Source organism: Mchenga conophoros, linkage group LG9 (assembly GCF_057382185.1).
Source record: "Mchenga conophoros isolate Kocher_MC1m ecotype Shallow Benthic linkage group LG9, M_conophoros_male_GT1.1, whole genome shotgun sequence".
Taxonomy (NCBI): domain Eukaryota; kingdom Metazoa; phylum Chordata; class Actinopteri; order Cichliformes; family Cichlidae; genus Mchenga; species Mchenga conophoros.
Window position 1 is genome coordinate 31,468,597 of NC_140534.1, and position 288,358 is coordinate 31,756,954.

The following is a 288,358-nucleotide window of genomic DNA, read 5'->3' on the forward strand; positions in this document are numbered from 1 at the left end:
CGTCTGGATTACTCACAGATGATCCAGTAACTTTTATTCGAGTTCGACGGTGATCCTTGAAATCCATATATCCAACATATCCATTAATGAAGGATTATTCCTTTGTCCACGGGCAGGTTTTTTACTTTTTCTGGTGGCAATTCCTTTTGTTTGACAAACCGAACATCCCACAATTAAAAGTCCATAAGCCACTGCTGCACTGAGATAATATTTCGTACGCAGGCAAAAGAAGTCCACTGTCCAAACTTGAAAGATGCGTTTTTATGGTTTATTTTATCCAGTTTGGCAATAACAAGATCCATTTTTGTTACTTCCTGCTGCTTCTCCTGCTCTGGTAAAAAACCATGGGCCCACCCCAGTGCATGCTGGTCCTATACCAGTCTCTTTATTTATAGACACAAAATGACCCTACAGCTCTTACTGACTAATTTAACAAGGTAACATCAAACAAACAAAACAAATATTAACCTACAAATAAACTTGTAAATAAACCCCAAATATAAGTAAACTAACAACAAACTTTAACTAATTTCAAAATAATAAAAAAAATAAGAACAAATAGCTCCAACAAGAATTATTGTCTGAAGGCCAAGAAAACTGCCCAACAGATTTATCTTCCCAAATGGATCATTATGGCTTTTGCCATACTGGGCAACTTGATTGTCATAGTTTTTTCAATCTTTATTATTCATTTATTTATTTATTTTACTTGTAATAAGTTATTACAGTCGAAACAGACAGGGGTGGGGGAGAGGACAGAGAAAGACAAAGAAAAGAGAAGCCGGGAAGAGGCTCAACAAAAGGAGAGGGGAAGAAAAACAGAGGGGAAGAGAGAGACAGAAAAGACACTAAAAATCTGCTAGATCACCTGCTGGAAATTTTGTGTTTTTGGAATAATATTTCAGCTTCTGAAAATGTGCATGAGTATGACAACACAATCTCATGCAGTCCCTCAAACATTCAACTCATGTAGAGATTCAACCATAATCAGGTCATCCTGAATAGGACTCTGACCAACTACACAATCTCAGAGAAATGGAAGCAGAAGTTTTCAGGAGGGAATTTACACATGTGAAGTTAGTGATGCTGAAGAGACGACAAAAACTTTTAGAAAAAGTAACTACCCATTTAATAAATAAAATTAATTAGTTTATTTTGTTTAAGGTTGTTTTAACTACTGTCATTGAGTCAAAAAAGACAATGGAACTGATTACTATCTTAATATGAAAGCTGCTGTAATGCTAAACATTGAATTAAACCAAAAGAATACACATTTTTCCCATTTTTTCCTAGTACATATTATCTAGTAAACATTTCTAAAATATAAGCACCTCTTGTTACACTCAATCACATACTTTCTTAATTGTCTGATTTCACCATCAACGTGGTGCCATTTAATGTTAGCTAACATGTTAGCTTTCAGGTTAAGTGCAGCTGTTTCATGCCAGGTTATTAAGAAGCAAAAGTGACAATCAGGAAAGAATAAAAGATTGAAAAGTGCTGGATTTGGTCTGTGTGCCATCTTAAAGACAAGTAAAGGAGAGGCAGCTTGAGTCTGAACCTCCGTACCTGTTTAATTATGTAGGCAGAAGCCAATATTATATGACGTTTACTCCACAGTATTGTTAAGGTTCAAATATTGAGGAAGGAGAGTACAAACAACCGTGGTCCAGAAGATCTTGGTCAAACAACTGATTTTAATGAATACACGCGTGGGAAGAATAATCTGTACGCAGACAGGAATTAATCTTCGACTTAATCAAAGCATACACAGATTTTTATAGCATCAGGGTTTGAATTAATGACGCCCCTTCATACGTCACAGACAGAATATATACATACGTCAAATCAAAACCACAATGACTTTTAACACAGTTTAAAAGAACGTTGTCTTCGTCTCGTCTGGAACACGAGCCCCACATCCTGCCAGACGCTGTTCCTCTTTCCAGAGACAAACATGACCAACTTCTCACCTATAAATGAGTCTACTAATGTGTGTGTATGTATATGTTGACCTTACATGCCCTCTCATCTCACCCGTTGCACTTCTGACCTTCTACCAGACCAGAGGCTCATCCTTATGTGTAATAACCTAACTGAAACTATATGTACTATGTTGAATAAATGTTTTAATCAAGAACCTCTACTAAGGGCTTAGTAAAAGAATATAAAAGTATAACAGACAATTTGAATAACCTAGTAATTCAAATAGCCTTGTCTAACCTGCTCAGAATAACTTAGACTCTGCTTTCACTTCTGCTTTCCCTTCTGCAAACTCTCTGCAACTTCCTGTCAGCCTGCAACTTAGTCTTTCTAAAAGACACACACAGTTTAAACCTCTGAATACAATATCAATGCTGCAGATTCTATTATTAATGCAATGGTAATGATGATGATTATTTAACAATAGCAGTAAAATAATTTCCCTGCTCCACAGTATGCAACAGAAAACCTGCTTGATTTCATAGTTCAGCAAGTAACCATTGACATCTTTCAAAATTAATTTTACTTGGTCTTCCATCTCCATTTTAAGTTTGTTTATGTGTTTGACGTTAAACCTCTTCCAATAAAGCCATAAAGAAAATTATATAAAAGCTTTATAAATCAAGAAATTATATAATCATTTTGACAAAAAAAAAAAAAAAGATCCAGTTCAGAGTTCAGAGCCAAAAGACATTAAAACTGACTCTGTTTCTTTGTGTTTCAGGATATTCAGGAGCTATTTTAGGAGGGGTGATTAGACCTATTGTGGTTACAGAAGAAGCAGTAGGCTTCATGCTGTATAAAAGCAGAAGAGGTAAATGACGTTCTCCCTTCACTTTGCAGTTCATTTTCTTTATGTTATCTTTACTGATGATCATATCTTCTGGATTCAATTCCTCAGAGCAACAACGTAAAGACAGCGAAACGCATACCGAATTTCCCAGAGGAACCCACCCGAGGGATTAATAAAGTTTTATCTTATCTTTTATCTTATCTTACATGAGAAAATCTGTTTGAACTACTCTGTAAAAAATCAGTTGTTTGAAAACAGTGTTATGGTCATGAAGATACAATCAGATGTCTATAATGACTCTAATTAAACGGCTGTCTAGTCACAATGATTTAATAGTGTGTCAGGCTGAAGCAGCATTCAACAACATCCATTACATGAAAAAACAGAAAGCCTCTTTCTCTTTAGATTTGAAGGCACAGTCAATAAAACCAACTCAAAGTATACGTAGCAAAAGCATTATTAATTTGGAAAATTAAGCAGCTTTGATCAAAGCATTGTGTCTTTAAGGCATAAAGACAAAATGAAAGATATAATTATTATGGGTTTTTCATTGTCCGAAATGTTCATAGTGAGGCATTGCAACCTTAAGTTTTTTCAAAACTTTTGTATCATTGTTTTCGCAAAGACAGCAAACTGACCTAAAACATTCAACCGGGATATTGAGAAATGAAATAATTTACTATTTTACTCCAAACTTTAACTTTTATTTTTCTGTTATCTCTTCTGTTTTCTTTTGTCATTGTTATTGATTTAAAAACAAGTTACCAAATTCCACCAATTCCAAAATTTTAAATGTTTCAAAGGTATGCCCTCTCCCATGCTCCCAGAATGTGGGTGTGAATGCCAGAACACTCTGGAATGCATACAACGTCTCTGCAGACTACTAAGGATCAAACCTCTATCAATCTGCAACTAATTATAAAACTCTAAGCATAGATAAGTAGATATTTCTAAGCATAAATGATAATCAACAATACAAATCCAACAGTAATACTGTACTATAGAAAATCTGCCTACACTGCTGAGCTCTGTATTCATTTTAGACATGTGATGATAATGTCTCATGAATATAAAACATTTTTCAGATCATACAGTAATGAAAGTGTCATTTTCGCTGGAGGGCTAGTGAACTCAAAAGCAGATGAAAAGAATAGTGAGGAACTTCCAGTGTTCATCGCAAAACTGCTGAGATGTGGGACAGAGGTCAGCACCTCAGTGCTGGGCTGCACCAGTGAGTAGGAGTGGGGTGAAGCATTCCTTCAGAGTGTGAGTTGTTTTTTGAACAATCTCTAGGGATTTGCTCCGACAGGCTCTTCCAATAAGAACACAGAGGGAGACATGAGGTGGAGAAAAAGACGATCAAGTACTTGTGGGAAAATCAAGCTACAAAACTGACTTATCACATCACTGGATAAGCTAAGAGCAAAAACACATGAGTCTAGTATGTTATAAGAAAAAGTTAAAAGAAGACAAAGCTCTGAAAAAAAAATCTTATATTTGTGTTTTGTCCAATTTTTGTAACAATTCACAGATTACCCATAAACACGTTGCATGGAGGGAATCGTAACATTACTGTACTGAAAAGAGGACTGCTGTGGAAAACAATAATGAATCTGTGTATGCCTGATTATGCCTGACAGTTTCAGACCATCACAGTGACGAAGTCTTAGCCAGTTCTCTCAAAGATAAACATCCCTGCTTGTGTGAAACCGAGCAGTGACTCTAGAGGAAACATTTTAATGGAGAATATCTTTCAGGTAAACTCTGAGAACAGATTATCCAAAAAAACAAACAAAACAAAAACTAAGAAAAATAAACCCACCTGACAAACTCTGGACTGCAATTTAGAAGAACGTCAAACACAACCATGTGTGTTAAAATGCTCTGGTGTCTCTGGTGGATACTTTTGTTATGCAGAAGTATATATTTTTTTATTTCTTTAATTGTTAAAACATATACTGAATTATTATCAAGGTTTAACTGAATAGCAGCTTATACAGACACAGTTTTTTAATTAAAGTACATTTTAGCTACTTTTTCTTTACGATAGAAAATCTTCCTAACTGCTTTAAATAAAAATAGAAAATAATTTTAACAGCACAAAAAGATAAAAACAATGTAAATGTAGCTAATACAGGTAATGTATCAGGTATGTTGGGAAGTTCCAACATGGCCTCAGGCAAGTATGAAATGCCTTTAAAAGAATGCACGAATCATTAAATCCTATTCTCCTTGGTGAAAGCACTGTGCCAAAACCTCAGTGCCTTATTTTTTTGTCGATTGTTGTGGTTCATCCAATTCAGTTCAGTTCAATTCAGTGTTATTTATATACCAACAGATCACAACAACAGTTGCCTCAAGTCACTTGGATGCTGACTATTTCAAGAGGAGGCGAGAAAAGCATCGACTAGCACAATTTGCTGTCACCACTGTGGGGAAAGGACTGAGTTCAAAATTCTGCTGTGTTATTGCAGCATATCGGACGAGTCACAAAAAGTCACAAGCATCAAAATTAAGAATTTCTGGTCCTCCATACAAGACACAACAACAATCACTAGCACAGAAATGAAAGCGTGTTACTTCAATATCTGTAGACGATCATGGTTAAAAACAACAAATGCAAAACAAACTTTGTACCAGTGGCTCAATATTCCATCCATCCATCCATCTTCATCCGCTTTATCCGAGGCCGGGTCGCGGGGGCAGCAGCCTAAGCAAAGAGGCCCAGACCTCCCTCTCCCCAGCCACCTCCTCCAGCTTATCCGGGGGAATACCAAGGCGTTCCCAGGCCAGCCGAGAGATATAATCTCTCCAGCGTGTCCTGGGTCTGCCCCGGGGCCTCCTCCCGGTGGGACATGCCTGGAACACCTCACCCAGGAGGCGCCCAGGGGGCATCCTTGTCAGATGCCCGAACCACCTCAGCTGGCTCCTTTCGATGTGGAGCAGCAGCTGCTCTACTCTGAGCCCCTCCCGAATGGCCGAACTTCTCACCCTATCTCTAAGGGAGAGGCCAGCCACCCTTCGGAGGAAGCTCATTTCTGCCGCTTGTATCCGCGATCTCGTTCTTTCGGTCACTACCCACAGCTCGTGACCATAGGTGAGGGTAGGGACGTAGACCGACCGGTAAATTGAGAGCTTCGCTTTTACACTCAGCTCCCTCTTCACCACGACGGACCGGTGCAGCGTCCGCATTACTGCAGCTGCAGCCCCAATCCGTCTGTCGATCTCCGGCTCCCTTCTCCCATCACTCGCGAACAAGACCCCGAGATACTTGAACTCCTCCACTTGGGGCAGGAACTCATCCCCGACCCGGAGTGGGCACTCCACCCTTTTCCGGCTGAGAACCATGGCCTCAGATTTGGAGGTGCTGATCCTCATTCCCGCTGCTTCACACTCGGCTGCGAACCGCTCAATATTCTCTGAGAAAGTAAATTGGATCTGTTTTTTCTTTACTTCGAGCAGTGGAGAGCTCATTTACCCTTTAACTAAGAACTAAAATCATCCGTAATGTGGCGATGACAGCATCACACTGTGGTAGTAACGTGATGCTGCGGGTTAACGAGGTACTGCACGTTTACAGTTAGTAACTGCAGGTTCACGTGACTGTGAGGTTTTGTTACAAGTTGTTGTCGCTGGTGCAGCTGCTGAGGTTTAGCAGTTTCATTTAACACATTTTCCTGAATCTATTTCTAGTTTACTTTTTTCTCTGAGCTTTTGAACTAAACGTTTTCGCTTTTGTTTGTTCATCTTTATCAAACACTTCTTTCACAAGAAACACTGTGGAGGGGTCTTTTGCGTTAAGAGATTTGATTGGACAATCCAGTGTCAGTACTGGAAATAAACCAATGGGCTGTTTAGGTGCTCGTAGGTCCTTTATGCAAGAATCTAAATTTCTTATTGAAGCTCATCAGAAAAACTAGAAACTTTCTACCTGCACTCCAAGCTTCTCGGGATCTTGGAGGAATGACACGCTCCTTCCCATCCATAGGCGGAGCTTTCGCATTTTGTTTTTCTCATGTCTGGAACGAACGTCTGGAGCGCAGTGACTCACATGCACAACACATGTGGAGCTACTTCACGGAGTACTAAATCCTGCCTCGTACTGTTCTCCGGTGGGTTTCTGCACACAGGCTGTCGGGAGAGTTATGAAACTAATGTGTGGGTGAGTGATTCTCATTTTCTTGTTCCTCGCTGTGGTCTTACTGGGTGTGATTTCATACTTGCTGTTTTAATTTTAAGTTTCTGGCCGTCGTAGGACAATTTAGATCTAACTAACTCTGTTACTTGTGAACCAGATTATCTGGTTCTAGGTTTGAGACTGTTAAACTCTGCACATTGACATACATTTTAAAAAATAGTCTGTTTTAATCGACACATTTGTTTGTTTGTTGTGGTGATTTCTGATACAGCACCTGAAAAAGTCATGAAATCAGCACACATCTGGGATGTTGTAGAAAATAAACTAATCACCGAAACATATAAAACATTTTTGTTTAATGGCTCGCGTTTCTGTCTTTGTGAGACATAAAATTTAAAATGAATAACTTATTTGTTGGATGCTTCTTTTGCAGACCAAGTAGAAAAACGTTGGAATCATTAACAAATGCATTACACTGCTAACACTGTTTTGGCTTTTCTGGATGTAAATTCCATTTCATTCCTTCAGCTGCTTTGGGGCATTTTCTATTTTCAGGACATATTCCTGTGATTTTTCTGACTTCCATCTACTCATATCTGCCTGTAATCTTCCTATTTAGGTTATGCTTGCTTGATGTCTTACATACCACTAACTGGGAAAATGTGTACATAACGTTGCTACAGTCTGTATTGGACTTTCTTTTTGAAGAACTTATAATAATCATTCAGTTTTTTTCAACTGTAGAAAGAGATTTGTCCTCTGTGTTGCATAGTTGGATTTGTTTTGCAGGTTTTTCTGTTGTTCTGTGTGTAAACTGAACTGTTGCAGTTAAAAGAATTGAAAAGGGCAATGACTGTTAACAGCATTTCTTTTTTCAGCCTTGTATTTCAGGCATGTTCAAACTTGACTTAAAGGAATGAAAAACCTGCCTATCTGGATGTAACTGCCACCATTTTTTTCTGTTCACTGCTGCACCGTCACATGAAATCTTAGAGAAATATGATCAGGGTCTCCTGCACTATGTTTTTGGTGGTCGTGGAGTTTCTGTGGATACTGAGAGTTTCCAGAGCAGGTAAGTGAAGCAAATACCGGAGCAGCATGAACTTTGCTTTAACTTGCCCTTGATATCACAATATATTCAACTCTTAAGTGTTAATCAAGTAAAACTTTGCTATATGAGTTTATTAAATCCCTACCAAGTGTTTGCATCAAGCCTATGCTCACATTAATGCACATGACATAAAAGCAGCATTATCATAAAAAATGTACAGCTTTCTTACTTCTGTCTGACTGACACTGTAAAAGAGAAACATGTTATGAATATTAAAAAATCACTATATTTATATAAATATGTAATTCCACTGTAATTCAATTTATTTCAATTTTATGTATACAGCACCAAATCACAACAATTGCCTTAAGGCACTTGATATTGTAAGGTAGACCCTACAATACAACATACAGAGAAAAACCCAACAATCATATGACCTTTATGAGCAAGCACTTTGGCGACAGTGGGAAGGAAAAACTCTCTTTTAACCTGGAACCTCAAAGCTTAAAACAATAATCCACTGTTCCCTCTCCAACACCTCCACACCACCACACCCAGTCTGGCTATAGCATGCTATTGCTATAGCAGTAGCAGTACTAATAAAAGTAGTGCTGCTAATTCACTGTAAAAAGAAAAAGGATAAAATAATCGTCTCCCGTTACTTTACAAAGAACTGACTTTGAGGTAGTTTGGGTTAATCTGTTTGTATTGATGCTTTTTCTCTTTTCCCCAGATCATCAGAAGAAATGCAAGGAGCCAAGAATTGCAAAGAGGCAAGAAGTGACTCAGATGTAAGTCAGAAGTTTTATTTTTATTTTTTTATTAGAATGCACTGAAGCGCTTGACAGTGCAAGAAAATCAATATGTAATCATTAGTAATTAGCATTCCTTCCTCTAGTCCTAATTCTTACTCAATGTGCAGTAGAGAGGGACGGATCCGATATCACGTATCGGTATCGGTCTGATACTGACCTAAGTTACTGGATCGGATATCGGAGAGAAATGTAAAATGTAATCCAATCCATTAAATATCAAAAAAGCACCCCACAAAACTTGCGACATGGTAAAACTCGGCTCATAACTGTAGCACGTCGGAGTAGTATGCATCACCTAATAGAGTGGCTGTGGCGTGCGGGACCTGTCGGTGGTCTGGTTGAGCATTTGGAGCCTCGCTACCAAACCGGCATTTCATCTCCAAGAAAGTTATCCCAGAGAGAAGTAAAGCAAGTGTGTAAGTTCACCTATGAATGTTTGTAAAGCATTCCAGCGTTAAGCTTAACAACCAGTAGCGGTTTTTGACACGGGCGGTTGCCCGGGGTGGCATCGTGGGCATCGGCAAAAAATAAATAAATAATTGCTCGTGCTCATGCTGCCCCAACGTCATGCCAGCACATATTGGGAATGGCACAGGCACCGATCGGTTTTCTATCGCCCATTTGCTGGGAGTAAGGGCGCCCTCTGTTTAAGAGGTGCGTCTGCTGCTTGCGGCACAGGGAGGAGAGGGCGGGGCGGCGGGGGATTCTGTGGCTGGAGCAGCATCTACCAGCTCGCAAAATAAAACAAAATAAAAAACAAACCAACAAACACCAAAACACCAGACATTATGATACAGACTTATAATTTTTAAAATAATGTTTTTGTTTTTAAACTTGAGTATGAACTTATACAAAATGCAGCAAGATATTAAAAAAACAGTTTTATTGATTAAAAAACACACTATATTGGATTCATATCTGTACCGGCCAATAACCAGATTTATGATATTGGTATTGGACATAAAAAAGTGGTATCGTGCCATCTCTAATGTGCACTACAACCGATCACATTGCACCTTATATTGCACCTGCTAATTTATATGGCATAAATAACCTGTATATAACTTGTACATATCTGTGAAGATACTCACTTTATTATATACATTCCCTGTGTAGGCACCTCTTAAATTTTAAGTCTATTTCTTTTTGGTTTCTCTTTGAACCTTCAGGTTCATCTTCAATTTAAATTTTAACTTTGTATGGCAAAGCAAGGATAGGACCAGACCGACTGTTATGAAAACTCCATGTTTTTTTTGTTTGTTTTTTTGAATAGCGAACAATGATACACACGAAAGGAAAAAGTCTGATTTCACTAAACGTTAATATCTTCTTGCTTGCAGAGACAATTCTGACAACATGACAACAGCAATGCTTCATCAGAACCCCCGAAGACGGTCCAATTCTCTCCCAAGACTAGTTAATTTCAGTCAAATGACATTTTTTAATTCAGATAATAATGTCAAACTGTCGTGTGATCTTCTTATCATGTAGCCCTACAGCACTACTGTTCAGTTATTTTTTCCTATTTTTTTCCATATGTCTGAACGCAATCTTTCTTTCCTGCAAATTTCAAGAAGTAACAAAGCAAGACAGCCATTTCTCAACCAACTGATATGAGGATGCTCACATTGGAAAAAAAAAAAAAGCAGTCTGTTCTGCACTTTAGATCATGTATTAGGCTACGTCCACACGTACACGGATATTTTTGAAAACTGAGATTTTCCGTTTTCGTTTTAAAAAATTATCACGTCCACACGTAAACGCAGAAATGAAGGAAAATGCTGCTAGAATCATGCCGAAGCAACAGGTGGCGATATATTCCTAACTTTGACAAAACAAAAGTAGAAGTCCAGTTCAATTCAAATTATTAGTAGTAGCATACCTGGAAAATGAAGAACTTTGTGTTTGTATATTACAACTCCCTTTGTTTTTTTGCCTGTCCCATTTGGTTCTTTAGCCATCAGAATTGTTGTCTGAAGACCAACAAGGATTTACTTTGCCAAATGGATCATCACGGCCTTGCCGTATTGGTCCATTTGATCAACCCTTGTTGATATTATTTATAGGAAAGAAAGATGAAGAAAAGAAAAACAGAAGGGAAGAGGGACAGTGAGAAAGGGCACTTAAAAAGAGAAAGAAGAAAAAAAATCTCCTGGAACACCTGTTTAGAGAAAAAGAAGAGAAAACAAGCAAAAAAAAACAGAGCAACGTACTAAACACAACACCATCGTGTTAATCTAGATAAGTGTAAACAGCAGTAAATACATCTGTATTACAACTCTCTTTGAAGAACCCTTTGTAATGAAGTATTCACAAATAAACATTTTCTTTTCAAATTCTCTGTTGTTCAAATGTGTTCTATTTGTGCAAGTTGTTAAGCGATATCTTACCAAAATGACTAAATAAAGGAAACATGTTTTCATTTTATATTATGAATTATTTTTATAAAATGTTACCTTTTTTGCTATTTGTTTTAATTTCATATTAGTAAAAAATCATGAAGTTCATAAAGATCATACTGTTGGACCCTCTGGTATACATTAATTAACCCAGACCTTCCCAAAGTGTGGGGCCCGCCCCCTAGGGGGGGCACAGAGCCATTGCAGGGGGGCGCAGAATGAAAAGGGGGGGGGGGGGGGGGGGGGGGAGAACAAAACGCTTGGACACTGCTAGCACGGGGCGCCCACAGAAACGCAAAGCAGGAGATGAAGCATAGCTGAATATGTTTACAAACCAACTTCTTTCTAAGCCAAAGACTAGAAAATATGGTGAAGCATATCTGCCCTTTGGTTTCACCTGTACAAGTGCCAAGGTAGGTCTCCCTTGCAGAATTGGTTTTCCCTTCGTCGGGAGCAACGCTGGGCTGTTCAAATCACAGACTGTCAATGGAAAATTGTACTTAGTAGTCAGTATAGTCTTTTAATGATATAAGTTTGCATATGGTAGAATACTGCATGTAATCATTTGTGTTTAGAAGTATATAGTTGGTGGCATATTGAAAGAATGTCTCATCCCAGGAGGTCTGTAACATTCCAGGGTGTTCTGGCGTTCACCCCCACATCCTAGAAGTATGGGAGAGGTCGTACCTTGTTTTATTGTTTTACAGTAGGATTAACGTAGCTATATCTGTCTTAGTCTAAGTGCTTTTTGTTTAGATGAACTGCTGGACTTCGAGACCAGCAGGTTTCCGGAAGTCATTTATGGGGTCACACTCTGACACCACACACACACACACACACACACACACGTACACCTCCACATTCCAATGTAAGGAACAAACGCTCACTGAAGCATATAAATAAAGACCAGGGCAGTCCTCAGTGTGATTCTCAGTTCTGGAGGCTGCCCTTGCTAGCAAGAAGTTCTGTGTGTTTCTCTTCTCTGAGTCTCTACTGAAGAAGTGTTTTAGAGTATATCTCTTAACACAGACAAACAGTATCCTACAGTTGTTTATGTTTTTAAACCCATTTTGCACAGAGAGGCATTTTTTGAAAAATGTATTGATACACCGTGTCCGTGCCTGTGTGTCAGGTTAACATCCAGCCTTGGCTTAACTTTATTTGGAAATCCTCGCTGTTTTAATGAAAACAGAATCTAAATTTCTTATTGATACTTTTTTTTCTCACGTCTGGAGCTCAGTGACTCACATCCACAGCACACGTGGAGCTACTTCACGGAGTGCTAAATCCTGCCTCGTACTGTTCTCCGGTGGGTTTCTGCACACAGGCTGTCGGGAGAGTTATGAAACTAATGTGTGGGTGAGAGATTCTCATTTTCTTGTTCCTCGCTGTGGTCTGACTGGGTGTGATTACTTGCTGTTTTAATTTTAAGTTTCTGGCCGTCGTAGGGCATTTGAGATCTAACTAACTCTGTTACTTGTGAACCAGATCATCTGGTTCTAGGTTTGAGACTGTTAAACTCTGCTCATTGATATACATTTTTAAAAAATAGTCTGTTTCAACTGACACATTTGTTTGTTGTGGTGATTTCTGATACAGCACCTGAAAAAGTCATGAAATCAGCACACATCTGGGATGTTGTAGAAAATAAACTAATCACCGAAACATATAAAACATTTTTGTTTAATGGCTCGCGTTTCTGTCTTTGTGAGACATAAAATTTAAAATGAATAACTTATTTGTTGGATGCTTCTTTTGCAGACCAAGTAGAAAAACGTTGGAATCATTAACAAATGCATTACACTGCTAACACTGTTTTGGCTTTTCTGGATGTAAATTCCATTTCATTCCTTCAGCTGCTTTGGGGCATTTTCTATTTTCAGGACATATTCCTGTGATTTTTCTGACTTCCATCTACTCATATCTGCCTGTAATCTTCCTATTTAGGTTATGCTTGCTTGATGTCTTACATACCACTAACTGGGAAAATGTGTACATAACGTTGCTACAGTCTGTATTGGACTTTCTTTTTGAAGAACTTATAATAATCATTCAGTTTTTTTCAACTGTAGAAAGAGATTTGTCCTCTGTGTTGCATAGTTGGATTTGTTTTGCAGGTTTTTCTGTTGTTCTGTGTGTAAACTGAACTGTTGCAGTTAAAAGAATTGAAAAGGGCAATGACTGTTAACAGCATTTCTTTTTTCAGCCTTGTATTTCAGGCATGTTCAAACTTGACTTAAAGGAATGAAAAACCTGCCTATCTGGATGTAACTGCCACCATTTTTTTCTGTTCACTGCTGCACCGTCACATGAAATCTTAGAGAAATATGATCAGGGTCTCCTGCACTATGTTTTTGGTGGTCGTGGAGTTTCTGTGGATACTGAGAGTTTCCAGAGCAGGTAAGTGAAGCAAATACCGGAGCAGCATGAACTTTGCTTTAACTTGCCCTTGATATCACAATATATTCAACTCTTAAGTGTTAATCAAGTAAAACTTTGCTATATGAGTTTATTAAATCCCTACCAAGTGTTTGCATCAAGCCTATGCTCACATTAATGCACATGACATAAAAGCAGCATTATCATAAAAAATGTACAGCTTTCTTACTTCTGTCTGACTGACACTGTAAAAGAGAAACATGTTATGAATATTAAAAAATCACTATATTTATATAAATATGTAATTCCACTGTAATTCAATTTATTTCAATTTTATGTATACAGCACCAAATCACAACAATTGCCTTAAGGCACTTGATATTGTAAGGTAGACCCTACAATACAACATACAGAGAAAAACCCAACAATCATATGACCTTTATGAGCAAGCACTTTGGCGACAGTGGGAAGGAAAAACTCTCTTTTAACCTGGAACCTCAAAGCTTAAAACAATAATCCACTGTTCCCTCTCCAACACCTCCACACCACCACACCCAGTCTGGCTATAGCATGCTATTGCTATAGCAGTAGCAGTACTAATAAAAGTAGTGCTGCTAATTCACTGTAAAAAGAACTTTAACTTGCCCTTGATATCACAATATATTCAACTCTTAAGTGTTAATCAAGTAAAACTTTGCTATATGAGTTTATTAAATCCCTACCAAGTGTTTGCATCAAGGCTATGCTCACATTAATGCACATGACATAAAAGCAGCATTATCATAACAAATATACAGCTTTCTTACTTCTTACATCACTATATTTATATAAATCTGTAATTCCCTTGTAATTCAGCAGATTATATAAGACAATTCTTACATTTTAGTTTCCATGGAGCAAAGGTAATGTCAAAATATTTTGCTTATCTCAAGCAAAAGGCTGAATGGAAATAATAAAACTTTATACAAGCAGATCTGTAAAACAACAATTTGTAATTTTTAATGGACCAGTTGTAACCACAAGCCACTGTTTTCCAGTTACGGGTCCACAGGGACACATAATGAGACTGAAGTTGTTTAGTTGATCACATTAGCCTGTATGAGAGGTTTGATATTCACACTGTTATCTGTATGTTGAAAACAGTCGCCCAATGTTAGTCTCTGCTTCTCCTGCCGAGACACAAATGACACTAACAGGACAATAATTAAAAGTAAATATCTGCTGTAAATTAAATGTCATCTCCCACTAACACAGTCTTTAACTTTTTCTCAGACTCTCAGGTCTCCTGTATTTTTATGGAGAGATGCATCTTGCCGTGCAGCTTCCATGGCAGTTCTGAACCTGTTGTCCACTGGTTTAAGACAGAAGGAAACCTTCGTGTCCATTCATACTACGGTGACCAAGACCAGCTTGTAATACAACACCAGCGCTTCAGAAGTAGGACTTCACTTTTCAAGGATCAGGTCTACAGAGGAAATGCCTCACTCCAGCTGACAGAGGTGAACGTTCAGGATGAGGGGAGATACCAGTGCTACACCAGCACCATCAGTGGAAACACAGAAATGTTCATCATCCTGAATGTGGACGGTAAAGAAATAAATATATAAAATGAAAATCAAGTGGCACCTTCTATGGAGTCAAAGCATCATGAATATACATTTATTTTAACTAGCGCTGTCAGCGTTAATGTTGTTAAAATAACATTTACACCATAACCGCATTAACGGGGCAAATCTCCGTTAGTGAGTAAGCGCGGATCGCCCTGTGCATGGGACTGCACGCAAACAGAGATTTGCCCCGTTGATGCGGTTATGGTGTAAATGTCATTTTAATGAGGTTAACGCTGACAGCACAAGTTTTAACACGTATTTGCACATATGAAGTAAATAACAAGTAAATACCAACAACACAACACTCACAAGCTAACGGATGCAAATTTGGGTGTGCGGGCAGGTGGCACGGACCTGTTTTGTTTTGTTTTTTGTTTTTGTTTTGTTTTTGTTTGTTTGTTTTAGGGGGGGGGGGGGGGTTTACAATAATGGCAGCTAATCGGGATACTACATGGTTGTGAAAAGATGGTCACACATCTTCTCCAATAAATACAGTACTGGTGGAGCCTGGAAGATGAGGTCAGGGTTCCAACCTTATGTGTTGGTCTAAATCCTCTGTTGATTGAGAATACTGTATTTTAAAATACTTAAAATATATATCCAGTTATTACCCCTGGTTCTATCAGCACCAGAGCAGAATGACCAGCTCTGATGGAGTTAGGTTAGACTCACTTTGTTATTTCATTTTTTTAAGGGAAAAGACTAATGCTGCCACATTTACACCCCTACACAACAAATTCAAGCATAAACAACCTAAAACCACATCACAAACCCGTTTGCACAATAACCATAAACGTACAGTAGACTCATATCAAGTAGTTCATGTCTTAAAGACCATCTCATGAACTGATGATATTTTTTTACTTATACAAGGGGTTGCCAGCTTTCAAAAACCGACTCGTATGTTCTCCAAAATAAGTGTCCTCCTCAGTCATGCTGCTACATTTGGTGTACATGCTCTAATTTACTATTAACTAAATAATTATAATGGACTTGGTTGTTACCATAATAATGTGGGTTTTTTACATTGTCATCACCAAATCATTTGACTTCATCTTGACTTATAGTTGTAAAAGTGTGTCAGCACAATTCAGCTGAGAGGCAAAGGGACCATTTTGGGGTTAGAAGCCCCAGAGCCTGTGTGTAACACCAGGGCTGAGACGTAGTATTTTAATATCACACTTCAAATTATGAAAAGAATACGATACATGCTATGTCATTAATTAATAACTATATTTTGAAATGCTGCGTCAAAAAACTATGACAAATTCTATATTTTATTGTGGTCTGAGATTCACAAATTACACATTTTTTGTTGAATTAAATCATGTTAACTTGAAATAAACAGAAAAGACTAGTTGAGACAACAAACTCTCTTTCTGACCTTTTTAGTAAAGTTTTTTCTTTTTCAGCTCCAGTCCACTTCAAATACATAAAAAATATATGACACATGCTACATCATTAATCATTATCTGTATTTTGAAATGCTGTGTCAAACACTAAGACAAATGCTATATTTTACTGTGGTATGAGATTCAAGAATTACATGATTTTTGTTAAATTAAATCATGTTAACATGAAATAAACAGAAAAGACAAGAAAATCTCTTTCTGACTTTTTTAGTAATTATTTTTCTTTTGTTTTGTTATTTTTCTTCTTTTTTTCAGCTCCAGTCCGTAAAGTCGATCTCCAACAAGTAGGACAAAGGATCACCTGCAGCTCAGAGGGGATCTACCCTAAACCTGAGATCACCTGGTCCACCAGCCCTTCATCCAGCATCACCAACAACAAAACAACAGTCCATCAGACTGAGCAGCAGCTTTACAACATCACCAGTTCTCCGATACTTCCAAACAGTGACATGGATCTGAATTACAGCTGTATAGTCAGCACTCGCAGAAACAGGAAGAGCGCAACCTTCAGGCAACAAGGTGAGTTTAACATCTCATTTGGAAAATAAGAGTTCCACCTTTTAAAATCTTCATTTAGGTTTGAAAAGTTGTTGAAGTCATTTTGTTCTTTTCTTAAACGTTAGACCTTACTTTTTTGTATTTCATGTAATCAAAGGAAATATTAGTCTATCCTTCAGAGTTTGGTGTCTGAGGATAAGTCTCTACAGATATTAAAGAAATTAAGTCACGTTGTAATGAGTCATCAGCTTATACACACTAGAAAGGTGAAACCAAACATTTTAAATCAGAATCAAATAAAAAATGGGTTTTTTTGTGTTTGCATCTGTTTTTTCAGGATTAGTGACTGAGAGCCAGTCTGAAACAATAATCCACTGTTCCCCCTCACACACCCCTGTAACAAACCTCATCTGGAGATTCGACCACAGTCAGATCATCCTGACAAAGACTAACAGTCAGTACACAGTCTCAGAGGAGTGGAAGCAGCATGTAAAGGACGTGTCAGAGTCAGGCAGCCTCACACTGCAGGACTTATCCTCAGATCAGGAGGGAACATACACGTGTGAACTCGCTGATGCTGTGGAGGCTAAAATAACTAATATCCTTGTGAAGATCAATGAAGGTAAATTAACATCATTATTTTCCTTTTTATGGGTGTAAGCATAGCAAAAAAAACACACTGCAATTTTTGAATATCAGATATCAGTGGGGAAAATGTTTTGCTCGATACCGTTACTGATATAACTGAGTAATCTGTCAGGAACACTGTCAATATTTTGTTTTGTTTTTTTAATAAAAAAGTTTTTCCCCGCGTGTGATGATGATGGTGGAGTGGACTGAGCTGATCAAACTGACTCTTTTCTTCCCTCCTTTTTAAAGATTAATATCACAGACATTTTTATATTCCCTGGTCCACATTTATTTACAATTTATTTACCTGTTGCCATGGTGAACTGTGCTAATAAAGCTCCATTGATGATGTTTTGCTGCCAGACTCAGAGTTGTTCATCTCACAGCTAATAAACTCAAAATGCATTTTTAAATTCTTCCAAGGAAAAAAATCAGTTATCTGACCTCTTTTTCATTTCAGGGAATTCATCTAATGTTGGAGCAATCGTAGGAGTGGTCATTGCAGTCATTGTAGTTTTGGGCTTATTAGTAACTCTCCTGGTACTGCGGAATAATCAGGTAAAAAGACATTTTACACACAGTATTTAATTCCATCTTAATATTGTGTTTGTTGTTTGAAGTGATGATTTTTCATGGTTTGTAAAACATTCCTCAGGTTACAAAGAATGTGAGAAAACTTTCAAGAGTGAAACCAGAACATGATTAAATCTTATGTCTTAAAACACAGAGCAGCTCTCTGTGAACAGTGTGGAATCTAAAGGTCTAAACTGTTCTCTGCGTTCAGTCTAGTTTCTAGTTTTTTTTTTTTTATATGATTTAATAAATAATTAATAGATTATTACTAATTCATTTGAATTCAGGATTGAAATTATTTCACCACTATGCATAACTGATATGTTATGGTGGAAGCTGGTGCAGCTGGAATCACTGCAGTTTATTTAAATCTGTAGAAGTTGTGCTTCATGATGAATACACAGTATGTGATTGTTTTTATTGTCATTTAACAGAAATGCTTCTTTTCATGACTCACTGAAGCCAGTTTTCCTGTGAGGAAAGAAATGCCACGTGACACCAAACAATATTTACAAGGGAGTCTTAGGGTCACGTGAAGGTAAAATAATGTTTTATCAGTTTTTACACTAAAAGTGTCCCACAGAGTGCTGCGACTTTTGTCCAAACTTCTGCAGTATTAGAAAAAAACCTCAACAAGCAGACGAGTGAGGACTTTGATGCTGGGAAGGAAACAGAAAGAAGAGTCTGTCTCCTGAATTCAAACTGGGAGCTGGTTCCACAGGAGAAGATTCTGAAAGCTGGTATTGAAATGTTTTTTCATCTGTAATTATTTTTTCCATGTAATTCTCAAAGCAGTATTAATATGTTCAGTTTAATGAGTACAGTTTACTTTCGATTTTTTAAATATTTTAAAAAACATTTTCAATGCCAACTTTGAATGCTCACATTGTTTCTGGAATCAAATTAGGAGCTGAAATAATTTTGTCTCTCATGTAAACTCAACAGGAACTTTCATAGATGGTAAACCTGCTTTATATCTGTTTTTTGAAGTCATCTGGCTAACTCGTGATTTCAGTGTGAATGGTACCACAGTTTGAGCACTTTTCATGGATGTTTTTATGTATTAGACTCTTGTTTCTACTCTGGATTTAAACAGTAAAGACAAAAGCAGGGATAGATGAACTGGAACAGAGGCAGCTGCTATGTAAGTGACCAGTACAGTTGTGGCCAAAAGTTTTGAGAATGACACAAATATTAGTTTTCACAAAGTTTGCTGCTAAACTGCTTTTAGATCTTTGTTTGCAGTTGTTTCTGTGATGTACTGAAATATAATTACAAGCACTTCATATGTTTCAAAGACTTTTATTGACAATTACTCTCAATCACCTTCTGGGCCAAATCCTGACTGATAGCAACCCATTCTGTCATAATCACTCCCTGGAGTTTGTCAGAATTAGTGGGTTTTTGTTTGTCCACCCGCCTCTTGAGGATTGACCACAAATTATCAATGGGATTAAGATTCCAGGCCATGGACCCAAAATTTCAACGTTTTGGTCTCCGAGCCACTTAGTTATCATTTGTCTTATGGCACGGTGCTCCATCGTGCTGGAAAATAATTCCAATAATTCTTCACCAAACTGTTGTTGGATTGTTGGAAGAAGTTGCTGTTGGAGGCTGTTTTGGTACCATTCTTTATTCATGGCTGTGTTTATGGGCAAAATTGTGAGTGAGCCCACTCCCTTGGATGAGAAGCAACCCCACACATGAATGGTCTCAGGATGCTTTGCTGTTGGCCTGACACAGGACTGATGGTAGCGCTCACCTTTTCTTCTCCAGACAAGCCTTTTTCCAGATGCCCCAAACAATCGGAAACTGGCTTCATCCGAGAATATGACTTTGCCCCAGTCCTCAGCAGTCCATTCACCATACTTTCTGTGGAAGATCAATCTGCCCCTGATTTTTTTTTTTTTTTGCAGAGAACTGGCTTCTTGCTGCCCCTCTTGACACCAGGCCGTCTTCCAACAGTCTTCGCCTCACTGTGCATGCAGATGCGCTCACACCTGCCTGCTGCCATTCCTGAGCACGCTCTGCACTGGTGACACTCTGATCATGCAGCTGAGTTCTTTTTAGGAGACAATCCTGGTGCTTGTTGGACTTTCTTGGACGCCCTGAAGCCTTCATATCAAGAATTGAACATTTTTCCTTGAAGTTCTTGATGATCCTATAAATTGTTGATTTAGATGCAATCTTAGTAGCCACAATATTCTTGCCTGTGAAGCCATTTTTATGCAGCGCAATGATGGCTGCACGCGTTTCTTTGCAGGTTAACAATGGAAGAACAATGATTTCAAGTAGGGCTGGGTATCGTCACTGATTTCTAGAATCGATTCAATTCCAATTCACAAGGTCCCGAATCGATTCGATCCACGATTCAATTTAATTCAATTCGATTCGATATGAATCTGGGAAATTTTGACAGTCATAAATATGATAATTCAGATAAGTACATTTACATATTTTTGTATCTATTAAAAGGAAGCTGACACACGCAAGACTTTATCAAAGGTGTGAGCATCACAGCAGAGGCCTTTGTGTCAAAGTAGCTGAAAATAAAACACAGAAAAACATGAAGGTGATTTTCCTGTTCTGGGATTTTATAAAAATTATCTGCAGTACATCAAAAATGAAAGAAAACCATTAATCAACACATGAACATTACCTCTGAAGTTACAGCGGTTTTATTAGAGACACGGCTAAGCGTTTTGCATTTTGCTTAATTTTAAAAAGTTTAAATTTGTTCAATATTGAACAGCAGAAATTAGGTTTACTTTTCGGAAGTAAGTAAAAGGGGGAAAAAAACGTCGGCCGACAGCGCTGTAAACAACGGTAGACTTGTGCGTAACAAGCAAGCGAATAATGCAGAAAAGAGAGAGAGAGAGAGAGAGAGAGCTGTGCATGAAGTGTGATTTTTATCCTGAAAAGTCAGCAAAAGTCAGAGGGAATTCATGACGATGTTTATGTGAAGCGTAGTTTGGATCTTCTTTTGCTGCTGGCTCGGTCAATATTGTTTGGAGAGAGATAAAACTAACAGCCATATGATCAGCGCAAAAAGGGCCTAAACACACAGCGCGACCCGCGGATCAGAATCAGCAGCTGTCGGCTTTCAGCCCCGACCGTGTCCGTGCCGTCGGGTGAGAAAGGCGACATCTCACTGATTCTGATCCGCGGGTCGCGCTGTGTGTTTACGTCTTTGTGCAGAAGCCATGTTCCTGCTCTCATTTACTGTCTTAGCTGTTTGGTAGTTGTTGAAATTTTGTGATCTTTCACCTGAGATTCTGGCATTTCGGACAAAATAAATTAATATTAAAAAATCGTTTCAGGATTTTAATGAATCGATTTTACGTTATCCAAGCCAGAATCGATTTTAATCGATAAATCGATTATAAAAACCCACCCCTAATTTCAAGCATCACCCTCCATTTAATTTCAATTCAATTCAATTCAATTTTATTTATATAGCGCCAAATCACAACAAAAGTCGCCTCAAGGCGCTTCATAGATACAGAGAAAAACCCAACAATCATATGACCCCCTATGAGCAAGCACTTTGGCGACAGTGGGAAGGAAAAACTCCCTTTTAACAGGAAGAAACCTCCGGCAGAACCAGGCTCAGGGAGGGGCGGGGCCATCTGCTGCGACCGGTTGGGGTGAGAGAAGGAAGACAGGATAAAGACATGCTGTGGAAGAGAGACAGAGGTTAATAACAGATATGATTCAATGCAGAGAGGTCTATTAACACATAGTGAGTGAGAAAGGTGACTGGAAAGGAAAAACTCAATGCATCATGGGAATCCCCCAGCACTCTACACCTATTGCAGCATAACTAAGGGAGGATTCAGGGTCACCTGGTCCAGCCCTAACTATATGCTTTAGCAAAAAGGAAAGTTTTAAGCCTAATCTTAAAAGTAGAGATAGTGTCTGTCTCCTGAATCCAAACTGGAAGCTGGTTCCACAGAAGAGGGGCCTGAAAACTGAAGGCTCTCCCTCCCATTCTACTTTTAAATACTCTAGGAACAACAAGTAGGCCTGCAGAGCGAGAGCGAAGTGCTCTAATAGGGTGATATGGTACTACAAGGTCATTAAGATAAGATGGGGCCTGATTATTTAAGACCTTGTATGTGAGGAGCAGGATTTTGAATTCAATTCTGGATTTAACAGGAAGCCAATGAAGGGAAGCCAAAACAGGAGAAATATGCTCTCTCTTTCTAGTCCCTGTAAGGACTCTTGCTGCAGCATTTTGGATTAGCTGAAGGCTTTTCAGTGAGTTTTTTGGACATCCTGATAATAATGAATTACAGTCGTCCAGCCTGGAACTAATAAATGCATGAACTAGTTTTTCAGCGTCACTCTGAGACAGGATATTTCTAATTTTAGAGATGTTGCGCAAATGGAAGAAAGCATTTAACATGTCAGGTCTGCCATTCTAACCCAATCAGCCTGACATGATGATCTCCAGCCTTGTGCTCGTCAACATTCTCACCTGAGTTAAGAAGACGATTACTGAAATGGTCTCAGCAGGTCCTTTAATGACAGTGCAGTGGTAAGGGGTTTTTTTTGGGATTAAGTTCATTTTCATGGCAAAGAAGGACGATGCAATTCATCTGATCACTCTTCATAACATTCTGGAGTGTATGCAAATTGCTATTATAAAACTTAAGCAGCAACTTTTCCAATTTCCAATATTTATGTAATTCTCACCACGACTGTATACTCTTGAAGGAATCACATCCTGACTCACTATTGATCACATCTGGACGTTCACTCGGAGAGACTCTGCTTCAGTTACAAATACACTGGGTGCCCCCATCAGCTCATTAAAGGGGGTACCCATGAAAACCATTCATGGTGTTTTCAAGAGAATTAAAATATTTTAATCAGCTTTCTACAGTTTTACATTTCAGTTATTTCATATGAAATATGTCTGTTTAATGTGAGGTAGATGTGGACACTGACTTTGTTGCTCCTTGGCTGTTATGGTACAGTGCAGCTTTTTGAGTTTATTATCTAACACTTAATGAAAATACTTATTCAAAAAATATTTTTGTTTATAATTACTTTTATTATATTTTGTTGTATATATATTTTTGCCAAATACAGTATGTTTCACACTTTCAGGTCTGGTCTCTGTTGTTGATTATGTTCTATAGATTTAAATAGCTTAGACTTTTTCATTTTTGTAACACCACCTGGTAAATCAGTCCAACTGTAATCCAAGTGTGATTTTGGAGGAAAGACAGACAGTGTTTTTGTTTTTCAAATCAAATCACTTTTATTATCACATGTGCAGGTACGCTGGTACATTACATGCGAGTGAAATTCTTGTGTGCGAGCTTCACAAGCAACAGCGTTGCGCAAAAATACAATAAAATAAAACAAGCAAAATATAAGGACGGCTAAATCTTTTCCTTCGATAAAGATCGATGTCAAGCAAACAACTACGGGATACAACTGAAATACTTATTCACAACATCTTAATTATATACGTAAAATAAGACAACCGAAACATGTCGAACCCCAGAAGCAAAAGCTGAGATACAGATGAAAGGCTGCTGAACACGGATGCACAGCAGACGAGGAGGAGCTCGGTGGATAGATTCATGTTTATATAACTGCTCGATCATATATTAAGTCAGAAGTAGGACTTCACTTTCCAAGGATCAGGTCTCCAGAGGAAACGCCTCACTCCAGCTGACAGAGGTGAACATTCAGGATGAGGGGAGATACCAGTGCCACACCAGCACCATCAGTGAAATGTTCATCATCCTGAATGTGGACGGTAACAAAACTCTTTTTAAAAAGAGAGGAAAGACTAAAGCTGCCACGTTTACAGCCTACGCAAGAAATAGAACCACAAACAACATCTTGAACCCGTATTATTAACTAAATAATTATAATAGTCTGAGTTGTTACTACAATACCTAATCAGTGATGTGGTTATTCAGCATTGTCATTCCCAAATCATATGACCTCTGACCTTTGACTCATAGTTGTTAAAGTGTGTCAGAGGAATTCAGCTGAGAGCCAAAGGGACTTTCTGAGGTTTGAAGCCCCGAGGCCTGTCTGTGACACCAGGACTGATCCAGAGTCATTTTTATAACACTTCAAATACATAAAGAATACATGACATGTTACATCATTAATCATTATCTGTATTTAGAAATGCTTTGTCAAAACACTAAGACGAATGTTATATTTTACTGTGGTCAGATTCAGATTCAATTTTCAGAAAAGGAAAATTGTGACATGAAAATCTCTTTCTGACTTCTTTAGAAATATATTTTTCTTTTGGTTTTTTTTAATTCTTAGAGGGGTTTTTTCAGCACCAGTCCGTAAAGTTAATCTCCAAAGAGTAGGACAAAGGATCACCTGCAGCTCAGACGGGATCTACCCTCACCCTGAGCCCACCTGGTCCACCAGCCCTTCATCCAGCATCACCACCAACAACACAACAGCCCAATAGACTGAGCAGCAGCTTTACAGCATCAGCAGTTCTCTGATACTTCCAAACAGTGACATGGATCTATATTACATCTGTGCAGTCAGCACTGGCAGAAACAGGAAGAGAGCAACCTTCAGAAAAAGAGATTATACATCCATCCATCCAGTGGAACATTTTCATCAGATCTTTACAGGAGATTCGATCTGAACTCTGTGGAGTCTGATCTCAAGGGTTTTAAGTCTGACACTGAAACCAGAGGATCTTTCTGTCTCTCCAGACTCACTGTGATCCAGTGATGGGAGTGATTTCAGCCCTGAGTGATCACGCTGATGTTTGCACAGAGCAGACAATGAGGTGAATGTTTTGGCACATTGGTAACAGTGAAACAGTTTATTAGTAACGTGGGATTGTTTGTGTTTGGAGTATGAACTGAGATTCCTGAAGCTCTTGTCACACTGGTCACAGCTGTAGTTTCCTTCCATGTGTGTATGTTCATGATAGATACGACTACCTGGATGTGAGAAGCTTTTTTCACAGTGTCTGCACTTGTATGGTTTCTCTCCTGTGTGGATTCGTTTGTGTCTTTTAAGGGTGACTGCAGTGATGAAAGATGACCCACACTGATCACAGATGTGCTTTTTAACCCCGCTGTGAATCCGTTCATGTTGTTTTAAGTAACTTGATGTGGGGAAGCCTCTCCCACATTCTTTGCAGTATTTCAGTTTGTCTCCAGTGTGTCTACGTTGATGTATTTTTAGGTCAGCTTGCCAACTGAAAGTTTTTCCACAAAAGTCACAATGAAAGTCTTTCCCACCACCACAGTAATGACAGGGTTGAGAACTGGATCCATCTGTGTCGTTCTGCTTCTAAACAAAGACACAAAGACAGTGTAAGTCAGTCCTTCAACATTTTTTTCCTGAACGTCGCCTGAAGGAAAGAGCATCTCTGCAGACGTCCAATTACATTTTACTGTTTCAGTTAACACAGATAAAAATATAAATACATACCTCACAGTAACTGCACTTGTAGAGTCTCTTTCTGGTGTGGATCTGTTGGTGTCGTCTTAGGGAATGTGGAGATTGAAAAGTCTTCTCACACAGGTCACATTTATAAGGTCTCTCATCAGTGTGGGAAAACATGTGTTGTTGTAACTGTTTGTTGGTTATAAACTGTTTGCCACACTGATCACAGCAGTACACATCATGTCCGGTGTGAATGCGTAGGTGTCTATTTCGATTCCGTCTATGGCTGAAAGTTTTTCCACAGATGTCACAGCTGTATGCCTTAATTCCAGAGTGGGTAACTAGATGACTCTGTAAGCTGCTACTGTGAGTAAAAGCTCTGCCACACTGATCACAGCTGTACGCTTTAACTCCACTGTGGATGAGTTGGTGTGTTTTTAGGTAACCCTTCAAGGAAAAAGACTTTCCACACAAGTCACAGCTGAACGGTCTCTCTCCAGTGTGGATGACCTGATGCTGTTTTAGATTACCCTTCTCAGTAAACTCCTTCCCACACTCGTCACAGCTGTATGTTTTCTCTCCCTTTCTTCTGTGAGGTTTGTCGGCCTCCTGAGAGCGCTGACTTCTCGCTCCATGTTGGTCCTGCAGTGACAGAGATACAAACAGAGGCAGTGAGTGAAATGCAGTCGTGGAACAAACTCAACCTTCAAACTCCCTCCATTAACACTAGTTTTAAACCTGAAGGTGGAGTGTGGCACCAAACACCTTAAAGGTCTCTTATCCCCACCTACTGGTAGTAGTAACACATTACATCCAACCTGCTGTTAAAAATAATTCATGACTGTTCAAACGTTTCACTGTAGAAAACATTGGATTCATTTTTCATTAATGGCAATTAAATGACCTTCATTTTCAATCTATATTATGGCATTTCGTTTTTCATGAGCAAAAAAAGCTCAAAAAAGGGAAAACATACACACTTAATGTGTTTACTGCCTGATATCGGGCTACCGTTGTGGTACTTTGAACACGTTTTTGCAGTGATGAACCAATATTAAGTCTATTTATACAGCAATGATAGCAATAATATTATTAGTAGTAATAATAAAATTCCCCAGCATGTATTTTATCCTGTCTTCCTTTTTTCGCCCCAACCGCTCTCTGCAGATGGCCCCGCCTCTCTGTGAGCCTCATTCTGCTGGAGGTTTCTTCCTGTAAAAAGGGAGTTTTTCCTTCCCACTGTCACCAACGTGCTTACTCAAAGAGGGTCATATGATTGATGGGTTTTCTCTGTATGTATTATTGTAGGATCCACATTACAATAAAAAGCACCTTGAGGTGACTGTTGTTTTGATTTGGTGCTGTATAAGTAACACTGAATTGAATTGAAAATGTAATTAATACTACTAATAATAATAACGAATAACAATTGCTTGTGACTTCTTAATGTTTGTAAAAACCATTTAAAAATACATAATAAAATGCAACACAGTCATATAACAGGTTGGGAGGATGAGAGTTTTAGACGTGACTGATTATTTGGTGAAACTGTGATACTTTCCTCACCTCCTGTGTTGAGCTCATTGTTTCCTCTGTAGTGACTCAGCTGAGTCCAGATGGCTGAAAATGTTCCTCTGCTGCTCCGTCAGACTCTTCTCCTCCTGCTGATCAGCTGGGACACAAAACAGATCTTTGTTAGGCTCCACACTGCACTGAAGAGTCAAAGTGTCTCATATGTTCATCTGACAACACAAAGTACAAGTTTCACTCTGATTGCTTGTAGAAATCTTGTGAGACGTGTTGTGCTGCAAAGTGAGGAAACTCTCTCACTCACTTATACTTCAGGAGGAACTTTGTGACATTGGCTCTAATATTCTAAGCAGCCCTTTACTATGACAGGGCCAGAAAGTCCTATTTGAAGGTTTGGGAGAAGGACCATGTTAAAGGTGGATTGGGGTTTATACACTTTGTTATGATACAGGTAAGGCTGTAAGAGCCTGAGAAGGTGTCCTGAATGAAGCTCTAAAACCAGTTTTCAGCTAACGACTCTGCTTCAGTCTGGAAAACAGCAACTACAAGTTTAAAGACTCCATCAACAATTCACACCCAGCAACAGCCTGAACAGCTCCTCCTGTGGTTTCCACAAACAGGGACAGACCTGTTACTCCCCCACCCCACACTTTCAACTCCTTCAGCCCCCCAGTTCCACCCCCCACCCCAACCATTCATAATAACAGAGACCCACACCTGATCACCACTTCACAAGTCTCTCCAGCCCCCATGGTGCCGCTCTCCAAACTCCACCATTCCCCAAACTTTGATTCTGTTCATCTGGACGTAGCTTTTTGTGGGAGAAACGTTTCGTCACTCATCCAAGTGACTTCTTCAGTTTCAGCTGACTGCAGGTTTCCCCAATCTTCAACAGTGCATTTGCATAATGACTGAAACTAGAACCACTGAAGGAACAATGGGCTGGGAGGTCAGTTATTGAGCATTAATATGCAAATCCTCATGATCATTGATCAACAACCTCTGATCACTTGCAGTGACTCCCCAACTCTCTCTGAATGGTACTCATGGCCATTGATCAGCGGTCTTTGATTAATGAGCTTTGATCAGTGGTTTAAGTGCTTTCCTTCCTGCTTTGACTGCAGCTGTGTTTGACACAGGAAGACATTTTTACATTCTTCACGATTATACTTTATTCTTTTTGGGGGAAGTGCAGCTTTAAACCTTCACATGATTCAAGTCAACCCAACAAATCAATCTGAACGATCACAAGTGGGAAAAACTTCTGTAGATAAAATAAAATAAAAATTCAATCCACAACGTGATTAAAAACATGATTCTCCCAAATCACCAGGAGCTGCACATTAACCACCACAATATATTTTATTCTCTGTGCTTTCAAATATGAACACTGTTTACTTTCATCTCTGTTTCATTAGTTTTTGTTAACATCTTCCTGTGCATCACTTTACAGCAGCCAGACTCATTAAAATGAGACTTTGTAGGAGTTCACTTCCTCTCATGTGTTCATCCACAGCAGCTGGACAATAAAGTTTATTGTGACCCTGATACTGCAGCAGATCGCTCTCATCCATTTCCTGTTATCACTTCAAATAGAAATGAGGCTGTAGAGGTTTGGTGCAGGCAGAAAAACAGCTGCAGGGACAATGAAAAGACTTTTCTGCTCCAACTTCTCCCAGCATGCTGAGCTAATGATTAGCTGGTGTTTTTCTCCAAACACTCTCTCACTCTTCTCTCAACGTGTTCACAATAAACTGAGAACAGACACCGAGGAGAGCAGCAGAAGACCTCATTCAGGAGCTAAACTCAACATGAACTGAACTCACAGTAAAGTTAGCTCGGTGCTTACCTTTAGATGAGCCCACAAACCGAGAGAAACTCCGCGATGAAGCTGCAACTCTTTCCAAACACAGGAAACAGATCAGGGAGCAGAGACCCACGTGGTTCACGCTGATCTCAGCTACGATCCAGGAGACGAGGGTGGGCAGATCGATGCAGATATCGATCCAAACGGTGGTACTACTTTAGTCTCTTTGAATGAAAAAACAGCTGTGCCAACGCCTCCTCTCGTGGAGCGTCCTCACTTTGCTCCGCCCCCTCCTTTACATCGTTTTTTTGGCGGTTGTCAAACAACAAATGATGAATTACCGCCACCAACTGGTGTGGAGTGTGAACTGGAACGTCGACCCTCAAATCCTCCCATTTTACTCTTTTAAAAACTGGAATAAGGCCTGATAACTTTCACTTCTTGAGCCCTTTTGCAGTAAATCAATAAGATCCAGTTTCATTTTTATGTTACTGAGGTTTTGGATCAGTTACCTTCTCACAGTGTAATATAACATGCTCTACAGTTTCTTCTTTTCCCTTTCTTGAATGATTTGAATGGAGGTTATAATCCACCATCACTGAACTGAAGAGATCTAAGTAGGAAGTCATCAGTTCAGTTTTTGATCAATTTCAGGGTATTTTATTTTACTGGCGAAGTTGTTTTGGTGATTTTAGGTTTTCTTAGTGGTTATATTAATGTTATGAAATTGTATTTTATTTATTAATTCATGTATGTATTTCCTTTTAAATATAGCACTAATTTACAATGGGAGTTTCCAAGTTGTGTTATTGCTGGGTAAATGTCATTTAGAGATTTGTAAACATATTCTAATAATATCTTTAACAGGAGTGACTGATTTTAAAAATTGGATTCTTTATGTCTGTAATATTTCATTAATCTCTGTTACTCTGTTATTTCTCTCCATACTCAACCTTGTTTTTCCCTATAAAACAGTTATACATCAAATATTATAAATCTGAATTTGACAAATATTTAGATCTTCACACATTTCAGGGTCCAAGTTTGGGTTGACTGAAGTGTTTGCTTTTATCCCCACAACTTCCTAAACATTTTACTGTTATACATAAACAGAAACGAAAAATCTAAAACATGATATATGCATTACTGTCTTCAGCCTCTAGGGCTGATTATCAGGAAGTACATTCTCCTCCGATAAGCAGCTAAAAGCACTTCTCTAACCAAAGGCTGCAAATAGACAACATAAAAGTTTAGAAACAGTAAAACAGATTCACAGAAGCCACAATGATATTAAACATACAGCACTGACAGTGATGACAGAAAACATTACAGGTGAGTTTCAAAAACAATAACACAAATACAGGGTTGAAGTTTATGAAACTGATGAAAGATTTTATTACCTTTTAAAATACTAGTACTATTTAAAATACAAAACCTGAGAAACACAGAGGAAAGGCTGCTGAACACAGATGCACAGCAGGTGAGGAGGAGCTCGATGGAAATGAGGAAATAATGCTTGAACACAAATTTTGTTTTGCTGGAAAACTGCACAACCCAGCGCATTCAGGACTTCAAGAACAGAGCACACAGTCAACACTGAACTCGAGTCTTTACAGTGAGAAAACTCCCACTTTGGAACTAAAAGAACAAAAATGCTTGATTCATCATAATTTCCTTTATACATTTCAAAATATCAGCTAAAGAGAATAAATAAATTAAAATGCTGCACATTTGGCAGACTAACATGTTAAGATTATTCAAAAATCAAATTTATGTTTTTTATAACATTAAATGTAAAGATTCAAATGGAAGTTTTTCTAAAGTTATTTCATGATATTTATATTATGAAAAGCAGTTTTGACATTTTAAGTTTTTCCCATTTTCAGATAAAATAAACACGCACAAAACAAAAGCAAACAACAAGAACACAAAGCTGGAAAACCCACCCGATTGACCAAAAGCAACTCAAAATACTCCCACACAACAGAACCTCCTCTATTCCTCGCTGGCTCCAAATCTCTCAGCAGAGGCGGAGGCAAACTTTACATACACCCAGGGTTTAACCCTAATTCGGGGGGGGGGGGGGGGGGATTTTGAAATGACATAAAGATTAATAGGCTCTGTTTCAAGTTTTGTTCAAAAAAGAATGACTTCATATAGGGAAAAATATATATCACATGTGCAGGACACCTTAAACTAGTTTTTTAATTAAGCAGCAAGGCAGAACAAAATCAGGGCTGCATCAAGACACGAGGACTAAACCCCAATTCAACCAGACCCAGAACTGATCCAGAACTAAAAAAGGACTACAACAGTTCAAAATCAGGACTACTGAGGACTTAACCAAGACAGAACCAGAATCAGAACTAGATGATAGTAGCACTAAAAAAAAAAAATCATCATAGACCTGCACTACACTTATTTTTTAATTCTACCAAAGTCCACTATTTAGATTGAGAAAAGTTTATACAATTATTTAGCCTTGTGGTGCAAACAAGCCTGCAGAACTTAATAAATGTCAAATTTTAAAAATAGCAAACCTAAAGAGAAACAGGTACGAGATACACGAGTACCTATGAAACTGTGATACTTTTGGTAAACAACTGTTTTGGAGGAAGGAAGGTTCAGGGTTTCAGTAGTCATCATTATGGGCTCATCCGATTAGAATGAGAATAAGCAGTCATCAATCATTTGCAGGTTTTGTCGTTTTATTGTATAACAGGTAAAGGAAAGAAAGACACACATGGACTGCTCTCTCTAAAAAAGACATAAAGTACGATTTAAATAACTCCAAATGATACATGAACTCAGGAGACTCAAAGAGAAACTCACCTCAGCTGCCACCCCATGTGGGAGTGAAGAAAGAGTGAGGGGTAGGTGAGTGCAGTCCTTATATAACGAGTGACAGGTGAGTGCAATTAAGGCCAAGCACCACACCCAATCAAAGGTGAGGAAAAGAAACAAGGTGCATCTGGTGAAGTGAATGTTCTAAAAGGTGAGCCTTTACAACACAACCATTTGCCTAACATGTGTGTCTCACCTGCTCTTGTTCCATCTCTGTTCTGTCCTCATTCTCTCTCTCCCTCTCTGTTCCTCTCTCGCCCTCTCTGCTCCTCTCTCTCTCCCTCTTTGTGCTGACGATCAAGCCAAACACCAACATCATCAAATATACAGTTGAAATCAGATATTTACATACTCTTCAGATCAAAACACAAACACTTTTTTAATTGTAACATCAAATCAGACTAAATGTTTGTTTTTTTTAGATTGATAAATATAAAAAACATATTTGTTAACTTTGAGAGTAAAGAGAGAAACTATCTGTATTTCTTAATTGTAAATGGCACCAAAGTGTATTCAAAACTGAGCCACATTTATGGAGCTCCACAATTCTTTTCCAGGTGTTTTGGTTGACATCTCTTGATTTTCCCATGTCACAAAAACAGGCTCTGTGTTTTGCCTTATATGCATCCACAGCTGTGCCACCAGTTTACTCACATGGACTCTACTAACCTATCAGAAGCTTCTTCAGCTCAGAATGGAATCGTCTGGAGTTTTCTTATTAATTAACAATAAACTTAGTGTATATGTACTCCTAAATTTGATGAAAGTGATAAAAACAGCTCTGTCTCTCTTTATTCTGACATTTAACTAATTCAAAAGATATTTCAATATTTATTTATCCAAAACAAAACAAGTTTACTCTTAATTGATGTTGTACAGTAAAAAATGTTCTTGTGTTTTCCATAAAGTGTATGTAAATATCTGGTTTCAACTGTGAATATACTGCTGTGTATTGAAGTTCCTCTTGTTTTGCATAGAAATATACTGAACAACATGCAAAGCATAATATATAAAATACTACCAGAGTTTTTTCTTTGAAAGAAGCTCCTTATGTCTATTCTTGTATATCAGTGCATTACTGAAACAGATTTATTTAGCCGTGGAGGGAAACAACTGAAAATATGAAATAAACACACATGTAAGCTGAGACTCTCTAAAGAAACAGCATTGTTGTTGTTCTGCTTTTCATTTCGCTGTTTGTTGATTCACTTGAAGAACAAGTACACAGCAAATTCAAAAGTGTTAAATTTTTTGGTGTTAATAGTCTCCTTGCAAAAGTAGAGTTAATTTTACTCTAAGCAGAGTCACATTCTTTTAATGTAACTCTGAGGTGTAAAATGATAGTAGTTAAAATCGAGTGTTAAAAATGAGTGTTTCTCTGTCAAATCTGGAGGTGTTACAATGGAAACATTAACTCTTGACCTCTTAACTCTGAACTCCTAGAGGGGCTATGACACCAACAGAGTAAATTCACAGACTCCGCCCTCAGCACGGCTCCAATCGAAGCTGAAGTGAAGCCGTTTCAGAACATTTTGCTCTACATATTTGAGTTGTTTGCCATGCTTGGTAAGTCATTTTTTCAAAGATTGTTTCAATTATTATTATGAGCTTTTACTTCTGTGGCTCTTTGGAGTTGAGACAAAGCTGTGTGAAAGGCATTAGCCATGTTGCTCGCTGATAGCATAATAATCTGTTTCAGCTTGCTGAAAGGTATTGTTTGCGGGCAAATACCACAGCCTTGAAAAAAGCTTGCATGTGAATTTTCAGTCAAACGTTTGGTCAAATACACCTAAAACAATGTCTAGAATGTGAAATGTTGGTATAATGGTGCTACTTGAAGCCTGAAAACGATCGCCCATAAAAAAAAAAAACGAGCAAACAGCAGTAGCAGACGTCCTGACTCGATTCTACGGTAGCATTTAGATCCCTCCAGAGTTTTGTGCACACGGTTTAGGTAAAAATGAAAAAGGTTGAGGTTTTACATTTAGTTCAGTATTACCTGTTGCCTGTGTCCTTGTCTTTTGGGAAAATACTTTACACAAGTAATGGCTCAAAGAGGATTCCTTTTTTTTTTTTTACTGTGCTGCAATTGTTTACTGGATTATTTGTGCCATTAATTAGTGTCAACTAATTTTTATTCAATCTCCACACAGGATATGCTTGTGAAGATGGAATATGGGGGAGAGCAGAAGTACGCTGAAGTTCCACAAAGGGATGAATGAAGGACATGCATATTGTATTGAAGAAATAAGTGATGAGAATGCTGTTATTTGCATTTACCATGTCAGACCTTTTGATAAACAAAATTCTAATGAAAGTGAGAACATGTATACTGTTACATCTTTCAGAAAATGTTTTGAAATTGTGGTGCACAGTTCAGAATAAATGTTTTTCAAAAACCATTGCATCTTTTTAGTAAATGTTTATTTCCAAAAGAAATTTCTAGAAGTTCAGAACAGTAAAATTCCCGCTTTTTAGAATGAATTAGAAGATAACTCTTACGTAGTTAAACTAAAATACTCTTTGAGAGTTAATATATAAACTCTTAACACCAAGTGTTAAATTATCAACTCCAGACAGATTTGGTGTTTAACACTAAATCAGAGTTAACGTACCAACTCTCCAAAAAGAGTTAAATTAACACTCTCTGGTGTGGACCCATATAGACACTTTAATAGTGTTGAAATCAAATCCGACAGTGTTAATTTGGACATGCTGGATTTGCTGTGTAACGTAATATGGGTCAAGTGATCCGTTTGACATCAATCTTTTGTGATACACCATCATATTTACATTATTTGTACAGTATGAATGATTTTCTTTGGTACCTGGTCAAACTTAAGCTCTCCTCTGTCTACCTGGCTCCGCGTTTTCTCCAACAGGCAGCAGCTCCCCTGCAATTCCCACAGTGTGCACTATGTGCTTCGAATACTGTGTGTAGTTTTTGTTTTATACAGTTGCCAGCCAGGCATCTAACTATGAAACAAGTACTCTCCAAAAGACCCCGGGCTTCTGAAAAAACAACTCGGGCTTAAGCCCAGTAAGCCGCCACCCCCCCGCTCCACCACTGCTGGCGATGTTTCCATGAACATACTTTTCAGCATGTCTTTATTGACCACTTTTCACACACGGTTGCTGTACGCATACAGCCGACTGTAGCTTTTTAGCTCACAGCCTGACACACACCAACACAACAGCATAGATGGCCCAGACAGGCCGCGAGGCGGGATTGCGGGTGCCGCTCAGGTGCGTCCGCCTCCCCTGCAGCGGCGCTGCAGACCACGCCCCGCCACACACATTAACCAGGTAAAATACATATTTAGGCAATATCTATTTTTCTTTTTCTTTTTTTTTAGCAACATAGTCTTTTTATTTCAATATCTTTTAAAGTCAGGTCAAGGCTCCAAAAGCCCAAAGGCGATATAAGGGTGGCGTCTCACAACAGTTTTTGTTTGCTACATGGATCATTTTATTTCAGCTGGGGGTTTTTCCTTTTGTTATATTTCTTTAAGAGTTCAAAATGTGTTAATTACAGAAATAAAATGTAATTTTCTCTGTAGCACTTCATGGATTTCATAAGCAACACACTTAAGTTGTTCACACAAAGCATAACAGTAAAAAACAATATATACAGTGTTATCTTCATTTCAGATGTTAAAAAGTATTTGCGGATCCCAGTGTTTTCTTTTGCGTGGAAACCGGGTCCAAATGGCTCTTTGGGTGTTAAAGACTGGTCAAGACTTAATTAATTACTTTCTTGAGCCTTGCAATTAGACCCTTTTCACCAGCCTCAGCTTATAGATAATGCGAATCACTCAGGACTCGCTCACCTCCTCCCTCCTGGTTTACAGCTTCTTCTTCTTGGTTGGCAACCAATGTTAAGGCGCATTACCGCCCCCTGGCTCACAGCTCAGTGGACGTTTAGAAAAAAAAAAAGTACACACATATAAACACCCAGCACGCCCCTGCGGGCGGTTTATCCTTCAAGCTCGGGTCCTCTACCAGAGGCCTGGGAGCTTGAGGGTCCTGCGCAGTATTTTAGCTGTTCCCAGGACTGCGCTCTTCTGGACAGAGATCTCCGATGTTGTTCCCGGGATCTGCTGGAGCCACTCACCTAGCTTGGGAGTCACCGCACCTAGTGTTCCGATTACCACGGGGACCACCGTCACCTTCACCCTCCACATCCTCTCGAGCTCTTCTCTGAGCCCTTGGTATTTCTCCAGCTTCTCGTGTTCCTTCTTCCTGATATTGCTGTCATTCGGAACCGCTACATCGATCACTACGGCCGTCTACTTCTGTTTGTCTACCACCACTATGTCCGGTTGGTTAGCCACCACCATTTTGTCCGTCTGTATCTGGAAGTCCCACAGGATCTTAGCTCGGTCATTCTCCACCACCCTTGGGGGCATCTCCCATTTTGACCTCGGGACTTCCAGGTTATACTCGGCACAGATGTTCCTGTACACTATGCCGGCCACTTGGTTATGGCGTTCCATGTATGCTATATATATATATATATATATATATATATATATATATATATATATATATATATATATATATATATATATATATTTGAGACATTTAAGGAAAATACTAATAAAATAAAAATAAACGAAATAAATATTCCCTTTAGAAATTTTTTTGCTCCATAAAATAGTTGTTTTCTTTTAGAATCACGCATCTTAGCAGTAGGATATACATGAAAAGAGAAACAAATTAAGTGTTTGAGTGAAAATGTACATTTTTCCACTCTATGGTCAACTGACTCAGTGAATCAAACGACTCAAAGAAACCGATTCACTTTGGTGAGTGACTCATTAAAACTCGATTCAGTAAAAAGGAATCGAATTTACTATCACTATGGCTGTATCCCAATTCAGGGTCTGCAGCCTTAAAGGCCGCATTTCAAGGCCGATTACGTCACAGCGGCGCGCCGAAGGCTGTCCCAATTCAAAGGCTGCTCGAAATGCGGCCCTGAAATGCGTCCTTCATTTCCCTGAATTTTAAGGCTGTGGCAGTGTAGACTTTGTGGCCCAACATATCCCAGAATGCATAGCGCGGCGATGGGTGTGGATAAATTTGCAGAAAAAAACGGCGGATGAGGGGCGGCCAAAGAGTACACTTTAAGTACTGAATATTATGTCACTTATTTATGTGCAAATGTTTAATAACGAAGAACATTAAACATTACTGTTGGCCACATGTCGGCAAAGTTATGTGACATTAGTGACGTTTGTACTAACTTGGTTTTAAAGCCTTTACTTTAAAATATACGCCGTTCAATAGCTGAGCTTAATCTTACAGAGAATGATCAAAGCTCATGTAGAAACAAACAAACAAAAGATTTTCTCCTTCATTTCTGTCAAACAAAGCTGTAGGACACGATTCCAGTGGTTAGTATCATGGTTGCTAGGCAACCTGGGCAGCGCAACGGAGGCTTTTTTTTTTAAACTTTATTATTAAACAACAGTATCAGCGCAACGGAGGCTAGACCGTCCCATTTAACAAGCCTCACACTTTCGGCCTTGGTCTTTGAGTACGCGGCCCTTGAGGATCGTTGAGGCTGCATACTTTAAGGCTGCAGACCCTGAATTGGGATACAGCCTATTGCTCACTTGCTTTGCTTGACTGAGGGGACTTCCTTTTCAATAAAGTTTTTTTTTTTCAAAATAAAGGCGTTTCTAAAGTGCATTACTTGGAGCAACCACAGAGGATGTTGTAAACACATAACGAATAACAACTGATTGAGAATGATATTTAAGTGATACATTTTACAACTTTTAGGAATAACAGAACAGTATCAATAATTAATTAATGTGTCATAAATATTTATGTAATTAATTATTGCCACATTTAATTAATTATTTAAGGGTGTATTTAATAAATTCGTTATGGCAGTCCTGGCGTTCCATAAGATTCAAGAATTACAGGATTTCTGTTAAATAAATCATGTTTACATGAAATAAACAGAAAGGAGTTGTGACAACAAAATCTCAGCAAACTATCTACTGGAGCGGTAGGTCACTGAAAGTGATCCACTTACATTTTGTTAATTTGGTGGAGGTTTGTTTGTTTTGTTCCTGTGAAGAAACGTGTGGTGGACTCGGCCACTGTTTGCTGATATTTCTTAAGGGGTGTCGCCAACTTGTAAACAGGTAACTGAGCAATACTTATGAAGCCATGTGGGAGGAATATTCCTGCTGCGGTCAGTCGTTCAGTGTAGGGGATGTCCTGTTTTCATCCTGTCTCCCACTTACAATTAGAGATAGGCAGTAACGCGTAATCCGATTACTTTTTTCAAGTAACAAGTAAAGTAAGGGATTACTATTGCAAAAACGGTAATTAGATTTCCGTTACTTTCCCGTAGGAACACTGCGTTACTAAAACCGTGTTTTTTATTTTGCTAGAATGTCTCATGACAGTGACGTAAGCAAGTGCGACGTTCGTGACAACAGCTGTCTGCAGATCAACAATGGATCATATATCGAGTGCTGAGAGAGTATGAGCATGCAGCGTTTAAAGCATGGAAGTACTGACTTTACTTTGAGTTTGATTCCATAAAAAGTGACAAAAACATTTGTGTCCGCTGAGCGTGGGAAGAAAACTTATTTTTACAGCGGGAAAAAAAAACCCTAAACTTCCAAGCAAGCACCGTGTGCGCTACGACGTTATTGGAAATTCACAGAGAAACTCGCGGATTCTTTCACTGACCACTGCGGCTCTCCTGCACCAGAGCACACCTCCGCCTACCCAACTCCTGCTTTACAGGTGAAAATAGAGCAACAGGACCGCTAGTCTTTGGTTTTATTTATTTTCTGCTTCACTCACATTTAAGGAACCTAGGATCTAATGCCAAAAGGACAAACTATAAACAAAAGAAAACACAGAGCGCTGTGTCATACGATCCAGGACTGTGACACCGTATTTAATAAAATCAAGTTTTTAAATTGTTTTAGGTGCTACTGTTACGTGTTTGATTCTATTTTGATTTAACATGAAACCCTTGTTAACTGAATGTGCCTACGGCTCCACCCTATTGAAATAGGTACCTCCCACAGGTCGCACTTATTCCGCCAACGATGTGGAGAACCAGTTGTTTTAGATTCGGCAAAATCAAGGCACTCAAAAAGATCCTCTGGAAAAGATTAAAATTCTTGGAACAGAGTTTAATACACAGAATTATAACAACAGGAAGAAAATACAGTTCTTCTTGCCTTCTGGCAGCTGAGGCGAGAAAAAACAATCCCAGGTGGCAAAAACTTCATTAATATAATTGTAGATAATATTTGACCTAAATATGCGGGTCTTGTGATTTTAAACATGTAGGTTAGATGCTTATCACAGTGATTCCATTATATAACCACTCCAGTGTATGTATAGTGTATACATGTCAGTATAAGTCAAGTGTATACAGGTATATATGTCATACAGTTGCAGTGGCCTCATTGTTCTGACAAAGAAAACAAACCTATCGACTACACTACACAATGGAAACATGGTAACAAATAGGGATGGGAATCCTTTAAGTTTTATCCGATACCGGTGTCAAACTGGATATTTTGAAAACGTGCCGGTGCTGAAACGGTGCTCGAACCGGAGGTTAAAGAATGGAAAACACAAACTTTGTACAAAAACCTCTTGTGTTTTTATTTTTAGCAGTCTCTTTTTTTCTGCAAAATGATAACCAAGTTAGCCTTTTCTGTTGATACAACATACCTCCTTTGGTTGGAACCGGTGCTACACTGGCAGGGCTAGAGGCCAGGACTCCACTCTTCGGGTGGGTTCTTGGGGGATATTGCTAACTCCGGGTCCGATAACAGGCACCACATCTGCAGTAGATGTGCTCGGTGTGAGGTCTTGCAGCAAGCTATCAAATACGGTGCATTTTCTAGCTTTTACAAAAACGCTATACATCACCAGGTGCTTCATCAGATTCAAGGTGTTACCTCCTTTGCACAGTATCACCTTAAAGCACTTGTTGCAGACTGCTGAGTTTGCATCTTTTGCTGTGAAGTACAGCCAGACCTTTGAGTGCTTCGCCTTGGGCATTTTTAATCTGTAGCTCTGTTGCAGGGTGTTTTGGTACCATTCTTTATTCATGGCTGTGTTTTGGGGCAAAATTGTGAGCCGACTCCCTTGGATGAGAAGCAACCCCACACATGAATGGTCTCAGGATGCTTTACTGTTGGCATGACACAGGACTGATGGTAGCGCTCACCCTTTCTTCTCTGCAAAAGTCTTTTTCCCAGATGCCCCAAAACAATCGGAAAGATGCTTCATCTGAGAATATGACTTTGCCCCAGTCCTCAGCAGTCCATTCACCGTGTTTACATGTTTTTCAATAAATTAAATCATGTTAACATGAAATGAACAGAAAAGGAAAATTGTGACAACAAAATCTCTTTCTGACTTCTTTAGAAATATGTATTTTTTCAGCTCCAGTCCGTAAAGTTAATCTCCAACAAGTAGGACAAAGGATCACCTGCAGCTAAGACGGGATCTACCCTCAACCTGAGCTCACCTGGTCCACCAGCCCTTCATCCAGCATCACCAACAACAACACAACAACCCACCAGACTGAGCAGCAGCTTTACAGCATCAGCAGTTCTCTGAAACTTCCAAACAGTGACATGGATCTATATTACATCTGTGCAGTCAGCACTGGCAGAAACAGGAAGAGAGCAACCTTCAGAAAAAGAGATTATACATCCATCCATCCAGTGGAACATTTTCATCAGATCTTTACAGGAGATTCGATCTGAACTCTGTGGAGCCTGATCTCAAGGGTTTTAAGTCTGACACTGAAACCAGAGGAACTTTCTGTCTCTTCAGGTTCACTGTGATCCAGTGATGGGAGTGATTTCAGCCCTGAGTGATCACGCTGATGTTTGCACAGAGCAGACAATGAGGTGAATGTTTGGGCACATTGGTAACAGTGAAACAGTTTATTAGTAACGTGGGATCGTTTGTGTTTGGAGTATGAACTGAGATTCCTGAAGCTCTTGTCACAGTGGTCACAGCTGTAGTTTCCTTCCATGTGCGCACGTTCATGAAGGTTACGATGACTTGAATGTGAGAAGCTTTTTTCACAGTGTCTGCACTTGTATGGTTTCTCTCCTGTGTGGACTCGTTTGTGTAATTTCAGCCCACCTTTAGAGGTGAAGGATGACCCACACTGTTCACAGAGGTGCTTTTTAACCCCAATGTGAATAAGTTCATGTTGTTTTAAGTCAGTTGGTGTGGTGAAGCTTCTCCCACATTCTTTGCAGTATTTCAGTTTGTCTCCACTGTGTCTACGTTGATGTCTTTTTAGGGAGCCTTGTCAATTGAAAGTTTTTCCACAGAGGTCACAACGAAAGTCTTTCCCACCACCACAGTGATGACAGGGTTGAGAACTGGATCCATCTGTGTCGCTATGCTTCTAAACAAAGACACAAAGACAGTTTAAGTCAGTCCTTCAACATTTTTATCCTGAAGGTCGCCTGAACTACAGAGCATCTCTGCAGACGTCCAATTACATTTTACTGTTTCAGTTAACACAGATAAAAATATAAATACATACCTCACAGTAACTGCACTTGTAGAGTCTCTTTCTGGTGTGGATCTGTTGGTGTTGTTTCAGGTGATGTGAAGATTTAAAAGTCTTCTCACACAGGTCACATTTATAAGGTCTCTCCTCAGTGTGGGTAAACATGTGTCGTTTTAACTGCCTGTTGGTTGTACACTGTCTGCCACACTGATCACAGCAGTACACATCATGTCCAGTGTGAATGCGTAGGTGTATATTTCGGTTCCCTCTCTGGCTGAAGGTTTTTCCACAAATCTCACAGCGGTATGCCTTAATTCCAGAGTGGGTAACTAGATGATTCTGTAAGTGGCCACTTTGAGTAAAAGCTCTGCCACACTGATCACAGCTGTACGCTTTAACTCCACTGTGGATGAGTTGGTGTTGTTTTAGGGAACGCTTCCAGGAAAAAGTATTTCCACACAAGTCACAGCTGAACGGTTTCTCTCGAGTGTGGATGACCTGATGACGTTTTAGTGTAGACTTCTCAGTAAACTCCATCCCACACTCGTCACAGGTGTGTTTTTTCTCTCCCTTTCTTCTGTGAGGTTTGTCGGCCTCCTGAGAGCGCTGACTTCTCGCTCCATGTTGGTCCTGCAGTGACAGAGATACAAACAGAGGCAGTGAGTGAAATGCAGTCGTGGAACAAACTCAACCTTCAAACTCCCTCCATTAACACTAGTTTTAAACTTGAAGGTGGAGTGTGGCACCAAACACCTCAAAGGTCTCTTATCCCCACCTGCTGGTAGTTCTAACACATTACATCCAACCTGGTGTTAAAAATAATTCATGACTGTTCAAACACTAAAATCATGCCCATCCCTCCTGCTGTACACAAACATTAAGACTAGCATGCTAACACACTCAGAAAAGTAATAAATGTTTACCAGGTCTGTACTTTTTTTTATATTTCACGTTGCTGTTTCCTATTAGATATTTTTATAGCGGTGCAACGACTCAAAAATAATTCATGACTGTTCAAACATTTCACTGTAGAAAACATTGGATGAATTTTTGATTAAAGGCGATTAAATGTCATTCATTTTCAATCTATATTAATAGCATTTCAATTTCTATGAGCAAAAAAACTCAAAAGAGGGAAAATATACACACTTAATGTGTTTACTGCCTGATATCGGGCTACCGTTGTGGTGCTTTGAACGTGTTTTTGCACTGATGAACCAATATTAAGTCTATTTATACAGCAATGATAGCAATAATATTTTTAGTAGTAGTATTACTACTAAAAATATTAAAAATAATAATAATGTACTTCCACAACATGTATTTTATCCTGTCTTCCTTTTTTCGCCCCAACCACTCTCTGCAGATGGCCCCGCCCCTCTGTGAGCCTCATTCTGCTGGAGGTTTCTTCCTGTTAAAAGGGAGTTTTTCCTTCCCACTGTCGCCAAAGTGCTTGCTCAAAGAGGGTCATATGATTGTTGGGTTTTCTCTGTATGTATTAATGTAGGATCCACATTACAATAAAAAGCACCTTGAGGACGACTGTTGTTTTGATTTGGTGCTGTATAAATAACACTGAATTGAAAATGTGATTAATACTACTACTAATAATAACGAATATCAATTGCTTGTGACTTCTTAATGTTTGTAAACACCATTTAAAAATACATAATAAAATGCAACACAGTCATATAACAGGTTGGGAGGATGAGAGTTTTAGACGTGACTGATTATTTGGTGAAACTGTGATATTTTCCTCACCTCCTGTGTTGAGCTCATTGTTTCCTCTGTAGTGATTCAGCTGAGTCCAGATGGCTGAAAATGTTCCTCTGCTGCTCCGTCAGACTCTTCTCCTCCTGCTGATCAGCTGGGACACAAAACAGATCTTTGTTAGGCTCCACACTGCACTGAAGAGTCAAAGTGTCTCATATGTTCATCTGACAACACAAAGTACAAATTTCACTCTGACTGCTTGTAGAAATCTTGTGAGACGTGTTGTGCTGCAAAGTGAGGAAACTCTCTCACTCACTTATACTTCAGGAGGAACTTTGTGACATTGGCTCTAATATTCTAAGCAGCCCTTTACTATGACAGGGCCAGAAAGTCCTATTTGAAGGTTTGGGAGAAGGACCATGTTAAAGGTGGATTGGGGTTTATACACTTTGTTATGATACAGGTAAGGCTGTAAGAGCCTGAGAAGGTGTCCTGAATGAACCTCTAAAACCAGTTTTCAGCTAACGACTCTGCTTCAGTCTGGAAAACAGCAACTACAAGTTTAAAGACTCCATCAACAATTCACACCCAGCAACAGCCTGAACAGCTCCTCCTGTGGTTTCCACAAACAGGGACAGACCTGTTACTCCCCCACCCCACACTTTCAACTCCTTCAGCCCCCCAGTCCCACCACCTCCACCATTCCCCAAACTTTGATTCTGTTCATCTGGACGTAGCTTTTTGTGGGAGAAACATTTCGTCACTCATCCAAGTGACTTCTTCAGTCTCAGCCGACTGCAGGTTTCCTCAATCTTCAACAGTACATTTGCATAATGACTGAAACGAGCACCACTGAAGGAACAATGGGCTGGGAGGTCAGTTATTGAGCATTAATATGCAAATTCTCATGAACATTGAACAACAACCACTGATCAAAGCTCACTGATCAAATGCTGTGATTGCAGCGACTCCCCAACTCTCTGAATGGTACTCATGGCCATTGATCAGCGGTCTTTGATTAATGAGCTTTGATCAGTGGTTTCAGTGCTTTCCTTCCTGCTTTGACTGCAGCTGTGTTTGACACAGGAAGACATTTTTACATTCTTCATGATTATACTTTATTCTTTTTGGGGGAAGTGCAGCTTTAAACCTTCACATGATTCAAGTCAACCCAACAAATCAATCTGGACGATCACAAGTGGGAAAAACTTCTGTAGATAAAATAAAAATTCAATCCACAACGTGATTAAAAACATGATTCTCCCAAATCACCAAGAGCTGCACATTAACCACCACAATATATTTTTATTCTCTGTGCTTTCAAATATGAACACTGTTTACTTTCATCTCTGTTTCATTAGTTTTTGTTAACATCTTCCTGTGAATCACTTTACAGCAGCCAGACTCATTAAAATGAGACTTTGTAGGAGTTCACTTCCTCTCATGTGTTCATCCACAGCAGCTGGACAATAAAGTTTATTGTGACCCTGATACTGCAGCAGATCGCTCTCATCCATTTCCTGTTATCACTTCAAATAGAAATGAGGCTGTAGAGGTTTGGTGCAGGCAGAAAAACAGCTGCAGGGACAATGAAAATACTTTTCTGCTCCAACTTCTCCCAGCATGCTGAGCTAATGATTAGTTGGTGTTTTTCTCCAAACACTCTCTCACTCTTCTCTCAACGTGTTCACAATAAACTGAGAACAGACACCGAGGAGAGCAGCAGAAGACCTCATTCAGGAGCTAAACTCAACATGAACTGAACTCACAGTAAAGTTAGCTCGGTGCTTACCTTTAGATGAGCCCACAAACCGAGAGAAACTCCGCGATGAAGCTGCAACTCTTTCCAAACACAGGAAACAGATCAGGGAGCAGAGACCCACGTGGTTCACGCTGATCTCAGCTACGATCCAGGAGACAAGGGTGGGCAGATCGATGCAGATATCGATCCAAACGTTGGTACTACTTTATTCTCTTTGAATGAAAAAGCAGCTCTCTGTGCAAACACCTCCTCTCGTGGAGCGTCCTCACTTTGCTTCGCCTCCTCCTCCTTCTTCTTCTTCTTTACATCGTTTATTGTATTTGCGGTTGTCAAACAACAAAATGATGAATTACCGCCACCAACTGGTGTGGAGTGTGAACTGGAACGTCGACCAGCAACAATTTTCTCTCTTTTAAAAACTGGAATAAGGCCTGATAACTTTCACTTCTTGAGTCCTTTTGCAGTAAATCAATAAGATCCAGTTTCATTTTTATGTTACTGAGGTTTTGGATCAGTTACCTTCTCACAGTGTAATATAACATGTTCTACAGTTTCTTCTTCTCTTTTTTGAATGATTTGAATGGAGGTTATAATCCACCATCACTGAACTGAAATGAATCTCTAAGTAGGAAGTCATCAGTTCAGTTTTTGATCAATTTGACTGTATTTTACTGTGCAGGCTGAGTTTGATTAGATAAGTTTGGTTTTCTTAGTGGTTATATTAATGTCATAAAATAGTTTTTGATTTTTTATTAATGCATGTATGTATTTCCTTTTAAATATAGCACTAATTTACAATGGGAGTTTCCAAGTTGTATTATTGCAGGCTAAATGTCATCTAGAGCTTTGTAAACATATTCTAATAATATCTTTTAACAGGAGTGACTGATTTTAAAATTGGATTCTTTATGTCTGTGTAATATTTCATTAATCTCTTTTACTCTGTTATTTCTCTCCATACTCAACCTCGATTTTGTTTTTCCCCTATAACACACAGTTATACATCAAATATTATAAATCTTACTTTGACAAATATTTAGATCTTCACACATTTCAGGGTCCCAGTGTGGATTGACTGAAGTGTTTGTTTTTATCCCCACAACATCCTAAACATTTTACTGTTATGCACAAACAGAAACAAAAAAAATCTAAAACATGATATATGCATTACTGTCTTCAGCCTCTAGGGGGAATTTTTGTTCAGGAAGTACATTTTCCTCTGATAAGCAGCTAAAAGCACTTCTCTAACCAAAGACTGTAAACAGAAGACGCGAGAGTTCAGAAACAGTAAAACAGATTCACAGAAGCCACAATGATATTAAACATACAGCACTGACAGTGATGACAGACAACATTACAGGTCAGTTTCAAAAACAATAACACTAATACAGGGTTAAAGGTTATGAAGCTGATGAAAGATTTCATTACCTTTTAAAATACTAGACTTTGCTCAGTTGCATTCAAAACAACAGCTGCAGCAGCAGTACAGGCTGAAATGGGGGAAATGCCATTTCAAATAAGAAGAGAGCAACTGATATTGAATTACTGGGCAAGTTTACAAGGACATGCTCACGATCATCTGACAAAACCTGTTTTCCAACCATGCTGGGAAAAAGAGAAAACGCAATTGAAGAGCTTTGGGTGGACAGTGGGACAGAAAACAGCTGAACTTAATCTGGACAAGATAAACATACATCAAACAGTACCGATGCCTACAATACCACCATGGATGCTCCCTGATGCAGTAGTAGATTTCACATTGTTAAACAAAAAGACCAAGGAGAAGGGTGTTATCTTAAATTCACATACAGTGCAGGAATATATTAATCAGTATATTCCTGCAACTGTGTAGATTTATGTCAAAATCTACACAGTTGCATCAAAGAATACAGCCAACCAAAGTGGGATAGCATTTATAGTTCCTGAATTTAATATCAAGGTGGGGAAAAGGATCAGTGACGATCATCATGATGATCTATGGGAATATAACAGTAAATACTAAATATTAAACATTATTGTGCAGCGCATAAGATCGACAGCGCACAGTGTACTTTGAGGAGCCAAAAAGGGTGTAGTTTGTGTGTGTGAGCACCCGTGTGTACACCTGTGAGCATGAGCGTGCTTGTATTTAAAAGGTTCCTTCATGTAATGATCTGCTAGAGGGTGTGGGGAGCAACAGCCCCGTCCTCCAGGGCATGAAGCAGGTATGGAGGAGATCAAACTCCAGACATCCAGAGGCCTCCAGAACACAAGAGACCAAGGAAGACCAACAGAGGGGCAGCCGCGCCACTGTCCCAGAAAGAGCTGAGGAGAGTCCCAGATGAGGGTTCACTCAGCAGCCGCGGAGCAGAAGCCAGGGGGGTTGCAGTGACGTGCCCGTGAGCTCCGCCGGCAGCCAGCTGTGCCAGAGTGAACGAGCCCCAGGCCGAGAGGCCGAGGGCACCCCACCCCCGAAGTGGCCCCGATAAGCATCCACCAAGGAGTGAGCCAGTGTGTACCTGGACGCCCATCCCCAGACACAAAAAACCACCAACGTACTGAAGTCTGAGGGCGTCCGCCACTGGCAGCGGAAGTGGTGGGGGGAGATAGGCCTCCAAACCTTAGAGGGCCTGAGATGTCCCTAAAGAGGTGACGTCTGATACCCAACCTGACATATAGACACAGACATACAGGCACACACAGATACAAACATCCATTTCCACCCTCATGTTCTCATATGCACTTACTCCACACTCAACCAATGTGGAGACAGACATAAAGAGACGCTGTACACACGATCACACTCCCCAAGCGTGCTCTAAGCCCCAGGTCCCCCTGGAGGGGGAAAATGCACCCAGACCCAGGTGGTGTTTCCCTGCGGTGGGGAGAAGCAGACCGCCGCAGCAGCAGGGAGGCCCCACATTCCAGACCCCAGTCGGACGGCCAACTCCTCCTCCTAGCCCCCCCGCTCCAGCAGGCCGCAGAGAATGGGGGTGTGAGAAGACTCCAAACCTCCCTCCACCCGCTCATTGTAGTGTTGATGCATGTGTGTTCTAAGGTGCATTTAAAACCCAGGAGGGCTTGGAGCTACCTGCCAGAGAGCAGCAGGTAAGCACGTAGCCCTTCCTGCTAGCCCTCAATGTCTACGTGTATTTAAAATTGAGAGGTGGGCAACGACGCCAGGGGTGAGGTGTACACCCCGATGGTCTTTTGGAGTCCGTGTAGCGTGCCCACCCCAAAGATCCTATAGGGCTTTGGAGCGTGATGTCACAGGGGTGGGCGTGGAAAGGATTTTGGCCCGATCCGCCATTTTGGGGGTCTAAGTAAGGAGCGAAAGCATAGCCATGTTTCGTACTTGCTGTGTTGTCGGCTGCAATGTTCGATCTTACGACCGGCACGGGAATAAGGTTGGATTGTCTTTTTATGCTTTCCCAACCTGGAAGCAACATGAAGGAGCTCATGTATCGGATATTACCAAACGAAGGCGTCTAGCCTGGATAGCAGCCGTGAGACAAGCTGATATCAAGTTCTGTTACGTCTCCAGATATCAGTTGGTGTGCTCAAGACATTTTCATTCCGGTAAGTTCTAAATATGTTCACATCACACTTTATAGCTGAATAATATCATCGTTGGTGGTCTCGGAAGTTATAGAAATTGCGATCAAACATCGAATGGAGTGACTTGATTGGTTGATGTAAAGACAATAAATGAAATGAGACAGGAAGGACACAAATTGGCGTTAATAATTTGCCCGATTATCAATGTGTTAATTTGCATGTACTTTACAATTACGGGCATATAATATGATAACGATATTTTAGCAGTTCAATGATAAATGTATAACATTAATTGTGGTGGGGGGTGGACAATGGCTATTTCACTCGATGCACTCCAGCTAACTTACTTTGACGACGTACTCAGAGTTTGGCGGCTTGAAAATAGCCAAATCTTGCACCCAGCCATTTGTAAATTGGATGTGCGCCTCCAGTGACTTGTAATTACAAAACTGGTTGGCTGTGTAAGCGCTTACTCCACAAACAAGATACGTGAAGATATCGGGGTAGGACAGTGGCGGTAAGTCGTCTGGGTCTTTACTCCACTGCCGTATTTCATATGGGTCCAGATTTGCGATGCACTCTATTTTTTTCAAGTACCGCTGCTTCGCCTCTGGACGCAATCGGTCTCTATACCGTCCGTTTTCTTTTGAGCTGCTTTTAAGCATGTTTCTTGTCGTCGTCGTTCCAACACAGTGTGTTTGCTTTGATTCGTAGACCCCGAAAATGGAGCTGCGCTCCCACAATGCATTGCGGCGTGACGTCAACTCCAAAGCCCTATATGTATGTGTTATGAGAGTGTGAACAATGTGAATGTCTAAGTTGTGGGATAAAATTGAGGCACAGGCAGCCAGAAGGGGACAGAGGGGGGGATGCCTCCCCTGCACCCTGGTGACACACCTTTACCCCAAGGCCCTGCATGTGTGGGTGATTGTGGTGGAGCGGGAAGAGGGAGGCAGCTGGGTATGGGGAGGGAAGGAAGGGAGGGGCAAGTGACCCCTCCCTGGGGCCAGCTCCCCCGCTGACCCCAGTAGGCACCCCCATACTCTGCAACCCACCAGGGAAAGGGGCCCCAGGCCCATCCGGACCGGGGCCCAGTTCAACAGCGCCGCCTGGCCCCACAGAGCCCGGGACAGCCCACCTGACCCCACCACAGAAAAAACTGCACCCAACTCGTCATCCACTCATCTTCCAGACTACACAAGACAATCGATGCCCAGGCTGAGACCCAAGGGCCCCAGCCCAGAGACGGAGCACCCCCAGAACCCAACGCCCGTCCAGGACCCAACCAGGGTCAGCCAGGCTACCAGGTCAGTAACCCACATCCGTCAGCACAGACCCTCCCCTAGCCCTGCTGCACGCAGCCACGAGGAAACTGTCACCTAAGAGCCAACAGAGCCCTAAATAGGCCATGACCACAACCCCGGGTTGAGCCCTCCAAGGAAGGTGCTCCAGGGGAAGAATTCGGGAGAATTTGAATATTTTATTTTATTTTGTCACATTCCACACCAGTTGGTGGCGGTAATGCACCATTTTGCTGTTTGTAAAGAAGAAGGCGCTGTCGCGTCGTCCATGTTTTCTACAGTCATTGGGTGGAACAAAGTAAGAATGCTCCATGAGAGGAGGTGTTTGCACAGAGAGCTGCTTTTCCATTCAAAGAGAATAAAGTAATACCAACGTTTGGATCGATATCTGCATCGATCTGCCCACCCTTGTCTCCTGGATCGTAGCTGAGATCAGCGTGAACCACGTGGGTCTCTGCTCCCTGATCTGTTTCCTGTGTTTGGAAAGAGTTGCAGCTTCATCGCGGAGTTTCTCTCGGTTTGTGGGCTCATCTAAAGGTAAGCACCGAGCTAACTTTACTGTGAGTTCAGTTCATGTTGAGTTTAGCTCCTGAATGAGGTCTTCTGCTGCTCTCCTCGGTGTCTGTTCTCAGTTTATTGTGAACACGTTGAGAGAAGAGTGAGAGAGTGTTTGGAGAAAAACACCAACTAATCATTAGCTCAGCATGCTGGGAGAAGTTGGAGCAGAAAAGTCTTTTCATTGTCCCTGCAGCTGTTTTTCTGCCTGCACCAAACCTCTACAGCCTCGTTTCTATTTGAAGTGATAACAGGAAATGGATGAGAGCGATCTGCTGCAGTATCAGGGTCACAATAAACTTTATTGTCCAGCTGCTGTGGATGAACACATGAGAGGAAGTGAACTCCTACAAATTCTCATTTTAATGAGTCTGGCTGCTGTAAAGTGATGCACAGGAAGATGTTAACAAAAACTAATGAAACAGAGATGAAAGTAAACAGTGTTCATATTTGAAAGCACAGAGAATAAAAATATACTGTGGTGGTTAATGTGCAGGAGAGTGTTGAATGTAATAATGTCTTCCTGTGTCAAACACAGCTGCAGTCAAAGCAGGAAGGAAACCACTGAAACCACTGATCAAAGCTCATTAATCAAAGACCGCTGATCAATGGCCATGAGTACCATTCAGAGAGTTGGGGAGTCGCTGCAATCACAGCATTTGATCAATGAGCTTTGATCAGTGGTTGTTGTTCAGTGTTCATGAGAATTTGCATATTAATGCTCAATAACTGACCTCCCAGCCCATTGTTCCTTCAGTGGTGCTCGTTTCAGTCATTATGTAAATGCTCTGTTGAAGATTGGGGAAACCTGCAGTCAGCTGAAACTGAAGAAGTCACTTGGATGAGTGACGAAATGTTTCTCCCACAAAAAGCTACGTCCAGATGAACAGAATCAAAGTTTGGGGAATGGTGGAGGTGGTGGGACTGGGGGGCTGAAGGAGTTGAAAGTGTGGGGTGGGGGAGTAACAGGTCTGTCCCTGTTTGTGGAAACCACAGGAGGAGCTGTTCAGGCTGTTGCTGGGTGTGAATTGTTGATGGAGTCTTTAAACTTGTAGTTGCTGTTTTCCAGACTGAAGCAGAGTCGTTAGCTGAAAACTGGTTTTAGAGCTTCATTCAGGACACCTTCTCAGGCTCTTACAGCCTTACCTGTATCATAACAAAGTGTATAAACCCCAATCCACCTTTAACATGGTCCTTCTCCCAAACCTTCAAATAGGACTTTCTGGCCCTGTCATAGTAAAGGGCTGCTTAGAATATTAGAGCCAATGTCACAAAGTTCCTCCTGAAGTATAAGTGAGTGAGAGAGTTTCCTCACTTTGCAGCACAACACGTCTCACAAGATTTCTACAAGCAATCAGAGTGAAATTTGTACTTTGTGTTGTCAGATGAACATATGAGACACTTTGACTCTTCAGTGCAGTGTGGAGCCTAACAAAGATCTGTTTTGTGTCTCAGCTGATCAGCAGGAGGAGAAGAGTCTGACGGAGCAGCAGAGGAACATTTTCAGCCATCTGGACTCAGCTGAGTCACTACAGAGGAAACAATGAGCTCAACACAGAAGGTGAGGAAAATATCACAGTTTCACCAAATAATCAGTCACGTCTAAAACTCTCATCCTCCCAACCGGTTATATGACTGTGTTGTATATTATTATATATTTTTAAATTGTGTTTACAAACATTAAGAAGTCACAAGCAATTGTTATTCTTTATTATTAAGTTAACTCTTTACTGTCATTGCACAGTCATACATAGTACAATAGTACAATGAAATTGGAAAACTGTCCTACATCTGCACTACATGTAACACAACACGACAAGATTTGACACATCACAACGCAACACAAACAACACAACACAGTATAATAAAGAAGAACAAGTGTATTTGTATTGCACACTGTTATTATTGCACCTTGTTATAAATATAATAATATATATGATACTGATTTTACCGTGTTAACCCCCCCCCCCCCCCCCTCCAAATAAAAAAAAAAGTCCAGGTAGGTAGTCAGTCAGGTCAGCTGTTAGCGCTGTTTAGGGCTATTGCCCTGTTGTAAAAGCTGTCCTTGGGTCCATTTGTTCGGGACCTCAGCAGCCTGAACCTCCTGCCAGATGGTAGCAGCTTCAACAGCCGGTGTCCTGGGTGTGTACCGTCCCGTAGGATGCTGCGTGCCCTCTTGAGATGCGAGTGCTGTACAGGTCCTTCAGGGAGGGAAGAGGATGTCCAATGATTTTTTGGGCCATATTGATGACCCTCTGGAGTGCCTTTCTCTGTGCTGTGGTGCAGCTGGAGAACCACACACCGATGCAATATGTCAGCACACTTTCAATGGAGCAGCGGTAGAAGACGGTCAGCAGCTCCTTCTTCGGGTCCATTTTTCTGAGGATTCTCAGAAAGTGGAGACGCTGTTGGGCCTTCTTTAAAACTGCAGAGATGTTAGAGCTCCATTGGAGGTCTGTGTCTACGTGCACACCCAGAAACTTGAAACTGGAGACCCTTTCCACACACTCCCCGTTGATGCTGACAGGCTGCAGCTCAGTCTTCCTCCTTCTGAAATCAACTACCAGTTCTTTTGTCTTGGTGGTATTGAGGTCCAGGTTGTTATCTACACACCAATCTGACAGCCTCTGAACTTCAGCTCTGATGAGCCCCACCACAGTGGTATCATCTGCAGTCTTGATGACTGCGTTGTCTGGGTGGGAACTAACACAGTCATGAGTGTACAGAGTGTACAGTAGGGGACTCAGTACACAGCCTTGTGGAGAGCCAGTGTTAAGGCTGAGGGCTGAGGAACAGTAGTAAAAGTAGCTCCTTGAAGAACGTTTTTATCCAAAACTAAGTGAATGTTGTACTATATTAATGTAATAATAAAATAATATTAGTAGATGAAATACAAACTATTTATTTCTAATAAAGGTTCTCTGTTTGAATCAGTTAAGTAGAAAATGAAGGAAAATGAAACATGTGTGTATTTTCTGTTGCCTACATTGCAGAGGGTGACTTTGCCTCTAAACAGGAACATGAGCAGGGAAGAGGTTAAAGTGGGATTGAGCAGGTGGGAACCCTAAAATCAGCTGTAGTGGCTCAGCGTGGGGAAAAGAATCACAGCTCACAATAATTTCTGTTGAGAGCTCCAGTAGATTTTCTTAAAGTACAGGCTGTGATCAGCTGACCTGCTGCTCTCTGTGGATGTACACAACTGAATTCAACCAGATGTCAGCAGATGTTTCATGAGCTGTCCTGGCTGGTTTCTATCCTCTACACTGACAGTACACTGTCTTTATATTAGACACTATACTGTTGGTATGAAGGTGGAACTCAGTGAATGAATGTCAGCATCATGAGCTTCAGTTTAAATGAATCTCTGCTACACTTGATGTAATCTAACTGTGACATGAGCACCACAGTCACTGTGCACCAGTCACACACTGTTCTTTACTTTAAATCCATCACAGTTCAGCAAACGAACCTGTTTATCCTGCACTAACCTGCAGAGGATCTTCATGCAGTCTTTAAATAACACAGTTAATCTGCCTCAGATTGTTTTGCAGCATCTTTCACAACCTGAAAAAACATAATGTCACATGTACAGACCCAATATCTGATGTCAACACATGAGGACTTACATGTAAGCTTTAATCTCCAGTTGATCAAATCCCACTGAGCAGTCCTTCCCTTTAAATCTAACCTCTCTTCTTCCTCTCCTGTCCTGTGTGTCTTATCTTTCTCCATCTCTGAGTGAAGTTAGCTCTATTTCTTTTCTCTCCCTGTGATGTACAGCAGCTGGACCTTTAGCCAGCAACACACTGTGAGACAAACTGCACACAAACAGTTTGTGTGTTTGCTGATGTTTGTTGATAGAAACGCTGCATTTGAAATTACCTGTTTGTTCAGGTGCTGTGCAAAAAAGAAGGAAGAACAACGTCTCACTTTAACTCCTGACTATGACTCACAGTTTTGCCTCTTTCATCTCTTTTTACACTCAACAAAAATATAAACGCAACACCTTTGTTACTGCTCCCATTCCCCATGGGATGGACGTAGAGACCTAAAATTCATTCCAGATACACAATATAACCATCCCTCCCAAACAGTGGTCACAAATCAGTCCAAATGTGTGGTAGTGGGCACATCTGCTATATTGAGATAATCCATCCCACCTCACAGGTGTGCCACATCAGGATGCTGATCTGACATCATGAGTAGTGCACAGGTGTACCTCAGACTGCCCACAACAAAAGGCCACCCTGGAATGTGCAGTTTTGTCTCACAGCAAAATGCCACAGATGCCACAAGCAATGAGGGAGCGTGCAATTGGCATGCTGACAGCAGGAATGTCAACCAGATCTGTCGCTCGTGCATTGAATGTTCATTTCTCAACCATAAGCCATCTCCACAGGCGTTTCAGAGAATATGGCAGCACATCCAACCGGCCTCACAACCGCAGACCTCGTGTAACCACACCAGCCCAGGACCTCCACATCCAGCAGGTTCACCTCCAAGATCGTCTGAGACCAGCCACCCAGACAGCTGCTGGAACAATTGGTTTGCACAACCAAACAATTTCTGCACAAACTGTCAGAAACCGTCTCAGGGACGCTCAACTGCATGCCCGTCGTCCTCATCGGGGTCTTGACCTGACTCCAGCTCGTCGCCGTAACAGACTTGTGTGGGCAAATGCTCACATCCGATGGCGTCTGGCACGTTGGAGAGGTGTGCGCTTCACGGATGAATCATGGTTCACATTGTTCAGGGCAGATGGCAGCTGAGAATGTCCCAGTTCTTGCATGGCCAGCATACTCACCGGACATGTCACCCATTGAGCATGTTCGGGATGTGCTTGACCGGCGTATACGACAGCGTGTACCAGTTCCCACGAATATCCAACAACCTCGCACAGCCATTGAAGTGGAGTGGACCAACATTCCACAGGCCACAATTGACAATCTGATAGACTCCATGTGACGATGTGTTGCACTGCATGAGGCAAATGGTGGTCACACCAGATACTGACCGGTTCTGGGTCCCCAGACCCCCATTAGCGCAAAAAACTGCACATTCCAGGGTGGCCTTTTGTCAGATCAGCATCCTGATGTGGCACACCTGTGAGGTGGGATGGATTATCTCAATATGGCAGATGTGCCCACTACCACACATTTGGACTGATTTGTGACCACTGTTTGGGAGGGATGGTTATATTGTGTATCTGGAATGAATTTTAGGTCTCTACGTCCATCCCATGGGGAATGGGAGCAGTAACAAAGGTGTTGCGTTTATATTTTTGTTGAGTGTATGTTTCATACTCTGGTGATTAGTACACGATCAGGATTGTCTTTCATGTGTTACTTTTCCCGTTTCTCAAGTTGGTTTGATGTTTGATGCCTGCAGTGATGAAATAAAGCCCTCAGATGCCTTAAAAGTAACACATCTGTTTTGTAAATGTAAGGAGTACAAAATACGATTTTCTTTTTCTAATGTAGGGAGCAAAAGTAAAATATTTTCCTTCACTGAATCAACTTTTAAATGTTACATTGTAATTATTAATATTGAAAAATGACAAAATGATAGAAATATATAATAGGAAACAGGAAACATAAAAAAGTATAGACTTGGTAAACATTTATTACTTTTCTGAGTGTGTTAGCATGCTAGCATTAATAACTGTGTACAGCAGGAGGGATGGGCATGATCTTAGAGTTTAAACAGTCATGAATTATTTTTAACACCGGGTTGGATGTAATGTGTCAGAACTACCAGCAGGTGGGGATAAGAGACCTTTAAGGTGTTTGGTGCCACACTCCACCTTCAGGTTTAAAACTAGTGTTAATGGAGGGAGTTTGAAGGTTGAGTTTGTTCCACGACTGCATTTCACTCACTGCCTCTGTTTGTATCTCTGTCACTGCAGGACCAACATGGAGCGAGAAGTCAGCGCTCTCAGGAGGCCGACAAACCTCACAGAAGAAAGGGAGAGAAAAAACACACCTGTGACGAGTGTGGGAAGGATTTTACTTTTAAGGCATTCCTAAAACAGCATCAGGTCATCCACACTGGAAAGAGACCGTTCAGCTGTGACTTGTGTGGAAAGTCTTTTTCCTGGAAGGGTTACCTAAAAAAACACCAACTCATCCACAGTGGAGTTAAACCGTACAGCTGTGATCAGTGTGGCAGAGCTTTTACTCACAGTAGCAGCTTACAGAGGCATCTAATTACCCACTCTGGAATTAAGGCATACAGCTGTGACATTTGTGGAAAAACTTTCAGCCACATAGAGAGCCGAAATACACACCTACGCATTCACACCAGACATGTTGTGTACTGCTGTGATCAGTGTGGCAAACAGTTTACAACAGACTCAAGCTTGCAACAACACATGTTTACCCACACTGAGGAGAAACCTTATAAATGTGACCTGTGTGAGAAGACTTTTAAAGCTCCACGTTACCTGAGGCACCAACAGATCCACACCAGAAAGAGACTCTACAAGTGCAGTTACTGTGAGGTATGTATTTATATTGTTATCTTGTCATTTTAGCCTGACTGTTTGGAACAACTCTGCTCATTAAACTGTGTTAGCATGTTAGCAATTCTACTGCATGGAAAAGCAGCTCTGAGTGATTATTCAGATTTTCATTTCAGTTATGATTTTAGTATTACTGTAGTATTATGGTGGTAGTATTGTAGTTATTGCAGCCCAGTAAAATGTGTTAACTGAAACAGTAAAATGTAATTGGACGTCTGCAGAGATGCTCTTTATTTATGTTGAAGGACTGACTTACACTGTCTTTGTGTCTTTGTTTAGAAGCAGAGAGACACAGATGGATCCAGTTCTCAACCCTGTCGTCACTGTGGTGGTGGGAAAGACTTTCGTTGTGATCTTTGTGGAAAAACTTTCAGTCGAAAAGACAATCTAAAAGTACATCAGCGTAAACACACTGGAGACAAACTGAAAAACTGTAAAGAATGTGGGAGAAGCTTCACCACATCAAGTAGATTAAAATGCCATGAACTCATTCACAGTGGGGTTAAAAAGCACCTCTGTGATCAGTGTGGGTCATCTTTCATCTCTGCATTGGAGCTTAAAACACACAAACGAGTCCACACAGGAGAGAAACCATACAAGTGCAGACACTGTGACAAAAGCTTCTCACATTCAGGTAATTGTAACAATCATGAACGTACACACATGGAAGGAAACTACAGCTGTGACTAGTGTGACAAGAGCTTCAGGAATCTCAGTTCATACTCCAAACACAAACGATCCCACGTTACTAATAAACTGTTTCACTGTTACCAATGTGCCCAAACATTCACGTCATTGTCTGCTCTGTGCAAACATCAGTGTGATACAGCCACATAGAGAGCCGAAATAGACACCTACGCATTCACACCAGACATCTTGTGTACTGCTGTGGCAAACAGTTTACAACAGACTCGAGCTTGCAGCAACACATGTTTACCCACACTGAGGAGAAACCTTATGTGATGTAAACACATGATGTCAATGAAAATATCCACCTAGTTACATTTTAACCCTGAGGGGTCGACCACTTTTTTATGTGCGATACCGATATCATAAATTTGGATATCTGCTTTTTAATCAATAAAACTGTTTTTTAAATATCTTGCTGCTTTTTGTATAACTTCATACTGAAGTTAAAAAAAACAGTAATTATTATTGTTATACCTGTATGCAAAAAATACACTGCACCCAAAATATTTCAGAGTTCAGCAAAACTGATCAATCTAATAAACTTCAACCTACTCCATCCTCCCTATTCATGTGAGTGAAGTTGGCCCCCCCACCTTCTTCAAATCCAACAAGTGTTATCAAACGTTTGTGCTGCAAAGATTTTCGTTTGTGCTGCTATCGTTTTAAAGATATTAATAAAAAATTCTAGAGGTCATCAGAGGTCAACCAGCCCCCCCACATTAATGGAATCAAACAAAACCGGTGTCAATCAATTGTGCTACGTTTGTGCTGGTTTGTGCTGCAAAAATTGTCGTTCGTGCTGCTATCATTTCAAAAATATTAATAAAATAATGTCTTTTATGTGTGCTCAATCATCCAGGTAAGTAAATTCCAAAAGTTGATTCTGTTCACCTGGACATTTTCAGTGGGAGAAACGTTTTGTCAGTCATCCAAGTGACTTCAGTCTCAGCTGACTGCAGGTTTCCCCAACCTTATAAACAGTACATTTGCACAGCGAAGGAAACTAGCACCACTGAATGAACAATGGGCTGGGGGGTTAGTTCCATGATTGTTAGTATGCAAATTCTTATGACCATTCATCAACGACTACTAATCAAAGACACAGATTCTCAAATGGCCATGAGTACCATTCACCGAGAGTTGGGGAATGGCTGCAATCACAGCATTGTAAGATGGCGAAAGATGTACCCTTGGGCCCCCCTTCTCGATTCAGAGATGGTCAGCATCCTGACAGCCTGATGGACGAAGCTGTCTCTCAGTCTGCGGGTTCTGGCCCGGAGGCTCTTCAGTATCCTTCCTGATGGCAGCAAACTGAAGAAGCTGTTTAAGGGATGAAGAGAGTCACCTGTAATGAAGAGGACCTTCCGGATGAGGCAGGCGCAGTAGATCTCCTAGAGAGGGAGGCAAGAGAGGTCCCCACAATCCTCTCTGCTGCTCTCACTACCCGTTGTCATTTTTTTCCTGCAGGACCCAGTGCAGGAGTCATACCACACAGTGATGCAGCTGGTGAGGATCAGTGATGGGAATAACGGCGTTACTTCTTTCAGTAACGAGTAATCGAACTACTTACTATTCCTATCGTTACAATGCCGTTACAGTTACTAGCAAGGAAACGCGGTCCGTCACTATTTTTCAACAAACAGAGGGTTGAAGCTGTGTTCAGCTTACTGCATCTTATATCAGTTGCACGGAAGTAGCTGACTACGTAAGTAATCTGGACGCTACAGCTTTAAGCAGCTGGGCGCTCCCGCGAACGGTAATCACGATCACTGTCTAGCACAACACCTGGAGCTGTTTGACTGAGGAAGAATAAAGTAGTCGTGGTAAGCCAATCCCATGACCAATTAAAGACGAAGCAACAAGGTGGTATATACCAGTTTTTAAATTGTGTTTATAGGCCACGTAAAACCAGAGTCATGATAAACAAGATATACACGGCGTTTTTTCCTCAATAGTTTCGTCACGTAAGGACAGCACCAGCAAGCACTCTCTGCTTCTCCCCCCTCCAGAGCGAGGGTGGAGCCGTAGGCATATTCAGTTCACAAGGGTTTAATGTTATATCAAAATAGAATCAAACACGTAACAGTAGCACCTAAAAACAATTTAAAAACTTGATTTTATAAAAAACAGTCCTGGATCACACATCGCTCTGTGTTTTCTTTTGTTTATAGTTTGTCCTTTTGGCATTAGATCCTAGGTTCCTTAAATGTGAGTGAAGTTGGCCCCCCCACCTTCTTCAAATCCAACAAAAGTGGTATCAAACGTTTGTGCTGGTTTATGCTGCAAAAATTTTCATTTGTGCTGCTATCATTTTAAAGATATTCAGGAAAATTTCTAGAGGTCATCAGAGGTCAACCAGTCCCCCCACAATAATGGAAACAAACAAAACTGGTGTCAATCAACTGTGCTACGTTTGTGCTGTCTCTGTTTTACAGGATATTAACAAAAATGTAAAGGTCAAAAGGTCAACCAGCCCCCCCACATTACCCAAATCTATAAAAATGATGTCAAACATTTGTGCTACGTTTGTGCTGCTATCATTTTAAAGATATTAATAAAATAATGTCTTGATGCGTGCTCAATAATCCAGGTAGGTACCAATTTCAATAGGTACCTCCCACAGGTCGCACTTATTCCGCCAACGATGTGGAGATCGAGCTGTTTTAGATTCAGCAAAATCAAAGCACTCAAAAAGATCCTCTGGAAAAGATTAAAATTCTTGGAACAGAGTTTAATACACAGAATTATATCAACAGGAAGAAAATACAGTTCTTCTTGCCTTCTGGCAGCTGAGGCGAGAAAAAACAATCCCAGGTGGCAAAAACTTCATTAATATAATTGTAGATAATATTTGACGTAAATATGCGGGTCTTGTGATTTTAAACATGTAGGTTAGATGCTTATCACAGTGATTCCATTATATAACCACTCCAGTGTATGTATAGTGTATACATGTCAGTATAAGTCAAGTGCATTTTTAATCTGTAGCTCTGTTGCAGGGTGTTTTGGTACCATTCTTTATTCATGGCTGTGTTTTGGGGCAAAATTGTGAGCAGACTCCCTTGGATGAGAAGCAACCCCACACATAAATGGTCTCAGGATGCTTTACTGTTGGCATGACACAGGACTGATGGTAGCGCTCACCTTTTCTTCTCTGCACAAGCCTTTTTCCCAGATGCTTCAAACAATCGGAAAGAGGCTTCAGCTGAGAATATGACTGATAGGTTTGCAGCATAAACCTATTCGCTGGAACGTTAAGGACAACTTGCTACACAGCAAAAAGCAAGACACAAGGCACCAAAGTTCTTCGTGTTACTCATGCATGAGGGAGACCTGCCTGGAGCCAAGTGTCGTTCCACCACTTGACCTCCGTCAGACTCTCAGCCAGGGTCCCCATAGCACTCATTTTATTGTGGTCACATGAATATGCATAGGGTCATTAACATACAACATCTTACATAGGTATACATGTGAACAAAGAATACTGTGTGTGTGTGTGTGTGTGTGTGTGTGTGTGTGTGTGTGTGTGTGTGTGTGTGTGTGTGTGTGGGGTCAGAGTGTGACCCCATAAACGACTTCCCTTAACCTGCTCGTCTGGAAAATCCAACAGTTCATCTATATGTAAAAAAGCACTTAGACTAAAACTGACATAGCTACGTTAATTCAGGATTACTGAATTGGAGACTCGGCTTCGCACCCTTCATTCACCCGTAGCTAGCCAGGCCCCTGTAGCTGGTGCAGCCGAAGATAGCGTAGGCCCCGCTAGCTGTTCCCCGGCAGACCCCAAGCAGCTGGGGAAACAGGGAGGCTGGGTCACGGTGAGGAGGAAGCATAGTCCTAAACAGAAGCCCCAGGTACACCACCAACCCGTTCATGTGTCTTACCGTTTTTCCCCACTCGGCGACACACCCGCCGGGGGTCAAACTCTGGTAATTGGCAATTCTGTTTTCAGACATGTGAAGCTAGAGACACCGGCAACCATAGTCAATTGTCTTCCAGGGGCCAGAGCAGGCGACATTGAAGGAAATTTAAAACTGCTGGCTAAGGGTAAACGTAAATTCAGTAAAATCATAATTCACGTCGGCAGTAATGACACCCGGTTACGCCAATCGGAGGTCACTAAAATCAATATTGAATCGGTGTGCAACTTTGCCAAAACAATGTCGGACTCTGTAGTTTTCTCTGGTCCCCTCCCCAATCAGACCAGGAGTGACATGTTTAGCCGCATGTTCTCCTTAAATTGCTGGCTGTCTGAGTGGTGTCCCAGAAACGATGTGGGCTTCATAGATAATTGGCAAACCTTCTGGAGGAAACCTGGTCTTGTTAGGAGAGACGGCATCCATCCCACTTTGGATGGAGCAGCTCTCATTTCTAGAAATATGGACAAATTTATTAAACCCCCCAAAATATGACTATCCAGAGTTGGGACCAGGAAGCAGAGTTGCAGTCTTACACGCCTCTCTGCAGCTTCTCTCCTCCTGCTACCCCCCCAAAAACCCATCTCCATAGAGACTGTGTCAGCTTCCAAAAAAGACAAAAACAAACTAAAAACCAGCAACAAACAACTTAAACATAAACAATCACAAAGGAAGAACAATACAGTATCCACATCTGAACCAAAGAGTAAAACAGTGAAATGTGGATTATTAAATATTAGATCTCTCTCCTCAGAGTCCCTGTTAGTACATGACTTAATAATTGATCAACAAATTGATTTACTCTGCCTTACAGAAACCTGGTTGCAGCAGGATGATTATGTTAGTTTAAATGAATCAACACCCCCGAGTCATTCTAACTACCAGAAATCTCGAAGCACAGGCCGAGGGGGCGGTGTGGCAGCAATTTTTCACACTAGCCTATTAATTAATGAAAGACCAAGACAGACTTTTAATTCATTTGAAAGCCTGATGCTTAACATTGTCCACCCCAGCTGTGAAACTCAGAAACCAGTCTTACTTGTTATCATCTATCGTCCAACTGGGCCTTACACAGAGTTTCTGTCTGATTTCTCAGGCTTTATATCTAATTTAGTTCTGAGCTCAGATAAAATAATTATTGTGGGTGATTTTAACATCCATGTAGATGCTAAAAATGACAGCCTCAACATGGCATTTAATCTGTTATTAGACTCAATTGGTTTCTCTCAAAATGTAAAAGAAGCCACCCACCACTTTAATCACACTCTAGATCTTGTTTTAACATATGGCATAGAAACTGAACATTTAACAGTGTTTCCTGAAAACTCTCTCCTGTCTGATCATTTCCTGATAACATTTACTTTTACAATAATTGATTACACAGCGGTGAAGAGTAGACTTTATCAAAGTAGATGTCTTTCTGAAAGTGCTGTAACTAAGTTTAAGAATATAATCCACCCACTGTTATCATCTCCAATGCCCTGTACCAACATAGAGCAGAGCAGCTATCTGAACGCTACCCCAACAGAGGTCGATTATCTTGTTAATAATTTCACCTCCTCACTACGTACGACTCTGGATACTGTAGCTCCAGTGAAAACTAAGGCCTCAAATCAGAAGTACCTGACTCCGTGGTATAATTCTCAAACACGTACCCTAAAGCAGATGACTCGTAATCTGGAGAGGAAATGGCGTGTCACAAATCTAGAGGATCATCATTTAGCCTGGAGAAATAGTTTGCTGCTTTATAAGAAAGCCCTCCGCAAAGCCAGAACATCTTACTATTCATCACTGATTGAAGAAAATAAGAACAACCCCAGGTTTCTCTTCAGCACTGTAGCCAGGCTGACAAACAGTCAGAGCTCTTTTGAGCCAACCATCCCTTTAACGTTAACTAGTAATGACTTCATGAACTTCTTCACAAATAAAATTTTTATCATTAGAGAAAAAATTACCAATAATCATCCCACAGATGTATTATTATCTACAGCTACTCTTAGTACCATTGATGTTAAGTTAGACTCTTTTTCTCCAATTGATCTTTCTGAGTTAACTTCAATAATTACTTCCTCCAAACCATCAACCTGTCTTTTAGACCCCATTCCTACAAAACTGCTCAAAGAAGTCCTGCCATTAATTAATTCTTCGATCTTAAATATGATCAACCTATCTCTAATAATCGGCTATGTACCACAGGCCTTCAAGCTGGCTGTAGTTAAACCTTTACTCAAAAAGCCATCTCTAGACCCAGCAGTCTTAGCTAATTATAGGCCAATCTCCAACCTTCCTTTCATATCAAAAACCTTGAAAGAGTAGTTGTCAAACAGCTAACAGATCATCTGCAGAGGAATGGTTTATTTGAAGAGTTTCAGTCAGGTTTCAGAGCTCAGCACAGCACAGAAACAGCTTTAGTGAAGGTTACAAATTATCTTCTTATGGCCTCTGACAGTGGACTCATCTCTGTGCTTGTCCTGCTAGACCTCAGTGCAGCGTTCGATACTGTTGACCATAATATCCTATTAGAGCGATTAGAACATGCTGTAGGTATTACAGGTACTGCGCTGCAGTGGTTTGTATCATATCTATCTAATAGACTCCAATTTGTGCATGTAAATGGAGAGTCCTCTTCACACACTGAGGTTAATTATGGAGTTCCACAGGGTTCAGTGCTAGGACCAATTCTGTTTACATTATACATGCTTCCCTTAGGCAGTATCATTAGAAGACATAGCATACATTTTCACTGCTATGCTGATGACACCCAGCTCTATCTGTCCATGAAGCCAGATGACACACACCAATTAGTTAAACTGCAGGAATGTCTTAAAGACATAAAGACCTGGATGGCCGCTAACTTTCTGCTTCTTAATTCAGATAAAACTGAGGTTATTGTACTCGGCCCTGAAAATCTTAGAAATATGGTATCTAACCAGATTCTTACTCTGGATGGCATTACCTTGGCCTCCAGTAACGCGGTGAGGAACCTTGGAGTCATTTTTGACCAGGACATGTCCTTCAACGCACATATTAAACAAATATGTAAGACTGCTTTCTTCCATTTGCGCAACATCTCTAAAATTAGAAATATCCTGTCTCAGAGTGACGCTGAAAAACTAGTTCATGCATTTATTACTTCCAGGCTGGACTAGTGTAATTCATTATTATCAGGATGTCCAAAAAACTCGCTGAAAAGCCTTCAACTAATCCAAAATGCTGCAGCAAGAGTACTGACAGGGACTAGAAAGAGAGAGCATATTTCTCCTGTTTTGGCTTCCCTTCATTGGCTTCCTGTTAAATCCAGAATTGAATTCAAAATCCTGCTCCTCACATACAAGGTCTTAAATAATCAGGCCCCATCTTATCTTAATGACCTTGTAGTACCATATCACCCTATTAGAGCACTTCGCTCTCGCTCTGCAGGCCTACTTGTTGTTCCTAGAGTATTTAAAAGTAGAATGGGAGGGAGAGCCTTCAGTTTTCAGGCCCCTCTTCTGTGGAACCAGCTTCCAGTTTGGATTCAGGAGACAGACACTATCTCTACTTTTAAGATTAGGCTTAAAACTTTCCTTTTTGCTAAAGCATATAGTTAGGGCTGGACCAGGTGACCCTGAATCTTCCCTTAGTTATGCTGCAATAGACGTAGGCTGCCGGGGGATTCCCATGATGCATTGAGTTTTTCCTTTCCAGTCACCTTTCTCACTCACTATGTATTAACAGACCTCTCTGCATTGAATCATATCTGTTATTAACCTCTGTCTCTCTTCCACAGCATGTCTTTATCCTGTCTTCCTTCTCTCACCCCAACCGGTCGCAGCAGATGGCCCCGCCCCTCCCTGAGCCTGGTTCTGCCGGAGGTTTCTTCCTGTTAAAAGGGAGTTTTTCCTTCCCACTGTCACCAAAGTGCTTGCTCATAGGGGGTCATATGATTGTTGGGTTTTTCTCTGTATCTATGAAGCGCCTTGAGGCGACTTTTGTTGTGATTTGGCGCTATATAAATAAAATTGAATTGAATTGAATTAATCCTACCGTAAAACAATAAAACAAGGTACGACCTCTTCCCATGCTCCCAGGATGTAGGTGTGCATTCCTGGAATGCACACCAAGCCTTTGCAGCCTGCTAAAGATCACGCATCCTATCACTACACAATTGATTATACACCTCTAAGCATATATGGTTAAATATTTCCTAATACAAATGACAATAATAAAATCTAAACCCAACAATGACTTTGCCCCAGTCCTCAGCAGTCCATTCACCATGTTTACATGATTTTTGTTAAATTAAATCATGTTAACATGAAATAAACAGAAAAGGAAAACTGTGTTCTGACTTGTTTAGAAATATATTTTTCTTTTGTTTTTTTTATTCTTAGATTTTTTCTAGCTCCAGTCTGTGTCTCCAACAAATAGGACAAAGGATCACCTGCAGCTCAGACGGGATCTACCCTCAACCTGAGCTCACCTGGTCCACCAGCCCTTCATCCAGCATCACCAACAAAAACACAACAGCCCACCAGACTGAGCAGCAGCTTTACAGCATCAGCAGTTCTCTGATACTTCCAAACAGTGACATGGATCTATATTACATCTGTGCAGTCAGCACTTGCAGAAACAGGAAGAGAGCAGCCTTCAGAAAAAGAAATTATACATCCATCCATCCATCCAGTGGAACATTTTCATCAGATCTTTACAGGAGATTCGATCTGAACTCGGTGGAGCCTGATCTCAAGGGTTTTAAGTCTGACACTGAAACCAGAGGATCTTTCTGTCTCTTCAGATTCACTGTGATCCAGTGATGGGAGTGATTTCAGCCCTGAGTGATCACGCTGATGTTTGCACAGAGCAGATAATTTAGTGAATGTTTTGGCACATTGGTAACAGTGAAACAGTTTATTAGTAACGTGGGATCGTTTGTGTGATTTAAGTTGACTTGCAGTGGTGAAGGATGACCCACACTGGTCACAGCTGTAGTTTCCTTCCATGTGTGTACGTTCATGAAGGTTACGATGACCTGATCGTGAGAAGCTTTTTTCACAGTGTCTGCACTTGTATGGTTTCTCTCCTGTGTGGACTCGTTTGTGTGTTTTAAGGTGACCTGCAGTGGTGAAGGATGACCCACACTGATCACAGAGGTGCTTTTTAACCCCACTGTGAATCAGTTCATGTTGTTTTAAGTAACTTGATGTGGTGAAGCTTCTCCCACATTCTTTGCAGTATTTCAGTTTGTCTCCAGTGTGTCTACGTTGATGTCTTTTTAGGGAGACTTGCCAACTGAAAGTTTTTCCACACACGTCACAATGAAAGTCTTTCCCACCACCACAGTGACGACAGGGTTGAGAACTGGATCCATCTGTGTCACTCTGCTTCTGAACAAAGACACAAAGACAGTGTAAGTCAGTCCTTCAACATTTTTATCCTGAACGTCGCCTGAAATAAAGAGCATCTCTGCAGACGTCCAATTACATTTTACTGTTTCAGTTAACACACTCAGTTTATTGGGCTGCAATAACTACAATACTACCACCATAATACTACAGTAATACTAAAATCATAACTGAATGCAGAGCGACTGAAAGCTCTGTTCCCCATAGTACTAAGGTGTGAGGACGGAACAGTAAGATGAATAGCAGATGATGATCTGAGAAGGCAGGAAACAGTGGTGATATGGAGCAGGTCACACAAATATGAAGGAGCAGATTTATGGATACACCTGTATGTAAGAAGTAACATTTTAAAATGTATCCTGGCTTCTATGGGCAACCAGTAAAGGTGCTGAAGAACTGGGGTAATATGAGCTCTTGACAGAGTGCAAGTTATGACCCGAGCTGCAGAATTTTTGAAGAAGTTGGAGTTTATGAAGGGACCTTTTAGGGAGACCAAATAGGAGGGAATTACAGTAATTAATACGGGACGTAATAATCACTCAGAGCTGCTTTTCCATGCAGTAGAATTGCTAACATGCTAACAGTTTAATGAGCACAGTTGTTCCAAACAGTCAGGCTAAAATGACAAGATAACAATATAAATACATACCTCACAGTAACTGCACTTGGAGAGTCTCTTTCTGGTGTGGATCTGTTGGTGTTCTCTCAGGTAATGTGGAGATTTAAAAGTCTTCTCACACAGGTCACATTTATAAGGTCGTTCCTCAGTGTGGGTAAACATGTGGCGTTGTAAGTTTGTGTGTTTAGCAAACTCTTTGCCACACTGATCACAGCAGTACACGTCATGTCTGGTGTGAATGCGTAGGTGTGTATTTCGGCTGTCTATCCGACTGAAGGTTTTTCCGCAAATGTCACAGCTGTATGTCTTAATTCCAGAGTGGGTAACTAGATGGCTCTGTAAGTGGCCACTTTGAGTAAAAGCTCTGCCACACTGATCACAGCTGTACGGTTTAACTCCACTGTGGATGAGTTGGTGTTGTTTTAGAGCATTCTTCCAGGAAAAAGACTTTCCACACAAGTCACAGCTGAACGGTCTCTTTCCAGTGTGGATGACCTGATGCTGTTTAAGATGACCCTTCAAAGTAAAATCCTTCCCACACTTGTCACAGGTGTGTTTTTTCTCTCTCTTTCTTCTGTGAGGTTTGTCGGCCTCCTGAGAGCGCTGACTTCTCGCTCCATGTTGGTCCTGCAGTGACAGAGATACAAACAGAGGCAGTGAGTGAAATGCAGTCGTGGAACAAACTCAACCTTCAAACTCCCTCCATTAACACTCGTTTTAAACCTGAAGGTGGAGTGTGGCACCAAACACCTTAAAGGTCTCTTATCCCCACCTGCTGGTAGTAGGAACACATTACATCCAACCTGGTGTTAAAAATAATTAATGACTGTTCAAACGTTTCACTGTAGAAAACATTGGATTAATTTTTGATTAAAGGCAATTAAGTGCCATTCATTTTCAATCTATATTAATCGCATTTTATTTGTATGAGCAAAAAAAAAAAAAAAAAAAAACACAAAAAAGGGAAAATATACACACTTAATGTGTTTACTGCCTGATACCGGGCTACCGTTGTGGTGCTTTGAACGTGTTTTTTTGCAGTGATAAACCAATATTAAGTCTGTTCGAACAACAATAATACTACTATTAATAATAATAATAATATTATTATTAATAGTAATCAGAATAATAAAAACAATAAAAACAATAATAATAATAATAATAATAATAATAATAATGTACTTCCACAGCATGTCTTTTATCCCAACCACTCTCTGCAGATGGCCCCGCCCCTCTGTCAGCCTTATTCTGCTGGAGGTTTCTTCCTGTTAAAAGGGAGTTTTTCCTTCCCACTGTCGCCAACATGCTTGCTCAAAGGGGGTCATATTATTGTTGGGTTTTTCTCTGTATGTATTATTGTAGGATCCACATTACAATAAAAAGCACCTTGAGGCGACTATTGTTGTGACTTGGTGCTGTATAAATAACACTGAATTGAACTGAAAATTTAATTAATATCTATGGGCTCAAAGTGTAGTCATTAATATTCTGTACTTGTAAATCAGTTTTGTATGTGTAAAAAGAATTTGTGTGTGCGTAAAAAAGATTTGTTTGTGGACTTAGCAAAAAAAAAACCCAAAAAACGTTACAAGTACGAATTTTGACCCTATTTTTCTTCCTTTCATCTGATTGGTCAATGTCATGTCAATCACAAATGTAACAATCCAATCAGAGAACAGATGGGTTTGGCTGTCGGCAGGGCGCTTGTTTGAATTGGGCTGTAAAAACTACAATACTACCACCATAATACTACAGTAATACTAAAATCATAACTGAATGCAGAGCGACTGAAAGCTCTGTTCCCCATAGTACTAAGGTGTGAGGACGGAACAGTAAGATGAATAGCAGATGATGATCTGAGAAGGCAGGAAACAGTGGTGATATGGAGCAGGTCACACAAATATGAAGGAGCAGATTTATGGATACACCTGTATGTAAGACGTAAGATTTTAAAATGTATCCTGGCTTCTATGGGCAACCAGTAAAGGTGCTGAAGAACTGGGGTAATATGAGCTCTTGACAGAGTGCAAGTTATGACCCGAGCTGCAGAAATTTGAAGCAGTTGGAGTTTATGAAGGGACCTTTTAGGGAGACCAAAGGAGGGAATTACAGTAATTAACACGGGACGTAATAATCACTCACAGCTGCTTTTCCATGCAATTGCTAACATGCTAACAGTTTAATGAGCACAGTTGTTCCAAACAGTCAGGCTAAAATGACAAGATAAAAATAAAAATACATACCTCACAGTAACTGCGCTTGTAGAGTCTCTTTCTGGTGTGGATCTGTTGGTGTTCTCTCAGGTGATGTGGAGATTTAAAAGTCTTCTCACACAGGTCACATTTATAAGGTCTCTCCTCAGTGTGGGTAAACATGTGTTGTTGTAACTTTGTATGTCTTATAAACGGTTTGCCACACTGTTCACAGCAGTACACATCATGTCCAGTGTGAATGCGTAGGTGTGTATTTCGGTTCCCTCTGTGGCTGAAAGTTTTTCCACAAATCTCACAGCTGTATGCCTTAATTCCAGAGTGGGTAACTAGATGATTCTGTAAGTGGCTACTGTGAGTAAAAGCTCTGCCACACTGATCACAGCTGTACGCTTTAACTCCACTGTGGATGAGTTGGTGTTTTTTTAGGGAACCCTTCCAGGAAAAAGTCTTTCCACACAACTCACAGCTGAACGGTTTCTCTCCAGTGTGGATGACCTGATGCTGTTTCAGTGAACCCTTCAAAGTAAAACCCTTCCCACACTCGTCACAGGTGTGTTTTTTCTCTCCCTTTCTTCTGTGAGGTTTGTCGGCCTCCTGAGAGCGCTGACTTCTCGCTCCATGTTGGTCCTGCAGTGACAGAGATACAAACAGAGGCAGTGAGTGAAATGCAGTCGTGGAACAAACTCAACCTTCAAACTCCCTCCATTAACACTAGTTTTAAACCTGAAGGTGGAGTGTGGCACCAAACACCTTAAAGGTCTCTTATCCCCACCTGCTGGTAGTTCTAACACATTACATCCAACCTGCTGTTAAAAATAATTCATGACTGTTCAAACAGTAAAATCATGCCCATCCCTCCTGCTGTACACAAATATTAATACTAGCATGCTAACACACTCAGAAAAGTAATGAATGTTTACCAGGTCTATACTTATTTTTATATTTCCTTTTGTTGTTTCCTATTAGATATTTATATAATTTTCTCATTTTTTTTTAACAATAATAAATCCAATGTAACAGTTACTAGCTTGGTTTAGTGAAGGAAAATGTCAGAGTCTGATTGCAACCCAAGGGATTTCTTTTATAAAACATACTACCTACCTACAAAAAGAAAAAAAAACATCTGTATTTCTATCTGCTTAATTTACAAAACAGATGATTTATTTGTAAAAAAAAAAAAAATGTTTGGAATCATGTATGATTGTGTTCCACTTCTAACGTCTACACCACTTTGTATTGGTCTTTCACGTGTGTCAACAGAAAATTGTACTTAGTAGTCAGTATAATCTTTTAATGATATAAGTGTGCATATGGTAGAGTACTGCATGTTGACCTTTTGATGACTTGTTGTTCACTACAAGACTTGTTATAAATTTCTTCCCACAGCGATAGTGACAGCTGGACACTCTTATCTTCGCTTCGTACCAGGCAGAGGAGTCGTTCCTTTGTCTCACACACACACACACACACACACACACACCAGGGCTCTAGAGTGCGACCAATTTTTTTTGTGTGTACAGTAGTTTACAATGACAATACAATCTGTTCCCCTCACATATTTTTTAGTTTTTCTTACATGAACAGATACGATAACACACACAGGCACACCCACACACACGCTTAAATAAACAAACAAAACAAAACCTAATAAGAAACCCAAAACAAACACAAACAACAAACCCCAAAACACACAAAAAAAAAAAGGGGGGGGGGGGGGGGGGAGATATGATATCAATCAGCTGGTAGAGCTTTTAAAGACTTGCAATAGTCTACGAAGGGGCCCCAGATACGATAAAATTCTCTGTATTTGCCCTTCGCCACAAGGCCTATCTTTTGCAATTTAAGAAATGACATCACATCTCTAAACCAAAAAGAAACTGAAGGTGGCTTTGAAGATTTCCAAAGGGGTAAGATGCAACGTCTAGCCAAAAGTGATGTAAAGGCTAATATTTTGAAGTGTGTAGGGTGGGTTAGACCAGTGTTGACTGGAAGCCCAAAAACAGCTAGAAAAGGGTCCATGCAGATTTGGGTCCCAAGAGCCTTGGAAAGAATAACTGAATACTGACTCCAGAAGCCATGGAGTCTTGGGCACAGAAAGAACATATGGCCTAGGTCCCATGGGGTGGCATGACATCTCTCGCACTGATCCATCACTTGTGGGTAAATGTCAGACAGACGAGACTTTGAATAGTAAACCCTGTACAACACCTTGAACTGGATAAGTTGTAACCTGGCACAGGACGTACTATAACGGACATTGGATACTGCTTTCTCCCATTGCTGATCCGAAAAAAATTACTCCTAACTCCCGCTCCCAAGCCCCCCTAATCTTAGCAACTGAATGGACATTTAAACCCATAATTTGTTTATATATTAAAGATATAATTGACTTCTTATTGGGTTTAAGGGATAAGAATTCCTCCCACGGTTGGACATTTGGGAGAAGAGGGTAGGAGGGGAAGAGAGCAGAAGTGCAATGCCATGCCTGAAAATAACAGAATAGATTGGTAGCCGGAAGATTTGTTTCTGAACACAGGTCTAAAAAAGTTAAGAAAGTGCCATCTTTATAGAGATCCTTAAACGTATTAATACCATGACGCTTCCACTGTACATAGGTACCATCAATGAGGCCAGGAGTAAACAGATGGTTCTGCGTGATGGGCATGTGTACTGACGCAGAGACGTACTTAAAATGACTCCTGAATTGTGACCAGATCCTTAGACTAGACTGTACCACGGGATTTTGGGTGAAATGAGAAGGCTTAAGTGGTAGTGGAGAGAACAATAAAGCTTCTAAGGATGAGGAAGTGCACGACAGGCGCTCCAGTTTGCACCACAGCAGTTCTTGAGATTCAAGCCAATGGGTCAATTTGTGAACATGAGAGGACCAATAGTAAAATAAAAAGTTAGGCAAGGCAAGACCGCCATCAAATGTCAGTCTCTGTAACAATGATTTCCTCACCCTGGGGTGTTTCCCTCCCCACAAAAACGATGTAACTAGCTGGTGGTCTCTCTCTCTCTCTGTACTTCAAGAACAGTTTCCCGTCTCCAACCTCTGTTTTCTGTATTATTCATTCGCTTATTACCCACCAGTCTACCGTTGTTTACAGCGCTGTCTTTTTCTTTTCTTTTTTTCACTTAAATGACCTCGGACAAGAAAGCCTATTTTTTCTGTTATTCAAGACTGAAGAAATTTAAACTTTATATGCAGAACATTGTAGAATATTTTTAAGGTTATCTGCTATAAAAAGCCAGACCAGGGAAAATCTCCTTCATGTTTTTCTGTGTTTTATTCTCAGTTACTTTCACACAAAGGCATCTGCTGTGATGTTCACAATTCTGAAGAAGTCAGTACTGATAAATGATCAGAATTATAATATTTCTGACTGTCTGAGGCTAAGTTGAATCGAATCGGGACTTTGAAAACCGGAATCGAATGGATTATAGAAATCAGTGATGATACCCAGCCCTAGTGAGCAGCCTAGGCCCGACAGAAGTGGATGTAGCTGCAATAGGAAAAGAACTATTGCTCACTTTTCTGTTAAGTTAAGGCCTGATCCTTCTGAAATTCATAGCCAGTGCTCTGACACGGTATCATCAATCTTTGAATGCTGAAAAAGCACAGTGTATCCAGAAAACACATTATATTATATCAATTATTATAAAATTTGTGTACGCCTAACTTTTGTGCCGGTACGCCTAACTTTTTAAAGTTAGGCGTACCGATACGCCCATGGCAAAAGGTTAGTCTAGAGCCCTGTATACACATCCACATTCCAGTGTAATGAACAAACGCACCCACTGATGTATATAAATAAAGACCAGGACAGTCTCAGAGCCCTCACTCCCGTGCGAGTGCTCTGTGACTGCCCTTGCTGCAAGTAAAACTGTGTGTTTCTCCTCTCTGATTCTCAGCTGAAGAAATGTCTTCGAATACATCTCTTGAAAACGTGGTATTCCAATGAAATTGATTCATGTTTGTGGCTGTAATGTAACAAAATGTGAAAAAAAGTTATAGGGAGCCAAAAATGCAAGCCACTGTAAGTCCTCATGTGTTGAAATCAGACATTGGGTCTGTACATGTGACATTATGTTTTTTCAGGTTGTGAAAGATGCTGCAAAACAATCTGAGGCAGATTAACTGTGTTATTTAAAGACTGCATGAAGATCCTCTGCAGGTTAGTGCAGGATAAACAGGTTCGTTTGCTGAACTGTGATGGATTTAAAGTAAAGGACAGTGTGTGACTGGTGCACAGTGACTGTGGTGCTCATGTCACAGTTAGATTACATCAAGTGTAGCAGAGATTCATTTAAACTGAAGCTCATGATGCTGACATTCATTCACTGAGTTCCACCTTCATACCAACAGTATAGTGTCTAATATAAAGACAGTGTACTGTCAGTGTAGAGGATGGAAATCAGCCAGGACAGCTCATGAAACATCTGCTGACATCTGGTTGAATTCAGTTGTGTACATCCACAGAGAGCAGCAGGTCAGCTGATCACAGCCTGTACTTGAAGAAAATCTACTGGAGCTCTCAACAGAAATTATTGTGAGCTATGATTCTTTTCCCCACGCTGAGCCACTACAGCTGATTTTAGGGTTCCCACCTGCTCAATCCCACTTTAAACTCTTCCCTGCTCATGTTCCTGTTTAGAGGCAAAGTCACCCTCTACAGTGTAGGCAACAGAAAATACACACATGTTTTATTTTCCTTCATTTTCTAATTAATTGATTCAAACTGAGTTCCTTTATTAGAAATAAATAGTTCTTATTTCATCTACTAATCTTATTTTATTATTACATTAATAAAGCACAAGGTTCAGTTAGCTTTGGATAAAAACAGGTGGTAAAAATGTTCTTCAAGGAGCTACTTTTACTTTCTTACTCTAATTACATTTACTAGCCTGTACTTTTTCACTGTTACTTGAGAAAAGAAGGCTCTGTGAGCCTGGTTCTGCTGGAGGTTCCTTCCTGTTAAAAGGGAGTTTTTCCTTCCCACTGTCGCCAAAGTGCTTGCTCATAGGAGGTTATATGATTGTTGGATTTCTCCCCCCCCCCTCTGTATGTATTATTGTAGGGTCTGCCTACAATATAAACCACGTTCAGGCAACTATTGTTGTGATTTGGCACTGTATAAATAACATTGTATTGAGAATTGAATTGATAATAATACTACTAATATTAAAGAAGGATAATTATGGGCTCAAAATGTGGTCATAAATATTTTGTACTTGTAAAAAAGATTTGTATGCGTTTTCCTTCATCACCACGAAGGAAAACAGTCTGTGGTCGTCCGAGTTTGGTGATTTTTGTGTCACAGGTCTACGTGTTTAATACAGGGACTTCCACAGCCTTTTCAACAGCGCTGCGGACCGCGGGGTGGGGGCGGGCAGTGTTTTGGAAATGACAGTCTTCATTACAAAGCTTTCTTCGTTATGAATTAGCATACATGTTTTTATTGAACATTTGAAGAACCAGCAAAAAAAACAAACTCTTGTAGAGGACATAAAGTCAGAGATAGAAAAGACAAGGAGCAGGTGCATCTAGTACAGGTAGAGCTGCTGCAAAAACCCACAGAGCCCAGCAGCCAGCAACAAATTCTGGATCCTTTGCTCTTAGTTAGCAGTTAGCATTAGCAGCACATCCTGCGTCCGATGTGAAAGGACTTTTATGCTGCGCACTGTGACTCACAGCAATGGTCCTGGGTCAGCCCTGACTTTTTGTTAAACTAATCCTAAAGTAATAATGGTATTTCTAACGACTGATATACCACAACTTTTTCCTTTCAACAGCTACTGAAAGTTAGGGGACCTAGCTGCTATCGGATATTTATATAGCGATCCTCCAGCTTCAAACTGCATCACCCTTCAAGGACCTGCAGTTCAAAAAAGCGCCCCTCCGACAGCCAAACCCATCTGTTCTCTGATTGGATTGTTACATTTGTGATTGACATGACATTCACCAATCAGATGAAAGGAAGAAAAATAGGGTCAAAATCCGTACTTGTAACTTGCAGGGTTTTTTTTTTCTAAGTCCACACACAAATCTTTTTTACGCACACACAAATCTTTTTTACACATACACAAATTCTTTTTACACATACAAATCTTTTTTACACATACAAATCTTTTTTACAAGTACAAAATATTTATGACCACATTTTGAGCCCATAGATAATTGATTGTGATTTCTTTGTGTTTGTAAACATAATTTAAAAATACATAATATACAATAATATACAACACAGTGATATAACAGGTTGGGAGGATGAGAGTTTTAGACGTGACTGATTATTTGGTGAAACTGTGATATTTTCCTCACCTCCTGTGTTGAGCTCATTGTTTCCTCTGTAGTGACTCAGCTGAGTCCAGATGGCTGAAAATGTTCCTCTGCTGCTCCGTCAGACTCTTCTCCTCCTGCTGATCAGCTGGGACACAAAACAGATCTTTGTTAGGCTCCACACTGCACTGAAGAGTCAAAGTGTCTCATATGTTCATCTGACAACACAAAGTACAAATTTCACTCTGATTGCTTGTAGAAATCTTGTGAGACGTGTTGTGCTGCAAAGTGAGGAAACTCTCTCACTCACTTATACTTCAGGAGGAACTTTGTGACATTGGCTCTAATATTCTAAGCAGCCCTTTACTATGACAGGGCCAGAAAGTCCTATTTGAAGGTTTGGGAGAAGGACCATGTTAAAGGTGGATTGGGGTTTATACACTTTGTTATGATACAGGTAAGGCTGTAAGAGCCTGAGAAGGTGTCCTGAATGAAGCTCTAAAACCAGTTTTCAGCTAACGACTCTGCTTCAGTCTGGAAAACAGCAACTACAAGTTTAAAGACTCCATCAACAATTCACACCCAGCAACAGCCTGAACAGCTCCTCCTGTGGTTTCCACAAACAGGGACAGACCTGTTACTCCCCCACCCCACACTTTCAACTGCTTCAGCCCCCCAGTCCCACCACCTCCACCACTCCTAAAAGTTTGATTCTGTGCAGCCATTCCCCAACTCTCTGAACGGTACTGTCCTGATTCTTTGATGTTGGGCTGAGAACAAAAAAACATTACTCAGATCTTGTCCAGTCAACAACAATTATTTATTAAGCACATATGTGGGAGATGTACACGACACCACCCTCAGCGTAGTCCAGTAGATCTCAAAGAGGAAGCACTTCGATAACCAGTTTTACATGTCAGGGTTCACGCCCCTTCATGCGTAAGCAGATAACATAACATGCACGATAGTTGTCTGCAACTCCTTTTATAGTATTGATGTTTGTTCCTCACTAACGGTTTCAGCACTCTCTCACCTCCATCTGTTTCCTGTTTCTCGTTGTGAGGCCCCATGATCGTATATGACACATCCTGAGTCCATCCTGTTCTAATCTGCGCAGGCACGTATGCAGTTACAAGCAAAACACTACTTTAAATGTCTTCCAGTTTAAACCTTCTATCGCCTCTTGATTAGTATGGCACTTATTTTAAATTACAACATTTATATTTCCCACAGTACTCATGGTCATTGATCAGTGGTTTAAGTGCTTTCCTTCCTACTTTGACTGCAGCTGTGTTTGACACAGGAAGACATTTTTACATTCTTCACAATTATACTTTATTCTTTTTGGGGGAAGTGCAGCTTTAAACCTTCACATGATTCAAGTCAACCCAACAAATCAATCTGAACGATCACAGGTGGGAAAAACTTCTGTAGACAAAATGAAATAAAACCCAACATTCAATCCACAACATGATTAAAAACATGATTTCACCAAATCACCAAGAGCTGCACATTAACCACCACAATATATTTTATTCTCTGTGCTTTCAAATATGAACACTGTTTACTTTCATCTCTGTTTCATTAGTTTTTGTTAACATCTTCCTGTGCATCACTTTACAGCAGCCACACTCATTAAAATGAGACTTTGTAGGAGTTCACTTCCTCTCATGTGTTCATCCACAGCAGCTGGACAATAAAGTTTATTGTGACCCTGATACTGCAGCAGATCGCTCTCATCCATTTCCTGTTATCACTTCAAATAGAAATGAGGCTGTAGAGGTTTGGTGCAGGCAGAAAAACAGCTGCAGGGACAATGAAAAGACTTTTCTGCTCCAACTTCTCCCAGCATGCTGAGCTAATGATTAGTTGGTGTTTTTCTCCAAACACTCTCTCACTCTTCTCTCAACGTGTTCACAATAAACTGTGAACAGACACCGAGGAGAGCAGCAGAAGACCTCATTCAGGAGCTAAACTCAACATGAACTGAACTCACAGTAAAGTTAGCTCGGTGCTTACCTTTAGATGAGCCCACAAACCGAGAGAAACTCCGCGATGAAGCTGCAACTCTTTCCAAACACAGGAAACAGATCAGGGAGCAGAGACCCACGTGGTTCACGCTGATCTCAGCTACGATCCAGGAGACAAGGGTGGGCAGATCGATGCAGATATCGATCCAAACGCTGGTTTAGTTTGTTTTATCATCCAAAATCAGGATTTTACTCGCTTGGGATGAAACGGTAACTCCGTCTGCATAAACTGTGTCCAGCATGTGATCCCGGAACAGACTTCTTCTTCTTTGTATTGGTTATTGGCGGTTGTCAAACACCAAAATGGTGCCTTACCGCCACCAACTGGTGTGGAGTGAAACGTCGACACCAGAATCCTCCCTCAATGTATACTCTGTTTTAAAAACTGGAATAAGGCCTGACAACGTTCACTTCTTGAACCCTTTTGCAGTAAACTTAAGTTTTGAACAGCGGGCGCGTCAACATTATCCCCCTATTCAGCTTCTCGGCGACTCAAAGGTTTGACAGTCACCAATAGTAGTGATCAAACCAGTATGTCCAAATCTTATTCCAGATATGACCACCTCCTCTCTCCTACTCCTTCCTGTGCTTCTCATTTCTCCTACCCTCCTTAAATTTTTATACAACCATCGTCCCCTCCTTTCTTCCTCCCACTTTTTTTTTTTTTTACCATGTTTCCTTTATTTCTTGCCTTATTATACTCGTTATCTCTGTCTGACAGAAGTTAATAGCCAGTTCAGTTAACCCCATGTTTTGTGGCTTTCTTCACAACTCTGTCGTTTCATTTCCTCTGACTCCATAGTGAGCTGGAATCCATAAAAAGCCAACTATAAGTCCCATCATGTGTATTTCGTTAAATGTTTGCTGAACCTCTGTTAGTACATCTGCTCTACTTTCTGAGTGGCTACACTGTAAACTGGCCAATGAAGAGCTTCAGTCTGAACAAATGCCTGATTGTAACGGTCACATGTCTTCTACCCACTGAACAGCTGACAGTACTGGAAGCATTTCTCCAGTGTGTACTGACGGTCCACCATTGATCCTTTTCAGGGACCACAAATGCTACCCCGGTTTGACTGGCTGTATTCTTTGATGCACCTGTATATATTTGTACATAATTATAATACTGATCAATGTAAGTCTGTACTGTATGTAAGTTTAAATTAAATTCCCTATTCTTGTTCTTCTTTTCGTGTAATGTGAAATCTACTGTGACATCAGAATATTTGGCTCCAGCTTATCCCAGGAACAACATTGGAGATTTGAGCGCAGTCCTAGGAACAGCTAGGATGCACAGGACCCTCAAGCCCCCAGGCCTCTGTTAGAGGACCTGAGCTTGAATGATAAACCACCTGCACGGGCAAGAGGGGAATTTATCATCTTTCTGTCTGGTTGTTTTTTTTTAACATCTATTTTTTATTATTTGTTAAGAGTGAGTACAAGAAAAAAATTATTATAATATGATGTGTTAAACTTGTTTAGATTATAGGAATAAGGAAGGATTTGTCTGTGTTTTAGTTTGGCTTAGCTGTAGCCTGAGAGTGTGTAATTGTTTAGAGAGAAAGGAATGTATGGACACTGGGGGTCTGCTGTCATAAATGGAGGCAGGAAGCTACAGTGTGGGGTTGCTGATGCTGATGCTTGTACCTTTAATAAAAACTCATAATTGTTATAAGTTAGAAGTAGGTTTGAAGGAGACTCTCCACATGCTTATCTGTAAATGTAAGACAACAAGAGGCCACTGGCCCAGTGGATGCAGAGTGGGGGTCTCAGTGTTTGTAATATGTTAACTCTGTTTTGTGTGTTGTCTAAAGTAATCTGATGTAGCTTGGTGAGGAGATTACTTTTGACCGGCAGGAAGTCACAGAGACACACACACACAGTGCTTTAACTGTTACGCACCCACATGCACACTCACTCACGTGCACACACATACACACGGGTACGCGCACACACAGGCAAGAGTGAATTCTGGTCCACACTAGTTAGTGGTGGCAATGCCCCACCTCCTTATTTGCAAACCACGAAAAAAAAGTGAGCATGCACCAGGAGAGGAAGACTGTGTCCAAATTCAGGGGATTGATACTTCAAATGCCGTATTTGTAGGCAATTATGTCACAGTGATGCGATGAAGGCTTTTCAAAGTCGAAGAGTCCTCCAAATGTGGTGACGAACGTGTCCTACTTTTCCACAGATTTCAAGGATTGGTTGGGTGTGGGGCGGAAGGGGCTTGAGCACCCGTCCCTTTCCTGATGGGAGCCCAAAGTGCCCGTTTGTTGAGGCATTTTTTTTATGTGTGTGTACTTGTGGAGTCCTGTCTGTGCCCCTCAAAAATAATATTTAACTATCAATCCTAGTTTTTGCTAAATAAAAGGAAATGACTTGCATCAGTCACATGATCGCCATTAACCAATGGGTATTTTTGAAAATGCTGATTTTTCTATGTGTTTGCACCTTTCGTCCACACGAAAACGGCGTTTTTGGTCACTGAAAACGGAGATTTTTAAAAACTCCGGCCAGAGTGGATATTTTTGAAAACTCAGTTTTTGCATTTACGTGTGGACGAGAAAAACGGAGAAAACGCAGCGTCAAAGGTGTGCGCCTTTTTTGACGTCACACTGTGCGCCACGTTATTGTTTCGGTGAAATGAATTTCTACAATACTGTTACTGTTAATTGTACTCTCTGCAGTGTTTAAATGCTTACATATACACACAGTTACTGTCCCTCCACACATACGACTCGGTTCTGCTTCTATGCCCCAGCTTTGTTTACTTTTTCCCACTGAGGCTTCCAGACTTCTGATTGGCCAACATTTCTGCACGGTTAGGAATATTTTTGCACTGTTGCTTTGGCATGTTCATAGCAGCGTTTTCCTTCATTTCTGCCTTTACGTCTGGACGGGATTATTTTTTAAAACGAAAATGGAAAATCTCCGTTTTCAAAAATACCCGTATACGTGTGGACGTAGCCACAGACTGATGCGACAAAACCAGTAAGTAGGGGTACAGTGCACACTGTAGTCTACAGCACACAGTATTAGCTTATTACGTACACGTTGGTAAGTTGTCTTGTGGCAACTGACGAATTGAAACAATTGAGCGTGCTGTGTGTGCAACAGCGCGACACACATTACCTGTCCTTTTATTAACTGCACAAGTAGTGCTGGTCGTAGCTGCTGGCTAACTGGGTAAGGCTGTCATGGGTCTGTAGCTCTGTCAGCGTTTTATGGAACATATTTAGTTTTAAAGTAAGTTACAGGGCTTCTCCTGCCTTTCCGCGAGGGCTTGTATTTCACTAAAAGCTATCTAATATTCATGTCCACATAATTATGGATGATTATAATTAATATTATATATAATTAATATTTAAAAATCACACGCTGTATTTTAAAGAACATACATTAAGAAGCAGATCATATTAGATTTATATTTTAAATAAGACAAAATGCTGATTTTACAGCAGTAAAATGATTGTATCTCTACAGTTTAAACATGTAATAAGCTTTCTGCCTGCACAGAGTGAATAGTGAAACGAATACATCATGAATACAATATTTCATATTTATTACTTTCCCCCCCTCATTGCCTTATTATTGTAGCTCTAGTAATAAATAATAAGGGAAGGATTCTGGATCAGCACCATGATGCCCAAAGTATATCCAGTATTCTGAAGAAGGTCTAAAATGTCACTGTGTGTGTTTTATGTATATAGATTTTTAAAATTATTATTCATGATATAACATTGTCCAGACATGGCTGGTAAGGACATGGGGAGGAAACAGAGCTGTGTGAGGCTACTAAAGGCAGAGGATTCCTCAGCAGCTGGATTACAAAGAGCACAGGTAACATTAACACATGGACCAGTTGTTGGAGAGGTATTCCAGTATAAGAATAATAATAAGCACAACTGGAATGTTTTGCTGCTGTCACAATTTTTATTATAGATTAAGTGCAGGAGTTGTTAGGTGTGGATAATTACATAATAGTTTATTGCAATAGCAAGTTGTGCCTTGTTCTCAGATGGACACCAAGTGGAGAGTGATAGATGAGATGAGGGGATGTCATATACTGGCATGAATTCAAAATTCTGCTCCTCACATACAAGGTCTTAAATAATCAGGCTCCATCTTATCTTAATGACCTTGTAGTACCATATCACCTTATTAGAGCACTTCGCTCTCGCACTGCAGGCTTACTTGTTGTTCCTAGAGTATTTAAAAGTAGAATGGGAGGGAGAGCCTTCAGTTTTCAGGTCCCTCTTCTGTGGAACCAGCTTCCAGGTTGGATTTGGGAGACAGACACTATCTCTACTTTCAGTTCTGTTCTAGGATGCCCTCTGGACCTAGAGGTGGTGAGTGACAGGAGAATGGTGGCTAAGCTGTCATCCCTGTTAGACAACATCTCCCACCCCATGCAGGAGACTCTGACAGCTCTGAGCAGCTCCTTCAGTGGCTGCGGCACCTATGATGTGGGACGGAGAGATTTCGCAGGTCTTTCCTCCCCACTGCCATCAGACTCCACAGCACAAGAAAGACTTCAACTGACTAAGCACACACATCCACACATGTGCAATACTCTTTCTGGCATCGTTGTATTATACTCAATTCTATATAGCATTTGTAGTCTATTTTATTCGATTGTATGTAGTATTTTATTTCATTCTATTCTGATCCGTGTTAAGGACAGAATGAATGGGGCCATGTATCGTGAGATTTTGAGCCACAACCTCCTTCCATCAGTGAGAACTTTGAAGATGAAATGAGGCTGGGTGTTCCAACATGACAATGATCCAAAACACACCGCCTGGGCAACAAAGGAGTGGCTCCGTAAGAAGCATTTGAAAGTCCTGGAGTGGCCTAGCCAGTCTCCAGACCTCAACCCCATAGACAATCTGTGGCGGGAGTTGAAAGTCCGTGTTGCTCGGCGACAGCCCCAAAACATCACTGCTCTCGAGAAGATCTGCATGGAGGAATGGGCCAAAATACCAGCTACTGTGTGTGCAAACCTGGTAAAGACCTATAGTAAACGTTTGACCTCTGTTATTGCCAACAAAGGTTATGTTACAAAGTATTGAGTTGTATTTTTGTTATTGACCAAATACTTATTTTCCACCCTGATTTACCAATAAATTCTTTACAAATCCTACCATGTGGATTCATGTATTTTTTTTTCACATTCTGTCTCTCACAGTTGAAGTGTACATCTGGTGCAAATTACTGACCTCTGTCATCATTTTAAGTGGGGGAACTTGCACAATCGGTGGCTGACTAAATACTTTTTTTAGCCCCACTGTATTATTCCAGTGTTTTTTCTCAAAATTTTCTATGCAACTTTGCACTGTCCATTGCTGTAACAAAAATTTCCCACACGAAGGATTAATAAAGGTTATCTTATTTTATGCAACCAAGACTACATATCTCCCGTACTGGCATCCTTACAGTGGCTGCCAGTTAGGTTTTGAATTAATTTTAACGTTTTATTATGTGTTTTTAAGGCGTTGCATGGGTTAGCACCCTCAAACCTTTCTGATCTTTTAAATTGGTTCGCTCCTGTAAGATCACTGAAGTCTGTGGATCAGATGCTCTTAGCTGTCCCAAGGTCCAGATTAAACACAGAGGATAAGAAAGGTCTGGCCTCTCTTATCTGGAAACAAAATTAACAAAATTCATTGAAAAACCTGTTGCAAAAATTCCTTTTTGTTTTGTTTTGTGAAGCTACAAACTGATGAACTAGATTACTGGTAGAATGATGTATAGAATGATTTAGAATGATGTTTTTTCTACAGTTGACAGGCTAACAAACCCTCCTGTGTCAGTGGCAGCTGAACTTCATTCGACCATGACCTGCAATGACTTTGCCAAATTCTTCACAGAAAAAATCCAAAAGATTAGACAAGCAATTGGTACATCAACAGCAGATTCAGGATATGTACTGTGTCCACCGAAAAACTGTTTAAACACCATGAAACAGTTTCACCCGATTAACAGCAAAGACCTGGAGGACATCTTAGGTCAACTGAACTCCTCCTCTTGCTGTTTAGATGTCCTGCCAACAGGTTTTTTCAAAAAGGTCTCAAAGACTTTAGAGTCAGACCTGTTACAGATCGTCAACTTTTTTTTATTATCAGGTGTGTTTCCAGAACCACTAAAAACTGCTGTAATCAAACCTATACTAAAAAAGGACAATCTTGACAAGACACAAATGAACAACTACAGGCCGATCTCAAATCTCCCATTTTTAAGTAAGATCATTGAAAAAGCAGTTTCTCAACAGCTCAGTTACTTCTTAAAACAGAATAACTGCTATGATGCCTTCCAGTCAGGTTTTAGACAGAACCACAGCACTGAAACTGCTCTGACCAAAGTGTTTAATGACATATGTCTGAACACAGACAGTGGAAAAATGTCAGTCTTAGTTTTACTGGATCTCAGTTCAGCATTTGATACAGTTGACCACAACATATTACTCAAATGACTGGAGAACTGGACAGGTCTTTCAGGAACTGTACTAAACTGGTTCAAAACATACTTAGAAAACAGGAAATACTTTGTATCAATAGGTAACTTCACATCTGAGCAGACAAGTATCACATGTGGAGTTCCCCAAGGTTCCATCTTGGGACCCCTTCTGTTTAACATTTACATGCTCCCACTGGCACAGATTATAAAGCACAACAAAATAAACTATCATAGCTATGCAGATGACACACAAATATATATCACAATGTCACCAGGAGACCGAGGCCCTGTACAGGCTCTTGGTAAATGCATTGAGGAAATTAATGACTGGTTGTGCCACAATTTTCTCCAGCTAAACAAAAACAAAAGTGAGGTAATAGTCTTTGGTGCCAAAGAAAAACGATTACAGGTCACCAGAGAACTTCAATCTATACACCTAAAAACCACCAACCAGGCGAGAAATTTGGGTGTAGTGATGGATGCAGCCCTACACTTAGAAAAACACATTAAGACAATAACAAAGTCAGCTTACTATCACCTCAAGAATATTTCAAGGATAAAAGATCTGATGTCTCAATAGGACCTGGAAAAACTAGTCCATGCATTCATCTTTAGTAGGCTTGATTACTGTAACAGCATCTTTACAGGTCTACCTAAAAAATCAGTCAGACAACTACAGCTCATTCAGAACTCTGCTGCTCGAGTCCTCACTAAGACCAAAAAAGTGGACCACATCAGTCCAGCTCTGAGGTCCTTACACTGGCTGCCTGTCCGTCAGAGGATAGACTTTAAAGTCCTGATGCTGGTCTATAACGCTCTGAATGGTTTAGTACCAAAATACATCAGTGACCCAGTATGAACCTTCCAGATCCCTCAGGTCATCTGGATCCATTTTTCTTTAAATCAGTTCCCAGAGTCAGAACCAGACACGGAGAAGCTGCATTCAGCTTTTATGCTCCTTATATCTGGAACAAACTCCCAGAAAGCCTCAGATCAGCTGAAACACTCAGTTTATTTAAATCCAGGTTGAAGACTCACCTGTTCTCAGCTGCATTTGAATAAAGCACCAAATCCACACTTTTAAGCTTAAATTTCAAAACTTACATTTTAACTACTGATTTTATCGACTGTTTTTTAATCAATTTTAAATCGTGCTTTTTATTTGTTTTTGTTTTTGAATGTCTCTGTAAAGCACTTTGAATGACCTTGTTGTGGAATTGGGCTATATAAATAAACTTGCCTTGCCTATAAATGAAACATGGTTTGCCCTCTTATGCATATTGTAAAGATGTATCATGACTAGTAATGTGGGATACCACTGATTTCATTTCTGATTCGATACCAAGTAAAATTCAGGCTGGTATCGATGATACTGAACCGATACTGATACTTTGTACAAAAAATTATTTTATTTATTGTATCTTCTATTGTATCTCCAATTTTAGCGTCATCATGATTACAGGACATCAGACTACTTGTTCTTATCACTTAATAATGCAGAAGTCATCATATAATAAAAAAACTGAAGTGGTGCGCTATTTGAACACCTTGCTGGTTATAACAGAGGTAGGTACGGGGTTATTTAAGGTCAAGGGTAATTCTTTCCAGGTGTTGCTGATGAGAAGGGGCAAACCATTTCCTACTGTGCTTAGCCTAGTTACTTGTTGTCTGTGTTTAAATGGAAATTTAAATGGACGTTGCAAAGGAAATAAATGCACCTTTAAGCCCCCTCCTTGATTCAGAGTCTTTCCCTTGTCATGTAAATGGTCTCCTTGACTCTGGTCTCAAACAGGCGTTCCTCGCTGTCCAGGATGTGTACCTGTGTTCCTGGAGGACAGGCGGGTCCATGGACCAGTCCACAGCTGAACACCGTACTTGGGTTCAACTTCCAGTGAAACTGAGGCCACAGCTTAGGACAATAGAAGATTGAAAAATGCTGCCTGGTCTAATGGGTCTCAATCTCTGCAACGTTCAGCTTTCAGAATTTGTCTTAAACAGCATAAAAGCATGGATCCATCCCACCTTGTATCAGGAAAACATTGATGAACTCTGAGCAAATGAAACCACAACTTTAAAAAATCAATTCCCAAAATTAATTGTTTCGACATCTTAAACACAAAATCATAAGTTTTAATACCTACAGCAAGTTTAAGGAAAAATAAAAGATTTTAAAGATCTTTCAACCTTTTCTTCTCAAATATAAAACAGCAGATGGAACTTACATGCATCTTTTATGGAATTGTCTAAAAATATCTAAATTCTGGCTCTGCATCAACAAGGAAATGAACTTGATACTAAACTGTAAGATCTGTAAAGATCCGGGTCAATTCTTACCACAGTTGCTGCCTCTGAATAAAAATCTGGACAAAAAGAGATCCACATTATTAAATAAGCTTATGTTTAATGTCAGGAGATGTGTTATTGAACTGGATTACGGAGCAGCCCCCTACTGTAACTCAGTGTTACAAGGAAATTTTTCATAACTTTCAGGTCAGATTTTTAATAAGCTGCAGGAACCCTGTTCAGTGTGAGTGGAGAGCAGCCAAGTCTCCTCCTCTGATAAACCTCCATCTGTGCCACTGAAAATAGTTCATCTGACTGTGACTGTAAACATGTTTCCATTTGTCACTTCAGCCTTTACTCTGAAATACAGGAAATGAAATCACAGCTCAAAATTCTTCATCCAACTGCTGGAACAAAGCGAACCACTCGACATGAACACTGAAGCAGAACAGTTTAGAAAGCTTAAAATGAGACTAGAGAACCATTTTCATTCATAGTTGCCTCATCAGATCTTTATAGGAGATTCACTCTGAACTCTGTGGAGCCTGATCTCAAGGGTTTTGAGTCTGACCCTGAAAGCAGAAGAGGATCTTTCTGTCTCTTCAGATTTACTGTGATGGGAGTGATTCCAGCCCCGAGTGATGACACTGATGTTTGCACAGAGCAGATAATTTAGTGAATGTTTGGGCACATTGGTAACAGTGAAACAGTTTATTAGTAACGTGGGATCGTTTGTGTCTGGAGTATGAACTGAGATTCCTGAAGCTCTTGTCACACTGGTCACAGCTGTAGTTTCCTTCCATGTGTGTACGTTCATGATAGTTACGATTAGCTGATTGTGAGAAGCTTTGGTCACAGTGTCTGCACTTGTATGGTTTCTCTCCTGTGTGGACTCGTTTGTGTGTTTTAAGCCCACCTGCAGCAATGAAAGATGACCCACACTGATCACAGATGTGCTTTTTTGTCCCGCTGTGAATGAGTTCATGTCGTTTTAATCCATTTGATGTGCTGAAGCTTCTCCCACATTCATTGCAGTATTTCAGTTTGTCTCCAGTGTGTTTACGTTGATGTATTTTCAGGGTTTCTTGCCGACTGAAAGCTTTGTGACAAAGGTCACAATGAAAGTCTTTCCCACCACCACAGTGATGACAGGGTTGAGAACTGGATCCATCTGTGTCGCTCTGCTTCTAAACAAAGACACAACGACAGTGTAAGTCAGTCCTTCAACATTTTTATCCTGAACGTCGCCTGAAATAAAGAGCAAATAAAAAACAAACAAAAATCATAACTGAAATGAAAATCTGAATAATCACTCAGAGCTGCTTTTTCATGCAGTAGAATTGCCGAAACATCAGAATCAGTGAGCTGCAAGCTTTCAGCCCCGACCATGTCCGTGCCGTCAGGGGAGAAAGGCGACATCTCACTGATTCTGATCTGCGAGTCGGCGCTTTGTGTTTACGTCTTTGTGCAGAATCCGTGTTCCTGCTCTCATTTACTGTTTGGTGGTTGTCGAAATTGTATGAGGTTTTACCAGAGATTCGGGCGTTTCGGGAAAAAATAAAATTATAATAAAAAATCGATTCAGGATTTTAATGAATCGATATCACGTTATCCATGCCAGACTCGATTTTAATCGGTAAATCGATTATCAAAACCCAACCCTAGCTAAGACAGTTTAATGAGCAGAGTTGTTCCAAACAGTCAGGCTAACATGACAAGATAAAAATATAAATACATACCTCACAGTAACTGCACTTGTAGAGTCTCTTTCTGGTGTGGATCTTTTGGTGTAGTCTCAGGTCATGTGGAGATTTAAAAGTCTTCTCACACAGGTCACATTTATAAGGTCTCTCCTCAGAGTGGGTAAACATGTGTTGTTGGAACTGCGTGTTGGTTGTAAACTGCTTGCCACACTTTTCACAGCAGTACACATCATGTCCGGTGTGAATGCGTAGGTGTATATTTCGGTACCCTATCTGACTGAAGGTTTTCCCACAAATGTCACAGCTGTATGCCTTAATTCCAGAGTGGGTAACTAGATGCCTCTGTAAGCTGCTACTGTGAGTAAAAGCTCTGCCACACTGATCACAGCTGTACGCTTTAACTCCACTGTGGATGACTTGGTGCTGTTTCAGAGCATCCTTCCAGGAAAAAGTCTTTCCACACAAGTCACAGCTGTACGGTCTCTCTCCAGTGTGGATGACCTGATGATGTTTTAGTGAATCCTTCCCAGTAAAATCCTTCCCACACTCGTCACAGGTGTATGTTTTCTCTCTCTTTCTTCTGTGAGGTTTGTCGGCCTCCTGAGAGCGCTGACTTCTCGCTCCATGTTGGTCCTGCAGTGACAGAGATACAAACAGAGGCAGTGAGTGAAATGCAGTCGTGGAACAAACTCAACCTTCAAACTCCATTAACACTAGTTTTAAACCTGAAGGTGGAGTGTGGCACCAAACACCTTAAAGGTCTCTTATCCCCACCTGCTGGTAGTTCTAACACATTACATCCAACCTGGTGTTAAAAATAATTCATGACTGTTCAAACACTCTAAAATCATTTTTCCTTATTTTCCTTACTTTTACTCCCCACATTAAAAAAAAGGACTTTCTACTCATTACATTTTCAAAACAGACTTTTTACTTTTGGTTTGAGGAATTTGAGGGGAGTTATTTCATCACTAAGGGCATCAAACTGATTTGAGCCTGAAAAGTAACACATGAAATAATCCTGATCGTGTACTAATCACCAGGGTATGAAACATAAAAAGAGATGAAAGAGGCAAAACTGTGAGTCATAGTCAGGAGTTAAAGTGAGACGTTGTTCTTCTTTCTTTTTTGCACAGCACCTGAACAAACAGGTAATTTCAAATGCAGCGTTTCTATCAACAAACATCAGCAAACACACAAACTGTTTGTGTGCAGTTTGTCTCACAGTGTGTTGCTGGCTAAAGGTCCAGCTGCTGCACATCACAGGGAGAGAAAAGGAAGAGAGCTAACTTCACTCAGAGATGGAGAAAGATAAGACACACAGGACAGGAGAGGAAGAAGAGAGGTTAGATTTAATCAATCAATCAAAGCTTTATTCACCACATGCAGGTTGCCTTGCAGTGAAATGGGACCCCCCCCGACCTTACACACACAACACAGACATTACATGGGGATACAAGTTGGAGATCGGTAGCGTTACAGAAAAACACTTAAATGTACACTACAATGGGAAAGTACAAGAGGAAAAAAAGAGACCTCTACTCGTGCTGTGCTTCCATGGTAGGACAGCATGAGAACAGGAAACAAAAAACTTCTCTGTACAAAAAGCACATAAATGTCCACAGCACAACTTTGTGAAAGACATGACAAGCCACAGGATTGGGTGAGGAGTGAGGAGTAATCCGAAGCGAACACAGCAGCCGCCCTGCACAGCGCTACCATTCCAGCACACAGACCCGCCGTGTTCCCCCGCAGGAAGCAGGAAACAGGAAACAAGCATCGAAGGCGTTTGGAAAGGGAGGGGGATGAGTGTGTGCTTATCAGTGTAAGTGTATGTGTGTGCGCGTGTCCAGAGTTCAGCTGAGACAGTGTCCTCCGCCCTATCAGGCTAAGTAAACAGTCTTCCAGCCAACCCAGGTGGCCTTGCATGGAATGGGAAGGAACAGACTAAACACAGTCGTTATCAGGGTGTTTTGTTCGGCTCCAGCCTTGAGGCCGCAGCTGGCGCCGAAGGGGTAGCTGCATGAAGTGATGATGGTTTTTACTTTAGTGCGAACAACTCATATGTATTTCAAAGCTGTTCCAACGCTGGTCTCTCAATCTCCCGTTGGAGAGGCGTGAGCTTCTCCATGATGTTATCCAAACTTACGCTCTGTGATGTTGTCATTCTTGTGGTCAAAGAGCAAGTTCTGAGAACTCACGACCGCAGTGCACTTCCCAAGATTTGATCCAATTTGCGCTCAAAGGTGTTATTGGAGCTAGCCCCTCCAGATGTAATCCAGTTTTTCACTCAGAGGTCTTGTTCTGAGTATTCACGGCAGCCATGCGTTCTCCAAGATCTTCTCCGTGCTGCACTCAATGAGCCCATTTTGAGAAACTCACGCCTCGTCCCATCATTTCAATCCCAGCGGGCAGCCTTGTGGGGGTTTGAACAGCCAGTTCCACTTCCTTAATTCTGCGATAAGTCAGGGCCAAGCCAGCTCCAATCAGCAAGAACCCTGTTATCATGGTTCCGAATAGGTAGATATCTTAAGCACTCAGGCTCACCCGAGCCCAGACTTCTTGTTGAGAAGGGGTGTCAATTGCATTCACAGACCAGTTGATCAAATCCATAATTCCTCAAAGGGAAGGACTGCTCAGTCGGATTTGATCAACTGGACATTAAAGCTTACATGTAAGTCCTCATGTGTTGAAATCAGATATTGGGTCTGTACATGTGACATTGTGTTTTTTCAGGTTGTGAAAGATGCTGCAAAACAATCTGAGGCAGATTAACTGTGTTATTTAAAGACTGCATGAAGATCCTCTGCAGGTTAGTGCAGGATAAACAGGTTCGTTTGCTGAACTGTGATGGATTTAAAGTAAAGAACAGTGTGTGACTGGTGCACAGTGACTGTGGTGCTCATGTCACAGTTAGATTACATCAAGTGTAGCAGAGATTCATTTAAACTGAAGCTCATGATGCTGACATTCATTCACTGAGTTCCACCTTCATACCAACAGTATAGTGTCTAATATAAAGACAGTGTACTGTCAGTGTAGAGGATGGAAATCAGCCAGGACAGCTCATGAAACATCTGCTGACATCTGGTTGAATTCAGTTGTGTACATCCACAGAGAGCAGCAGGTCAGCTGATCACAGCCTGTAATTTAAGAAAATCTACTGGAGCTCTCAATAGAAATTATTGTGAGCTGTGATTCTTTTCCCCACGCTGAGCCACTACAGCTGATTTTAGGGTTCCCACCTGCTCAATCCCACTTTAACCTCTTCCCTGCTCATGTTCCTGTTTAGAGGCAAAGTCACCCTCTACAATGTAGGCAACAGAAAATACACACATGTTTTATTTTCCTTCATTTTCTAATTAACTGATTCAAACATCCATCCATCCATTCGCTTCCGCTTATCCTTTTCAGGGTCGCGGGGGGCGCTGGAGCCTATCCCAGCTGTCATAGGGCGAGAGGCGGGGTACACCCTGGACAGGTCGCCAGTCTGTCGCAGGGCCAACACACAGGGACAGACAACCATTCACTCACACATTCACACCTGATTCAAACAGAGAACCTTTATTAGAAATAAATAGTTTGTACTTCATTTACTAATCTTATCTTATTATTACATTAATAAAGCACAAGGTTCAGTTAACTTTGGATAAAAACATGTGGTTAAAATGTTCTTCAAGGAGCTACTTTTACTTGTTTACTCTGATTACATTTCAGAGCCTGTACTTTTTCACTGGTACTTAAATAAAGAAGGTGAATGAATACTTTTACTGAAGTATTTATAACACTAATATCTGTACTTCTACTTAAGTATAGAGTAAATGTACTTTTGCCTCCTCTGATCATTTCTATAATATTATTTATATCAGTGATGGCCAAATGAAGCTTTCTGAAACACTGAAGCTTGTATTGAAAAAGGTTTATTACTCAAAGCTTTTCAACACAGTCCTCTTTGGTGACATCTGCTGGCCAAAAATGTGAAGAGCAGCTTGAATCTACAAATTATAATATAGAGCTTCATTATAATTGCCCACTCTACAGAGCTCAGCTGACAGCTTCTGTCTGATATCGGGCTGCTGTTGTGGTGCTTTGAACGTGTATTTTTTGGGGTCATGAAAAAACTGTTAGGTTTAATGTATGTGTTGTAGGTTGCCATTTAAAAAGCTACACAATGCCATTTAGAAAGCTAGAATGCTTCTGTTTGCTATCTAGGTAACCTACGCATATGACTACATGCATGACATTGATAAGGGGAACAAGCAGCCTTGAGAAGAACAGATTCTACCAACAACAATCTGGGACAGCTGCACTCTCATCATATAACCACACACAATGTATAATCACACTTGCACAGCACAATCACTTTATAACCAGTTATAGTAGTTTCTCATAGGTAAAACAGCAACAAGCTTTATGCTTCATGTGTGTAACCAATAAAAACAACCTGCAGGGGGAAAGCAAGTTGAAGTGGGTTGGAGACAACTGCTTCCCCCTCGCGAGTGAAAACTTGAGCTCTGTGTGACCTCGTTCCTGAGTGAGTTTCTGTTTATCCAGCAGTATCAGGGGTAAAACTCTGACAAATGTCCATTTGATTATTAATAATGTTGATGAATAAACCTTCCTTATTTTAACATGTGCTGTGGTCTCTAAAAAAACAACATAATATACAACACAGTCATATAACAGGTTGTGAGGATGAGAGTTTTAGACGTGACTGATTATTTGGTGAAACTGTGATATTTTCCTCACCTTCTGTGTTGAGCTCATTGTTTCCTCTGTAGTGACTCAGCTGAGTCCAGATGGCTGAAAATGTTCCTCTGCTGCTCCGTCAGACTCTTCTCCTCCTGCTGATCAGCTGGGACACAAAACAGATCTTTGTTAGGCTCCACACTGCACTGAAGAGTCAAAGTGTCTCATATGTTCATCTGACAACACAAAGTACAAATTTCACTCTGATTGCTTGTAGAAATCTTGTGAGACGTGTTGTGCTGCAAAGTGAGGAAACTCTCTCACTCACTTATACTTCAGGAGGAACTTTGTGACATTGGCTCTAATATTCTAAGCAGCCCTTTACTATGACAGGGCCAGAAAGTCCTATTTGAAGGTTTGGGAGAAGGACCGTGTTAAAGGTGGATTGGGGTTTATACACTTTGTTATGATACAGGTAAGGCTGTAAGAGCCTGAGAAGGTGTCCTGAATGAAGCTCTAAAACCAGTTTTCAGCTAACGACTCTGCTTCAGTCTGGAAAACAGCAACTACAAGTTTAAAGACTCCATCAACAATTCACACCCAGCAACAGCCTGAACAGCTCCTCCTGTGGTTTCCACAAACAGGGACAGACCTGTCACTCCCCCACCCCACACTTTCAACTGCTTCAGCCCCCCAGTCCCACCACCTCCACCACTCCTAAAAGTTTGATTCTGTGCAGCCATTCCCCAACTGTCTGTGAACGGTACTGTCCTGATTCTTTGATGTTGGGCTGAGAACAAAAAAACATTACTCAGATCTTGTCCAGTCAACAACAATTATTTATTAAGCACATATGTGGGAGATGTACACGACACCACCCTCAGCGTAGTCCAGTAGATCTCAAAGAGGAAGCACTTCGATACACAGTTTTACATGTCAGGGTTCACGCCCCTTCATGCCTAAGCAGATAACATAACATGCACGATAGTTGTCTGCAACTCCTTTTATAGTATTGATGTTTGTTCCTCACTAACGGTTTCAGCACTCTCTCACCTCCATCTGTTTCCTGTTTCTCGTTGTGAGGCCCCATGATCGTATATGACACATCCTGAGTACATCCTGTTCATCCACAGCAGCTGACTAAAGACTAAATAATATTTTTTATGTTCTTGACATATCTGTTAATTCAGTCGAAGCTGGTCTCTATTTTGAAATCAGGTGTCCGCGCATCCTGCCGTAATACTTAGAATACAAAGGAAACACAAAACATGGTGGAGGCTGACTTGACTTTAATTCCCAAACTGGAGGCTGGGTTGACACCAGTAGCATGCTGAGCTAATGATTAGTTGGTGTTTTTCTCCAAACACTCTCTCACTCTTCTCTCAACGTGTTCACAATAAACTGTGAACAGACACCGAGGAGAGCAGCAGAAGACCTCATTCAGGAGCTAAACTCAACATGAACTGAACTCACAGTAAAGTTAGCTCGGTGCTTACCTTTAGATGAGCCCACAAACCGAGAGAAACTCCGCGATGAAGATGCAACTCTTTCCAAACACAGGAAACAGATCAGGGAGCAGAGACCCACGTGGTTCACGCTGATCTCAGCTACGATCCAGGAGACAAGGGTGGGCAGATCGATCCAGATATCGATCCAAACGCTGGTTTAGTTTGTTTTATCATCCAAATTCACTATTTTACTCACTTTGGATCAAGAGCGTAGATTTGGGATGGACGGAAGGGACATGTCCCCACCAATAATTTGATCTCTTTGAGTAAAGAAAAACAAAACCGATAGAAATTAAAAAAACAAACAAACAAACAACAAAACGATCTGTCAGCGTCTCGTTTCACTCACCCAGCGGTGCAGAAAGAGTTAAATTACGTTCTCTACTGGAGTCCTACGTCATGTGACAAATATGGCCAATGTGATTGGCTGAGCCTTTCAGGGAGGTCTGTTTAGTTTTAGCAGCGGCAAGCCTGCGCTGTGAGGAGGAGAGGAGGATGGCAGCAAAAAGATCCTGGATATAAGAAAGTATTTTTTTTAATGATGGGTAGATGAGGCCTCATGAAGCGTTTTAGCACAAACTGTATCCATGCTGTGTCGACACAGTTTTGCTGTTTTGCTCCATACTGGCACCTGCTGGACCTTAAATATCATTGCAGGCAACTGACTTGAGACTCACAACAGACACTGATTCAATGACCTAGTCATACTTATATACACTGTATACACTGTAAGGTATTGTACTTTCCATGGAATCATTTTACATCTATATTACAAATATTGTAGACATCTTTAAAACATATTATGAATGACATTAAGTGAAAATTAAAATGAAAGTATTGTGAATGTAATATTACCCATTTGACTCAGAGTTTATTTTAAATTTGTATTCAGAAAATTAGGTTTATCCAATGTATTTGCATTCAGTCTATTGCGTTTTTTGTTTTGTTTTTTACACCATTTCCCCAGCTTTGGAAAACTCACAGGAACAGATGAAGCTGGGGTACACAAAAGCTGTAAAGCCAGGTGGATAAGGTTCTGATAATATGTCTTCCTATTCCCTCAGTACGTTACACTCAATCTCCACAATACTAAGGGGTTGGCAGTCCTTTATAATAAAATTCAGGACTGCCTGGTCCAGAACAGTCTTCCTAGATGAAAATAATAAAACACATATTAATTAAAACAAATGATGATAAAGATGTTCAGTGTCTATATAGGCCCACCAGTGTTCATCCTCGGTGTGTTTGTCTCCTCATTTTCATGTTTGGCTCTGTAATGCCTAAACACTGAGGAGGTGCTTTTGTTTGTGTAAGAAAGCTCCGCAGAACAGATGCGACATTTAACCTGCATAAAATGAAATAAATAATTTACACTTCAAGTCACATTGCTGTTTTTCCTATTATGGAAAATAGGACACCTACACCAGGAGATGCCGGACTAGAGCAGCGCAGATACTGAAGGACCCGTCCCATCCTGGCAACAAACTGTTCCAACTTCTGCAATCTGGTAGAAGGTTCCGCATCTTCCGGGCAAGGACAGAGAGACTCAAGAGGAGCTTCTATCCCCAAGCCATCCGTGCCCTAAACACACACACCCGCCCTCTCACATCATCTATAATTGACTGAGACAGGACTCTTCCAGACACTCTAAACCAAGGCACAATGTACATTTCAATTCCTTTAATTTTAAATATGTTTATATTGTCTATCCTGTAAAATAGTCAGATGTCTATTCATATTAATGTACAGAATTCACCTGCTTGCTGCTACTACTGCACATTCACCCAGTGTATATACTATATGTATATACTATATGTATATAGTATATACAATTTTTGCACATGTCGAGGAGCGTGTCAGGCTACATTTCACTGTATGTTATACTTGTATAACTATGCATGTGACAAATAAAGAACCTTGAAGAACCTTGAAGAATGATAGATTACACTGAAACAAAGACAGACAAACTATTACCTTATTTGCAGTTAAAAGATCAAAATGATCCCACACAGCAGAAACATTTCTTTTTCTTTCGGGCTCCATTTTGTTATGGAGAGAGATGTGTATTATTATTATTTTTTTAATCTTTGCGAGAGTAATTTTGTGTTTTTTTGGTAGCGACTCATTCCGTTGGCAGATGCAGATGCGGTACCTTTTAAACACAGATTGGGTCGTTGGCAATGAACGATACAGCAGCTGTGTCGATCACGTGACTTTTTCTTAAAGCGACGCACGCATCGATACAGGCATTGCTAGGTGAGCTTGATACATGCGTCGGTGTGTCAGTGTTGCTGGACCCAGAAACGGCCCTAACCAATCTGGCGCCCTAGGCAAGATTTTAGGTGGCGCCCCCCTACATCAGCAGTGTAGTGTAATGTTGTAACAAATAATATTTCTATTAAATAAGCTTTACTTTGCATTTTAATTAACGTGGGATTATTTTTTTGTATTTAGAAATAATAGTACCAACTTTTTTTTTTTCAACATTTGTGGCACTGGCGTGGCGCCAGTGCCACAAATGATGGACGGCGCCCTTAGCATTTGCCTATACAGCCTATGCCACGGGCCGGCCCTGGCTGGACCCATCACTAGTATTTTTCAAAGAAACCTGTAATTCATTTAAAGTTAAGTTCACTCATAAAATCTGTCCATCATAATAACATTACAGGCTATGCAAGGCAATACATGCCAACCCTCCCGATTTCTCGGACAATCCCGAATTTCAGTGCCTCTCTTATTACTCTTTCTGGATTGCAAAATAAACTTTTAAAAAAAATTTCAGGCGAGAATGTAGCTGTGCAAACTTCAAATATCTGAACCGGGGAGAACAGCAAACTCCCGGCACATCGTTTTAGGCTTTGTCTCACATCAGTCTAAAATTGTATGTAGCCATGAATAACGTGTTGCCATGTCCACCAGGAGAGACTGGACAGTATAGATGTAAAACAAATATGCCAGCAGTTTATCTCAGTTAATGAGAGAAGAAGGCATGTGTTTGGCTGCTTCACATAGTGGACATTCTATCTTATCTTATCTTATTGAGTTGTTGTGTGGGACACCAGTAGTGCATGTCTGTTGCTGCGACAGTAGTTCATGTTTAGAGTAAAACATCCCAGCTCACTGACTTGATAGTGTCACGTCCGGTGTGGCAGACATGTGGAATATATTAGGACCCAAAATGCGGCAGCTCAGGTGCAGGTGAGTATTTATTAAACCAAAAGGAAATACAAACAACAATGGCACTGGGAACATAAAACTAGAAGCTAAACTGGGTAAAACTAACAAAACAAACCAGAAACCAAGATGCAGGGAGGTCCAGGGAAATACATACGGCGAGACACAGGGAGACCGAGGGGAAACAACACAGCTTGTCGACAGTACGACGCAAAACTGACTCAGAGAAACACAGGGTTTAAATACACTGGGAAGTAACAAGGGGAATGAGACACAGAAGGAGAGCACAGCTGGGGGAAATAAGAACTGATGAGACAAGGAAGCGTAAACTGAACACATTCACATAAGACACGGACCTTCAAAGTAAAACAGGAAGTATGACACAGAGACGCGAACTTGACACGGTGGAGACAGAAACTAAGAAACACAGAGACATAACCAGTAAGGCAGAGGACTCGATGAACCAAAAGACACAGAGGGAAACTCAAACATGCTGACACAGACTTACACAGAACAGAGGGGACACAGAGAGACATGAAGGGCAAGGGATCAAAACTAGAAACCATCACCTCCACAGGACAAGACTCAGCAGTCCATCTGCATCTTAAGGATAAAGGACACTCTTTCGAGGATGCCAATGTTCACATTTTGGACAGAGAGGACAGATGGTTTGAAAGAGGAGTGAAAGAAGCCATCTATGTCCACTGTGAGCAACCATCTTTGAACAGAGGCGGGGGTTTACGACACCAACTCTCTGCCATCTATAATCCAGTTTTGAGATCCCTTCCCAGACGCCTTAACGCCCACTCACATCCTGGGCCATCTGATCTCAGGAATTCACATGATAAGGTGGGGCCAGGTTTCACAATGAACGCACCCGAAACTCTGGCTGATTGGGACCCACACCCAGTTTCACACCTTGGCTCAGGCGATTAGAGGATCATCAGGGGGTCCTTTTGTCCCTCTGTGGGGGGTCACTCCCACTAGGTTTATATCTGGGACTCTCCACCATTTGACCTCAGAACTGAAGAAGCTTCACGGATGAGAGGTGAAACGTCTTCAAGCAACTTAAAGAAGTCCAGACGCTTTTCTTTGCAAGCTCCTTTGACTACGATGACCTGGATGACTGAGAACCTTCACAGACATAGAATAAATCACACACACAAGTACAATAATACAAAAATCACAAAGAACTAAAAACACTGGGTCAAGAGACCCAGGACCCTGACAGATAGGGGCAAGAGTGCCTAAAATGTTGCATAATTTTGCTAAGAGATCTGTTACTTTGTGGTAATCTTAGATGAGTAGTTTTAGGGACAAAAACCAGCAGGTCATTCAGAGATGTTGGTGTCCTATAACTGAAGTAATGTTGTTAAGTCCTTAAAGTCATATTCTTTTATTGTCATGACTGTATTTTTAAATGGTTTAAAAACACGTAGAATAGCATATGTAGGCAAGTATATTTCTCCTTTTTTTTTAAATCAAAATCCGTCCCCACCAATGCCAAAACCAAATCTACGCCCTTGCTTTGGATGAAAAAATAGCTCCGTTATATATATATATATATATATATATATATATATATATATATATATATATATATATATATATATATTAGGGGTGCAACGATATTCGTATCGATATTGAACCGTTCGATACAGTGCTTTCGGTTCGTTACGCATATGTATCGAACAATACAACATTTGTAATTTATTTTATCAACTTTCCTTCTGACGATGCTGTCTGTGTGGAGCGCTCAGTGAATCTGCGTTCGACTACTCCGCCTAGGCTGCACTGTCGAGCGCAGATCCACTGAGTGCTCCACACAGACAGCATAGTCAGAAGGAAGAGCGCAGGGCACCTCCCCCACCCTCATTCAGATCTGGCGTTTGGAATTATTTTGGTTTTCATGTGACGTATGACCCTGAAGGTAAGCGAGTCATGGACTAAAGTAAAACAGTATGTTGGATGTGCCATGCAATGCTCAATTACATGGGTGGGAACTAGTGTGTTAGCGCAGTTAGCTCGTTAACGTGTTGGCCGTCTAGCCCCATGCACGGGGCGATCGGCGGTAGCTCGTTAACGGAGATTTGCCGTGTTGTGGCGTTAAGGTCATTTCAACGAGATTAACCTGAAAGCACTAGTGGGAACACAACGAATATGACTGCACATTTACGCCGACATCATCCTAGTGCAAAGACAAAAACAACAAGCATGCTACTAACTTTAGCCGAGTCATTTAGACAGCTGTTAGCACATGATTCTCCTTATGCTGCTGAGAATATAGCCCAGAAGAAGCGGATAGTATAGCTTTTATTTTGGAAAGAGACATTTCTCTGTAATAAACTCTCTTTTCCAAAGATGCATGATTCCTCAATCAGATACAGGGCTTGCAATATCGCTAGCCTGACGTCCTGGGGCTAGCGATTTTTTCAGTCGGGCTACCAAAATCTATCTCTTCCCTGCCCGTCGGGCTATTGTAGGAAGGAAAAATATATGTCAATGCTTTTGCATTCTTTCAGAAATGTAGCTGGGTAATTATGTCATTGGCATCGGTGAGCCACTGTCAATATGTGACATATTGAAATCGCGTTTGAATTTGCGCTTGTTTTTTTGCTTTCACTTTGCAATCGTGCGAACTGTGTATAGAGAGCGACAGCACTGATCTGTGAGTGATGATAATTTGTGCACCAATTCCTCTGACATCGTCTTATTAATCGTTAGCTTACTATGCAAACATGACAAGTGAAATCTCCCGCAGCTTAAACATGTGAGAGGTTGATCGCGCAGAGAATCGCTGAGCTTATGTGAGTGTGTGTGTAAAAGCAGCAGGATTTATATTTGACTACGATGACCTGGATGACTGAGAACCTTCACAGACAGATATATATTTCAGTTCTGCTGAGCCAAATAAGACAGGTCAGGGTGAAAAAGTGACAGCCAAAGGAAAGCTTACCACAAAACGGAGAAGTTATGACAAATCAGACTATAAGGCAAAAAGAAAGTGCAGCTTTATGGTTTCATGGACAAAATAATTTCTGTGGCTGCAATATGACGAGCTAAATAACCAGGGCTGCACATAAGTGGTCCGCAGGTGCGCATTCGCTGTCAAAATAAAAAACACGCACAAGGGTTAGGGTTAAATTTAAAAACTGTACTTTTGAGTTAAAATATATATTTATAATTTTAATAAATGACAAATTAAAAAGGCATGAACATTTTTTTTGTATCAAAAAAATATCGAACCGTGACACCAAAGTATCGAACCGAACCGAACCGTGAATTTTGTGTATCGTTGCACCCTACATTTTATACAGTGGAGCAAATACCAAGAACACAAATCCCTGTGAGCTCACTAGACTCCCATGTCATGTCTTCACCCAAACATTCGTGCTCTCTGCTCTCGTCTTCCCGAACTCCCTGTGTGTGCTTTCCTTTTTCGTCCACGCTCCTCCTACAGGGAAACACTAACTCCCACGGGCATACATGACCAGCATGACACTACACTTAGACACACACTAACTTGGAGTGTAACTCAACGATCCAGCGTCGAGGAGCTCTAAGCTACACTCCTATGTTACTCCCCTGACAAGTCAGATCAGCTGCAGGTGTGTAAGGTCCTTAGTTGTGGCCAAAAAACAAAACAAAAGCAAAAACAAAAACAAAGAAACCCTGGTGTATTGGCTCCATTTTTTGATAAATAATTGTATATATTTACACAATGTGTGCACAAGTTTTCAAAATACACAATTTATATTTGCATGGCTGTAGGTGGCTGTAGGTTTGCATGTGAGTGGCTGTAGTTCAGGTGGTAGAGCAGGTCATCTACTGATCGGAAGGTTGGTGGTTCGATTCCTGGCTTTCCCCAGTCTGCATGCCAAATATCCTTGGGCAAGATATTAACCCCAAATTGCTCTCCGATGCATCCATCGGAGTATGAATGTGTGTGAATGTTACTTAGAAAGCAACTAGAACAATGTGCTTGTGCGAATGGGTGAATGCACAAGTTGTGTAAAGCGCTTTGAGTGCTCAGAAGAGTAGAAAAGCACTATATAAGAACCAGTCCATTTACCATTTCAAATTATAAAATAATTTATTTAACATGTCTGTGGTTTTTACAGTAAAAAAATACTACTAGGGTAGTCTTTTGTATGATTTCAGGAATCTTGTGTTAATACAGTGTGTCAATGAAAAAACAAATAAATTCAGACACGTGAGGTTGAGCTACAAACAATGATACAAAGCAAGGCAGGAAAAAACAACCTTTCTGATCTTCTAAATTGGTACACTCCTGTAAGATCACTGAGGTCTGTGGATGCTCTCAGCTGTCCCGAGGTCCAGGTTAAAGACAGAGGAGACCGGGCCTTTGCTGTGACTGCTCTTAAATTGTGGAACAAACTGTCACACGAAGACCTCTCCAACATTGGACACTTTCAAAACCCGTCTAAAAAATCCACTTATATTCCTTGGCTTTTAAATCAGGATGAGTTTGTACTACTTTTATCTTACTTCTTACTCAAATCTTCTAATTTTATGATTCTTTCATGTCTTCTTATGTTTTATCTCTTTTATCTCTTTTTATGATCTTAAATGTCCATCACCTTGGTCAACAGTTGCTGTTTTCCATGTGCTATATAAATAAATTTGACTTGACTAGACTTGACTATATATTCAGGAGTGTTGCAATGCTATGGAGGAACTGCAGTATTTGCAGGAGTTAATCATGCCAGCTAACATTAAATTTCTGATTCAAACTTTTGCATGCCAAATATCCTTGGGCAAGATACTAACCCCATGTTTGCCTACTGGTGGTGGTCAGAGGGCCTGAATGATTTTCTCCATCTGGAAAGAACAGGCCTGTTGCAACCTGTAATATGTCCTTTTTCTTGGCATCCTTGCAAATGTCTATTTTTCTTGTTCCTCCTCCTCATCTAGCTCTAACCTGCTTGAAAACCTCAGTGTCTTCATCATAATGCATCCATCCTATTTCTATTTTTCTATTTCTCTTCAGAGCATTTCTTTTATGGGTTGTTTGGAAATGTTCTTTTTGCCATGTGCTACTGCCATCATCTTCAGATAATTTTCTTTTGGACAGTTTGGATTTCAGCCATTCAAAAAGCGCTGACTTGCGGCTGCTGCCCCTCCGTCTGTAAAATCCAAATACTGCTAGACAATCACCGTATGATGGCAAATAAGTCTTCAGCTCCTCATCTGTCATTAGACTTATGACACTGGCATCAATCTAAAGATGGAAAAATAATTTAATTTATTAAAACAACCAGCCTTGAAAATACAATCCTGTTTTTAACTTAAGAACAATGAGGAAAAGTTGCATTTCAACCAGTATCTTGTTGGAATTAAGTACCTTCTCATTCTCCAAGGTCTGTATAAATTCCTCAGAGACTTCTCTTTGTTTCAAGAATTCAGTCAAGTCTCCCATGCTGTAAGGAAGGATGTAAATTAAAATTACCTATTATAAAGCCACCATGTTATCATCAAAGTATCTGTGCCTACCTACATTATGAGCTCTGACTATGGTGGGGAAGTGGGAATGGCATTTTTAAGTGTCCATTTGCACTGTAACTACAATCAGCATCACAATACAGTCAATCCCACCTTTTCCCATTTGCCTGGTTACATTTTTATTGGTTTTGTTCCTTATTTATATAGTTTTCAGTCATATTCCCTGTTTTGGGTGATTTGTGGTTTTGTTTTATATAGTGCTGTACACTTATTACGTATGCTTTCAGCAAAACGTCTGTTTCATCAGACGTAACAGGTGTCATTAGCGTGTAACAGAAACCTTATAGGTACCTTTGGTTAACCTTCACATTGCATTCTATTCAACTTTGTATGTAACAATCGCTGTCACACTGTTTTGTATACCTTTTATCCAGTTATCATTTGTAGGAAGGTATTCAAAGCTGAAGAGCCTGGCGCCATTTGTTGTTATACAGTAGCTCACGACACAATCTAGTTTTGAGTGCGCACCCGTTTGATTTATTAACTCAAAAATTTGAGAAAAGTAACTCAAAATTTCGAGTTAGCGCTGCCAATCAGTAATCTACATGAATGACGTCATTTCCTTGTTACCCGGAAGCTGAAGCCCTCAGCTACAAATGCTACAGCTAAGCTACCGGTATTACATCCAGTCGTGAATGCACAGATTGCTGAGTGTTTTCAGCCTGGCTTCACAAATGATAAAATCCCTGTGTTATTAGCTGAATCACATGGTGTTACTATCAGCAAACGTACTCGCGAAAGCACCAATTTGTTGGGATCCATTTTTGAGTGCGCGTTCCTCTGCGCCATATGCTTCCGGGTAACAAGGAAGCGACCTCATTCACGTAGATTTTTGATTGGCAGAGCTAACTCGAAATTTTGAGAAAAGTAACTTGAAATTTTGAGAAAAGTAACTCGAAATTTTGAGAAAAGTAACTCGAAATTTTGAGTTATGGATACTATTTTTTTGGTTTTTATTTAGTGGCGGAAACCGGCTTCCATATATATATACGTATGTGTAGCCGTTATATGAGGGATTAACTATGTGACTTACTGAAAGTTTGTCTGCTTTAGTTTTTTTTCATTGTCAGTCGATCAATCAATCAATTCGACATGTGCAGGTTGCCCTGCAGTGAAATGAGACCCCCCCCCCCCCCCCATCACATAGGGATACAGGTTGGAGATCGGTAGCGTTACAGAAAAAACACTGAAATATACACTACAATGGGAGGGTATAAGAGGAAAAACAGAGACCTCTACTCATGCTGGGCTCCTGGGAGGACAGCATGAGAACAGGAAACAAAAAAATCCTCTGCACAGAAAAGCACATAAATGTCCACAGCACAACATTATGGAACACGTGACAAGCCACAGGGTTGGGTAGGGGGTGAGGAGTAATCCGAAGCAAACACAGCAGCCATCCTGCCCAGTGCTACCATTCCAGCGCGGGCTCACCGCTGGCCGTGTTCCCCAGGAGGGAACAAGCATTGAAGGCATTTGGAAAGGGAGGGGGGATGAGTGTGTGCTTATCAGTGTATATGTATGTGTGTGCATGTCCAGAGTTCAGCTAAGATAGTGTCCTTCACCCTGCTAGGCTAAGTAAACAGTCTACCAGACAACCCAGGTGGCCTTGCATGGAATGGGAAGAACAGTCTAAACACAGTCCATTATCAGAGTGTTGTTGTTCAGCTCCAGCCTTGAGTTTAGAAACAGACTGTGAGAGAGTGTTCCAGGGAAAAGTAAAAACACCAGACAAGAAAAGGACATAAGAAGCTAAGCAGGGAAGATAAGGGAGAGGAGAGGAGAAAAAGTGCGACCGCCTTCACCGAGAGCCAAACGAGTTTTGTGTATGTGTTGGGTGTGTATGTGCATTACCTTTTATGTTTTATTGTCTAACACTAAATAAAAAGATTAGGAAAAAAAGGTTTTGAATATTTTATTTTTCTTACATTTCAGGTCAGATTTTTAATACAGTGGGGCAAAAAAGTATTTAGTCAGCCACCGATTGTGCAAGTTCCCCCACCTAAAATGATGACAGAGGTCAGTAATTTGCACCAGAGGTACACTTCAACTGTGAGAGACAGAATGTGAAAAAAGTATTTTGGCCCATTCCTCCATGCAGATCTTCTCGAGAGCAGTGATGTTTTGGGGCTGTCGCCGAGCAACACGGACTTTCAACTCCCGCCACAGATTTTCTATGGGGTTGAGGTCTGGAGACTGGCTAGGCCACTCCAGGACTTTCAAATGCTCCTTTGTTGCCCGGGCGGTGTGTTTTGGATCTGTGGTGGGGCGTGGTCTGCGGTGCCGTGCGGACGCACCTGCACGGCATCCGCAATCACGCCCGCCGTGTTAAAACACGGGGACTCAGTGGTGTGGTGTGGTGTGGTGTGGTGTGAATCTAATCTAATAAAGTTGGCTCTGAACGTCGCTTCGTGGTCCCGCCGTGCCTTATTCCTGCCACATTGGTGCCGAAACCCAGGAGGCGGCATGGCGGGTACCTACCAGAGCCAGGAAAGGAAAGAGCTGGCCGAGATGGTGGCCGAAATAGCGGCCACCCAGCGGAAGCAGGCGGCGGAGGTGCGTCGCCAACAGGAAGAGCTGCGGAAGGAGAGTGAACGCCACCTGGGGAAGATGGCAGAGCTGGCGGCGCTGCTCTGGGCCTGGGCGCCACCCCCACAAGTGTGTCCCGAGGACAGCGAAGCGGTGGAGGAGCCGTGTGGGTCACCTCGGCAGCCGGAGGTGGTGGACGAGCCACGCGGGGGTCCGAGCCTGCCGGAGGAGGAGGAGCAGCCGGGTGAAGGGCTGCTCCTGCCGGGAGCGGTGGAGGAGCCGCTCCAATCGGAGGCCGAGGACGAGGCGGGCGAGGGTCTACACCTGCCGGAGGCAGAGGGGTCGCTCCACCCAGAGCTGGGCGAGGGGCTGTGCCTGCTGGGGGCGGAGGCGCAGGGCGGGGAGCCGCTCCAAACGGGAGTGGCGGAGGCGGTGGCGGAGCAGCTGTGCGGGGAGACGGAGGTCCCTGCTCCAGGGCAGCCTGTGCAGCCGGAGTTGGAGGCAGAGGAGCGGGACAGCCCCGCTAGGCCGGGGATCGGCGGGCTGGCTAGTCCAGCCTCGCTGCCACCAGTCGATTCTGCGCGCCTGACGTCTGCCCAGCCGCCTGTGTGCAGGAGCGCACGGCCATGCCTGTGGGGCCGTGGCCGCTTGCTACGCGGCCGACCTCCGGACCAGCTTCGCCGTTGCCGCTGGATGCGCGGGCGGCCACCAGAACGGACGCTTCCCCGTCGCTTGGTCAGGGGCTGGGGCGCCGATGGGTAGGGGCCGAGTCTCGCCCCAGTTCGCGGGGGGGGGGGAGTAAGTTCGGCCAGATTGCTCCCCGGCCTCAATCGGGCGATGGGGGTATGTGGTGGGGCGTGGTCTGCGGTGCCGTGCGGACGCACCTGCACGGCATCCGCAATCACGCCCGCCGTGTTAAAACACGGGGACTCAGTGGTGTGGTGTGGTGTGGTGTGGTGTGAATCTAATCTAATAAAGTTGGCTCTGAACGTCGCTTCGTGGTCCCGCCGTGCCTTATTCCTGCCACAGGATCATTGTCATGTTGGAAGACCCAGCCTCGTTTCATCTTCAAAGTTCTCACTGATGGAAGGAGGTTTTGGCTCAAAATCTCACGATACATGGCCCCATTCATTCTGTCCTTAACACGGATCAGTCGTCCTGTCCCCTTGGCAGAAAAACAGCCCCATAGCATGATGTTTCCACCCCCATGCTTCACAGTAGGTATGGTGTTCTTGGGATGCAACTCAGTATTCGTCTTCCTCCAAACACGACGAGTTGAGTTTATACCAAAAATTTCTCCTTTGGTTTCATCTGACCACATGACATTCTCCCAATCCTCTGCTGTATCATCCATGTGCTCTCTGGCAAACTTCAGACGGGCCTGGACATGCACTGGCTTCAGCAGCGGAACACGTCTGGCACTGCGGGATTTGATTCCCTGCCGTTGTAGTGTGTTACTGATGGTGACCTTTGTTACTTTGGTCCCAGCTCTCTGCAGGTCATTCACCAGGTCCCCCCGTGTGGTTCTGGGATCTTTGCTCACCGTTCTCATGATCATTTTGACCCCACGGGATGAGATCTTGCGTGGAGCCCCAGATCGAGGGAGATTATCAGTGGTCTTGTATGTCTTCCATTTTCTGATGATTGCTCCCACAGTTGATTTCTTCACACCAAGCTGCTTGCCTATTGTAGATTCACTCTTCCCAGTCTGGTGCAGGTCTACAATACTTTTCCTGGTGTCCTTCGAGAGCTCTTTGGTCTTGGCCATGGCGGAGTTTGGAGTCTGACTGTTTGAGGCTGTGGACAGGTGTCTTTTATACAGATGATGAGTTCAAACAGGTGCCATTCATACAGGTAACGAGTGGGGGACAGAAAAGCTTCTTACAGAAGACGTTACAGGTCTGTGAGAGCCAGAGATTTTCCTTGTTTGAGGTGACCAAATACTTATTTGCCACCCTAATTTACGAATAAATTCTTTACAAATCCTACCATGTGGATTCATGGATTTTTTTTTCACATTCTGTCTCTCACAGTTGAAGTGTACCTCTGGTGCAAATTACTGACCGCTGTCATCATTTTAAGTGGGGGAACTTGCACAATCGGTGGCTGACTAAATACTTTTTTTGCCCTACTGTAAGTTGCAGGAACCCTGTTCAGTAGTGATGTGACGTTCTGTATCGAGGCTTCGAAGCTTGTGTCGAGTAATGGAGGGGGCGTTTCCGCGATGCGCATATCGAGGCTTGCTTCATTTATGGGAGGAGCTGAAAATGATGACGTCCGAAGCCTCGCTGCCCGGCTGTACCACGTGACTGGTTCATGAAGTGGTTCGAACTTTGCCGCGAGATATGACAGCGATATAAACCCCTCAGACTTCATTCAAAAATGTGGGTGTTTGATGGAGAGTTGCGGTTAGTGAGAGTTTGGAGACAGTTTGGAGGTTTATGAGAGTGAGGAAAGTCAGGAGAGAATGGAGCCAGCTAAGAAGAGGAAGATGTCCTCCCCTGTGTGGTAACATTTTGATCTTATTCCTCCCAACAAGGTATGTAAATTTCTACAGAAGATGTATTTTCATAATACTGATGGTGCAATACAATATATGTTAAGCTGTCTTTACTTTTGTACAAGGTGAAGTGTTTGCTATGTGCCAGGGAGCTGGGATATAACAACAACACCTCATCCATGCTTAGGCACTACAGAGCTTTGCCTGAGAATAAGGGGAACACCGATTGAGAAGCAAGAGGTGAGCCATCAAATGCCATGATAATATAGCATGCAGTAATGTTACTAAATGATATAACAATATTATACAACTGTAATAAGTTACGTGTGTGATATTTATATTTGTGCTTTGTCTTTATTGTCTTTCCTCGGGAGAACAATCTCAAATAGATGAAGACCTGGTCAGCATGGTGATCGAGGACTCCCAGCCATTTAGCATTGTGGAGGACAAAGGATTTAAAAGATTTGTTAAATCATTAAATCCTAGCTATGTTCTCCCCACCAAAAAGGTCATAAAAAAATTTAGTTTTTACAGAATAAAATGTGAACAGGCAGGACTGAGGCCTCAGTGTGTAGCTGTCCATACCTCAACGTTACAAAAGCACAACCACTGTCCTCACCTCACAGTAAATGATCATTTCCATTTTAAGCATTTCCAAATGATCATTTTCCATACTGCCAGTATAAATATACACAGTATGCTGCCATCACTACAATATAGATGTTTTACACACTCCTTTTGTTGTTGACTGTGTGCAAAAGGCCACACTTCAAATTCTTGCCAACTAATATTTTTATGTCCAGTAGGTGTCCTACTAGAGCAAATGAAGCTTCAAGAAGCTTTGTGCTGGGGTGAACCAATTGGATGAAAAGCTTCAGTGCTTCATGAAGCTTCATCTGCCCATCACTACTGTTCAGTGTGAGTGGAGAACAGCCAAGTCTCCTCCTCTGATAAACCTCCATCTGTGCCACTGAAAACAGTTCATCTGACTGTGACTGTAAACATGTTTCCATTTGTCACTTCAGTCTTTACTCTGAAAAACAGGAAGCGAAATCACAACTCAAACTATTTCTTTGTTTAACATTTTAAATGTTTATTTAACATTTTCAAGACTTCATGTTCAAAATACATTCAATAAAAACTTGATAAGGTAAGATTATTTATATAGCACAATTCAACAACAAGGTGATTCAAAGTGCTTTACAGAGACATTAAAAAAAAATAAAATAAAATGAAAAGCATGATTTAAAATGGATTAAAAAACAGTAGATAAAATCAGAACAGTAGATAAAATCAGTAGTTAAAATGTAAGTTTTGAAATTTAAGCTTAACCCTCCTGCCATCCTTTAAAAAACTCACACCCATCACCCTAGGGACCATTCTCAGCCACGGCATAAAAAGACCATATATCCATATTTTATTCCACTTTAAATTAGCCAACCTTGTAAAACTACTTCTCCCTGAAATATTCATGTAAAGTTTTAATTATATTTTCGTTGTTTTAACCCTTCAAATCCCAGTGTTATTACATGAGCGCCCTGTGTTATAAGCCCCAAAAACCAAAAAACGAAACTAAATATTTCCACAAAAAACCAGTTTAAGTAATATGTGATTGTCATTATAAGTAGGCCTTTAGATGGACCAAAGATTGGCACCAACATACATTTTGACCTGCCATTATTTTTTTTGCATTTTTTTTGCAATTTAAAAATTAAAACTTCAAGGCCCTGAGTCTTCATTGACATCCAAGAAAAGAAGAAAAAATAAAATCATATGATGATAATTTGGGGTTGAAAAATAGCGTTTATAATGGAAGTCAATGGGCAGAAAATGGTCCCCAGGGTGATGGGTGTGGGGGTTTCTGCTGCTCAGCCATTTTAGGCTGATTTAAGGAATTCACACTGGAATATTAACATTGACAGGTAAAAACTATCCTGTGGCAAGTTTGGTTATATTCCACTGAACACAGTGGAAATGGCAGCCATTTAACACATAGCAGTGGCACAAAAAGGTCCCAAGAAGGCAGGAGGGTTAAAAGTGTGGATTTGGTGTTTTATTCAAATGCAGCTGAGAACAGGTGAATCTTCAACCTGGATTTAAATAAACTCAGTGTTTCAGCTGATGTGAGGCTTTCTGGGAGTTTGTTCCAGATATATGGAGCATAAAAGCTGAATGCAGCTTCTCCGTATCTGGTTCTGACTCTGGGAACTGATAAAAGACCGGATCCAGATGACCTGAGGGATCTGGAAGGTTCATACTGGGTCAGGAGGTCACTGATAACATGACAACAGATTTTTTCATCCAACTGCTGAAGCAAAGCAAACCACTCAACATGAACACTGAAGCAGAACAGTTTAGAAAGCTTAAAATGGAACTAGGGAACCATTTTCATTCATAGTTGCCTCATCAGATCTTTACAGGAGATTCCATCTGAACTCTGTGGAGCCTGATCTCAGGAGTTTTGAGTCTGACCCTGAAAGCAGAAGAGGATCTTTCTGTCTCTGCAGATTCACTGTGATGGGAGTGATTTCAGCCCTGAGTGATCAAGGTGATGTTTGCACAGAGCAGATAATTTAGTGAATGTTTTGGGACATTGGTAACAGTGAAACAGTTTTTTAGTAACGTGGGATCGTTTGTGTTCAGTGTATGAACTGAGATTCCTGAAGCTCTTGTCACACTGGTCACAGCTGTAGTTTCCTTCCATGTGTGTACGTTCATGCTTGTTACAATGACATGAGCGTGAAAAGCTTTTGTCACAGTGTCTGCACTTGTATGGTTTCTCTCCTGTGTGGACTCGTTTGTGTGTTTTAAGCCCATCTGCAGTGGTGAAGGATGACCCACACTGATCACAGAGGTGCTCTTTAACCCCACTGTGAATCAGTTCATGTTGTTTTAATCTACTTGATGTGGTGAAACTTCGCCCACATTCTTTGCAGTGTTCCAGTTTGTCTCCAGTGTGTTCACGTTGATGTGTTTTTAGGCTTTTTCTATGGCTGAAAGTTTTTCCACAAAGGTCACAATGAAACTCTTTCCCACCACCACAGTGATGACAGGGTTGAGAACTGGATCCATCTGTGTCGCTCTGCTTCTAAACAAAGACACAGTGTAAGTTAGTCCTTCAACATTTTTATCCTGAACGTCGCCTGAAATAAAGAGCATCTCTGCAGACGTCCAATTACATTTGACTGTTTCAGTTAACACACTCAGTTTAGTGGGCTGTAAAAACTACAATACTACCACCATAATACTACATTAATACTGATACTACTAATATGTTACAATAACATCTGACTTGCACTAAAGTACTACTATCCTAATATCTGCAGGGTACCAACACAGTGCAAAACTACTAATGTAACACTGCAATAATACTAATTTAATACTGCATTAATAACACTAACTGTGTAGTTATAACACTCAGCTGAATGGGACACAAGAAAAACACTACTACCCCCATGACACTGCAATTATAATATTAAATGAGTATTTTAACACTACTACTATACTAAAATACTATTACGTAACAACACAACTTTGTTAACCATAATAGAAGATTACTGAATGTTTGGTTTTGTACTTATTTTCATTTGTGTTTTATTTTATTCCATGTACTCCTAACAGAGGAATCAGGCTCTGTAAACAAAAGGCCATTTATGTGGAAATAATAACAATGTCATTATATACCATGAAACTGCCTGAACATTAAATAACACCATCATATTAATTTTCAGCACTTTTAGTTTTTCATGATCCTGTAAACAAAAATCAAAACTGACATGAAAATCTGAATAATCACTCAGAGCTGCTTTTCCATGCAGTAGAATTGCTAACATGCTAACACAGTTTAATGAGCAGAGTTGTTCCAAACAGTCAGGCTAAAATGACAAAATACAAATATAAATACATACCTCACAGTAACTGCACTTGTAGAGTCTCTTTCTGGTGTGGATCTGTTGGTGTTCTCTCAGGTAACGTGGAGCTTTAAAAGACTTCTCACACAGGTCGCATTTGTAAGGTCTCCCCTCAGTGTGGGTAAACATGTGGCGTTGTAACAATGTGTTGTTTATAAACTGTTTGCCACACTGATCACAGCAGTACACTTTAACTCCAGTGTGGATGAGTTGGTGTCTTTTTAGAGCACTCTTCCAGAAAAAAGACTTTCCACACAAGTCACAGCTGAATTGTCTCTCTCCAGTGTGGATGACCTGATGCTGTTTTAGTTCATACTTCCAAGTAAAATCCTTCCCACACTCGTCACAGGTGTATGTTTTCTCTCTCTTTCTTGGTTGAGGTTTGTCGGCCTCCTGAGAGCGCTGACTTCTCGCTCCATGTTGGTCCTGCAGTGACAGAGATACAAACAGAGGCAGTGAGTGAAATGCAGTCGTGGAACAAACTCAACCTTCAAACTCCCTCCATTAACACTAGTTTTAAACCTGAAGGTGGAGTGTGGCACCAAACACCTTAAAGGCATCTTATCCCCACCTACTGGTAGTTCTAACACATTACATCCAACCTGGTCTTAAAAATAATTCATGACTGTTCAAACACTCTAAAATATTTTTCCTTTTTTTCCTTACTTTTACTCCCCACAGAAAAAAAGGACTTTCTACTCATTGTATTTACAAAACAGATTTTTTGCTTTTGGTTTGAGAAATTTGAGAGGAGTCATTTCATCACTAAGGGCATCAAACATCAAACCAATATGAACCTAAAAAGTAACACATGAAATAATCCTGATCGTGTACTAATCACCAGGGTATGAAACATAAAAAGAGATGAAAGAGGCAAAACTGTGAGTCATAGTCAGGAGTTAAAGTGAGACGTTGTTCTTCCTTCTTTTTTGCACAGCACCTGAACAAACAGGTAATTTCAAATGCAGCGTTTCTATCAACAAACATCAGCAAACACACAAACTGTTTGTGTGCAGTTTGTCTCACAGTGTGTTGCTGGCTAAAGGTCCAGCTGCTGTACATCACAGGGAGAGAAAAGAAAGAGAGCTAACTTCACTCAGAGATGGAGAAAGATAAGACACACAGGACAGGAGAGGAAGAAGAGAGGTTAGATTTAAAGGGAAGGACTGCTCAGTGGGATTTGATCAACTGGAGATTAAAGCTTACATGTAAGTCCTCATGTGTTGAAATCAGATATTGGGTCTGTACATGTGACATTATGTTTTTTCAGATTATGAAACATGCTGCAAAACAATCTGAGGCAGATTAACTGTGTTATTTAAAGACTGCATGAAGATCCTCTGCAGGTTAGTGCAGGATAAACAGGTTCGTTTGCTGAACTGTGATGGATTTAAAGTAAAGAACAGTGTGACTGGTGCACAGTGACTGTGGTGCTCATGTCACAGTTAGATTACATCAAGTGTAGCAGAGATTCATTTAAACTGAAGCTCATGATGCTGACATTCATTCACTGAGTTCCACCTTCATACCAACAGTATAGTGTCTAATATAAAGACAGTGTACAGTCAGTGTAGAGGATGGAAATCAGCCAGGACAGCTCATGAAACATCTGCTGACATCTGGTTGAAATCAGTTGTGTACATCCACAGAGAGCAGCAGGTCAGCTGATCACAGCCTGTACTTTAAGAAAATCTACTGGAGCTCTCAACAGAAATTATTGTGAGCTGTGATTCTTTTCCCCACGCTGAGCCACTACAGCTGATTTTAGGGTTCCCACCTGCTCAATCCCACTTTAACCTCTTCCCTGCTCATGTTCCTGTTTAGAGGCAAAGTCACCCTCTACAGTGTAGGCAACAGAAAATACACACATGTTTTATTTTCCTTCATTTTCCTTCATTCGGGCTGCTGTTGTGATGCTTTGAATGTGTATTTTTGGGGTGAAGAACAAAATGTTATGTCCATTTGATTAATAAATAATTTCGATGAATAAGCCTTACACATGTGCTGTGGTGTAGTCTTTCTTTGCTTGTGACTTAATAATGTTTGTAAACATAATAGTCTAAAAAACAACATAATATACAACACAGTGATATAACAGGTTTGGAGGATGAGAGTTTTAGACGTGACTGATTATTTGGTGAAACTGTGATACTTTCCTCACCTCCTGTGTTGAGCTCATTGTTTCCTCTGTAGTGACTCAGCTGAGTCCAGATGGCTGAAAATGTTCCTCTGCTGCTCCGTCAGACTCTTCTCCTCCTGCTGATCAGCTGGGACACAAAACAGATCTTTGTTAGGCTCCACACTGCACTGAAGAGTCAAAGTGTCTCATATGTTCATCTGACAACACAAAGTACAAATTTCACTCTGATTGCTTGTAGAAATCTTGTGAGACGTGTTGTGCTGCAAAGTGAGGAAACTCTCTCACTCACTTATACTTCAGGAAGAACTTTGTGACATTGGCTCTAATATTCTAAGCAGCCCTTTACTATGACAGGGCCAGAAAGTCCTATTTGAAGGTTTGGGAGAAGGACCATGTTAAAGGTGGATTGGGGTTTATACACTTTGTTATGATACAGGTAAGGCTGTAAGAGCCTGAGAAGGTGTCCTGAATGAACCTCTAAAACCAGTTTTCAGCTAACGACTCTGCTTCAGTCTGGAAAACAGCAACTACAAGTTTAAAGACTCCATCAACAATTCACACCCAGCAACAGCCTGAACAGCTCCTCCTGTGGTTTCCACAAACAGGGACAGACCTGTCACTCCCCCACCCCACACTTTCAACTCCTTCAGCCCCCCAGTCCCACCACCTCCACCATTCCCCGACAACCAATGATTAAAGCTCATTGATCAAATGCTGTGATTGCAGTGACTCACTCACTGTGAATGGTACTCATGGCCACTGATCAGCGGTCTTTGATTAATGAGCTTTGATCAGTGGTTTCAGTGCTTTCCTTCCTGCTTTGACTGCAGCTGTGTTTGACACAGGAAGACATTTTTACATTCTTTTACGACTCGGTGGGGGCCACTAGAGGCTATAAGAGCTTGAGTAACCCTCCACCAGTTGGAGATTTGATGTCTCCCCATCCGGATGGTTTGTGCTCAAAGGTGTTGAATTGTATGAAATGAAGTAATTGTTGATTGAGCATTTATACACCGAGTATTGTCCTTCCTTCAGCCCAAAGATCGAAAGAATTGGGAGAAATTAACACCACCACAATATATTTTATTCTCTGTGCTTTCAAATATGAACACTGTTTACTTTCATATGTTTCATTAGTTTTTGTTAACATCTTCCTGTGCATCACTTTACAGCAGCCACACTCATTAAAATGAGACTTTGTAGGAGTTCACTTCCTCTCATGTGTTCATCCACAGCAGCTGGACAATAAAGTTTATTGTGACCCTGATACTGCAGCAGATCGCTCTCATCCATTTCCTGTTATCACTTCAAATAGAAACGAGGCTGTAGAGGTTTGGTGCAGGCAGAAAAACAGCTGCAGGGACAATGAAAATACTTTTCTGCTCCAACTTCTCCCAGCATGCTGAGCTAATGATTAGTTGGTGTTTTTCTCCAAACACTCTCTCACTCTTCTCTCAACGTGTTCACAATAAACTGTGAACAGACACCGAGGAGAGCAGCAGAAGACCTCATTCAGGAGCTAAACTCAACATGAACTGAACTCACAGTAAAGTTAGCTCGGTGCTTACCTTTAGATGAGCCCACAAACCGAGAGAAACTCCGCGATGAAGCTGCAACTCTTTCCAAACACAGGAAACAGATCAGGGAGCAGAGACCCACGTGGTTCACGCTGATCTCAGCTACGATCCAGGAGACAAGGGTGGGCAGATCGATGCAGATATCGATCCAAACGTTGGTAGTGGTTTATGATCGATACTTTGGTTTGTTTTCTCCTCTAAGTTCACTACTTTACTCGCTTTGGATGAAAAAGTAGCTCCGTCTGTGCAAACTGCGCACGGCATGTCACCACCGAGCATGCTTCTTCTTCTTTATATTGTTGGCAAATAACAAAATGGTGCATTACCGCCACCAACTGGTATGGAGATTGAATTGAAACGTCGACTAGCAACAGTTTACTCTCTTTTAAAACCTGGAATAAGGCCTGATCACTTTCACTTCTTGAGTCTTTTTGCAGTAAATCAATAAGATCCAGTTCCATTTTTATGTTACTGAGTTTTTGGATCCGTATAATATATCATGTTCTATAGTTTCCTCTTCTCCACAGGAATCACATTTACCTGTATTATATTTCCCTGTCATGAATAGTGTAGAGTTCAAACCAGTATATCCAAATCTTATTCTAGATATGACCACCTCCTCTCTTTTCCTCTCCTTCTTGTGCTTCTCATCTCTCCTCCTCTCCTTTGAATCATGCATGAAGCTGAATCGTGATGAAGCTGGAACTCTTTCCAAACACAGGAAACAGATTAGGGAGCAGAGACCCACGTGGTTCACGCTGATCTCAGCTACGATGCAGGAGACAAGGGTGGGCAGATCGATGCAGATATCGATCCAAACGTTGGTACTACTTTATTCGCTTTGAATGAAAATCCAGCTCCTTTTGCGCAAACACCTCTCTTGAAGCGTCCACACTTTGCTCCGCCCTTCTTCTTCTTTTACTTCTAGGTGCAGGGTATTGAGCTTTGAGGATCCCAGTCAAACCTAGCTTCGAAGCACACGCTAAAAGCACTTCTACTTGTGTATTTTTCAAAAAAGGAGACCGTACCCAAAATATTAACTCTCAAAAAACAACAATCACAGGACATTTTACAGAGTTCAAATGTGCAGCTGCAGCGCAAATGACAGCAAACACTTTTTGTAAGCCTAACAGCTTCCAGATCATTTATTCTGACAATACAGCAAGAAGGTCATCACTGCTTCAAGCACTGCCTATATGAGCTGGTCAGAGAGCAAGGACAGCAAGCAGTCCTCTGCCCTTGAAGAAAAGACATCTGCCCAAGATGAAGAAACTTCCTCTCCAGAAGATGAGGGGAGAATCTGCAAAGAGGCTGACTGCATCATTCACCACTGATGATGAGTACTAGCCAGTGCCCGAATCCTCTTCTTTGGGGGAGGATTGGTGTTGGGGGGCATGGAGGTGGAGGCTGAGCAGCTGATGGAAAAGAAGATAGGGGCATTTTCTGAGACCGAGGAGCCGGTGACTGAGTGGATCACCTGAGATCTACTTTTGAACTTTTTATAATAAAGGAGATTTAGCTGCTGTGCACCCTCACAAACCTGCACAGGGGGCGAAGGTGCAAGGATTGGAGGATTATAGATGAAGTGGAGACTACACCAGAAGAAACCAATACATAGCATGTTGGATGACAACACTGGAAGTTCTCAGGAAGTAACAAATGGCATAGGGTTCAGACTCCAACTGACGGAGGAGCTCTGAGGACAATGTCTTTACTTCGGTCACTTTGGAAGAGGAACTCTTTATATGAAAACTGGCACAGGGGAAACAACCCAGAGCTTCCTCCCCAGCTCCTCCAGTTGCAACAGAGGAAGATTTTGTTGTCTGTCTTTGGCTTCACCGAAACTGCCACGGCGATATCCCACATGCCAAAGCAACGGAGGAATGTGCTTCTTTTGACAGCAGCACACAAGGAACCAGTCAGTGATGGGGAATAAAGGATGCGTGAAAGCAAGAAGCAATCCTGGATTACAATAGGCACAAATACACATTGGATAACTTAGAGAGGATGTTGGCACCTCGAGTTGTAGAAGGAAAACTAACTGATGGCTGATGGCTCTTTTCTCCAATCTCCTGGATGTCGGATGTCTTGGGATACGATGCCTTTGTCCAGCTGGAAACAACTTCACTGAAGTGGGGGAGTCCTCTACAGCCTACAAATGAAGAGTGATCCTGGGAGAGCTGGGACACATGCTGGTGACCTCAACAACTGCAAGACACACTTGTCCCTGATTCTCAGCCACTTCTGCCATTGATCTCAAGATACAGTAGTCTGAACCAGAGTGTGATCCACACTCCACCAACAAAATGAGAAGAAGGTGCAAAAGGCGCACCACCAGGATTGGAACAGCAGCCCCATGCACCAGGTGTAGAAAGTGTACAAAAACCACTCTACTGTGGTTAGCACATCATGCTGCTAATGAGCATACACACAGAAGCACACACTGGAATATAAATTTTGATCATTTTAGTGGTCATTTCAATGGTTATTTGGTCATTAAATTGCCTTTCTGGCCACTAACATACCATGTGTGATTTTCTTTTTGGGTATTCATCTCCCCCGCAAAAAATAAAATAAAGTAAAGATCAATCATTGTTACTGGTACTGGTACTGATTATAATCATGACCTATAGGGCCTGGCACGGTGTAGCTCTAACTTACATCAGTTATCTTCTTCTTCCTTATCGCCCCAGCAGGTCCCTGAGGTCTCGTGATCAGGGCTTGCTGGTTGTCCAGCATACAAGTTTAAAAACAAAAGGTGACCGAGCGTTTGTATCAGTGGCTCCCAGACACTGGAACTCGCTCCCTTTGAGTTTGAGATCTGTGGACTCAGTCATTTCTTTTAAAAAGCAGTTAAAAATGTATCTGTTTATACTTGCTTTTGGTTGATTTTGTTTGAGGTTGTATGTCCATTTCTGCTTCTGTGAAGCACTTTGTGATTTTTATCTTGAAAGGTGCTATAAATTAAATTTTACTTTCCTATACTTTACAACATTACAGGTCAGTTGCAAAAACAATAAAGCTAAAACATGACAAAGATACCGACTGTAAATCATGACATGAGTCCTCATTAAGATCAAGATAACTGGTGACTTTAATGGCATAAATCCAGGATGCCTCTGATGACATGACATGAGCAGTGTTATAATTTATGAAAGTAATGAAGGATTTTATTACTAAAAACATGCAGGAGTGGTTTTTTTTTTTTAAACCTTTAGGGAAATGAAGTTGTGGCTACAAACAAATATATTTTAGCAATTACACAAGTTGTTTAAAGATGGAAGAAAGCATGTTATCTAGCATATCAAGACTATCTCTAGTCTGAAAACTGAAGGCTCTCCCTTCCATTCTACTTTAAAAATACTCTAGGAACAACAAGTAGGCCTGCAGAGCGAGAGCGAAGTGCTCTAATAGGGTGATATGGTACTACAAGGTCATTAAGATAAGATGGGGCCTGATTATTTAAGACCTTGTATGTGAGGAGCAGGATTTTGAATTCAATTCTGGATTTAACAGGAAGCCAAAACAGGAGAAATATGCTCTCTCTTTCTAGTCCCTGTCTGTACTCTTGCTGCAGCATTTTGGATTAACTGAAGGCTTTTTAGGGGGTTTTAAGGACATCCTGATACTAAGTCCAGCCCGGAAGAAATAAATGCGTGAACTAGTTTTTCAGCGTCACCCTGAGACAGGATATTTCTAATTTTAGAGATGTCGTGAAAATGGAAGAAAGCAGTCTTACGTATTTGTTTAATATGTACATTGAAGGACATGTCTTGGTCAAAAATTACTCCTTACAGAATCTGGTTAGATACCATATTTCTAAGATTTTCAGGACCTCAGTTTGTTCTGAATTAACAAGCAGAAAGTTAGCGGCCATCCAGGTCTTTATGTCTTTAAGACATTCCTGCAGTCTAACTAAATGGTGTGTGTTACCTGGCTTCATTGATTGATAGAGCTGGGTGTCATCAGCATAGCAGTGAAAATGTATGCTATGTCTTCTAATGATACTACCTGGGGGAAGCATGTATACATGTAGGTACACTAGTACCTACTCAGTTTTGGTCATTTTCCATTATAATTAACTACCAACTAATGTGGGTGGAGTCATTATAGCAATATGGTTGAAACTGCTGGGTTTCAAAGATGGCGGTTTTGATTTTCATGAATGAGTCGCTCTCATGACTCACAGAGTGATGCCAATGACTGGCAAAATGGCATCACGCTGCCTGTTTGTCATGGCTGCAGTCTGTCTTTGAATTTTGTAAATAAAGTCTGCACACATACTTGCTTCATCGCTGGGCAGGGATAGCTCAGTAGGTAGAGTGGTACCCCCCGTGATCGGAAGGTTGGGGGTTCGATTCCCCTCAACAGCTACCCTGAGGTACCCCTGAGCAAGGTACCGTCCCTACACACTGCTCCCCGGGCGCCCAGTGGCTGCCCACTGCTTCATGAATGAGTGAATGGGTTAAATGCAGAGAGGGATTTTCCCCACGGGGACCAATAAAGTACACTTTCTTAAGCAGGCAAAGGTTATACAAAAATCATACAGTGCGATTCTAAACACAAAATCTAAATGTGAGGATTAACGATCATTTTCCCATTACATCACTTTTATTATTGTTTATCATACAAAAATCACTAAAAGAGTTTTACTTCAACACCAAGTAACATCAACAACAATGAATACTCAGAGAGGTTCATTATGTGCATCATTACAGTGTTAGAGGTACAATTTTACACTTAGTGGTCATCCTTACTCTCACTATCGTCTCTTCTTCATCTGAAATTTATATGCAAAATATTAGTAATAATAATAAGGAAAAAATTTTAAAACAACAGATTACACGTGGAAATATGAAAGAGCTTTAGTTGTTCACCTGCTAAATGAGAGCTTGAACTCTTTAGTTAATCCTCTTCTGTCCGCGTCCTGACCTTGTCTCGTGTACATCATGTGTATGTGTAAGCATGCTGCAAAAAAAACCTTCTGCACTCTACGTCATCCTGCAATATATCAATACAGACAGTAACACTAAATGAAGCTCTTAACTCTCAAAATACGGAGCGCCGACTCAGTTATGAGCACATTCGCATTATGTATATAACAAAACAGCTTTATCTAATACTTTAAATAAGAATCAAATAATACCCCCCCCCCCCCCCTACTCTAACAACCACCATACATCAAACACTTCTGATCTAAGGTTTACAGTAGTTTGATAGATCTAGATTCTAACTAGTCAGTGCTCCAAACAATCAGTCACATTTAGCTCTGAAAGAACAAGTTCATTCTCGAGATCCTCAAAGCATGTTTCAGGTCTCGTAAAATCCCTTAATAAAGTGTAATGACCCCAAAATCCTATTTAGGGTGTCAGATAATGTGTCAGGACAAATTAGCTATGTCAAAGGAGCTACAGTTTAACAAACTGCTGTTGATATATTTACTGTGGTATTTAGGATCTAATGCATAGCCCACAAAGCAGTCTACCTGCCATGCAGAGCGTGCACAAGTCATTGTTAGTCAAATGGCTGTGAAATTTGCATATTATTTTTAATCACATCAGAACTAGAGAAAAGTTTGAAACCAAGCAATTCATATACACCTTTCCTGTTTTTTTGATAATTGGAGAGTCATGTAAATTTAAATATTTTGTGACGCAATTAAAAAGTCACACCAATAACCACCTTATTGAACACACACTGAACTTTTCAGGCAAAACTGCCTGGCGGTTTTATCAGGTGTTGTCTGCGTTCCATCGCTGATCCCTCATCAGTGACACAGAGCCTCAACCTGCACGTCACTAAGTTGGTGCTTGGCACACTCTTGTTGGAGGAGGGCGCTTTTTCACCCCTCACTCTCTCGTTCTAACGCAGCTGTGGGTTGAAAGGGCAGAGCACGTTGTACACCCTTGTTGTCTTCCTCAGCGTCTTAACGCAGGGATCTTTCTTAACCTTTGCGGTTTTTTCTGTGTGCTCTGGAATCTTCTTGTGATGAGCAGCAGGACCCCAAATGACATGACTCGGGCCCTTGACCGCTGTCTGGGCTGTCGGCTGTGCCTGGACTGGTCCCTGCTTCCCGCTCTCTGAAGATTTCTGATCAGCACCCAGTTTCAGTCTGGAGCTTCCACCCTTGGGATGATTTCTCCCAGCAATACTCTGGATACTGCACCTGTATTTCCTTACTTGAAGGAAAAACTTCTAACCGTTTTGAAAATATATCAATCATCATCAATCAGCATTCCACTTTCTGTTCAGTGAACTTGTAGGTTATCAACAACTTATCTAATAGCACCTGTAGGGGTTTAATACCTGTACATTAACTGTTAGTCACACAAATCATAGAAAAATCACTGAAAATTGTAGAAAACTGTAGAAAAATCACCAGATAGTTATAGAGTAAACCTGAAATCCCTCCTTTTGATACATTGTCCTTCCCATGTGGCAATTTACCATAATTTCTCATGGTTAGCGCTGGCCAACTGTGGGGAAGAAGGACCCAAATGCTGGACTCTTTGATGAGTGCATTTTATATACAGTGGAGCAAATACCAAGAACACAAATCCCTGTGAGCTCACTAGACTCCCATGTCATGTCTTCACCCAAACGTTCGTGCTCTCTGCTCTCGTCTTCCCAAACTCCCTGTGTGTTCTTTCCTTTTTCGTCCACGCTCCTCCTACAGGGAAACACTAACTCCCGCGGGCATACATGACCAGCATGACACTACACTTAGACACACACTAACTATGGAGTGTAACTCAACGATCCAGCGTCGAGGAGCTCTAAGCTACACTCCTATGTTACTCCCCTGACAAGTCAGATCAGCTGCAGGTGTGTAAGGTCCTTAGTTGTGGCCAAAAAACAAAACAAAAGCAAAAACAAAGAAACCCTGGTGTATTGGCTCCATTTTTTGATAAATAATTGTATATATTTACACAATGTGTGCATAAGTTTTCAAAATACACAATTTATATTTGCATGGCTGTAGGTGGCTGTAGGTTTGCATGTGAGTGGCTGTAGTTCAGGTGGTAGAGCAGGTCATCTACTGATCGGAAGGTTGGTGGTTCGATTCCTGGCTTTCCCCAGTCTGCATGCCAAATATCCTTGTGTGTGAATGTTACTTAGAAAGCAACTAGAACAATGTGCTTGTGCGAATGGGTGTGAATGGGTGAATGCACAAGTTGTGTAAAGCGCTTTGAGTGCTCAGAAGAGTAGAAAAGCACTATATAAGAACCAGTCCATTTACCATTTCAAATTATAAAATAATTTATTTAACATGTCTGTGGTTTTTACAGTAAAAAAATACTACTAGGGTAGTCTTTTGTATGATTTCAGGAATCTTGTGTTAATACAGTGTGTCAATGAAAAAACAAATAAATTCAGACACGTGAGGTTGAGCTACAAACAATGATACAAAGCAAGGCAGGAAAAAACAACCTTTCTGATCTTCTAAATTGGTACACTCCTGTAAGATCACTGAGGTCTGTGGATGCTCTCAGCTGTCCCGAGGTCCAGGTTAAAGACAGAGGAGACCGGGCCTTTGCTGTGACTGCTCTTAAATTGTGGAACAAACTGTCACACGAAGACCTCTCCAACATTGGACACTTTCAAAACCCGTCTAAAAAATCCACTTATATTCCTTGGCTTTTAAATCAGGATGAGTTTGTACTACTTTTATCTTACTTCTTACTCAAATCTTCTAATTTTATGATTCTTTCATGTCTTCTTATGTTTTATCTCTTTTATCTCTTTTATCTCTTTTTATGATCTTAAATGTCCATCACCTTGGTCAACAGTTGCTGTTTTCCATGTGCTATATAAATAAATTTGACTTGACTGGACTTGACTATATATTCAGGAGTGTTGCAATGCTATGGAGGAACTGCAGTATTTGCAGGAGTTAATAATGCCAGCTAACATTAAACTTCTGATTCAAACTTTTTCATTTAAACTGAGAGAAAAATAGAGAACAAAGGCAAATGAGATTCTCGAGAAGACTGGCCAAAGAGCATGTTTCCCAGATATTGTTTTAGAAAGAAAGTTTCGGATAACAAATGGAGTTTAAGCTGTGCAAAATGTTTATTCTGTAAACTGAATGGAGGAAAACCCAGCCAACAACAGATGGCAGACCTGCCAGAGGAAAGAGTGGTTCCAGATCTGCAACCTTTCAGAAACGTTGGTCTAGATTATTTTGGTCCACTTGTTGTGAAAAGAGGGCGCAGTATTGTAAAACGGTATGTAGTAGCGTTCACTTGCATAACAAGCAGAGCCGTGCACCTCGAAGGGGATTACTTTTTAGATACTGACTCATGCATTAATGCACCATCAGAAAAGCTATCACAGGACACAAATGACCTCCAAGCATTAACACCGAACCACTTCCTCGTCATGAAGTGAAAACCAGCTCTTAAGGGCCCCTGAATGATTTTCTCCATCTGGAAAGAACAGGCCTGTTGCAACCTGTAATATGTCCTTTTTCTTGGCATCCTTGCAAATGTCTGTTTTTCTTGTTCCTCCTCCTCGTCTAGCTCTAACCTGCTTGAAAACCTCAGTGTCTTCATCATAATGCATCCATCCTATTTCTATTTTTCTATTTCTCTTCAGAGCATTTCTTTTATGGGTTGTTTGGAAATGTTCTTTTTGCCGTGTGCTACTGCCATCCTCTTCAGATAATTTTCTTTTGGACAGTTTGGATTTCAGCCATTCAAAAAGCGCTGACTTGCGGCTGCTGCCCCTCCGTCTGTAAAATCCAAATACTGCTAGACAATCACCGTATGATGGCAAATTGTTAGGGTCCCTGGGTCGTTGACCCAGTGTTTTGTGTTTTTGGTTCTTTGATTTTGTTATTTCATTATTTTCTAGCTTTGCTTTATGGGTTTTAGGATCATTCTTAGTTTAGGTTCTCTGGGTGGGGTTTGGTTAGAGTTTTAGTGTTCTGGTTTTCTGTCTGTGTTCCATAGTTGCTGTCTCCCCTGTCTGCTGTATCCCCACATCCAGTCAGTGTCTGTGTCTACCCTAGTCCCACGTCTTTGTTCCCTTTGTTATAGTGCCTGCCTGTGAGTCTGTGTTATGTTTCCTGTTTTACTTTGAAAGTCCATGTCTGATGTTAATGTGTCTGGTTTTGCTTCCCCTTGGCTCGTTAGGCCTGATTTGCCCCAGCTGTGTTTCCCTCCTGTTACCCATTCCCTGATTGCTCCCTTTGTGTATTTAAGCCCCGTGTTTCTTTGTGTCTGTGTCGTGATCTGCTCTCATTTATGCTGTGTGTTCCGTTTGCCTGGTCATGTAAGTTTATTTGGATTTCTGTTACTTTTTGCTAGTGATGGCCAAATGAAGCTTTCCGAAGCACTGAAGCTTGTATTGAAAAACGGTTCATTACTCGAAGCTTTTCAACACAGTCCTCTCCGGTGACATCTGGTGGTGAAAATTTTGAAGAGCAGCTTGAATCTGCAAAATAAAATGGACTGCTCAATTATCACTGCTCACTCAAGAGTGGAGTTCTCTCTGATATTGGGCCACCGTTCCGTTGCTTTGAACATGTAATTGGTTTTGTTTTCTCGATTGGGGGGCTGAAAAAAATGTAATGCGTATCTGCGTAATACATTTTGATCAATAAACTTTCCCTATTTAAACATGCACTATGGTGTGGCCTTTCTTTGCTCATAACTCCTTGATGTTGGTAAATACAATAAGTGAGCAATATATATAATATACATATGATAATGCACAGCACATTATGGAGTATGCCCCTGCTGTGAAGTCCTGCCTCCATCTACTTGTCGTTTAATCACTGGACAGCTGGACAGGTTCATACAAAATATTAGATTAGGCCAATTCCTATACATATTTTTGACCTAGGGGTGGGATTGATTGTGAACTGGAAAGGGAAAATGCTTAGGAAGCTGAGTACGGCTGCATCGTCACTGATTTGTAGAATCATTTTGATTCGATACAGGATCCGATTCAATTTGATTGGAATCTGGAAAGTTTTGCCTCAGTCAGAAATATTACAAGTCTGATCATTTAACAGTATATATCCATAATTTCGTATCTATTAAAAGAAAGCTGACACATGTGAGACTTAATTAGAGATGTAAACAGAGAGTTATGAAACCTGCAGCTGCAGAAGCCAGCGGGAAAAAAAGAGGCAAACACAGCGCGCGGACCCAACGACACACCAAAATCTGACTCTGACGCGTCGGGTCCGCGCTCTGTGTTCACGTTTGTATGCAGAATCCGTAAACCTGCTCCCAGTTACTGTTTTAGCTGTATGGTGTTTGACGACATGTTGTGAGGTTTAACCTGAGATGCTGGCGTTTCAGGCATAATAACGTTAATTTACAAATCGACACGGGATTTTAATGAATCAATATCACTTTATTCAATTTAGCATGGATTGTAATCAGAAAAGCGATAATCAAAACCCACCCCTAATCAAGAACTTGCAAAGTAAAAACATGATCTATGTAAGGTAGCCCTTTTGTTATTTACATTTAAAAAGAGGATTAGTGTTACTGTGCGCTGGCTGAGTCTGTTTCTTTTCTTAGAAATAGTTTCTCCTGCCCTGGAGAAAATCCACTTGCATGGAACAGAAGAGGCTGTGGAGTGCAGGAACCACACTGCAAGCTGGTAGATATGCAGGTATTCCTGGGTCCTGCAGACTATCACCTAAAAACAATAAACAAAATGATTTTCTAAACTGTGTAGCAATGTAATGTACGTATAGTGTCAAATACATTTTTGTAGTCTTCATCAGCTTTAATTCACATGGAAGTGTTCCTAAAGTCATATGCTGTAATGATATTTACATTATGAAAACATGATTTTGGACATTTCAAGTTTTTCACTTCGGCAGATAAAATGAATTGAGCAAAATCAACTCAAAATATTCCCACACGCCAGAATGTCCTCTCTTCCTCGCTGGCTCCATATCTGTCAGTGGAATGATCACCTCGTCGCTATCTGTCACCATCAACACACTCCACGAATCCCGTGGATGATTCACTTCCTTATATCCGTTTGAATCAGGTACCGAAGCAGTTACGTGCGTAATGAAGCTTCGGACGTCACTGGTCACGTGACTTTTGCCAAACGAAGCAAGCCTCGACACAGTGCTTCTGAACCAGTGTGTTGTTTTTTTCGACACACGCTCCGGAGCGTCAGCTTCAAGCGGGCCATCACTACTTTTTGCCATCCAGCAATAAAAGCTGAGTTTTGAGCCATTTTCTGCCTCCGAGTGTCTGCACTTTGGGTCCTTCTACTTCCACTCCTACCTGCACACAGCCTTAACCTGACAGAAGATCACGACCAGAACATGGACCCCGCAGACTCTTTAGCTTTTGGATTAAACGCTGAGATGGAGCGGATGATTAAGCTCCTTGACCGCATTGCTCAGGCCAATGATTTGAGGACCATGGCAGTTGGGCTAAGCGCTGTAGATGCCATCATTCGGAGCAACCCTTGGCTTACTCAGCTTTCTATGGACACTGTGCTGGGCAGCTCCATAGCTGCCTGGAGGGAGCAAGTCAGGGCTGGCGAGCTTGCTCTCTCTACCTCCACCTCCACTTTTTTACCGCCGCTCCAGGACAACACACACTCACCACCTGCCTCGTCGCTACCTCAGACTGCCTCTCCTTCCTCACACCAGCCGGGACCTTGTTCGCCTGCCCATTCGCCTGCCTTTTTCCTGGTGGCCATGTTGTCGGAGGATGAGGAGGAGATCTCCGTTTCTCCGCCAGTTTCAGTTCCCTCCTTCAGAAGGAAACGACGCCACCGTCGCTCCTCTCCTCAATCTTCTGGTCAGCCACCTGTCTCCGCTGGAGGGTCCGAGGGGCCCGTTCAGCCTCTTGCCTCGTCAGCTGGGGGTCCGGGAGGACCCAGCCAGCACGTTCCAGTGTCTGCTGATGGTTCTGGCGAGGCCGTTCAGCCACCACCGGCTCCTCCGCCTGGTCCGGCCTCCGAGTCTGCAGCTCCGCCTGGTCCGGTCAAAATGCACGGACAATTCTGCATTCCCATATACAGTGGAAAAATGTTCCACGGGCTTCTCCACATTTAAAACATGTATCTGGAATTCTGTTATTATATTTATTCAATTTCACCGGTGTTACATACAGTGGGGCAAAAAAGTATTTAGTCAGCCACCGATTGTGCAAATTCCCCCACTTAAAATGATGACAGAGGTCAGTAATTTGCACCAGAGGTACACTTCAACTGTGAGAGACAGAATGTGAAAAAAAATCCATGAATTCACATGGTAGGATTTGTAAAGAATTTATTCATAAATCAGGGTGGCAAATAAGTATTTGGTCACCTCAAACATGGAAAAGTCCGTGTTGCTCGGCGACAGCCCCAAAACATCACTGCTCTCGAGAAGATCTGCATGGAGGAATGGGCCAAAATACCAGCTACTGTGTGTGCAAACCTGGTAAAGACCTATAGTAAACGTTTGACCTCTGTTATTGCCAACAAAGGTTATGTTACAAAGTATTGAGTTGTATTTTTGTTATTGACCAAATACTTATTTTCCACCCTGATTTACGAATAAATTCTTTACAAATCCTACCATGTGGATTCATGGATTTTTTTTTTATTTATTTATTTTTTTTCACATTCTGTCTCTCACAGTTGACGTGTACCTCTGGTGCAAATTACTGACCTCTGTCATCATTTTAAGTGGGGGAACTTGCACAATCGGTGGCTGACTAAATACTTTTTTGCCCCACTGTATATACACAAAAGAAAAGTATTGTACCATGTTGAGAATTTACCGATTTGAGAGAGCAACCCTTCCCACACCCCAGCCTGTGTAAGAACATACAGGCATCCCTTAACCCCAAAACTACTTCCGCCCTCTTCTTGGAACATGTCCACCCTAAACCGAGGAACTATTCACCTGCATTTAGCAACAGTTGTTAAAGTAATTACAATTGATTAAAAGAATTTAACTAAAGAAAAAAAAAGATAATAACAATAGAAATAAATCCACCTTGTCAAGTTTTTACTCTCACACATTTGACACAATAAGTGAAATTACTAGTAACTCTTATTAAGAGAACAAAACAACCAATGTCTAACCCAGCATTGTATAACAACCCTTTGGCAATATAATAAATTGTTCTGTCCATTATGGTTCATAAATACACTTAGTGTATTTACGAGTTAGTGATCTACCATCATATACCTTATCAAACATCTTGTACTTGATTGAGGCTCTTAATGTAGGCGTCCACGTCCGCTGGTGTATCGAATACATGCGTACGTTCCTCGTTGGTCAAAAGCAGCCTCGCTGGATAAATGATCCGATGTTTCCACGATCCAATCTCCCGCAGCTTCTTCCTCATACCATCATACTGACGCTGCTGTCTATATGTCTCTGCAGGCAGGTCCGGCAGGAAGGCTATCTTATTGTCCTTATACGTCAGTTCTTTTGTCGTCCTAGCGGCTTTCATGATGCCTTCTCGATCTCTGTAACTTAAGCACTTAATTATAAAAGTTCTCGATCGGTTTGCAATGGAGCTTTGCCTTGTGATTATCCTGTGCGCTCTCTCCAGGACAGGAGGGGGAATTTTCAAAATGTCCGATATAAACTTCTCCATGAAAGTACGTGGATCTGTACCTTCTTCTTTCTCAGGGATGCCGAGGATTCAGATGTTATTACGCCGACTTCTTCCTTCCAAATCCTCCACCTTTTTAGATAGAAATTTGGCCTGTCTTTCAAGGCATTCCATATCATTTTTCAATAAGGTGATTTCGTCCTCCGCGTTGGAGGTTCTTTTTTCAGCCTCGTCAATTCGCCCTCCACATTTTTGTATATCAGCTTGAACAGCTCCTATTGCTGACATAATACCACCCATTTCAGTATGGAACTCTTGCTTGAACAATCGAATAGCGTTTAAAAGGTCCAAGGTAGAAGGCATTTCTGGGTTTGCAGGTTGCTTTTCTTGCTCGTGTTCATGCATAGCGTCCATCTGCCCTTCCTCCACCCCGCTTTCGTCTTGTGCCTCAGACGTAGTTTTTTGTTTGTCCTTGTTCAGTTTTTTAGGCATGTTAGCGTTCTCATATGTTCCCAAACGAACTATGTCAAAACGTAAGTTCTATTTTGGATTTACAGAGTATTTAACGAAAAAGACAACTGAGCTCGCGAAGCACGGGTCTCCTCACTTTGCCGCCATTACCGGAAATCAGGTTTTGAATATTTTATTTTTCTTACATTTCAGGTTCTTACATTTCAGATTTTTAATAAGTTGCAGGAACCCTGTTCAGTGTGAGTGGAGAACAGCCAAGTCTCCTCCTCTGATGAACCTCCATCTGTGCCACTGAAAACAGTTCATCTGACTGTGACTGTAAACATGTTTCCATTTGTCACGTCAGTCTTTACTCTGAAAAACAGGAAGCGAAATCACAGCTCAAACTATTTCTTTGTTTAACATTTTAAATGTTTATTTAACATTTTCAAGACTTCACGTTCAAAATACATTCAATAAAAACTTGATAAGGTAAGATTATTTATATAGCACAATTCAACAACAAGGTGATTCAAAGTGCTTTACAGAGACATTACAAAAATAAAATAAAATGAAAAGCATGATTTAAAATGGATTAAAAAAAACAGTAGATAAAATCAGAACAGTAGATAAAATCAGTAGTTAAAATGTAAGTTTTGAAATTTAAGCTTAAAAGTGTGGATTTGGTGTTTTATTCAAATGCAGCTGAGAACAGGTGAATCTTCAACCTGGATTTAAATAAACTCAGTGTTTCAGCTGATGTGAGGCTTAAAATGGAACTAGGGAACCATTTTCATTCATAGTTGCCTCATCAGATCTTTACAGGAGATTCCATCTGAACTCTGTGGAGCCTGATCTCAGGAGTTTTGAGTCTGACCCTGAAAGCAGAAGAGGATCTTTCTGTCTCTGCAGATTCACTGTGATGGGAGCGATTTCAGCCCTGAGTGATCAAGGTGATGTTTGCACAGAGCAGATAATTTAGTGAATGTTTTGGGACATTGGTAACAGTGAAACAGTTTTTTAGTAACGTGGGATCGTTTGTGTGTGGTGTATGAACTGAGATTCCTGAAGCTCTTGTCACACTCGTCACAGCTGTAGTTTCCTTCCATGTGTGTACGTTCATGCTTGTTACAATGACATGAGCGTGAAAAGCTTTTGTCACAGTGCCTGCACTTGTATGGTTTCTCTCCTGTGTGGACACGTTTGTGTTCTTTAAGGTTGACTGCAGTGGTGAAAGATGACCCACACTGATCACAGAGGTGCTCTTTAACCCCACTGTGAATCAGTTCATGGCGTTTTAATCTACTTGATGTGGTGAAACTTCTCCCACATTCTTTGCAGTGTTCCAGTTTGTCTCCAGTGTGTTTACGTTGATGTGTTTTTAGGTTTTTTCTATGGCTGAAAGTTTTTCCACAAAGGTCACAGAGGAAGTTTTTCCCACCACCACAGTAATGACAGGGTTGAGAACTGGATCCATCTGTGTCGCTCTGCTTCTAAACAAAGACACAAAGACAGTGTAAGTCAGTCCTTCAACATTTTTATCCTGAACGTCGCCTGAAATAAAGAGCATCTCTGCAGACGTCCAATTACATTTGACTGTTTCAGTTAACACACTCAGTTTAGTGGGCTGTAAAAACTACAATACTACCATCATAATACTACATTAATACTGTCCATCCATCCATTCACTTCCGCTTATCCTTTTCAGGGTCGCAGGGGGCGCTGGAGCCTATCCCAGCTGTCATAGGGCGAGAGGCGGGGTACACCCTGGACAGGTCGCCAGTCTGTCACAGGGCCAACACACAGGGACAGACAACCATTCGCACTCACTTTCACTCGCACATTCACACCTAGTGGCAATTTGGATTATCCAATTAACCTATCCCCACAAGTTGCATGTCTTTGGACGGTGGGAGGAAGCCGGAGTACCCGGGGGGAACCCACGCAAACACGGGGAGAACATGCAAACTCCACACAGAAAGACCCCGGCCTGATGGTGGAATTGAACTCAGGACCTTCTTGCTGTGCAGCAACAGTGCTAACCACCGTGCCACCGTGCTGCATTAATACTGATACTACTAATATGTTACAATAACATCTGACTTGCACTAAAGTACTACTATCCTAATATCTGCAGGGTACCAACACAGTGCAAAACTACTAATGTAACACTGCAATAATACTAATTTAATACTGCATTAATAACACTAACTGTGTAGTTATAACACTCAGCTGAATGGGACACAAGAAAAACACTACTACCCCCATGACACTGCAATTATAATATTAAATGAGTATTTTAACACTACTACTATACTAAAATACTATTACGTAACAACACAACTTTGTTAACCATAATAGAAGATTACTGAATGTTTGGTTTTGTACTTATTTTCATTTGTGTTTTATTTTATTCCATGTACTCCTAACAGAGGAATCAGGCTGTGTAAACAAAAGGCCTTTTATGTGGAAATAATAAAAATGTCATTATATACCAGGAAACTGCCTGAACATTAAATAACACCATCATATTAATTTTCAGCACTTTTAGTTTTTCATGATCCTGTAAACAAAAATCACAACTGAAATCACTTCATTACTTAAATCACGCTGCTGTTATTGTGTATATATTTATTTATATTTCTTCATACATTCTTATATAGTTCTATATTGTGTATTTTGTTGTACAGTTATTTTATTTTCAACTTTAATTTATATATTTTATCTTATTCTCCCAGTTAAATTTACCCTTCATTCTAATTTGTGTTGTACAGTTATTTCATTTTTAACCTTAATTTATATTTTATTCCTTCCTAGTTAAATTTACCCTTTTTAATTTTTCATATTTATTTCCTATCTTATTCATAGCCTTTTCCTATTTTGTTTTCTTTAGGTCACGAGCAGTTGTCCAAGCATTTCACTACATATCGTACTGTGTATGACTGTGTACGTGACAAATAAAATTTGAATTTGAATTTTTGAATTTGAAATGAAAATCTGAATAATGACTCAGAGCTGCTTTTCCATGCAGTAGAATTGCTAACATGCTAACACAGTTTAATGAGCAGAGTTGTTCCAAACAGTCAGGCTAAAATGACAACAATATAAATACCGTAATTGTCGGGCTATAAGCCGCTACTTTTTGCACAAGCTTTGAACCCTGCGGCTTTTAGTCAGGTGCGGCTTTTCTATAGATTGTCCATGATTTTTGTGATATCGTAAGACGATTTGTTTTGTTTGTTCCGCTGTTGTACGGCACTACGTTGCCTGGCGGAAGGATCGGGGTTCAAGAGTGGTATGTTGGTCACATGTCCATCCAGGCAACATAGTGCTGTACAAGTAGCGCGAAAAACAAACTTCAAAGTAGCGCTATGCGTTCAGCGGGAGTCGTGGATGACGAGCGGCGATAAACTTGCGAAAAGCAAGTTGTGCTCAACTCTACCGGTGGATTCTGACAGCGTGGAAAAGTGTGCAAACATCCACGATCACCAATGGATTTCGAAGGGCTGGACTGCTGCATGATGAAGAGGAGGACACCGCCACGGCCCTTCAGAGGGTGTTCGACTCTGACACTGACAATGACAATGAGGATTATCTTTGGTTTTGAAAGTGACAACGAAGGAAAGAAGCTGAGAGTGGATGACGAAGCCATCCTGAGCCTGTTCGTATCCGACACTGGAGAAGAGGACTTTGGTGGTTTTAGTGCGCAGGAAGATGGTGGTGAATGACTGACTTTTCTTCTTGTTAAAGCCGTGTCTCTGCACCTGAGCCTAAAAGGTAGTCTGAATCTATTTTTCTGGTGTGCTGTAGGTTATTGTTATGTACTACATTTGTTACTCATTTATGAAGCACAGCACATGTGCAAATATGTACCCATAACTTGATTTTCAAAATATTAATAAAAGGGGTGTGTCTCCAAACAGCCATCTCTTTCCTGACAATTCGCTTTGTGCATATTCTCTTACATATGATAAGTCAATATTGAAACACCTGCGGCTTTTGGTCAGGTGCGGCTAATGTATGTACAAAACAGGATTTTCCTCTGATTTTAGCTTGTGCGGCTAATATTCAGGTGCGCTTTGTAGTCCGGGAAATACGGTACATACCTCACAGTAACTGCACTTGTAGAGTCTCTTTCTGGTGTGGATCTGTTGGTGTTCTTTCAGGTAACGTGGAGCTTTAAAAGTCTTCTCACACAGGACGCATTTGTAAGGTCTCCCCTCAGTGTGGGTAAACATGTGGCGTTGTAACAATGTGTTGTTTGTAAACTGTTTGCCACACTGATCACAGCAGTACACTTTAACTCCAGTGTGGATGAGTTGGTGTCTTTTTAGAGCACTCTTCCAGGAAAAAGTCTTTCCACACAAGTCACAGCTGAACGGTCTCTCTCCAGTGTGGATGACCTGATGACGTTTTAGTTTAGCCTTCCCAGTAAAACCCATCCCACACTCGTCACAGGTGTGTTTTTTCTCTCCCTTTCTTCTGTGAGGTTTGTCGGCCTCCTGAGAGTGCTGACTTCTCGCTCCATGTTGGTCCTGCAGTGACAGAGATACAAACAGAGGCAGTGAGTGAAATGCAGTCGTGGAACAAACTCAACCTTCAAACTCCCTCCATTAACACTAGTTTTAAACCTGAAGGTGTAGTGTGGCACCAAACACCTTAAAGGTCTCTTATCCCCACCTGCTGGTAGTTCTGACACATTACATCCAACCCGGTGTTAAAAATAATTCATGACTGTTCAAACACTCTAAAATATTTTTCCTTTTTTTCTTTACTTTTACTCCCCACAGAAAAAAAGACTTTCTACTCATTGTATTTACAAAACAGATTTTTTACTTTTGGTTTGAGAAATTTGAGAGGAGTCATTTCATCACTAAGGGCATCAAACATCAAACCAATTAGAGCCTGAAAAGTAACACATGAAAGACAATCCTGATCGTGTACTAATCACCAGGGTATGAAACATAAAAAGAGATGAAAGAGGCAAAACTGTGAGTCATAGTCAGGAGTTAAAGTGAGACGTTGTTCTTCCTTCTTTTTTGCACAGCACCCGAACAAACAGGTAATTTCAAATGCAGCGTTTCTATCAACAAACATCAGCAAACACACAAACTGTTTGTGTGCAGTTTGTCTCACAGTGTGTTGCTGGCTAAAGGTCCAGCTGCTGCACATCACAGGGAGAGAAAAGAAAGAGAGCTAACTTCACTCAGAGATGGAGAAAGATAAGACACACAGGACAGGAGAGGAAGAAGAGAGGTTAGATTTAAAGGGAAGGACTGCTCAGTGGGATTTGATCAACTGGAGATTAAAGCTTACATGTAAGTCCTCATGTGTTGAAATCAGATATTGGGTCTGTACATGTGACATTATGTTTTTTCAGGTTGTGAAAGATGCTGCAAAACAATCTGAGGCAGATTAACTGTGTTATTTAAAGACTGCATGAAGATCGTCTGCAGGTTAGTGCAGGATAAACAGGTTCGTTTGCTGAACTGTGATGGATTTAAAGTAAAGAACAGTGTGTGACTGGTGCACAGTGACTGTGGTGCTCATGTCACAGTTAGATTACATCAAGTGTAGCAGAGATTCATTTAAACTGAAGCTCATGATGCTGACATTCATTCACTGAGTTCCACCTTCATACCAACAGTATAGTGTCTAATATAAAGACAGTGTACTGTCAGTGTAGAGGATGGAAATCAGCCAGGACAGCTCATGAAACATCTGCTGACATCTGGTTGAAATCAGTTGTGTACATCCACAGAGAGCAGCAGGTCAGCTGATCACAGCCTGTACTTTAAGAAAATCTACTGGAGCTCTCAACAGAAATTATTGTGAGCTGTGATTCTTTTCCCCACGCTGAGCCACTACAGCTGATTTTAGGGTTCCCACCTGCTCAATCCCACTTTAACCTCTTCCCTGCTCATGTTCCTGTTTAGAGGCAAAGTCACGCTCTACAGTGTAGGCAACAGAAAATACACATATGTTTTATTTTCCTTCATTTTCCTTCATTCGGGCTGCTGTTGTGATGCTTTGAATGTGTATTTTTGGGGTGAAGAACAAAATGTTATGTCCATTTGATTATTAAATAATTTCGATGAATAAGCCTTACACATGTGCTGTGGTGTAGTCTTTCTTTGCTTGTGACTTAATAATGTTTGTAAACATAATAGTCTAAAAAAACAACATAATATACAACACAGTCATATAACAGGTTGGGAGGATGAGAGTTTTAGACGTGACTGATTATTTGGTGAAACTGTGATATTTTCCTCACCTCCTGTGTTGAGCTCATTGTTTCCTCTGTAGTGACTCAGCTGAGTCCAGATGGCTGAAAATGTTCCTCTGCTGCTCCGTCAGACTCTCCTCCTCCTGCTGATCAGCTGGGACACAAAACAGATCTTTGTTAGGCTCCACACTGCACTGAAGAGTCAAAGTGTCTCATATGTTCATCTGACAACACAAAGTACAAATTTCACTCTGATTGCTTGTAGAAATCTTGTGAGACGTGTTGTGCTGCAAAGTGAGGAAACTCTCTCACTCACTTATACTTCAGGAGGAACTTTGTGACATTGGCTCTAATATTCTAAGCAGCCCTTTACTATGACAGGGCCAGAAAGTCCTATTTGAAGGTTTGGGAGAAGGACCATGTTAAAGGTGGATTGGGGTTTATACACTTTGTTATGATACAGGTAAGGCTGTAAGAGCCTGAGAAAATGAAAAACAACTATTTTTATAGAGCCAAAAAAAGAAAAGATTTCTAAAGGGAACATTCATTTTATTTATTGTTATTTTATTATTATTTTCCTAAAATGTGTCAAATATATATTTTCTCATCTAAATGTCCACTGAGATGTGTGCCAGGGGGCGGTAATGCTCCTTAACATTGGCTGCCAACCAGCCAATGTCACGACCACAACAACCGTGAAAATAGTTGGATTTACATTGCTGCTCAATCACAGCTGCCTGATTAATGGTTTTCATTAGCAATTTAGCAAAGTTGATGGTGGTGGTGTGTCTGTGTGAGTGAAAGACAGAGAGGGAGCGAGCGACAGATTTTCTGTTATAACCTTCATTTTATGGAGGCACAGTGTGAGCACTCGGGTCGCATCAGAGCATCGGGTGAGACCCTGCATCGTGACCTACCAACTTCTAACCCCTGCGAGTCAATCGTGCAGTTTGAAAATCGCACAGTGTATGTCCAGCTTTAGGTGTACTGTCGTCCGAGACTTGCACCGCAGTGTTGGCGTTTGTTTCCCTGTTGGCCATGCTTCTTGTTGTGGTCATCTGTTGTCTTCCGGTATTTTCTCCGTAAGCGACCTTTCCTCGACCAATGAGATAAGCGGTAATCTGACTTGTCATACTCGAATTGTCATAAGTGTGCTGTCAGCTCATTGGTCACAAAGCAGGAGAGGGGCTGGGAATTATGTTTTCAAACAAAGCGTTAATTCCATTAAAAGTTATAGACTACTTTTGATTATCACTGTATTACGGGACAAAGTGCGTCCCTTATTAGCTCAATACGGGACGTGTACTTTTGTTTCTAAATACGGGACGTTTTTATTTTTTAAGGGACGGTTGGCAACCCTAGGGGTGAGTAACTCTGCTTTTAGCATGTTAGCACCCTAGCACCACTGAAGGAACAATGGACAGTTATTGAGCATTAATATGCAAATCCCCATGAACATTGAACAACAACCACTGATTAAAGCTCACTGATCAAATGCTGTGATTGCAGCGACTCCCCAACTCTCTGTGAATAGTACTCATGGAAATTGATCAGTGATCTTTGAGTAACGAGTTTTAATCAGCGGTTTCAGTGCTTTCCTTCCTGCTTCGACTGCAGCTGTGTTTGACACAGGAAGACATTTTTACATTCTTCATGATTATACTTTATTCTTTTTGGAGGAAGTGCAGCTTTAAACCTTCACATGATTCAAGTCAACCCAACAGATCAATCTGAACGATCACAGGTGGGAAAAACTTCTGTAGATAAAATAAAACCCAACATTCAATCCACAACATGATTAAAAATATGATTTCTCCAAATCACCAAGAGCTGCACATTAACCACCACAATATATTTTATTCTCTGTGCTTTCAAATATGAACACTGTTTACTTTCATCTCTGTTTCATTAGTTTTTGTTAACATCTTCCTGTGCATCACTTTACAGCAGCCAGACTCATTAAAATGAGACTTTGTAGGAGTTCACTTCCTCTCATGTGTTCATCCACAGCAGCTGGACAATAAAGTTTATTGGCTGTGTCCCAATTCACGCTTGAAGTACGCATTTTAAGTGCGGTTACGTCACCGCCACGCGACGACAGCTGTCCCAATTCGAAGTGTACTTCAAATGCATACTCCAAATGCGCCGTCGATTTCCCCAAATATCAAGCGTGGTCCGGAGCATGCTTCGTGGTCCCATATATCCCACAATTCATAGCGCGGTGGTGAGTGTGGATAATTTTGCCGCAAAATACGGCAGAAGGGAGCGGCCGAAGAGGGGTTTTTTTTGTTTCCAAACTTTATTGAAATTATAAAGTGAACAGTCAGTCATTCCAGCTCAGTTTGTACAGTAGACATACAAGGCAAATAAGCGTAACAATATACAGTACAATGAAATAGGAAGGATGAATAAATAAAGGACAAAAAAAAAAGAAAAAAAAAAGGGGGGGGGGGGAATATGTGACAGACTTCATAACAACTTTGTACTTGAAAGTTGTGACAGCTCATTCGTTAAACATTTCTGAATGAATTTCAATCAATGATAAACCTTTTTTATTGGAAGTTAATTTAAGAGAGTTTGAGTAATATTCAATTTCAATCAAAAACAAATTAAATGATGGGGTTGAGTTTTGAAATTTACATTTATGTATGTGGAATTTCTCTAATAAGATGGAGCGGCCGAAGAGTGAACTGTCAAAAGTACTGAATATGACGTCACTTATTTATGTGCGAATGTTTAATAATTAAAGTCAGTCATATATCCACAAACACAACAAGCTGAAAGTCAGTGATATATATGTGTATGTGTATATATATATATATATATATATATATATATATAATCTGACAATACTATAATATTGGCCATATTATATTTACATTACCACAGTGAGATGGCTTTAGTCTCATGAACAACATTAGCTAATTGTTATTTACTAACTAATCTTAAATGACTGTTCAGCACAGAAATGAAGCCCAACAATCATGTTTTACAGTCCCGTGGTCTCAGCCTCAGATACTCAACTAATCAAAGTGATGTCATAACAAAAATGAATGACTAACAAAACATTTTTCTCCTTCATTTCTGTCAAAAAAAGCTGTATGTAACGTGTCTCGCGGTTAGTATCATGGTTGCTAGGCAACCTGAACAGCGCGACGAAGCGTATGCCGTCCCATTTCACAAGCCTCTCACTTCCGCACTTCTCGTACTTATAGTACGCACCGTACGTAGTGCGCGTACTTCAAGCGTGCAGACCCTGAATTGGGACACAGCCATTGTGACAAATACAGGCCATTTCACTTCCTCTCATGTGTTCATCCACAGCAGCTGGACAAACTTATTGTGACCCTGATACTGCAGCAGATCGCTCTCATCCATTTCCTGTTATCACTTCAAATAGAAATGAGGCTGTAGAGGTTTGGTGCAGGCAGAAAAACAGCTGCAGGGACAATGAAAAGACTTTTCTGCTCCAACTTCTCCCAGCATGCTGAGCTAATGATTAGCTGGTGTTTTTCTCCAAACACTCTCTCACTCTTCTCTCAACGTGTTCACAATAAACTGAACAGACACCGAGGAGAGCAGCAGAAGACCTCATTCAGGAGCTAAACTCAACATGAACTGAACTCACAGTAAAGTTAGCTCGGTGCTTACCTTTAGATGAGCCCACAAACCGAGAGAAACTCCGCGATGAAGCTGCAACTCTTTCCAAACACAGGAAACAGATCAGGGAGCAGAGACCCACGTGGTTCACGCTGATCTCAGCTACGATCCAGGAGACAAGGGTGGGCAGATCGATGCAGATATCGATCCAAACGTTGGTACTACTTTATTCTCTTTGAATGGAAAAGCAGCTCTCTGTGCAAACACCTCCTCTCATGGAACATTCTTACTTTGTTTCGCAACCCTTCTTCTTCGTCTTCCTACAAATTGTATTTGTCGTTGTCAAACAACAAAATGGTGAATTACCGCCACCAACTGGTGTGGAGTGTGAACTGGAACGTCGACCAGCAACAATTTACTTTACTTTTAAAAACTGGAATAAGGCCTGATAACTTTCACTTCTTGAGTCCTTTTGCAGTAAATCAATAAGATTCAGTTTCATTTTTATGTTACTGAGGTTTTGGATCAGTTACCTTCTCACAGTGTAATATAACATGTTCTACAGTTTCCTCTTCTCTTTTTTGAATGCTTTGAATGGAGGTTATAATCCACCATCACTGAACTAAAATGAAACTCATATGTCGTGTCCAAATTCATGGGCTGCATCCTCCTGAGGTCGCATTTGTAGACCGATTACGTCACAGCGACGCGCCGAAGGCTGTCCAAATTCGTAGACTCCTCCGAATGCAGCCGACAAATGCGTCCTCCTTTTCCCCGAATTTGAAGGATGGGTCGGGTGTGTCCTTCGTGGCCTGCCATATCCCAGAATTCATAGCGCAGCCCAGCCAAACTCCAGTTTCCAACAATGGCGGCCACTACTAAGTTTTAAAATTACTCATACTAATCTTTCTGGGTCACAAAATAAACTTTTAACATATTTTCAGGCGAGAAAGTAGTTGTGTAAACATCAAATATCTGCTCGGTTTATCAAGATATCGCATATTTGCAAAAGTGCTTCGACGTTTTCGGAGGCTTCTGCTACCCACCAGCTCGATAGCTAGCCGGGAGCTTGAGGGTTACTGATGCGGCCGAGAACGGCACAACTCCCGGCACATCATTTTCAGATCACCGCGGACTTTCGCTGCTCAGGTTAAACGTAATATATAAGTCCCTTAGACAACCTAAAAATGTTATTGTTGGGCTTTTTTCAGTGTTTTGTTTGTTCGTGAGTAAATCGGTGTGGCTGAGATTAAAGTTATTAGATTAGATTAGATAAAATAAATGTATTAATCCCCCTGGGTGGGTTCCTCCTTGGTTTTTACACAGGTGACTAAACGTCAAACAGAAAACTGATTAAACAGAAGTATGAGACAGTCGAGAATTTACGCCAGTGTCTGGTTATATTTTAGATAGCAAGGAGCAGACGGCTGAGTTTATTAAACTCCACCGAGACAGCGGTGACGCTAATCAGAAGGCTAGACCGTTCAATTTCACGGCCGTTTACTTCCGGCCTACCCGACCTTCTGAGGACCCGGCCCAAGTATACCGCGAAGGCTGGGTCCTCAGGAGGATGCAGCCCATGAATTTGGACACGACCTTAATAGGAGGTAATTTTTTCTTAATGGATATTGTCATGGTCCGGGGTCCTTAGACCCAGAGTTTTGTGTTTAATATTGGTATCATCTTGTGTTTTGGGTTAATTCTTGTTTTCTTGTTCTTGGGGGTTTTGTGTTTAGTGTTTTCTATACCTACCCATGTCCTCCCCCAGTGCTCTGTTCATGTCCCTGAGTTTGTTTTTGAATTTTTCTGTTTTACTTTGAAGGTCTCAGTCTAGGTTTGTGTTCTTTTCCTGATTACCTTGTGTATTTATAGTGTGTTTATCTCTGCTTGTCGTTGGTTTGTCTGTGTATCGCTGTGTCTCTAACCCCAACATTCTCCGTGCGGTTTTCCTGTGTTCGTATGATTTCAGGTTTGTTTACTACTTTTCCCCAGTTTAGGTTATTTTGTGGTGGACCACTAGAGGGCTCCACTCACACCCAGTGTATAGGAAGCGTCTTCCGTGGGTTTTGCTGGGATTGTGTAGCGCGGTTAAAGAAGACCTCGGGGTTTCCCCGGCTGAACTGGTCCTCGGCCAGCCTCTCCGGGTCCCTGGGGAATTCTTACCTGAGAGCCCTCCCCCATGTTTCGATACCTCTTTGTTGCCTTTTCGCCCCCCAAGAGACTCATTTCCTGTTCCTGGTCCTGTGCACCACTGCCTGCCTGACACTTTTGTTCCGAGTTTGTTGGACTCTGCTCGTTTCGTTTTCGTCAGGCACGATGCCCATAGGACTCCGCTGCGTCCACCATATGACGGGCCATACAGGGTTCTTAAACCAGGCAACAAACATTTCATTTTGGACTTTGGCGGTCGGCAGGAAGTTGTCTCTGTTGACAGACTTAAGCCTGAACATGTTATGCAAGAGGATCAGGTGGTCCCGGCCCAGGCCCCTCGCCGCGGCCGCCCACCTGCCACCGGGCTGATGGATTCTGTTTTTTCCCCCAGGAGTGACCCAAAATCAACGGAGTCCAAGTCGTCTGAAGCTTTTTCTGACCGCCAGTGCCAGCCTCGCTCCCAGGCTGGGTTGCCCTCTGTCAGTTCCCCACCCCCCCAGTTCAGCCGTTCCGGCCGTTTGCTTAAGCCCCGGGTCCTGGACTAGTTCTGCTGGGTGTTCGGGGGGGGGGGGGGGGGGGGGGGGGACATGTGTGGTGGACCACTAGAGGGCTCCACTCACACCCAGTGTATAGGAAGTGTGTTCCTGTGTTTTGTGGCGCGATATGCGCAGTTGATGTTGGAGACGAATAAAGAAGGAGTGAGAACTGAGAGCTCTGTGTCGTTGTGCTTACCTCCACAATGTTTCAGTTTTCCTATCCTGCACTAAAACTCACTCGCATCTCTGCGTTGATCTGCATCTTGGGTCTTTCCTTACAACACCACACGACTGCTGCCACAGCCGTGACAATTATATTCATTTCACTTCAATTTTGATTTTATTTTTTATTAATGCATGTATGCATTTCCTTTTATATATAGCACTTATTTACAATAGCAGTTTCCAAGGTGTGTTATTGCAAGGTAAAGGTCATTTTAAACTTTGTAAAAATATTCTACTAATATCTTATATTTTAACAGGAGTGACTGGTTTTAAAAAAGGGATTTTTTACGTCTGTGTAATATTTCTTTAGTCTCTGTTACTCTGTTGTTTCTCTCCATACTCAACCTTGTTTTTGTTTTTCCCCTATAACACACAGTTATGCATCACATATTATAAATCTGACTTTGATAAATATTTAGATCTTCACACATTTCAGGGTCCAAGTGTGGGTTGACTGAAGTGTTTGCTTTTATCTTCACAACATCCTAAACTTTTACTGTTATGTATGAGCAGAAACGAAAAACCAAAAACAACATGATATATGCAGTACTGTCTTCAGCCTCTAGGCGACATTGTTGTTCAGGAAGTATATTCTCCTCTGAATAGTTGCTAAAAGCGCTTGTCTAACCAAAGACTGTAAACAGAAGACAAAAGTTTATGAACTGTAAAACAGAACAGATACACTGAAGCCACAGTGATATTAAACATACAGCACTGACAGTGATGACAGACAACACAGGGCTCTAGAGTGCGAACAATTTGGTCACAAATGCGACCAAATTTTTCAGTGGTGTGACTGTTCGGGTAACAAAAATAAAATAAAAATCTCTGCAACTCTCTGTGTGGTCAGCAACAGACACACATTATGCCCCTATCGTGGACTAAACCAATCAGAGATAGTCAGGGGCGGGACCTCTCTGATTGGCCGTGGTCCAGTTGAAAGTGCAGTTGGAAGAGAGAGGTGAGTAGCTTGAATAAAGCGATATCGATTCATTAAATCCTGAATCGACTTTTAAATATAACTGTGTTTTGCCAGAAACACCAGATTCTCAGATTAAAGCTCACAAAACCATTTCAACAACCACCAACCAGCAAATGAGAGCAGGTACACGGATTCCACACAAAGACGTAAACACAGACCTGACGCATCAGAATCAGCTTTGTCTTTCTCGGCTTTCTCACCCGACGGCTCGTAGACGGACACGCTGTCGGAGCTCTGTGTTTACGTCTTTTTGCGCTGATTCTGAGCTGCAGGTTTTGTCTCTCCAACCAAAATTCACCGAGCCAGCAGCAAAAGAAGCAGCAAACTGCGCTTCACATTTGATAAATGTCATCATGAATTTCCTCTGAGCTTTGCTGTTTTGCTTCCACCACGATAAAAATCATACTTCATGCAGAGCTCTCTCTCTCTCTCTCTCTCTGTACTTCAAGAACAGTTTCCCGTCTCAAATCTGTTTTCTGCATTTTTCATTCGCTTATTACCCATCAGTCTACCGTTGTTTACAGCGCTGTCTTTTTCTTTTCTTTCTTTTTTTTCACTTAAATGACCTCGGACAAGAAAGCCTATTTTTTCTGCTGTTGTTCAATACAGAAGAAATTAAAACTTTTTAAAATTATGCAGAATATTGCAGAATATTTTTAAGGTTATCTGCTATAAAAAGCCAGACCAGGAAAATCTCTTTCATGTTTTTCTGTGTTTTATTCTCAGTTGCTTTGACACAAAGGCATCTGCTGTGATGTTCACAATTCTGATGAAGTCTCACATGTATCAGTACTGATAAATGATCAGAATTATAATATTTCTGACTGTCTGAGGCTAAATTGAATCGAATCAGGACTTTGAGAACCAGAATCGAATGGATTATAGAAATCAGTGATGATACCCAGCCCTAGTGAGCAGCCTAGGCACGACAGAAGTGGATGTAGCTGTAATAGGAAAAGAACTATTGATAACTTTTCTGTTAAGTTAAGGCCTGATCCTTCTGAAATTCATACCCAGTGCTCTGACACGGTGTCATCAATCTTTGAATAATGCTGAAAAAGCACAGTGTATCCAGAAAAACACATTATATGCTGCAATAAATGCACTGCCCAAGTGTCCCCTCTCCCCACTGCCTTTCAGCAGCATGCAACAGCAAACAGGTCATCAGAGGAGCCGAGATGATGATTAAGTTTAACATTTTCTACAATATTGACAAAGCACTTTAAGCACAAGATTGTTAGTTAATAATTTAGAAATGAATATTGTCTGTATGGACTGCAATTCCCCCCCCCCCAAAAAAGTGCACATGTAAAACTGCGGTGTTAAGCGATGCGGTTGAAAAATTTAAGTGCGCCTTTTGTGCCGGTGCACCGATGGCAAACAGTTAGTCTAGAGCCCTGCAACATTACAGGTCAGTTTAGGTCAGTTCCAAAAACAATAATAAAACAATAACGCTATCAGGATAACTGGTGACATAAATCCAGTATGCCTCTGATGACTGGACATGAGCAGTGTTACAATTTATAAACTGATGAAAGATTTTATTACTAAAAAAATTAAGGAGTGTTTTTAAAATAAAATCTTTGTGGAAAATGAAGGTGTGGCAACAAAAATAAATATATTTGAGCAATAACTCAAGTTGTTCAAATTTGGAAGGAAGCATGATCTCTGGGTGAAGACTGTAGTAACCGGAGGATGAGAAACAATGATGGTTTAATGAGCACTGAATAACAGAGAATTCATTTGTCTTCCATACAGTTACTGGATGTAGTGTTTGTACAGCACGTTTTAAAAAATGCAAAGATGATGACTTTAAATGATCATATTAAATGGTTAATCAGTGACTTTTAAATTATAAGTTTTATTTTCATATTTAGTTGATGGAATTTGTCTTCATGTTGCAACAATCAGGAACAGCTGACAGTGAAATCTCCTTTTGAGCGGGCAGTTTGTTTAAAACCAGAGTTTATTTCAAAAATATCATTAAATGGTGGACATTTTACAGTCTGCAAACCCACCTGTAGCTCCAACCCCTCACAAAGTAAAGTGGCTTCACATAGTGGTGAAACCACATACTACAATAACACCACATCTACAGTAAAAACCTGTTAACAATGCTCAAGGGTTACTTGAGCATCCCTCAAAATTTATACCCATCCTTTGCCCTTGGGACCCAAACGGGCCCCATTTTTCACTAGGGTCACACGAGGGTTAACCTGATTGTGAAATGGTTCATACTCTGATCACATCTATATGGTTTAAGTCCAGCGTGAATAATTTATGTCTCATTACAGCTCACAATGTTGTATATGAAGAATCTGAAAAGTAATAAACTGTCAATTAGTGCAATAAAAAGTATACAGTGATAAAAATGAATATAAAAGAAAATGCTCAAGTAAAGTATTAAGAAATGTACAAACATATTCAACCAACCTGATTAAACTTAGTACTTCTTTACTTTCCACTATGGCAGTCAGCACAGCACAGTGTTTGCAGTTATAGAACCAGTTTTACTTACAGTGTGTGTGCGCTCTGCTGTTGTGAAACAACAACATTTGAACGCATGAATGCTGAGTCAGGCTGATCCTCGAAAGGATCCAGACACACAACTACAGGATACAACCACAATACTTATTCACAACATCTTAAATGTATAAGCTCAAATATGATGACTGACACATAATGAACCCCAGAAGCAGGTACTATTTAAAGTACAAAACCTGTGAAACAGAGGAAAGGCTGCTGTACACGGAGGCACAGCAGGTGAGCTCAATGGATAGAATCATGTTTTTGTAACTGCTGGATCATATATTCAGTCAGGAGCTCCCGAAAGTCAAGTGAAAATCTTTACATTTTTCCAATTCAATTCAATTCAATTCAGTTTTATTTATATAGCGCCAAATCACAACAAAAGTCGCCTCAAGGCGCTTCATAGATACAGAGAAAACCCCAACAATCATATGACCCCCTATGAGCAAGCACTTTGGCGACAGTGGGAAGGAAAAACTCCCTTTTAACAGGAAGAAACCTCCAGCAGAACCAGGCTCAGGGAGGGGCGGGGCCATCTGCTGCGACCGGTTGGGGTGAGAGAAGGAAGACAGGATAAAAGACATGCTGTGGAAGAGAGACAGAGGTTAATAACAGATATGATTCAATGAAGGTCTATTAATACATAGTGAGTGAGAAAGGTGACTGGAAAGGAAAAACTCAATGCATCATGGGAATACCCCGGCAGCCTACATCTATTGCAGCATAACTAAGGGAGGATTCAGGGTCACCTGGTCCAGCCCTAACTATATGCTTTAGAAAAAAGGAAAGTTTTAAGCCTAATCTTAAAAGTAGAGATAGTGTCTGTCTCCCGAATCCAAACTGGAAGCTGGTTCCACAGAAGAGGGGCCTGAAAACTGAAGGCTCTCCCTCCCATTCTACTTTTAAATACTCTAGGAACAACAAGTAGGCCTGCAGAGCGAGAGCGGAGCGCTCTAATAGGGTGATATGGTACTACAAGGTCATTAAGATAAGATGGAACCTGATTATTTAATACCTTGTATGTGAGGAGCAGGATTTTGAATTCAATTCTGGATTTAACAGGAAGCCAATGAAGGGAAGCCAAAACAGGAGAAGTATGCTCTCTCTTTCTAGTCCCTGTCAGGACTCTTGCTGCAGCATTTTGGATTAGCTGAAGGCTTTTCAGTGAGTTTTTTGGACATCCTGATAATAATGAATTACAGTCGTCCAGCCTGGAAGTAATGAATGCATGAACTATCCTTATGAGGAGCAGCTTCCTGTGCTGCTCCTCATAAGGACGCATCTTATGACATCTCAGTTTAATGTGAGAACTCATTATCGCAATTTATTCATTAAATGTTTACAATTCACCTAGACTTCACCAATTATTGTACTGAGCCTTGCAATTGGATTTTTTTCATCAGCCTCAGCTTATAGATAAGGTAGAAAAAGCTCCTCCTCCTGCCCCTCCCTTATCTCTGGTAGGTTCCTAGCAGGTGTTTGTTTTTCCAGCTAAGCAAACAAAGAAAGAGGCGACCTTGTTTCAGTCACTCTACTCTCTCTTCCAGGATCTCCACCCTCCTCTCTACCACACCTGAAACGGTCAACTTCAACTTTTTATCATCTGCTGATCAGTTGGAAACTGTTTATGCTGGGAGCAAACATTCAGTCTTTGCCTGAGTGTTGAATCAACCACGTCAGTGAAACCATCTCCCATCAGTAAGTCTGTGTTCCTGTAGCTGCCTCGATGATGACTTACCTGTTTCTCTCCTCTGTGCAGCAGTCCTGCCATTTTCCCATGTGAGGGAGAAATGTGTGAGAGAGCTGTGGAGGAGATTCTGTTCCTCTTTGTGAGATTAAAACTCTGGATTCATTAACAAACTTTCCAAGGACCTTTTTAATAAAGTCTGTGGATTTATCCCTGCCTGAAGATTGTGTAAATAGTTTCCATTTCATGACTCCTGCATCTGAGTCCATCCTGCCTCACTGGATATAAAAAAACAACTTGTTTCAGTATCAGTTCTTCTTTTAGTGACTGTTTATGCGGATGTGTGACTTGCAGTCGGAGCATGACCCGTAACAACTGTGCCGTGTTTTTGAGGGTCTTTTCTTTTCTGTGGATGATCATTCCTGGCAGAGCAGGTGAGTTTGTTCCTGCCTTGTTTTTCATTTAAATAATGATTAAGACAATAATGTACAGTAAATGTTGCAGCACAGAGGAAAATGTGTCAAGATACAAACTTTACATTTTAAGACTTCACAATAAGGATGATAATACATCAGTGACCAACAATGTCCAGTGACTTTTGTCACTGTGCTGTAAATATGATCACTAACATCTAACAGCTGTTACTCATGTTGACTTTGAATGAGGAAGTAAAAGGCCTGTGGATGGAGCAGGAGGGGGAGGGGAACTATTGAAAAGATGCTTCCTGTCAGTAGGTTAGGTTCAGAGTCTGTTATTCCAGTGACTTGCTCAGAGGTTAAATGAGCTTTCTGTCTGAATTTTCCAAACTCCAGGATGGACAAATTTAGTTTTCAGTAAATCTGCTTTCTGGAGCAGAGCTCTGGCCACTCTTGGACTTACTGAGACTGTGGAGTTAGTGAGAGAGGTGTGGGTGCAGGGCTTTTCTGATTTTGCATATAATTTGCATACCAGTTCATGTGGAGAAGAGAAAAAAGAACTTTTACTTTCATCACATTTTTATCTGTCCGGCTGGGGTATTCCCATGATTAGGGATGGGTATTGTTTAGGTTTTATCCGATACCAGTACCAAACCGGTACTTTTGAAACGGTGCTCGAACCGGTGGTTAAAGAATGGAGAACACACACTTTGTCAAAAAACCTCTTATGTTTAGCTGTTTTTTTTTTTGTAAAAAGATAACAATGTTAGCCTTTTCTGCAGCTAGAGGGCATACAGTGGGGCAAAAAAGTATTTAGTCAGCCACCGATTGTGCAAGTTCCCCCACTTAAAATGATGACAGAGGTCAGTAATTTGCACCAGAGGTACACTTCAACTGTGAGAGACAGAATGTGAAAAAAAATCCATGAATTCACATGGTAGGATTTGTAAAGAATTTATTCATAAATCAGGGTGGCAAATAAGTATTTGGTCACCTCAAACATGGAAAATCTCTGGCTCTCACAGACCTGTAACGTCTTCTGTAAGACGCTTTTCTGTCCCCCACTCGTTACCTGTATGAATGGCACCTGTTTGAACTCATCATCTGTATAAAAGACACCTGTCCACAGCCTCAAACAGTCAGACTCCAAACTCCGCCATGGCCAAGACCAAAGAGCTCTCGAAGGACACCAGGAAAAGTATTGTAGACCTGCACCAGACTGGGAAGAGTGAATCTACAATAGGCAAGCAGCTTGGTGTGAAGAAATCAACTGTGGGAGCAATCATCAGAAAATGGAAGACATACAAGACCACTGATAATCTCCCACGATCTGGGGCTCCACGCAAGATCTCATCCCGTGGGGTCAAAATGATCATGAGAACGGTGAGCAAAGATCCCAGAACCACACGGGGGGACCTGGTGAATGACCTGCAGAGAGCTGGGACCAAAGTAACAAAGGTCACCATCAGTAACACACTACAACGGCAGGGAATCAAATCCCGCAGTGCCAGACGTGTTCCGCTGCTGAAGCCAGTGCATGTCCAGGCCCGTCTGAAGTTTGCCAGAGAGCACATGGATGATACAGCAGAGGATTGGGAGAATGTCATGTGGTCAGATGAAACCAAAGGAGAACTTTTTGGTATAAACTCAACTCGTCGTGTTTGGAGGACGAAGAATACTGAGTTGCATCCCAAGAACACCATACCTACTGTGAAGCATGGGGGTGGAAACATCATGCTATGGGGCTGTTTTTCTGCCAAGGGGACAGGACGACTGATCCGTGTTAAGGACAGAATGAATGGGGCCATGTATCGTGAGATTTTGAGCCAAAACCTCCTTCCATCAGTGAGAACTTTGAAGATGAAACGAGGCTGGGTCTTCCAACATGACAATGATCCAAAACACACCGCCCGGGCAACAAAGGAGTGGCTCCGTAAGAAGCATTTGAAAGTCCTGGAGTGGCCTAGCCAGTCTCCAGACCTCAACCCCATAGACAATCTGTGGCGGGAGTTGAAAGTCCGTGTTGCTCGGCGACAGCCCCAAAACATCACTGCTCTCGAGAAGATCTGCATGGAGGAATGGGCCAAAATACCAGCTACTGTGTGTGCAAACCTGGTAAAGACCTATAGTAAACGTTTGACCTCTGTTATTGCCAACAAAGGTTATGTTACAAAGTATTGAGTTGTATTTTTGTTATTGACCAAATACTTATTTGCCACCCTGATTTACGGATAAATTCTTTACAAATCCTACCATGTGGATTCATGGATTTTTTTTTCACATTCTGTCTCTCACAGTTGACGTGTACCTCTGGTGCAAATTACTGACCTCTGTCATCATTTTAGGTGGGGGAACTTGCACAATCGGTGGCTGACTAAATACTTTTTTGCCCCACTGTATATGGTATCACTCTTGGCTGGAAGCAGTGCTTAATCAATGGAAAAAAACACAAACTTTATCCAAAAACCTCTCATGTTTAGCTGTTTCCCTCTTTTTCTTTGGTCATTTTAGCCTTTTTGGCCAGGGTGAAGGGAGTATCTGCCATCAAACAAGAAAACAGCTGCATGTAGCTATGATGATGTTTGCTAGTTCACATTACATGCATTAACCCTTTAAGACCTACCATAGTACCAAGTCCTCCAGAGCTTATATTATATTTTTACATGTTGTAGTGCCATTTTTGGGAGCATTTCAAGTTGCTATACATCAATACAACCATTACAGCCCAAATTTTAATAATATGCATGCATTAAGTGCATAGTAATTACATAAATTGCAAAAAAGTGCAATAAACTACAAAAAAATTGAAAATCATTTTTGTTTTTTAACATATATTTCTAGTTAGAGAAATTTAAGAGGCTTATCCCTCAAAACTGTAAATACAAAAAAGTTGCACAAAATAGTTTCCCACCACAGGAAATTTATTTTGAGTGTCTTCAAAGTTTTATTTTTGAAATACACCAATTTTTATACACTGCAGGAAAAACGAAAATAAATATTACAGTGCAAATTTGCAAAAAAGCAGCATATGCATCAAAAAAAAATATTTCCAGCAGTGCAATATGAGTCCTAAGCATCCCAGAAACGACACAGAAAGTCATAAAGTCAAAGATAACTTTTAAAAACACCAGTATAAGCTCATGAGGCCTTGGTGGTAAAAAACTACATTTCCGCGAAAATGATGTCACTTCCGGTTTCGGGCAGGTCATGGCGGACATGCGATAGTTCATGCTGATGGACGTAGGAAGTGTTATGAACAGCTGATTGGATCGGCAAAGCGTGTTTCTGGAATATTATGTTTTTGTTGCTGCAAGTGCTTTTTATGCAGTTTTTGCAAAGCTATATGTGGAAGGAAACTGTGACCTAGGACAAGCTGATGGCATAAGATGTAAGTACAACTCCTCCGGTTTCATATGTAAAAAAAATTATTGCGCTAGCTCACGTGGTTGCAGTGCTACCGGGATTTAAAAATAGTTACGCAAAACGGAGCGTGCCCGCTCTGACCGGTTTTAAAGGGTTAATGTAATAACGTGGTTAGCCTACTCAACGTAAATTACACACGAACAACATTAAGCTACTCACTCAGAGAAGAATGGCTGCTGCTGCCATCATCATCCTCATCATTTCTGCTACACTGGCAGGGCTAGGGGCCAGGACTCTCCTCTTCGGGTTTTTGGGGTATGTTGCTAACTCCGGGTTCGATAACAGGCACCACACCTGCAGTAGATGTGCACGGTGTGAGGTCTCGCAGCAAGCTATCAAATACGGTGAATTTCTCGGCTTTTTAAAAAAACGCTGAGGTGTTACCTCCTTTGCACAGTATCACCTTAAAGCACTTGTTGCAGGCTGCTGAGTTTGCATCTTTTGCTGTGAAGTACAGCCAGACTTTTGACCGCTTCACCTTGGGCATTTTTAATCTGTAGCTCTGCTCTAAAAGAACGTAGGTACCTGGGCCCGCCTACTATCCTCGGAAAGGTAAAATGATTGGCTAGAATTCAAAGTGTATGACATCTCAGGGGAAAAGAAGCACCGAAATAAAGCACCGAAATGTGCGCTGCTTTTCGGTCTGGTTACTACCGTTTATGTCAGAACCGGTACCCATCCCTACCCATGATGCATTGAGTTTTTCCTTACCAGTCACCTTTCTCACTCACTATGTGTTAATAGACCTCTCTGCATTGAGTCATATCTGTTTTTAATCTCTGTCTCTCTTCCACAGCATGTCTTTATCCTGTTTTCCTTCTCTCACCCCAACCGTTCACAGCAGATGCCCCGCCCCTCCCTGAGCGTGGTTCTGCCGGAGGTTTCTTCCTGTTAAAAGGGAGTTTTTCCTTCCCACTGTCGCCAAAGTGCTTGCTCATAGGGGGTCACATGATTGTTGGGTTTATCTATTATTGTACAATCTACTGTACAATATAAAGCGCCTTGAGGCGACTGCTGTTGTGATTTGGCGCTATATAAATAAAATTGAATTGTATTAAGAGGTTGATGTGGACTTGTGTCCTCTTACCAGATGTTTCAGATCCTGAGGCGTCCTGTGTTTTTATGGAGAGATGTGTCTTACCGTGCAGTTTCCAGAGTGGTTCTGATGTTTTCATCCACTGGGTTCAGGGGACAGCACAAATCCGTGTCCACTCCTTCTACCACAACAAAGACCAACTTGGAGATCAGGACCAGCGTTTCAGAAACAGGACTTCTCTGTTCAAGGATCAGATCTCAGTTGGAAATGCCTCACTCCAAGTGACAGGGGTTACAATCCAGGACCAGGGCAGATACAAGTGCCACATAAGCACCATCAAAGGAAACCAGGAGTCATTTGTTAACCTGAAAGTGAATGGTATGAAAAATATGCAGTATAACTTAAAACTATAGAGTCAAGAAGGTCTCTTGTAGGCATACAGACGTTTTTAGATCTAGTCAGGTATTACACAAAAGGCTCCCTCAGACCAATATATACTCAGGACTTACATTTTGTGGATATATAATAATGGGTGGATAGTGCAGTGGGGCCACATGATGGGTGTGCATTCCGTTGAAGCCTACCTCGGAATAAGAAGAGATATGTAACTGAAACAATACTAGTTATGTCCCCTAGATTAACAAGGTCCATGTCAGTTGACATGGACAGGACACACTGAGAAAAGCTCCTGGAACATAAGGGATGAGAATACAGGGCTAGAAACAGCTCACTGATCCAGACCACACCACCAGGATCTACAGCAATGACATCAGTAACAGCTCCCAGAGGAGGCTGACGTTTAAATGTAATATGCAATAGAAGAAAAAGCTGATCACGAACAACATGCGTTGGCTATACTGAAGCATTAGTTAACTGCAAAATGGAGTCTAATTACAGCTGTGCATCATTTTATTCTGTGCAGTGACAGAATTAAAGAATCGTTCTTTTTCTTTACAGTTCACCTTTTAAGTCTGGGAAGAGTAGATAGTGGGCCTAACTTTGGCCTTCTAATAACTAAAAACAACAACTGTTATTGAATGGTGCATACACCCTTGTCCTCAAACCCCAGTTATTGGCGAATCAAGTTTCTCTTTTGTTTTACAGCTCTGGTGCGTCAAATCATTATCCAGCAGGTAGGAAACAGACTCACCTGCAGCTCAGAGGGGATCTACCCTGAACCTCAGCTCACCTGGTCCACCAGGCCTCCATCCAGCATCACCCCCGAGAACACAAAAGTCCAACAGATTGAACAGCAGCTTTACAACATCAGCAGTTTCCTGATATTTCCACACACTGATACAGATCTGGTCTACATCTGCACAGTCAGCACACACAGGAACAACAGGAGGGCAACTTGGAGGCAGCTGAGTAAGTATTGAGTCCAAATCCACAAACTATTTACTTCTGAAATTTTCTTTCGAGAATGCAAAAAGAACAGATTATATTTCATTATGTGGAATAACCCGTCGCAAACCAGATGGGAGCAACTATAAACCAAGATTAATGGGTTAGTTAACTGAGTTTAGCTCAAGGTCAGAGTTTACAGCACTATTAAGGTGGTTAGCCCGGCTGGACACACAACATGCTATGTTCACAAATTTAATTTAACATCAGCTGGAATGTGAGTATTTTCAAACATTGTGTTCATTTTTCCAACACATTCAGCATGTTATAAATTTTCTGCTGAAGGAAAACTTTTTATATACAGTGGTCCCTCATTTATCGCAGTAGTTACATTTTTTACAATTACTATTGATGTTTTATGGCTGTAAAACCTCTCACTGCACAAGGACACGGACCTTCAGAATAAAACAGGAAACTGTCACAGTTCTGGGTCAGTTTGACCCAGTATTTTGAGTTGTCATGTTTTGGTGTGTTTTTGCATTTTGGATTCTTTTCTTATGGTGATGATGATGATGATTATGAATCTATGTTTCAGTTATTCTTGTTTAGGGAGTTGTTCGTAGGTTTTGTTTCTCATGTTTTTTGCAGGTTTGGTTCTAGTTCCATGTGTCATTTTCTGTCTGTCTCTCAGTGTCGAGTCTGCGTCTTTGTGTGATGGTTTCTTGTTCCTGTTTTATTGTGAAGGTCTGCGTCTCATGTGAGTGTGTTCAGTTTTACCTCTGTCTCGTCTCGTTGATTACTCCCAGCTGTGTCTCCCACCTGTGTGTAATCTCCCTGTGTTTCTCTGTGTGCATTTAAGTCGCGTCTTCTGTCGTTGTAGTTGCTGGTCCGTCTGTGTATCCACCCTGCTTCATCTGTGTGTTTCCCTGCTGTCAACTGCCAGCTGTTTCTGCTCGCTCTCATTCATATTCAGGTTCGTGTTCTGTAGTCAGTTTGTTCCCAGTATAGTTTAGTCTTTGTTCTGTTCGCCTTTTGTCCATTTTTATTTTGTGTTTAATAAACCACCCTCACACCTTTACAAGTGCCTGCGTTTGGATCCTCCTTTATTTTCCACATGGCTCATCTCACTCGCCGTGACAGAAACTAACAGACACAGAGAACCAGAGAAGACACTGAACTGAACAGACAGACTCACAAGCAGACACAGTGACACCATAGACAGAGGGAACTCAGAGCAGTGGGAGCAGGCAGGCACAAAACAAAACCCTAACGAATGGCAAACGGAACCCAAAGACATAACAGAATAAACAAGAACACAGAATATTATAAAGAAACACAAAACACTGAGTCGTCAGACTCCGGACCATGACAGAACCATGTTATAGCAAGGGACCACTGTATGTAACATGCAGAACTAATGTTATGGAAGTCACACAGGAAAGTTAGGGTTTCTTTAGGATTTATTTAGTTTATAGGATAGTGTCAGATCTTAATTAACTGAAAAGCTAAATCTTTAAACTAATAAAGTTGAAAGTTTCAGAGTTTTAGTGTGAGATCACAAAGGCTACAATAATCATCTGATGAAGAACTGCTACACTGATTGCGTCTTCAGTACTGCGCCTTGATGAGGAGAGATCAGAAACAGCTGAGCGAAACACTTTGAGGACACCTGCTCGCAGAGGAATACAAACAATGGAGGCGTTTGACCCTCATGTCAGGCTCGCTCCTCCATTACAAACTGTCAGCACTTTCTTTGGATACGTCATCAGAGCTTTGTGCACCTATATCCACACATTCCTGCTCCTAGTTTATTCCGTGTATTTATATTTCTCTTTCTCATAATGTGTTTTTTCTGTCTCTGCTCCTTGTCCTTTATGCGTTTCATGTGCTTTTCTGAATTCCTGTTTTCTTTGACTCATCCCTCTGGACTTTATGTAAGTTTTCATCAACTTTGCTAAAGGTCTAAGGAGCTTGGAAAGAAAAGCACCTGAACCTCTTTAAGTTGCTTGAACACATTTCATCTCTCATCTGAGAGGCTTCTTCAGTTCTAGGGTCAAATGTTCTAGGGTTAAACTGTGAACTGCCCTCTCTGTCCACTGTGAACGAACATCTTTGAACAGAGGCGGTGACATAGATGTCCACTTCTTGATGCATGCTCAATCATCCAGGTAAGTAAAGCTCCAGAAGTTGATTCTGTTCATCTGGACGTAGCGTTTTATGGGAGAAACATTTCGTCACTCATACGAGTGACTTCTTAAGTCTCAGCTGACTGTGGGTTTCCCCAATCTTATAAACAGTACATTTGCATATGTACTGGAAGGAGGTGGAACATTTGGAGGACTGGTCCAGGAAAAACAATCTCTGCTTAAATGAGAAGAAGACGAAGGAGATGATCGTGGACTTCAGGAGGGGAAGACGTGCACACACACAAACCCATGCACATTGGAGGATCTGCAGTCGAAGTAGTATCCAGCTACAAGTTCCTGGGTATATACTTAGATAGCAACCTCACCCGGGAAAAAAAGGTGATCAGGAAGGCTCACCAGAGGCTCTACTTCCTGAGGAGGCTGAAGCGCTCAGTCCTCATGTCCATTTACAGATGTGTGGTGGAGAGTATTCTGTGCTCTGGCATCAACGTGTGGCATGGACACTGCACTGTGGCAGAGAGGAAAGCTCTACAGAGGGTGGTGAACGCTACACAGAGAGTTGTCGGAGGCAGCCTCGACATACACACATCCAAATGCAGGAAGAGGGCCACCTGTATGATTAAGTACCCCACTCACCCAGCAGACACACTCTTTGTCCCGCTCCCCTCAGGCAGGAGGCTGAGGAGCATCAAATGCAAAACTACCAGACTAAGAAACGGCTTCATTCCAGAAGCTGTGAGACTTCTGAATGCATAAATGGACAAGAACTGCTATTATAGCACCTTAATCACTACTGACACTTACTGACACCGTCACTTTATCAGTGCTGGTCATCATGCCCGTTTGCTGCTAAAGTATTTATCTACACCTATAGTTATACATACACGTTATACCCATACTCCATACTAGTATTATGGTTGTTGCACTCTAGTTATAGTAGTATTTATAGTAATATTTATTGTATTGTTTTGTTACTTGTCATTTCATTTTATTTATTACTTATTACTTTAGATTTAATAATGAAGAAACAGAAATTTTTTTGCGTCTTTTCACTCCGGGACCGTGTGTCCATAATTTCGTTCCACCTCATATTAACATGTGATGCAAATGACAGTAAAGCTCCTTGAATCCCTGATTTCTTCCAGTTAATTTGCTTTGTTTTTGTCTTTGCTTGTGTTTTTCAGTTTCAGTTAAGGGTACCTACTCTGAAACAACAACAATTCCCTGCTCCAACTTAAACTCTTCACTAACCGATCTTGTCTGGAGATTCAACCACAGTCAAATAATCCTGAGTCGGACTGGGTCTGATGCCAGCTACACAGTCTCAGAGGAGTGGAAGCAGCATGTAAAGGATGTGTCAGAGTCAGGCAGCCTCACACTGCTGGACTTATCCTCAGATCAGGAGGGAACATACACGTGTGAAATCGGTGACGCTGTGGAGACACACATTACAAACACCTTTCTCAAGTTAGACAGTATTAAAGGTAAGTATTAAAGTTATTAACTGTAAAATCTGTGGAAAATAAAAACATTAGCAAACAAGCATCATGTGGGCTCTAGGTACTGTTGTTTTAAATGTATTTTTGTCTTCCAATCTTCAGACAACAGAGTCATTCCAGTGTGGCTTATCATTACTATAGTAGTAGTAGTACTACTAGTAGTGCTTCTAATCTGGTACTATAAAACGAAAGGTAAAATAATCTTCTCCCTTCACTTTATTAAGAATTAACTTTTGATGTATAAGCCGTTTGTACTGATGGTTTTTCTCCTTTTTCAGATCAGAAGACAGGCAAGGAGGCGAGAAATGCAAAGAGGTGAGAAGTGACTCGGATGTAAGCCGGCAGTTTTCCTTTTTCTTTTTGTATTGGAATGCACTGAAGCAAGTCAATATATACTGTCTAATTAGTCATTTGGCAGCCTTTTTCATCACTTGAATTGAAACTTCAAAAACATATAGAGTATTATTATTTTCTGCAGAATCATTTTTAAATGTAAGTGTTAAATATTTTTAAATGTTTAAAGATCTATTTCAAAACTTGGTAAGTTGCTTACAGATGCTGACTCAAAACTAATGTTGGTGTCATAAAACCTCTTGCAATGTGCTGAGTTTCACTAAATGAAGTTGAAAATTTTTCGGAAGCAGGGCTTCTGAAAAATTGTATGGCAAAGTCAAGATAAGATCAGAACAACTGTTACGAAAGATCCATTGAGTTTTTTTGATTAGTGAACAACAATACACATGAAAGGAAAAAGTTTGAGTTTGCTAAACGTTAGCACCTTTTTGCTTGCAGAGAAAATTCTGAACCAGACAGAGAAGGCCAAGGCAAAGAGATGACCACAGCAATGCTGTGAAGGCGAAACCCCCAGGAAAGGTCCAGTTCTCTAAGGACAAATTACATTTTTTTTAAATTAAGATAATATTGTGAAACAGTCATGTGACATGTGACTTTCTTATCATGGAGACAAGAATCTGCCAAAAGTAAAGCACTGTTGCCTGAATGCACCAGTGTTCAGTTTTTTTTCCCTCTCGTATGTCTGAAAGCATCGTCGTTCTTTCCTGTAAATTTCAAGAAGTAACAAAGCAAGACATTCACTTCTGAACCAACTGATGTCGGGCTGTTCACACTGAAAAAAAAGAGTCAGTTCCTCACTTTAGTCCAAAATGATTAATAATGGATAAAAACATTTCACTGGAATATGATGCACACACAATGTCTACAATAGTCCAGGAGGCAAAACATCTTCACAAAGCAAAAGTAAAAGTCCAGTTCAATTCAAATGATTAGTACTAGCATACCTGGACAATGAGGAGTGTTTGTACATGCTCCTGGGTCTTTTGACCCACCGTTGTTTTCTATTATTGTGATGTATTTTGGTTATGGTTTTCTAACGCTTTGGTTTTTGGCTCTGTTCTTGTCACGCTGGGGCAGCAGTCGTGTGGTGAAGTGAGAAAAGGATCCAAAATGCAACAACACAGTACAAAACAGGAAATGAGGAACAGGGAGCAACTAAAGCCTATACTGGGTAAACTAGTAAACAAACCTGAAACTAGTGATGGCCCACTTGAAGCTGATGCTCCGGTGCCTGTGTCAAAAAAATCGACACACTGCTTCAGAAGCTCTGTGTCGAAGCTTGATTCGTTTGGCCAGTTTTGGCCTGTTTATTTTAAACAGAATTATCTGTGCTTTTAAGTGCAGAATGTCTGTACTTTTGCCACCCTTGGTCTATATTAATTAGTCTATTAAAAAGTAATCCTTTATTATTTCAGCTAAAAAAAAACAACCATTTTTTTACTTTCTGTAGGCCCATCCGGACCGGGGCCCAGTTCAGCAGCGCTGCCCGGCCCCACAGAGCCCGGGACAGCCGTCGGTCATTCAAGTGACTTGAATGACCGCCAAAATGTTTCTCCCACTGAAAATGTTACATCCGGATGAACAGAATCAACTTTTGGGGGTTCATTTTACCTTTGTTAGCCACTTGGCTATGGTAGAGTAAGCAGTAGACAGATGGTTGACACTGATGTGGCTTATTGCAGGGGTCCCCAACCTTTTTTGCGCCACAGACCTGTTTATGCCCGACAATATTTTCATTGACTGGCTTTTTTGGTGTCGCGGATAAATACAACAAAATAAAACCAGTACTGGTACCGAAAAAAGAAGATTTGTTCATAACACACGTGAAAAGACCCAGGAAAACAGAGTTAACAATTAAAAACGATAACAAAATAACACTGAAAACTGATAAAAACCCTGAAAACTACACATTTCACACCCAAGCCTCAACTCTTGCGGCCCGGTGCCAAACAACCGGTCCGGGGATTGGGGACCGCTGGCTTATTGAATGTTTTGGACCATGTTTAACATAATAATAATAATAATAATTAGCCATTAATTGGAAGAGATGTATTGTTGATTTGTCTGCTATTTGCATACTGTCTCTCACTATATAAAATATATAGTGTATTATTTTACTTATTTTGTATCTGTTGTATTTTATTTGTATTTTTTGTATTCTCCTTCTGCTATCTCTACCTGAGCTGAGGTAACGCACAAATTTCCCCGCGGTGGGATCAATAAAGTTTTATCTTTATGGGCAGAGGAAGGGTTCGCCAGGCCACCCAACAGACCAGGACAGGCCCTGTCTGAGCCACTCACATTCATAAATCCACTCGCGCTCACACGCTCTGCTCAGTCACACTGGCTCTGATTACTAATCACTAACTAACTACTGTAAACTACTGGAACAACTATCTCCTCAAAAATGTTTGTTAAATTAACCAAGCTTATACAGACTGTATATAACTACCAACTCTTGCCAGCTGTGACAATCAGTTATCTATTTTGGCCTCAAGTGTTCCTGACAAACAGCACAGTTTAGGTAAATGGCCTGTATTTGTATAGCGCTTTACACATTCACTCATCCACCCAGTCACACACTGACTGTAAGCTACATTGTAGCCACAGCCGCCCTGGGGCTCACTGACAGAGGCGAGGCTGCCGGACACTGGCGCCACCAGGCCTTCTGACCACCACCAGTAGTCAACGGGTCTTGCCCAAGGATACAACGACAGAGACTGTCCAAGCCAGGGCTCAAACCGGCAACCTTCCGATTACAAGACGAACTGCCAACTCTTGAGCCGCAATCGCCCCAGTAACACAAATGTAATATCCAAACTCACTATGTCATCATTTCAGAGGATTTTTAATTTGATTTATTTTCAGATAAAAGCAAAACTGAATCTGCATTAGCTGTGCCTGTACTGCATTTGACCAGACATGTCAAAAACTGCACTAACTGACATTTTAGTCTTAATATATGAAAGTCATCTATTTTTATGTATGAATGACCGTCGAAATGTTCCTGCTGTCATGAGATAAAATGCTTTCTGAAAGGAAAAACATCTGCAACTAACACCAGCAAGTAAGAGCTTATAACAGATGGCATCGTCATATCCTCTGTGTCTGCGTGTTTGTGTGCGTGCAGAGATCAAGGCGATTGTGGGGTGAAGAGGTTACATTAAAGTGCAGTAAGAAAATCACAGTGGACACAATCTGCACACTGCATATGCAAATCCACATTTCTCCCGATACTGGCATAAATATTTTCTGTTTTATCAGTGCTGTTCAATCAAATATGCAAATAAAATGACCTTTGACCAGGATGCTGTCGTCAGGGGAGAACTACAACAGGAGCAGTCTGCCGCTCCCCGTCAGTCCAATGACCTTCTGCACCGTAATGGCTTGCATGGTTTCAAGAAATCCACGGGACTGCTGGGAGTGCGGGTGATGGGTCATATTTATAGGCCTGGACGTGCTTGTATCCATATGATATATTGTTAACGGAGTTGATTGAAGTCGTTTTTATTGGATACTGGATGGTTACTTTACAGGGCACCTCTTGTGAGAGCTGCGATGCATGCATGGAGAAACGTGAACATTCCTCTTATTTTACTAAAGTTTTGAACGATTTTAAGCTTTAACGCGGAGGGGACGATGAAGCGGTGTCTGCTTGCCCTGTCCCTCCTGAGCTTGTGGACTCTCGCAATGGAAGGTAAGAAATTTCTGCTTGTTTTTGTTTTATGGCCCAGGTCCATTCGCTTTGACTTCGTACACGATCTCTGTCGCCTTTCACAGACAATGCGGGTGGCTCCACTCCGCGGTCTACCGGTTGTCCCGGTAATTTATCCGGTGTCCAGTCTAGGAGTTTTAACACTGCCGGTGTTTCAAATTATCTGACAAAACGAAAAGCTGAAGGAAAGAGAAATGGTTTTTCTACAGCTCATGCAGATGCGTGTCAATGTTATCTGTAAATAATGCAGAGTAACATTAATACATGTAAAAATAAATAAATAAAGGCCATCTGCCTGGATTCATTCCAGCGTGTTTCTGTGGCATAACCTATCAGCTCCCGTGGAAACTCCGGGTTCTCTGCGTACATGGTCACCCTGTCAGCTTTTTGACATTTGCTGCTGATTCTGAAAAAACCGCCCACGTTAACTAATGGTGCTGATAATTTAACCTGAATAACTGCCGCTGGACTCCGTGTCAGCTGCTATCAGAACGGGTTGTTTTTATTCCACTTCTTATGTCTCAGTGTTTCTGGGTGCAAAGAATTCCTTTATGATACGATGAATTGATGATTTTCAGCAGTTCAAAATCACACCTGTGTGTCTGACAGGGTTTCTATGAGACACACTGACTTGATGTTGATGATGAGTATGCCTCAGAGAAAGAAATCCCTTGTTTCTTTTGTCTTCTCCAGCTTCACCACAGAGATGTGTTCTTGTTCTTCTAGTTTTAAAAAATGTTAGTGTGTAAAACTGATGAAGGAAAAAATGCATATTTGAAATAAAATGGTTGAACATATTTTCAGAGGAAGAAGTCATAAATAAACGTTTGAGCGAATTTCTGAAGTCTCGTCATGTTGCAGTATCTCTGTCAGAGAACGAGCTCGTTCAGCTAAAAGCTGTTTTTCCTGAGTTGGACCTTTCAAGTGTTACGGTTTTAAACTTTCAGATTCTGAGGAGTCCTGTAAATTTAAAACGGTGTTTATGCGTCATACAAACTCTCCAACAATCACAAATCTCTTAACCAAAATAACACTTGCTTTTTTCATCGTAACATTTAACACTAAACTGCGTGCAGCAACCCTTTTGTGCGGCTTGTTCTCATAATATTCTGTCGCCAAACCTTTGCGTTGTGAAAGAGTAAGTCTGACAAACACATGCTGCATGTCTCATTTAAACTCTGACAGAAGCTTGTTAACATCTAAATAAGGTTTTGTTGTGGTGCAGAGCATCAGTAAATCTGGCCCATGGGCACAGTTATTTCTGCCATTAACCTAATTAAAAATATATTTGCATTCCCTTTCAGAGCGCCTCAGGGGAACCACAAGATGAAGTGAATATGTAACCTAATGTGATCCCCCCCCCCCCCCCCCCAAGTATTCTCAGTCTCTGACATTGTTAGCCACAAATCAGTCCGTGTCGAGCACAAATGCAGTCCTACAGCTCTTCAACACCGCTCAGATCCATGATGCATAAAACTGTGTCAAAATACGGCAAGTAATTTGATTCTGGAGGATCAGCAGTGTTTTAGATCAATGTCTGAATCTTGCAGTATACAATAAAGAATCCGGGAGCAGCAGTGTGGCTTCATGCTGAGGGAGCACAACAGATGTGATTTTTGCTTTGTGTAGAGAAGGCCAGAAAGACTTGCATTGTGTTTTGTGGATCTAGACAAAGTGTGTAATAGGGTGTTAAGTAAGGAAGTGCAGCACTGCATGAGGAAGTCAGGAGTGACAGAAATGTGAGGCTGGTGTAAGACATGTATGAGGACGGAGAGACAGTGGTTAGGTGTGCAGTAGGCGTGACAGACTGGTTCAAGGTGGGACGTTAGATTATTTTGGTGAAAGAAGAGAGCACAGGCAGGGTGTAGTGAGTAGAGATGAGTGTGAGGAGGGGTGACTTGTGACAGAAAGAGATCTCCCAATGAGATTTTCAGTGAGAGTGATGAGGATGGACAGGATTAGAATCAAGGATATCAGGTAATAGAGGACAAAGCTAGGATAAGATGGAGGCAGGTGAGCTGCTGTGGTGATCCTTAAAGAAAGAGGTCAAAATAAAAAGACAGGTTATTAGATTTCAGTGTATTGATGAGTCAGGATCTGACAGTAAATTATATATTTTATGTATATCTTGTGTAGTTCTGCACACCGTACAAGTGAGCTATGTCAGAGATTTCAGGTTTAGAAGGTGGACTAGTCGTAATAAAGAAGCCCTCAGATATATCGATAACACTAAAGAAAGCCTTCATACATATTTAATGAGGTCAGCTGCACAAAGAGCTTAGTCCTTGGACCAAATTTCCTAGCACTCTGCACCACAGCAAAACTATCTTTAGACGTCTGTCTAACACTAAAAGGCGGAAAGTAATGGTTGATGTTACATCATACAGGTCAGCTGTTACACACAGACTTCAGTTTTCAGGATATCACAGCTGTGCTTTGGATAAATGCCTCAGCAACACAATTTCTAACAGATAAGCTCACCCTTACTAAAAGAAACATATTGATCTTCAGTCTCCTCTGCTTTAGCTTGTATGCCACACTGTTTTCAGAGAAAAGCATGTGCAAAACGCTGCAAGTTTTCAGACTCATTAGTCTGCTCAAATGATTCCCAACAGTTCAGCAACTAAAATGGCAGTTTGCTTACTCGGCAAACCACGGCAGCAGCTTTTTGACACGGTGACACTGACTGTTTCTAAATTAGGTCCTCGCACTGAAGTCAGATAAAACTGAGGCTATTGTATTTCAGAAACACTTTGTCTAACCAGATGCTTACTCTGGATGGCATTATCTTGGCCTCCAGCAAAATTGTTGCAGTCTTTGAGTTCTTTTTGAGGAGAATATGTAATTCATGCGCACATTTAACAAATACATGGGACTCTTTTTCTTGCGTTTGTCAAAGAGAGCAGTCCCACATCTATCTTTAAAGTTACAAACATCCTGTCTTAGAGTAATGCTAAAAACTAGTTTATGCATTTATTACTTCTATGCAGGACTAATTCATTGTCACGTTCTTCTAAAAGTTCATCTGGAATACTGTAGCAAGAGCACTGACAGCGACTAGGAAAAAGAATGCATATTTAGCTTGTTTTCATTGGCTCCCTGTCAATCAGGAATCACATGTAAAATTTCTCCTCACCTATAAGGTCTTGAATCAGGCCCCATCTTATCTTAAAGATCTTATAGTACCATATTACCCAATTAGAGCACTTTGTACTAACACTGCAGGCTTACATGTTGTTCGTTGAGTATCTAAAAGTAGAAGACAGGAGTAGAAGGCTAGTTTGAATCAAGGAGACAGACACTATCTCTGTCTCCTTGATCCTTGATTAAGATTAGCAAAAAGTAAAGTTTTAAGTCTAAAGCATATAGTTGGGGCTGGATCAGGTGACTCCGAATCCTCCCTCAGTTAGGCTGCAATAGGTCCAGGCTGCTAAGACATTACAATGATGCACTGAGTTTTTTTTCTTCACTCTCTTCTCTTTATTCACTGTGTGTTTCTACATCATTTTGCTTTTAAACATTAGTCATTATTAATCCATGGCTCTCTTGCACAGTCTTTGTCCTGTCTTCCTCCATCAGTCACTGCAGATGGCTTCCCATCCCTGAGCCTGGTTCTGCTGGAGGCTTCTTTCTGTTAAAAGGGGAGTTTTTGCTCATGGGGGAGGGTCATCTGATTGTGGAGGTTTTCTCATATAAATAAGACTAAAACTAAATTGAACCCATTTTGTTTCCTCTTTTGACAGTGCAGAGAAAAAGAGGTCTTTAACACTGCCTTCCACCAGAACTACACTTGTGGTTGTGTGTTCACAGATTGTCTTCTATCTTGGATGTAAAAAAAAAAAGTGGTTATTTGAGTTGCTGTTGGTGTCCTATGAGCTCAAAGCAGTCTGGTCGTTTTCCTCTGGCGTCTGGCATCAACAACAACAATGCATTTTCGCCCAGAGACTGTGCACTCACTGATATGTCCTCATTTTCAGACAGGTCTCTGTAAATCCTCGTAATGGCTGTGTGGGAAGATCCCAGTAGATCCGCTCTGTATGAATCACTCAGACCAGCCTGTCTAGCACCTTTCTCCCTGAATGCTGTTGCTCATTTAAAGTAGCCATCATGTGATTTGATTGGCTGAGTAATATTTGCTTCAGGTAATTCAACAGGTGTGCAAAATCACAAAGTGCAAAATGTGTTAGGTTAGTTTAGTTCACTTTACATTTGTTTTTGTTTTGTTTTGTTTTTTTGTTTTATAGCAGAAGAGACAATGAGTTCAGGCTTTTGCCTTTTAAAGAAAGATTTTAAAGAAATGTCTCCCAAACCAGGAAAGGATTTCCTTTGTCAGTGTGAAGATCTGAACATATTTGTGAAATTTTACCAGCAATACTATTAGATTCAGAAAGCTGATTTCATTTAAACGTATTTTCTAATTGGTGTGTTAATTCTGCTTGCAAAATAATACAAAATAGCTTGGATGTTGTTTCTGCATTTTAAATTTGAAGCTACAGACCCTTTTGACGTTGCTCTGCCAGTTTGTCTCATTTAGCACCTTTTTCCTGTAGTTCTACATGTTTTTGTTGCTGTCTGACTGCAATAAGCTATGTTAGCAGTCAGGGATCTCACCTTCTTCAGGCATCCTGGTTGTGCATCCCCTTCAGTTCTTGTACATTATCTGTGTGCCAACCCTCAAGTGCCTTGCACAGAAATGTAAGATTTATTCATCTTCTCCTGTTTAGTTTACTGACGTTTATCAAACTGATTTAGAAAGATGCTTATTTGAAATAAAACGGGCAGATCTATTTTTAGATGAAGTCATAAATAAATGCTTGGTCTCATTTCTTAAGACGCATCATGCCAATATATTTGCTCAGAGCAGAAGCTCTTCTAGCATGCTTTTTCCCCAAATTGAACCTTTCTTGTGTTTGTCTGTTTCAGATACTGAGGAATCCTGTAATTTTATGGAGAGATGCATCTTACCATGCAGTTCCCAGATTGGGAAAGAAATCGTCATCCACTGGTTTAAGACACCAAGAGACCTTCGTGTCCACTCGTACTACCACAGCAAAAACCAGTTTGGACACCAAGACCAGTGCTTCAGAAACAGGACTTCAGTGTTCAAGGACCAGATCTCCAGTGGAAATGCCTCACTCCAGCTGACAAGTGTGGAGGTTCAGGATGAGGGCAGATATAAGTGCCACACCAGCACCATCATGGGAAACCAGGAGTCATTTGTCAACCTAAAAGTAGATGGTATGAGAAAATTGCAGTAAACATCAGCTCATTTATAAAGATTGCTCACTGCTTGTAATCTTCATTTATTTCAGCTCCAGTTAAAGAAGTCAGTCTTGATCAGGTTGAAAACTGGATCAGCTGCCGTTCAGAGGGGATCTACCCTGAACCTCAGCTCTCCTGGTCCACCAGCCCTCCATCCAACATCACCTTCACTAACACCACCACAGTTGAGAGGACTGAGCAGCTGCTTTACAACATCAGCAGTTCTCTGATGCTTTCAGCCGGTGTTTATGACCTGCTCTTTATCTGCACCATCAGCACTCGCAGGAACAGGAGGAGAGCCACTCTGCAGAGACTATGTGAGTATTTCAACCAACTGAGATTCTCAAACTTTGGTGCAGAGCAACTGTAGGTGGATCAGCTACTCAGGCCCAGTACGACATACACACAAGACGTCACTTGTGCTTTCGGTTTAAAATAACAAACTCGAGTATTGCCTGAGAAGAGCTGTGTAGTTAAGGACATGGCATCACTTGTAATAAATTCACTGCGATTATATGCATGCAGATGTTTACCTTGGATACATGTAACTGGGTCTGAATTGTGTGGGAATGTTCGGGTTAAAGTATTGGTGGGGACCCGATTGCTTAGGGCTTCCTTGTAGTTGGAGTATCTACTGTGGTTTTCGTTGTCTTTCAGCTCATATCAGTGGTCCCAGTACTGGTGTAACAATCACCTGCACCTCGCCAAACGCTTCACTCACCAACTTCAGCCTCGTCTGGAAATTCAACCAGACTCAGACCATCGTGAACCAGACTGGGACCAACTTTACCTACTCTGTGTCAGACGAGTGGAGGGAGAAGGTGAAGAATGTGTCCAAGTCAGGCAGTCTCATGCTAAAGGACTTATCTACAAAACAGGAGGGGATGTACACCTGTAAGCTCAGTAATGCTGAGGGGACTCACATTACCCACATCCACCTGAGAATAATCAAAGGTGAGATTAAGTTAACCTAAAAAGTCAGAAAATAAGTGCTGGGGGTTCTTTTTGTTTGTTTGTTTTTGCCTGTCCCGTGTGGTACTTTACCAATCAGAATTGTTGTCTGAAGGCCAGGAAAGATGCCCAACAGATTTAGTTTTTCAAGTGGAGAAAATATGGCAATGTCATATTGGTCCACTTGATTCATCTGTTTTATTATTATTATTATTATTATTATTATTATTATTATTATTATTATTATTTCTTAAGTGAGTTTTTTGGAAGTTCCCACTGCAGGGAAAACCTTTTAATGAAAAGATATCACCTTCAAACTTCTATTTGACTATTAACAATAAAAAAAAAAATTTTTGCATTAATATTAATAGTTTTTTTTGAAATGATAATGTTTCAATATTCAAAATAGGAAATCTGATCATTGATAAAGAGAAATTCAAGATTATTAAAAATAGAGCTGTCTTTCGCAATTCTTTTTGGATTGAACCTCTTTATGCTTCTGAGTATTTCAGTTAAACAATGTAATAGGGCCCTATGAGCATCTCAACCATTCTTTTTTGTGCAGCAAATGTCACATTTTTACTGATATTGTCTGTTCAATCAAAAACAACACTCAACATTTAAGTGCATACATACAAATGTATACAAGCTTTTTAACAAAACTAATTAATGAACAAAGGTAGTTTGTGTCAGGGTCGATAGCAGGGACTCAAGCGCAGAGCAGGTTGACGTTTCCAAAGTTTATTTACAACATCAGTGCAGAATATATACAGTGAAAGGGGAAATCCAGGCAGAGAGGAGGGAGAGAGAATACAAAACGCACAGGGACCATGACCGTTTGAGGGCATTTTACAGTTCTGTTGATTTTAAAATGTCTTCTGCACTGGAAACTGTAGAATATCAACATCATTACTGGATTGTATTTACAAAGTTTTAAAGAAAGAGGAAAAAATATAGAAACTGTATTTTAAATGCGAAGTTTTATACTGGATTTGAACTGGATTCCTTGAGGAATTTATTAGTAGAAATTGACTCTTCTGTTTCAGGATGTCACATTAACCTTGTAGCCATTGTCACAGCTTTGGGGTCTGGAATTGTACTGATCGGCCTATTGACAACTGCTGCAATCTGCAGCACACAGAGAAGGGTAAGAGGCCTGTATTGCACTTTTCATAATTTATTAGCTTGCACCATCGAAACTGAAAAGGTAAAGCTGAATGGGCTGACTGAGTAGTTGGAGTGGGGCTCAAACATAGGACTCGGAAACACAGGTGAATAAAATAAAAAGGTGTCTCTATTAAACTGAAACAAAGTACAATATAACATGAGTAACAAAACGAGGAAAATTAAAACTTCAGCTCAGCAGGGAAAATGTACTTTGATGGAGAACACAACTGTGAGGGACAATGAGACAAAGGAGAGTGAGAAACTTACACAATATTTACACATTAGGTAACTGAGGAGATGGGAAACGCTGAGCTAGTCTGTCTGCATCATTCTGCCATCATGAGGGAAACTTTGCTGTTCATGTTGGAGTTGATGATTATTGAACTACTGTTACTAAACACATTTAAGTTAGATTCACAGAGTGAAAGGTAAATTTCAGCAGTACAACAATGATTGTGACCATGCTATAATCTAACAGCTATTTTATGTTTGTCATTGATTTGTTATTCATTACTGCAGCTCTGCTCCTGTTTGTCGTTGCAGCAACTCAATACCTGTTTTCACTGCAGCGATTTTGCTTCTTTTCATCAGTCAACGCAGAGTGTTACCAACACCAGGACCATGTCTGAGACTGCAAATCCTGAGCCTGAACCTTTGCAGCCAGAGCTATAGTGTCCTTATCCAACTGATCCAGGGGCTCAGTATCCAGAGGTCCCCAAACCAGCTGATCCAGAACCCAGGAGTCTCATGTTCCCTGTGTCAAAAGAACCAAAGACCTGCACTAAGAAGATGATCTCTAGTCATGATGGTGCCACACTGTAAATTTGGCTTTTTCTTCAACCATGTCATGAAAGTCTTACACTTTGGTGTCCTCAGAAGCTCATCTTTGGTTTTTGTAGATGATGAGGTTATGTTGGTTACATCAGGTGGACGCAGCAGAATGATAATTAACATCTCCTCCAGGTCTGAAACTGTGGTCCTCAGCTGGAAAGAGGTGACAAGTCCACTCAGGGTCAAGAACAAGTTGCTGCACCAAGTGGAGAAGTTTAGGTATCTCGGGGTGTTTTTCACTCGTGAGGGCAGCAGGCGATTGTGGACATGGATGAAGTGATGCAGACGCTGCATCTGTCGGTTTAGTGAAGAGAGGGTCAAGCATGAAAGTGAAGTCATGATTCACCTGTCCATCTATGTCCCTACCCTCGCCTATGGTCATAGCTCTGAATAGTGACTCAAAGACGGAGACAAGTAGCATAAATGAACTTTCTCTGAAGGCTGGCTGGCCTCTCCCTTACAGACATGGTGAGGACTTCAGCCATCCGAAAATAATAATAATAATAATAATAATGGATACTTTATTGATCCCCATGGGGAAATTACTTGTTTTTCTCTGCATTTGACCCATTCACTCAGTGAAGCAGTGGGCAGCCCACTAAGCAGGCGCCCAGGGAGCAGTGTGTAGGGACGGTACCTTGCTCAGGGGTACCTCAGGGTAGCCGTTAAGTGGATTCGAGCCGCCGACCTTCCGATCATAGGGCGACCACTTTACCTACTGAGCTATCCCTGCCCCCTGCCCCCCTCTGAGCCCTGAAAGACTCACTGATTTAACGAAGCAGAATATGGATCCATGTCTGTCTAATGTAATATTTTTAAGGCTGTCATGGTTTGCAAATTTAAAGTGGTGGGGTCCAAAGTGATATTTTTTATGGGGCCTCAAATTCCTCGTGGCAGAATATTTGCTGCTTTTCTTATTATTGCAGGGTTGGCAACCAAAGTAAAACTTTCTGGAACAGCGCTGCCCCCTGGTGGGTAAGGTTTTAATTACAAAATAGTTTTTCAGTTATTGAATGAGAAAGAAAGGATGGACACAGTATATCCTGTCATTTCAGTGCTGTTATAAGACATTGTGAGTTTAATTGCATTACACATTAAAACAAGTATCTCTGTGCTTCTAAGGCACTTAATGCATTTCAGCTCCACCAAAGCGCAAACTAAAATGGTAAATGATAAATGGTCTGTATTTGTATAGCTCTTTACTTGGTCCTAAGGACCCCAAAGCGCTTTACACTATACACAATCATCCACCCATTCACACACACATTCACACACTGGTGATGGCAGCTACAGTGTAGCCACAGCCGCCCTGGGGCGCACTGACAGAAGCGAGGCTGCCGGACACTGGCGCCACCGAGCCCTCTGACCACCACCACCAAACTACTGCACAGTTTGCAGCTTTAACAGCAGCCATCTGACAGTAGGGCGCTTCAACTGTGACTAACAGTTTCTTCCTTTAAAGGGAGTTTTTCCTTCCCACTATTGCCATGTACATGCTCATAGCACAACATAGTCCCTAAAATGAAGACATTTATGTGCATAAATCTAGTTGTAGTGGCCTCCTAAGATCCTACATCCTCATATGAGGACTTTACGTTTATTTTCTCACTGCACAAATTATGTATAAAGCAATAAACAACCTACTTCCTGCCAATATTCTAAAAAAAAAAAAAAAAATTCTAAAAAAGAACAGGGATACAAGTTGAAGGGGGAATTAAATTTAAAGCTTCCCTGTATCTGTATAACACTAAAGTGTGTGTGTGTGTGTGTGTGTGTGTGTGTGTGTGTGTGTGTGTGTGTGTGTGTGTGTGTGTGTGTGTGTGTGTGTGTGTGTGTGTGTGAGAGAGAGAGAGAATAAAAATACATGTTAATTACTAAACAGTGGAAAGGGGGTGGGATTAAATGAGTTTATGCTTCTAAGTTGTTTATGATTATTATTGCTTTGTTTTTCTTTTGTTTTGCTTTGTTTGTTTGTCCCTTTCTTCTCTGTTGTCGTACTATTTTAATACGTGTTATACACATGTTCAAAATAAAGAGTCAATGCAAATACATTCTGACTTTTCTGCACAGTATTGTTTATTCTGCTAATATTTTGCTAAATAATGACAAGGACTTTGTTTTATGCTGTAAAATGCAGCTATTGTCTCTATATTGTCCTTCAGACTTTTAGATAGTTGAAGCAAATGTTTATTACCCTTGTTTCTGGAATAAGAAAATAATTATAATGAAGGTATTAATTCTTTAATGACACTGAAAATTATGTTTTGGTTACTTTGGTATCTAATTTTTATCGTCTCTATTTTAGTATAATCTCTGTTATTTTTTCCTGTGTATTTGGATGTTCGCCTATGTGAGTGTGTTTATGCAGCTCCATTGATTATTTTGCTGTTGTTATTGGCCAGGATATCCTTGTAAGAAAGTCTCATGTACACGCATTGTTACTTGCAGTGTTTTAATTTAAAGCCGTAAGATCTCTCCATACGCTCCCCTTTACTACGGAAGCGTAGAGCTGCCACCCAGGCAAAAGAAAAATACAAGTGTATCACGTTATAACGTGAAAAGTTTATTGTTCTAACAATATATCATCATGTTTGTACAATATACTTTTCACGTTTGAACAACATAATATCACGTTATTACAATATACATAATTATCAGGACACTGACAATCGTGTCGCATTGGACAGTTACACCTCCACTGTCTTGGACTACATCTGTTTCTGTGTGGACAATGTAACAACTTGGAAACGATTCCGTGTGTTCCCTAATAATCCACCCTGGATGACACACGGAGTTCAACAACTTATTCGAACGAGGAACAACGCTTTCAAAACCGGGGACCAGGAGGCATACAGTGCTGCCAGGGCCAACCTGAGAAGAGGCATCAAGACTGCCAAGCAGCAGCACAGGAGGCGTATCGAGGCCAGGTTTGAGAACAACACAAACCCAAGGCAGGTCTGGGAGGGCATCAGGGCTATCACGGACTACAAAAGAAGAACACCATCACCCTCAGCCGACAGTTCTACTCTGGCTGAGGATCTAAATCTCTTTTATGCCCGTTTTGACAGGGAGAACACCGACCCTGTCCTGTCCCCTCTCCCCTCAACCGACCCTGCTCCGGTCCTGAGCACTCATGAGCTGAGGCGTGTGTTCCGGAGCATTAACACCAGGAAGGCGGCCGGGCCAGATGGAGTGCTGGGCCGGGTGCTAAAAGACTGTGCTGCGGACCTGGCGGACGTCTTCACCTCTATATATAACACCTCGTTGTCCTGTTCACTGGTACCATCCTGTTTCAAAGCAGCAACCATCGTTCCCATCCCAAAACAGTCAAATGTCACATGTCTGAACGATTTCAGACCTGTGGCACTCACTCCCATTCCCGCCAAATGCCTGGAGAGACTGGTCATTAAACACATCAGAGCTGCTTTTCCACCATCCCTGGACTCGCACCAGTTTGCATACAGGGAGAACCGGTCAACCGAGGATGCGATCGCCACAGTGCTGCACACATTACTGAAGCACTTGGAACACAGGAACACCTATGCACGGCTCCTCTTTGTAGACTACAGCTCGGCTTTTAATACCATCCGGCCATACAAACTCCGTCCCAAACTCCACCAACTGGGACTTAACTCCTCTCTGTGCAACTGGATTGTGGACTTCCTCACTAACCGTAGACAGAGTGTCAGAGTGGGTAAGAACACCTCCTCCACCCTTGTGGTCAACACCGGTGCCCCTCAGGGGTGTGTTCTGAGCCCTCTGCTATACACTCTCTTCACCCATGACTGTATTTCCTCCTGCGCGTCCAATCTCATTGTTAAGTTTGCAGATGACACTACAGTGCTCGGACTTATATCCAACAATGATGAGACAAACTATAGGACAGAGGTGCAACAACTAGAGTCATGGTGCCACGACAATAACTTGGTCTTAAACACCAAAAAGACCAAGGAGATCATTGTAGATTTCCGGAAGAGGGGTCATAACAACCATCTGCCTCTCTTCATTGGCAGTGAGGCGGTGGAGAGGGTGAGCAGTTTTAAATTCTTGGGGGTAACTGTGACCGAGGACCTGTGCTGGGGCAACCATATCACCTCAGTTGTACGGAAGGCCCAACAGCGCCTCTACTACCTGAGGAGACTGCGGAGCGCACACATTCCCAGATCTCTGATGTTGAACTTCTACAACTGTGCCATCAGCAGCGTTCTGACGTATGGATTTCTAGTGTGGTTCCCCAGCTGCACCAAGGCCGATCAGCAAGCACTCCAGCGGGTGGTGAAAGAAGCTGGCAGAATTATTGGAACAAGTCTGCCAGAGATCAGTAATATCTTCCCCACTCGCTGTCTGAGGAGGGTGCACAGTATCCTGCGGGACCAACATCACCCTGCGCGCCACCTTTTCCATCTGCTGCCCTCAGGGAGAAGGTACAGGTCTATACAGGCCAGAACATCCAGACTGGCCAACAGCCTGTATCCACAGGCTGTGAGGCTCCTGAACTCTCTGCCCCCCTCTCACGGACAATAACCATATCCAACTTCTTAATAGCAATGAACTGGTCTGCATTGGTGCATCATATCTTTATTCTCTTCCCCCTCCTGCCCCCCCCCCCCCTCTTTCTTAAATAGATAACTATCATATCTGATATCATATCTCACAGTACAATAATATTGAATGGGTTGCATTGTTGTATTTTGTCATGTTTCTCAGGTCTTTGTCTGAATTTCTACGAACATTATTGCTAAGGATTGTCTTATTGCATTGGAGTCACACTGGGTTAAATATGTACACTTGGGTTTTAAGGGGTATTTATTATTTTCTTCTTTTTTTTGGGTTGTATGGAAGCCCCAAACGCAATTTCATTGTTCTTGACAATGACAATAAATAAATAAATACTAAAATACTAAATACTAAATTGTACAAACGTGATGGTATATTGTTAGAACAATAAACTTTTCACGTTATAACGTGATACACTTGTGTTTTTCTTTTGCCTGGGTGGCAGCTCTACGCTTCCGTACATTTCTCACTCTCGGCAACTCACGTTTTGTTTTTTTTAAAGGAAGCCTAGTCACGTGACCGCGCAGCAACAAACCAATGTGGAGCAGGAAGAAGGGGGCGGAGCAAAGTGTCGCTGCAGGAGGGGAAGTGTTTGCACTGACAGAGCAGCTTTTTCTTGAAACGGGGGCAAAGTACTGAACCTAGAGGAAAGAAATTATAAAAAACGTCGATTCAATATCATACCTACGTTAACGTCTACATTTGGATCGATCCTCTTACCCTTGTCTCCTGGATCGTAGCCGAGATCAGCGTGAACCACGTGGGTCTCTGCTCCCTGATCTGTTTCCTGTGTTTGGAAAGAGTTGCAGCTTCATCGCGGAGTTTCTCTCGGTTTGTGGGCTCATCTAAAGGTAAGCACCGAGCTAACTTTACTGTGAGTTCAGTTCATGTTGAGTTTAGCTCCTGAATGAGGTCTTCTGCTGCTCTCCTCGGTGTCTGTTCACAGTTTATTGTGAACACGTTGAGAGAAGAGTGAGAGAGTGTTTGGAGAAAAACACCAACTAACCATTAGCTCAGCATGCTGGGAGAAGTTGGAGCAGAAAAGTATTTTCATTGTCCCTGCAGCTGTTTTTCTGCCTGCACCAAACCTCTACAGCCTCATTTCTATTTGAAGTGATAACAGGAAATGGATGAGAGCGATCTGCTGCAGTATCAGGGTCACAATAAACTTTATTGTCCAGCTGCTGTGGATGAACACATGAGAGGAAGTGAACTCCTACAAAGTCTCATTTTAATGAGTGTGGCTGCTGTAAAGTGATGCACAGGAAGATGTTAACAAAAACTAATGAAACAGAGATGAAAGTAAACAGTGTTCATATTTGAAAGCACAGAGAATAAAATATATTGTGGTGGTTAATGTGCAACTCTTGGTGATTTGGAGAAATCATGTTTTTAATCACGTTGTGGATTGAATTTTTATTTTATTTTATCTACAGAAGTTTTTCCCACCTGTGATCGTTCAGATTGATTTGTTGGGTTGACTTGAATCATGTGAAGGTTTAAAGCTGCACTTCCCCCAAAAAGAATAAAGTATAATCAAGAAAAATGTAATAATGTCTTCCTGTGTCAAACACAGCTGCAGTCAAAGCAGGAAGGAAAGCACTGAAACCACTGATCAAAGCTCATTAATCAAAGACTGCTGATCAATGGCCATGAGTACCATTCCCGCTGCAAGTGATCAGTGGTTGTTGATCAATGATCATGAGAATTTGCATATTAATGCTCAATAACTGACCTCCCAGCCCATTGTTCCTTCAGTGGTGCTCGTTTCAGTCATTATGCAAATGCACTGTTGAAGATTGAGGAAACCTGCAGTCGGCTGAGACTGAAGAAGTCACTTGGATGAGTGATGAAACGTTTCTCCCACAAAAAGCTACGTCCAGATGAACAGAATCAAAGTTTGGGGAATGGTGGAGTTTGGAGAGCGGCACCATGGGGGCTGGAGAGACTTGTGAAGTGGTGATCAGGTGTGGGCCTCTGTTATTATGAATGGTGGGGGTGGTGGGTGGAACTGGGGGGCTGAAGGAGTTGAAAGTGTGGGGTGGGGGAGTAACAGGTCTGTCCCTGTTTGTGGAAACCACAGGAGGAGCTGTTCAGGCTGTTGCTGGGTGTGAATTGTTGATGGAGTCTTTAAACTTGTAGTTGCTGTTTTCCAGACTGAAGCAGAGTCGTTAGCTGAAAACTGGTTTTAGAGGTTCATTCAGGACACCTTCTCAGGCTCTTACAGCCTTACCTGTATCATAACAAAGTGTATAAACCCCAATCCACCTTTAACATGGTCCTTCTCCCAAACCTTCAAATAGGACTTTCTGGCCCTGTCATAGTAAAGGGCTGCTTAGAATATTAGAGCCAATGTCACAAAGTTCCTCCTGAAGTATAAGTGAGTGAGAGAGTTTCCTCACTTTGCAGCACAACACGTCTCACAAGATTTCTACAAGCAATCAGAGTGAAATTTGTACTTTGTGTTGTCAGATGAACATATGAGACACTTTGACTCTTCAGTGCAGTGTGGAGCCTAACAAAGATCTGTTTTGTGTCCCAGCTGATCAGCAGGAGGAGAAGAGTCTGACGGAGCAGCAGAGGAACATTTTCAGCCATCTGGACTCAGCTGAGTCACTACAGAGGAAACGATGAGCTCAACACAGGAGGTGAGGAAAATATCACAGTTTCACCAAATAATCAGTCACGTCTAAAACTCTCATCCTCCCATTTACATATATATATGTATATGTATGTATGTATTTATGTATGTGTGTGTGTGTGTGTGTGTGTATGTGTATGTGTATGTATGTATATGTATATATATGTGGAGTGCCCACTCCGGGTCGGGGACGAGTTTCTGCCCCAAGTGGAGGAGTTCAAGTATCTCGGGGTCTTGTTCGCGAGTGATGGGAGAAGGGAGCCGGAGATCGACAGACGGATTGGGGCTGCAGTAATGCGGACGCTGCACCGGTCCGTCGTGGTGAAGAGGGAGCTGAGTGTAAAAGCGAAGCTCTCAATTTACCGGTCGATCTACGTCCCTACCCTCACCTATGGCCACGAGCTGTGGGTAGTGACCGAAAGAACGAGATCGCGGATACAAGCGGCAGAAATGAGCTTCCTCCGAAGGGTGGCTGGCCTCTCCCTTAGAGATAGGGTGAGAAGTTCGGCCATCCGGGAGGGGCTCAGAGTAGAGCAGCTGCTGCTCCACATCAAAAGGAGCCAGCTGAGGTGGTTCGGGCATCTGACAAGGATGCCCCCTGGGCGCCTCCTGGGTGAGGTGTTCCAGGCATGTCCCACCGAGAGGAGGCCCCGGGGCAGACCCAGGACACGCTGGAGAGATTATATCTCTTGGCTGGCCTGGGAACGCCTTGGTATTCCCCCGGATAAGCTGGAGGAGGTGGCTGGGCAGAGGGAGGTCTGGGCCTCTTTGCTTAGGCTGCTGCCCCCGCGACCCGGCCTCGGATAAAGCGGATGAAGATGGATGTGTGTGTGTGTGTGTGTGTGTGTGTGTGTGTATACATATATAACTGCATCTGTTTGTATCTCTGTCACTGCAGGACCACCATGGAGCGAGAAGTCAGCGCTCTCAGGAGGCCGACAAACCTCACAGAAGAAAGGGAGAGAAAAAACACACCTGTGACGAGTGTGGGAAGAAGTTTACTCTGAAGGAGTCACTAAAACGTCATCAGGTCATCCACACTGGAGAAAAACCGTTCAGCTGTGACTTGTGTGGAAAGTCTTTTTCCTGGAAGGATTCCCTAAAAACACACAAACTCATCCACAGTGGAGTTAAAGCGTACAGCTGTGATCAGTGTGGCAGAGCTTTTACTCACAGTAGCAACTTAAAGGCTCATCTATTTACCCACTCTGGAATTAAGGCATACAGCTGTGACATCTGTGAAAAAACCTTCAGTCGGATAGAGGACCGAAATAGTCACCTACGCATTCACACCAGACATGATTTATACTGCTGTGATCAGTGTGGCAAACAGTTTATAACAGGCCCACAGTTACTACAACATATGTTTACCCACACTGAGGAGAAACCTTTGACGACTTTTAAATCTCCACATCACCCGAGAGAACACCAACAGATCCACACCAGAAAGAGACTCTACAAGTGCAGTTACTGTGAGGTATGTATTTATATTTGTATTTTGTCATTTTAGCCTGACTGTTTGGAACAACTCTGCTCATTAAACTGTGTTAGCATGTTAGCAATTCTACTGCAGGGAAAAGCAGCTCTGAGTCATTATTCAGATTTTTATTTCAGTTATGATTTTTGTTTACACAGTAAAAGTGCTGAAAATTGATATGATGTTGTTATTTAATGTTAAGGCAGTTTCCTGGTATATCATGATATTGTTATTATTTCTGCATAAATGGCCTTTTGTATACAGTAGTTCAGTCCTCTGTCAGGAGTACGTGGAAGAAAATAAAACACGAAAATAAGTACAAAACCAAACCATTCGGTAATCTTCTCTTATGGTTAACAAAGTTGTGTCATTACGTAATGGTATTGTAGTATTGTAGCTGTAGTATCAATGCTTATTTATAACTTTAGTGCTTGTAGACAATAGTATTACTGCAGTGTTACATTAGTAGTTTACCGCTGTGTTGGTACCCTGCAAATATTAGCATAGTAGTTCTTTCATGTAACTCAGATGTTACTGTAACATGAAATAAGTATTACTGTAGTATTATGATGGTAGTATTGTAGTTATTGCAGCCCAGTAAACTGAGTTTTTTAACTGAAACAGTAAAATGTAATTGGACGTCTGCAGAGATGCTCTTTATTTCAGGCGACGTTCAGGATAAAAATGTTGAAGGACTGACTTACACTGTCTTTGTGTCTTTGTTTAGAAGCAGAGCGACACAGATGGATCCAGTTCTCAACCCTGTCATTACTGTGGTCGTGGGGAAGAGTTTCGTTGTGATCTTTGTGGAATAACTTTCAGTCGAAAACACACCCTAAAAGTACATCAACGTAAACACACTGGAGACAAACTGAAATATTGCAAAGAATGTGGGAGAAGCTTCCCCACATCAGGTAGATTAAAAGAACATGAACTGATTCACAGTGAGGTTAAAAAGCACCTCTGTGATCAGTGTGGGTCATCCTTCATCAGTGCCAGTGACCTTAAAAAACACAAACGAGTCCACACAGGAGAGAAACCATACAAGTGCAGACACTGACAAAAGCTTCTCACAATCATGCAGTCGTATCTATCATGAACGTTCACACGTGGAAGGAAACTACAGCTGTGACCAGTGTGACAAGAGCTTCAGGAATCTCAGTTCATACACCACACACAAACAATCTCACGTTACTAATAAACTGTTTCACTGTTACCAATGTGCCAAAACATTCACTAAATTATCTGCTCTGTGCAAACATCAGCGTGATCACTCAGGGCTGAAATCACTCCCATCACAGTGAATCTGCAGAGACAGAAAGATCCTCTACTGGTTTCAGGGTCAGACTTAAAACCCTTGAGATCAGGCTCCACAGAGTTCAGATGTAAAAATGTGATGAGGCAGCTGTGAATGAACATGTTCGTCTTGTGTACTGAGAAAAATTAAACAGGTGATGAGTAGATAAACATGTTAAACTGTGTTATAGACAGGGATGCACCTAGCTGCTACTCAGGTGCGTATGTGTGTCAAAAATTACAAATGCGTAATGACACTTATGTTACCAAGCGCCTTTGCATACTCGACCAACTCATTCAAACTGACACGTGTTGCTGCAGCTTCTTTGGTGTTTCGCCACCACCTAAGAAACACCAACCTGAGCCACAGTCGAAGAAAATACTTTGGGGGATGCTTTTTCATTGATCTGTGGACATCACAGAAGTCGAGCAGGAAATCATTTACATTGTGTCTGTGTCCAGCAAAGGAGAGTTTAACCCTGACTTTCTTGGACTGATTGAACTGGGTGCTGACCGCACCGCGTAGGGATGGACTTGTGAGACTTCTTGAGGACACAGGCTTGGAGGACTGGACAACAAAGTTGGTCGCTGCGTGCACAAACGAGGCTGCTGTTAACGTGGGTGTCTTCAATGGCGTTGTGCCAAAAATCCGGCAACTTGCTACAGTTGGAGACTCCCTTGTGCACATTCTGTGCACAGCACACACACTGGGAGATTTCTTAAATTCAGTTGATCACAAGGATCCTTACTGTGAGACGTTTAATCGCTGTGTGGTCAAGCTGATGCAGTTTTATTTGCAAAAAAAGTGGAGCAAAAAAAATAAATGCTACACTGAAGAAGCTGTGTGAAGAAAATGGGATCCCCTTTGTAAAACTGGGTAAGTCTCATAATACATGGAGGCATGAAGACCACCTGCCAGCCATTATAATGTAACTGGCTACACGTGATAACAGTGACTTGTAGCATATCTGAAAAAGATCGTTTTCAATGCGTACTAAAAACCGTCCTGGGACTCACCTGAGTAGCTCACTAAAAAAGTTATGTGCACCCCTGGTTAGAGTCTGACAGCTGCTGGTAAGAATGACCTGCAGTAACGCTCCTTCCTACACTGTGGGTGTAAAAGTACTGCTGAACGAGCTGCTCAGTGCTTGTACCGTCTCATGCAGAGGTGGGAGGTGTTGTCCATGATGGATGTGAGCTTAGACCAGCGGTCCATCATTTGTTTCGTACCAGGTCGCGAGAGTTGAGGCTCAAGTATGAAATTTATGGTTTTCAGGGTTTTTATCGTTAACTCGGTTTCCCTGCGACTTCTCCCGTGTGTTATGAATAGATTTTAAATATTTACATGTTACCATAGCGACCAGAGAGCATTCATGGGCAGAGAGGAGGATGTTACTCTCAATGTTGTTGGCACATTTTCAGGAGGAGGCTGCTAATAAAGTTACACAATTACATAGTGAATACAGGTTTATTATTATATTTACAAAATATCGCAGTTTTTGTCTTGGGCATATCATTTTATTCTGTTGTATTTATCTGCAACACCTTAAATGCCGGTCTGGGAAAATATGCTTTGACATTAAACTGGTCTGTGGTGCAAAAAAGGTTGGGGACCGCTTGCTTAATACATGATAGACACCAAATACACAACAAACTCAAAACGCTGGGTCAAATGACCCAGAACAATGACAAGGACATCTATATTGTCTATATCTATACATAGTGTTGCAATGCTACGAAGGAACTGCAGTGTTTGGAGGAGTTAAACATGCCAGCTAACATTAAAATTCTGATTCAAAAGTTTCCATTTAAACTGAGAGAAAAATGAAATAGGATCTTCAAGAGGACTGGCCAAAGAGCATGTTTCCCAGATTTTGGATAACAAATGGAGTTTCAGCTGTGCAAAGGGTCATAGCAAAATGTTTATTCTGTAAACTGTATGGAGGAAAACCCAGCCAACAGTACAGCGTAGTATTGTAAAACGGTATGTAGTAGTGCTCACTTGCATGACAAGCAGAGCCGTGCACCTTGAAGGGATTACTTTTTAGATACTGACCCATGTTTAATGCAACATCACAAAGTTATTGCTTGTCATGAAGTGAAAACCAGCTCTCCCTCCAGGACTATTTGACAGAAAAGAAGGTGGGAACAAATCCAGTACATTACAGACCTCTAAGGAAACTGTGGATTTGAGAATATTTACCATTGCTACAAGAATGACAGAAATGGATAAAAAGAAAAAGTTGTTTTGTGCCTGGAGATGTTGTCATGGTTAGATCCCAATGTAAAAACCTCGAAGGTCTTGGGTATTCTGAAAAATCATAACAACCTTTGCAGATAAGAAAGGTCTGGTACGTGTAGTTCATCTTCACACAAAAACAAACGTGATTGAAAAACCTGTAACAAAAATTACTTTTGTTATGTGAAGCTACAAACTGATGAACTAGGTTACTGGTAGAAGGATGTATGAATGAAACATGGTCTGCCCTCTTATGCATATTGTATGAATGTATCATGACTTATTATGGCTCCTTTAAGTTAAAAACCACTCCTGCATGTTTTAGTAATAAAATCTTTGATCAGTTTCATAAATTGTAACACTGCTTATTAGTGTGAATGCTTGAAAAGCATTCACAGTATTGTTCTTCTAATCTTTATTAGTGTGAATGCTTGAAAAGCATTCACAGTATTGTTCTTCTAATCTTTATTCTATTTTATTTATTAGTGTGAATGCTTGAAAAGCATTCACAGTATTGTTATTCTAATCTTTATTATTAGTGTGAATGCTTGAAAAGCATTCACAGTATTGTTATTCGAATCTTTATTATTATTATTATTATTATATTTTATCTATTCCGTACGTTTTTTGTAATCCTACTCCTTCAAAACCGTTCAACTTAGAAAAACCATTCAAACACCGTTAGATTCCTATTCTTTTGGACAACACTGCTTCTATTTTTCATATTTTTAACATTTATATTTTTGATTTTATTCAACTTTATTCAACAAAAATTTATAATGTATTTCAATGGGGAGACCCTTCAAATCCTCATTCAACTTACTCATTTTTAAACTCTTACTACTTCCACATACGTTGACATAGAGCCACCATTCAAACTTTAAAACGAAGACAAGACATTCAACTATTCAACTTGTATTTATCTTTTCAATATCTATTATACTTTTTCTTCAGTTCCAGTTTAAGTTTCATGATGTTTTTTCACCCGTTTCAGAGTTTATAATGGGTGTGTATGGGACGGAATGTTGGGGCTAGAGTGAGACAGCTCAACTGCTAGAGTGAGAGGAGCAAAAAAATTAATCTTAAAATCTTTTTTAAAACTGCTGCTGTGTCCACAGCGTTTGCTCTACAGGTATGATTTTACCCTCAAAACGTAGCCATGGCTGTCCTCTTTCATCCAATGTGTTTACTATTGTCCTAGGTGTTATGGTTCTTTCGTAAATGTCACCAATGCACAGCCTCCTCCCTCCAACTCTTCCATAGACTCTAATGTTAAAACGGCTCAGAAGGTTGGTTTGAAAATCCGAAGAGCATGGTGTTTTTACACTGTCACCACGTCCATATAATAAACTCCACAGACATGAAAACTGAGAATTAGGTAGACTAGAAGCTGCTGTCGCTCACGGTGAAAGAATTTTGTCAATACGACTTTTACTTTTCATTTGGGAACGATTTGTTTCGGCCTGACTTTTCTGTTCATTTTAAGCAGCAAAAGTGAGGCGCATGTCTGTGTACGTGTGTATGGAGCCATTGGGTGCGGTCACTATAGCAACCAGGCTCACACCTGCCTGCTTAACGAGCTCTGCCTGCCACTGTGCCAAGATTCATCTTAAGCACTTCTCTTTCAACTGCTGCTGTGTCCACAGTGTTAAAGCCATCATTTTACCCTCAAAACGTCGCCATCGTTGTTCTTTTTCCAACATCTTGTCTTTCAAAGCTCAGAGATGTAAACTTTTTAAACTGTGTGGGTCCAAGTGGAGGGATCACATTTTAGTCATTCAGTGATTCAAAGAATATGACCTTTTAATAGTCTTTCATATGTTTTCTGACTCTAAAAGTTCTTTTCTCATTTCTTAGGTTTTTCTAATTTACAATTAAAACATTTTCAGCTTTTTTCCAACTTCTTCTTCTGTGTAACCTTCAGCTTTTAGCAGTTCAGCACTTTTGTTTTCAGGTTAAATTCGGGTTTTTTTTTTTTTATCTCATTCAAGATTTTTAACTTAAATTCAGTAATTAATTCATTTCAGTGCATACATTCAGATTCAAGCATTCACACTGCAGTTTCTTCAGAAAATGCACTTTCTAGTTAGTGTGAATGCTTGAAAAGCATTCACAGTATTGTTCTTCTAATCTTTATTCTATTTTATTATTATCTATTCCGTACGTTTTTTGTAATCTATCTCCTTCAAAACCGTTCAACTTAGAAAAACCATTCAAACACCATTAGATTCCCATTCTTTTGGACATGACTGCTTCTACTTTTCTCATTTTTAACATTTATATTTTTAATTTTATTCAACTTTATTCAACAAAAATTTCCCATGTATTTCAATGGGGATACCCTTCAAATTCTCATTCAACTTACTCATTTTTAAACTCCTACTACTTCCACATACGTTGACATAGAGCCACCATTCAAACTTTAAAACGAAGACAAGACATTCAACTATTCAACTTGTATTTATCTTTTCAATATCTATTATACTTTTTCTTCAGTTCCAGTTTAAGTTTCATGATGTTTTTTCACCCGTTTCAGAGTTTATAATGGTTGTGTATGGGACGGAATGTTGCCGCTAGAGTGAGACAGCTCAACTGCTAGAGTGAGAGGAGCAAAAAAATTAATCTTAAAATCTTTTTTAAAACTGCTGCTGTGTCTGCAGCGTTTGCTCTACAGGTATGATTTTACCCTCAAAACGTAGCCATCGCTGTCCTCTTTCATCCAATGTGTTTACTATTGTACTAGGTGTTATGGTTCTTTCATAAATGTCACCAATGCACAGCCTCCTCCCTCCAACTCTTCCATAGACTCTAATGTTAAAATGGCTCAGAAGGTTCGTTTGAAAATCAGAAGAGCATGGTGTCTTTCCACTGTCACCACGTCCATATAATAAGCTCCACAGGCATGAAAACTGAGAATTAGGTAGACTAGACATTGCTCTCGCTCCCAGTGAAAGAATTTTGTCAATACGACTTTTACTTTTCATTTGGGAAGAATTTGTTTCGGCCTGACTTTTCTGTTCATTTTAAGCAGCAAAAGTAAGGCGCATGTCTGTGTCGTGTGTATGGGGCCATTGGGTGCAGTCACTATAGCAACCAGGCTCACACCTGCCTGCTTAATGAGCTCTCTCTCACTCTGCCAAGGTTAAACCTAAAAATGTTTAGTAAAATAGTAAGATTAACTTTTTCAATAGTACAATAAGACAGATTTGACAGGTTTTTGCCACAGCTTAATAGTTTGTCACTAGTTAGTATATGCCAACTAAGTAGAGCATTGTGATTAGCACAAAGGTTTTTCAGATCTGGGCAGTTGGAGTCAGTTGATGACTTCAAAATCGTCCTTTCTGACTGGATAATTAAAGCTCTCAGCATCTATTGGTCTGTAGTTAATTTCCCCACCTTTTAACTAACGTTTAACTAATCTAATCTCATTTAATGTTTCTGTTTATATTCTGTTTATCTCCCCACGAATACACTCAAAGTAGTCTTAAAATAAAACCCACAAAACAGTTCAAGATTTAATACTTTTTATTTGCTCATTTAATGCCAGTTGCCCTGTTTTTCTGTATGTCACTCATTCGCTTATACTTGGGCAAAAAGGACCAATTTGTACACTAGTATAGTGTATTTTTCCCCTCTATCTCACACACAGAGACCAACACACAGACATGTATATGCTCATTATTGCTGTTCAAACTGATGGTCAAATTTCCAAGCACCACCTGAACGCCTCATCTGTTTTTAACCTTTCACTGGACCAACTGTCGTCATTCCGCTTTGCTCTCTGCTGTGGTAAGTACAGTACACTCAGTACTGCAGTGTTTTATTTTTATGATGGAAAAAATACATGTTTGACATTTAAACTCACATATCAAGTCCAACAGAGTTAAAAAGAATTCAAAGAAGAAAGAAAGAAAGAAAGAAAAAAGAATAACCTTCGCTATCATTTATATACGTTTATGACGTTTTGCTGTTAGCAGCAGTGCTAACGCTAGCTTCGATGCTAATGCTAGCAACGATGCTAATGCTAGCAACAATGCTAACGCTAGCTATAGTGCTAACACTAGCCTTAGCACTTGTTAACTGACAAAAATAATATTCCTGTGATATTTCTTGCCGGTCAGTGAGACAAAAGTAAGAAATGAGCTTTATTATTGCCATTGTGGCTCAGTTTTAACAGTAAGAGTGCTAGCGCTAGTAGCATTGCTAACGCTAGCTGCAATGCTAACGCTAGCTGCATTGCTAACACTAACTGAAGTGCTAATGCTAGCCGGAATGCTAGCGCTAGCAGCAATGCTAAGGCTAGTAACAGTCTAACAGTAGCCTTACATAAGTGGCAATACTTCAGTTAATTAGTTTGAATTGTAAAATGGCTGCTGTATCAGTTGGTGTGCTATATTACTCTATAATTACCCTGCTGACTAGAAGTTCAGTGTATCATGTCGTGTGGGCTTTGTATTTCTGTTAGTCTGATAACACTGTACAGACAACTAACGTATTATTTCTCGTCTTACACTTTCAGGAACCTGACTGACACTGTGCTTTGCCTGGTAGGTGTGCACATACTGTAAGAGAAGTAGACCAAAATAATAAAATAATCTGACTAATATAAGATGTAAAGTGATGGGTTCAAACTTTGTGCTAGACCTTTTAAACACAATTTTATAATAAATACACATAAGTGCAGCTTAACAATTGGGCTAAAATATTTTTTTCGTACATTTTTGTAGTCACACTACATGTGATTAATTAATGATTCACTCAATCATATTTGTATTTAAAAATATTATTGCTGAATTTAATTAAATATTTATTCTTTTAAAAAGTGTGCAACTTTTTGCACATGGCAGCCGACAACAGTTTAGCTTGAATATTTGTTTTGTCCTTTTTCAGTAGTCACAATTAGTTCATACAATTACCATGTGATATAATTTTAATAAAATTATTTTTTTTCTTGTTTTTTGTTCAGAGTGTGCAGAAGAAGAACAAGGACCAGATCTCCAGTCTTCTCTCTCACATCCCAACCCCCCAACCCCTCTATCCTCTGTCCTGCTCCACCTGTTGTCTCTGCCTTCTTTCCATCTGTATTTCACTCTGTGGTTTGTGAGAAATTTTGCCAAACCAACAATCCTTTTGCGGTTTGATTTAAAGCCGTGTCTCTCCTGCTCTGTCTGTTCTCTCTGCTAAATTTTCTCTCTACCTGTTTTTCACTCTTGGCTTGCTGCTGAAAAACGCCAAGCCAACAAAGCAATAAAGAGTGCATATTTTGCCTCAACCTATGAACAAACTGAACAAACAAAGAAAAATCTGCGGTTTGATTTAAAGCCGTGTCTCTCCTGCTCTGTCTGTTCTCACTGCTAAATTTTCTCTCTACCTGTTTTTCACTCTTGGCTTGCTGCTGAAAAACGCCAAGCCAACAAAGCAATAAAGAGTGCATATATTGCCTCTACCTGAGAACAAACAAAGAAAACTAATTCACGGTTTGATTGTGATTTCCCAGCCGTGTCTCTCCTGCTCTGCCTGTTCTCTCTTCTAAATTTTCTCTCTACCTGTTTTTCACTCTTGGCTTGCTGCTGAAAAATGCCAAGCCAATAAAGAGAGTGCATAATATTCTCTCAACTGAAGAACAACTGTCAAACGAAAGACAACTGTTTAAGACAAATAAAAACTGAAATATAAAAACAAAGACAACATCTCCTGGTGTGTGCCACTCTTATCTTGTGAACATATTTTCTAAAGACTAAGAAACACTTGCAGGTGTGTGAAAATGCCAAGGAAGCAGAAAAAGTCACAAGCTGCAAAACAACGCTGGAAAAAGTTTCATGAGTTTCACGAAGTACCAACATGTGAACAAGCTGAGTTTGATTTTCCTCAGAGCTCTGCAGAAGACAGTGTGTCTACAAAGACCAATTCTGACAGTGTCAAACAGGCAGGTCAACATGTTCCTGCACATGTACAACAGGTATCTTATGCTGATGCTGTAAAGAGTGGACTGCAGCATGAATTTAATGAACAACATGAGGTGTCATGTGACCCACAGGTGGGTTATGCTGATTTTTTGAAAAGAGGCTGTCACAGTGATGTGGCAGGACCATCTCATGCAGAAAGACTGAACCTTGAAAACCAGCCCTCTGTTATACATGTCTGTGCATCTCGCAGCCAGGCTCATCCTAAATATGGAGACTCCAGAAACAAGCAGTGCACATGTAACTCACTCACATTTCTTGCTTTCCTTCATGAGAATGAAAACATGACTACAGCTGACCTTAATCTGGTCTTGGATAAAGGTGATGTGATGTACAAAGAGGCCAAGAAAAGATTTCCTAAAAATATTCATTTGGCAACCGATGAGCTGCCAGACAAAGTTGATGCTCGCTGGTCTATGTATGATGTCGACATGACACAGCCTTCCCGGTATGGGACATTTGAAGAACCTCCAGAGGAGGCAGTAGATACCTTTCTCAGCTTAGAAGCAGGACTGAGCTGCCTGTTGTCAGATGTGCAGTATGCCTTATTGATTATGAGTGGATTGTGTATCGCAGTGTTCAGATCCACATCAGGCAAATATGGTTTCTTTGATCCACACTCCAGAACACCCAGTGGTCTTCCTCTATTACTACAGTCACGTAATCGTGGTACAGCAGTGATGCTGAAATTCATACTCCTCAGTGACATGATTAAGAGGATCCAAGATTCTTATGAAATGATGGAGATATCACCCTCTTGTAACTATGAACTGAAGCCTGTGCAGTTCTACAGTATGAGCACAGTCAACCTGAGTGATACTATCACAGACACAGTCTGCAGACCAACAGCTGCCACTGCTGTGGCATCTACTCACTCTGATACAACTGTTGATGAAGCAAACTCCTCTACTCCAAGGAGAAACACAACGACTGATCTGACTGAGAACATCTTTTGTCAAATGTCCATTTGTACGCCACTGGTGAAACAAAAAGAAGTTCACGTAACTCAGTTCACATCATATGAAGATCAGAATGAACCTCCTAATATACCAACTGAAGAACTATGCAGTGAATTAAGTTTCCTTCCATCAAGTGATGCTTTTTTATGTCAATCAAATGCTGCCATAACAAATGTTGCTGCCTGTGACCTTTCTGATATAGTTTTACAAAAACTGAAAAAAGTTAATAAACAACAAAGGAACAAAATGAAAAGAAGATTAATGGCATCAGAGAAACCCAGAAATCAGAGAAAAGAAAACCAAAAAAGGAAAGAACAACAAAAGTATGCTTCAAATAAAGATTACAAAGAAAAGAAAAAATCTTGCACAAGCAAGACATATAAAAACAATCCTGAAGTTAGACAAAAACAACAACAGTATATGAAAAGACGTTACTGTGAAAATGATGAATTCAGACAGAAACAACAGCAATATATTAGAAGACGTTACTGTGAAAATGATGAATTCAGACAGAAACAACAGCAATATATTACAAGACGTTACTGTGAAAATGATGAATTCAGAAAGAAACAAAAACAATATGTTAAAAAACGTTTTTCTGAGAATGCTACAGTTAGAAAGAAACAACAACAATATATTAAAAGATGTTACTATGACAATTCTGATTTCAGAGAGAAGAAAAAAAGCTATATCACTAAAAGGTATCGAGAAAACCCAGAATTCAGAGAGAGACACAGACAACTGATGAAACAACTAATGCGAGACAGGTATCAAAGTAATCTTGCATTCAGGATTATGCACAACATGAGATGTGCAATGAAAATAAAAAGGAAATACAGATGGGTGAACAGACAAACCCAAGAGAGTGACAACAGTGTGATTAACGAGGCCATATCTGTGTTCAAATCACAAATCAAAGCTGGACCATCATACCCATGTACTGTATGTTTCAAGGCTTCATTTCCAAACCAAGTACGACCCTGCAGAAGGTCAAATTATGTCAGAAACCCACATGTAGTTACAACATGTTTGACAGGAAAGTTTGTTCATGTTTGTGATGAAAACTGCAGAAATGAGCAGTGCAATGTTCCCGATGAGAGAAAGAGAGAGTGGATTTGTCACACCTGCCACGATCATCTTAAAAATGGATCCATGCCAGCACTTGCTGTTGCCAATAAGTTGGATCTTGCTGATATTCCAGCTGAACTGTCTGATCTCAACATACTGGAGAGACATCTCATAGCCAAGTGCATACCATTTGCCAAGATCATTCCTCTTCCCAAAGGCAGACAAAGAGCAATTAGAGGAAATGTGGTCTGTGTCCCATCAGAGGTACAGGAAACTGTTGAAACATTGCCTCGATTGAGAATTAATTCTCAGGTCATGAGAATAAAACTGAAGAGACGCTTGTCTTACAAAGGTCATCAGCTGTTTCAGACTGTAAGCTGGTCTAAACTTGTGCAAGCACTGCATAAACTCAAGCAGATTCATCCACAGTATAAGGATGTGAGCATCAGAGATGATGCTGAGCTGTGTGATCCAACTCTTCCTGATGAAGATGATGAGGATGATGATGATGAAAACATGAATGAGGACGATTATGATGAGGCTGATTTAATGGAAATTGACAGCTGTGAGAAAAATGCACTGAGTGAAGCACAAAATATAAATGAACAGGACATTGACATGTTACCCTGTGATGGTGAACAATCGCATGAACAGATGAGAGATGATTCAGAGCAAGCAGATGGACTGACTAATGGTGGTTTTGCACTCGAGTCCTGTTTGCAGCCCCCTGATGTGGCTGAGGAGATATTATGTTTCAGTGAAGGAATCTACTCTGTTGCTCCTGCAGAGAGAAACAATCCAATAAGTTTTTTCAAAACACCTAAACTGGAGGCCATGGCCTTCCCTGTGCAGTTTCCTACAGGTCAAAACACACTTGATGAAAGAAGGCTGATCAAAGTATCCCCCAGTGGGTATTTCAAATCAAGACTTTTCTGCATTGATGATCGTTTTGCCAAAGACACAAACTATTTGTTCTTTGCACAGTTTGTGACTGAAATACACTTGGCTACATCCAGCATGACAGTACAGTTAAGGAAGGCAAAGCCTCTGACCAGAGATGGTAGAAAAATAACCTCAGGCATGTTACAAGATAAACATGAGGTGGAGAAACTGGTGCGAAATAAAGATGCAGTGAGATTCATGCAGCCTCTGAGAGGAACCCCAGCCTATTGGGAGAAAACAACAAGAGATCTTTTTGCCATGATCAGACAGTTGGGAACTCCCACGTTCTTTTGCACATTTTCAGCTGCTGAAATGCGCTGGCCTGAAGTGATCGAGGCAATAACAAGGCAGCAAGGTGAACAAGTGAATTTTGAAGGACTCGACTGGTCAGCAAAGTGTGACATCCTGAGAAGCAATCCTGTCACAACAATGCGCATGTTTGACAAGAGAGTTGAAGCATTATTCAGAGATTTACTCTTATCTCCCGCAGAGCCACTTGGCAAAGTCATTGACTACTTTTACAGAGTTGAGTTTCAGCACAGAGGAAGCCCACACATACACTGCCTCCTGTGGGTAGAAGGTGCTCCTGTGTTTGAGGAGGATGATGAGCAAACTGTTCTTGATTTTATAAACAAATACATCACAGCTCAGCTGCCTGATCCACATAAACAACCTGAACTGTACAAAAAAGTAACAGAAGTGCAAAAACACAGTAAGAACCACACAAAGACGTGCTTTAGGAGTTTAAGCTCCGGGTGCCGTTTTGGTTTTCCCAAACCACCCTGCAATGAGACAATGATCACAAGACCCAGTGAGGATGATGCACTGGAAGTAGAAACGGCAAAGAACAAGCTCAGACCACTGAACCAGCTGCTGAATGAACCTGAAACTGCTTCCATGAGTTTAGAGCAGCTCTTGGCAAGATGCAACTTGACACATGCAGAATATCAGAGATACCTGAATAAAATGAACACAAGGAGTACGATCATACTAAAGCGTGATCCAAAAGACTCTTGGATAAATGGCTATAATCCACATCTGCTTGAAGCCTGGAACAGTAATATCGACATAAGCTTTGTTTTAGATGCTTTTGGTGCTGCAAATTATTTAATGAAATATATATCAAAAAAAGAGGGCGGGCTATCTGAGTACCTGAAAACTGTCATTGAGAACTCCCATAAGGACAGTGTAAATGAGTGCGATGAAATGAGAGCCGTCATGCAGGCATATTCAAAGAAGCGAGAGATCAGTGCACAAGAATGTGTTGCTCGTGCATGTGGTCTTCACATGAAGCAATGTTCACGTGCTGTAATATTCATACCAACTGATGATAATCCTGTGAAAATGAGTCGTCCCCTGTCAGTTCTGGACAACACAACACCTGAATCTTCCAATGTTTGGATGACATCTTTGAATGACAAATACAAAGCCAGACCTGAAACACCAGAGTATGAGGAGATGTGCATGGCAGACTTTGCTGCTACTTGCAGGATTGTCTATGGCCAACAGAAAAAAGGTAAAGATGTTTTGCCCCTTCTCAATGAGATGGGGTTTGTGCAAAGGCGCAAAAACAATAAGCCTGCTATCATCAGATTTCACCGCTGCTCACAAGAAAAACATCCAGAGCAATATTATGGAAGACTGCTTAAACTGTACCTTCCTCATCGTTCAGACCACGAACTGAAAACACCATCTTTGCCAACCTATCAGGCTTTCTATGGTGCTGGCTGTGTACAGCTACCAGGTACTGATCGTCTTGAGTACGTGCAACACATTGTCAAAAGAAATAGAGAAAAATATGAGAAAAACAGTGAGGAGATCGAGAGCGCTGTTGAGGAATATGAGCAGAACAGAGATGTGACTGACGAATGGTGTAATCTGGCACCTGAATCAGATCTCGTAAGGTTGCCACTTGTTGAACAAGAAAGAGAGCGAGACAATGAAAATGAACAGGAAGATGTGCCCGACTACAGCCGTCAGGCTGATGCTTCAACAGAAGTCAGAGCCATCAGGGAACCCCCTGCTATTGATCCCACATTGTTACGTCAGATGTTTCAAAATCTGAATAAGAAGCAAGCCTGCATATTTTATGCAGTTAGAGACTGGTGCATTAAAAGAGTCTGTGCTCTAAATCCAGAGCAGTTTTTCTTTTATATTAATGGTGGTGCTGGAACAGGAAAATCACATCTTATCAAATGCATCTACTCAGAAGCATCTAAGATACTGAGCAAAGTGCCCAGATATGCAGACGACGTTGACATATCAAAACCCACTGTCCTGTTAACTGCTTTCACTGGGACTGCAGCTTTTAACATTTCTGGAACAACACTGCATTCTCTTCTCAAGCTGCCTAGAAGCTTAAAACCTCCCATTCAGGGACTTGGCAATCAGCTGGATGAAGTCAGATCAGAACTTATGAATGCTGAAATAATCGTCATTGACGAAGTGTCTATGGTGTCAAGACATCTGTTTGCATATGTAGATGCAAGACTCAAACAGATCAAAGGGACTCGGAGACCCTTTGGAGGCATGTCAGTCATTGCTGTCGGAGACTTCTATCAGCTACCCCCAGTGCGACAGTCTAAACCTCTCTGTGTGCACAACCCATCCGAGATCGACCTGTGGCGGGAGCATTTTCAGATGATCACTCTGACCGAGATTATGCGTCAGAAAGATGATGTTGTCTTTGCAGAGATGCTGAACAGAATTCGTGTAAAAGGAAAGTTGGATGAGCTTTGCGAAGCAGATAGAGATTTGTTGTTACAGGCCATAACTGAACCAGCCCATTGTCCGACTGATGCATTGCACATTTTTGCAACTAATAAAGAAGTGGATGCACACAACTCTGCAACACTGGCTCTGCTCCACACTCATGTCATTGACATCGATGCAGATGATTTTAGAAAAGATCCTAGAACTGGCAGAATGGCACTTCAAGACAGACCATTCAAAGGAGGTAAAAACGAGTTACCAGACACACTGAAAGTTGCAGAAGGAGCTCGTGTCATGCTCACCAGAAACATTGACATACAAAATGGTTTGGTTAATGGAGCTTTTGGAAAACTACTTAGAGTAGTTTACTCTGAAAACGACCAACACATCATCAAGCTTGGACTTAAAATGGATAATGAGACATCTGGAAAGAATAACCGCACACCAGCAGACGACATGGTGTACATTGAGAGAGCAGAGGAGAATCTGAAGCAGAAAGGAGTGGTACGAAGACAGTTCCCAGTGAAGCTGGCCTTTGCATGTACAATACATAAGGTACAGGGTATGACAACCACATCAGCTGTTGTCTCTCTTAAGAGCATTTTTGAGCCCGGCATGGCCTACGTAGCTGTCAGTAGAGTGACGTCTCTCAGTGGACTGTATCTTCTTGATATGGAGGAGAAAAAAATATTCACCAACCCAGAAATCACTGCAGCACTTGAGAACATGAGACAAGCCAACCTTGATGACATGATGCCTCTTCTACACGTGAGACAAACCCTCAGCAGGTCAGAGGTTTTCACCATTGTTCATCATAATACAGAGGGACTGCCAGCTCACATTAATGACATCAAAAGTCACCATGAATTGTGTCTAGCAGATGTTTTGTGCCTAACAGAAACACACCTGCGGGGCTCTTTTGTCGCAGAGAGTCTCCACTTGGAAAATTATAATTTGTTCAAACGCAACAGACACCTGTCCTACACAAACTTTCCCCAGATGGCAAACAGAAGTGGTGGTGGAGTTGCTGTTTATGTGAAAAGTGACATTCAAGTGCATGAAAAACAGTACATCCATAATGTAACTGACCTTGAATTTCTGGCTTTAAAGGTTGAAGCACCAGTCAGTGCTCTGATTGCAGTTGTATACAGACCTCCAGACTACACTCTGAGGCCATTCCTGAAAAACCTGGTAAGCCTATTAGACTCATTGGAGATCATGGACTGTCATCCCATCATAGTTTGTGGTGATTTTAATGAGAATGTTTTATCCAGTGCAAACAAACCAATCATGGAGTTGTTTGAGTCTAGGGGATACGCACAGGTCATCACTGCCCCTACCACAGAGAAGAACACACTGCTTGACCTAATTTTCATTTCTCAGTCAGATCGATGTCTCCATTCTGGAGTCATGAAGACCTACCATAGTTACCATGACCCAGTATACTGTGTATTGTCCTGTGATGATTCATGATCTAGATCTTTGAATACAGTAAGTAATTTCTATATTTTTGAATGACTTAAGAAAGTAGAGCGCTATTTAAAAGTTGACGCCCTGCATTGCAGTATAATGGTTGAATTGTTTACATAAAATACAATTACATGAATTAAGTAATGATATCAGTAAAAGATGACAATTTTATTTATTACAGAAAATCTAAAATTCACTAACAGTAACCTATAAATGTCAGAAAAATCAAATATAGCAGTTTAAAATGAATAGTGTAGGCATATCCTCTCTGCAGCCAGGCTTCAACATCCTGCCAGGCTGCCCCAGTCTCACTGTGGCTGGGAGGGAGGGAGGGTGGACCAGAGGATTGCCTACACAACACATAAATGTTCAACAGCTTCTTCATTGTTTCTGAGAGAACAATAATGACTAAAGGTTGCTTTTTAAAAAAACAAACAAACAAACAAACAAACAAACAAACAAACCTAATTACAGCAATAATGACAGTTAAGCCACTTTATGTGTGCCTCTATTTTGAAATACTATTTACAAAAATGTTATTATTTTGGTTTGTTATAAACTTTAAACTTTTTCAAAAGTACACAATTATATTTTTGGACCAATTTTACTATGAAACATAAATTTTTATGAGCTTTTATCATGTTTCTGGCCAGTGCAATCATCAGGGTGGGTCTGGGTTGATAACTGCACATTTCTGGCCAGAAATGTTTCAGCAGTGTTACATATGTAGTGCATATGTTACACTTGCTTTCTGTTACCAGCTGATACCCTACATTTGTATAGACATTGGATGGTGTGAGGTTGGGGAGTTGAGTGGGAGGGGGGGGGGAGGGTACGGTGGGAGTTGAGGGGGGGTTTCCTTTCCTGTTAGGTTTCCTTTTTTTTTTCTTTTTTTTTTTTAAGCAAGACACAGTCCTCCTGTGTCTTCTCCAATCTTCACATGTAAAATCCAACAATGTGAAGCACATAGCAGCTAGAAACTGTAATGCCACAGATCAGAGAAACTTCATCATCACCATCTTCATCGCCATACGATCAGAGCGTGAGACTTCACATCTGGAGCACAGGAGAGATTCTGTGATAAGTCTTCCTTCTAGCTTGTCCCACAAGCAGTCGGTGAGATTTACTAACAACAAAAAGGGTTAATGACATTATTTCCATGAAAACATGTATTCATTCTTTGTGAAGTGTTTAAATTGTGTTTTCACTTGACCTTAGGAGTGTTAGAGTGTATTGTAATGTCTGTACTCAGGTGTTTCCCTCTGTGATCCATCCCCTTCAGAGCCGAGACACTCAGGACTGAACAGACTGCACAGTTTCTGTGACTGAGCCTCCAAAACACCTTCTTTGAAACCACTCATGATAGAAGGGCTTCATATTTGCAGCAGCACTACTACAGGTATTCAGTTTATTACAGGATGTGTTTGTTTCTTAGGACCAGCTCTGAGTGCACACTACCTAACATATACACCTTTCTGTTTATTACAAACCAACTACTCTGGATCATACGGCCAGTTGGCAGGAATGTTGCTGCAGGAAAACATCCCTGGAGATCACCATCATTGTCAGACTGACTGTGCCTCCTCTGTGCAGTGTCAAGATCCTCCCTAAATGAGTGTGTAAGTTAACATTTTCATTATTTTATTCCCTTTGACAAGACAAGTATCACTGATATTTACATTTACAACTACATATTCCTGTTTTCTGCTCTTCTTTTAAAGTCCTCAGCTATCCTGCTTCTGTGCTGCTTGCCACACATCAAACACTGGCCGGATGACAGGGAGGATCCACTCTGAAGTCACTGGACATGATGAGGATCATATGGGACTTCATAGTTTCACAGAAACGTTGTGCTCTGTGATTACAGGTTTTAAATGGACATAATGACTGCCTCTCTCTGATCAACAGGCTAAAGGATTGTTGTCATTGTTAGTGCTCTGTACAATGTATGCTTATTTAGTATTTCATCACAGAGCAAACCTTTATTTATTTAACATATTTTTATTTTGTTTTAATGTTGAATTAACTGTGGGGATTTTTTTAAGTGGGCACTCGGGATGTCATATGGCCAGAAATGTGGTAACTGGAATTCAACGTTATGGAAGAAAAAATCTGCTAAGAACAAAACACACACAAAACCCCCCAAGAAAATTCAAATTCATTCCATGTAATCCAATCTAAAACATTTTAAACTGCTGAACAGCAACACAAACAGTGTTAAAAAACAGTGTTAACAGAATGATTATGATAAGTTTGTACCAAAGTTTCAGGTCACATGGCACACCTAGTGTGTAGTGTGGGGTATCAGCTGGTAAGTATAGGTTTTTTTTTCATATTTGTGTACTTAGAGTTTAGATAGATAAAGCCTTGTGTATAATAATTAGTCATAACCACAACTCAAAGTCAGGGACTAACTAATTTTGGGACTTTGTGTCTGAGCCCAGGTTAAAACAATGTGTAAAAAAGCATTTAGTGGCATGGCTGAACAATGCTGTATGGATACTTATTTATCCATGTTCACAAAAAGGACTAATGTGTTTATTTGATTATTTGCATGTGTTAAACTGTGTCACCACCTTAGGCTTTCATTTGAGTTTACTCAAAAATCTCTATACAGTTCTCTTTTACCACTGTGTGGACTCTGTTTACATTAAAACATAAAGAAGAATGAGTAATAAAAAGATGTGTAGACAGATTAAGTAGGACGATAGAAACAGCTGTTCAGCCATGTTCTAAGAAACCAACACAATTTAAAGGTTCAGGATTGTGGTTTTAAAAGTTGAATTTTCATGTATTTCATATCTTGCTTATTATTTTTTATTTAGTTATTTAATTTAGTTATTTTTATTTATTCTACTAGTCCTTTTCAGAAAGAAGCTGTAAAATATGACTTAAGATTTTTATTTTATTTTCTATGACATACAAAACAAATTGATGTATGTAATACTATTAAACATGATATACACGTGTATATGTCTGAAAAACATTATGCTGTATATTAAAGTTTGCATTTTCTCCAGAATTTTTGTTCATCTTTTAAGTTCATTTCAGTTAGAAGAATTTGAACTTTTAATATTCATTCAGAGATTTTCTGACTCTAAATTTTCTTTTGTCATTACTCATTTTTTTATTATTTACATTTTAAACATGTTTAGCTTTTTTCCAACTTCTTCTTCTGTGTAACCTTCAGCTTTTAGCAGTTCAGCACCTTTGTTTTCAGGTTAAATTCGTTTTTTTTTTTTGTTTTTTTTTAATCTCATTCAATATTTTTAACTCAAAATTCAGCAATTAATTCATTTCAGTGCATACATTCAGATTCAAGCATTCACACTGCAGTTTCTTCAGAAAATGCACTTTCTAGTTATTATATTTTATCTATTCCGTACGTTTTTTGTACTCCTACTCCTTCAAAACCGTTCAACTTAGAAAAACCATTCAAACACCATTAGATTCCTATTCTTTTGGACATGACTGCTTCTACTTTTCTCATTTTTAACATTTATATTTTTAATTTTATTCAACTTTATTCAACAAAAATTTCCCATGTATTTCAATGGGGAGACCCTTCAAATTCTCATTCAACTTACTCATTTTTAAACTCTTACTACTTCAACATACATTGACATAGAGCCACCATTCAAACTTTAAAACGAAGACAAGACATTCAACTATTCAACTTGTATTTATCTTTTCAATATCTATTATACTTTTTCTTCAGTTCCAGTTTAAGTTTCATGATGTTTTTTCACCCGTTTCAGAGTTTATAATGGGTGTGTATGGGACGGAATGTTGGGGCTAGAGTGAGACAGCTCAACTGCTAGAGTGAGAGGAGCAAAAAAATTTATCTTAAAATCTTTTTTAAAACTGCTGCTGTGTCCACAGCGTTTGCTCTACAGGTATGATTTTACCCTCAAAACGTAGCCATCGCTGTCCTCTTTCATCCAATGTGTTTACTATTGTCCTAGGTGTTACGGTTCTCTCATAAATGTCACCAATGCACAGCCTCCTCCTTCCAACTCTTCCATAGACTCTAATGTTAAAATGGCTCAGAAGGTTCGTTTGAAAATCAGAAGAGCATGGTGTCTTTCCACTGTCACCACGTCCATATAATAAACTCCACAGACATGAAAACTGAGAATTAGGTAGACTAGAAGCTGCTGTCGCTCACGGTGAAAGAATTTTGTCAATACGACTTTTACTTTTCATTTGGGAGCGATTTGTTTCGGCCTGACTTTTCTGTTCATTTTAAGCAGCAAAAGTGAGGTGCATGTCTGTGTACGTGTGTATGGAGCCCTTGGGTGCAGTCACTATAGCAACCAGGCTCACACCTGCCTGCTTAACGAGCTCTCTCTCTCACTCTGCCAAGATTCATCTTAAGCACTTCTCTTTCAACTGCTGCTGTGTCCACAGTGTTACAGCCATCATTTTACCCTCAAATTGTCGCCATTATTGTTCTCTTTCCAACACCGTATCTTTCAAAGCTCAGGCATTTAAACTTTTTAAACTGTGTGGATCAAAGTGGAGGGATCACATTTGAGTCATTCAGTGATTCAAAGAATATGACCTTTTAATATTCATTCAGATGTTTTCTGACTCTAAATGTTCTTTTCTCATTTCTTAGGGTTTTCTAATTTACATTTAAAACATTTTCAGTTTTTTTCCAACTCCTTCTTCTGTGTAACCTTCAGCTTTTAGCAGTTCAGCACCTTTGTTTTCAGGTTAAATTCGTTTTTTTTTTTTTTGTTTTTTTTTTTATCTCATTCAATATTTTTAACTCAAAATTCAGCAATTAATTCATTTCAGTGCATACATTCAGATTCAAGCATTCACACTGCAGTTTCTTCAGAAAATGCACTTTCTAGTTAGTGTGAATGCTTGAAAAGCATTCACAGTATTGTTATTCTAATCTTTATTATTAGTGTGAATGCTTGAAAAGCATTCACAGTATTGTTATTCTAATCTTTATTATTAGTGTGAATGCTTGAAAAGCATTCACAGTATTGTTCTTCTAATCTTTATTATTCTATTTTATCTATTCCGTACGTTTTTTGTACTCCTACTCCTTCAAAACCGTTCAACTTAGAAAAACCATTCAAACACCATTAGATTCCTATTCTTTTGGACATGACTGCTTCTATTTTTCTCATTTTTAACATTTATATTTTTAATTTTATTCAACTTTATTCAACAAAAATTTCCCATGTATTTCAATGGGGAGACCCTTCAAATTCTCATTCAATTTACTCATTTTTAAACTCTTACTACTTCCACATACATTGACATAGAGCCACCATTCAAACTTTAAAACGAAGACAAGACATTCAACTATTCAACTTGTATTTATCTTTTCAATATCTATTATACTTTTTCTTCAGTTCCAGTTTAAGTTTCATGATGTTTTTTCACCCGTTTCAGAGTTTATAATGGGTGTGTATGGGACGGAATGTTGGGGCTAGAGTGAGGCAGCTCAACTGCTAGAGTGAGAGGAGCAAAAAAATTAATCTTAAAATCTTTTTTAAAACTGCTGCTGTGTCCGCAGCGTTTGCTCTACAGGTATGATTTTACCCTCAAAACGTAGCCATGGCTGTCCTCTTTCATCCAATGTGTTTACTATTGTACTAGGTGTTATGGTTCTTTCATAAATGCCACCAATGCACAGCCTCCTCCCTCCAACTCTTCCATAGACTCTAATGTTAAAATGGCTCAGAAGGTTCGTTTGAAAATCAGAAGAGCATGGTGTCTTTCCACTGTCACCACGTCCATATAATAAGCTCCACAGGCATGAAAACTGAGAATTAGGTAGACTAGATATTGCTGTCGCTCACGGTGAAAGAATTTTGTCAATACGACTTTTACTTTTCATTTGGGAACGATTTGTTTCGGCCTGACTTTTCTGTTCATTTTAAGCAGCAAAAGTGAGGTGCATGTCTGTGTACGTGTGTATGGAGCCCTTGGGTGCGGTCACTATAGCAACCAGGCTCACACCTGCCTGCTTAACGAGCTCTCTCTCTCACTCTGCCAAAATTCATCTTAAACACTTCTCTTTCAACTGCTGCTGTGTCCACAGTGTTAAAGCCATCATTTTACCCTCAAAACGTCGCCATCGTTGTTCTTTTTCCAACATCTTGTCTTTCAAAGCTCAGAGATGTAAACTTTTTAAACTGTGTGGGTCCAAGTGGAGGGATCACATTTTAGTCATTCAGTGATTCAAAAAATATGACCTTTTAATATTCTTTCAGATGTTTTCTGACTCTAAATGTTCTTTTCTCATTTCTTAGGTTTTTCTAATTTACAATTAAAACATTTTCAGCTTTTTTCCAACTTCTTCTTCTGTGTAACCTTCAGCTTTTAGCAGTTCAGCACTGTTGTTTTCAGGTTAAATTCAGGTTGTTTTTTTTTTTTTTTTTATCTCATTCAAAATTTTTAACTCAAAATTCAGCAATTAATTCATTTCAGTGCATACATTCAGATTCAAGCATTCACACTGCAGTTTCTTCAGAAAATGCACTTTCTAGTTATTAGTGTGAATGCTTGAAAAGCATTCACAGTATTGTTATTCTAATCTTTATTATTAGTGTGAATGCTTGAAAAGCATTCACAGTATTGTTCTTCTAATCTTTATTCTATTTTATTATTATGGATTCCGTACGTTTTTTGTACTCTATCTCCTTCAAAACCGTTCAACTTAGAAAAACCATTCAAACACCATTAGATTCCTATTCTTTTGGACATGACTGCTTCTATTTTTCTCATTTTTAACATTTATATTTTTAATTTTATTCAACTTTTTTCAACAAAAATTTCCCATGTATTTCAATGGGGAGACCCTTCAAATTCTCATTCAACTTCCTCCTCTTTAAACTGTATCTACTTCCACATACATTGACATAGAGCCACCATTCAAACTTTAAAACGAAGACAAGACATTCAACTATTCAACTTGTATTTATCTTTTCAATATCTATTATACTTTTTCTTCAGTTCCAGTTTAAGTTTCATGATGTTTTTTCACCCGTTTCAGAGTTTATAATGGGTGTGTATGGGACGGAATGTTGGGGCTAGAGTGAGACAGCTCAACTGCTAGAGTGAGAGGAGCAAAAAAATTAATCTTAAAATCTTTTTTAAAACTGCTGCTGTGTCCGCAGCGTTTGCTCTACAGGTATGATTTTACCCTCAAAACGTAGCCATCGCTGTCCTCTTTCATCCAATGTGTTTACTATTGTCCTAGGTGTTATGGTTCTTTCATAAATGTCACCAATGCACAGCCTCCTCCCTCCAACTCTTCCATAGACTCTAATGTTAAAATGGCTCAGAAGGTTCGTTTGAAAATCAGAAGAGCATGGTGTCTTTCCACTGTCACCACGTCCATATAATAAACTCCACAGGCATGAAAACTGAGAATTCAGTAGACTAGAAGCTGCTGTCGCTCACGGTGAAAGAATTTCGTCAATACGACCTATACTTTTCATTTGGGAACGATTTGTTTGGGCCTGACTTTTCTGTTCATTTTAAGGAGCAAAAGTGAGGCGCATGTCTGTGTACGTGTGTATGGAGCCATTGGGTGCGGTCACTATAGCAACCAGGCTCACACCTGCCTGCTTAACGAGCTCTGCCTGCCACTGTACCAAGATTCATCTTAAGCACTTCTCTTTCAACTGCTGCTGTGTCCACAGTGTTACAGCCATCATTTTACCCTCAAATTGTCGCCATTATTGTTCTCTTTCCAACACCGTATCTTTCAAAGCTCAGGCATTTAAACTTTTTAAACTGTGTGGATCAAAGTGGAGGGATCACATTTGAGTCATTCAGTGATTCAAAGAATATGACCTTTTAATATTCTTTCAGATGTTTTCTGACTCTAAATGTTCTTTTCTCATTTCTTAGGGTTTTCTAATTTACATTTAAAACATTTTCAGTTTTTTTCCAACTCCTTCTTCTGTGTAACCTTCAGCTTTTAGCAGTTCAGCACCTTTCTTTTCAGGTTAAATTCGTTTTTTTTTTTTTTTTTTTTTTATCTCATTCAATATTTTTAACTCAAAATTCAGCAATTAATTCATTTCAGTGCATACATTCAGATTCAAGCATTCACACTGCAGTTTCTTCAGAAAATGCACTTTCTAGTTATTATTATTATATTTTATTCTGTATTCCGTACGTTTTTTGTAATCCTATAACTTCAAAACCGTTCAACTTAGAAAAACCATTCAAACACCGTTAGATTCCTATTATTTTGGACAACATTGCTTCTATTTTTCTCATTTTTAACATTTATATTTTTAATTTTATTCAACTTTTTTCAACAAAAATTTATAATGTATTTCAATGGGGAGACCCTTCAAATTCTCATTCAACTTCCTCCTCTTTAAACTGTATCTACTTCCACATACATTGACATAGAGCCACCATTCAAACTTTAAAACGAAGACAAGACATTCAACTATTGAACTTGTATTTATCTTTTCAATATCTATTATACTTTTTCTTCAGTTCCAGTTTAAGTTTCATGATGTTTTTTCACCCGTTTCAAAGTTTATAATGGGTGTGTATGGGACGGAATGTTGGGGCTAGAGTGAGACAGCTCAACTGCTAGAGTGAGAGGAGCAAAAAAACTAATCTTAAAATCTTTTTTAAAACTGCTGCTGTGTCCGCAGCGTTTGCTCTACAGGTATGATTTTACCCTCAAAACGTAGCCATGGCTGTCCTCTTTCATCCAATGTGTTTACTATTGTCCTAGGTGTTATGGTTCTTTCATAAATGTCACCAATGCACAGCCTCCTCCCTCCAACTCTTCCATAGACTCTAATGTTAAAATGGCTCAGAAGGTTCGTTTGAAAATCAGAAGAGCATGGTGTCTTTCCACTGTCACCACGTCCATATAATAAACTCCACAGACATGAAAACTGAGAATTAGGTAGACTAGACATTGCTGTCGCTCACGGTGAAAGAATTTTGTCAATACGACTTTTACTTTTCATTTGGGAGCGATTTGTTTCGGCCTGACTTTTCTGTTCATTTTAAGCAGCAAAAGTGAGGTGCATGTCTGTGTCCGTGTGTATGGAGCCACTGGGTGCAGTCACTATAGCAACCAGGCTCACACCTGCCTGCTTAACGAGCTCTCTCTGCCACTCTGCCAAGATTCATCTTAAACACTTCTCTTTCAACTGCTGCTGTGTCCACAGTGTTACAGCCATCATTTTACCCTCAAAACGTCGCCATCGTTGTTCTCTTTCCAACACAGTGTCTTTCAAAGCTCACACTTTTAAATTTTTTAAACTGTGTGGATCAAAGCGGAGGGATCACATTTTAGTCATTCAGTGATTCAAAGAATATGAACTTTTAATATTCATTCAGATGTTTTCTGACTCTAAATGTTCTTTTCTCATTTCTTAGGGTTTTCTAATTTACATTTAAAACATTTTCAGCTTTTTTCCAACTTCTGCTTCTGTGTAACCTTCAGCTTTTAGCAGTTCAGCACTTTTGTTTTCAGGTTAAATTCGGGTTTTTTGTTTTTTATCTCATTCAAGATTTTTAACTTAAATTCAGTAATTAATTCATTTCAGTGCATACATTCAGATTCAAGCATTCACACTGCAGTTTCTTCAGAAAATGCACTTTCTAGTTATTGTGTGGATGCTTAAGCATCCACACTATTGAGTTCCTGTTTCTCTTTATTCTTTATTATTATTGTGTGGATGCTTTAAGCATCCACACTATTGAGTTCCTGTTTCTCTTTATTCTTTATACTTTATTATTATTATTCCAGTTGCTTCCGTACACTTTTTGGCACTTAACTACTTCCACAATTTTTATGCTATTTTCACCGTTCAAATTTTAAACTATTCTGCTATTTTTGCTCTTTCTTGCTATGATTTTTGCTATTTTTTGCTATTATACTTTTTAAAATATTCCACTTTTTTCCTTTAATTTGTCCCATTGAAATGAATGGAAAACTTCCAAAATTCTGCTAAATTTTGCTTGTTTTTGAAACCTAACTACTTCCTCATACTTTCGCCTAGAACAACCATTCAAATTTTAAAATGTTCACAAATTATTGGGCTATTCAGGTATGATTCAGCTATTTCAAATCTTTTACCGTTTTACTTTTATGCCTCTTAAAGTTTTGAGTTGCACAATTGTGATTTTTCACAAAATACATGCGTTGTTATGGTTGCTATGCTCTTGGCTTCCAGTGTGTCACTGAAGCTTTTGCAGTCTTCTCTTCATGTCCGAACAACTGTTTGCTACTTGCTCAATTTTCACTCAACTTCCACAAATTATACATCAAAACGTAGGTATTTTTGCTGGCTTTCAGGAAATGTCACTATCATTGTTGTGGGATTTATAGAATTTTCGCAAATCTCCTCAGACCAACACAATGTCAGAAAACTCTCCATATAAAGTGAATGGAGAGCTTGTTCAAAATCACCGCTGGATTTCTGTAATGAGAGGCATATTCGAATCGTCATATCTCCTTAACGAAGTGACTTTAAGACATGAGGCTTGTCCCCGAATATCTTCAGACACCCCTGACGCTCACAATTCAAGAATTTCTTTCTCACCTATTACCGTTCTGAAATGAGTTGGACTTGTTTGAGGGTAGGAAATTCGTCCTTCGCTCAGATTTCTTCAGATTTCAAACTGTGGAAATGAACCACTTTTTTCTCTCGTCATAACTTTTTGTTGGATTTCCACAGAGACCTGAAAATTTCCATGATTGTTCACCAAAGCCTGCTGTCTCTTACGGTGAAAGAATGATATCGATACTCCAAATAGATTTCAAGTTACAAAGCGTTGTTTGAGGGCAAGTCAAGGCAGTTTTTGCTTCGCTCTACTCAGTTATGGTGCATTACAAGTCAAATATCTTTAATAATTCATATTTTAATGATAAATTGTAAACACTGGAAGATTCCCCCATCTCTTCTGAACAAAACGGTGTAAGAATGACCGCTCTAGCCCCTACGGTTTGGAAATTATGGTCATTTGTTTGAGGGGAGTCCTCACTATGAGAAATAGGCTGCAATAATCCTGTGCCTCTCTGTGCTGCGTGTGTAAAAAGAGGCACATGTTTTGGCGGGAAAAAGTACACAGGCTCTCTGATTGGTGGATTCAAATTCAGCAGCTCCCAGGCTGACCTAGAAACTTACTTCTCTCTCCCTGTGCATTTTTTTGCTGATTTTTTCATTTAACAAGTATATTTGAGGGACCCTCAGCATGTTCAGCATTTTTTCAGCTGTCCATTTTGCTTTTCCAATTTTTCTGTTTAACTTATTACTATTGTGCTAAATAATACTATTTCTGCTATTTTATAAGATTTGTGCCTAATATAGTATTTCTGCTAAATTACAATATTTCTGCTTTTTATACTATTTGTGCTAAAACATAGTATTTCTACTAAATGTAGTATTTATGCTTAATCATACTATTTCTGCTTTTTATAGTATTTGTGCTAAAACATAGTATTTCTACTAAATGTAGTATTTATGCTTAATCATAGTATTTCTATATATTTCTGCCAGGTCCCCAGGCAGCCAATCCTCTGTGAGGACTGAGAAATTCAAATTTTCAAATCAGGGCCTGCACGGCTTCCCAGCCAATCATATATGTGTCCTGAGGCATTCAAATTTGCATATTGGGGCCTTCATGGCTTCTAAGCCAGCCAATCATATCTGAGGGCTGAGGAATTCAAATCCACAAATCAGGGCCTGCACAGCTTCCCAGCCAGCCAATCATGTATGTGGGCTCCAGGTATTCAAATTTGCATATTGGGGAATTCGTGGCTTCTAAGTCAACAAGTCATCCATGTCATATATCTCTAAAAATTCATATTTTAATGATAAATTGTCAACACTTGAAGATTCCCCCATCTCTTCTGAACAAAACGGTGTAAGAATGACCGCTCTAGCCCCTATGGTTAGGAAATTATGGTCATTTGTTTGAGGGGAATCCTCACTATGTGAAATAAACTGAAAGAAGCAGGTCTATGTCTCTGTGCTGCGTGTGTAAAAAGATGCACCTGTCTTGGTGGGAAAACGTAAACAGCCTCTCTGATTGGTGGATTCAAATTCAGCAGCTCCCAGGCTGACCTAGAAACTTAGTCCTCTCTCCCTGTGTGTGTGTGTGTGTGTGTGTGTGTGTGTGTGTGTGTGTGTGTTTAGTGGGAGAGAGAGGACCCTGCCCTTATTTGACAGCATGTCATTGTAGGATTTAAATTGAACATAGTTAGACTGGTTGACTGGATTAGAGCCTGTGTTTGTGTGTCCCTCTGTGCATTTGTGTTTCAATAAGTTATTACTATTCTGCTAAATCATAGTATTTCTGGTACTTTTCGGTACTTGTGCTAAATACAGTATTTCTGCTAAATCATACTATTTCTGCTTTTCATAGGATTTATGCCTAATATAGTATTTCTGCTAAATTATAGTATTTCTGCTTTTTATAGGATTTGTGCCTAACATAGTATTTCTGCTAAATTATAGTATTTCTGCTTTTTATAGGATTTGTGCTTAACATAGTATTTCTGCTAAATTATAGTATTTCTGCTTTTTATACTATTTGTTCTAAATTATAGTATTTCTGCTTTTTATAGGATTTGTGCTTAATATAGTATTTCTGCTAAATTATAGTTTTTCTTCTTTTTATAATATTTGTGCTAAAACATAGTATTTCTACTAAATGTAGTATTTATGCTTAATAATAGTATTTCTATATATTTCTGCCAGGTCCCCAGGCAGCCAATCCTCTGTGAGGACTGAGACATTCAAATTTTCAAATCAGGGCCTGCACAGTTTCCCAGCCAATCAAATAAGTGTCCTGAGGCATTCAAATTTGCATATTGGGGCCTTCGTGGCTTCTAAGCCAGCCAATCATATCTGAGGGCTGAGGAATTCAAATCCACAAATCAGGGCCTGCACGGCTTCCCAGCCAGCCAATCACATATGTGGTCTCAGGCATTCAAATTTGCATATTGGGGAATTCGTGGCTTCTAAGTCAACAAGTCATCCATGTCATATATCTCTAAAAATTCATATTTTAATATTAAATTGTCAACACTTGAAGATTCCCCCATCTCTTCTGAACAAAACGGTGTAAGAATGACCGTTCTAGCCCCTACGGTTAGGAAATTACGGTCATTTGTTTGAGGGGAGTCGTCACTATGAGAAATAGACTGCAAAAATCCTGTGTCTCTCTGTGCTGCTGCGTGTGTAAACAGATGCACCTGTTTTGGTGGGGAAAAGTGCACAGCCTCTCTGATTGGTGGATTCAAATTCACCAGCTCCCAGGCTGACCTAGAAACTTACTTCTCTCTCCCTGTGTGTGTGTGTGTGTGTGTGTGTGTGTGTGTGTGTGTGTGTGTGTGTGTGTGTGTGACAGAGAGAGAGAGAGAGAGAGAGAAAGGCTTTTAATGGGATGATCTCATTCTAAGATTTAAATTCAATATATTTAGACTGGTTGACTGAATTGGATCTTGTGTGTGGGTCTCTCTGTGCATGTGTGTTTTCTCATGTGTACATATTTGTGATTATGTGGCTGTAATAAATTTTTTTGCAGATTTTTGTCATTTAACAAGTATATTTGAGGGACCCTTAGCATGTTCAGCATTTTTTCAGCTGTCCATTTTGCTTTTCCAATTTTTCTGTTTAACTTATTACTATTGTGCTAAATCATACTATTTCTGCTATTTTATAAGATTTGTGCTTAATATACTATTTCTGCTTTTATAGGATTTGTGCTTAATATAGTATTTCTGCTAAATTATAGTATTTCTGCCAAATTATAATATTTGTGCTAAAACATAGTCTCAATTTAAAATTACAATATTCATAGTTCATCACAGTGTCTCTGGTAAATCACAATATTTCTGCTCTGTTGTACTATTTTTCTAAATCATAGTGTTTCTGTAATGTTTAAGTATTTTTGGCTAAATATATTCTTTCTGTTATCTTATACTATTTCTCCTAAATTCTTGTATTTTTGAGAAGTTATCATGTTTCTGGTAAGTTACAATATTTCTGCTAAATTCTGCTATGCTATTGTATTTCTGCCAAGTATTATGTTTCCTCTAAGATATTGCAGTTCTGCTAAGTTATTCCATTTTAGCAAACTTCTTTTGCTTCTGCAAAGTTTTTACAATTTCTGCAACTTTTCAGCTTTTTCAGCTACTTTTTGCATACAGCTTCAGCTTTAAGCATCCACACTGCATTTTCGCAGGAAATGCAAATTTTTCTAGTTCTAGTTGCTTCCGTACACTTTTTGGCACTTAACTACTTCCACAATTTTCAGCCGATTTTCACCGTTCAAATTTTAAACTATTCTGCTATTTCTGCTAATGTGCGCTATGACTTTTGGTATTTTTTGCTATTATACTTTTTAAAATATTAAGCTTTTTTCCTTTAATTTGTCCCATTGAAATGAATGGGAAACTTCAGCAATTCTGCTAAAATTTGCTTGTTTTTGAAACTTAACTACTTCCTCATATTTTCACCTAGAACAACCATTCAAACTTTAAAATGTTCACAAATTATTGGGCTATTCAGGTATGATTCAGCTTTTTCAAATCTTTTACTGTTTTACTTTTATGCCTCTTAAAGTTTTGAGTTGCAAAATTGTGATTTTTCACAAAATACATGTGTTGTTATGGTTGCTATGCTCTTGGCTTCCAGTGTGCCACTGAAGGTTTTGCAATTTTCACTTCATGTCCGAACAACTTCCTGCTACTTGCTCAATTTTCACTCAACTTCCACAAATTATACATCAAAACGTAGGTATTTTTGCTGGCTTTCAGAAAATGTCACCATCATTGTTGTGGGATTTATAGAATTTTTGCAAATCTCCTCAGACTAACACAAGGTCAGAAAACTCTCCATATAAAGTGAATGGAGAGCTTGTTCAAAATCACCGCTGGATTTCTGTAATGAGAGGCATATTCGAATCGTCATATCTCCTTAACGAAGCAAAGTTAAGACATGAGGCTTGTCCCCGAATATCTTCAGACACCCCTGACGCTCACAATTCAAGAATTTCTTTCTCACCTATTACCGTTCTGAAATGAGTTGGACTTGTTTGAGGGTAGGAAATTCGTCCTTCGCTCAGATTTCTTCAGATTTCAAACTGTGGAAATGAACCACTTTTTTCTCTCGTCATAACTTTTTGTTGGATTTCCACAGAGACCTGAAAATTTCCATGATTGTTCACCAAAGCCTGCTGTCTCTTACGGTGAAAGAATGATATCGATACTCCAAATAGATTTCGAGTTAGAAAGCGTTGTTTGAGGGCAAGTCAAGGCAGTTTTTGCTTCGCTCTACTCAGTTATGGTGCATTACAAGTCAAATATCTTTAATAATTCATATTTTAATGATAAATTGTAAACACTGGAAGATTCCCCCATCTCTTCTGAACAAAACGGTGTAAGAATGACCGCTCTAGCCCCTACGGTTTGGAAATTATGGTCATTTGTTTGAGGGGAGTCCTCACTATGAGAAATAGGCTGCAATAATCCTGTGCCTCTCTGTGCTGCGTGTGTAAAAAGAGGCACATGTTTTGGCGGGAAAAAGTACACAGGCTCTCTGATTGGTGGATTCAAATTCAGCAGCTCCCAGGCTGACCTAGAAACTTACTTCTCTCTCCCTGTGCATTTTTTTGCTGATTTTTTCATTTAACAAGTATATTTGAGGGACCCTCAGCATGTTCAGCATTTTTTCAGCTGTCCATTTTGCTTTTCCAATTTTTCTGTTTAACTTATTACTATTGTGCTAAATAATACTATTTCTGCTATTTTATAAGATTTGTGCCTAATATAGTATTTCTGCTAAATTACAATATTTCTGCTTTTTATACTATTTGTGCTAAAACATAGTATTTCTACTAAATGTAGTATTTATGCTTAATCATACTATTTCTGCTTTTTATGGGATTTGTGCCTAATATAGTATTTCTGCTTTTTATAGGATTTTTGCTCAAACATAGTATTTCTGCTAAATGTAGTGTTTATGCTTAATCATCCTATTTCTGCTTTTTATAAGATTTGTGCTTAATATAGTATTTCTGCTAAATTATAGTATTTCTGCTTTTTATAGTATTTGTGCTAAAACATAGTATTTCTACTAAATGTAGTATTTATGCTTAATCATAGTATTTCTATATATTTCTGCCAGGTCCCCAGGCAGCCAATCCTCTGTGAGGACTTAGACATTCAAATTTTCAAATCAGGGCCTGCACGGTTTCCCAGCCAATCATATATGTGTCCTGAGGCATTCAAATTTGCATATTGGGGCCTTCATGGCTTCTAAGCCAGCCAATCATATCTGAGGGCTGAGGAATTCAAATCCACAAATCAGGGCCTGCACAGCTTCCCAGCCAGCCAATCATGTATGTGGGCTCCAGGTATTCAAATTTGCATATTGGGGAATTCGTGGCTTCTAAGTCAACAAGTCATCCATGTCATATATCTCTAAAAATTCATATTTTAATGATAAATTGTCAACACTTGAAGATTCCCCCATCTCTTCTGAACAAAACGGTGTAAGAATGACCGCTCTAGCCCCTATGGTTAGGAAATTATGGTCATTTGTTTGAGGGGAATCCTCACTATGTGAAATAAACTGAAAGAAGCAGGTCTATGTCTCTGTGCTGCGTGTGTAAAAAGATGCACCTGTTTTGGCGGGAAAACGTAAACAGCCTCTCTGATTGGTGGATTCAAATTCAGCAGCTCCCAGGCTGACCTAGAAACTTAGTCCTCTCTCCCTGTGTGTGTGTGTGTGTGTGTGTGTGTTTAGTGGGAGAGAGAGGACCCTGCCCTTATTTGACAGCATGTCATTGTAGGATTTAAATTGAACATAGTTAGACTGGTTGACTGGATTAGAGCCTGTGTTTGTGTGTCCCTCTGTGCATTTGTGTTTCAATAAGTTATTACTATTCTGCTAAATCATAGTATTTCTGGTACTTTTCGGTACTTGTGCTAAATACAGTATTTCTGCTAAATCATACTATTTCTGCTTTTCATAGGATTTATGCCTAATATAGTATTTCTGCTAAATTATAGTATTTCTGCTATTTTATAGGATTTGTGCCTAACATAGTATTTCTGCTAAATTATAGTATTTCTGCTTTTTATAGGATTTGTGCCTAACATAGTATTTCTGCTAAATTATAGTATTTCTGCTTTTTATACTATTTGTTCTAAATTATAGTATTTCTGCTTTTTATAGGATTTGTGCTTAATATAGTATTTCTGCTAAATTAGTTTTTCTTCTTTTTATAGTATTTGTGCTAAAACATAGTATTTCTACTAAATGTAGTATTTATGCTTAATAATAGTATTTCTATATATTTCTGCCAGGTCCCCAGGCAGCCAATCCTCTGTGAGGACTGAGACATTCAAATTTTCAAATCAGGGCCTGCACAGTTTCCCAGCCAATCAAATAAGTGTCCTGAGGCATTCAAATTTGCATATTGGGGCCTTCGTGGCTTCTAAGCCAGCCAATCATATCTGAGGGCTGAGGAATTCAAATCCACAAATCAGGGCCTGCACGGCTTCCCAGCCAGCCAATCACATATGTGGTCTCAGGCATTCAAATTTGCATATTTGGGAATTCGTGGCTTCTAAGTCAACAAGTCATCCATGTCATATATCTCTAAAAATTCATATTTTAATATTAAATTGTCAACACTTGAAGATTCCCCCATCTCTTCTGAACAAAACGGTGTAAGAATGACCGTTCTAGCCCCTACGGTTAGGAAATTACGGTCATTTGTTTGAGGGGAGTCCTAACTATGAGAAATAGGCTGCAATAATCCTGTGCCTCTCTCTGCTGCGTGTGTAAAAAGATGCACCTGTTTTGGCGGGAAAAAGTACACAGGCTCTCTGATTGGTGGATTCAAATTCAGCAGCTCCCAGGCTGACCTAGAAACTTACTTCTCTCTCCCTGTGTGTGTGTGTGTGTGTCTGTGTGTGTGTGTGTGTGACAGAGAGAGAGAGAGAGAGAGAGAGAGAAAGGCTTTTAATGGGATGATCTCATTCTAAGATTTAAATTCAATATATTTAGACTGGTTGACTGAATTGGATCTTGTGTGTGGGTCTCTGTGCATGTGTGTTTCCTCATGTGTACATATTTGTGATTGTGTGGCTGTAATAAATTTTTTTGCAGATTTTTGTCATTTAACAAGTATATTTGAGGGACCCTCAGCATGTTCAGCATTTTTTCAGCTGTCCATTTTGCTTTTCCAATTTTTCTGTTTAACTTATTACTATTGTGCTAAATCATACTGTTTCTGCTATTTTATAAGATTTGTGCTTAATATACTATTTCTGCTTTTATAGGATTTGTGCTTAATATAGTATTTCTGCTAAATGTAGTATTTATGCTTAATCATACTATTTCTGCTTTTCATAGTATTTGTGCTTAATATAGTATTTCTGCTAAATTTAGTATTTCTGATTAATTATAGTTTTTCTACTAAATCATAGTACAGTATTTCTGCTTTTTATGGGATTTGTGCTAAAACAAAGTATTTCTACTAAATGTAGTATTTGTGCTTAATCATACCATTTCTGCTTTTTATAGGATTTGTGCTTAATATAGTATTTCTGCTAAATTATAGTATTTCTGCCAAATTATAATATTTGTGCTAAAACATAGTCTCAATTTAAAATTACAATATTCATAGTTCATCACAGTGTCTCTGGTAAATCACAATATTTCTGCTCTGTTGTACTATTTTTCTAAATCATAGTGTTTCTGTAATGTTTAAGTATTTTTGGCTAAATATATTCTTTCTGTTATCTTATACTATTTCTCCTAAATTCTTGTATTTTTGAGAAGTTATCATGTTTCTGGTAAGTTACAATATTTCTGCTAAATTCTGCTATGCTATTGTATTTCTGCCAAGTATTATGTTTCCTCTAAGATATTGCAGTTCTGCTAAGTTATTCCATTTTAGCAAACTTCTTTTGCTTCTGCAAAGTTTTTACAATTTCTGCAACTTTTCAGCTTTTTCAGCTAGTTTTTGCATACAGCTTCAGCTTTAAGCATCCACACTGCATTTTCGCAGGAAATGCAAATTTTTCTAGTTATTATTATATTTTATTTTTCCGTACGTTTTTTGTAAGCCTACTCCTTCAAAACCGTTCAACTTAGAAAAACCATTCAAACACCGTTAGATTCCTATTCTTTTGGACAACACTGCTTCTAAATTTCATATTTTTAACATTTATATTTTTAATTTTATTCAACTTTATTCAACAAAAATTTATAATGTATTTCAATGGGGAGACCCTTCAAATCCTCATTCAACTTACTCATTTTTAAACTCTTACTACTTCCACATACATTGACATAGAGCCACCATTCAAACTTTAAAACGAAGACAAGACATTCAACTATTCAACTTGTATTTATCTTTTCAATATCTATTATACTTTTTCTTCAGTTCCAGTTTAAGTTTCATGATGTTTTTTCACCCGTTTCAGAGTTTATAATGGGTGTGTATGGGACGGAATGTTGGGGCTAGAGTGAGGCAGCTCAACTGCTAGAGTGAGAGGAGCAAAAAAATTAATCTTAAAATCTTTTTTAAAACTGCTGCTGTGTCCGCAGCGTTTGCTCTACAGGTATGATTTTTCCCTCAAAACGTAGCCATGGCTGTCCTCTTTCATCCAATGTGTTTACTATTGTCCTAGGTGTTATGGTTCTTTCATAAATGTCACCAATGCACAGCCTCCTCCCTCCAACTCTTCCATAGACTCTAATGTTAAAATGGCTCAGAAGGTTCGTTTGAAAATCAGAAGAGCATGGTGTCTTTACACTGTCACCACGTCCATATAATAAGCTCCACAGGCATGAAAACTGAGAATTAGGTAGACTAGAGATGGCTGTCGCTCACGGTAAAAGAATTTTGTCAGTACGACATGTACTTTTCATTTGGGAACGATTTGTTTCGGCCTGACTTTTCTGTTCATTTTAAGCAGCAAAAGTGAGGCGCATGTCTGTGTCGTGTGTATGGAGCCATTGGGTGCGGTCACTATAGCAACCAGGCTCACACCTGCCTGCTTAACGAGCTCTGCCTGCCACTCTGCCAAGATTCATCTTAAACACTTCTCTTTCAACTGCTGCTGTGTCCACAGTGTTAAAGCCATCATTTTACCCTCAAAACGTCGCCATCGTTGTTCTCTTTCCAACATCTTGTCTTTCAAAGCTCAGAGATGTAAACTTTTTAAACTGTGTGGGTCCAAGTGGAGGGATCACATTTTAGTCATTCAGTGATTCAAAGAATATGACCTTTTAGTATTCTTTCAGATGTTTTCTGACTCTAAATGTTCTTTTCTCATTTCTTAGGTTTTTCTAATTTACAATTAAAACATTTTCAGCTTTTTTCCAACTTCTTCTTCTGTGTAACCTTCAGCTTTTAGCAGTTCAGCACTTTTGTTTTCAGGTTAAATTCGGGGTTTTTTTTTTTTATCTCATTCAAAATTTTTAACTTAAATTCAGTAATTATTTCATTTCAATGCATACATTCAGATTCAAGCATTCACACTGCAGTTTCTTCAGAAAATGCACTTTCTAGTTATTAGTGTGAATGCTTGAAAAGCATTCACAGTATTGTTATTCTAATCTTTATTAGTGTGAATGCTTGAAAAGCATTCACAGTATTGTTATTCGAATCTTTATTATTATTATATATTCCGTACGTTTTTTGGCATCTAACTCCTTCAAAACCGTTCAACTTAGAAAAACCATTCAAACACCGTTAGATTCCTATTCTTTTGGACATGACTGCTTCTATTTTTCATATTTTTAACATTTATATTTTTAATTTTATTCAACTTTATTCAACAAAAATTTCCCATGTATTTCAATGGGGAGACCCTTCAAATTCTCATTCAACTTACTCATTTTTAAACTCTTACTACTTCCACATACATTGAGGTAGAGACACCATTCAAACTTTAAAACGAAGACAAGACATTCAACTATTCAACTTGTATTTATCTTTTCAATATCTATTATACTTTTTCTTCAGTTCCAGTTTAAGTTTCATGATGTTTTTTCACCCGTTTCAGAGTTTATAATGGGTGTGTATGGGACGGAATGTTGGGGCTAGAGTGAGGCAGCTCAACTGCTAGAGTGAGAGGAGCAAAAAAATTAATCTTAAAATATTTTTTAAAACTGCTGCTGTGTCCGCAGCGTTTTCTCTACAGGTATGATTTTACCCTCAAAACGTAGCCATGGCTGTCCTCTTTCATCCAATGTGTTTACTATTGTCCTAGGTGTTATGGTTCTTTCGTAAATGTCACCAATGCACAGCCTCCTCCCTCCAACTCTTCCATAGACTCTAATGTTAAAATGGCTCAGAAGGTTCGTTTGAAAATCAGAAGAGCATGGTGTCTTTCCACTGTCACCACATCCATATAATAAACCCCACAGGCATGAAAACTGAGAATTCAGTAGACTAGACATTGCTGTCACTCACGGTGAAAGAATTTTGTCAATACGACCTATACTTTTCATTTGGGAACGATTTGTTTCGGCCTGACTTTTCTGTTCATTTTAAGCAGCAAAAGTGAGGCGCATGTCTGTGTACGTGTGTATGGAGCCATTGGGTGCGGTCACTATAGCAACCAGGCTCACACCTGCCTGCTTAACGAGCTCTGCCTGCCACTGTACCAAGATTCATCTTAAGCACTTCTCTTTCAACTGCTGCTGTGTCCACAGTGTTACAGCCATCATTTTACCCTCAAATTGTCGCCATTATTGTTCTCTTTCCAACACCGTATCTTTCAAAGCTCAGGCATTTAAACTTTTTAAACTGTGTGGATCAAAGTGGAGGGATCACATTTGAGTCATTCAGTGATTCAAAGAATATGACCTTTTAATATTCATTCAGATGTTTTCTGACTCTAAATGTTCTTTTCTCATTTCTTAGGGTTTTCTAATTTACATTTAAAACATTTTCAGTTTTTTTCCAACTCCTTCTTCTGTGTAACCTTCAGCTTTTAGCAGTTCAGCACCTTTGTTTTCAGGTTAAATTCGGTTTTTTTTTGTTTTTTTTTAATCTCATTCAATATTTTTAACTCAAAATTCAGCAATTAATTCATTTCAGTGCATACATTCAGATTCAAGCATTCACACTGCAGTTTCTTCAGAAAATGCACTTTCTAGTTATTATTATTATTATATATTCCGTACGTTTTTTGGCATCTCACTCCTTCAAAACCGTTCAACTTAGAAAAACCATTCAAACACCGTTAGATTCCTATTCTTTTGGACAACACTGCTTCTATTTTTCATATTTTTAACATTTATATTTTTAATTTTATTCAACTTTATTCAACAAAAATTTATAATGTATTTCAATGGGGAGACCCTTCAAATCCTCATTCAACTTACTCATTTTTAAACTCTTACTACTTCCACATACATTGACATAGAGCCACCATTCAAACTTTAAAACGAAGACAAGACATTCAACTATTCAACTTGTATTTATCTTTTCAATATCTATTATACTTTTTCTTCAGTTCCAGTTTAAGTTTCATGATGTTTTTTCACCCGTTTCAGAGTTTATAATGGGTGTGTATGGGACGGAATGTTGGGGCTAGAGTGAGACAGCTCAACTGCTAGAGTGAGAGGAGCAAAAAAATTAATCTTAAAATCTTTTTGAAAACTGCTGCTGTGTCCGCAGCGTTTGCTCTACAGGTATGATTTTACCCTCAAAACGTAGCCATCGCTGTCCTCTTTCATCCAATGTGTTTACTATTGTCCTAGGTGTTATGGTTCTTTCGTAAATGTCACCAATGCACAGCCTCCTCCCTCCAACTCTTCCATAGACTCTAATGTTAAAATGGCTCAGAAGGTTGGTTTGAAAATCAGAAGAGCATGGTGTTTTTACACTGTCACCACGTCCATATAATAAACTCCACAGGCATGAAAACTGAGAATTAGGTAGACTAGACATGGCTGTCGCTCACGGTGAAAGAATTTTGTCAATACGACTTTTACTTTTCATTTGGGAGCGATTTGTTTCGGCCTGACTTTTCTGTTCATTTTAAGCAGCAAAAGTGAGGTGCATGTCTGTGTACGTGTGTATGGAGCCCTTGGGTGCAGTCACTATAGCAACCAGGCTCACACCTGCCTGCTTAACGAGCTCTGCCTGCCACTGTACCAAGATTCATCTTAAGCACTTCTCTTTCAACTGCTGCTGTGTCCACAGTGTTACAGCCATCATTTTACCCTCAAAACGTCGCCATCGTTGTTCTCTTTCCAACATCTTGTCTTTCAAAGCTCAGAGATGTAAACTTTTTAAACTGTGTGGATCCAAGTGGAGGGATCACATTTTAGTCATTCAGTGATTCAAAGAATATGACCTTTTAATATTCATTCAGATGTTTTCTGACTCTAAATGTTCTTTTCTCATTTCTTAGGGTTTTCTAATTTACATTTAAAACATTTTCAGTTTTTTTCCAACTCCTTCTTCTGTGTAACCTTCAGCTTTTAGCAGTTCAGCACCTTTGTTTTCAGGTTAAATTCTTTTTTTTTTTTTGTTTTTTTTTAATCTCATTCAATATTTTTAACTCAAAATTCAGCAATTAATTCATTTCAGTGAATACATTCAGATTCAAGCATTCACACTGCAGTTTCTTCAGAAAATGCACTTTCTAGTTATTAGTGTGAATGCTTGAAAAGCATTCACAGTATTGTTCTTCTAATCTTTATTAGTGTGAATGCTTGAAAAGCATTCACAGTATTGTTATTCTAATCTTTATTATTATTATATTTTATTTTTCCGTACGTTTTTTGAAAGCCTACTCCTTCAAAACCGTTCAACTTAGAAAAACCATTCAAACACCGTTAGATTCCTATTCTTTTGGACAACATTGCTTCTATTTTTCTCATTTTTAACATTTATATTTTTAATTTTATTCAACTTTTTTCAACAAAAATTTATAATGTATTTCAATGGGGAGACCCTTGAAATTCTCATTCAACTTACTCATTTTTAAACTCTTACTACTTCCACATACGTTGAGATAGAGCCACCATTCAAACTTTAAAACGAAGACAAGACATTCAACTATTCACCTTGTATTTATCTTTTCAATATCTATTATACTTTTTCTTCAGTTCCAGTTTAAGTTTCATGATGTTTTTTCACCCGTTTCAGAGTTTATAATGGGTGTGTATGGGACGGAATGTTGGGGCTAGAGTGAGGCAGCCCAACTGCTAGAGTGAGAGGAGCAAAAAAATTAATCTTAAAATCTTTTTTAAAACTGCTGCTGTGTCCGCAGCGTTTGCTCTACAGGTATGATTTTACCCTCAAAACGTAGCCATGGCTGTCCTCTTTCATCCAATGTGTTTACTATTGTCCTAGGTGTTATGGTTCTTTCGTAAATGTCACCAATGCACAGCCTCCTCCCTCCAACTCTTCCATAGACTCTAATGTTAAAATGGCTCAGAAGGTTCGTTTGAAAATCAGAAGAGCATGGTGTCTTTCCACTGTCACCACGTCCATATAATAAGCTCCACAGGCATGAAAACTGAGAATTAGGTAGACTAGACATTGCTGTCGCTCACGGTGAAAGAATTTTGTCAATACGACTTTTACTTTTCATTTGGGAACGATTTGTTTCGGCCTGACTTTTCTGTTCATTTTAAGCAGCAAAAGTGAGGCGCATGTCTGTGTACGTGTGTATGGAGCCATTGGGTGCGGTCACTATAGCAACCAGGCTCACACCTGCCTGCTTAACGAGCTCTGCCTGCCACTGTACCAAGATTCATCTTAAGCACTTCTCTTTCAACTGCTGCTGTGTCCACAGTGTCACAGCCATCATTTTACCCTCAAATTGTCGCCATTATTGTTCTCTTTCCAACACCGTATCTTTCAAAGCTCAGGCATTTAAACTTTTTAAACTGTGTGGATCAAAGTGGAGGGATCACATTTGAGTCATTCAGTGATTCAAAGAATATGACCTTTTAATATTCATTCAGATGTTTTCTGACTCTAAATGTTCTTTTCTCATTTCTTAGGGTTTTCTAATTTACATTTAAAACATTTTCAGTTTTTTTCCAACTCCTTCTTCTGTGTAACCTTCAGCTTTTAGCAGTTCAGCACCTTTGTTTTCAGGTTAAATTCGTTTTTTTTTTTTTGTTTTTTTTTAATCTCATTCAATATTTTTAACTCAAAATTCAGCAATTAATTCATTTCAGTGCATACATTCAGATTCAAGCATTCACACTGCAGTTTCTTCAGAAAATGCACTTTCTAGTTATTAGTGTGAATGCTTGAAAAGCATTCACAGTATTGTTCTTCAAATCTTTATTATTATATATTCCGTACGTTTTTTGGCATCTAACTCCTTCAAAACCGTTCAACTTAGAAAAACCATTCAAACATCGTTAGATTCCTATTTTTTTGGACATGACTGCTTCTACTTTTCTCATTTTTAACATTTATATTTTTAATTTTATTCAACTTTATTCAACAAAAATTTCCCATGTATTTCAATGGGGAGACCCTTCAAATTCTCATTCAACTTACTCATTTTTAAACTCTTACTACTTCCACATACATTGACATAGAGCCACCATTCAAACTTTAAAACGAAGACAAGACATTCAACTATTCAACTTGTATTTATCTTTTCAATATCTATTATACTTTTTCTTCAGTTCCAGTTTAAGTTTCATGATGTTTTTTCACCCGTTTCAGAGTTTATAATGGGTGTGTATGGGACGGAATGTTGGGGCTAGAGTGAGGCAGCTCAACTGCTAGAGTGAGAGGAGCAAAAAAATTAATCTTAAAATATTTTTTAAAACTGCTGCTGTGTCCGCAGCGTTTGCTCTACAGGTATGATTTTACCCTCAAAACGTAGCCATGGCTGTCCTCTTTCATCCAATGTGTTTACTATTGTCCTAGGTGTTATGGTTCTTTCATAAATGTCACCAATGCACAGCCTCCTCCCTCCAACTCTTCCATAGAGACTAATGTTAAAATGGCTCAGAAGGTTCGTTTGAAAATCAGAAGAGCATGGTGTCTTTCCACTGTCACCACGTCCATATAATAAACTCCACAGGCATGAAAACTGAGAATTCAGTAGACTAGAAGCTGCTGTCGCTCACGGTGAAAGAATTTTGTCAATACGACTTTTACTTTTCATTTGGGAACGATTTGTTTCGGCCTGACTTTTCTGTTCATTTTAAGCAGCAAAAGTGAGGCGCATGTCTGTGTACGTGTGTATGGAGCCATTGGGTGCGGTCACTATAGCAACCAGGCTCACACCTGCCTGCTTAACGAGCTCTGCCTGCCACTGTACCAAGATTCATCTTAAGCACTTCTCTTTCAACTGCTGCTGTGTCCACAGTGTTACAGCCATCATTTTACCCTCAAATTGTCGCCATTATTGTTCTCTTTCCAACACCGTATCTTTCAAAGCTCAGGCATTTAAACTTTTTAAACTGTGTGGATCAAAGTGGAGGGATCACATTTGAGTCATTCAGTGATTCAAAGAATATGACCTTTTAATATTCTTTCAGATGTTTTCTGACTCTAAATGTTCTTTTCTCATTTCTTAGGGTTTTCTAATTTACATTTAAAACATTTTCAGTTTTTTTCCAACTCCTTCTTCTGTGTAACCTTCAGCTTTTAGCAGTTCAGCACTTTTGTTTTCAGGTTAAATTCAGGTTGTTTTTTTTTTTTTTTTGTCTCATTCAAAATTTTTAACTCAAAATTCAGTAATTAATTCATTTAAGTGCATACATTCAGATTCAAGCATTCACACTGCAGTTTCTTCAGAAAATGCACTTTCTAGTTATATTTTCTTATTCCGTACGTTTTTTGAAAGCCTACTCCTTCAAAACCGTTCAACTTAGAAAAACCATTCAAACATCGTTAGATTCCTATTATTTTGGACATGACTGCTTCTATTTTTCTCATTTTTAACATTTATATTTTTAATTTTATTCAACTTTATTCAACAAAAATTTCCCATGTATTTCAATGGGGAGACCCTTCAAATTCTCATTCAACTTACTCATTTTTAAACTCTTACTACTTCCACATACATTGACATAGAGCCACCATTCAAACTTTAAAACGAAGACAAGACATTCAACTATTCAACTTGTATTTATCTTTTCAATATCTATTATACTTTTTCTTCAGTTCCAGTTTAAGTTTCATGATGTTTTTTCACCCATTTCAGAGTTTATAAAGGGTGTGTATGGGACGGAATGTTGGGGCTAGAGTGAGGCAGCTCAACTGCTAGAGTGAGAGGAGCAAAAAAATTAATCTTAAAATCTTTTTTAAAACTGCTGCTGTGTCCGCAGCGTTTGCTCTACAGGTATGATTTTACCCTCAAAACGTAGCCATGGCTGTCCTCTTTCATCCAATGTGTTTACTATTGTCCTAGGTGTTATGGTTCTTTCATAAATGTCACCAATGCACAGCCTCCTCCCTCCAACTCTTCCATAGACTCTAATGTTAAAATGGCTCAGAAGGTTCGTTTGAAAATCAGAAGAGCATGGTGTCTTTCCACTGTCACCACGTCCATATAATAAACTCCACAGGCATGAAAACTGAGAATTCAGTAGACTAGAAGCTGCTGTCGCTCACGGTGAAAGAATTTCGTCAATACGACTTGTACTTTTCATATGGGAACGATTTGTTTCGGCCTGACTTTTCTGTTCATTTTAAGCAGCAAAAGTGAGGTGCATGTCTGTGTCCGTGTGTATGGAGCCATTGGGTGCGGTCACTATAGCAACCAGGCTCACACCTGCCTGCTTAACGAGCTCTCTCTGCCACTCTGCCAAAATTAATCTTAAGCACTTCTCTTTCAACTGCTGCTGTGTCCACAGTGTTAAAGCCATCATTTTACCCTCAAAACGTCGCCATCGTTGTTCTTTTTCCAACATCTTGTCTTTCAAAGCTCAGAGATGTAAACTTTTTAAACTGTGTGGGTCCAAGTGGAGGGATCACATTTTCTTCATTCAGTGATTCAAAGAATATGACCTTTTAATATTCATTCAGATGTTTTCTGACTCTAAATGTTCTTTTCTCATTTCTTAGGTTTTTCTAATTTACAATTAAAACATTTTCAGCTTTTTTCCAACTTCTTCTTCTGTGTAACCTTCAGCTTTTAGCAGTTCAGCACTTTTGTTTTCAGGTTAAATTCTGTATTTTTCATCTCATTCAAAATTTTTAACTCAAAATTCAGCAATTAATTCATTTCAGTGCATACATTCAGATTCAAGCATTCACACTGCAGTTTCTTCAGAAAATGCACTTTCTAGAGTATAGACTAGACATTGCTGTCGCTCACGGTGAAGGAATTTCATCAAGTCGATTTCTACTTTTCATTTGGGAACGATTTGTTTCGGCCTGACTTTTCTGTTCATTTTAAGCAGCAAAAGTGAGGCGCATGTCTGTGTCGTGTGTATGGAGCCATTGGGTGCAGTCACTATAGCAACCAGGCTCACACCTGCCTGCCTAATGAGCTCTGTCTCACTCTGCCAAGATTCATCTTAAACACTTCTCTTTCAACTGCTACTGTGTCCACAGTGTTTGCTTTACAGCCATCATTTTACCATCAAAACGTAGCCATTGTTGTTCTCTTTCCAACACCGTGTCTTTCAAAACTTAGAGATGTAAACTTTTTGAACTGTGTAGATCCAAGTAGATAGATAACCTCCTAACTGACCCATAGAAATACATTGTTTTCAGTCAGGAGTTTGTCTCAACAGCAGAAAAGACCCCACCTTTTACATTACTCCTGTGACCACATTTTTGACAGCGGGAACATAAAGAACATGCTGTTGTGTAGAAAAATTCCTCTGGATCTCCATGGTTTAAAAGCTGGCTTGACAGGAATCTTGGATTTAGAAGCAGTTTTTCCAATAGATGCCATTAAGCAGATTTGAAAGGGGTCACAGAATAATAGTGTCATTGTCCAGAGTCTGTGACTCCGTGTTTATGTTTAAGTTTATTATTATTATGAGTTTTTGTGCTCCTTTTTCACATTTCATGTTCCTATGTTCTGTGTCCCCCAGTCTGTGTTAAGTTTGTGTGGGTTTTGTTCTGTCGGTGTGTTTCCTGTTTTACTGTCAAGGTCCGTGTCTAATCTCAGTGTGTTCAGTTTACATTTCCCCTGTTATGTCTGACAGGGAAAATGTCAGACAATCATGTCTGATTACTCCCAGCTTTGCCCTCCTTCTGTGTCTCATTTCCTCGTTATCCCTCTGTGTCTTTAAGCCTTGTGTTTGCCTCTGTTTGTGGCTGGTTCATCTGTGTATCGTCCTCCGTTGCCCTGTGTGGCTTCCCTATGTTTTCTACGTCTCCCTGCATCTCTGTTTCATGTTTGTTTTTGCTTAGCCTTTTCCAGTTTAGGTTACTCTTAGGTGTTTTTTGTACACCACGTTCCTGTTTGTTTCGCCTTCGTGTTTATAAAGCTCGCTCTCTACTTAAGCAGTCTGCATCTTGGCTCCGTTAATAATTCAGACAAATAGTATGTCAGTAGTTAGTGTAGGCCAACTGAATAGAGCATTCTGATTGCCCTGCTAAATTCAAGCTGATTGTGTATTGGTGGACTTGTCTTCTGCACACAGGTTTTTCAGATCTGGAGTCAGTTGATGACTTTAAAATAATCTTTTCTGACTGGATAATTAAAGCTCACAGCATCTACCTGTCTGTAGTGGATTTTCCCACATCTTAAATAATCTAATCTCATTTAATGTCTCTGTTTTTAGTCTGTATAGTTTATCTCCCCACGAATACACTCAAAGTAGTCTTAAAATAAAACCCATAAAACAGTTCAAGATGACATACTTTTTATTTGCTCGTTTAATGCCAGTTGCCCTCTTTCTCTGTGCGTCACTCATTCGCTTATACTCGGGCAAAAAGTACCCATTTGTATACTAGTCTAGTGTATTTTTCCCTCTCTCTCTATGTCTCACACACACAGACCAACACACAGTCATGTATATGCTCATTAATGCTGTTCAACCTGATGATCAAATTTCCAAGCACCACCTGAACGCCTCATCTGTTTTTAACCCATCACTGGACCAACTGTCGTCATTCCGCTTTGCTCTCTGCTGTGGTAAGTATAGTACACTCAGTACTGCAGTGTTTTATTTTTATGATGGTAAAAATACATTTGACATTTAAACTCAGATATCAAGTCCAACAGAGTTCAAAAGAGTTCAAAGAATAAAGAAGAAAAAAAAAAGAATAACCTTTACTATCATTTATACAGGTTTATGATGTTTTGCTGTTAGCAGCAGTGCTAACGCTAGCTTCAATGCTAATGCTAACGCCAGCTATAGTGCTAACACTAGCCTTAGCGGTTGTTAACTGACAAAAAGAATATTCCTGTGATATTTATTGGCAGTCAGTGAGACAAAAGTAACAAATGAGCTTCATTATTGCCATTGTGGCTCAGTTTTAACACTAAGAATGCTAACGCTAGCTGCGATGCTAACGCTAGCTGCGATGCTAACGCTAGCTGCGATGCTAACGCTAGCTGCAGTGCTAACATTAACTGAAGTGCTAATGCTAGCTGGAATGCTAGCGCTATCAGCAATGCTAAGGCTAATAACAGTCTAACAGTAGCCTTACATAAGTGGCAATACTTCAGGTAATTAGTTTGAATTATAAAATGGTTGCTGTGTCTTTTAGTGTGCTGTATAACCTGTATAACCTGCTAATTATAAGTTCAGTGTATCATGGTGTGTGGGCTTTGTATTTCTGTTAGTCTGATAACACTGTACAGACAACTAACATATTATTTCTGCTCTTACACTTTCAGGAACTTGACTGACATCTGTGCTTTGCCTGGTAGGTGTGCACATACTGTAAGAGAAGTAGACCAAAATAAAAAAAATAATCGGAATAATATAAACTGTAAAGTGTGGGTTCAAAGTTTTTGCTAGACCTTTTAAACACAATTTTATAACAAATACACACAAGTACAGCTTAACAATTGGGCTAAAATATTTTTTTTCGTACATTTTTGTAGTCACACTACATGTGATTAGTTAATGATTCACTCAATCATATTTGTATTTAAAAATATTATTGCTGAATTTAATTAAATATTCTTTTAAAAAGTGCCCAATTATGCAACTTTTTGCACATGGCAGCCGACAACAGTTTAGCTTGAATATTTGTTTTGTCCTTTTTCAGTAGTCACAATTAGTTCATACAATTGCCATGTGATATTATTTTAATAAAATTATTATATTTTTCTTGTTTTTTGTTCACAGTGTGAAGAAGAAGAAGAAGAAGAAGAAGAAGAAGAAGAAGGACCAGATCTCCAGTCTTCTCTCTTACATCCCAACCCCCCAACCCCTCTATCCTCTGTCCTGCTCCACCTATTGTCTCTGCCTTCTTTCCATCTGTATTTCACCCTGTGGTTTGTGAGAAATTTTGCCAAACCAAGAATCTTATTGCGGTTTGATTTCAAAGCCGTGTCTCTCCTGCTCTGTCTGTTCTCTCTGCTAAATTTTCTCTCTACCTGTTTTTCACTCTTGGCTTGCTGCTGAAAAACGCCAAGCCAATAAAGCAATAAAGAGTGCATATTTTGCCTCAACCTATGAACAAACTGAACAAACAAAGAAAACTCTGCGGTTTGATTTAAAGCCGTGTCTCTCCTGCTCTGCCTGTTCTCTCTGCTAAATTTTCTCTCTACCTCTTTTTCACTCTTGGCTTGCTGCTGAAAAACGCCAAGCCATTAAAGCAATAAGGAGTGCATATATTGCCTCTACCTGAGAACGAACTGAACAAAGAAAACTCTAATTCACGGTGTGATTGTGATTTCCCAACCGTGTCTCTCCTGCTCTGCCTGTTCTCTCTTCTAAATTTTCTCTCTACCTGTTTTTCACTTTGCGCTTGCTGCTAAGTTGTGCCAAGCCAATAAAGAGAGTGCATAATATTCTCTTGACTGAAGAACAAACTGTCAAACGAAAGACAACTGTTTCAGACAAATAAAAACTGAAATATAAAGACAAAGAGAACATCTCCTGCTGTGTGCCACTCTTATTTTATAAACATATTTTCTAAAGACTAAGAGAAACACTTGTGTAAAAATGCCAAGGAAGCAGAAAAAGTCACAAGCTGCAAAACAACGCTGGAAGAAGTTCCATGAGTTTCACAGTGTGCCAACATGTGAACAAGCTGAGTGTGATTTTCCTCAGAGCTCTGCAGAAGACAGTGTGTCTGCAAAGACCAATGCTGATGGTGTCAAACAGGCAGGTCAACATGTTCCTGCACATGTACAACAGGTATCTTATGCTGATGCTGTAAAGAGTGGACTGCAGCATAAAGTTAATGAACAACATGAGGTGTCAAGTGCCCCACAGGTGGGTTATGCTGATTTTTTGAAAAGAGGCTGTCACAATGATGTGGCAGGACAATCTCATGCAGAAAGAGAGAACCTTGAAAATCAGCCATCTGTTACACAGGTCTGTGCATCTCACAGCCAGGCACATCCTAAATATGGAGACTCCAGAAACAAGCAGTGCACATGTAACTCACTCACATTTCTTGCATTCCTTCATGAGAATGAAAACATGACTACAGCTGACCTTAATCTGGTCTTGGATAAAGGTGATGTGATGTACAAAGAGGCCAAGAAAAGATTTCCTAAAAATATTCATTTGGCAACCGATGAGCTGCCAGACAAAGTTGATGCTCGCAGGTCTATGTATGATGTCGACATGACACAGCCTTCCCGGTATGGGACATTTGAAGAACCTCCAGAGGAGGCAGTAGATACCTTTCTCAGCTTAGAAGCAGGACTGAGCTGCCTGTTGTCAGATGTGCAGTATGCCTTATTGATTATGAGTGGATTGTGTATCGCAGTGTTCAGATCCACATCGGGCAAATATGGTTTCTTTGATCCACACTCCAGAACAGCCAGTGGTCTTCCTCTACTACTACAGTCACGTAATCGTGGTACAGCAGTGATGCTGAAATTCACACTCCTCAGTGACATGATTAAGAGGATCCAAGATTCTTATGAAATGATGGAGATATCACCTTCTTGTAACTATGAACTGAAGCCTGTGCAGTTCTACAGTATGAGCACAGTCAACCTGAGTGATACTATCACAGACACAGTCTGCAGACCAACAGCTGCCACTGCTGTGGCACCTACTCACTCTGATACAACTGTTGATGAAGCAAACTCCTCTTCTCCAAGGAGAAACACAACCACTGATCTGACTGAGAACATCTTTTTTCAAATGTCCATTTGTACGCCACTGGTGGAACAAAAAGAAGACCATATGACTCAGTTCACATCATATGAAGATCAGAATGAACCTCCTAATATACCAACTGAAGAACTATGCAGTGAATTAAATTTCTTTCCATCGAATGATGCTTTTTCATGTCAATCAAATGCTGCAATAAAAAATGTTGCTGCCTGTGATGTTTCTGATATAGTTTTACAAAAACTGAAAAAAGTTAATAAACAACAAAGGCAAAAAATGAAAAGAAGATTAATGGCATCAGAGAAACCCAGAAATCAGAGAAAAGAAAACCAAAAAAGGAAAGAACGACAAAAGTACGCTTCAAATAAAGATTACAAAGAAAAGAAAAAATCTTGCACAAGCGAGGCATATAAAAACAATCCTGAAGTCAGACAGAAAAAACAACAGTATATGAAAAGACGTTATTGTGAGAATGATGAATTCAGACAGAAAAAAAACCAATATGTTAAAAGACGTTTTTCTGAGAATGCTACAGTTAGAAAGAAACAACAACAATATATTAAAAGACGCTACTGTGACAATGCTGAATTTAGACAAAAACAAAAAAACTATATCACTAAAAGGTATCAAGAAAACCCTGAATTCAGAGAGAGACAGAGATCTCGAGTGACTCAGCGTTATGCACGTGATGACGCATTCAGAGTAAGACACAGACAACTAATGAAACAACTAATGCGAGACAGGTATCAAAGTAATCTTGCCTTCAGGATTATGCACAATATGAGATGTGCAATGAAAATAAAAAGGAAATACAGATGGGTGAACAGACAAACCCAAGAGAGTGACAACAGTGTGATTAACGAGGCCATATCTGTGTTCAAATCACAAATCAAAGTTGGACCATCATACCCATGTACTGTATGCTTCAAGGCTTCATTTCCAAACCAAGTACGACCCTGCACAAGGTCAAATTATGTCAAAAACCCACATGTGGTTGCAACATGTTTGACTGGAAAGTTTGTTCATGTTTGTGATGAAAACTGCAGAAATGAGCAGTGCAATGTTCCCGATGAGAGAAAGAGAGAGTGGATTTGTCACACCTGCCACGATCATCTTAAAAATGGATTCATGCCAGCACTTGCTGTTGCCAATACACTGGAGCTTGCTGATATTCCACCTGAACTGTCTGATCTCAACATACTGGAGAGACATCTCATAGCCAAGTGCATACCATTTGCCAAGATCATTCCTCTTCCCAAAGGCAGACAAAGAGCAATTAGAGGAAATGTGGTCTGTGTCCCATCCGAGGTACAGGAAACTGTTGAAGCATTGCCTCGATTGAGAATTAATTCTCAGATCATGAGAGTGAAACTGAAGAGACGCTTGTCTTACAAAGGTCATCAGCTGTTTCAGACTGTAAGCTGGTCTAAACTTGTGCAAGCACTGCATAAACTCAAGCAGATTCATCCACAGTATAAGGATGTGAGCATCAGAGATGATGCTGAGCTGTGTGATCCAACACTTCCTGATGAAGATGATGATGATGATGATGATGAAAACATGAATGAGGACGATTATGATGAGGCTGATTTAATGGAAATTGACAGCTGTGAGAAAAATGCACTGAGTGAAGCACAAAATAAAAATGAACAGGACATTGACACGTTACCCTGTGATGGTGAACAATCGCATGAACAGATGAGAGATGATTCAGAGCAAGCAGATGGACTGACTAATGGTGGTTTTGCACTCGAGTCCTGTTTACAGCCCCCTGATGTGGCTGAGGAGATATTATGTTTCAGTGAAGGAATCTACTCTGTTGCTCCTGCAGAGAGAAACAATCCAATAAGTTTTTTCAAAACACCTAAACTGGAGGCCATGGCCTTCCCTGTGCAGTTTCCTACAGGCCAAAACACACTTGATGAAAGAAGGCTGATCAAAGTATCCCCCAGTGGGTATTTCAAATCAAGACTTTTCTGCATTGATGATCGTTTTGCCAAAGACACAAACTATTTGTTCTTTGCACAGTTTGTGACTGAAATACACTTGGCTACTTCCAGCATGACGATACAGTTAAGGAAGGCAAAGCCTCTGACCAGAGATGGGAGAAAAATAACCTCAGGCATGTTACAAGATAAACATGAGGTGGAGAAACTGGTGCGAAATAAAGACGCAGTGAGATTCATGCAGCCTCTGAGAGGAACCCCAGCCTATTGGGAGAAAACAACAAGAGATCTTTTTGCCATGATCAGACAGTTGGGAACTCCCACGTTCTTTTGCACATTTTCAGCTGCTGAAATGCGCTGGCCTGAAGTGATCGAGGCAATAACAAGGCAGCAAGGTGAACAAGTGAATTTTGAAGGACTTGACTGGTCAGCAAAGTGTGACATCCTGAGAAGCAATCCTGTCACAACAATGCGCATGTTTGACAAGAGAGTTGAAGCATTATTCAGAGATTTACTCTTATCTCCCGCAGAGCCACTTGGCAAAGTCATTGACTACTTTTACAGAGTTGAGTTTCAGCACAGAGGAAGCCCACACATACACTGTCTCCTGTGGGTAGAAGGTGCTCCTGTGTTTGAGGAGGATGATGAGCAAACTGTTCTTGATTTTATAAACAAATACATCACAGCTCAGCTGCCTGATCCACATAAACAACCTGAACTGTACAAGAAAGTAACAGAAGTGCAAAAACATAGTAAGAACCACACAAAGACGTGCTTTAGGAGTTTAAGCTCCGGGTGCCGTTTTGGTTTTCCCAAACCACCCTGCAATGAGACAATGATCACAAGACCCAGTGAGGATGATGCACTGGAAGTAGAAACAGCAAAGAACAAGCTCAGACCACTGAACCAGCTGCTGAATGAACCTGAAACTGCTTCCATGAGTTTAGAGCAGCTCTTGGCAAGATGCAACTTGACACATGCAGAATATCAGAGATACCTGAATAAAATGAACATGAGGAGTACGATCATACTAAAGCGTGATCCAAAAGACTCTTGGATAAATGGCTATAATCCACATTTGCTTGAAGCCTGGAACAGTAATATCGACATAAGCTTTGTTTTAGATGCTTTTGGTGCTGCAAATTATTTAATGAAATATATATCAAAAAAAGAGGGCGGGCTATCTGAGTACCTGAAAACTGTCATTGAGAACTCCCATAAGGACAGTGTAAATGAGTGCGATGAAATGAGAGCCGTCATGCAGGCATATTCAAAGAAGCGAGAGATCAGTGCACAAGAATGTGTTGCTCGTGCATGTGGTCTTCACATGAAGCAATGTTCACGTGCTGTAATATTCATACCAACTGATGATAATCCTGTGAAAATGAGTCGTCCCCTGTCAGTTCTGGACAACACAACACCTGAGTCTTCCAATGTTTGGATGACATCTTTGAATGACAAATACAAAGCCAGACCTGAAACACCAGAGTATGAGGAGATGTGCATGGCAGACTTTGCTGCTACTTGCAGGATTGTCTATGGCCAACAGAAAAAAGGTAAAGATGTTTTGCCCCTTCTCAATGAGATGGGGTTTGTGCAAAGGCGCAAAAACAATAAGCCTGCTATCATCAGATTTCACCGCTGCTCACAAGAAAAACATCCAGAGCAATATTACGGAAGACTGCTTAAACTGTACCTTCCTCATCGTTCAGACCACGAACTGAAAACACCATCGTTGCCAACCTATCAGGCTTTCTATGGTGCTGGCTGTGTACAGCTACCAGGTACTGACCATCTTGAGTACGTGCAACACATTGTCAAAAGAAACAGAGAAAAATATGAGAAAAACAGTGAGGAGATCGAGAGCGCTGTTGAGGAATATGAGCAGAACAGAGGTGTGACTGACGAATGGTGTAATCTGGCACCTGAATCAGATCTCGTAAGGTTGCCACTTGTCGAACAAGAAAGAGAGCGAGACAATGAAAATGAACAGGAAGATGTGCCCGACTACAGCCGTCAGGCTGATGCTTCAACAGAAGTCAGAGCCATCAGGGAACCCCCTGCTATTGATCCCACATTGTTACGTCAGATGTTTCAGAATCTGAACAAGAAGCAAGCCTGCATATTTTATGCAGTTAGAGACTGGTGCATTAAAAGAGTCTGTGCTCTAAATCCAGAGCAGTTTTTCTTTTATATTAATGGTGGTGCTGGAACAGGAAAATCACATCTTATCAAATGCATCTACTCAGAAGCATCTAAGATACTGAGCAAAGTGCCCAGATATGCAGACGACGTTGACATATCAAAACCCACTGTCCTGTTAACTGCTTTCACTGGGACTGCAGCTTTTAACATTTCTGGAACAACACTGCATTCTCTTCTCAAGCTGCCTAGAAGCTTAAAACCTCCCATTCAGGGACTTGGCAATCAGCTGGATGAAGTCAGATCAGAACTTTTGAATGCTGAAATAATCGTCATTGACGAAGTGTCTATGGTGTCAAGACATCTGTTTGCATATGTAGATGCAAGACTCAAACAGATCAAAGGGACTCGGAGACCCTTTGGAGGCATGTCAGTCCTTGCTGTCGGAGACTTCTATCAGCTACCCCCAGTGCGACAGTCTAAACCTCTCTGTGTGCACGACCCGTCCGAGATCGACCTGTGGCGGGAGCATTTTCAGATGATCACTCTGACTGAGATTATGCGTCAGAAAGATGATGTTGTCTTTGCAGAGATGCTGAACAGAATTCGTGTGAAAGGAAAGTTGGATGAGCTTTGCGAAGCAGATAGAAATTTGTTGTCACAGGCCATAACTGAACCAGCCCATTGTCCAACTGATGCGTTGCACATTTTTGCAACTAATAAAGAAGTGGATGCACACAACTCTGCAACACTGGCTCTGCTCCACACTCATATCATTGACATCCATGCAGATGATTATAGAAAAGATCCTAGAACTGGCAGAATGGCACTTCAAGACAGACCATTGAAAGGAGGTAAAAACGAGTTACCAGACACACTGAAAGTTGCAGAAGGAGCTCGTGTCATGCTCACCAGAAACATTGACATACAAAATGGTTTGGTTAATGGAGCTTTTGGAATACTACTTAGAGTAGTTCACTCTGAAAACGACCAACACATCATCAAGCTTGGACTTAAAATGGATAATGAGACATCTGGAAAGAATAACCGCACACCAGCAGACGACATGGTGTACATTGAGAGAGCAGAGGAGAATCTGAAGCAGAAAGGAGTGGTACGAAGACAGTTCCCAGTGAAGCTGGCCTTTGCATGTACAATACATAAGGTACAGGGTATGACAACTACATCAGCTGTTGTCTCTCTTAAGAGCATTTTTGAGCCCGGCATGGCCTACGTAGCTGTCAGTAGAGTGACGTCTCTCAGTGGACTGTATCTTCTTGATATGGAGGAGAAAAAAATATTCACCAACCCAGAAATCACTGCAGCGCTTGAGAACATGAGACAAGCCAACCTTGATGACATGATGCCTCTTCTACACGTGAGGCAAACACTGAGCAGGTCAGAGGTTTTCACCATTGTTCATCATAATACAGAGGGACTGCCAGCTCACATTAATGACATCAAAAGTCACCATGAATTGTGTCTAGCAGATGTTTTGTGCCTAACAGAAACACACCTGCGGGGCTCTTTTGTCGCAGAGAGTCTCCACTTGGAAAATTACAATTTGTTCAAACGCAACAGACACCTGTCCTACACAAACTTTCCCCAGATGGCAAACAGAAGTGGTGGTGGAGTTGCTGTTTATGTGAAAAGTGACATTCAAGTGCATGAAAAACAGTACATCCATAATGTAACTGACCTTGAATTTCTGGCTTTAAAGGTTGAAGCACCAGTCAGTGCTCTGATTGCAGTTGTATACAGACCTCCAGACTACACTCTGAGGCCATTCCTGAAAAACCTGGTAAGCCTATTAGACTCATTGGAGATCATGGACTGTCATCCCATCATAGTTTGTGGTGATTTTAATGAGAATGTTTTATCCAGTGCAAACAAACCAATCCTGGAGCTGTTTGAGTCTAGGGGATACGCACAGGTCATCACTGCCCCTACCACAGAGAAGAACACACTGCTTGACCTAATTTTCATTTCTCAGTCAGATCGATGTCTCCATTCTGGAGTCATGAAGACCTACCATAGTTACCATGACCCAGTATACTGTGTATTGTCCTGTGATGATTCATGATCTAGATCTTTGAATACAGTAAGTAATATCTATATTTTTGAATGACTTAAGAAAGTAGAGCGATATTTAAAAGTTGACGCTCTGCATTGCAGTATAATGGTTGAATTGTTTACATAAAATACAATTACATGAATTAAGTAATGATATCAGTAAAAGATGACAATTTTATTTATCACAGAAAATCTAAAGTTCACTAACAGTAACCTATAAATGTCAGAAAAATCAAATATAGCAGTTTAAAATGAATAGTGTAGGCATATCCTCTCTGCAGCCAGGCTTCAACATCCTGCCAGGCTGCCCCAGTCTCACTGTGGCTGAGAGGGAGGGAGGGTGGACCAGAGGATTGCCTACACAACACATAAATGTTCAACAGCTTCTTCATTGTTTCTGAGAGAACAATAATGACTAAAGGTTGCTTTTTAAACAAACAAACAAACAAACAAACAAACAAACAAACCTAATTACAGCAATAATGACAGTTAAGCCACTTTATGTGTGCCTCTATTTTGAAATACTATTTACAAAAATGTTATTATTTTGGTTTGTTATAAACTTTAAACTTTTTCAAAAGTATACGATTATATTTTTGGACAAATCTTTCGATGAAACATACATTTTTATGAGCTTTTATCATGTTTCGGCCAGTGCAATCATCAGGGTGGGTCTGGGTTGATAACTGCACATTTCTGGCCAGAAATGTTTCAGCAGTGTTACATAAGTAGTACATATGTAACACTTGCTTTCTGTTACCAGCTGATACCCTACATTTGTATAGACATTGGATGGTGTGAGGTTGGGGAGTTGAGTGGGGGGGGGGGGGGGGGGTTTACGGTGGGAGCTGAGGGGGGGGGTGTTAGGTTTCCTTTTTTCTTTTTCTTTTTTAAGAGAGACACAGTCCTCCTGTGTCTTCTCCAAGCTTCACATGTAAGATCCAACAGTGTGAAGCACATAGCAGCTAGAAACTGTAATGCCACAGATCAGAGAGGCTTCATCATCACCATCTTCATCGCCGTACGATCAGAGCGTGAGACTTCACATCTGGAGCACAGGAGACATTCTGTGATAAGTCCTCCTTCTAGCTTGTCCCACAAGCAGTCGGTGAGATTTACTCACAACAAAAAGGGTTAATGACATAATTTCCATGAAAACATGTATTCATTCTTTGTAAAGTGTTTAAATTGTGTTTTCACTTGACCTTAGGAGTGTTAGAGTGTATTGTAATGTCTGTACTCAGGTGTTTCCCTCTGTGATCCATCCCCATCAGAGCTGAGACACTCAGGACTGAACAGACTGCACAGTTTCTGTGACCGAGCCTCCAAAACACCTTCTTTGAAACCACTTATGATAGAAGGGCTTCATATTTGCAGCAGCACTACTACAGGTATTCAGTTTATTACAGGATGTGTTTGTTTCTTAGGACCAGCTCTGAGTGCACACTACCTAACATATACACCTTTCTGTTCATTACAAACCAACTACTCTGGATCATATGGCCAGTTGGCAGGAATGTTGCTGCAGGAAAACATCCCTGGAGATCACCATCATTGTCAGACTGACTGTGCCTCCTCTGTGCAGTGTCAAGATCCTCTCTAAATGAGTGTGTAAGTTAACATTTTCATTATTTTATTCCCTTTGACAAGACAAGTATCACTGATATTTACATTTACAACTACATATGTTCCCGTTTTCTGCTCTTCTTTTAAAGTCCTCAGCTATCCTGCTTCTGTGCTGCTTGCCACACATCAAACACTGGCCGGATGACAGGGAGGATCCACTCTGAAGTCACTGGACGTGATGAGGATCATATGGGACTTCATAGTTTCACAGAAACATTGTGCTCTGTGATTACAGGTTTTAAATGGACAAAATGACTGTCTCTCTCTGATCAACAGGCTAAAGGATTGTTTTCATTGTTAGTGCTCTGTACAATGTATGCTTATTTAGTATTTCATCACAGAGCAAACCTTTATTTATTTAACATATTTTTATTTTGTTTTAATGTTGAATTAACTGTGGGGATTTTTTTAAGTGGGCACTTGGGATGTCATATGACCAGAAATGTGGTAACTGGAATTCAACAGTATGGAAGAAAAAATCTGCTGAGAACGAAACACATACAAAAACCCCCAAGAAAATTCAAATTCATTCCATGTAATCCAATCTAAAACATTTTAAACTGCTGAACAGCAACACAAACAGTGTTAAAAAACAGTGTTAACAGAATGATTATGATGATTTTGTACCAAAGTTTCAGGTCACATGGCACACCTAGTGTGTAGTGTGGGGTATCAGCTGGTAAGTATAGGTTTTTTCATATTTGTGTCCTTAGAGTTTAGATAGATAAAGCCTTGTGTATAATAATTAGTCATAACCACAACTCAAAGTCAGGGACTAACTAAATTTGGGACTTTGTGTCTGAGCCCAGGTTAAAACAATGTGTAAAAAAGCATTTAGTGGCATGGCTGAACAATGCTGTATTGATACTTATTTATCCATGTTCACAAAAAGGACTAATGTGTTTATTTGATTATTTGCATGTGTTAAACTGTGTCACCACCTTAGGCTTTCATTTGAGTTTACTCACAAATCTCTATACAGTTCTCTTTTACCACTGTGTGGACTCTGTTTACATTAAAACATAAAAAAGAATGAGTAATAAAAAGATGTGTAGACAGATCAGAAGATTAAGTAGACCGATAGAAACAGCTGTTCAGCCATGTTCTAAGAAACCAACACAATTTAAAGGTTCAGGATTGTGGTTTTAAAAGTTGAATTTTCATGTATTTCATATGTTGCTCATTATTTTTTATTTAGTTATTTAATTTAGTTATTTTTCTTTATTCTACCAGTCCTTTTCAGAAAGAAGCTGTATATGACTTAAGATTTTTATGTTATTTTCTATGACATACAAAACAAATTGATGTATGTAATACTATTAAACATGATATACACATGTGTATATGTCTGAAAAACATCATGCTGTATATTAAAGTTTGTATTTTCTGCAGAATGTTTGTTCATCTTTTAAGTTCATTTCAATTAGAAGAATATGAACTTTTAATATTCATTCAGAGGTTTTCTGACTCTAAATTTTCTTTTGTCATTACTCATCTTTTTATTATTTACATTTTAAACATGCTTAGCTTTTTCCAACTTCTTCTGTGTGAACATCAGCTTTCAAAAGTTCTGCACTTTTATTTTCAGGTTAAAAATTCTGTATTTTCCAGCTCATTCAGATTTTTAACTTAACATTCAGCAATTAATTCATTTCAGTGCATACATTCAGATTCAAGCATTCACACTGCAGTTTCTTCAGAAAATGCACTTTCTAGTTATTATTATATTTTATTTTTCCGTACGTTTTTTGTAATCCTATAACTTCAAAACCGTTCAACTTAGAAAAACCATTCAAACACCGTTAGATTCCTATTCTTTTGAACAACACTGCTTCTATTTTTCATATTTTTAACATTTATATTTTTAATTTTATTCAACTTTTTTCAACAAAAATTTATAATGTATTTCAATGGGGAGACCCTTCAAATCCTCATTCAACTTACTCATTTTTAAACTCTTACTACTTCCACATACATTGACATAGAGCCACCATTCAAACTTTAAAACGAAGACAAGACATTCAACTATTCAACTTGTATTTATCTTTTCAATATCTATTATACTTTTTCTTCAGTTCCAGTTTAAGTTTCATGATGTTTTTTCACCCGTTTCAGAGTTTATAATGGGTGTGTATGGGACGGAATGTTGGGGCTAGAGTGAGACAGCTCAACTGCTAGAGTGAGAGGAGCAAAAAAATTAATCTTAAAATCTTTTTTAAAACTGCTGCTGTGTCCACAGCGTTTGCTCTACAGGTATGATTTTACCCTCAAAACGTAGCCATGGCTGTCCTCTTTCATCCAATGTGTTTACTATTGTCCTAGGTGTTATGGTTCTTTCGTAAATGTCACCAATGCACAGCCTCCTCCCTCCAACTCTTCCATAGACTCTAATGTTAAAATGGCTCAGAAGGTTCGTTTGAAAATCAGAAGAGCATGGTGTCTTTACACTGTCACCACGTCCATATAATAAGCTCCACAGGCATGAAAACTGAGAATTCAGTAGACTAGAAGCTGCTGTCGCTCACGGTGAAAGAATTTTGTCAATACGACTTTTACTTTTCATTTGGGAACGATTTGTTTCGGCCTGACTTTTCTGTTCATTTTAAGCAGCAAAAGTGAGGCGCATGTCTGTGTACGTGTGTATGGAGCCATTGGGTGCGGTCACTATAGCAACCAGGCTCACACCTGCCTGCTTAACGAGCTCTGCCTGCCACTGTACCAAGATTCATCTTAAGCACTTCTCTTTCAACTGCTGCTGTGTCCACAGTGTTACAGCCATCATTTTACCCTAAAATTGTCGCCATTATTGTTCTCTTTCCAACACTGTATCTTTCAAAGCTCAGGCATTTAAACTCAGGCATTCATTCAGATGTTTTCTGACTCTAAATGTTCTTTTCTCATTTCTTAGGGTTTTCTAATTTACATTTAAAACATTTTCAGTTTTTTTCCAACTCCTTCTTCTGTGTAACCTTCAGCTTTTAGCAGTTCAGCACCTTTGTTTTCAGGTTAAATTCGGGTTTTTTTTTTGTTTTTTTTTAATCTCATTCAATATTTTTAACTCAAAATTCAGCAATTAATTCATTTCAGTGCATACATTCAGATTCAAGCATTCACACTGCAGTTTCTTCAGAAAATGCACTTTCTAGTTATATTTTCTTATTCCGTACGTTTTTTGAAAGCCTACTCCTTCAAAACCGTTCAACTTAGAAAAACCATTCAAACACCATTAGATTCCTATTATTTTGGACATGACTGCTTCTACTTTTCTCATTTTTAACATTTATATTTTTAATTTTATTCAACTTTATTCAACAAAAATTTCCCATGTATTTCAATGGGGAGACCCTTCAAATTCTCATTCAACTTACTCATTTTTAAACTCTTACTACTTCCACATACATTGACATAGAGCCACCATTCAAACTTTAAAACGAAGACAAGACATTCAACTATTCAACTTGTATTTATCTTTTCAATATCTATTATACTTTTTCTTCAGTTCCAGTTTAAGTTTCATGATGTTTTTTCACCCGTTTCAGAGTTTATAATGGGTGTGTATGGGACGGAATGTTGGGGCTAGAGTGAGACAGCTCAACTGCTAGAGTGAGAGGAGCAAAAAAATTAATCTTAAAATCTTTTTTAAAACTGCTGCTGTGTCCGCAGCGTTTGCTCTACAGGTATGATTTTACCCTCAAAACGTAGCCATCGCTGTCCTCTTTCATCCAATGTGTTTACTATTGTCCTAGGTGTTATGGTTCTTTCGTAAATGTCACCAATGCACAGCCTCCTCCCTCCAACTCTTCCATAGACTCTAATGTTAAAATGGCTCAGAAGGTTCGTTTGAAAATCAGAAGAGCATGGTGTCTTTCCACTGTCACCACGTCCATATAATAAACTCCACAGACATGAAAACTGAGAATTAGGTAGACTAGACATTGCTGTCGCTCACGGTGAAAGAATTTTGTCAATACGACTTTTACTTTTCATTTGGGAGCGATTTGTTTCGGCCTGACTTTTCTGTTCATTTTAAGCAGCAAAAGTGAGGTGCATGTCTGTGTGCGTGTGTATGGAGCCATTGGGTGCGGTCACTATAGCAACCAGGCTCACACCTGCCTGCTTAACGAGCTCTCTCTGCCACTCTGCCAAAATTCATCTTAAACACTTCTCTTTCAACTGCTGCTGTGTCCACAGTGTTAAAGCCATCATTTTACCCTCAAAACGTCGCCATCGTTGTTCTTTTTCCAACATCTTGTCTTTCAAAGCTCAGAGATGTAAACTTTTTAAACTGTGTGGGTCCAAGTGGAGGGATCACATTTTAGTCATTCAGTGATTCAAAGAATATGACCTTTTAATATTCTTTCAGATGTTTTCTGACTCTAAATGTTCTTTTCTCATTTCTTAGGTTTTTCTAATTTAAAATTAAAACATTTTCAGCTTTTTTCCAACTTCTTCTTCTGTGTAACCTTCAGCTTTTAGCAGTTCAGCACTTTTGTTTTCAGGTTAAATTTGGGGTTTTTTTTTTTTTATCTCATTTAAGATTTTTAACTTAAATTCAGTAATTAATTCATTTCAGTGCATACATTCAGATTCAAGCATTCACACTGCAGTTTCTTCAGAAAATGCACTTTCTAGTTGTGTGGATGCTTTAAGCATCCACACTATAGAGTTCCTGTTTCTCTTTATTCTTTATTGTGTGGATGCTTTAAGCATCCACACTATTGAGTTCCTGTTTCTCTTTATTCTTTATTATTGTGTGGATGCTTTAAGCATCCACACTATTGAGTTCCTGTTTCTCTTTATTCTTTATTATTATTATTATTCTAGTTGCTTCCGTACACTTTTCGCCGTTAAACTACTTCCACAATTTTCAGCCGATTTTCACCGTTCAAATTTTAAACTATTCAGCTATTTTTGCTAATTCCTGCTACGATTTTTGCTATTTTTAACTATTATACTTTTTAAAATATTAAGCTTTTTTCCTTTAATTTGTCCCATTGAAATGAATGGGAAACTTCAGCAATTCTGCTAAAATTTGCTTGTTTTTGAAACTTAACTACTTCCTCATATTTTCACCTAGAACAACCATTCAAACTTTAAAATGTTCACAAATTATTGGGCTATTCAGGTATGATTCAGCTTTTTCAAATCTTTTACTGTTTTACTTTTATGCCTCTTAAAGTTTTGAGTTGCAAAATTGTGATTTTTCACAAAATACATGTGTTGTTATGGTTGCTATGCTCTTGGCTTCCAGTGTGCCACTGAAGGTTTTGCAATTTTCACTTCATGTCCGAACAACTTCCTGCTACTTGCTCAATTTTCACTCAACTTCCACAAATTATACATCAAAACGTAGGTATTTTTGCTGGCTTTCAGAAAATGTCACCATCATTGTTGTGGGATTTATAGAATTTTTGCAAATCTCCTCAGACTAACACAAGGTCAGAAAACTCTCCATATAAAGTGAATGGAGAGCTTGTTCAAAATCACCGCTGGATTTCTGTAATGAGAGGCATATTCGAATCGTCATATCTCCTTAACGAAGCAAAGTTAAGACATGAGGCTTGTCCCCGAATATCTTCAGACACCCCTGACGCTCACAATTCAAGAATTTCTTTCTCACCTATTACCGTTCTGAAATGAGTTGGACTTGTTTGAGGGTAGGAAATTCGTCCTTCGCTCAGATTTCTTCAGATTTCAAACTGTGGAAATGAACCACTTTTTTCTCTCGTCATAACTTTTTGTTGGATTTCCACAGAGACCTGAAATTTTCCATGATTGTTCACCAAAGCCTGCTGTCTCTTACGGTGAAAGAATGATATCGATACTCCAAATAGATTTCGAGTTAGAAAGCGTTGTTTGAGGGCAAGTCAAGGCAGTTTTTGCTTCGCTCTACTCAGTTATGGTGCATTACAAGTCAAATATCTTTAATAATTCATATTTTAATGATAAATTGTAAACACTGGAAGATTCCCCCATCTCTTCTGAACAAAACGGTGTAAGAATGACCGCTCTAGCCCCTACGGTTTGGAAATTATGGTCATTTGTTTGAGGGGAGTCCTCACTATGAGAAATAGGCTGCAATAATCCTGTGCCTCTCTGTGCTGCGTGTGTAAAAAGAGGCACATGTTTTGGCGGGAAAAAGTACACAGGCTCTCTGATTGGTGGATTCAAATTCAGCAGCTCCCAGGCTGACCTAGAAACGTACTTCTCTCTCCCTGTGCATTTTTTTGCTGATTTTTTCATTTAACAAGTATATTTGAGGGACCCTCAGCATGTTCAGCATTTTTTCAGCTGTCCATTTTGCTTTTCCAATTTTTCTGTTTAACTTATTACTATTGTGCTAAATAATACTATTTCTGCTATTTTATAAGATTTGTGCCTAATATAGTATTTCTGCTAAATTACAATATTTCTGCTTTTTATACTATTTGTGCTAAAACATAGTATTTCTACTAAATGTAGTATTTATGCTTAATCATACTATTTCTGCTTTTTATGGGATTTGTGCCTAATATAGTATTTCTGCTTTTTATAGGATTTTTGCTCAAACATAGTATTTCTACTAAATGTAGTGTTTATGCTTAATCATCCTATTTCTGCTTTTTATAGGATTTGTGCTTAATATAGTATTTCTGCTAAATTATAGTATTTCTGCTTTTTATAGTATTTGTGCTAAAACATAGTATTTCTACTAAATGTAGTATTTATGCTATATTTCTGCCAGGTCCCCAGGCAGCCAATCCTCTGTGAGGACTGAGAAATTCAAATTTTCAAATCAGGGCCTGCACGGCTTCCCAGCCAATCATATATGTGTCCTGAGGCATTCAAATTTGCATATTGGGGCCTTCATGGCTTCTAAGCCAGCCAATCATATCTGAGGGCTGAGGAATTCAAATCCACAAATCAGGGCCTGCACGGCTTCCCAGCCAGCCAATCATATATGTGGTCTCAGGCATTCATATTTGCATATTGGGGAATTCGTGGCTTCTAAGTCAACAAGTCATCCATGTCATATATCTCTAAAAATTCACATTTTAATGATAAATTGTTAACACTGGAAGATTCCCCCATCTCTTCTGAACAAAACAGTGTAAGAATGACCGCTCTAGCCCCTACGGTTAGGAAATTATGGTCATTTGTTTGAGGGGAGTCCTCACTATGAGAAATAGGCTGCAATAATCCTGTGCCTCTCTGTGCTGCTGCGTGTGTAAAAAGATGCACCTGTTTTGGCGGGAAAACGTAAACAGCCACTCTGATTGGTGGATTTAAATTCGGCAGCTCTCTCCCTCTGTGTGTGTGTGTGTGTGTGTGTGTGTGTGTTTAGTGGGAGAGAGAGGACCCTGCCCTTATTTGGCAGCATGTCATTGTAGGATTTAAATTGAATATAGTTAGACTGGTTGACTGGATTAGAGCCTGTGTTTGTGTGTCCCTCTGTGCATTTGTGTTTCAATAAGTTATTACTATTCTGCTAAATCATAGTATTTCTGGTACTTTTCGGTACTTGTGCTAAATACAGTATTTCTGCTAAATCATACTATTTCTGCTTTTCATAGGATTTATGCCTAATATAGTATTTCTGCTAAATTATAGTATTTCTGCTTTTTATAGGATTTGTGCCTAACATAGTATTTCTGCTAAATTATAGTATTTCTGCTTTTTATAGGATTTGTGCTTAACATAGTATTTCTGCTAAATTATAGTATTTCTGCTTTTTATACTATTTGTTCTAAATTATAGTATTTCTGCTTTTTATAGGATTTGTGCTTAATATAGTATTTCTGCTAAATTATAGTTTTTCTTCTTTTTATAATATTTGTGCTAAAACATAGTATTTCTACTAAATGTAGTATTTATGCTTAATAATAGTATTTCTATATATTTCTGCCAGGTCCCCAGGCAGCCAATCCTCTGTGAGGACTGAGACATTCAAATTTTCAAATCAGGGCCTGCACAGTTTCCCAGCCAATCAAATAAGTGTCCTGAGGCATTCAAATTTGCATATTGGGGCCTTCGTGGCTTCTAAGCCAGCCAATCATATCTGAGGGCTGAGGAATTCAAATCCACAAATCAGGGCCTGCACGGCTTCCCAGCCAGCCAATCACATATGTGGTCTCAGGCATTCAAATTTGCATATTGGGGAATTCGTGGCTTCTAAGTCAACAAGTCATCCATGTCATATATCTCTAAAAATTCATATTTTAATGATAAATTGTCAACACTTGAAGATTCCCCCATCTCTTCTGAACAAAACGGTGTAAGAATGACCGTTCTAGCTCCTACGGTTAGGAAATTATGGTCATTTGTTTGAGGGGAGTCGTCATTATGAGAAATAGACTGCAATGATCCTGTGTCTCTCTGTGCTGCGTGTGTAAAAAGGATGCACCTGTTTTGGAGGGAAAGAGTACACAGGCTCTCTGATTGGTGGATTCAAATTCAGCAGCTCCCAGGCTGACCTAGAAACTCACTTTTCTCTCCCTGTGTGTGTGTGTGTGTGTGTGTGTGTGTGTGTGTGTGTGTGTGTGTGTGTGTGTGTGTGTGTGTGTGTGACAGAGAGAGAGAGAGAGAGAGAGAGAAAGGCTTTTAATGGGATGATCTCATTCTAAGATTCAAATTCAATATATTTAGACTGGTTGACTGAATTGGATCTTGTGTGTGTGTCTCTCTGTGCATGTGTGTTTTCTTATGTGTACATATTTGTGATTGTGTGGCTGTTATAGATTTTTTTGCTGATTTTTTTCATTTAACAAGTATAGTTGAGGGACCTTCAGCATGTTCATCATTTTTTCAGCTGTCCATTTTTGCTTTTCCAATTTTTCTGTTTAAGTTATTACTATTGTGCTAAATCATACTATTTCTGCTATTTTATAAGATTTGTGCCAAATACCGTATTTCTGCCAAATATAGTATTTCTGATTAATTATAGTTTTTTCTACCAAATCATAGTACAGTATTTCTGCTTTTTATAGGGTTTGTGCTTAATATAGTATTTCTGCTAAATTATAGTATTTCTGCTTTTTATAGTATTTGTGCTAAATTATAGTATTTCTGCCAAATTATAATATTTGTGCTAAAACATAGTCTTAATTTAAAATTACAATATTCATAGTTCATCACAGTGTCTCTGGTAAATCACAATATTTCTGCTCTGTTGTACTATTTTTCTAAATCATAGTGTTTCTGTAATGTTTAAGTATTTTTGGCTAAATATATTCTTTCTGTTATCTTATACTATTTCTCCTAAATTCTTGTATTTTTGAGAAGTTATCATGTTTCTGGTAAGTTACAATATTTCTGCTAAATTCTGCTATGCTATTGTATCTCTGCCAAGTATTATGTTTCCTCTAAGATATTGCAGTTCTGCTAAGTTATTCCATTTTAGCAAACTTCTTTTGCTTCTGCAAAGTTTTTACAATTTCTGCAACTTTTCAGCTTTTTCAGCTACTTTTTGCATACAGCTTCAGCTTTAAGCATCCACACTGCATTTTCGCAGGAAATGCAAATTTTTCTAGTTGTGTGGATGCTTTAAGCATCCACACTATTGAGTTCCTGTTTCTCTTTATTCTTTATTATTATTCCGGGTGTTTCCGTACACTTTTCGCCGTTAAACTACTTCCACAATTTTCAGCCGATTTTCACCGTTCAAATTTTAAACTATTCAGCTATTTTTGCTAATTCCTGCTATGATTTTTGCTATTTTTAACTATTATACTTTTTAAAATATTCCACTTTTTTCCTTTAATTTGTCCCATTGAAATGAATGGGAAACTTCAGCAATTCTGCTAAAATTTGCTTGTTTTTGAAACTTAACTACTTCCTCATACTTTCACCTAGAAAAACCATTCAAACTTTAAAATGTTCACAAATTATTGGGCTATTCAGGTATGATTCAGCTTTTTCAAATCTTTTACTGTTTTACTTTTATGCCTCTTAAAGTTTTGAGTTGCAAAATTGTGATTTTTCACAAAATACATGTGTTGTTATGGTTGCTATGCTCTTGGCTTCCAGTGTGCCACTGAAGGTTTTGCAATTTTCACTTCATGTCCGAACAACTTCCTGCTACTTGCTCAATTTTCACTCAACTTCCACAAATTATACATCAAAACGTAGGTATTTTTGCTGGCTTTCAGAAAATGTCACCATCATTGTTGTGGGATTTATAGAATTTTTGCAAATCTCCTCAGACTAACACAAGGTCAGAAAACTCTCCATATAAAGTGAATGGAGAGTTTGTTCAAAATCACCGCTGGATTTCTGTAATGAGAGGCATATTCGAATCGTCATATCTCCTTAACGAAGCAAAGTTAAGACATGAGGCTTGTCCCCGAATATCTTCAGACACCCCTGACGCTCACAATTCAAGAATTTCTTTCTCACCTATTACCGTTCTGAAATGAGTTGGACTTGTTTGAGGGTAGGAAATTTGTCCTTCGCTCAGATTTCTTCAGATTTCAAACTGTGGAAATGAACCACTTTTTTCTCTCGTCATAACTTTTTGTTGGATTTCCACAGAGACCTGAAAATTTCCATGATTGTTCACCAAAGCCTGCTGTCTCTTACGGTGAAAGAATGATATCGATACTCCAAATAGATTTCGAGTTAGAAAGCGTTGTTTGAGGGCAAGTCAAGGCAGTTTTTGCTTCGCTCTACTCAGTTATGGTGCATTACAAGTCAAATATCTTTAATAATTCATATTTTAATGATAAATTGTAAACACTGGAAGATTCCCCCATCTCTTCTGAACAAAACGGTGTAAGAATGACCGCTCTAGCCCCTACGGTTTGGAAATTATGGTCATTTGTTTGAGGGGAGTCCTCACTATGAGAAATAGGCTGCAATAATCCTGTGCCTCTCTGTGCTGCGTGTGTAAAAAGAGGCACATGTTTTGGCGGGAAAAAGTACACAGGCTCTCTGATTGGTGGATTCAAATTCAGCAGCTCCCAGGCTGACCTAGAAACTTACTTCTCTCTCCCTGTGCATTTTTTTTGCTGATTTTTTCATTTAACAAGTATATTTGAGGGACCCTCAGCATGTTCAGCATTTTTTCAGCTGTCCATTTTGCTTTTCCAATTTTTCTGTTTATCTTATTACTATTGTGCTAAATAATACTATTTCTGCTATTTTATAAGATTTGTGCCTAATATAGTATTTCTGCTAAATTACAATATTTCTGCTTTTTATACTATTTGTGCTAAAACATAGTATTTCTACTAAATGTAGTATTTATGCTTAATCATACTATTTCTGCTTTTTATGGGATTTGTGCCTAATATAGTATTTCTGCTTTTTATAGGATTTTTGCTCAAACATAGTATTTCTACTAAATGTAGTGTTTATGCTTAATCATCCTATTTCTGCTTTTTATAGGATTTGTGCTTAATATAGTATTTCTGCTAAATTATAGTATTTCTGCTTTTTATAGTATTTGTGCTAAAACATAGTATTTCTATATATTTCTGCCAGGTCCCCAGGCAGCCAATCCTCTGTGAGGACTGAGAAATTCAAATTTTCAAATCAGGGCCTGCACGGCTTCCCAGCCAATCATATATGTGTCCTGAGGCATTCAAATTTGCATATTGGGGCCTTCATGGCTTCTAAGCCAGCCAATCATATCTGAGGGCTGAGGAATTCAAATCCACAAATCAGGGCCTGCACGGCTTCCCAGCCAGCCAATCATATATGTGGTCTCAGGCATTCATATTTGCATATTGGGGAATTCGTGGCTTCTAAGTCAACAAGTCATCCATGTCATATATCTCTAAAAATTCACATTTTAATGATAAATTGTTAACACTGGAAGATTCCCCCATCTCTTCTGAACAAAACAGTGTAAGAATGACCGCTCTAGCCCCTACGGTTAGGAAATTATGGTCATTTGTTTGAGGGGAGTCCTCACTATGAGAAATAGGCTGCAATAATCCTGTGCCTCTCTGTGCTGCTGCGTGTGTAAAAAGATGCACCTGTTTTGGCGGGAAAACGTAAACAGCCACTCTGATTGGTGGATTTAAATTCGGCAGCTCTCTCCCTCTGTGTGTGTGTGTGTGTGTGTGTGTGTGTGTGTGTGTGTGTGTGTGTGTGTGTGTGTGTGTGTGTGTTTAGTGGGAGAGAGAGGACCCTGCCCTTATTTGGCAGCATGTCATTGTAGGATTTAAATTGAATATAGTTAGACTGGTTGACTGGATTAGAGCCTGTGTTTGTGTGTCCCTCTGTGCATTTGTGTTTCAATAAGTTATTACTATTCTGCTAAATCATAGTATTTCTGGTACTTTTCGGTACTTGTGCTAAATACAGTATTTCTGCTAAATCATACTATTTCTGCTTTTCATAGGATTTATGCCTAATATAGTATTTCTGCTAAATTATAGTATTTCTGCTTTTTATAGGATTTGTGCCTAACATAGTATTTCTGCTAAATTATAGTATTTCTGCTTTTTATAGGATTTGTGCTTAACATAGTATTTCTGCTAAATTATAGTATTTCTGCTTTTTATACTATTTGTTCTAAATTATAGTATTTCTGCTTTTTATAGGATTTGTGTTTAATATAGTATTTCTGCTAAATTATAGTTTTTCTTCTTTTTATAATATTTGTGCTAAAACATAGTATTTCTACTAAATGTAGTATTTATGCTTAATAATAGTATTTCTATATATTTCTGCCAGGTCCCCAGGCAGCCAATCCTCTGTGAGGACTGAGACATTCAAATTTTCAAATCAGGGCCTGCACAGTTTCCCAGCCAATCAAATAAGTGTCCTGAGGCATTCAAATTTGCATATTGGGGCCTTCGTGGCTTCTAAGCCAGCCAATCATATCTGAGGGCTGAGGAATTCAAATCCACAAATCAGGGCCTGCACGGCTTCCCAGCCAGCCAATCACATATGTGGTCTCAGGCATTCAAATTTGCATATTGGGGAATTCGTGGCTTCTAAGTCAACAAGTCATCCATGTCATATATCTCTAAAAATTCATATTTTAATATTAAATTGTCAACACTTGAAGATTCCCCCATCTCTTCTGAACAAAACGGTGTAAGAATGACCGTTCTAGCCCCTACGGTTAGGAAATTACGGTCATTTGTTTGAGGGGAGTCGTCACTATGAGAAATAGACTGCAAAAATCCTGTGTCTCTCTGTGCTGCTGCGTGTGTAAACAGATGCACCTGTTTTGGTGGGGAAAAGTGCACAGCCTCTCTGATTGGTGGATTCAAATTCACCAGCTCCCAGGCTGACCTAGAAACTTACTTCTCTCTCCCTGTGTGTGTGTGTGTGTGTGTGTGTGTGTGTGTGTGACAGAGAGAGAGAGAGAGAGAGAGAGAGAGAGAGAGAGAGAGAGAGAGAGAGAGAGAGAGAAAGGCTTTTAATGGGATGATCTCATTCTAAGATTTAAATTCAATATATTTAGACTGGTTGACTGAATTGGATCTTGTGTGTGGGTCTCTCTGTGCATGTGTGTTTCCTCATGTGTACATATTTGTGATTGTGTGGCTGTAATAAATTTTTTTGCAGATTTTTGTCATTTAACAAGTATATTTGAGGGACCCTCAGCATGTTCAGCATTTTTTCAGCTGTCCATTTTGCTTTTCCAATTTTTCTGTTTAACTTATTACTATTGTGCTAAATCATACTATTTCTGCTATTTTATAAGATTTGTGCTTAATATACTATTTCTGCTTTTATAGGATTTGTGCTTAATATAGTATTTCTGCTAAATGTAGTATTTATGCTTAATCATACTATTTCTGCTTTTCATAGTATTTCTGCTTAATATAGTATTTCTGCTAAATTTAGTATTTCTGATTAATTATAGTTTTTCTACTAAATCATAGTACAGTATTTCTGCTTTTTATGGGATTTGTGCTCAAACATAGTATTTCTACTAAATGTAGTATTTGTGCTTAATCATACCATTTCTGCTTTTTATAGGATTTGTGCTTAATATAATATTTCTGCTAAATTATAGTATTTCTGCCAAATTATAATATTTGTGCTAAAACATAGTCTCAATTTAAAATTACAATATTCATAGTTCATCACAGTGTCTCTGGTAAATCACAATATTTCTGCTCTGTTGTACTATTTTTCTAAATCATAGTGTTTCTGTAATGTTTAAGTATTTTTGGCTAAATATATTCTTTCTGTTATCTTATACTATTTCTCCTAAATTCTTGTATTTTTGAGAAGTTATCATGTTTCTGGTAAGTTACAATATTTCTGCTAAATTCTGCTATGCTATTGTATTTCTGCCAAGTATTATGTTTCCTCTAAGATATTGCAGTTCTGCTAAGTTATTCCATTTTAGCAAACTTCTTTTGCTTCTGCAAAGTTTTTACAATTTCTGCAACTTTTCAGCTTTTTCAGCTACTTTTTGCATACAGCTTCAGCTTTAAGCATCCACACTGCATTTTCGCAGGAAATGCAAATTTTTCTAGTTATTATTATTGTGTGGATGCTTTAAGCATCCACACTATTGAGTTCCTGTTTCTCTTTATTCTTTATTATTATTATTATTCCGGGTGTTTCCGTACACTTTTCGCCGTTTAACTACTTCCACAATTTTTGTGCTATTTTCACCGTTCAAACTTTAAACTATTCAGCTATTTTTGCTAATTCCTGCTACGATTTTTGCTATTTTTAACTATTATACTTTTTAAAATATTAAGCTTTTTTCCTTTAATTTGTCCCATTGAAATGAATGGGAAACTTCTGCAATTCTGCTAAATTTTGCCTGTTTTTGAAACTTAACTACTTCCTCATATTTTCACCTAGAACAACCATTCAAATTTTAAAATGTTCACAAATTATTTGGCTATTCAGGTATGATTCAGCTTTTTCAAATCTTCTACTGTTTTACTTTTATGCCTCTTAAAGTTTTGAGTTGCAAAATTGTGATTTTTCACAAAATACATGTGTTGTTATGGTTGCTATGCTCTTGGCTTCCAGTGTGCCACTGAAGGTTTTGCAATTTTCACTTCATGTCCGAACAACTTCCTGCTACTTGCTCAATTTTCACTCAACTTCCACAAATTATACATCAAAACGTAGGTATTTTTGCTGGCTTTCAGAAAATGTCACCATCATTGTTGTGGGATTTATAGAATTTTTGCAAATCTCCTCAGACTAACACAAGGTCAGAAAACTCTCCATATAAAGTGAATGGAGAGCTTGTTCAAAATCACCGCTGCATTTCTGTAATGAGAGGCATATTCGAATCGTCATATCTCCTTAACGAAGCAAAGTTAAGACATGAGGCTTGTCCCCGAATATCTTCAGACACCCCTGACGCTCACAATTCAAGAATTTCTTTCTCACCTATTACCGTTCTGAAATGAGTTGGACTTGTTTGAGGGTAGGAAATTCGTCCTTCGCTCAGATTTCTTCAGATTTCAAACTGTGGAAATGAACCACTTTTTTCTCTCGTCATAACTTTTTGTTGGATTTCCACAGAGACCTGAAAATTTCCATGATTGTTCACCAAAGCCTGCTGTCTCTTACGGTGAAAGAATGATATCGATACTCCAAATAGATTTCGAGTTAGAAAGCGTTGTTTGAGGGCAAGTCAAGGCAGTTTTTGCTTCGCTCTACTCAGTTATGGTGCATTACAAGTCAAATATCTTTAATAATTCATATTTTAATGATAAATTGTAAACACTGGAAGATTCCCCCATTTCTTCTGAACAAAACGGTGTAAGAATGACCGCTCTAGCCCCTACGGTTTGGAAATTATGGTCATTTGTTTGAGGGGAGTCCTCACTATGAGAAATAGGCTGCAATAATCCTGTGCCTCTCTGTGCTGCGTGTGTAAAAAGAGGCACATGTTTTGGCGGGAAAAAGTACACAGGCTCTCTGATTGGTGGATTCAAATTCAGCAGCTCCCAGGCTGACCTAGAAACTTACTTCTCTCTCCCTGTGCATTTTTTTGCTGATTTTTTCATTTAACAAGTATATTTGAGGGACCCTCAGCATGTTCAGCATTTTTTCAGCTGTCCATTTTGCTTTTCCAATTTTTCTGTTTAACTTATTACTATTGTGCTAAATAATACTATTTCTGCTATTTTATAAGATTTGTGCCTAATATAGTATTTCTGCTAAATTACAATATTTCTGCTTTTTATACTATTTGTGCTAAAACATAGTATTTCTACTAAATGTAGTATTTATGCTTAATCATACTATTTCTGCTTTTTATGGGATTTGTGCCTAATATAGTATTTCTGCTTTTTATAGGATTTTTGCTCAAACATAGTATTTCTACTAAATGTAGTGTTTATGCTTAATCATCCTATTTCTGCTTTTTATAGGATTTGTGCTTAATATAGTATTTCTACTAAATGTAGTATTTATGCTTAATCATAGTATTTCTATATATTTCTGCCAGGTCCCCAGGCAGCCAATCCTCTGTGAGGACTGAGAAATTCAAATTTTCAAATCAGGGCCTGCACGGCTTCCCAGCCAATCATATATGTGTCCTGAGGCATTCAAATTTGCATATTGGGGCCTTCATGGCTTCTAAGCCAGCCAATCATATCTGAGGGCTGAGGAATTCAAATCCACAAATCAGGGCCTGCACGGCTTCCCAGCCAGCCAATCATATATGTGGTCTCAGGCATTCATATTTGCATATTGGGGAATTCGTGGCTTCTAAGTCAACAAGTCATCCATGTCATATATCTCTAAAAATTCACATTTTAATGATAAATTGTTAACACTGGAAGATTCCCCCATCTCTTCTGAACAAAACAGTGTAAGAATGACCGCTCTAGCCCCTACGGTTAGGAAATTATGGTCATTTGTTTGAGGGGAGTCCTCACTATGAGAAATAGGCTGCAATAATCCTGTGCCTCTCTGTGCTGCTGCGTGTGTAAAAAGATGCACCTGTTTTGGCGGGAAAACGTAAACAGCCACTCTGATTGGTGGATTTAAATTCGGCAGCTCTCTCCCTCTGTGTGTGTGTGTGTGTGTGTGTGTGTGTGTGTGTGTGTGTGTGTGTGTGTGTGTGTGTTTAGTGGGAGAGAGAGGACCCTGCCCTTATTTGGCAGCATGTCATTGTAGGATTTAAATTGAATATAGTTAGACTGGTTGACTGGATTAGAGCCTGTGTTTGTGTGTCCCTCTGTGCATTTGTGTTTCAATAAGTTATTACTATTCTGCTAAATCATAGTATTTCTGGTACTTTTCGGTACTTGTGCTAAATACAGTATTTCTGCTAAATCATACTATTTCTGCTTTTCATAGGATTTATGCCTAATATAGTATTTCTGCTAAATTATAGTATTTCTGCTTTTTATAGGATTTGTGCCTAACATAGTATTTCTGCTAAATTATAGTATTTCTGCTTTTTATAGGATTTGTGCTTAACATAGTATTTCTGCTTTTTATACTATTTGTTCTAAATTATAGTATTTCTGCTTTTTATAGGATTTGTGCTTAATATAGTATTTCTGCTAAATTATAGTTTTTCTTCTTTTTATAATATTTGTGCTAAAACATAGTATTTCTACTAAATGTAGTATTTATGCTTAATAATAGTATTTCTATATATTTCTGCCAGGTCCCCAGGCAGCCAATCCTCTGTGAGGACTGAGACATTCAAATTTTCAAATCAGGGCCTGCACAGTTTCCCAGCCAATCAAATAAGTGTCCTGAGGCATTCAAATTTGCATATTCGGGCCTTCGTGGCTTCTAAGCCAGCCAATCATATCTGAGGGCTGAGGAATTCAAATCCACAAATCAGGGCCTGCACGGCTTCCCAGGCAGCCAATCACATATGTGGTCTCAGGCATTCAAATTTGCATATTGGGGAATTCGTGGCTTCTAAGTCAACAAGTCATCCATGTCATATATCTCTAAAAATTCATATTTTAATATTAAATTGTCAACACTTGAAGATTCCCCCATCTCTTCTGAACAAAACGGTGTAAGAATGACCGTTCTAGCCCCTACGGTTAGGAAATTACGGTCATTTGTTTGAGGGGAGTCGTCACTATGAGAAATAGACTGCAAAAATCCTGTGTCTCTCTGTGCTGCTGCGTGTGTAAACAGATGCACCTGTTTTGGTGGGGAAAAGTGCACAGCCTCTCTGATTGGTGGATTCAAATTCACCAGCTCCCAGGCTGACCTAGAAACTTACTTCTCTCTCCCTGTGTGTGTGTGTGTGTGTGTGTGTGTGTGTGTGTGTGTGTGTGTGACAGAGAGAGAGAGAGAGAGAGAGAGAGAGAGAGGCTTTTAATGGGATGATGTCATTCTAAGATTTAAATTCAATATATTTAGACTGGTTGACTGAATTGGATCTTGTGTGTGGGTCTCTCTGTGCATGTGTGTTTCCTCATGTGTACATATTTGTGATTGTGTGGCTGTAATAAATTTTTTTGCAGATTTTTGTCATTTAACAAGTATATTTGAGGGACCCTCAGCATGTTCAGCATTTTTTCAGCTGTCCATTTTGCTTTTCCAGTTTTTCTGTTTAAGTTATTACTATTGTGCTAAATCATACTGTTTCTGCTATTTTATAAGATTTGTGCTTAATATGCTATTTCTGCTTTTATAGGATTTGTGCTTAATATAGTATTTCTGCTAAATGTAGTATTTATGCTTAATCATACTATTTCTGCTTTTCATAGTATTTGTGCTTAATATAGTATTTCTGCTAAATTTAGTATTTCTGATTAATTATAGTTTTTCTACTAAATCATAGTACAGTATTTCTGCTTTTTATGGGATTTGTGCTAAAACAAAGTATTTCTACTAAATGTAGTATTTGTGCTTAATCATACCATTTCTGCTTTTTATAGGATTTGTGCTTAATATAGTATTTCTGCTAAATTATAGTATTTCTGCCAAATTATAATATTTGTGCCAAAACATAGTCTCAATTTAAAATTACAATATTCATAGTTCATCACACTGTCTCTGGTAAATCACAATATTTCTGCTCTGTTGTACTATTTTTCTAAATCATAGTGTTTCTGTAATGTTTAAGTATTTTTGGCTAAATATATTCTTTCTGTTATCTTATACTATTTCTCCTAAATTCTTGTATTTTTGAGAAGTTATCATGTTTCTGGTAAGTTACAATATTTCTGCTAAATTCTGCTATGCTATTGTATTTCTGCCAAGTATTATGTTTCCTCTAAGATATTGCAGTTCTGCTAAGTTATTCCATTTTAGCAAACTTCTTTTGCTTCTGCAAAGTTTTTACAATTTCTGCAACGTTTCAGCTTTTTCAGCTACTTTTTGCATACAGCTTCAGCTTTAAGCATCCACACTGCATTTTCGCAGGAAATGCAAATTTTTCTAGTTATTATTCTAGTTGCTTCCGTACACTTTTCGCCGTTTAACTACTTCCACAATTTTCAGCCGATTTTCACCGTTCAAATTTTAAACTATTCTGCTATTTTTGCTCTTTCCTGCTACGATTTTTGCTATTTTTAACTATTATACTTTTTAAAATATTCCACTTTTTTCCTTTAATTTGTCCCATTGAAATGAATGGGAAACTTCTGCAATTCTGCTAAAATTTGCTTGTTTTTGAAACTTAACTACTTCCTCATATTTTCACCTAGAACAACCATTCAAATTTTAAAATGTTCACAAATTATTGGGCTATTCAGGTATGATTCAGCTTTTTCAAATCTTCTACTGTTTTACTTTTATGCCTCTTAAAGTTTTGAGTTGCAAAATTGTGATTTTTCACAAAATAAATGCGTTGTTATGGTTGCTATGCTCTTGGCTTCCAGTGTGTCACTGAAGGTTTTGCAGTCTTCTCTTCATGTCCGAACAACTGTTTGCTACTTGCTCAATTTTCACTCAACTTCCACAAATTATACATCAAAACGTAGGTATTTTTGCTGGCTTTCAGAAAATGTCACCATCATTGTTGTGGGATTTATAGAATTTTTGCAAATCTCCTCAGACTAACACAAGGTCAGAAAACTCTCCATATAAAGTGAATGGAGAGCTTGTTCAAAATCACCGCTGGATTTCTGTAATGAGAGGCATATTCGAATCGTCATATCTCCTTAACGAAGCAAAGTTAAGACATGAGGCTTGTCCCCGAATATCTTCAGACACCCCTGACGCTCACAATTCAAGAATTTCTTTCTCACCTATTACCGTTCTGAAATGAGTTGGACTTGTTTGAGGGTAGGAAATTCGTCCTTCGCTCAGATTTCTTCAGATTTCAAACTGTGGAAATGAACCACTTTTTTCTCTCGTCATAACTTTTTGTTGGATTTCCACAGAGACCTGAAAATTTCCATGATTGTTCACCAAAGCCTGCTGTCTCTTACGGTGAAAGAATGATATCAATACTCCAAATAGATTTCGAGTTAGAAAGCGTTGTTTGAGGGCAAGTCAAGGCAGTTTTTGCTTCGCTCTACTCAGTTATGGTGCATTACAAGTCAAATATCTTTAATAATTCATATTTTAATGATAAATTGTAAACACTGGAAGATTCCCCCATCTCTTCTGAACAAAACGGTGTAAGAATGACCGCTCTAGCCCCTACGGTTTGGAAATTATGGTCATTTGTTTGAGGGGAGTCCTCACTATGAGAACTAGGCTGCAATAATCCTGTGCCTCTCTGTGCTGCGTGTGTAAAAAGAGGAACATGTTTTGGCGGGAAAAAGTACACAGGCTCTCTGATTGGTGGATTCAAATTCAGCAGCTCCCAGGCTGACCTAGAAACTTACTTCTCTCTCCCTGTGCATTTTTTTGCTGATTTTTTTCATTTAACAAGTATATTTGAGGGACCCTCAGCATGTTCAGCATTTTTTCAGCTGTCCATTTTGCTTTTCCAATTTTTCTGTTTAACTTATTACTATTGTGCTAAATAATACTATTTCTGCTATTTTATAAGATTTGTGCCTAATATAGTATTTCTGCTAAATTACAATATTTCTGCTTTTTATACTATTTGTGCTAAAACATAGTATTTCTACTAAATGTAGTATTTATGCTTAATCATACTATTTCTGCTTTTTATGGGATTTGTGCCTAATATAGTATTTCTGCTTTTTATAGGATTTTTGCTCAAACATAGTATTTCTACTAAATGTAGTGTTTATGCTTAATCATCCTATTTCTGCTTTTTATAGGATTTGTGCTAAAACATAGTATTTCTACTAAATGTAGTATTTATGCTTAATCATAGTATTTCTATATATTTCTGCCAGGTCCCCAGGCAGCAAATCCTCTGTGAGGACTGAGAAATTCAAATTTTCAAATCAGGGCCTGCACGGCTTCCCAGCCAATCATATATGTGTCCTGAGGCATTCAAATTTGCATATTGGGGCCTTCATGGCTTCTAAGCCAGCCAATCATATCTGAGGGCTGAGGAATTCAAATCCACAAATCAGGGCCTGCACAGCTTCCCAGCCAGCCAATCATGTATGTGGGCTCCAGGTATTCAAATTTGCATATTGGGGAATTCGTGGCTTCTAAGTTAACAAGTCATCCATGTCATATATCTCTAAAAATTCATATTTTAATGATAAATTGTCAACACTTGAAGATTCCCCCATCTCTTCTGAACAAAACGGTGTAAGAATGACCGCTCTAGCCCCTATGGTTAGGAAATTATGGTCATTTGTTTGAGGGGAATCCTCACTATGTGAAATAAACTGAAAGAAGCAGGTCTATGTCTCTGTGCTGCGTGTGTAAAAAGATGCACCTGTTTTGGCGGGAAAACGTAAACAGCCTCTCTGATTGGTGGATTCAAATTCAGCAGCTCCCAGGCTGACCTAGAAACTTAGTCCTCTCTCCCTGTGTGTGTGTGTGTGTGTGTGTGTGTGTGTGTGTTTAGTGGGAGAGAGAGGACCCTGCCCTTATTTGACAGCATGTCATTGTAGGATTTAAATTGAACATAGTTAGACTGGTTGACTGGATTAGAGCCTGTGTTTGTGTGTCCCTCTGTGCATTTGTGTTTCAATAAGTTATTACTATTCTGCTAAATCATAGTATTTCTGGTACTTTTCGGTACTTGTGCTAAATACAGTATTTCTGCTAAATCATACTATTTCTGCTTTTCATAGGATTTATGCCTAATATAGTATTTCTGCTAAATTATAGTATTTCTGCTTTTTATAGGATTTGTGCCTAACATAGTATTTCTGCTAAATTATAGTATTTCTGCTTTTTATAGGATTTGTGCTTAACATAGTATTTCTGCTAAATTATAGTATTTCTGCTTTTTATACTATTTGTTCTAAATTATAGTATTTCTGCTTTTTATAGGATTTGTGCTTAATATAGTATTTCTGCTAAATTATAGTTTTTCTTCTTTTTATAATATTTGTGCTAAAACATAGTATTTCTACTAAATGTAGTATTTATGCTTAATAATAGTATTTCTATATATTTCTGCCAGGTCCCCAGGCAGCCGATCCTCTGTGAGGACTGAGACATTCAAATTTTCAAATCAGGGCCTGCACAGTTTCCCAGCCAATCAAATAAGTGTCCTGAGGCATTCAAATTTGCATATTGGGGCCTTCGTGGCTTCTAAGCCAGCCAATCATATCTGAGGGCTGAGGAATTCAAATCCACAAATCAGGGCCTGCACGGCTTCCCAGCCAGCCAATCACATATGTGGTCTCAGGCATTCAAATTTGCATATTGGGGAATTCGTGGCTTCTAAGTCAACAAGTCATCCATGTCATATATCTCTAAAAATTCATATTTTAATATTAAATTGTCAACACTTGAAGATTCCCCCATCTCTTCTGAACAAAACGGTGTAAGAATGACCGTTCTAGCCCCTACGGTTAGGAAATTACGGTCATTTGTTTGAGGGGAGTCGTCACTATGAGAAATAGACTGCAAAAATCCTGTGTCTCTCTGTGCTGCTGCGTGTGTAAACAGATGCACCTGTTTTGGTGGGGAAAAGTGCACAGCCTCTCTGATTGGTGGATTCAAATTCACCAGCTCCCAGGCTGACCTAGAAACTTACTTCTCTCTCCCTGTGTGTGTGTGTGTGTGTGTGTGTGTGTGTGTGTGTGTGTGTGTGTGTGTGTGTGACAGAGAGAGAGAGAGAGAGAAAGGCTTTTAATGGGATGATCTCATTCTAAGATTTAAATTCAATATATTTAGACTGGTTGACTGAATTGGATCTTGTGTGTGGGTCTCTCTGTGCATGTGTGTTTCCTCATGTGTACATATTTGTGATTGTGTGGCTGTAATAAATTTTTTTGCAGATTTTTGTCATTTAACAAGTATATTTGAGGGACCCTCAGCATGTTCAGCATTTTTTCAGCTGTCCATTTTGCTTTTCCAATTTTTCTGTTTAACTTATTACTATTGTGCTAAATCATACTATTTCTGCTATTTTATAAGATTTGTGCCTAATATACTATTTCTGCTTTTATAGGATTTGTGCTTAATATAGTATTTCTGCTAAATGTAGTATTTATGCTTAATTATACTACTTCTGCTTTTCATAGTATTTGTGCTTAATATAGTATTTCTGCTAAATTTAGTATTTCTGATTAATTATAGTTTTTCTACTAAATCATAGTACAGTATTTCTGCTTTTTATGGGATTTGTGCTAAAACAAAGTATTTCTACTAAATGTAGTATTTGTGCTTAATCATACCATTTCTGCTTTTTATAGGATTTGTGCTTAATATAGTATTTCTGCTAAATTATAGTATTTCTGCCAAATTATAATATTTGTGCTAAAACATAGTCTCAATTTAAAATTACAATATTCATAGTTCATCACAGTGTCTCTGGTAAATCACAATATTTCTGCTCTGTTGTACTATTTTTCTAAATCATAGTGTTTCTGTAATGTTTAAGTATTTTTGGCTAAATATATTCTTTCTGTTATCTTATACTATTTCTCCTAAATTCTTGTATTTTTGAGAAGTTATCATGTTTCTGGTAAGTTACAATATTTCTGCTAAATTCTGTTATGCTATTGTATTTCTGCCAAGTATTATGTTTCCTCTAAGATATTGCAGTTCTGCTAAGTTATTCCATTTTAGCAAACTTCTTTTGCTTCTGCAAAGTTTTTACAATTTCTGCAACTTTTCAGCTTTTTCAGCTACTTTTTGCATACAGCTTCAGCTTTAAGCATCCACACTGCATTTTCGCAGGAAATGCAAATTTTTCTAGTTAGTGTGAATGCTTGAAAAGCATTCACAGTATTGTTCTTCTAATCTTTATTATTATTATTATTATTATTATTATTATATTTTATTTTTCCGTACGTTTTTTCAAAGCCTACTCCTTCAAAACCGTTCAACTTAGAAAAACCATTCAAACATCGTTAGATTCCTATTATTTTGGACATGACTGCTTCTATTTTTCATATTTTTAACATTTATATTTTTAATTTTATTCAACTTTATTCAACAAAAATTTCCCATGTATTTCAATGGGGAGACCCTTCAAATTCTCATTCAACTTACTCATTTTTAAACTCTTACTACTTCCACATACGTTGACATAGAGCCACCATTCAAACTTTAAAACGAAGACAAGACATTCAACTATTCAACTTGTATTTATCTTTTCAATATCTATTATACTTTTTCTTCAGTTCCAGTTTAAGTTTCATGATGTTTTTTCACCCGTTTCAGAGTTTATAATGGGTGTGTATGGGACGGAATGTTGGGGCTAGAGTGAGGCAGCTCAACTGCTAGAGTGAGAGGAGCAAAAAAATTAATCTTAAAATCTTTTTTAAAACTGCTGCTGTGTCCGCAGCGTTTGCTCTACAGGTATGATTTTACCCTCAAAACGTAGCCATCGCTGTCCTCTTTCATCCAATGTGTTTACTATTGTCCTAGGTGTTATGGTTCTTTCGTAAATGTCACCAATGCACAGCCTCCTCCCTCCAACTCTTCCATAGACTCTAATGTTAAAACGGCTCAGAAGGTTGGTTTGAAAATCAGAAGAGCATGGTGTTTTTACACTGTCACCACGTCCATATAATAAACTCCACAGGCATGAAAACTGAGAATTAGGTAGACTAGACATTGCTGTCACTCACGGTGAAAGAATTTTGTCAATACGACTTTTACTTTTCATTTGGGAGCGATTTGTTTCGGCCTGACTTTTCTGTTCATTTTAAGCAGCAAAAGTGAGGCGCATGTCTGTGTACGTGTGTATGGAGCCATTGGGTGCGGTCACTATAGCAACCAGGCTCACACCTGCCTGCTTAACGAGCTCTGCCTGCCACTGTACCAAGATTCATCTTAAGCACTTCTCTTTCAACTGCTGCTGTGTCCACAGTGTTACAGCCATCATTTTACCCTCAAATTGTCGCCATTGTTGTTCTCTTTCCAACACCGTGTCTTTCAAAGCTCAGACTTTTAAATTTTTTAAACTGTGTGGATCCAAGCAGAGGGATCACATTTTAGTCATTCAGTGATTCAAAGAATATGACCTTTTAATATTCTTTCAGATGTTTTCTGACTCTAAATGTTCTTTTCTCATTTCTTAGGTTTTTCTAATTTACAATTAAAACATTTTCAGCTTTTTTCCAACTTCTTCTTCTGTGTAACCTTCAGCTTTTAGCAGTTCAGCACTGTTGTTTTCAGGTTAAATTCAGGTTGTTTTTTTTTTATTTTTATCTCATTCAAAATTTTTAACTTAAATTCAGTAATTATTTCATTTCAATGCATACATTCAGATTCAAGCATTCACACTGCAGTTTCTTCAGAAAATGCACTTTCTAGTTAGTGTGAATGCTTGAAAAGCATTCACAGTATTGTTCTTCTAATCTTTATTATTATATTTTATTTTTCCGTACGTTTTTTGAAAGCCTACTCCTTCAAAACCGTTCAACTTAGAAAAACCATTCAAACATCGTTAGATTCCTATTATTTTGGACAACATTGCTTCTATTTTTCTCATTTTTAACATTTATATTTTTAATTTTATTCAACTTTATTCAACAAAAATTTCCCATGTATTTCAATGGGGAGACCCTTCAAATTCTCATTCAACTTACTCATTTTTAAACTCTTACTACTTCAACATACGTTCACATAGAGCCACCATTCAAACTTTAAAACGAAGACAAGACATTCAACTATTCAACTTGTATTTATCTTTTCAATATCTATTATACTTTTTCTTCAGTTCCAGTTTAAGTTTCATGATGTTTTTTCACCCGTTTCAGAGTTTATAATGGGTGTGTATGGGACGGAATGTTGGGGCTAGAGTGAGGCAGCTCAACTGCTAGAGTGAGAGGAGCAAAAAAATTAATCTTAAAATCTTTTTTAAAACTGCTGCTGTGTCCGCAGCGTTTGCTCTACAGGTATGATTTTACCCTCAAAACGTAGCCATCGCTGTCCTCTTTCATCCAATGTGTTTACTATTGTACTGGGTGTTATGGTTCTTTCATAAATGTCACCAATGCACAGCCTCCTCCCTCCAACTCTTCCATAGACTCTAATGTTAAAATGGCTCAGAAGGTTCGTTTGAAAATCAGAAGAGCATGGTGTCTTTCCACTGTCACCACGTCCATATAATAAACTCCACAGGCATGAAAAGTGAGAATTCAGTAGACTAGAAGCTGCTGTCGCTCACGGTGAAAGAATTTTGTCAATACGACTTTTACTTTTCATTTGGGAACGATTTGTTTCGGCCTGACTTTTCTGTTCATTTTAAGCAGCAAAAGTGAGGCGCATGTCTGTGTACGTGTGTATGGAGCCATTGGGTGCGGTCACTATAGCAACCAGGCTCACACCTGCCTGCTTAACGAGCTCTGCCTGCCACTGTACCAAGATTCATCTTAAGCACTTCTCTTTCAACTGCTGCTGTGTCCACAGTGTTACAGCCATCATTTTACCCTCAAATTGTCGCCATTATTGTTCTCTTTCCAACACCGTATCTTTCAAAGCTCAGGCATTTAAACTTTTTAAACTGTGTGGATCAAAGTGGAGGGATCACATTTGAGTCATTCAGTGATTCAAAGAATATGATCTTTTAATATTCATTCAGATGTTTTCTGACTCTAAATGTTCTTTTCTCATTTCTTAGGGTTTTCTAATTTACATTTAAAACATTTTCAGTTTTTTTCCAACTCCTTCTTCTGTGTAACCTTCAGCTTTTAGCAGTTCAGCACCTTTGTTTTCAGGTTAAATTCGTTTTTTTTTTTTTGTTTTTTTTTATCTCATTCAATATTTTTAACTCAAAATTCAGCAATTAATTCATTTCAGTGCATACATTCAGATTCAAGCATTCACACTGCAGTTTCTTCAGAAAATGCACTTTCTAGTTATATTTTATTATTTTTCCGTACGTTTTTTGAAAGCCTACTCCTTCAAAACCGTTCAACTTAGAAAAACCATTCAAACACCGTTAGATTCCTATTCTTTTGGACAACACTGCTTCTATTTTTCATATTTTTAACATTTATATTTTTAATTTTATTCAACTTTATTCAACAAAAATTTATAATGTATTTCAATGGGGAGACCCTTCAAATCCTCATTCAACTTACTCATTTTTAAACTCTTACTACTTCCACATACATTGACATAGAGCCACCATTCAAACTTTAAAACGAAGACAAGACATTCAACTATTCAACTTGTATTTATCTTTTCAATATCTATTATACTTTTTCTTCAGTTCCAGTTTAAGTTTCATGATGTTTTTTCACCCGTTTCAGAGTTTATAATGGGTGTGTATGGGACGGAATGTTGGGGCTAGAGTGAGGCAGCTCAACTGCTAGAGTGAGAGGAGCAAAAAAAATTAATCTTAAAATCTTTTTTAAAACTGCTGCTGTGTCCGCAGCGTTTGCTCTACAGGTATGATTTTACCCTCAAAACGTAGCCATGGCTGTCCTCTTTCATCCAATGTGTTTACTATTGTCCTAGGTGTTATGGTTCTTTCATAAATGTCACCAATGCACAGCCTCCTCCCTCCAACTCTTCCATAGACTCTAATGTTAAAATGGCTCAGAAGGTTCGTTTGAAAATCAGAAGAGCATGGTGTCTTTACACTGTCACCACGTCCATATAATAAGCTCCACAGGCATGAAAACTGAGAATTAGGTAGACTAGACATTGCTGTCGCTCACGGTGAAAGAATTTTGTCAATACGACTTTTACTTTTCATTTGGGAGCGATTTGTTTCGGCCTGACTTTTCTGTTCATTTTAAGCAGCAAAAGTGAGGCGCATGTCTGTGTACGTGTGTATGGAGCCATTGGGTGCGGTCACTATAGCAACCAGGCTCACACCTGCCTGCTTAACGAGCTCTGCCTGCCACTGTACCAAGATTCATCTTAAACACTTCTCTTTCAACTGCTGCTGTGTCCACAGTGTTACAGCCATCATTTTACCCTCAAATTGTCGCCATCGTTGTTCTCTTTCCAACACAGTGTCTTTCAAAGCTCACACTTTTAAATTTTTTAAACTGTGTGGATCAAAGCGGAGGGATCACATTTTAGTCATTCAGTGATTCAAAGAATATGAACTTTTAATATTCATTCAGATGTTTTCTGACTCTAAATGTTCTTTTCTCATTTCTTAGGGTTTTCTAATTTACATTTAAAACATTTTCAGCTTTTTTCCAACTTCTGCTTCTGTGTAACCTTCAGCTTTTAGCAGTTCAGCACCTTTGTTTTCAGGTTAAATTTGTTTGTTTTTTTTGTTTTTTTTTAATCTCATTCAATATTTTTAACTCAAAATTCAGCAATTAATTCATTTCAGTGCATACATTCAGATTCAAGCATTCACACTGCAGTTTCTTCAGAAAATGCACTTTCTAGTTAGTGTGAATGCTTGAAAAGCATTCACAGTATTGTTCTTCTAATCTTTATTAGTGTGAATGCTTGAAAAGCATTCACAGTATTGTTCTTCTAATCTTTATTATTATTATTAGTGTGAATGCTTGAAAAGCATTCACAGTATTGTTCTTCTAATCTTTATTATTATATTTTATTATTTTTCCGTACGTTTTTTAAAAGCCTACTCCTTCAAAACCGTTCAACTTAGAAAAACCATTCAAACATCGTTAGATTCCTATTATTTTGGACATGACTGCTTCTATTTTTCTCATTTTTAACATTTATATTTTTAATTTTATTCAACTTTATTCAACAAAAATTTCCCATGTATTTCAATGGGGAGACCCTTCAAATTCTCATTCAACTTACTCATTTTTAAACTCTTACTACTTCCACATACATTGACATAGAGCCACCATTCAAACTTTAAAATGAAGACAAGACATTCAACTATTCAACTTGTATTTATCTTTTCAATATCTATTATACTTTTTCTTCAGTTCCAGTTTAAGTTTCATGATGTTTTTTCACCCGTTTCAGAGTTTATAATGGGTGTGTATGGGACGGAATGTTGGGGCTAGAGTGAGGCAGCTCAACTGCTAGAGTGAGAGGAGCAAAAAAATTAATCTTAAAATCTTTTTTAAAACTGCTGCTGTGTCCGCAGCGTTTGCTCTACAGGTATGATTTTACCCTCAAAACGTAGCCATCGCTGTCCTCTTTCATCCAATGTGTTTACTATTGTCCTAGGTGTTATGGTTCTTTCGTAAATGTCACCAATGCACAGCCTCCTCCCTCCAACTCTTCCATAGACTCTAATGTTAAAATGGCTCAGAAGGTTCGTTTGAAAATCAGAAGAGCATGGTGTCTTTCCACTGTCACCACGTCCATATAATAAACTCCACAGGCATGAAAACTGAGAATTCAGTAGACTAGACATTGCTGTCACTCACGGTGAAAGAATTTTGTCAATACGACTTTTACTTTTCATTTGGGAACGATTTGTTTCGGCCTGACTTTTCTGTTCATTTTAAGCAGCAAAAGTGAGGTGCATGTCTGTATAGTTTATCTCCCCACGAATACGCTCAAAGTAGTCTTAAAATAAAATCCATAAAACAGTTCAAGATGACATACTTTTTATTTGCTAATTTAATGCCAGTTGCCCTCTTTCCTGAGTATAAGCGAATGAGTGACATAAAGAGAAAAAGTACCAATTTGTATGCTGGTGAGTCTTGTGTATTTTTTTCTCTGTCTCTCTATGACAGAGAAATATATATGCTCATTATTGATGTTCAAACTGATGCTCAAATTTCCAAGCACCACCTGAACGCCTCATCAGTCTTTAACTAATCACTGCACCAACTGCCGTCATTCCGCTTTGCTCTCTGCTGTGGTAAGTACAATACACTCAGTACAGCACTGTTTTAATTTATGATGGTAAAAATACATGTTTGACATTTAAACTCACATATCAAGTCTTTTTAAAGTTCAACAGAGTTCAAAGAATAAAGAAAGCAAAAAAAGAACCTTTGCTACCATTTATATAGGTTTATGACTTTTGCTGTTAGCAGCAGCGCTAACGCTAGCTTCAATGCTAATGCTAGCTATAGTGCTAACACTAGCCTTAGCAGTTGTTAACTGACAAAAAGAATATTCTTGTGATATTCCTGTGATATTTATTGGCGGTCAGTGAGACAAAAGTAACAAATGAGATTTATTATTGCCATTGTGCCTCAGTTTTAACAGTAAGAGTACTTTATGACTTTTGCTGTTAGTAGCAGTGCTAATGCTAGCTTCGATGCTAATGCTAGCATCAATGCTAACGCTAGCTATAGTGCCAACACTAGCCTTAGCAGTTTTTAACTGACAAAAAGAATATTCCTGTGATATTCCTGTGATATTTATTGGCGGTCAGTGAGACAAAAGTAACAAATGAGCTTTATTATTGCCATTGTGCCTCAGTTTTAACAGTAAGAGTGCTAGTTCTACCAGCAGTGCTAACACTAACTGAAGTGCTAACGCTAGCAGGAATGCTAGCGTTAGCAGCGATGCTAAGGCTAGTAACAGTAGCCTTATATAAGTACTTAAATAAATACTTCAGTTAATTAGTTTGAATTATAAAATGGCTGCTGTATCAGCTGGTGTGCTATATTACTCTATAATTACCCTGCTGACTATAAGTTCAGTGTATCATGTCGTGTGGGCTTTGGTTTTTTGTTAGTCTGATAAAACTGTACAGACAACTAACATGTTATTTCTTGTCTTACACTTTCAGGAACTTGACTCACATCTGTGCTTTGCCTGGTAGGTGTGCACATACTGTTAGAGAAGTACACCAAAATTTTAAAAAAATAATCTGACTAATATAAGCTTTAAAGTGATGGGTTCAAACTTTGTGCTAGACCTTTTAAACACATTTTTATAATAAAGACACATAAGTTCAGCTTAACAATTGGGCTAAAATATTTTTTTCGTACATTTTTGCACATTACATGTGATTAGTTAACAATTCACTCAGTCATATTTGTATTTAAAAATATTATTGCTGAATTTAATTAAATATTTATTCTTTTAAAAAGTGCCAAATTGTGCAACTTTTTGCACATGGCAGCCGACAACAGTTTAGCTTGAATATTTGTTTTGTCCTTTTTCAGTAGTCACAATTAGTTCATACAATTACCATGTGATATAATTTTATTAAAATTATTTTTTTTTTCTTGTTTTTTGTTCACAGTGTGCAGAAGAAGAACAAGGACCAGATCTCCAGTCTTCTATCTCACATCCCAACCCCCCAACCCCTCTATCTTCTGTCCTACTCCACCTGTTGTCTCTGCCTTCTTTCCATCTGTATTTCACCCTGTGGTTTGTGAGAAATTTTGCCAAACCAAGAATCTTATTGCGGTTTGATTTAAAGCCGTGTCTCTCCTGCTCTGTCTGTTCTCTCTGCTAAATTTTCTCTCTACCTGTTTTTCACTCTTTGGCTTGCTGCTGAAAAATGCACAAGCCAATAAAACAATAAAGAGTGCATATTTTGCCTCAACCTGAGAACAAACTGAACAAACAAAGAAAACTCTGCGGTTTGATTTAAAGCCGTGTCTCTCCTGCTCTGTCTGTTCTCTCTGCTAAATTTTCTCTCTACCTGTTTTTCACTCTTGGCTTGCTGCTGAAAAACGCCAAGCCATTAAAGCAATAAAGAGTGCATATTGCCTCTACCTGAGAACAAACTGAACAAATAAAGAAAACTCTAATTCACGGTTTGATTGTGATTTCCCAGCCGTGTTTCTCCTGCTCTGTCTGTTCTCTCTTCTAAATTTTCTCTCTAGCTGTTTTTCACTTTGCGCTTGCTGCTAAGTTGTGCCAAGCCAATAAAGAGAGTGCATATTATTCTCTTGACTGACAAACTGTCAAACAAACAAAGACATCTGTTTCTGAGAAATAAAAACTGAAATATAAAGACAAAGAAAACATCTCCTGCTCTGTGCCACTCTTATTTTATAAACATATTTTCTAAAGACTAAGAGAAACACTTGTGTAAAAATGCCAAGGAAGCAGAAAAAGTCACAAGCTGCAAAACAACGCTGGAAGAAGTTCCATGAGTTTTATGAAGTACCAACATGTGAACAAGCTGAGTGTGATTTTCCTCAGAGCTCTGCAGAAGACTTTGTGTCTGCAAAGACCAATGCTGATGGTGTCAAACAGGCAGGTCAACATGTTCCTGCACATGTACAACAGGTATCCTATGCAGATGCTGTAAAGATTGGATTGCAGCATGAATTTAATGATCATCAGGTAAACCATAGAGACCAACCTGAGGTGTCAAGTGCCCCACAGGTGGGTTATGCTGATATTGTAAAAAGAGGCCGTCACAGTGATGTGGCAGGACCATCTCATGCAGAAAGAGTGAACTTTGAAAACCAGCCCTCTGTTACACATATCTGTGCATCTCACAGCCAGGCTCATCCCAAATATGGAGACTCCAGAAACAAGCAGTGCACATGTAACTCACTCACATTTCTTGCTTTCCTTCATGAGAATGATAACATGACTACAGCTGACCTTAATCTGGTCTTGGATAAAGGTGATGTGATGTACAAAGAGGCCAAGAAAAGATTTCCTAAAAATATTCATTTGGCAACCGATGAGCTGCCAGACAAAGTTGATGCTCGCTGGTCTATGTATGATGTCGACATGACACAGCCTTCCCGGTATGGGACATTTGAAGAACCTCCAGAGGAGGCAGTAGATACCTTTCTCAGCTTAGAAGCAGGACTGAGCTGCCTGTTGTCAGATGTGCAGTATGCCTTATTGATTATGAGTGGATTGTGTATCGCAGTGTTCCGATCCACATCAGGCAAATATGGTTTCTTTGATCCACACTCCAGAACACCCAGTGGTCTTCCTCTACTACTACAGTCACGTAATCGTGGTACAGCAGTGATGCTGAAATTCACTCTCCTCAGTGACATGATTAAGAGGATCCAAGATTCTTATGAAATGATGGAGATATCACCCTCTTGTAACTATGAACTGAAGCCTGTGCAGTTCTACAGTATGAGCACAGTCAACCTGAGTGATACTATCACAGACACAGTCTGCAGACCAACAGCTGCCACTGCTGTGGCATCTACTCACTCTGATACAACTGTTGATGAAGCAAACTCCTCTACTCCAAGGAGAAACACAACGACTGATCTGACTGAGAACATCTTTTGTCAAATGTCCATTTGTACGCCACCGGTGAAACAAAAAGAAGTCCACGTGACTCAGTTCACATCATATGAAGATCAGAATGAACCTCCTAATATACCAACTGAAGAACTATGCAGTGAATTAAGTTTCCTTCCATCAAGGGATGCTTTTTTATGTCAATCAAATGCTGCAATAACAAATGTTGCTTCCTGTGATCTTTCTGATATAGTTTTACAAAAACTGAAAAAAGTTAATAAACAACAAAGGCAAAAAATGAGAAGAAGATTAATGGCATCAGAGAAACCCAGAAATCAGAGAAAAGAAAACCAAAAAAGGAAAGAACGACAAAAGTATGCTTCAAACAAAGAGTACAAAGAAAAGAAAAAGTCTTGCACAAGCGAGGCATATAAAAACAATCCTGAAGTCAGACAGAAAAAACAACAGTATATTAGAAGACGTTACTGTGAAAATGATGAATTCAGACAGAAACAACAGCAATATATTAGAAGACGTTACTGTGAAAATGATGAATTCAGAAAGAAACAAAAACAATATGTTAAAAAACGTTTTTCTGAGAATGCTACAGTTAGAAAGAAACAACAACAATATATTAAAAGACGCTACTGTGACAATGCTGAATTTAGACAAAAACAAAAAAACTATATCACTAAAAGGTATCAAGAAAACCCTGAATTCAGAGAGAGACAGAGATCTCGAGTGACTCAGCGTTATGCACGTGATAACGCATTCAGAGTAAGACACAGACAACTAATGAAACAACTAATGCGAGACAGGTATCAAAGTAATCTTGCATTCAGGATTATGCACAACATGAGATGTGCCATGAAAATAAAAAGGAAATACAGATGGGTGAACAGACAAACCCAAGAGAGTGACAACAGTGTGATCAACGAGGCCATATCTGTGTTCAAATCACAAATCAAAGCTGGACCATCATACCCATGTACTGTATGCTTCAAGGCTTCATTTCCAAACCAAGTGCGACCCTGCACAAGGTCAAAGTATGTCAAAAACCCACATGTGGTTGCAACATGTTTGACTGGAAGATTTGTTCATGTTTGTGATGAAAACTGCAGAAATGAGCAGTGCAATGTTCCCGATGAGAGAAAGAGAGAGTGGATTTGTCACACCTGCCACGATCATCTTAAAAATGGATCCATGCCAGCACTTGCTGTTGCCAATAAACTGGATCTTGCTGATACTCCACCTGAACTGTCTGATCTCAACATACTGGAGAGACATCTCATAGCCAAGTGCATACCATTTGCCAAGATCATTCCTCTTCCCAAAGGCAGACAAAGAGCAATTAGAGGAAATGTGGTCTGTGTCCCATCAGAGGTACAGGAAACTGTTGAAGCGTTGCCTCGATTAAGAATTAATTCTCAGGTCATGAGAGTAAAATTGAAGAGACGCTTGTCTTACAAAGGTCATCAGCTGTTTCAGACTGTAAGCTGGTCTAAACTTGTGCAAGCACTGCATAAACTCAAGCAGATTCATCCACAGTATAAGGATGTGAGCATCAGAGATGATGCTGAGCTGTGTGATCCAACACTTCCTGATGAAGATGATGATGATGATGATGAAAACATGAATGAGGACGATTATGATGAGGCTGATTTAATGGAAATTGACAGCTGTGAGAAAAATGCACTGAGTGAAGCACAAAATAAAAATGAACAGGATATTGACATGTTACCCTGTGATGGTGAACAATCACATGAACGGATGAGAGATGATTCAGAGCAAGAAGATGGACTGACTAATGGTGGTTTTGCACTCGAGTCCTGTTTGCAGCCCCCTGATGTGGCTGAGGAGATATTATGTTTCAGTGAAGGAATCTACTCTGTTGCTCCTGCAGAGAGAAACAATCCAATAAGTTTTTTCAAAACACCTAAACTGGAGGCCATGGCCTTCCCTGTGCAGTTTCCTACAGGCCAAAACACACTTGATGAAAGAAGGCTGATCAAAGTATCCCCCAGTGGGTATTTCAAATCAAGACTTTTCTGCATTGATGATCGTTTTGCCAAAGACACAAACTATTTATTCTTTGCACAGTTTGTGACTGAAATACACTTGGCTACATCCAGCATGACAGTACAGTTAAGGAAGGCAAAGCCTCTGACCAGAGATGGTAGAAAAATAACCTCAGGCATGTTACAAGATAAACATGAGGTGGAGAAACTGGTGCGAAATAAAGATGCAGTGAGATTCATGCAGCCTCTGAGAGGAACCCCAGCCTATTGGGAGAAAACAACAAGAGATCTTTTTGCCATGATCAGACAGTTGGGAACTCCCACGTTCTTTTGCACATTTTCAGCTGCTGAAATGCGCTGGCCTGAAGTGATCGAGGCAATAACAAGGCAGCAAGGTGAACAAGTGAATTTTGAAGGACTCGACTGGTCAGCAAAGTGTGACATCCTGAGAAGCAATCCTGTCACAACAATGCGCATGTTTGACAAGAGAGTTGAAGCATTATTCAGAGATTTACTCTTATCTCCTGCAGAGCCACTTGGCAAAGTCATTGACTACTTTTACAGAGTTGAGTTTCAGCACAGAGGAAGCCCACACATACACTGCCTCCTGTGGGTAGAAGGTGCTCCTGTGTTTGAGGAGGATGATGAGCAAACTGTTCTTGATTTTATAAACAAATACATCACAGCTCAGCTGCCTGATCCACATAAACAACCTGAACTGTACAAAAAAGTAACAGAAGTGCAAAAACACAGTAAGAACCACACAAAGACGTGCTTTAGGAGTTTAAGCTCCGGGTGCCGTTTTGGTTTTCCCAAACCACCCTGCAATGAGACAATGATCACAAGACCCAGTGAGGATGATGCACTGGAAGTAGAAACGGCAAAGAACAAGCTCAGACCACTGAACCAGCTGCTGAATGAACCTGAAACTGCTTCCATGAGTTTAGAGCAGCTCTTGGAAAGATGCAAGTTGACACATGCAGAATATGAGAGATACCTGAATAAAATGAACATGAGGAGTACGATCATACTAAAGCGTGATCCAAAAGACTCTTGGATAAACGGCTATAATCCACATCTGCTTGAAGCCTGGAACAGTAATATCGACATAAGCTTTGTTTTAGATGCTTTTGGTGCTGCAAATTATTTAATGAAATATATATCAAAAAAAGAGGGCGGGCTATCTGAGTACCTGAAAACTGTCATTGAGAACTCCCATAAGGACAGTGTAAATGAGTGCGATGAAATGAGAGCCGTCATGCAGGCATATTCAAAGAAGCGAGAGATCAGTGCACAGGAGTGTGTTGCTCGTGCATGTGGTCTTCACATGAAGCAATGCTCACGTGCTGTAATATTCATTCCAACTGATGATAATCCTGTGAAAATGAGTCGTCCCCTGTCAGTTCTGGACAACACAACACCTGAGTCTTCCAATGTTTGGATGACATCTTTGAATGACAAATACAAAGCCAGACCTGAAACACCAGAGTATGAGGAGATGTGCATGGCAGACTTTGCTGCTACTTGCAGGATTGTCTATGGCCAACAGAAAAAAGGTAAAGATGTTTTGCCCCTTCTCAATGAGATGGGGTTTGTGCAAAGGCGCAAAAACAATAAGCCTGCTATCATCAGATTTCACCGCTGCTCACAAGAAAAACATCCAGAGCAATATTATGGAAGACTGCTTAAACTGTACCTTCCTCATCGTTCAGACCACGAACTGAAAACACCATCGTTGCCAACCTATCAGGCTTTCTATGGTGCTGGCTGTGTACAGCTACCAGGTACTGACCATCTTGAGTACGTGCAACACATTGTCAAAAGAAACAGAGAAAAATATGAGAAAAACAGTGAGGAGATCGAGAGCGCTGTTGAGGAATATGAGCAGAACAGAGGTGTGACTGACGAATGGTGTAATCTGGCACCTGAATCAGATCTCGTAAGGTTGCCACTTGTCGAACAAGAAAGAGAGCGAGACAATGAAAATGAACAGGAAGATGTGCCCGACTACAGCCGTCAGGCTGATGCTTCAACAGAAGTCAGAGCCATCAGGGAACCCCCTGCTATTGATCCCACATTGTTACGTCAGATGTTTCAAAATCTGAATAAGAAGCAAGCCTGCATATTTTATGCAGTTAGAGACTGGTGCATTAAAAGAGTCTGTGCTCTAAATCCAGAGCAGTTTTTCTTTTATATTAATGGTGGTGCTGGAACAGGAAAATCACATCTAATCAAATGCATCTACTCAGAAGCATCTAAGATACTGAGCAAAGTGCCCAGATATGCAGACGACGTTGACATATCAAAACCCACCGTCCTGTTAACTGCTTTCACTGGGACTGCAGCTTTTAACATTTCTGGAACAACACTGCATTCTCTTCTCAAGCTCCCGAGAAGCTTAAAACCTCCCATTCAGGGACTTGGCAATCAGCTGGATGAAGTCAGATCAGAACTTTTGAATGCTGAAATAATCGTCATTGACGAAGTGTCTATGGTGTCAAGACATCTGTTTGCATATGTAGATGCAAGACTCAAACAGATCAAAGGGACTCGGAGACCCTTTGGAGGCATGTCAGTCATTGCTGTCGGAGACTTCTATCAGCTACCCCCAGTGCGACAGTCTAAACCTCTCTGTGTGCACGACCCGTCTGAGATCGACCTGTGGCGGGAGCATTTTCAGATGATCACTCTGACTGAGATTATGCGTCAGAAAGATGATGTTGTCTTTGCTGAGATGCTGAACAGAATTCGTGTAAAAGGAAAGTTGGATGAGCTTTGCGAAGCAGATAGAAATTTGTTGTTACAGGCCATAACTGAACCAGCCCATTGTCCGACTGATGCATTGCACATTTTTGCAACTAATAAAGAAGTGGATGCACACAACTCTTCAACACTGGCTCTGCTCCACACTCATATCATTGACATCCATGCAGATGATTATAGAAAAGATCCTAGAACTGGCAGAATGGCACTTCAAGACAGACCATTGAAAGGAGGTAAAAACGAGTTACCAGACACACTGAAAGTTGCAGAAGGAGCTCGTGTCATGCTCACCAGAAACATTGACATACAAAATGGTTTGGTTAATGGAGCTTTTGGAATACTACTTAGAGTAGTTTACTCTGAAAATGACCAACACATCATCAAGCTTGGACTTAAAATGGATAATGAGACATCTGGAAAGAATAACCGCACACCAGCAGACGATATGGTGTACATTGAGAGAGCAGAGGAGAATCTGAAGCAGAAAGGAGTGGTACGAAGACAGTTCCCAGTGAAGCTGGCCTTTGCATGTACAATACATAAGGTACAGGGTATGACAACTACATCAGCTGTTGTCTCTCTTAAGAGCATTTTTGAGCCCGGCATGGCCTACGTAGCTGTCAGTAGAGTGACGTCTCTCAGTGGACTGTATCTTCTTGATATGGAGGAGAAAAAAATATTCACCAACCCAGAAATCACTGCAGCGCTTGAGAACATGAGACAAGCCAACCTTGATGACATGATGCCTCTTCTACACGTGAGGCAAACACTGAGCAGGTCAGAGGTTTTCACCATTGTTCATCATAATACAGAGGGACTGCCAGCTCACATTAATGACATCAAAAGTCACCATGAATTGTGTCTAGCAGATGTTTTGTGCCTAACAGAAACACACCTGCGGGGCTCTTTTGTCGCAGAGAGTCTCCACTTGGAAAATTACAATTTGTTCAAACGCAACAGACACCTGTCCTACACAAACTTTCCCCAGATGGCAAACAGAAGTGGTGGTGGAGTTGCTGTTTATGTGAAAAGTGACATTCAAGTGCATGAAAAACAGTACATCCATAATGTAACTGACCTTGAATTTCTGGCTTTAAAGGTTGAAGCACCAGTCAGTGCTCTGATTGCAGTTGTATACAGACCTCCAGACTACACTCTGAGGCCATTCCTGAAAAACCTGGTAAGCCTATTAGACTCATTGGAGATCATGGACTGTCATCCCATCATAGTTTGTGGTGATTTTAATGAGAATGTTTTATCCAGTGCAAACAAACTAATCCTGGAGCTGTTTGAGTCTAGGGGATACGCACAGGTCATCACTGCCCCTACCACAGAGAAGAACACACTGCTTGACCTAATTTTCATTTCTCAGTCAGATCGATGTCTCCATTCTGGAGTCATGAAGACATACCATAGTTACCATGACCCAGTATACTGTGTATTGTCCTGTGATGATTCATGATCTAGATCTTTGAATACAGTAAGTAATATCTATATCTTTGAATGACTTAAGAAAGTAGAGCGATATTTAAAAGTTGACGCTCTGCATTGCAGTATAATGGTTGAATTGTTTACATAAAATACAATTACATGAATTAAGTAATGATATCAGTAAAAGATGACAATTTTATTTATTACAGAAAATCTAAAATTCACTAACAGTAACCTATAAATGTCAGAAAAATCAAATATAGCAGTTTGAAACGAACAGTGTAGGCATATCCTCTCTGCAGCCAGGCTTCAACATCCTGCCAGGCTGCCCCAGTCTCACTGTGGCTGGGAGGGAGGGAGGGTGGACCAGAGGATTGCCTACACAACACATAAATGTTCAACAGCTTCTTCATTGTTTCTGAGAGAACAATAATGACTAAAGGTTGCTTTTTAAAAAAACAAACAAACAAACAAACAAACAAACCTAATTACAGCAATAATGACAGTTAAGCCACTTTATGTGTGCCTCTATTTTGAAATAATATTTACAAAAATATTATTATTTTGGTTTGTTATAAACTTTAAACTTTTTCAAAAGTACACAATTATATTTTTGGACAAATTTTTCTATGAAACATAAATTTTTATGAGCTTTTATCATGTTTCTGGCCAGTGCAATCATCAGGGTGGGTCTGGGTTGATAACTGCACATTTCTGGCCAGAAATGTTTCAGCAGTGTTACATATGTAGTGCATATGTTACACTTGCTTTCTGTTACCAGCTGATACCCTACATTTGTATAGACATTTGATGGTGTGAGGTTGGGGAGTTGAGTGGGAGGGGGGGGGGGGGAGGGTACGGTGGGAGTTGAGGGGGGGGGGGGGGTTTCCTTTCCTGTTAGGTTTCCTTTGTTTTTCTTTTTTTTTCTTTTTAAGAGAGACACAGTCCTCCTGTGTCTTCTCCAATCTTCACATGTAAAATCCAACAATGTGAAGCACATAGCAGCCAGAAACTGTAATGCCACAGATCAGAGAAACTTCATCATCACCATCTTCATCGCCATACGATCAGAGCGTGAGACTTCACATCTGGAGCACAGGAGAGATTCTGTGATAAGTCTTCCTTCTAGCTTGTCCCACAAGCAGTCGGTGAGATTTACTAACAACAAAAAGGGTTAATGACATTATTTCCATGAAAACATGTATTCATTCTTTGTGAAGTGTTTAAATTGTGTTTTCACTTGACCTTAGGAGTGTTAGAGTGTATTGTAATGTCTGTACTCAGGTGTTTCCCTCTGTGATCCATCCCCTTCAGAGCCGAGACACTCAGGACTGAACAGACTGCACAGTTTCTGTGACTGAGCCTCCAAAACACCTTCTTTGAAACCACTCATGATAGAAGGGCTTCATATTTGCAGCAGCACTACTACAGGTATTCAGTTTATTACAGGATGTGTTTGTTTCTTAGGACCAGCTCTGAGTGCACACTACCTAACATATACACCTTTCTGTTTATTACAAACCAACTACTCTGGATCATACGGCCAGTTGGCAGGAATGTTGCTGCAGGAAAACATCCCTGGAGATCACCATCATTGTCAGACTGACTGTGCCTCATCTGTGCAGTGTCAAGATCCTCCCTAAATGAGTGTGTAAGTTAACATTTTCATTATTTTATTCCCTTTGACAAGACAAGTATCACTGATATTTACATTTACAACTACATATTCCTGTTTTCTGCTCTTCTTTTAAAGTCCTCAGCTATCCTGCTTCTGTGCTGCTTGCCACACATCAAACACTGGCCGGATGACAGGGAGGATCCACTCTGAAGTCACTGGACATGATGAGGATCATATGGGACTTCATAGTTTCACAGAAACGTTGTGCTCTGTGATTACAGGTTTTAAATGGACATAATGACTGCCTCTCTCTGATCAACAGGCTAAAGGATTGTTGTCATTGTTAGTGCTCTGTACAATGTATGCTTATTTAGTATTTCATCACAGAGCAAACCTTTTTTTCTTTAACATATTTTTATTTTTTTATTTGTGGGGATAGGTTAATTGATTAATCCAAATTGTCACTAGGTGTGAATGTGCGAGTGAATGTGAGTGTGAATGGTTGTCTGTCCCTGTGTGTTGGCCCTGTGACAGACTGGCGACCTGTCCAGGGTGTACCCCGCCTTTCGCCCTATGACAGCTGGGATAGGCTCCAGCGCCCCCCGCGACCCTGGAAAGGATAAGCGGAAGCGAATGGATGGATGGATGGATATTTTTATTTTGTTCTAATGTTGAATTAACTGTGGGGATTTTTTTTAAGTGGGCACTCGGGATGTCATATGACCAGAAATGTGGTAACTGGAATTCAACAGTATGGAAGAAAAAATCTGCTAAGAACAAAACACACACAAAACCCCCCAAGAAAATTCAAATTCATTCCATGTAATCCAATCTAAAACATTTTAAACTGCTGAACAGCAACACAAACAGCGTTAAAAAACAGTGTTAACAGAATGATTATGATGATTTTGTACCAAAGTTTCAGGTCACATGGCACACCTAGTGTGTAGTGTGGGGTATCAGCTGGTAAGTATAGTTTTTTTTTTTTCATATTTGTGTCCTTAGAGTTCAGATAGATAAAGCCTTGTGTATAATAATTAGTCATAACCACAACTCAAAGTCAGGGACTAACTAATTTTGGGACTTTGTGTCTGAGCCCAGGTTAAAACAATGTGTAAAAAAGCATTTAGTGGCATGGCTGAACAATGCTGTATTGATACTTATTTATCCATGTTCACAAAAAGGACTAATGTGTTTATTTGATTATTTGCATGTGTTAAACTGTGTCACCACCTTACGCTTTCATTTGACTTTACTCAAAAATCTCTATACAGTTCTCTTTTACCACTGTGTGGACTCTGTTTACATTAAAACATAAAGAAGAATGAGTAATAAAAAGATGTGTAGACAGATTAAGTAGGACGATAGAAACAGCTGTTCAGCCATGTTCTAAGAAACCAACACAATTTAAAGGTTCAGGATTGTGGTTTTAAAAGTTGAATTTTCATGTATTTCATATCTTGCTTATTATTTTTTATTTAGTTATTTAATTTAGTTATTTTTATTTATTCTACTAGTCCTTTTCAGAAAGAAGCTGTAAAATATGACTTAAGATTTTTATGTTATTTTCTATGACATACAAAACAAATTGATGTATGTAATACTATTAAACATGATATACACATGTGTATATGTCTGAAAAACATTATGCTGTATATTAAAGTTTGTATTTTCTCCAGAATTTTTGTTCATCTTTTAAGTTCATTTCAATTAGAAGAATTTGAACTTTTAATATTCATTCAGAGGTTTTCTGACTCTAAATTTTCTTTTGTCATTACTCATCTTTTTATTATTTACATTTTAAACATGTTTAGCTTTTTTCCAACTTCTTCTGTGTGAACATCAGCTTTCAAAAGTTCTGCACTTTTGTTTTCAGGTGAAAATTTCTGTATTTTCCAGCTCATTCGGAATTTTTAACTTAACATTCAGCAATTAATTCATTTCAGTGCATACATTCAGATTCAAGCATTCACACTGCAGTTTCTTCAGAAAATGCACTTTCTAGTTATATTTTATTTTTCCGTACGTTTTTTGAAAGCCTACTCCTTCAAAACCGTTCAACTTAGAAAAACCATTCAAACATCGTTAGATTCCTATTATTTTGGACAACATTGCTTCTATTTTTCTCATTTTTAACATTTATATTTTTAATTTTATTCAACTTTATTCAACAAAAATTTCCCATGTATTTCAATGGGGAGACCCTTCAAATTCTCATTCAACTTACTCATTTTTAAACTCTTACTACTTCAACATACGTTCACATAGAGCCACCATTCAAACTTTAAAACGAAGACAAGACATTCAACTATTCAACTTGTATTTATCTTTTCAATATCTATTATACTTTTTCTTCAGTTCCAGTTTAAGTTTCATGATGTTTTTTCACCCGTTTCAGAGTTTATAATGGGTGTGTATGGGACGGAATGTTGGGGCTAGAGTGAGGCAGCTCAACTGCTAGAGTGAGAGGAGCAAAAAAATTAATCTTAAAATATTTTTTAAAACTGCTGCTGTGTCCGCAGCGTTTGCTCTACAGGTATGATTTTACCCTCAAAACGTAGCCATGGCTGTCCTCTTTCATCCAATGTGTTTACTATTGTACTAGGTGTTATGGTTCTTTCATAAATGTCACCAATGCACAGCCTCCTCCCTCCAACTCTTCCATAGACTCTAATGTTAAAATGGCTCAGAAGGTTCGTTTGAAAATCAGAAGAGCATGGTGTCTTTCCACTGTCACCACGTCCATATAATAAACTCCACAGGCATGAAAACTGAGAATTCAGTAGACTAGAAGCTGCTGTCGCTCACGGTGAAAGAATTTTGTCAATACGACTTTTACTTTTCATTTGGGAACGATTTGTTTCGGCCTGACTTTTCTGTTCATTTTAAGCAGCAAAAGTGAGGCGCATGTCTGTGTACGTGTGTATGGAGCCATTGGGTGCGGTCACTATAGCAACCAGGCTCACACCTGCCTGCTTAACGAGCTCTGCCTGCCACTGTACCAAGATTCATCTTAAACACTTCTCTTTCAACTGCTGCTGTGTCCACAGTGTTTGCTCTACAGCCATCATTTTACCCTCAAATTGTCGCCATTATTGTTCTCTTTCCAACATCTTGTCTTTCAAAGCTCAGAGATGTAAACTTTTTAAACTGTGTGGGTCCAAGTGGAGGGATCACATTTTCTTCATTCAGTGATTCAAAGAATATGACCTTTTAATATTCTTTCAGATGTTTTCTGACTCTAAATGTTCTTTTCTCATTTCTTAGGGTTTTCTAATTTACAATTAAAACATTTTCAGCTTTTTTCCAACTTCTTCTTCTGTGTAACCTTCAGCTTTTAGCAGTTCAGCACTGTTGTTTTCAGGTTAAATTTGGGTTTGTTTTTTTTTTATCTCATTCAAGATTTTTAACTTAAATTCAGTAATTAATTCATTTCAGTGCATACATTCAGATTCAAGCATTCACACTGCAGTTTCTTCAGAAAATGCACTTTCTAGTTAGTGTGAATGCTTGAAAAGCATTCACAGTATTGTTCTTCTAATCTTTATTCTATTTTATTATATTTTATTATTATGGATTCCGTACGTTTTTTGTACTCTATCTCCTTCAAAACCGTTCAACTTAGAAAAACCATTCAAACACCATTAGATTCCTATTCTTTTGGACATGACTGCTTCTATTTTTCTCATTTTTAACATTTATATTTTTAATTTTATTCAACTTTTTTCAACAAAAATTTCCCATGTATTTCAATGGGGAGACCCTTCAAATTCTCATTCAACTTCCTCCTCTTTAAACTGTATCTACTTCCACATACATTGACATAGAGCCACCATTCAAACTTTAAAACGAAGACAAGACATTCAACTATTCAACTTGTATTTATCTTTTCAATATCTATTATACTTTTTCTTCAGTTCCAGTTTAAGTTTCATGATGTTTTTTCACCCGTTTCAGAGTTTATAATGGGTGTGTATGGGACGGAATGTTGGGGCTAGAGTGAGACAGCTCAACTGCTAGAGTGAGAGGAGCAAAAAAATTAATCTTAAAATCTTTTTTAAAACTGCTGCTGTGTCCGCAGCGTTTGCTCTACAGGTATGATTTTACCCTCAAAACGTAGCCATCGCTGTCCTCTTTCATCCAATGTGTTTACTATTGTCCTAGGTGTTACGGTTCTTTCATAAATGTCACCAATGCACAGCCTCCTCCCTCCAACTCTTCCATAGACTCTAATGTTAAAACGGCTCAGAAGTTTGGTTTGAAAATCAGAAGAGCATGGTGTTTTTACACTGTCACCACGTCCATATAATAAACTCCACAGGCATGAAAACTGAGAATTAGGTAGACTGGACATTGCTGCCGCTCACGGTGAAAGAATTTCGTCAATACGACCTATACTTTTCATTTGGGAGCGATTTGTTTCGGCCTGACTTTTCTGTTCATTTTAAGCAGCAAAAGTGAGGCGCATGTCTGTGTACGTGTGTATGGAGCCATTGGGTGCGGTCACTATAGCAACCAGGCTCACACCTGCCTGCTTAACGAGCTCTGCCTGCCACTGTACCAAGATTCATCTTAAGCACTTCTCTTTCAACTGCTGCTGTGTCCACAGTGTTACAGCCATCATTTTACCCTCAAAACGTCGCCATCGTTGTTCTTTTTCCAACATCTTGCCTTTCAAAGCTCAGAGATGTAAACTTTTTAAACTGTGTGGGTCCAAGTGGAGGGATCACATTTTAGTCATTCAGTGATTCAAAGAATATGACCTTTTAATATTCTTTCAGATGTTTTCTGACTCTAAATGTTCTTTTCTCATTTCTTAGGTTTTTCTAATTTACAATTAAAACATTTTCAGCTTTTTTCCAACTTCTTCTTCTGTGTAACCTTCAGCTTTTAGCAGTTCAGCACTTTTGTTTTCAGGTTAAATTCGGGTTTTTTTTTTATCTCATTCAAGATTTTTAACTTAAATTCAGTAATTAATTCATTTCAGTGCATACATTCAGATTCAAGCATTCACACTGCAGTTTCTTCAGAAAATGCACTTTCTAGTTCTATTTTATTCTTCCGTACGTTTTTTGAAAGCCTACTCCTTCAAAACCGTTCAACTTAGAAAAACCATTCAAACACCATTAGATTCCTATTCTTTTGGACATGACTGCTTCTACTTTTCTCATTTTTAACATTTATATTTTTAATTTTATTCAACTTTATTCAACAAAAATTTCCCATGTATTTCAATGGGGAGACCCTTCAAATTCTCATTCAACTTACTCATTTTTAAACTCTTACTACTTCCACATACATTGACATAGAGCCACCATTCAAACTTTAAAACGAAGACAAGACATTCAACTATTCAACTTGTATTTATCTTTTCAATATCTATTATACTTTTTCTTCAGTTCCAGTTTAAGTTTCATGATGTTTTTTCACCCGTTTCAGAGTTTATAATGGGTGTGTATGGGACGGAATGTTGGGGCTAGAGTGAGGCAGCTCAACTGCTAGAGTGAGAGGAGCAAAAAAATTAATCTTAAAATCTTTTTTAAAACTGCTGCTGTGTCCGCAGCGTTTGCTCTACAGGTATGATTTTACCCTCAAAACGTAGCCATCGCTGTCCTCTTTCATCCAATGTGTTTACTATTGTCCTAGGTGTTACGGTTCTCTCATAAATGTCATCAATGCACAGCCTCCTCCTTCCAACTCTTCCATAGACTCTAATGTTAAAATGGCTCAGAAGGTTCGTTTGAAAATCAGAAGAGCATGGTGTCTTTCCACTGTCACCACGTCCATATAATAAACTCCACAGACATGAAAACTGAGAATTAGGTAGACTAGACATTGCTGTCGCTCACGGTGAAAGAATTTTGTCAATACGACTTTTACTTTTCATTTGGGAGCGATTTGTTTGGGCCTGACTTTTCTGTTCATTTTAAGCAGCAAAAGTGAGGCGCATGTCTGTGTACGTGTGTATGGAGCCCTTGGGTGCAGTCACTATAGCAACCAGGCTCACACCTGCCTGCTTAACGAGCTCTCTCTCTCACTCTGCCAAGATTCATCTTAAACACTTCTCTTTCAACTGCTGCTGTGTCCACAGTGTTAAAGCCATCATTTTACCCTCAAAACGTCGCCATCGTTGTTCTTTTTCCAACATCTTGTCTTTCAAAGCTCAGAGATGTAAACTTTTTAAACTGTGTGGGTCCAAGTGGAGGGATCACATTTTAGTCATTCAGTGATTCAAAGAATATGACCTTTTAATATTCTTTCAGATGTTTTCTGACTCTAAATGTTCTTTTCTCATTTCTTAGGTTTTTCTAATTTACAATTAAAACATTTTCAGCTTTTTTCCAACTTCTTCTTCTGTGTAACCTTCAGCTTTTAGCAGTTCAGCACTGTTGTTTTCAGGTTAAATTCAGGTTGTTTTTTTTTTATTTTTATCTCATTCAAAATTTTTAACTCAAAATTCAGCAATTAATTCATTTCAGTCCATACATTCAGATTCAAGCATTCACACTGCAGTTTCTTCAGAAAATGCACTTTCTAGTTTTAAGTGTTTTTCATTTAGTGCAACAGCTGGATATTAACCTCATAATCAACATAAGCAGCTGTTTGTTTTCATTAGTGTGTTTTCACTATCTTGACAAAACAAAACATAAAAAACTGAATATAGCCATGAGATGTGATTTGAGAAGTATTTTGTATATTGTGCAGGAAAAGCTGCTCTGTACCTGTCACGGGGACGGGTGGCCGGTACCGAACAGGACCCAGGTGCAGAAACCCAGAGCGGAGACAGCAGATGATGCAACAATTTATTAGATTTAAGTGCAAGAGAAAAATGTGGCAAAGACAAAAAATGACGAGACGTGGAGCCTTGGTGCGGCGTGGCCTGGGGAACGTGGCTAGGGCGAGGGAATGAGGCCTGAGATGCGGAACGGAGCTGAGTGGGGAACAGTCACACTGAGGGAAGAGAATATAGGAGTTAGGTAGGTAGTGAAGGCAGCTCAGAAGTGGCCAGTGTAAGAGCAGCAATTCTTACTTGCAGTTAGGGACCTGGAGTGTTTGAGAGGGGGTGATGAAGATCCAGGGGAGGCTGAGTGGCGTGGAAAACCTGGCCTGAAATCCGGGGCTCCAGATGGAGTGTGATGGCAGGAGGGCAGGCAGGTGAGGCACAGAGAGATTTCCAGAATGATTACTAGGTATCCTGAGTCCGGAGGTGGAGTGTGAGCCAAGGTGGATACGGCAACTGTAGCACAAGAGAGTCGTGTTAATGGGATAAATCACAGCAAGAACTTAACGTATACAGCCTGTTACCAACATGTGTTGATGACGAACTGGCTGTGAATGAACATCAATGTGTGGTTTAAATCCCTCTGGCTTGATTGCCTGCAATAGGCTCCAGGTGTGCAGGAGCTGGAGTTGGCTCTGCCCAGGGGCGGATCCCAGATCAGTTCAGGAGCCTTATGGAAACTCCAGCCACCCACCGTAGACCATGACAGTACCGTAAACACTGAGTATTAAAGTTAGTGTCCAGCCAGAGACGTCTACCTCAGATAAAACTGACATATTAGATATCAAATAACTGAAACTTTAATCCCAATGTAAAACAGAAGAAAGTTCCTTCATCCCTTTAACTGTGTTTTGTTCTGTAATGTGTCATAAATCTAGAGTGAGAACAAGAGTCTGATACATGAAAACACCCATTCAAAGGCATTGTGTAGTGCAGATTAGTGTTTCTTAGTCAGATGACTTCAAAACACAAATCTAAAGCAGGTTTTCCATCTATGAAAGTTCCTGTTCTGATGAGTCAAGAGAGAAAATTATTTCAGCTGCTAGTTCAATTCCAGATTCTTTGGTTTTGTTGTTTAAGTCTTTTCAAGTTTCTATCAGTGCAGTTTGAGAATATTGAAAAAAGATATTTGTTGACTGGAAAGAACCAGTGAGGAAAATCTGAGAATATCAGGAACAACGTGAGCGTTCAAAGCTGTCATAGAAAATGTTTTTAGTTTAAGGTCAAAAATATATATGAAAAAAATCTAAAATAAACCATACTCATTAAACACAACATATTATTACTGCTTTGAGAATTACATGGAAAAAATAATAACAGATGAAATACTAATTCAAGAGTAATGTAAAAATGTCAATATAAAGTTGATATTTCATGTAAAACTAGGTAAGGTAACTTTATTTATACCCAAAGGCAAGGTAAATTTGCTTTACAGAAAAATGACAGCATTTGACATCCCTTTAAAAACACACATACCTAGTAAATATATAAAGCTCACTGTGACACATACGTTAATATTTCTCAATCAAAAACAGTTCTTATTTAATTCAGTGACAGCAACGGGGACAAAGCTATTTTTATAACGCTTTGTCCTGCATCTCGGAAATAGAAACCTCCGTCCTGAGGGAAGAAGCTGAAATTCACCCCTTAGAGGATGGGAACCATTTTTAAGGATTGATAAAGCCATCCTCTGTACCTGCTTAGAGTACAGGGAGGCTAAACAAGACTGTGGCTCACCTATCAGACGACTGGACCATCTCACTATCTGATTTAGAGAGTTTTTCTCTGTGACAGAGGTCTGACCAAACCATGCCACCAAACAAAAGGATAAAACAGACTCAATAAAAGAATGATAAAACAAAGTTAAAATTTTTTGGTCAATGTGGAAATGAGCAAGTTTCCTAAGACAATAAAGGTGCTGGTGACACTTTTTACAAACTGATTTGCAATTTTGATCAAAGTTCAGTTTTTCATTTATTATGGTCCCAAGATATTTATATGATTGTACTTGTTCTATTTTCTGACCTTTAATTAAAGTGACTCCGTCCCCATTTTGTTGTTTCCTAAAATCAACAACCATGTCTTTTGTTTTAGATATGTTCAGCTGGAGATAAGACTCCTCACACCACTGGATAAAGTCATCAATGACTGGACCGTGGTTAATTTCACCCTCTTTCAGTAGGCTGACAATAACAGAGTCATCTGCATATTTAATAATGACCCTGTTTTCATGTCTGCCCTGACACATATTTGTATAGAGAGTGAATAATAAGGGCGATAGAAGGCACCCTTGAGGAGAACCGTTCTGTAGATAGTACAGAATTAGTAAACGTGCACGTTAAAGTGAGATTTTGTTCATGTTTATCTTGTTTTGTTCACACATACTTGACTCGACTCGACTTTTGTAATTCCTTTATGATCACGTCGTTCTAAAAAGCTTCCAGTTAATCCAAAATGCTGGAGTTAGAGTCCTGACAGCAGACAAATCATCGTTCTACCTTGTTAGCTTCTCTTCACTGGCTCCATGTTAAATCTAGAATTGAATATAAAGTCCTGAATAATCAGGCCCCATCATTTCTTAAAGACCTTATACTGTAGTACCGTATGATCCCAGCACGTCGCTCTCAGACTGCAGTCGTACTTTTGGAGGAGAGCAGAGCCTTCAGATATCAGGCATACTCTGTATTTATTATAAAGCACAACTTCTACAGCTTGTTGACTTTCTATGACATCCTTAAATCAGTTTACTGTTTTATATGGATGGGGAGGAATTCACATGAGCAGAAAGGAATAATTTATTCAGTTATCAAAGTAAAGAACAGCAAGTCTACAAGATGATCGAGGAAACTAGAAACTAGACTCATTGTACAGAGCAGGTTGTTACACCAGGGATGTCAAACTTATTGCCTGCAGACCATATCTGGCCCACGATGCAATTACATCCGACCTCCAAGATAAATTCATACGTCAGTTATTAATGGCACATCTTCAGCCCTTCTGAGAATCCATGCCCATGGGCTTTATTTTGATTGGTACACCATACGGCCATACAAAGGCAACGACTGTTGGGTCTGTGTTTTCACAAGCCCCGCTGATTTAGAAACTTATTCTCGTTAACGACAAAAACAAGACGAACATCTTTTACTTGCTAGCAATGGGGGCCCCAGCCTGTGTTTCAGAAAGCATTCTGAATCCTACCGCAAAATGATCCCAACGACGGCCTCCGCTTGCTGCCTTTTATTGGGAAAACAGTTCACACAATACACATCACAGCAAAGCACCTCCCACATGGTTCTAAGACAAGGCACTATGTGTGTGTATGTGTAAACATCTGTATGCATGTGAGAATGTGTGTGTGTGTCTTCCAACTGTTTCTAACAACATCCTTAGTCATAATCTCCCCCACACCCAATATATGGATCCTTTCAGTTTCTTTCCTTGTTTTAACAGTGCTGTTTTGTGTTTTCTGTTAGCAAATCTCACAATGATGGCTGGTTAGTCACTGTCATTTTTTCGGGGTAGAGGGTGGCAAGCCTCAATGTTGTTATAATCCACTTCCACACCTTTGGACCGTAGAAAGGTAACCACGTGAAGCTCCGTAGATCACCTTTCTCTCCTGGCCCTCCTACATTGTCAGCTGCGACTCCCCGGGCGTTTGACCGGGGTTTGATGTGAAGAGCGTCTCTCATATGAGCGTCTCTCATAGAGCGTCTCTCATAGAGCGTCTCTCATATGCTGAGAGACGCTCTTCTAGCGTCTCTCAGCATATGAGAGGCATAAGAGAACTTCATCCTTGCTCCGATAACATACAATTAAACAATTAAACACAATGAACTGGTTGAACTAATAACAATAATAATCAGTTAACGATTTCAATGTGTCTGTCTGTATCAGCGCCTGTGTTTGTGTCCATGTCAGAGTGTTTTTGCATGTGTGTGCCTGCATCAGTGTGTGTGTCTATATATATGCATGAATGTGCCTTTTGTTTAATGAATTCATCTTGTGGGTCGCTTCCACACCTCTTTCAAGACTTCCACATGGCACTTTGTCACA

General features: G+C 39.7%; 11 protein-coding genes and 1 pseudogene across 23 annotated transcripts; 7 read left to right on the forward strand and 5 right to left on the reverse strand.

The window, feature by feature from the left end:
- Positions 1 to 12,175: 12,175 nt before the first annotated feature.
- Positions 12,176 to 24,105, forward strand: LOC146567606 (uncharacterized). 3 transcript variants are annotated; one of them, XR_014893955.1, is made up of 8 exons: positions 12,176 to 12,538; positions 13,386 to 13,579; positions 14,831 to 15,145; positions 16,836 to 17,099; positions 17,416 to 17,700; positions 18,169 to 18,266; positions 18,716 to 19,021; positions 20,198 to 24,105. XR_014893955.1 is itself a non-coding variant. In XM_085287536.1 (7 exons), exons 2-7 carry the CDS (start codon positions 13,507 to 13,509, stop codon positions 18,731 to 18,733), a joined length of 1,053 nt encoding a protein of 350 aa, XP_085143662.1. In that variant the 5' UTR covers positions 12,176 to 12,538; positions 13,386 to 13,506; the 3' UTR covers positions 18,734 to 24,105. The 3 variants fall into 3 exon arrangements, 1 of the variants encoding a protein (XP_085143662.1); XR_014893956.1 differs by having other exon boundaries at positions 18,716 to 18,819; positions 18,896 to 24,105; XM_085287536.1 differs by having other exon boundaries at positions 18,716 to 24,105.
- LOC146567607 (uncharacterized) lies at positions 24,060 to 45,126 on the reverse strand. The gene is made up of 5 exons (XM_085287545.1): positions 44,901 to 45,126; positions 43,157 to 43,262; positions 41,429 to 42,025; positions 25,728 to 26,324; positions 24,060 to 25,586 (listed from the first exon to the last, which is right to left on the reverse strand). Exons 2-5 carry the CDS (start codon positions 43,172 to 43,174, stop codon positions 24,900 to 24,902), a joined length of 1,899 nt encoding a protein of 632 aa, XP_085143671.1. The 5' UTR covers positions 43,175 to 43,262; positions 44,901 to 45,126; the 3' UTR covers positions 24,060 to 24,899.
- A 6,590-nt stretch (positions 45,127 to 51,716) lies between these two features.
- Positions 51,717 to 182,559, forward strand: LOC146567608 (uncharacterized). Of its 3 annotated transcripts, none has more exons than XM_085287541.1 (4): positions 51,717 to 51,824; positions 177,090 to 177,195; positions 178,087 to 178,665; positions 179,393 to 182,559. In XM_085287541.1, the coding sequence occupies exons 2-4, from the start codon at positions 177,178 to 177,180 to the stop codon at positions 179,723 to 179,725; spliced, it is 930 nt and encodes a 309-aa protein (XP_085143667.1). In that variant the 5' UTR covers positions 51,717 to 51,824; positions 177,090 to 177,177; the 3' UTR covers positions 179,726 to 182,559. The 3 variants fall into 3 exon arrangements, with proteins under 3 accessions (XP_085143667.1, XP_085143666.1, XP_085143668.1); XM_085287540.1 differs by lacking the exon at positions 51,717 to 51,824 and adding an exon at positions 175,090 to 175,398; XM_085287542.1 differs by lacking the exon at positions 51,717 to 51,824 and adding an exon at positions 175,090 to 175,398 and having other exon boundaries at positions 179,396 to 182,559.
- On the reverse strand, positions 61,876 to 78,165 carry LOC146567609 (uncharacterized). 2 transcript variants are annotated; one of them, XM_085287532.1, is made up of 5 exons: positions 77,909 to 78,165; positions 75,932 to 76,037; positions 69,637 to 70,233; positions 67,424 to 68,020; positions 61,876 to 66,753 (listed from the first exon to the last, which is right to left on the reverse strand). In XM_085287532.1, the coding sequence occupies exons 2-5, from the start codon at positions 75,947 to 75,949 to the stop codon at positions 66,070 to 66,072; spliced, it is 1,896 nt and encodes a 631-aa protein (XP_085143658.1). In that variant the 5' UTR covers positions 75,950 to 76,037; positions 77,909 to 78,165; the 3' UTR covers positions 61,876 to 66,069. The 2 variants fall into 2 exon arrangements, with proteins under 2 accessions (XP_085143658.1, XP_085143657.1); XM_085287531.1 differs by having other exon boundaries at positions 61,876 to 66,756.
- LOC146567610 (uncharacterized) lies at positions 85,806 to 94,901 on the reverse strand (annotated as a pseudogene). Its single transcript, XR_014893954.1, has 4 exons — positions 94,550 to 94,901; positions 93,114 to 93,219; positions 88,401 to 88,997; positions 85,806 to 87,848 (listed from the first exon to the last, which is right to left on the reverse strand). The product of XR_014893954.1 is annotated as an uncharacterized LOC146567610 (transcript).
- LOC146567611 (uncharacterized) lies at positions 109,331 to 116,176 on the reverse strand. 2 transcript variants are annotated; one of them, XM_085287539.1, is made up of 4 exons: positions 115,907 to 116,176; positions 114,360 to 114,465; positions 112,196 to 112,624; positions 109,331 to 111,372 (listed from the first exon to the last, which is right to left on the reverse strand). In XM_085287539.1, exons 2-4 carry the CDS (start codon positions 114,375 to 114,377, stop codon positions 110,797 to 110,799), a joined length of 1,023 nt encoding a protein of 340 aa, XP_085143665.1. In that variant the 5' UTR covers positions 114,378 to 114,465; positions 115,907 to 116,176; the 3' UTR covers positions 109,331 to 110,796. The 2 variants fall into 2 exon arrangements, with proteins under 2 accessions (XP_085143665.1, XP_085143664.1); XM_085287538.1 differs by having other exon boundaries at positions 109,331 to 111,375.
- LOC146567612 (uncharacterized) lies at positions 130,370 to 140,042 on the reverse strand. Of its 3 annotated transcripts, none has more exons than XM_085287525.1 (4): positions 139,787 to 140,042; positions 136,184 to 136,289; positions 134,016 to 134,444; positions 130,370 to 131,399 (listed from the first exon to the last, which is right to left on the reverse strand). In XM_085287525.1, the coding sequence occupies exons 2-4, from the start codon at positions 136,199 to 136,201 to the stop codon at positions 130,824 to 130,826; spliced, it is 1,023 nt and encodes a 340-aa protein (XP_085143651.1). In that variant the 5' UTR covers positions 136,202 to 136,289; positions 139,787 to 140,042; the 3' UTR covers positions 130,370 to 130,823. The 3 variants fall into 3 exon arrangements, with proteins under 3 accessions (XP_085143651.1, XP_085143649.1, XP_085143650.1); XM_085287523.1 differs by having other exon boundaries at positions 130,370 to 131,402; XM_085287524.1 differs by lacking the exon at positions 139,787 to 140,042 and having other exon boundaries at positions 130,370 to 131,402; positions 136,184 to 136,302.
- LOC146567613 (CD276 antigen-like) lies at positions 161,507 to 172,478 on the forward strand. Its single transcript, XM_085287526.1, has 6 exons — positions 161,507 to 161,761; positions 166,703 to 167,017; positions 167,092 to 167,358; positions 167,699 to 167,995; positions 169,039 to 169,139; positions 169,703 to 172,478. Exons 1-6 carry the CDS (start codon positions 161,704 to 161,706, stop codon positions 169,829 to 169,831), a joined length of 1,167 nt encoding a protein of 388 aa, XP_085143652.1. The 5' UTR covers positions 161,507 to 161,703; the 3' UTR covers positions 169,832 to 172,478.
- Positions 182,560 to 185,976: 3,417 nt separating the features above from the next.
- Positions 185,977 to 198,753, forward strand: LOC146567614 (uncharacterized). Its single transcript, XM_085287547.1, has 6 exons — positions 185,977 to 185,989; positions 186,720 to 186,747; positions 187,169 to 195,035; positions 196,597 to 196,713; positions 196,830 to 196,933; positions 197,036 to 198,753. Exons 3-4 carry the CDS (start codon positions 187,965 to 187,967, stop codon positions 196,615 to 196,617), a joined length of 7,092 nt encoding a protein of 2,363 aa, XP_085143673.1. The 5' UTR covers positions 185,977 to 185,989; positions 186,720 to 186,747; positions 187,169 to 187,964; the 3' UTR covers positions 196,618 to 196,713; positions 196,830 to 196,933; positions 197,036 to 198,753.
- A 24,723-nt stretch (positions 198,754 to 223,476) lies between these two features.
- LOC146567615 (uncharacterized) lies at positions 223,477 to 233,082 on the forward strand. The gene is made up of 3 exons (XM_085285861.1): positions 223,477 to 226,133; positions 226,562 to 233,028; positions 233,070 to 233,082. Exons 2-3 carry the CDS (start codon positions 227,384 to 227,386, stop codon positions 233,080 to 233,082), a joined length of 5,658 nt encoding a protein of 1,885 aa, XP_085141987.1. The 5' UTR covers positions 223,477 to 226,133; positions 226,562 to 227,383.
- A 37-nt stretch (positions 233,083 to 233,119) lies between these two features.
- Positions 233,120 to 237,949, forward strand: LOC146567616 (ATP-dependent DNA helicase PIF1-like). 4 transcript variants are annotated; one of them, XM_085287550.1, is made up of 5 exons: positions 233,120 to 234,400; positions 234,484 to 234,532; positions 235,947 to 236,063; positions 236,180 to 236,283; positions 236,388 to 237,949. In XM_085287550.1, the coding sequence occupies exons 1-2, from the start codon at positions 233,138 to 233,140 to the stop codon at positions 234,511 to 234,513; spliced, it is 1,293 nt and encodes a 430-aa protein (XP_085143676.1). In that variant the 5' UTR covers positions 233,120 to 233,137; the 3' UTR covers positions 234,514 to 234,532; positions 235,947 to 236,063; positions 236,180 to 236,283; positions 236,388 to 237,949. The 4 variants fall into 4 exon arrangements, with proteins under 4 accessions (XP_085143676.1, XP_085143674.1, XP_085143677.1 ...); XM_085287548.1 differs by having other exon boundaries at positions 233,120 to 234,700; XM_085287551.1 differs by lacking the exon at positions 234,484 to 234,532.
- Positions 237,950 to 266,015: 28,066 nt separating this feature from the next.
- On the forward strand, positions 266,016 to 278,026 carry LOC146567617 (uncharacterized). Its single transcript, XM_085285862.1, has 6 exons — positions 266,016 to 266,422; positions 267,305 to 267,333; positions 267,764 to 275,655; positions 277,221 to 277,337; positions 277,454 to 277,557; positions 277,660 to 278,026. The coding sequence occupies exons 3-4, from the start codon at positions 268,567 to 268,569 to the stop codon at positions 277,239 to 277,241; spliced, it is 7,110 nt and encodes a 2,369-aa protein (XP_085141988.1). The 5' UTR covers positions 266,016 to 266,422; positions 267,305 to 267,333; positions 267,764 to 268,566; the 3' UTR covers positions 277,242 to 277,337; positions 277,454 to 277,557; positions 277,660 to 278,026.
- The last annotated feature ends 10,332 nt before the right edge of the window (positions 278,027 to 288,358 follow it).

What these genes read in the sequence shown, in the direction of transcription:
- LOC146567607 (XM_085287545.1), bottom strand. An exon ending in ACAAGTGCAGTTACTGTGAG is followed by an intron (nt 26,325 to 41,428) that starts GTATGTATTTAT and finishes CTGTCACTGCAG; the next exon opens with GACCAACATGGAGCGAGAAG. An exon ending in ACAAGTGCAGTTACTGTGAG is followed by an intron (nt 25,587 to 25,727) that starts GTATGTATTTAT and finishes GTCTTTGTTTAG; the next exon opens with AAGCAGAACGACACAGATGG.
- LOC146567612 (XM_085287523.1), bottom strand. An exon ending in ACAAGTGCAGTTACTGTGAG is followed by an intron (nt 131,403 to 134,015) that starts GTATGTACCGTA and finishes GTCTTTGTTTAG; the next exon opens with AAGCAGAGCGACACAGATGG.
- LOC146567609 (XM_085287531.1), bottom strand. An exon ending in ACAAGCGCAGTTACTGTGAG is followed by an intron (nt 68,021 to 69,636) that starts GTATGTATTTTT and finishes CTGTCACTGCAG; the next exon opens with GACCAACATGGAGCGAGAAG. An exon ending in CCAAGTGCAGTTACTGTGAG is followed by an intron (nt 66,757 to 67,423) that starts GTATGTATTTAT and finishes GTCTTTGTTCAG; the next exon opens with AAGCAGAGTGACACAGATGG.
- LOC146567614 (XM_085287547.1), top strand. Translation starts at nt 187,965, where the DNA reads ATGCCAAGGAAGCAGAAAAAGTCACAAGCTGCAAAACAACGCTGGAAA. An exon ending in GGCCATTCCTGAAAAACCTG is followed by an intron (nt 195,036 to 196,596) that starts GTAAGCCTATTA and finishes CATCCCCTTCAG; the next exon opens with AGCCGAGACACTCAGGACTG.
- LOC146567613 (XM_085287526.1), top strand. Translation starts at nt 161,704, where the DNA reads ATGAAGCGGTGTCTGCTTGCCCTGTCCCTCCTGAGCTTGTGGACTCTC. An exon ending in CCACCTGAGAATAATCAAAG is followed by an intron (nt 167,996 to 169,038) that starts GTGAGATTAAGT and finishes CTTCTGTTTCAG; the next exon opens with GATGTCACATTAACCTTGTA. An exon ending in TCTGCAGCACACAGAGAAGG is followed by an intron (nt 169,140 to 169,702) that starts GTAAGAGGCCTG and finishes TTGTCGTTGCAG; the next exon opens with CAACTCAATACCTGTTTTCA.
- LOC146567617 (XM_085285862.1), top strand. Translation starts at nt 268,567, where the DNA reads ATGCCAAGGAAGCAGAAAAAGTCACAAGCTGCAAAACAACGCTGGAAG. An exon ending in GGCCATTCCTGAAAAACCTG is followed by an intron (nt 275,656 to 277,220) that starts GTAAGCCTATTA and finishes CATCCCCTTCAG; the next exon opens with AGCCGAGACACTCAGGACTG.
- LOC146567606 (XM_085287536.1), top strand. Translation starts at nt 13,507, where the DNA reads ATGATCAGGGTCTCCTGCACTATGTTTTTGGTGGTCGTGGAGTTTCTG. An exon ending in CATCATCCTGAATGTGGACG is followed by an intron (nt 15,146 to 16,835) that starts GTAAAGAAATAA and finishes TCTTTTTTTCAG; the next exon opens with CTCCAGTCCGTAAAGTCGAT. An exon ending in CGCAACCTTCAGGCAACAAG is followed by an intron (nt 17,100 to 17,415) that starts GTGAGTTTAACA and finishes CTGTTTTTTCAG; the next exon opens with GATTAGTGACTGAGAGCCAG.
- LOC146567611 (XM_085287538.1), bottom strand. An exon ending in ACAAGTGCAGTTACTGTGAG is followed by an intron (nt 111,376 to 112,195) that starts GTATGTATTTAT and finishes GTCTTTGTTTAG; the next exon opens with AAGCAGAGCGACACAGATGG.
- LOC146567608 (XM_085287541.1), top strand. An exon ending in ACAAGTGCAGTTACTGTGAG is followed by an intron (nt 178,666 to 179,392) that starts GTATGTATTTAT and finishes GTCTTTGTTTAG; the next exon opens with AAGCAGAGCGACACAGATGG.
- LOC146567616 (XM_085287548.1), top strand. Translation starts at nt 233,138, where the DNA reads ATGATCACTCTGACTGAGATTATGCGTCAGAAAGATGATGTTGTCTTT.
- LOC146567615 (XM_085285861.1), top strand. Translation starts at nt 227,384, where the DNA reads ATGCCAAGGAAGCAGAAAAAGTCACAAGCTGCAAAACAACGCTGGAAG.